At 38.0% G+C, this 288,358-nt stretch overlaps 1 protein-coding gene, 1 long non-coding RNA gene and 1 pseudogene across 8 annotated transcripts; 1 reads left to right on the forward strand and 2 right to left on the reverse strand.

The window, feature by feature from the left end:
• Positions 1–9,955: 9,955 nt before the first annotated feature.
• LOC145534864 (small ribosomal subunit protein eS27 pseudogene) lies at positions 9,956–10,244 on the reverse strand (annotated as a pseudogene).
• A 3,005-nt stretch (positions 10,245–13,249) lies between these two features.
• On the reverse strand, positions 13,250–189,530 carry PIK3C3 (phosphatidylinositol 3-kinase catalytic subunit type 3). 7 transcript variants are annotated; one of them, XR_014075038.1, is made up of 25 exons: positions 174,217–174,366; positions 170,071–170,259; positions 164,469–164,612; positions 149,898–150,027; positions 117,647–117,733; positions 115,458–115,553; positions 112,748–112,819; positions 109,968–110,072; positions 108,739–108,831; positions 99,299–99,484; positions 90,340–90,494; positions 88,655–88,745; positions 85,120–85,187; positions 79,087–79,192; positions 77,498–77,614; positions 72,750–72,881; positions 70,434–70,562; positions 69,815–69,884; positions 65,121–65,185; positions 62,347–62,431; positions 49,708–49,782; positions 29,733–29,901; positions 23,473–25,483; positions 18,979–19,104; positions 13,250–13,586 (listed from the first exon to the last, which is right to left on the reverse strand). XR_014075038.1 is itself a non-coding variant. In XM_081563196.1 (25 exons), exons 2-25 carry the CDS (start codon positions 170,199–170,201, stop codon positions 13,572–13,574), a joined length of 2,538 nt encoding a protein of 845 aa, XP_081419322.1. In that variant the 5' UTR covers positions 170,202–170,259; positions 189,337–189,530; the 3' UTR covers positions 13,250–13,571. The 7 variants fall into 7 exon arrangements, 6 of the variants coding, with proteins under 6 accessions (XP_081419322.1, XP_081419320.1, XP_081419325.1 ...); XM_081563196.1 differs by lacking the exon at positions 174,217–174,366 and adding an exon at positions 189,337–189,530 and having other exon boundaries at positions 23,473–23,563; XM_081563194.1 differs by having other exon boundaries at positions 23,473–23,563.
• Positions 136,194–139,196, forward strand: LOC145534887 (uncharacterized). The gene is made up of 2 exons (XR_014075040.1): positions 136,194–138,199; positions 139,009–139,196. It is a non-coding gene; the product is annotated as an uncharacterized LOC145534887 (long non-coding RNA).
• Positions 189,531–288,358: the final 98,828 nt, after the last annotated feature.

Raw genomic sequence — 288,358 nt, forward strand, 5'->3', positions numbered from 1 at the left:
CGATGTGCGAAGATCCCACAAACCACTCAGCAACTAAGCCCATGAACCACAACCACTGAAGCTTGAGTGCCCTAGAGCCCACGCTCAACAACAAGAGAAGCCATCGCAATGAGAAGCCCATGCACCAAAACTAAAGAGTCACTCCCCTCCTCCGCAACTAGAGAGAAGACTGAGCAGGGATGAAGACCTAGCACAGCCAAAAATAAATAAAATTTTTTTTTAAATCCCCAAGAAAAGGAACTACAAAAAGGCAAAACATTTGCTTGAGGAGGTCATACAAATAGCTGAGAAAATGAGAGGCAAAAGGCAAAGGTGAAAAGGAAAGATGCACCAATCCAAATGCAGGGTTCCAAAGAATAGCAAGGAGAGATTAAGAAAGCCTTCTTAAGTGAAAAATGCAAAGAAACAGAGGAAAACAATAGAATGGGAAAGACTAGACGGATCTTCAGGGAAATTAGAGATACCAAGGGAATATTTCATGCAAAGATGGGCACAATAAAGGTAAGAAATGGTATGGACCTAACAGAAGCAGAAGATATTAAGAAGAGGTGGCAAGAATACACAGAAGAACTGTACAAAAACAGTCTTAATGAGCGGGATAACCATGACGGTGTGATCGCTCACCTAGAGCCAGACATCCTGGAGTGTGAAGTTAAGTGGGCCTTAGGAAGCATGACTTTGAACAAAGCTAGTGGAAGTGATGGAATGCCAGCTGAGAAATTTCAAATCTTAAAAGATGATGCTGTTAAAGCACTACACTCAATATGCCAGCCGATTTGGAAAACTCAGCAGTGCCCACTGGACTGGAAAAAGTAGTTATTGTTTTAATTCCAAAGAAGGGCAATGCCAAAGAATGTTCAAAGTACCTCACAATTTCACTCATTTCACATACTAACAAAGTAATGCTCAAAATCCTTCAAACTAGGCTTCAACAATTGTGAACCTAGAACTTCCAGATACAGAAGGTGGATTTAGAAAAGGCAGAGGAACCAGAGATCAAACTACCAGCATCTATTGGATCATAGAAAAAGCAAGGGAATTCCAGAAAAACATATACTTCTGCTTCATTGACTGTGCTAAAGCCTTTGACTGTGTGGATCACAACAAATTGTAGAACATTCTTCAATAGATGGGAATACCAGACCACCTTACCTGCTTCCTGAGAAACCTGTATGCAGGTCAAGAAGCAACAGTTCCGTACATGGAACAACGGACTGGTTCAAAATTGGGAAAGGAGTAAGTCAAGGCTGTATATTGTCACTCTGCTTATTTAACTTCTGTGCAGGGTACATCATGCAAAATGCCAGGCTGAATGAAGCAGAAACTGGAATCAAGATTGCTGGGAAAGTCTGGGAAATACGGAAGGACAGAGAATCCTGGCATGCTGCAGTCCATGGGGTCACAAAGAGTCGATACACTTAATGACCGGACATCGGAGGTTGGATGGGTGGAACCTGCCGACTATCGACCGTGGGACTGAAGAAGAGGGAGCAGTGAAGACTGACTCAGTTTCCTGCATGAGCAATGGAGTTAAGCGTGGGGACAGGTGTTTAAGTGTAAGTGACAGAAGAAATGGGATTGAGGAAGTTATGTGATGAATTTGCTGTTTCATATGGACAGTTTGAGATAACTGTGAGACATTCCATGGGGACTTCCAATTAAAGACTTTTCCAATATGAGTCACAGCTTTGGAAACTGATTTGGATAATGTAATTTGAGAGTTTTCTGTTTATGAGATGGTATTTAAAGGATAAATAATCTATGAAGTGCAGTGACCAAAAATGCCCAGAACATTCTTGAAAAGTAACACATTTACAGGACACAAGCTGTCTGATTTCAAAACTTACTACAGAGGAGCAGTCTTCAAGATAACATGGTATCGACATAAGGACAGACGTAGAGATCAATGGAATATAACTGAGAATTCAGGAATAAATAACTAATTTATAGTCAACTGGTATTTGAAAAGAATGCCAAGAAAATTCAGTGAGGTGAATTTGTCTTTTCAATAAATGATGATGTGACAATTGGATCAAAGCAAAAATGAAAGTCGCTGAGTCGTGTCCAACTCTCTGCAACCCTAAGGACTATACAGTCCACGGAATTCTCCAGGCCACAGTACTGGAGTGGGTAGCCTTTCCCTTCTCCAGGGGATCTTCCCAACCCAGGGATCGAACCCAGGTCTCTTGCATTTCAGGCAGATTCTTTACCAACAGAGCCACAAGGGAAGCCCGTCATGTGCAAAAGGGTGAAGTCGTAACTGTAACTCACAATATATATGAAAATTAATTCAAAAGGGATCAGTCAAAGACCACTGTTACCATTGTTTCCCCATCTACTTGCCATGAAGTGATGGGACTGGAAGCTATGATCTTAGTTTTTTGAATGTTTAGTTTTACAGCTTTTTCACTCTTCTCTTTCACTTTCATCAAGAGGCTCTTTAGTCCCTATTCTCTTTCTGCCATTAGAGTGGTGTCATCTGCATATCTGAGGTTGTTGATATCTCTCCTGGCAATCTTGATTCTGGCTTGTAATTCACCCAGCCTGGCATTTTGCATGACGTACCCTGCAGATAAGTTAAATAAGCAGGGTGACAATATAGAGCCTTGACATATTCCAACCTCCAAATCACACGTCATACTTACTTGTCACCATATCCACTTTTAAAACCTTAATCCAGGCATCATCATTGTCTCCTAGATTACGAATTGGTGTCCCTGATTTTTCCCTGAAGGTCCATTTTCTACACAGCGATAATTTAATAAGAAAGCAGATTTTTTAGTCTCTTTCTTGAGTTTTCACTTAAATGAAATCTCACATCTTTCACATGATGTATAAGCCTTCTCATGATTTGAACCCACCTATCTTTCCCACCTCATCTTCTGATGTCTCCCCTTGCTCACAGGTTCCAGCCATCCCAGCTTCCTTTTAGGTTTTCAAACAAGACTATCTTCTTCCTGGTTTGAGGTCCTTGCATATGCTGCCTCCTCTTATTAAAACGTTCCTCCCACCACTGTGACTCTCTACTATTCCATGGATAGTTCCTTTGACCCATCTGTTCTTGGCTGAAGTATCATCTCCTAAGAGAACTTTTCTTTGGTGACTCTATGTCTAAATTCTTTTATCTTCTTTCACTGCCACATAGCTGTTGCTTTCAACACATTTATTACACTTTATTAGTATTAAGTTGTTTATATGCTTGGTTATTGTCTGTCTTCCTCAATAAGTTGTAAGATCTATGCAAGAAGCAACCATGTCTGTTCTTTTTACCATTGTATCCCCAGTGCTAAGCACACAGTAAGTGCTCATTAAGTCGGTATTTGAATCTCTCATTTTCACTCATTAAAAAGTACTAATAGGGAACAGTTTCATAATTCTTAGTATAGGCCAGGCACTGTTACATACCCTCTATGTGGAGCAATTTATTTAAAACTCACAACAAACTTATGAGGTGAATTCTATTATTCCATTTTTAAAGGAAATCAGGTTACAGAGAAGGTAAGTAACTTCCTCGATGTCACCCAGACAAGACATGAGCAAACTTAAGAGTTAGAAAGCCAGCACTCTGGTTCTCGCACATATGTCTATAGCCACTGTGCTACACTGATGTACACCCGGAAGGCGTGGGAGGGGACTTTTGCCTTGATTTAGGGAATTGATACATTCTCCTAGTCTTGTCTCTGCATGCAAACTTGGCAAGAATAGATGCAGCAATTAGTATTAGGATCTCAAACAATTCTGAGTTAAAAAATGGCATCTTGTTGAATGTCTTACTGTCTGAGATTCAGAGATAAATGAGTATTATGGGATGGGAGCACTTGCCTCCTAAAAGTAGAATAGAAAGGACAAGGAGGATAGCCAGGACCTCAAAGGAAAATATCCTTGAGGAAATTAGCAGTCTAGGCTGGTGGTCTAGGATCAGTGAAAAAAAAAAGGTGGGTGGCTGAAACAGTGAGGTCTTTCAGGTGCAGCTATTGGTCCTAGGAGAAAAAGACTAAACCCAGGAGTGTATGAAAATAAAAGAGTTGCAGATGGATCAAAATGACAGTGAGATATTGTCTCATACCTGTTAGGATGGCTTTTCACAATTGCTAGTAAGGATGTAGAGAAAAGGAAACCCTGTTGGTGGGAATGTAAACTGATAGTCATTATGGGAAACGTATGAGTTTTTCAAAACATTACAAACTGTACTACCATATCATCCAGGAATCCCACTCCTAAATATATATCTGAATGAGTAAAAATCAGTATCTCAGAGGGTTATCTGCATACTTATGTTCACTAAAGCATTATTCACAATAGCCAAGATAAGGAAACGACCTACGTGTCTGTCATTGGATGGATGGATAAAGCAGCTGTGATATATATTTGAATATTTTCATCCAAGAGAAAGAAGTAATGCCTGCTAGATGTGACAACATGGATGGACATTGAAGGCATTATGGTAAGTGAGATAAGTCAGACAGAGGAAAAACACTGTGTAATATCACTTTTGTCTCTGAACTTGTGAAAACAGAAGAGAGACTAGAAGTTATAAGGAGCTGGAGATAGGGAAATTGGGGAGATATTGTTTTAAGGGTAAAAGCTTATGACCAGTAGGTAAGTTCTAGAGAGTTAATAGACAACATAGTGATTATAGTCAACACTATTGTATTGTATATTGTATGTGTTGTATACATACTATTGTACGTATTTATATAATATTGTATAAATTTCAACATTACTAAGAAACTAAATCTTAACTGTTCTCAACGCACACAAAAAGTGATAAATATGTAACACAGAAGAAGTGTTACAAATACTACTATAGTAATCCTATTACAATACACAAATTACCAAGCCAACACATTGTGCACCTTACATTTACAGTGTTATGTGTCGATTATATCTCAATTTAAATATATGTAAACATAGTTGCAGTGGGAAGTCACACACTGGGCCCTACTATGCACTGGATAGGCCTTAACCTTCATAGTATCATCTGGCTCCCATAGCATGCGCGCACGCACACACACACACACACACACGCCTTAACCCTCATAGTATCATCTGGCTCCCATAGCATGCACACACACACACACACACACACACACAGGCCTTAACCTTCACACACACACACACACACACACACACACACACACACACACACACAGGCCTTAACCTTCATAGTATCATCTGGCTCCCATAGCATGCACACACACACACACACACACACACAGAGGCCTTAACCTTCACACACACACACACACACACACAGGCCTTAACCTTCATAGTATCATCTGGCTCCCATAGCATGCACACACACAGAGTTCCCTGACATTTCTTCAGAGTTTCTTGGTGGTTTGTGTTCTTAGAACATCACTGTTTTTCCTGTGTTCAAAGTACGTTCTGGTTTAAGTGTGGCTTCTTGACAACCAACTTGCTCTTTGAGTCTCACTAAACCCCATGTGGGGTGGGTCTACCAGAATCCTGTGCTCCTGGGGCACTGTAGATGCTAACAGGGTGGCAAGGAATGGTGGTAGACCACATGTCACAGGGATCTCTCCTGCCCTATTAGAGTTACTAAAAAATACCAAGATAAAATTACTAAGGCTTTCAACAGAGCACTGGAAGGCCATTGAACTGAGCTCAGGGACTTGTGAATGTGGAGCAGTGTGCAGTAGTGCTATGCCCTGGTCATCAGCGAGTAACTGGCACTTAACTCCACAGGACTGGATGAGATCACCCATGAGGAAATAGAAAGAAAACGTGGTCTCAGACATAAACACTGTGTTGGTTCAGTGTTTTGAGATTGATCTGAGGAAAGAGTCCATAAAGGAGAGACTGAGAAACCAGCCAGGAAGGTCGGAGGTCATGATATGAACTACCTGGCCATAATGCTCTTACAGTATGTTCTGGGACTCTTGGTCAGTGACAGAATAAACAGGATGACACTGATGTGTGAAGGTCTCACTACTGAGATTCTGATAACTACCATTACTGTGGGGTGGGTAGGCAGAGCTGAGTCATTTAATTGAGGTGGACTGGGATATTAGTGCTCTCACAGAGAAGCACAGTAACATTCAAGCCTTTTTTTTTTTTTTGCTGTTGTTTTTTAATTGAAGTGCAGTTGACTTACAATGTGGTATTAGTTTTAAGTATACAGCAAAGTGATGCAAAATAATTCAATTATATATAACTGAATTATTTACATATATAATTTTTCTCAGATTATTTTTTCATTATAGTTTATTATAATATTTTGAATATTGCTCCCTGTGTTATTCAGTAAAGACTTGCTTATCTATTTTATGTATAGTAATCTGTTAATCTCATACTCCTAATTTATCCCTCACACTCCTTTCCCCTTTGGTAACCATAAGTTTGTTTTCTATATCTTGTTTTACAGATCCATTTGTATTATTTTTTAGATTCTACATTTAATATCATATAGTATTTATCTTCATTTAGTATGATAATCTCTAGGTCCATTCATGTTGCTGCAAACGGTAACTCTTCATTCTTTTTTATGCCCAATAGTCCATTGTATATATGTACGTCATCTTCTTTATCAGTTCATCTATTGACAGACTGCTTCCATGTCTTGGCTATTATAAATAGTGCTGCTATAAGCATTGGAGTGCACGTATCTTTTTAAATTAGAGTTTTCATCTTTTTCAGATATATGCCCAGGAGTGCAATTTCTGAATCATATGGTAGCCCCATTTTTAGTTTTTAAAGGAACCTCCATAGTGGCTGCAACAATTTACATTCTCCACCAACAGTGTAGGGCTCCCATTCTCCACACCCTTTTCAGCACTTATTTGTAGACATTTTGATGATTAGAGATCCTGACAGGTGTGAGGTGATACCTCATGTGGCTTTGATTTGCATTTGAAAGCAAGTTTTAAAGAGACTTCAGGTTCAAAGAGATGCTCTCAAGGAATTTTTGGTTAGTTGCCTCTATTGGAGACTATTTCTACTGGTGCTGTGGCAGCAGGTGTACTTTTGTTTTTTTCCTTGAGCAAAGAAGACAAAACCTCTACCTGGTAGGTGATGGCAGCTGCTTACAGCAGTAATCCCGTCAAGTGGGCCAGCACCCTGGGCATTCCTAGCTTATATTTTGGAGTGCAATACTAATTTCTCACCTGACCCAAAAAGGAGAGTTACAATTGTCCCGGAATACCAATTTGGCTTTCTTTTTATAATTGGACTTGGTACCCTGCACTGAGCCTGGTGGACTGTTAAGGAACTGGGTGTCTGAGCGTGTGCAGTCCCACGCTTGACTTGGCTCCTCCATCACTTGTTGGGCTCCTCTCCTTCCTCTGGAGTGGCCTGGGCTGGTTGGTCCTTGTCATCAGCCATGCCAGAAACCCTGGAAATGTGCACCATATTATTTTCTCATGACTTCCGAGAGCAGTGCTGGTGGAGGTGTGTCTGTTCAGGGCTCAGAGGCCCATCACAGGGTGGCAACAACAGCGCAGGTGAAGCTGGAGAGCTTGGTGCCGTCAGGTGAACACCAGCTGGAAGGGGTGGCTTGGGTGGATGTTGCTGTGAAAGCAGCTTGGGGCTCCCATGATGCAGAAAGACAGTGTTTCCTGGCTTTAGACAGTGAGTTGCTTAGGATCTCTTAAAATCAGTGTTACTAAGGTACAACTAGTACATCATAAAACTTAATACTATGTTTTTTAGTACATGAATTGTATGTAAATTTAGTAACTGTTCCAGTTTTGGAACATTGTTATCATTATATAATGTCCCTTCAGTGTCCCTTTCCTGTCAATTCTCATTTTCTTACCCAGCCCCTGGCAGCCTCTGAATTGCTTTCTGCTGAAGATTTATCTTTTCTGATAAATGGAAACTTATATGTGATCTTCTGTGTCTGGCTTCTTTCACTTAGCATATTTCTGAGGTTCATCTTTATTGTTTCAGTGTAAGTGGTTCTTTTTAAGCGATGATGGCCCAAGGAACTCCAGAGGTTAGAGACAGAGGTTGCACGAAGCTGTATAGGAATAAGACACCATTCTCACTGACCTAGGGAGGTTTTGTGCTAAAAAAACAGATAAAGAACGTGGTAAGATTGGTCCTGATGGTCTCAAAGACAGTGGTGATGATAATCAAAGCTGAGAAGTTAAAGAAATAGCTAAATTCTAGTTAAATTCTGAGGTTCATTCAGATGTTACTTGACCTGTTTTGAGCTTATTTGTATCTACATCCGCCCTGTTCACACTCCAGAGTTTTAGAATGGCAATACTGGAATGCTATAATAACTTCCATTTTAGAAAAGTTAAGACACCTTATTTGGGGAGGTATCTGGTAAAACTGAACGAGGAAAGAATCAGGGCTCCTTGGAGAAACGGCTGACTGCAGGGCCGGGGCACATAAAGTACAAGATGAGCATGGATCATCTTGTGCCAGAAGTAAGAAAGGTTCAAGAACATTCGAGTCATGTCGGGGACACAGGCACCAGACTGAGGACAGGTCAGTCCTGTGCAATTTCACCATCATAGTAAGTGATAGGAACGTACCGTACAATAAAATAAAAGTGTCCATACTAACATAAATAAATGAATAATTAATGGAGAAAGGATAGCTCTATCAGTAGATCTCTAACAACTGCAGAAAGAATAATGGAATTATAAAAAAAAATCATCGTTTGCCTTTCATCATAGTAATACTTGATTCAGGCAAGAGAAATCAACATATGCTACAACCGATGGGTTCAGTTCAGTTCAGTCGCTCAGTCGTGTCCGTCTCTTTGCGACCCCCTGAATCGCAGCACACCAGGCCTCCCTGTCCATCACCAACTCCCGGAGTCTACCCAAATCCATGTCCATCAAGTCAGTGACACCATCTAGCCATCTCCTCTGTCGTCCCCTTCTCCTTCTGCCCCCCATCCTTCCCAGCATCAGGGTCTTTTCCAATGGGTAAGAGTGTTAAAGAACAAGATATTAACATGGTTCCAAGGTATCTCCCCATAAAATACTTATAAATTGCTAATTTGTAAGTTTCAAATACAAATTAACTTCAGAGTTTGAAGTTTTTCCAGTAGTGATGTATGGATGTGAGCGTTGGACCATAAAGAAAGCTGAGCGCTGAAGAAGTCCTGCTTTTGAACTGTGGTGTTGGAGAAGACTCTTGAGAGTCCCTTGGACTGCAAGGAGATCAAACCAATCAATCCTAAAGGAGATCAGTCCTGAATATTCACTGGAAGGACTGATGCTGAAGCTGAAGCTCCAACACTTAGGCCACTTAATGTGAAGAACTGACTCATTGGAAAAGACCCTGATGCTGGCAAAGATTTAAGGCGGGAGAAGGGGACCACAGAGGATGAGATGGTTGGATGGCAACACTGACTCACTGGACATCAGCTGAGCAAGCTCTACGAGTTGGTGATGGACAGGGAAGCCTGGTGTGCTGCAGTCGATGGGGTCACAAAGAGTCAGACATGAATGAGCAACTGAACTAGAGAGTTTGAAAAAAGCTGGAAAATGTATTTTTACCAAGTGATGAAAGTTTCCATGACCAGGCACAGAACAAATTCATATCATGTGTTTTCTGATAAGGTTATAAGAAGTACACAGCATTTTTTTTTTTTGAAGTGTTCCTACCAAAAACAACACAATTTGAGGAAAATTAAACAAACTCAAACTATGGGATTTTCTATAAAGTAACTGCCTTATACTTTGAGACTACTATTTTTTTTTTAAAACTAGTTCACACTTAATATGAATTTCTTTAGTTTTTAGCTGTACCAGGATCCCATCCAGGTGGTATGCATTCTTTATGGTGAAGTGTTAACATATCAAATTATTAATTTCAGAAATCTGGTATATTTTCCATATTTAATTATAGAAAATTCATGTTGTTTTTGAAATTTACCTGCCTTCCCCCCACAACACAAAACATCCCAAGAGTCTCAATCCTTTACTTTTTTTTTTGTATCCAAAATGTGTTTATTGGGATGGTTTCCCATTCATCTTGATACAGGGTACTTTTCGTGCTGCTTCTGCCTGAAGGAGCATCCTTCTGTAAGCCTTCCTTTTCCTCCTGTAGGCTGGCAGAGGACAGTAGAGCAGCCAACACACAAAACTACTGTGTTTGTACATGGCTAAAGATAGTGGTGATTTTATAGCATCCTGGGCACTTCACATCCATGAAACAGGAGTTAGGACTCTGCACCAGGCACTTCTTCTTGTGTTTCCTCTTCTCTTCTGGAGAGAGATGGAGATCCTTTGCCAGAGGCATGTTCTTGTGGGGAGCTCATCACTGCAGGAAAGGCAATTCTTAATGAAACAACAACAAAAAAACCTGGAATGTTAGGTCTATGTGCAAAAATATAAAGGATATTGTGATTGTAGGTTAACAATTGCAGGTTAAGATTTATTTTGCCTTCATGTTTTTATTGACTGATTTCCTATTTCAGTTCAGTCGCTCAGTCATGTCTGACTCTTTGCGACCCTGTGGACTGCAGCACGCCAGGCCTCCCTGTTCATCACCAAATCCCGGAGCTTGCTCAAACTCATGTCCATTGAGTTGGTGATGCCATCCAACCATCTCATCCTCTGTTGTCCCCTTCTCCTCCTGCCTTCAATCTTTCCCAGCATCAGGGTTTTTTCCAATGAGTCAGTTCTTCCCATCAGGGGGCCAAAGTATTGGAGCTTCAGCTTCAGCATCAGTCCTTCCAAAGAATATTCAGGATTGATTTCCTTTAGGATTGACAGATTTTCTGTTTCAAGGCAAGTATGAATCTGCTGCATGATGACATGACTCAGTTTCTTAGAAATTTAATTTATTGACTACTGCCTGTATCTTTGCTAATTCTGTTCAAAAAAAGAAAAATAAGGAATAGGCTTTCAGTACTATCACCATTGTCTCTGTGAGAAATGAAAGCCAGGAGATATTGATGGTCAAGACTGATCACGGAAATGAGTAACTCAACTTCAGACCCTAACTCTGCTCTCACTTTGCAGCCTTACCTTGGGCAGGTAATTCACTTGCCTTAAAGTTCTATAAAATGGGGAAGGAATTCTACCTCAGGACTGTTATACAGAATAGTGATATACAAGGCATATGAAGCAATTAGTATAATTCTGACATGTAATAGTAAGTTTTCATAAATTATTGCTGACTGTGATTATAATAAATACCCACCTGAAAACCTTACAATACAAATGAGCTGGGGACTACATTACCCTAGCATATGGACAGTAAAAAAAGTCAGATTATATGAACCCCTTATTTAGGGATGTGAACCACACTTTACTTCTTTCTGATAGCCCCACTCACAGTGGCTGCCATCCACATTTTCTCTCCCCAGTTCAAAAATCTCACTCTGAATACTAGAGTACACTCCCACTTCTAAATTAAAGCACGTGTCCTCAGAAACACTTTCTTCAAACTCAAAGAAAGCACTGTGCTTGAAACACTGTAAACATTGTCAAAAATCTGAATGGCTATGATAATAAAAATATGGGCTACATGATAAAAAAATGGTATTTGGGGGAAATAGTAGGAGCACAGAGGTTGCTTTTAGCAGTAGAAATGGAGACTGATGAATCATTTTTCTTTATGATACAGGGTCGCCACCCACAGCCAAAATACGTTCTGCAAAACCAAAGCCACTATCCTTCCTTAGTCAATACAGGTCTTCCTTCCTAGAAAGCTCTCTCTCATAATCCCTATAAAGTTTGCACAGGATACAAGGTCACTCATAATCAACCTCATAATCAACCCACCTTACTAGTTGTGTTTGCCACTATACATTTTCATACTAGTTCAAAAACATTTACAGAGCATGTGATATAAATATACATAGTACTATCTATGCAAAATGTTACAGAGTTTATAAAGATGATTAAGATGATACAGTTTGACCTACAGTTAATTCAAACAGACGTCAGCAAATTATGGCCTGAGGGTCAAATCTGGCCATAACATTTGGTTACATGTTGTCTGTGATTGTTTTACTCATACAACAGAGTTCACTGTTGTGACCAAGATCATATGCTTTCCAAAGCTGAAGATATTCACTGTCTTGGCCCTTTATAGAAAACGTTTGCTGACTTCTGTAACAGGAGATGCAACTACAATAAAAATACCTTACTGTACTGAATGCCAATTAAAAAGCTACAAATAAAGAATTAAAAGAGTTCAGAAAGTTGGAGCGGTCACTTTTAGCAGTGCCATTTTGAGGCAACTTTAGAAGGAGGTACCAATAGCAACAGGACGAGAAGAATAACGATGCAGATTGGTTACAAAAAATGATGAAAATATATGAAGCAAAGAAAAAGTAAGAGAGAGAATGGAGCTTGCCAATTAGATTAGGCATTATTCTCTTATGATAATTTTCAGAGGTATCTTCATCTTTACCATTTTTCTAATCTGCACGAATGTTTTATACAAGTCACATTCTATATGCCTCTAAGATTACCTCTTAATTATACACTTGCTTTCCAGCTGGTAACCCCACTCTAATGTGGTAAACTCACAGATATGAATTTGGTAACATTATAATGACATTTTCTGAAACTCTGCCTTAATATAACCTTAATTTTTTTCTATCATTTGCTATTAAATATTTATTCAGCATCAAAAGAGATATTGTTTAGCTTCCAAAACAAAATCATATGACTTTACAACACATTTGCCAAGATTACTACTGTTCTGCTCTTCTCATTTGTGTTTGTTCCTTTTTTGCTAAAGTTCTCTTAGGCAAAAAACCCAGATGAACTAGTAGGACTTCTAGTCTTAAAACACTAAAAATTATTTTGCTTTAATCAAAAAGGGTAGATTACATGAACAGGTCTAGGAGAGTTACTTTTAAAAGCTCTTGAAAACTAAGTTTTCATAAAAAAATTTATTGTGCAAAGACAATTTATGCTTACATGTAAAAATATCTTAGGTTCAATATGAAAAACTGCTGCCATATTACCTTTTGGCTAAGTATTCAGATAATTACTTACGTATGAACAGCCCAGGAGAAATGTGAACTACAAAACAAACAAAACAAAATTCCCAGTATTTGTAAGTAAGAAAAAATGGCTGTCTTATTTGAAATATATATATTTCTCAAAGTATAAAAGAATAGGTATAACATGTAAAACTTGAAGTATTAAAGATCGGGCCAAAAAAAAAAAAATCTAGTGGGGAGGAGGAACACAGAGAAAGGGTACAAGGGACTGAGAGACAAAGCAAACAAGCACAAGGGAGATGTCCAAGTTCATACAGCTGCTCTGCTGACATGAAGAGATGAAGGAAAAAAACGGGCTTTCAAAGTTGAAGACTAAAATGTTTTACTATTTCAACATAAAATTCCTTGAGAACTCTCATAATATGTACATGGTTCTGGAACAAGATTCGTAACTTCTCAGCTTATTAACAATGTGTACATTTGAAAATAAATATATACAATACTTCAAACAAACCATTCAAGATTGCATTTAAGCAATGACATCCAGGGAAACAGGCACTGTGAAGCACTTAGGATATATGGTATCTTCAAGACTAAACGTTCTCTTCTTGTTTGACAGTCTTAAGTCTTCATTTTGTTTTCTTACAGTGACAATCATCTTGACGGGCCAAACCCAGTTTCATTTTCTCCAGTACTACAAAAATTAAAAACAACAACAACAAAAAGAAAATAATTAGCTTCTTTCTTCACAAAGAAGAGAAACAACAGTTTATAGTCAAAAAACTTAGAATAGGACAAACATGTAATTCTTTAATGGAAAAAAAAGACAAAGAACAACAACACAAGCTTCAGGTAATTCCAGTTTATATGAGCAAATATTTTGGGGAAGGAATGTTTGCTAACTGTAAGCTCAAGATGACTTCATTATTAAATAGCAGACAAATCTAGAACTAGGAAGGCAAAAATTCCACTGAATTCTACAGTGATAGATGATTAATACTCTGAGTAATAAGCCAAGTTTTTGGTGCAATATTTTTAGAGACTGTGAAAATTGTTAATTTATTCCACACATTGTGAAGCCAATGCACAATACAGAGTACAGAAATGGTCTGGAAAAAAATCAAAGGAAGCAGTGCTGAAAGAATAAGAAAGACCCAGTAAAGACCTGTTTTGGAGACACTAACAAAGATGTTTGGGGCCATTAATGTAACATTAATATATTAACAAAGATGATGTTGTTAAAGCGCTGCACTCAATATGCCAGCAAACTTGGAAAACTCAGCAATGGTCACAGGACTGGAAAAGGTCAGTTTTCATTTCAATCCCCAAGAAGGGCAATGCCAAAGAATGTTCAAACTACTGCACAATCATGCTCATTTGACATGCTAACGAGGTAATTCTCAAAATCCTTCCAGGTAGGCTTCAACAGTACATGAACCAAGAATTCCCAGATGTACAAACTGGATTTAGACAAGACAGACGAACAAGAGATCAAATCGCCAACATTCACTGGTTCATAGAAAAAACTAGAGAATTCCAGAAAAACATCTACTTCTGCTTCATTGAATGCACTCAAGTCTTTGACTGTGTGGATCACAACAAACTGTGGGAAATTCTTAAAGAGATGGGAATACCAGACCACCTTACTTGCCTCCTGAGAAACCTGTGTGGAGGTCAAGAAGCAACAGTTAGAACCGGAGATGGATCAACAGACTTGCTACAGATTGAGAAAGGAGTACTTCAAGGCTGTATATTGTCACCCTGCTTATTTAACTTCTGTGCAGAGTATATCATGTGAAATGCTGGGCTGGATGAAGCACAAGCTGGAATCAAGATTGCCGGGAGAAATATCAATAACCTCAGATATGCAGACCCACTTTAATGGCAGAAAGTGAAGAAAAGGTGAAAGAGTGGAAAAACTGGCTTAAAACTCAACATCCAAAAAATAAAGATCATGGCACCTGGCTTTAATCACTTCATGGCAAACAGATATGGAAAATGTGAAAACGGAGGCTGATTTCATTTTCCTGGGCTTCAAAATCAATGTGGACAGTGACTGCAGCCACGAAATTAAAAGATACTTGTTGCTTGGAAACTTTATGTTTTGATCAATGGAGTGTTTTACATTTCTGTTCTTTATTCCTAATGGTAAAATAAGGTCCATATAATGTAAAATCAGAAATGATGTTCCAGTCTCTTCTCCGGGCATCTTTTGCATCTGCGAGCAGAGCAGTCACAGAGGACACATTCTACACAGGGTTTAAGCACTAAGGTCCGTACATAAAGGTAAAACGGATTATAAATAAAATGAATAAAAGCAAAATAGGAAGCTTTCCCCTCAGGACTGAGGCAAAACCCCTAATTCTGTGTTTGAGCAGCAGATGGGGCAGATGGCTTGTCTTTAGAGGCCATGTTGGACCAAAAAAACCCCCCAAGAACTTTCAATACTGGAATCACATTCAGCATGGTAAGATGTCATGTTATGGGAGGAACGTAGGACCTGAATTACTTCGGAGGGAGAGTCCCTGACACATCTGTTAGATACGGGGAAATGTCAGGCGTAACAAACATACTCGGATCCTCCTTTCATGGTGTGTGTTTTAATCTCCTCCAGTGTGAGAGCGTGTGTGCACAGCTGGCTTCCCTTCATCAAAGGTGCACTGGGGCTGCACATTCCTGTGCCCTTCTTTCTGCTTGGCGCTGTGCTCTTCCTCCTTGAATACCAAAGGGGCTAAGGAAGGATTCCTGCCAGATGGACGGCAGTGGGATGTGCTCTTAGTATGCTGAGCTGGAACTCACCTAAAATTTCCAATCTGTTCATAGATTTTTACACTTAGTGTTCCAAAAATATATCTCTAACCTGAATCTATATTCATGTAATTAGATGTAATATGTATTAAGATTAATGGAAATCATCCCCCACCCCTTTCTCCAGACTTCTACCATCAATCAACGAAGAGAGACAGACAGGAAAAAGCAGAAACTAGAAAGAAATGGGCTGCAATATGAGAGATTTCCAATGAAAGGCATAGTTTTAGAGCAGGAAGTGACCCAAACTAAGTGGTCTCCACCTTTTTGGACAGACAAGACTAGAAAGCCCTTTAAGATAATTTTGAAGGGAAGCGCTCTGATGATGCAATTTCAAAGACACTGACCCAAATAAAACTGGTTTTCAGTGGAAAATTTCCACCACTAGTAGGTGGGTGTTGCTAGGCAACAAATATTGCAGTGTTTAATCTCAACCCTTCCTAGCAAATGGCATGATGGAATAAAATAAGCCTTTCAGCATGTCAACATAGCAACTGTTATCTAGCAATTTTTCAGTCGTTTTTAAGAATATCTCTTTAATGCAGGAAGAACTTCTATTAACATGTCCACCTCCATATTATAAAAACTGGGTTCTATAATCCATAATGATTAATAGGAATGCACTAAAATTAGCATAAAATCAATTAGCAAAATGCATCCTTATAATAAATGCTGAGTGACAAAAAAACACATGTTGATCATCAAAACTTGAGTGTGCGTGTGATTTACTAGTTATCAATACTTAGAAAATGCATATATAGGAATGTGAATTTCAAAGGAAAATACACTTCCTCAGAGATTAGTTAAGAAACAACTATGCATCTATAATTTTATAATCTGAAAAGACTTAGGTGAAGTTAAGACCTTGTTTAGTATCTCTGGTACCCTTCAATACCTAAGCAAGTTCCAATTAAAGTTAATGTCTTAATGTTACTCATATTGATATTGTTTGTTGTATAACAGTATGAACATAGGTGACATTCAAAAAAATTAGTTATTTATTATTAATTTATTCTTTGGCTGTGCTGGGTCTTCGTCTCTGCACAGACTTTTCTCCAGCTGTGGAGAGAGGGGGCTAGAATCTAGTTGTGGTGCTTGGGTTTCTCACTGTGGTGGCTTCCCTTGTGCAGCACGGGCTCTAGGGCATGGAGGCTTCAGTAGTTACGGCTCCCAGGCTCTAGAGCACAGGCTCAATAGTTATGGTGCATGGGCTTAGTTGCTCCACACCATGTGGGATCTTTTTAGATCAGGGATCCAACCCATGTCTCCTGTATTGGGAGGCAGATGCTTTACCACTGAGCTACCAGGGACGCCCTCACAGACGACATATTTAAAGAAACTTGAAAGACAGCATGAGCATTTTCAAGTTAACTTCTTGGGATTCTTGTGAATGACTATGCTGTATACCTGAAACTTTTATAACATTGTAAATAAACTATACCTCAATAAAAATTAAAAAAAGTATATAGGATTCTGATAAAGAAGACTTAAGTTGGATAAGCTAGAAAATAATCTAGCTTATCACTAGTTGGATATGGGGGTCAGAAGATCTGGGTTCAAGCCTTGATTCTGCCCCTCATTAGACACATGAAGTTGGCTAAGTCATTATACCTTCCTGGGCTTTTTCCCCTTACAGTTCTAAAATATTCTGCTGTGCTGTATGTTGATCCAGGTCTGCCACTAACTAGCCTGGTGACTTTGACAACTCACTTAACTTACCCTCTGAGTCACAGTTTACTCTCTTGAGAAGTGATGACGATTAATGGCAGGTACAGCAAAGCTTGAGTTGGCACTTATAATAAAATATGACTCAGACTGGTGTTCAGAGACAAGAAACATTTTTTGTTACAACAGAGAAAGAATATCAGCTAACATTTATAGGAAAAAAAAATTCCCTTATATTCATTAGATATTTCTTAAGTGTCTAAAGGCATTGTGTTTCTGGGTCACTGATACACATCCCAGTCTTTAAGAAGCTTGCATTTTAGGAGTTATAAGGTAATTCAAATATTTATAATAGAAAACAAAATGTAAGTGAAACTCATAATAAAAGTACAAAGTACTATTAATATTCAGAGGAAGATGAATCAGAGTGGCGTTAACAGATCTTGGAAGGACATGTTGGATTTTAGCAAGCAGGCACTCACAGGAGATTCATTATTAAGGAGACAGATATTCTGGGCTGAAGAAAAGAGCTAAGTAGCCAGAAAAATGGAAGAGAACAAAAACATTGAGAAAAAGAGGGCATTCGGGAATAGCTTAGAAAGCAGGTTAGAACACAACGATCTGAAGGCCCTGAATTGCTAGAGACTGGATGTCACTTGTAGGCAACAGGGAAACACTTTTCATATTTAAATTACATAAAGGAAGGTAAAACGGTATTCGTGAAGATATATCTGATTGGAATACTGAGTCGAATAAAAATAAGAATGCTGAGAGAAAAAAAAAACAAACTAAAACAAAGCAGTTATGAAGGATTTTAGTTACCCAAAGTATCATAAAGTGAAAAACTAGGTTAAAATGCCAATAGTGGGAAATGACAGAAAATGATAATTAAAAAACAGTTAAGGAAACTCACAAGGCTTTGTGACATCCTGTATGCTGGGTGAGGGAGAAGTTAAAACAGACAAGCTTTGAGCTTACAGAATTAGTAAAATTATTATTAACTGAATGTGTAAAGTCAGGAAGGAGTTCACAGGAGGATGTGGGAGAGGAGAGCGGCCTTTGCTAACCACTTCCATCATCATCCTCATTATGAAATTCAAAATTAAAATAAGTTTTAAATCTGAGGTTTATCATCAAGGCTAGTGTAAAAAAAGTCTTCCCTCAAACAACTGTAGAAGAGTCTGCAAACCATAAGTCTATAGACAGATCTTTCTGTGTGTGCTACGCATGCCATTGCTTTCTCAGCTTCTAACCTCCTTTCCTAACACTTCACCATTTACCAAACCCAACAAGTGTCCAAGTCTCACTTGTCAAGGCCTCCACCAGGCCCAAGATCATTCTCAAGAAGGGTTTATAGGCACCACTGACTACAATGTACAGATACGCCTATGGTGACGCTATACAATTTAGTTACTAAGAACATTTCAGTGGCATGTTTTAGAGTTATTAGTGTATCAAACACATTCACGTTGGAAGGTTGGTGAGAGGTCAAGAAGGCTTGATAAAAAAATCAGAAAAGATGTGTCATTTGCAGAGAAAAGCATGGTTCTGAGAGGATTCTGTGGTAAAACACGGAGACGCTGAGATGAACGCACTGCCATCAGAGAACTCACCTGGGCAAACTTGTGAATCTGCTCCACCACCGCAGCGAACAGAGCATGGACACTCTCGTCAATCAGACTCTGCATGTAATGCACTGCCTCCTCGTCAGACAGGTCTAAACGAAATTTATCCTGAACCTGCAAGGTCACAGCCTATGAGCTTTTGAATAAAGAAAAACATAACATTTCGAAGAGACAAGAACAAACAGATACGGATATTATTACAATGACCTATTTTTACAGCAAAGAAATGGTTCATACCTATAAGGAGTTCTGAATACTATTCTCCTGAATGTGGAACTTTACTTTTTGCTATACGCTCTTTATATCACCCTATCTTGGTTGGTTGCAAATATTTTTTTCCCAGAAAAATATTAACAAAGTGAATAGAAAATATAATTCTGTTCAGCCCTGCAAATTTAAAAACAGACAAAAAATAAACTATAAATTAGATCTTCTAAGATGTCCCCTTTCCTATAGGAGTTCCTTATACTTTTGCAAAGAACTACTTCAATATGACCTATAATTTCTAAAGACTGAGGACTTTTTCATTACTTCATATTAAAATATACAGTTGATTCTGAATAACAATAAGAACTAGAAAGATTAGTAGAGATATACATCAGAATAGTTCCCTAAAACACACAAGCAAATGTTACCAAATGACTGTGTGTTAGAGCTCAACTGTGTCCAACTCTGCGACCCCATGGACTGTAACCCACCAGGCTCCTCTGTCCATGGAATTCTCTAGGCAAGAATACTGGAGCGGGTTGCCATGCCCGACTACTTCATGCTAACACGGTGCAAAGCACTTTACATGCAGTATTCATTCTACTCTCAGATGGCTCTGACGTAGATAGTAGCTCAATCTGTAAGACACAGAAACTGGGACAGAGAATTTAGGAAGCCAACCCAGGGACCTTTAACTGACGTTAAGTGGCTCACACTTCCAGACCATCTCAGTAACCACTGTACTTACTCCTTTCTCCTCTTATAAATGATCCATATAAACTTCTGAAAAGACAGGCTAGAAGAAAATGGGGTTTTCAAGTGGCTAAAAAGTGGTCCACATTTAGTATTTCTTTTTAAGTATGGAGTCTCCTATAAAATCAGGAAGAAGGAAAGGCAGACAGTACTACAACCCATCACGGATGCAATAAACATGAACTTGGGCAAACTGCAGGAGATGCTGAGAGACAGGGAGGCCGACGTGCTACAGTCCATGGGGTCACAAAGAGTCGGACACAACTAGGCAACAGAACAACCACCACCACAACCACCACCACCACCACCACCACACCACCCACGGCCCACTCAGCGCCCTTTCTCTTTACTGCACTGCAGGTATACCGGGTGATCCTACAGCCCTGCAGCCTCAGGAGAGAGCAGGTAAAAGAGAGGTAGGTAGAACAAGTGAAGGACAATTTGGTGGAGGGCGATCTAAAAGTATACCTTCAATCAACTCTCTCTCCCATTTCTGGATCGCAGTTAAAGAATTTATTCCATTGTATTTCTTGATTTCTACTTAACAGAGGTCATGTCTGAGAATTTTGAAAACTATTTTTTTAAGCATGTCAAAAACACTATAGGGCAGGAGAATCAAAATAAACATTTAACCTAATTTGTCAAAGCCTGCATACTTATAGAAGTGCTTAAATTACAAACAGAAGATATGTATTTAACATATAAAGAAAATGTTATTTACAGAATATGAAGACATTCTTTTTTATAAGAAAAAAGATGAAAGCCATAAAAATGGTTGATTTGTTATCATACATATAGACTTATGTTAGGCTACTTGTTATTCTACCCCTGTCCTTTAACCTCTGTACCTTTCACCCTTCTACCATCTCTCCTCTGACTTTCTGGTTATCTCTATCAGCTCCAAACTCTGTCCTTTTACACCTCGTTAGCTAAGGCTGCACTCGAATCAATCTGCAGAGTGTCCTTTTTTTTTTTTAAAAAAGAAAGAGAAAGACTATAGAACATTTTATTATTATTTTTAAATTTTGTGCTATACTTCCCTTATATTAATGCAAATTAAAATAAACTTAGAGACATTATTTTTTAGAGAGCCAGTAGTTGAACATTTATCAACACTTCACTGGAGCAGCACCCTTGGAACTCTTGGAAAAACTGGAAATCCAGATAAGACATATTACTTATCAAGCAAAAGGATGCAAACTTGTAAATCTCAGCCTCTGCACTGTCTTTCAAAAGTAGATAAGATACCCTTTGTTTGAAATATTGTATTACCAAAATGTGACACAGCGACACAAAGTGAGTGAATGTTGGAAAAATGACACCAACAGACTTGCTCAACACAGTTACTATAACCTTCAAAATTTGTAAGAAACACAATTATCTGTGAAGCACAATAAAATGAGTAGTCAGTTTCAAAAAATTAAAAATAAATTGATATATATATACTAAAATATACTGTGGAAAAAAGGAAAATATTGTGGAACTTTGCAATGATTAAATATTAAATATTAAATATTTTGAAGATGATGCCATAAAGATAGTTGGTAACAAAAGTTTAAACAATAAAATCAAGATTTTGTAACAGGAAAAGTTGAAATAAAAGATCTAATAAGAACAAAAACTACATACTGGCAAGAAGAAACAAGAAGACTCCATTTGACAACTACATCAGAACTTTTATAAATGAGTTCTGAACATAAATGAAGTGAGGCAAGAGTGAACATATGACAGAGATAAATGGGTTTAAAATAAACAGCAACAACAGACCCTAAAAATAGCAACACACACAGAGGCACACAAAAGCAACAACATTTGAAATCTGGTGTAGTCATCAGTTTTGGCTAAGAAAATTTTCATCAATTACTTATGTTTCTCGATGAATGAGCTTATGTTGAAAAAAATAACCCACATCAAAACCTAAAGTGATAAGTAGTCCATTTCCTAGTTTGGCCGGGGTGAGCAGTTTTGAAACAGTACTTCCTAAAAAATAATAAACGAAATCCTAAAAAGTGCATAATTTTCTTAAATGTTAAACAATAAGATTTACATTAAAATCTCTCTCATTGTCAAAGACTCATAAAATTAAGTAAAAGAGATTAGCTTCATTCATGTTTGCAATTATGTAAATATTTTTGTACCTTCCAAATCCATATTGAAATATTAATGTCCAATGTGATAGTATCAGTAAGTGGACCTTTTGGAAGGTACTTAGATTATGAGGGTGGAGCTCTCATGAATGATTAGTGCTCTTATAAAAAAGACCCCAAAGAGCTTCCTGGTGCCGTCCACCCTAAGAAGTGCCCTTTGACCCCAAAAGGGCTTTAAGTTGACCATTCTGGCACCCTGGCCTAGTACTTAGAGCTTCCAGAAGCATAAGAAATAAATTTCTGTTGTTTACAAGCTACCTAGTCTCTGGTATTTTGTTATATTGATATATATAGCAGCCCAAATGGACCAAGACAATGTTTAACCCACAAAGGTATGTTTCTAATAATGCTCAGTCAATTACATGAGAACTTAGGGCTTTTGGTAAGAAATGTTATTTACAGCCACCAGCGAAATTCCATCTTACAACTTTAGTAGTTTTATACTTCTATAAGTTAAAAAGCTATACTATCTTTGAATTTCATTATTAATAAGCACTCTGATATTTAAGATCATTTTATGTTATCTTTGGATAAATAAAATGTGTTATATACACCCAACTCAATGGCTTAGCTGGTAAAGAATCTGCGTGCTATGTGAGAGACCTGGGTTCAATCCTTGGGCTGGAAAGATCCCCTGGAAAAGGGAAAGGCTACCCACTCCAGTATTCTAGCCTGGAGAATTCCATGGACTCTATAGTTCATGGGGTCGCAGAGAGTCGAACACAACTGAGCGACTTTCACTTTCAGTGAATCAGAGTCAGAAATTAATTTGAATGAAAAAAATATCTTCAAATCTGTTACTCCTTTCTCCCATCTCTCACTGTATCTCAGGGTAAGATAGTTCCGAATAACTGCTCATCTATGTGACAGCTTTCTTTCATGCTTCTCTTTGCAAGTTAAGTTAAAAGCAGGTCTCTACTCTCCTGACACAGTAACAAACGCCTGTAACCAAGGGTATGAATGGGAAAGATAAACAACTGTTTTCTTCTATATACTATTATAATATCTTGTTTCTGATTCTTAGCATGCTTGGTCTGGGAGTACCAGGAATCAGGTATCCTAGTAGGAATATTAAAGAGAAGCTAAACTTTTTAGGACAAGGAGTAGGATGGTGATAGTAAGCTTCCTCTCTTGATATAGTGAGCTACTCATGTGACTATGGGCATGAACAGGGACGGGAATAAAACTAGTCGCAGAGGGCTTGAGAGGCTGTTGTATTCTGAAACATCAACAAGAAATATACACAAGGTCTCTTTCTTAATTTATATTACTTAAGAGTCTAGGGTTCAGGACAAGGGGAAATGGGTTGTCAAAACCTTGATACTTCTTAAGTATGAAAAGTAGACTATGATATCTGAGAGTATATGAAAATTACCTTTTTCACAGTCTTATCTGGTTCAAGAGCAATATCTGGAATGTTTGCATCCACCATCAAGGAAAACAAATTCAAAATAAGATTAGAATACCTAAAGGAGAATGGGAAATAAAAATAAACAGCAGTGTGTTAGAATCTGGCCACTCTTTCTCATATTAAGAGTGCTCTTACAAGCTGTACTTAGATTTTTATAATGCTTATTATTACTCCTATGGAAAATAGAATGTAAGCTTATTCACCAGTTGTCTCAATGAAAAGCAAGACTTGAAAACATCTTATTCTAGGGCCTTGATATAATATTACTTCTAGGTCTCCCGATAGGGAATACACCTTTGGAGTAACCATCTAATAATGACATTTTTTTCATTTTTTAGTAAGTATATTCTTTTCAGAAGGGATCTAAGGGGGAACTGGCTTTATACCATTAATTACATTTTACTAAGGAATAAAGATCTGTCTTTTCTCAATGAAGACAAGAATCTGCTACCTTAAGACTACCTCAGTGTGTCATGGGTAATGAGTGAAGGAGTAATGTGACTCCATCTGCTATCTTAAGACTACCTTGGTGTGTCACGGGTAATGAGTGAAAGGAAATAGTGTGACTCCATTCATGAGTCATAAGTATCCTCCAGGGACACTAATCCCACCATCTTAGAAAATACAGTGACTGGTCTGGTTAGCATCCTAAATGGAGGAGAAAATAGCTCATACTCTTCTACACTAAAAATATACAAGATACCTAAATCATTTCACCTTTGGAATATGTGGATCCCTGTAGGAGCTAAAGGTTTATCCTCATCAGTGCTCAAACTTTTCATCTTCCTCTAAAGAGATAGTATGTTACTATTCCAAATATTCATTACTAGAGGTGGAGCTGTGTGGGGAAAGGTGTCAGTAAGTGTCCACTGGGCACAGGCCCCTCCTGCTCCAGAACACTCTCCTCTTGGACAGTTATGCCCTGAGTGGTAATGCAGCACTGTAGTGATAAAAGGAGGCCCAGATCTGACTGTGGGGATGGATATGAGTAAAAAAATCTGGTTTTAGACAATGAAGATCTTTAGCTGGTCTCCGTAAAAATTTCTGAATCTGTTCCCCCTAAACTGAAACCATAGAGTTGCAAAGAGTCGGACACTACTTAGCGACTAAACTATACATATGCTGTGCTTTGCTTAGTCACTCAGTCATGTCCAACTCTTTGCGACCACATTGTCTGTCAGGTTCCTCTGTCCATGGGATTCTCCAGGCAAGACTACTGGAGTGGGTTGCCAGTTCCGTCTTCAGGGGATCTTCCTGGCCCAGAAACTGAAACCGGGTTTCCCACATTGCAGGCAGATTCTTTACCATCGGAGTCACCAGGAAGCCCACGTATATATGTATATACACACCAAATATAAGAAAGATTTTTAGGAACAAAGACATGGTCAACTGTGTCAAAGCTTCAGGAAGTAAAAGTGGCCACTGGATTTGCTACAGGTAACTGTTTATTTTGATAAAATTAGTTTCAATAGCACAGCAGGACTGGAAGACTTACTGGAGAAGGCTGAGGAAGAAAGCAGGCAGTAAGTGGAGACAATGAGAAGTTTTAAAAGTAGATGTACTGAGAAAGAGAGTGAAGAAATAGGGCAGCAGTACAATGTTAGCAATATCCTGGCCTTCTCCCCACTATTAATGGAAGCCAGTGGCACTCACCTAGCTGTGGCAGTTAAGAGGGATTACAGTTTGGGGCTGTAAAATTCAATGGGGGGAGGAGGAAAGTTGAGAATTAAGGTATATTATATATAGTGATAGGGTAATGAGATTGAAGTTGAAGACATGGAGGAATGAAAAGAGCTGTTAAGGATAGAAGGTGTTCTGGTCAGACAGTGAAAAGCACTGGATCAAGATTTTGAATGGCTAACTTGACTCTTAATGAGAGGGAGTGGCCAAGGTTGGCTTTCCATGAGAACAAGGCCCTGTGAGGTCAGGTCACGGCTGGACCATTCATGCAGATGTTGAAGTCACAGCAGCAGGCCTGAAGAAGAAGACAATGAAAGTTTTCAGTGGAGGAGAATGACAGGGAAATAGGCAGTTGATGGTCAGCAGTAGGTAATTTATCTGGTTACATGGTGTGCATCTATGCTTTTGTTAAGAAGGCCAGGAAAGAAAGGTTCAGAAACGGCATTACGGAGCAGGAAGGCACCAAGACCTTCTTTATGCTCTGTGGTTTGTAGGAAAGAAATACAGCAGAGGGTCCATGGAGAAGGCTGTAAGGACTGCGGTGTCAGTAGGATAAAACCAACTGCTACGCATTAGGTTATGAAAAAAATGAAACTCTTCCAGTGAATCCTTAATTATTCATGCTCTGCTTTGTTGACTATATAGGATTTTTCCCAGTCTTGCCATAGGGGGATCTCAGGAATCTACCACAGGGTAACACAAGGAGAGGAATGCAAGGCTCAATTTTGAAAGGGATATTTCAGAGGTTCTCAAACCTGGCTGCCGATTAAATTCACCTGGGAAGTTTCTTTAAAAATACCATTGATGGACATGAGTTTGAGCAAGCTCCAGGAGTTGGTGGTGATGGACAGGGAAGCCTGGCGTGCTGCAGTCCACAGGATCAAAAAGAGTTGGACACGACTGAGGGCCTGAACTGAACTGAACTGATGGGACATAATCAGCTAAACTTAGAACATAGAAAACTCTATATAGCACACATGACCCAGTTATTTTCTCATAAATAGCAAGAAAAAATACATAAGTATAGGAAAATGTTATATACCACAAGTAATATATCAACTAGTTGTAACACTGTAACATATTGATGTCATATGAATCTTAATTAAACATACAAAGTGTAAAAAAAAAAAAAATACCAATGCCTGGGCCAAACCCCAGGCCGACTGAACCTGATGGACTGCAACTGTTTTGGTCTCCCCTCCCCAACAAAGATTCCTGGTGATTCTCACGTGCAGCCAGGATATATGTTAAAATGTTTGCCTTTATTATAGTCCAATGTGTGTTCCTTTTGTAAAAGGCACATATTAATGTTTCTGGATTATCTGTTGGTATAAATGTAACTGGGCTTCCCAGGTGCTCAGTGGTAAAGAATCTGCCTGCCAACAGGAGATGCAAGAGATGTATGTTCAATCCCTGGGTCAGAAAACACCCCTGGAGTAGGAAATGGCAAGCCACTCCAGTATTCTTGCCTAGAAAAGTCCATGGACCGAGGAGCCTGGTGGGCTACAGTCATGGGTTGCAAAGAGTTGGACAGGACTAAACACACACATACACACATAAATGAAACCACCCATGCTTCTATTATTATGGCAAAGGGAAACAATTTAAATAAATATAAAATGGAATATTTTCTAAGAAGCTTAAACTTTCAATCACTTTGTGGATTATTTGTCACTACATTTCAATTGTATTAATCTTTTACATCTGTTGCCATTAACCTGCATTATCTATTTAAAACAGAATCTGTGACACCAAAAAGAAATTAAACATTATTCAAATCCTATCCAGAAAAATAGATTTAAGGTTACTAAAAATCTTTAAAACCATTACCAAAAGAAAATATAAGGTTAAAAAAATGATAGAGTGAGAAAAGTGTGCAAAACCAAGTCTAGACAAAGACGTAAGGACAGATGTAATATAAACACGGTTCTGATAAAGAAGTAGGTTAAGCACAGTGTTCAAGGAAAACATACTCTTTCTCTTACCCATGTTTATCCCAACCACCAAGCTACTCACTGACTAGACAAAGATGGTCTAAATTTTTCAGTAAAAATCTTCAATTCTACAAAGATGGTCTAGATTTTTCAGTAAAAATCTTCAATTCTAAGAATAAAAATCACTAACTACATCAAGTGAGGTTATTACAGCATTTCAGATCTGCTTCCCCTACAGTTTATCCATTTTGCATGCAATGAATATCAGAATGGAATTCTATAAAAATATTCTTTAATAAGTGTACTAGTTCCAGGAGGGGAAAAAAAAATGAGGTTAACAATGAAAAGTAGTGTGATCCACAGATTCATGGTTTGGTGACTTAGACGTCCTCTAAGACAGTATGACAACTTTGCTTGATATGGCAAAATGCCTAACCAGTATTTTTGCTGAAAAGTTTAGGTTCTGTTTGTATCACCAGTATCTAGCATGGTGTTTGGCATAAACATGGATTAAGAGAAGTTTATGTTTTCCTTCAACACTTAACATTTACAATGTTTGAGCATTACTATTGCTGCCATAAGAGTATTAAAAAAATAAAATTTCCAGTTCATTATTGGTGTAACAGTGCATTTTGTTACATGAAAATCACACCATAAAATGTGTTCTGGCATCTGTATAACTATAACCATTCATAACTTAGTTCAAATGAGATTGCTTGGTTTATGTGGTCCACAGTTTATTCAATGATTTCTTATTGATTAGCAATCAACAAAAACCATGAAAAGAACAAGGTTGACACCCTAATAATAAGTGTGTCAAATGTTCTGACTTGTAAATAAACTTTTGGCTATCTGGTTAATTCTTACATCCTAAGGGAAATTTTTACTAACAGAAGCATATTCTAAAATACAACATTAAAAAATAAATGTTGACCAAATATTAAGGCCCAGCTAATTTTAACAGTGAAATTCCTGAAAAAAAAAAAATTAAAACTATGTTCATGAAGACTTAACATAAAGTGAGGTAGATTAGTCTCTGTGATTTTTCTTACTAGTAAGAAAGTTAACTTTGGCTCTGCACAAACAATCTGCCTCTATTTTCTCATTTTGCTGAACTGTTACTAATCCATTATCAGTGATAGTTTATAAAGTACATTGTTTTCTTTCTGCCTTCAATAAGGTAGAGCACCTTTGACATTTCTCTAGTTATCACTTCATATTATCTTGTCTGTCTCCTCACTGAGATCACGAAACTTTCATCTAGCTATGACTATTTTAAATTAAAAATTCCAGGTATTAAAGTGGAACTTTCATCTCTGAAAGTGCTCCTGCATCATCAGGCACTGATCTTCTCGTTATTCTTTCAGCGTTTCTAGAAGGTAAAACTGAGCCACTCTACCACCCAAAGGATAATAATGTGGCAGTCTGTAAAATGTACATTAAAATCTGTGACAGCAGTAGAGCCTGAGTTAACAGTGAAGGCCTAGTGAGCCACTGCAAAGGTGAAACTCATTACTACAGGGCAGCCATTCACCCAGGACCACAGCTTCACTCAAGATATGAAGCAGGAATTTTCATACAAATATTGAAGGTTTTTATTCAACACACATATTCTGAGTGTCCATAAACTGAAGTTATAAAGACAGAAAAGACAGCACCCACATGCATAGGCAACTCATTTCTACTGGTTATATATTCACCTGGAAGAGAATACAGGTGGTCTCCCGAGCTGGGATTTTTCTGGTGGACTAAGAATATTCATTTTGCATTAGTTAGGTTAAAAATGGAGTTAGGGTCAAATGATCCATCATTTTTGACTAATAGTCAGAGCCAAGTCCTGAGTGTAACAAACATGACTTTTAATTTATCTTTTTCCTGATGATACATGATGTTCAGTCCTAAGTAAATTTGGATGAAGGAAGCAGAGATACAGTGGCCTTGGAAAAAAAAAGGATAGAGAAAAAAATCAACAGCTTTTTTTTTAAAGAATGACTGATGTGGTACTAAAGAGAGACAAAACCATATGCAACATTTAGTCCATTGTTTAACAAACCTCAGAACGCTCCTCAAGAACAACTAAAACTAAAAGGCTGATAAAGGTGTTAAAGAATAAAAATTATCTGACTAATCATTCCAAGTGAGCTAAATGGTTCATTCTTGTGTAATGTCAATCTCCCTGGGGTTTGGTGGGATGTAGCAGTCAGATAGTTAGTGAGAAAGCAAGAAATCGTCTTTTTCCTTTGAAATCAGACTGCTTATCAAAACAGTCATCAAACATACATTGACAAATACTGCTGCCTATGTCATTCTGAAAAAGAATGATGCTAAAAAAATGTATTGCTGTTGTTGTTTCAGTCTCTAAGTCATGTCCAACTCTTCTGCAACCCGATGGACTATAGCTTTCCAGGCTCCTCTGTCCATGGGATTTCCCAGGCAAGAATACTTCATTCTCCTGAGGTTCTTCCCAGCCCATGGATTGAACCCACATCTCCTGCATTGGCAGGAGGATTCTTTACCACGGAACCACCAGGGAATACGCTTAAACAAATATCTTTCTTGCTCTGTGAAATGAATTTACCAAAATTCTCTATGTCAAGCAAATCAACTTACCTTCGAAGGTGGAGAAAAGCTGTGTAACACTGTTTTCGGAACTCTTGGTACTGTTCACTCTGTGTGCCTCCCATTCCTTCCACCATTTCTTTATTCAGCTTCATTGGAGGAGGAAGAGGCTTTGGATCCCGACCCAAAATATATCCAAAGTCTATGTGGAAGAGTTTGCCTGGATGTTGATAAAAAACTCATTTGTTTCCAGAATCTTATATGTATCTCACAATTGGTAAAGCAATGTCTCTTCATTAAGAATATTAGTTCATGACGAAGTCCATTAAATTGTTTGATACTGTAACTCCAGACTTAGGAGTAGCCCTCAGAGCATATTTTAGCTCCTTGCAGCTCACATTCATTCAGATGAAACTATACTTAAAATCCCAGGGTAATATTTTAAAATTAAAATCTTACTTTTAGATTTCCAGAATCAAAAATGGCTAAAGCTTGGACAACTTTCAAAAGTATTAGTAGAAATTAGTATACTGTAGCAAATTTCTTATGCTAAAGGAGGATCATTTCTTTAAGTATTCTTGAGATAAATCCTTCCCTTTTAACTTATCACTATTCTCCTGACCTTCAAAAACATCTCCCAAATTTCAAATTATATTGTTAGCTTTAGTTGAACCATTTCCAATTAACTGTGTCCCTTATTAGCTGCAGACTAGGAAACCAAGCATAGTATTCACCTCTGCCAAGGGCTGAACACAGCTACAGTGCCCATGAAGAGAAATCCTTGAGCAGTCATCTAAACTCATAGGTCAGATATTTAAGAATGTCACTTTAGATAATGATTCACCACTGAATTCATAAAGCATCTTTAATTTACAAGTAGGTCTAAGTAGGCACATTAAAAAACTAAAAGTAACCCCTCGGATTCTACAATCTAAGTACCACTAAGGCAGGGATGTAGGCCTGTTTTGCATATTGATGTTTTCCCAACCTCAGAATACTTTCTAGCATATAGTAAGCACTCAATGTTGAATGAAGACACTGATTAATTTAAAAAGCCAACCAAAAACTTCCCTAGTGCAACGTGCCCACTTTTACCTATCCTGTAATGCATTCTGACCTGTTTCATGTGGAAACCTTTCTTCCATCATGCATTTGGGAAGGTTAGATTTCTTTCCCTCAATGGCACAAGCCAAAACTTTCCTTATTGAGATGCATGTATTTAATTTTTACATACTTCTGCTGCTGCTGCTGCTAAGTCGCGTCAGTCGTGTCCGACTCTATGTGACCCCATAGACGGCAGCCGAACAGGCTCCCCCGTCCCTGGGATTCTCCAGGCAAGAACACTGGAGTGGGTTGCCATTTCCTTCTCCAATGCATGAAAGTGAAAATGAAGTCGCTCAGTTGTGTTCGACTCTTAGCGACCCCATGGACTGCAGCCTACCAGGCTCCTACATACTTCAGTCGTCTTAAAAAATATTTTTAGATAGTGATTCTATCCAGTTAAAATGTTAAGCTTACCCTTCTGTCTATGCCTTTCTCTGAGCATTGTCCCTATTATCTGTGAACTTTATACACTGTCATTAGATCACTGTTGGAAACATAAAAATGGGCACAGAACTGACTCCAGTTATGGTAACAAACTCTCAGGAAACAGTGATCCCCTGGCAGGCCTCCGAGTCAGGAGTATAAAGGCCCTTTAGTAAAATACTTCACATCTCCTTTGATCATGTATGTGACCCTGATAAGGTTGCTTACTTAACGTTTCTAAGCCTTACCTTCTAGCCTACAAAACAGGTTAATACTGATAATTATCTCCTGGCAGAATGAAAAGAAATAATATAGCTAATACTTAGCTAATACAGTACTTGGTACACAGTCATCACTCTGAATTTTAAATACTGAATTTTGTTCAAAAATAAATATTAATGTATTTTAAAGACGTTTAGAATATCCCTGATACCTGATATCACAACTGCCAGCAATTAGTAAAATTAAATATTAAAGAGAGAAGCAATTTTTCTGCAACTCTTTCAGGCATCTTTCTTACAAAGAAAAACTAAATAATACATTAAACTAGAATATAACATTATTCTAGTTTATCAGTTTAATAGTAAATACTACTACTAATAATAAACAAATGTTAGTTTAATAATACATTAAACAATACATTAAACTCTGAAAATGAGAAAGAACTTCAAAACTGCCAATACAGGTAATAAAAAGGTTCAAATTTCAGGCAATAATAATAGTAAATTTAAGTGAGGTTCAAGATAGATCCTAGCACTATTTTCCCACAACAGTAAAGAAAACTATATTGCATATTATTTGAAATTGACAGAAGCTATACTAAATATGGGGCGTGGAGTTCATATACAAAGAGAAGCAACAGCTTAAAAATGAACGTTCATAGTGACAACTAACCCAAGATTTAAACATCATCATACCATGGCTACAGAAAAAGTAGTCACAGTCCAGGAAGAAGAAATTGTCTTCTATTTTCCTAGGTTCTCTGGCTGGTCTAAGACTTATATCAATATGAGACATATTAAGAGGAGAAAATCAAAGGGGCTTCCCAGGTGGTGCAGTAGGAAGAATTTGCCTGCCAATGCAGGAGACGCAAGAGACGTTGAGTTTGATCCCCAGGTCAGGAAGATGTTCTGGGGTAGGAAATGACAACTGTTTTAGTATCCTTGCTTGGAAAATATCGTGGAGAGAGGGGCCTGGTGGGCTACACAGTCCAAGGAGTCACAAAAAGTCAGGCATCACTTGAGTGTGTGCACACACACACACACACACACACACACATACACACACACACATGAAAGGGATCCAGAAAAACTAAGTAACTCCCCAAAATGGATGAAACCCTCACCCTAAATACCATCTTCAGTGGAAGACAAAGGAGGATGTTGGGGTAGGGTTGACACTTCAGATGTGAGGAAAGCATGGAAATGGAAAAGCAAATGTCAGGAAAACAAACATTTGCTAGGCCTTGCAGAGACAATGGGACATAGAGTGGACTCTAAATCTCCAAGAGTTTCACCCGTCACACATAACTGTATTCTTTGCAGATATTTCTGGTGAATGGTCTATTCTTGGTATAGGGACTGTATCTAAATTTTTCAGGGAGTTAGGGGTACGGTCAAACATGCTTCCAGGGGCTTTTAGGAATTGACTGCTTTCAGCTTGAAATGCCAGAAACATTTTGGGGTGGCAAATCTGGTTTCCCTGTGCTATCAGTAATGTAACTATTGCACTGAAAACCAGTTTTTTCATTTATCAAAATTATCTCATTATTTTTTTTTTTGAAGATACACCAGGCTTAAAATATTCTGTTAAAATCAGAGGGCTGGTTAAAGTCTTATGGGGAGGAACAACTTTCCACTCTAAAATACCTTTTTGGCATGAAGATTATTTTTGATCTAAAACCAGTCAAAGCTCAAAAGGAAGAAACTCCGGCCTTCCCCAAAGCTGCCTAAAAAACGTTAGTTAGAGGATCTGTTCCAGGAAGGGACCTATTCACCACAGATTAATCATAGTATGAATTATGTGCTTAGACAGGGAGGAATCTGGTGAAGTTTGTTTGTTAAACATTCGTCTTTGTGTCCCATTCATTGTCTCTGCGTGGTGTTAGCAAATATTTATTTACCAAACATTTGCTTTTCTACCTCCATGTCAAGTGTTTTCCTCCCCTTTGAGATCTCAAACCACTATCCGAGACATCCTCTTTTGTCTACAGCTGAGGATGGCATTTAGGGTGAGGATTTCAGTCATTTTGGTGAGTTATTCACATTTTTTCTGGGTCTCTCCCATATACACACTAGTAAACTTTAGTTTTTCTTCTGTAACTCTGTCAATAATCCCATGTTATTTTAGTTCTTAAACCAACCAGAAGAAACTGGGAGGGCAGAGGAAAATTTCTTCCTTCACAAGAGTCTCATAGTGTTTCTAGTATAGTAAATGATAAATAGTGGAGATGAGATGAGAAGGAATTCTAACTAGATATAGATAGCAAGAAGCCTGTAGAGAATCAAAAGTGGTTTTGTCTCCTCACCCCCAAAACAAAGGCAGTTATAGGTTAGGAAAAAGTTTTCCATTAGTCTCAGCAGTCTGTCTAAATCAGTCTTTTCAAATGAGTCAGCTCTTCGCATCGGGTGGCCAAAGGATTGGAGTTTCACCTTCAACATCAGTCCTTCCAATGAATGTTCAGAACTGATTTTCTTTAGGATGGACTGGTTGGATCTCCTTGCAGTCCAAGCCACTCTCAAGAGTCTTCTCCAACACCACAGTTCAAAAGCATCAATTCTTCGGTGCTCAGCTTTCTTTATAGTCCAACTCTCACATCCATTCATGACCACTGGAAAAACCACAGCCTTGACTAGATGGACCTTGGTTGGCAAAGTAATGCCTCTGCTTTTTAATATGCTGTCTAGGTTGGTCATAACTTTCCTTCCAAGGAGTAAGTGTCTTTTAATTTCATGGCTGCAATCACCATCTGCAGTGATTTTGGAGCCCCAAAATTAAAGTCACCTACTGTTTCCCCATCTATTTGCCATGAAGTGATGGAATCAGATGCCATGATCTTAGTTTTCTGAATGTTGAGCTTTAAGCCAACTTTTTCACTCTCCTCTTTCACTTTTATCAAGAGGCTCTTTAGTTCTTCGCTTTCTGCCATAAGGGTGGTGTCATCTGCATATCTGAGGTTATTGGTATTTCTTCTGGCAATCTTGATTCTAGCTTGTGCTTCCTCCAGACCACTGTTTCTCATGATGCAATGGCACCCCACTCCAGTACTCTTGCCTGGAAAATCCCATGGGTGGAGGAGCCTGGTAGGCTGCAGTCCATGGGGTCGCTAAGAGTCGGACATGACTAAGCAACTCCACTTTCACTTTTCGCTTTCATGCATTGGAGAAGGAAATGGCAACCCACTCCAGTGTTCTTGCCTGCAGAATCCCAGGGACGGCGGAGCCTGGTGGGCTGCCGTCTGTGGGGTCACACAGAGTCGGACATGACTGAAGCGACTTAGCAGCAGTAGCAGTAGCACTCTGCATATAAGTCAAATAAGCAGGGTGACAATACGCAGCCTTGACATACTCCTTTTCCTATTTGGAACCAGTCTGTTGTTTCATGTCCAGTTCTAACTGTTGCTTCCTGACCTGAATACAGGTTTCTCAAGAGGCAGGTCAGGTGGTCTGGTATTCCCATCTCTTTCAGAATTTTCCAGTTTATTGTGATCTACACAGTCAAAGGCTTTGGCATAGTCAATAAAGCAGAAATAGATGTTTTTCTGCAACTCTCTTGCTTTTTCAATGATCCAGCAGATGTTGGCCATTTGATCTCTGGTTCCTCTGCCTTTTCTAAAACCAGCTTGAACATCTGGAAGTTCATGGTTCACATATTGCTGAAGCCTGGCTTGGAAAATTTTGAGCATTACTTTACTAGAGTGTGAGATGAGTGCAACTGTGCGGTAGTTTGAGCATTCTTTGGCATTGCCTTTCTTTGGGATTGGAATGAAAAATTTAGAGCTTACACAACTTTTAAAAAAGGTACTGATGTGAGACATTTCCTTCTAGAAACCTAAGAGTCCTTATAGAATTTGTCATGTCTTGTGTCTTCATTTCCGTGAGGATCTATATTGGAATTAAGGAAGGCAGAGTCTCGATCACCTGGCTGCTACCTTATGACTTAATACCATCCTATGATTTCAATGTTTTTGACTGAGTTGGTATCAAACAGCAAGACTACTTTAATTATTGCAGGCTAATACAATAGATGCAGAGTACCTTGAAAACTATATTACAGCACCCTGAGTAAATAGATGTTATGAAGCAGTTTTGACAAAACATGATTCTCTGGAGAAGGGAATGGCAAACTGCCCCAGTATACTTGCTGTGAGAAACTCATGAACTGTATAAAAGGCAAAAAGATATGACACCAAAAGATGAGTCTCCAGGTCAGAAGGTGTCCAATATGCTACTGGAGAAGAGCCGAGGAGAATTACCAATAGCCCCAGAAGGAATGAAGCGGCTGGGCAAAAGTGGATATGACACTCAACTGTGGATGTGTCTGGTGATGAAAGTGAAACCTGATGCTGCAAAGAACAGTATTGTAAAGGAATCTGGAATAGGTCCATGAATCAAGGGAAACTGGACATGGTCAAGCAGGAGATGGTAAGAATAAACACCAACATCGCAGGAATCAGAGAACTCAAATGGATGAGAATGGGAGAATTTAATTCAGATGACCATCATATCTACTACTGTGGGCAAGAATCCCATAGAAGAAACAGAGTAGCCCTCATAGTCAACAAAAAAATCTGAAGTGCAGCACTTGGGTACAACCTCAAAAATGACAGAATGATCTCTGTTCGTTTCCGAGGCAAGCCATTCAACATCACAGTAATCCAAGTCTATGCCCCTACCACCGATGCCAAAGCAGCTGAAGCTGATCAGTTCTATGAAGACTCTGAAGACCTCCTAGAACTAACACCTAAAAAAGATGTTCTAATCATCATAGAGGATTTGAATGCAAAAGTAGCAAGTCAACAGATACCTGGAATAACATGGAAATTTGGCCTTGGAGTACAAAATGAAGCAGAGCAAAGGATAACTGAATTTTGGCAAGAGAATACTCTAGTCATAGCAAATACCCTTTTTCAACAACACAAGAGATGACTTTACACATGGACATCACCAAATGGTCAATACTGAAATCAAACTGATTACGTTCTTTGTAGACGAAGATGTATACAGTAAGCAAAAACAAGATCTGGAGCTGATTGTGGCTCAGATCATCAGCTTCTCATAGCAAAATTCAGACTTAAGCCAAAGAAAACTAGGAGAAACACTAGGCCAGCCAGGTATGACTCAAATTAAATCCTGTATGAATTCGCAGTAGAGGTAACAAATAGATTCAAGGGACTAGATATAGCTAATAGTGTGCCTGAAGAACTATGGACAGAGGTCTGTAATACTGTACAGGAGGTGGCAAACAAAACCATCCCAAAGGAAAATAAAAGCAAGAAGGCAAAGTGGTTATCTGAGGAGGCTTTACAAACAGCAGAAGAATGAAGAGAAGGGAAAAGCAAGGGAGAGAGGGAAAGGTATATCCAATCAAATGCGGCTATTTCAATCTAACTATTCCAAAGAATAGCTAGAAGAGACAAGAAGCCCTTCTTTAACGGACAGTGCTTAATAACAGGAGAAAAAAACGAAAAGTGAAAGACTAGAGATCTCTTCAGGAAAACTGGAAACATCAAGGGAGCATTCTGCCCAAAGATGGGCACAATAAAGGATAAAAATGGTAGAGACCTAGTAGATGCTGAAGAGATCAAGAAGAGATGGAAAGAATACACAGAAGAACTGTATAAAAAATATCTTAAAGAACCAGATTACTACAATGGTGTGATTAGTCACCCAGAGTCAGACATTCTGGAATGAGAAGTTAAGTGGGCCTTAGGAAGCACTGCTGTTTATAAAGCTAGTGGATGCAATGGAATTCCAGCAGAACTACTCAAATCCCTAAAGGATGATGCCATCAAGGCTTTTCATTCATTATGTCAGCAAATCTGGAAGAGCCAGCAATGGCAACAGGACTGGAAAAGGTCAATCTTTATCCCAATTCCCAAGACAAATGTGTTAACCATCAGACTATTGCACTCATCTCCCATGCTAGTAAGGTCATGCTTAAAATCTTGCCTGATAGGCTCCTAGGCTTCAGAACCGAACCAAGAACCAAGAACTTCCAGATGTCCAAGCTAAGTTTAGAAAAGGAAGAGGAACTAGAGATCAAATTGCCAACATTTGCTGGATTATAGAGAAGGCAAGGAAATTTCAGAAAAACATCTATCTCTGTTTCACCGACTAAGCTAAAGGCTTTGACAGTGTGGATCATGACAAACTGTGGAAAGCTCTAAGGGAGATGGGAATACCAGACCATCTTACCTATCTCCTGAGAAACCTGTATGCGGGTCAAGAAGCAACAGTTAGAACCCTGTATGGAACACCTAACTGGTTCAAGATCGAGAAAGGAGTAGGAAAGGGCTGTCTGCTGTCACCCTGTTTGTTTAACCTACAGGCTGAGCACATCATGAGAAATGCCGGGCTGGATGAGTTAGAAGCTGGAATTAAGATAGGCGGGAGAAACATCAACAACCTCAGATACTCAGATATGCAGATGATACCACTCTAATAGCAGAAAGCGAAGAAAAACTGAAGAGCCTCTTGATGAGCGTGAAGGAGCAAAGTGAAAGAGCCTCTTAAGATTAAATATTTAAAAAACTAAGATTGTGGCATCCAGTCCCATTATTTCATAGCAAATAGAAGGGGGAAAAAGTCGAAGTAGTGACAAATTTCCTCTTCTTGTGATCCAAAATCACTGCGGACGGTGACTGCAGCCATGAAATTAGAAGACAATTGCTTCTTGGCAAGTGATGACAAACCTAGACAGTATGCTGAAAAACAGAGACATTGCTCTGCTGACAAAGGTCTGTATACTCAAGGCTACAGTCTTCCCAGTGGTCATGTACGATTGTAACAGCTGGACTATAAACAAGGCAGAATGCCAAAGAATCAATGCCTTTGAACTGTGGTGCTGAAGAAGACTCCTGAAAGTCCCTTGGACAGCAAGGAGATCAAACCACTCAATCTTAAGGGAGATCAACCCTGAGTATTTACTGGAAGGACTGATGCTGAAGCTGAAGCCCCAGTATTTTGGTCATCTGATGGGAACAGACGACTCATTGTTAAAGTCCCTGATGCTGGAAAAGACTGTGGGCAGAAGGAGAAGAGGGCATCAGAGGATGAGATGGCTGGATGGCATCACCAATACAATGAACATGAACTTGGGCAAACTCCAGGAGATAGTAAGGGGCAGGGAGGCCTGGTGTGCTGCAGTTCATGGGGTCGCAAAGAGCTGGACATGACTAGGTGACTGAACAACAACAACATGAAGTAATTCAAGTAAAGGACTTGAAGAATGTGTTCATCGGCTAGGACATGAACAGCATTCTAAACTGGAACTCACACTATATTATCAGCACCTTCACACTAGCAAGTGGCAATTTAGGTTCACTATTCCTGTCTGTCACATTAATACTGCTGGATTAAATTTTGCTAGTCTGTAACATCATTTAACCTATAAATCTGTCTTTATTTTATAGTTATGTATTAATATGAGTAGATGCATAATAAGTTAATATCAGACTTTATGTTGTACATATTTAAGATTGTAAATTGTAATATGTCAACACAGGGGATTTCATTTGTTTAAAATAGTTTTATGCATTACTTATGATTGAAAAACACCTTTTCAGAATTTCAAAATGGGCTTCAGGGAGTTTCTAAGCACAAAGAAAATTAATACTTTCAGAAGTTCACAGACCAATTTCCCAAGGGAAGTCCATGATTCCAAAAGATGAGAAATTGGTTTGGAAGTAATTTGAAAATTTGATACTCACTGGGAATACAGCATCTCCTAATCTCTTAACATTCAAGGGAGTATGCTATCATTGAATTTCCCATGATTTGGTGAAAAGTTTATGATCAATTTCTGTTAAAGGTTTCACTGCTTTCAGCTAAATATGTATCCTTTGTTCAACTAAGCTAAGATCTTCATTTTCTGCTTTATTCTCATCCTGGAATTCCCATTTATTATCTACTTTGTTAGACAAATCCCCATTCTACCCTTCACAAGGTAAAGAAATGAGAAGCTTACAATATCATAGGTACAGATAATCCTTCCTTAGTTTTATTTAATCATTTAAGTAACGTCTTGTTTTCAATATAATTCCAACTGAAACCCACCACTTCAGTAGAGAGCCTATCTTAAGAATCTCTGATTCAAAACTGCTTCCCTTAATAAATCATGTATCAAATGGTATCAACCATCACATGGGGTTTATTTAACGGGCTCAATGCTTTTAATAGGAAACTCAGTCCCACTTTTCTTCATTTCGTAACAGGCGTTACTGGAATTCCAATGTTAGCTTGCATCACTGCCTGCAAATGAAGAGTATATTTCTATCCTTCTTGTAAGAAAATTCTCAAAGAAAGAGATTAATAATTATAAGGCATAAAAGATTCAATGTCTAACTATGAAACTATTACTATGCATTGCAAGTTCAAAGAGGAATGTATTTTGAAAAGAGGCTATCAATGTTTTAAGAAAATTCATCTTCATACCAAATAGAATGGCTTTTTAGAGTTAATATCTATAAATTAAAATTTTAGGAAATTTTAAAATCCACTTCATGAAATTAAAGTAAATATTTAAAAAATTCAGAGAGTATGTCTTATTCAAACCTATGATTTCAAATAGTCAAGGGGCAAAGTGTACATAAAACAATGTTTATGTACATTAATGTTCACTGTAACTACCTTCTTTTGTCCCTGACTGGAAATATAAAGAGAATAAGAGGTGTTAATTAAAATTTCCTGTTATTTGCATTTTTAACTCTTTGTGACCATATGGACTGAAGCCCACCAAGCTTCTCTGTCCATGGAATTCTCCAGGCAAGAATACTGGAGTGGATTGCCATTTCCTTCTCCACGGGATCTTCCTGACACAGAGATGGAACCTGGGTCTCCTGCATTGCAGGCAGATTCTTTACCATCTGAGCCACCAGGGAAGTCTATTTGCATTAGTGACATAGAAGTATTTTTAAAATTGTAGGTGAATACAATTTTTTGGATTAAAGAGAATATATACTGCCAAATTTAACAGTATATGGTGTAGAGTTTTTCTTAATTTCCCTTTTGTCTATTTAATAATTAAATGGAACCAATCTCAAAACTGTACTTGTTTTTTATACCTCTGCTTATTCTTTCTACTTGAATCTCTCATGTTCTCTGTAGCACCCCACTTCATCAATGGACAGATCATCCAGACAGAAAATCTATAAAGATACAACCTTAAATGAAATGTTAGACCAGATGGACTTAATTGATATTTAAAGAGCATTCCATCCAAGGGAAGAATATACATTCTTCTCAAGTGCACATGGAACATTGTCCAGGATTGACCGCAGTCTGGGCAACAAGGCAAGCCTTGGTAAAATTAAGAAAACTGAAATCTTAACACCTTTTCCAATCACAATACTATGAGATTAGAAATAAACTACAAGAAAAACAGTGAAGAAATCAAAGAGGAAATCAAATACCTAGAGACAAATGAGAATGAAAAGCACATCAATTCAAAACCTATAGAATACAGCAAAAGCAATTCTAAGGAGGATGGTTACAAAGATACAATCTTCCTTCAGGAAACAAGAAATATCTCAAATAAACAAACTAACCTTACACCTAAAGCAACCAGAGAAAGAATAATAAACAGAACTTAAGTTAGCAGAAGGAAAGAAATCATAAAGATCAGAGTAGAAATAAATGAAACAGAGACCCAAAAAGAAAAAAAAATCAAAGATCAATAAAACTAAAATCTGGTTCTTTGAAAAGATAAACAAAATTGATAAACCTTTAGCCAAAGGATCATAAGAGACTCTTACAAGCCACCGTAAGAGCAACAAGTATGCAATAACATGTACGCCAAATAGATAACCTGGAAAAAATGGACAAATTCTTAGAAAGGTACAGTCTCCTAAGACTGAACCAGGAAGAAATAGAAAATATGAAGAGACCAATCACTGAACTAAAATTGAAACTGTGATTTAAAAACTCCCAACAAACAAAAGTCCAGGACCTGATGACTTCATAGGCAAATTCCAAGAAGAGCTAACAATAGTCCTTCTGAAACTGTTCAAAAAAATTGCAGAGAAAGGAAAACTCTCAAACTCATTCTGTGAGGCCACCAACACCTTGACACAAAAACCAAAGATATCACAAAAAAAGGAAAATCATAGGGCAAAATCACTGATGAACACAGACACAGAAATCCTCAACAAAATACTAGGAATCTGAATCCAACAATACATTAAAAGAATCATACACCATGAACAGTGGGATTTAACCCAAGGAGTCAAGGATTTTTCACTATCTGCAAATCAATCAGTGTGATAAACCACATCAAAAAATTGATGGAAAAAACCATATGATCATTTCAATAGAGGTAGGAAAAGGTTTTGATAAAACTCAGCAACTATTTATGATAAAAGTTCTCCAGAAACTGAGCACAGAGGGAGTATCCTCAACATAATAAAGGCCATATACAACAAATCTACAGCTAACATCATACTCAACAGTGAAAAGCTGAAAACATTTCCTCTAAGATCAGGACCAAGATAAGGATATCCACTTTCACCACTTTTATTCAACAAAATTTTGGATATTCTAGCCACAGCAATCAGAGGAGAACAAGAAATAAAAGGAATCCAAATTGGAAAAGAAAAACAGTCACTGTTTGCAGATGCTGTGATAGTATACACAGAAAATCCTAAAGATGCTACCAAAAGCTACTAGACCTCATCAATGCATTTGGTGAAGTTGCAGAATCAAAATTAGAGCACAGAAATATGCTGCATTTCTATATACTAACAACGAAAGATTAGAAAGAAATCGAAAAAACAACCACATTTAGTATTGCATCAAAAAGTATAAAATACCTAGGAATAAACCTACCCAATGAGATAAAAGACCTGTACTCTGAAAACTGTAAGATAACGATGAAAGAAACTGAAGATGACACAAACAGATGGAAAGGTATACCATGTTCTTGGACTGGAAGAATCAATATTGTCAAAGTGACTATATTACACAAGGCAATCTACAGTGGCATTTTCCACAGAACTAGAAGAAAAAATTTAAATTTGTATGGAGACACAAAATACCCTGAAGAGCCAAAGCAACTTTAAGAAAGAAAAATGAAGCTGGAGGAATCAGGTTCCCTGGCTTCAGACTATACTGCAAAGCTACAGTCATCAAAATAGTGTGAATCTGGCACAAAAATAGAAATGTAGATCAATGAACTGGATAGAAAGCCCAGAAATAAACCCACACATCCACACATCCACAAATCCACACATCTATAGGCAACTTATCTTTGACAAAGGAGGAAGAATATACAATGGAGAAATGACAGTCTCTTTGATAAATTGAAAAAACTGGACAGCTATGTGTAAAAAAAATGAAATGAGAACATTCTTTAACAACATACACAAAATGAACTCAAAATGGATTAAAAACCTAAATTTAAGACCAGACAGTATAAAGCTCGTAGAAGAAAACATAGGCAAAACACTCTGACATGAATCACAGCAATAGAAATCTAATTAAGCTCTCAAAAGCTTCCGTATAGCAAAGGAAACCAGGGAAGACAAAAAGATAACCCAAGAATGGGAGAAAATAGCTGCAAATAATGCAATCAACAAGTGATTAGTCTCCAAAATTTATAAACAGCTCATGGGGCTTAATATCATGAAAACAATCTGTACAAAACACGGGCAAAAGACCTATACAGACATTTCTCCCAAGAAGACATACAAATGCCAAGTAGCACATGAAAAATTATTCAACACTGCTGTTTAATAGAGAAATGAAAATAAAAACTATAAGGTGATAGAGATCACCTCACATCCGTCGAAATGGCCATCATCAAAATCCACAGACAATAAACGCTGGAGAGGGTATAGAGAGAAGGGAACCCCCCTATGCTGTTGGTAGGAATGTAAATTGGTACAGCTACTATGGAGAACAGTATGAAGTTTCCTTAAAAAAACAAAAACAGAGCTACCATGTGACGCAGAAATCCCATTCCTGGGCATATATCTGGAGGAAAACACGATTTGAAAGGATACATGCACCTTTATGCTCACTGCAGGACTGTTCACAATAGCGAAGACAAGGAAGCACCCTAAATGTTTATCAATAGAGGAATGGATAAAGATGTGGCACATATATACAGTGGAATAAAACTCAGCGGTTAAAAATGAAATAATGCCATTTGCAGCATCATGGATGGACCTAGAGATTGTCATGTTCAGTGAAGCAAGTCAGACAGAGAAAGAGAAATATCGTATGGTATCCTTTATATGCAGAATCCAAAAATAAATGATAAAAATAAACTTATTTACAAAATAGAAACGGACTTACAGACTTAGAGAACGAACTTACAGTTATGGGGGGAGAACTGGGGGAAGGGATAGTTGGGGAATTTGGGATGGGCAGGAACAAACTCCTGTATTTAAAATGGATAACCAACAAGAACTTAACTGTACAGCACAAGGGACTGTGTTCAATGTAATGTGGCAACCTGGATGAGAGGGGAGATTGGGGGAGAATGGATACATATAAATATGGCTGAGTCCCTTTGCTGTCCACCTGAAACTATAACAACATTGTGAATTGGCTATAATGGAGAAGGCAATGGCACCCCACTCCAGTACTCTTGCATGGAAAATCCCATGGACGGAGGAGCCTGGTAGGCTGCAGTCCATGGGGTCGCTAAGAGTCGGACACGACTGAGCGACTTCACTTTCACTTTTCACTTTCATACATTGGAGAAGGAAATGGCAACCCACTCCAGTGTTCTTGCCTGGAGAACCCCAGGGACGGGGGAGCCTGGTGGGCTGCCGTCTATGGGGTCACACAGAGTCGGACACGACTGAAGCGACTTAGCAGCAGCAGCAATATAAAATAAAAAGCTTTAAAAACTCGAAAAAATGGATTTTAAAAAGGAAGAAGAATCTTAATAACCATTTCAGATAATTACTGATAGTTTTCTTTGTTATTAAAACAAATTCTCAGGCCCTATCATACCCAAGCCTGGGAACCAGCAGTCTGTATTTTAACTGGCTCTCCTGATGATTCTAATACACTCAGAAGCTTAAGGATTTCTGATCTATTTTATGCCGAGGAGTACAACTCACGGCTTCAGTTAGGTCATCGTGGCGGGGACAGTGGCAAGATGAATCATCTAAATGATGATTCAGACCAATGGTTATAGTTTCCTTGTGCTGTTCAACTTCATTACCTTAAAAATTGACACATTTTTTTGGTTCAAGGGGTTACTATGAAAATAATTTTTTAATATTTTCATTTATGAAACTTCAAATTCTTTGATACACCAAAATGTAATCTCTCAAGTTATTCATTTTGAAGCAAAATAGTGTCAACGCAGCACTAAGCAATATATAATCTGATAAAACTTACATTAAAATATTTACTACCCTAATCTATAGCTTTACTTCAGTGACGTGAATTAATAAGCTTTGTCATATAATAGGAGATCCAAAAAGAAGTAGACTGACTTCCCTTCACAATCTGACTTCAAATTTCTCCAACCAGACTATATATTACCTGAAAAGGCATGGCTTATTTCAGCTTCGGGGTATTTTATTGGACTGCATATTTTTCTCCATTTGCATCCCATACAAATCCAACACATTCTTAATGACCCCATCTAAATCACTCTTTCCATGAAGTAATCTCTGTCTCCTTGGGCACAGTGAGTATAGCCCTCTATTACTTTCTATTATCTCTATCAGAAGAAACAATGTTCTTCTCAAAGAACCTTAAAAAAAAAAAGGCAGTTTTAAGGAAACTATTAACATTTTCCTTATGACAGGTTTCAGTAAACAAAAAGATTTACTTCCTGACACTGAATATTTAAGAAACTTTCAAAAGATCAGATTTTAAATAATGTTAAAAAGAAAACTATTCTCATGAAGACAAGTTCTCACTATTTAAACATCTAAAGTAATGATCAATAAAGACTAAAAAAGTATTTATGGATAAAAAGGGAAGGTCATATGTGCTTGGCTCTCTTCTGTATATATCAACTGAGAAATACAAATCAAACTGGTAAATAATAGTATGCCCATAGTCTATAGTAAAAATAAGTTTTGACAGGATATAGATTTTTCTGTAACCCACAGATAGATAAAAAATGATATGAAAAAACCTAGTTCATTTATCTCTTTTCAAAGCATTTACTGGGTGCCTACTATGCACAAAACTTTATTTATACTCCCTTCTCTCATGTTCCAGAGAACAAGCAAGCACATTAAGAAAATAAGTCTGTAGTTTTAGATTTTACAGTATGCTTAATCCTCAAAACTGAATAACAAGTACAAACAGCTGAGAAAGCACTACCATTTGATAGTAACTAAGTTCATTCTACTTAAGAAGATTTTGAATATCATGAATTCACGATATCCTGAAAATATGTCCTGAAAAAAAGTATGATATCCTGAAAAAAATTTTTTTAAAATAATCATATTTATTTTTAAAATAAAATAAATCTTCCCCTGGGTTGGGAAGATCCCCTGGAGAAGGGAAAGGCTACCCACTCCAGTATTCTGGGATGGAGAATTGGGGTTGCAAAGAGTCGGACATGACTGAGCGACTTTCACGTTCACCTTCACCTTAAAACACTGAAAGGATAGCATTAAATCATCAATCAAACTTTTTGTTTTAAAGACCTTCCTATGTTATTACAATAATGAGCCTCTCAAAAGAGAATTCAGAGTGGTAACTTGAAGGCATTTGGATTCTGGAGTAGGAAAAAAAAATCAGAAATACATTACTTTCTTCTCTCTAAAATTATGATTCCAAATAACAGCTATATAAGTCAAAAAAGGAAGGTATTCTTATTTTCTGGTGGTGAAATAAACAAAACCATAATAGTTAGCCCAAAACGAATGTTTACTAGGTACCATACAAAATTCTACCATATTAAATCATTCAACTCTCACACCAGGAGAGAGATTCTATTATTATACGTTGAGAAGAGACTGAGACACAGATAACATGGTCAGTCATCCAATGGTGGAGGGACGATTTAAATCCAAAGAATCTAACTTCAGAGCCTGACAGATTAACTCCTATAATGACATATTAACCCCTACAGTCTATGGACTTATCACACATGGTAAGTCACACATGACTGAGCAACTTTCCTTATATATATGACATAGCTTAAATTTTGTATGTGTGTTAGTTGCTCAGTCATATCCAATTCTTTGTGACCCCATGGACTAGAGCTCACCAGGCTTTTCTGCCCATGGGATTCTCCAGGCAAGAATACTGGAGTGGGTTGTCATTTCCTTCTCCAGGGGATCTTCCCAACCCAGGGATCGAACCCAAGTCTTATGCATTTCAGGCAGATTCTTTACTGTTTGAGCCACCAGGGAAGCTCTAGTCAAATTATAACATATGTAATTAACATAACTTGAAACTACTTTGAAATATGGACTGTTAGTAAAAAACGACTAGAGACACAAACATTTTAAATAAATCATTATAAACTTCAGGAAGCTGAGGAATGTATTATACTTCCATTTGTCTTGATATAACTTGTTTTTCCTTACATAATCCAATTTCATTCAATCTAAACCCTAGAACTGAAAATATTTATCCCAGTGAGGAAGATTTAAAATGCTTGTTGTATGATATAAATGGATGAAATAATTAGAGAGATTAGAAGAAATAACTTAGAGAAATGCTTTTTTTTAAAAGAAAAAGACATGCCTCCTATCCAGCACATTTTAAGGTAAGCTTTTATTCTTCAAAAACAAAATTTAGAGCACCCTCTAGTGGAAAACTGGTGACAAGAAGCTTATAATCTGTTCCTGAATTTTACAATTCAGTTTCCACAAAACAAGTATCTATGCTGCTGCTGCTGCTAAGCCGCTTCAGTCATGTTCGACTCTGCGCGACCCCATATACGGGAGCCCACCAGGCTTCTCTGTCCACAAGATTCTCCAGGCAAGAATACTAGAGTGAGTTGCCATTTCCTTCTCCAATGCATGCATGCATGCTAAGTCGCTTCAGTTGTGTCTGTCTCTGTGCGACCCCAAAGACACCAGGCTTCTCTGTCCACAGGATTCTCTAGGCAAGAATACTGGAGTGGGTTGCCATTTCCTTCTCCGCAAGTATCTATGATCTGGGCCAAAAAAGTACATTAGGTAGACCTTTCTTTCCAAATCTTAACTCTTAAAGTACCGTCATCAATACACATAGACACACACAAGACAGAACAGTTCTCAAAGTCTAACAGAAAAAGGTCTCTTATTTATCAATTTCTATAAGAGACAGGTAAGATCTGTGAATCCCCAGCACCTAGAACAAAACTTAAATATTATAGATATATTGCTACTCTATACATTAAAGAATTCCACTGTGGTTATAAAATGAATACAATATAAAAACAAATGTAATTATTTTTGTAGCTTGATTCTGTGGTGAAAAGATTCAACTGAAAAAGAGAGCTAAAAAACAACACAGGCAAACATTTTCCAAATTATTATTTTTTCCAAACACAGCATAACATTTTAAAAATATACTTTACTAAACGAATAACTTTGACAAGAACCTCCAACCTCCAATTCAATTTGGTTACATTCCTTCAGGCTTTGATTATTAAAGGGATTGTATGGCCCTGATACAGATATAGTTCCACATGCAAATTTTACCAGATAATTTTTCACACTAAAGGTTTAAAGTTGAATATACGAAACTGCAGATTACATGAATAACACAGTTATTACATTAGCAATTAGTGAGGCTACATTGGATGTTAAATTCTAGGCATGAAAATTTGGAGAAATACTAATAGATAATATTAGAGACTATTTTAAGGGTACTTTAAAATCTACTTTCTGTGGAGGACTGAAAAAACTTGGATCATATGGCATAGGGAAGAAAAAGCTCTATAGAAGAGAAGAAATATTTATTCACTAATTCAATGATAATTTATCAAAGATTTTAGCTGAATGTTGTTCAAGGCTCTGGAGGCACAGTGAATGGATAAGATCCTTGTTCTCAGGGAACTTACATCCTGAATGGGAGAGGATGATGTTAAGAAGTCAACAAGCTCCATGAGAGCTAGGATTTCTGTCTCTTTTCTGTGGTATCCCCAGCACCTGGAACAACACCTAAAATATAGTAGGTGCTTAATAAATACTTGTTGAATTGTATTTGAAAAAAAATAACTTAAGCTAGTGATAAATGCTGCAAAGAAAACAAAACAGAATAAGTAGAGAGTAATGGAGAGGGGCGGGGTGGCAGGTACACATTATTTCAGACTCAAGAGTTAGAAAAGGCTATTCTAAAAAGACGCCATTCAAACTTAAGCTTAGGAACTGAAGTCTTGCAAAGATCTGACAGAAGAGCTTCCCAGGAAGAACAAAACAACAAGAGCAATGGCTCAACACAGGAGTCATTTTACATTCAGACATTCAAACTGGCTGGGCAAGCCACAATGCCTACATTAAAGAGTTCATATTTTAACCAAACAGTCTGGGCAAAAGACACTGGTGGTTTCAAATGGGGTTGAAGCAGTGGAAATGAAGAGAGGGGTTAACTTCATTATCCATTTCAGTGAGCAGTAGATAAAATCTGATAATACGTTCAATATGTGAAATGAAGCCAATAGTGGAATTAAAAATAACTCCCAACTCTGGGGCTTAAACAATTGAGTAGATGATGTTGCTATTTATTAAGATGGGAAAATCAAGCAAGGAACAGATTACTAGGCAGGTAGTGGAAGAAGAAAACAACTTTTACAACTAGCTGTATATTTAGGATTTCAAGTAAATAGCTAGTGAAATAGATTGAAATAGAGTAAGTTTGAAAGTTGTTTGCACAGAGAAGGTGTTTAAAGCACTGGGGCCAAGGAGTTATTAGGAAGAAGGGGGATGAGAACAGTTATTCCAAATAACTCCAAAGGGAAAAGGTAAAGAATTAAAGATGGAGATTAATGTGACTTCAGTGTTGACTGAGTGTTGCCTGATAATGTGACTTCTTATCAGTGTTGTTTGATAAGAGAAAGAATATTTAAACACTAAAACTATAGCTGTACAGTAATATACTGGACTACTTGCAGACAATATGGGCTTTCTACTAGAGGAGGCATTTCAAGAAGTAAAGGCTATATGATCATCCGCAGGATTTCTACTATAGCAATTCTTAAAAAGTATAGGCATTTCCTTTATATGTTCTTAAAAATACTATATAAAGGGACTTCTAAGACTACAATTTATATTCACTTAGGCAACTTATTTTATTACGAAGTAGATTCTACAGCAAAAATCATTGGCATATAAAATGTATATCTTCTACTAGCCATTATCTGTTACCTGTTTTTGTCAGCAAAAGATTATCCAGATGCCTGTCTCCAACTCCAAGAATATACGTGATCACACAATATCCAGCTGCAATAACAGTTCAAAAACAAAAAACAAAAGAATTGTGAAAAACACATGCAAACCAAGTTATACATACAAGTGAATACAAAAGCAGTTTGAGCTAATTTAACTTTAAACTGATCATTACTCTTTTCGATTTCTTACCCAAATTTTCAAAGAAAATGTGTAATCTTTGATTCTATGAAGCAGTTATCACTTGAAACTCAAATTGTTATTTGCATCAGAAAAAATATCGTGTAGAATTCTGTCAAATTGTTAAAAAGCCACTTTGCTGCTGCTAAGTCGCTTCAGTTGTGTCCAACTCTGTGCAACCCCATAGACAGCAGCTCACCAGGCTCCGCCGTCCCTGGGATTCTCCAGGCAAGAATACTGGAGTGGGTTGCCATTTCCTTCTCCAGTGCATGCAAGGGAAAAGTGAAAGGGAAGTCACTCTGTCATGTAAGACTCTTAGTGACCCCATGGACTGTAGCCTACCAGGCTCCTCCATTCATGGAATTTTCCAGGCACGATTACTGGAGTGGGGTGCCATTGCCTTCTCCTAAAAGCCACTTTAACCAAAGTTAAATGAGATTTTAGAAACCTTAATTATAACATGTGTCTATCATTTCTCATATCAAATTAGATATATGTTAAGAATGACAGTGAAAAAAGGGTCATGGAAACATACATAATGAAGTCAATCATACCACAACCACCTTATCTACACAATGACAAAAGTAAATGTAAAATTAAAAAAAAAAATTAGAGAAATAATCTTCAAGTGCCAGCAGACAGAAAAATGAATGAATTCACTTGAGTTGTAAAAACATGTATGAAATTCATAGCATAATCCTCTAAATTAAGAAAAATTACATAAGCAGGACCAGTCATTGTCTTATAAAATCTGGAAACCTGGCACATGTTGAAAATGCTCAAAAAATTTAAGCAAATAACATCTGTTTGAAGCTGAATTTTTTCTGCTGTTTCTCTCATTAATAACCTAACAATAAATACAATTTGTAAATACATGTATGACTATGCCAGTATTTACAAACATACATTTATTTCAGTCACTATGGAAAATAAAAATCAGACCACTTGTTAATAATGGCATTAACCCCCTATCTAAATTCAATTAATATTACTAAAGTTCATTTGATACACGTTCTGAAGGCTATACCGTAAGTCCAAAAATGACTTAAGCAATGACATTACCATTAGATCAATCTTCGATTATTAGGTTGGTACAAAAGTAATAGCAGTTTTGGACCCTTAATATTAAATCATTATACCCAGGCTCAAACACATGTTTATTCATTAAAATAGAACTATTATAATCAACATGTTTTTAGCAACGAGAAGTAAGTTGGTTTACTCCTGGAGTACAAAAATCTGTGCTTTGGGATTTGATAAACTCTTGGAAAGCATTTTCTACATCTTGCTGATTGCAGAAGCATCTTCCTTGCAAAGAGTTGTCAAGATGCTTGAAGAAGTGGTAGTCAGTTGGAAAGAGGTCAGGTGAATATGGCGGATGAGGCAAAACTTCATAGCCTGATTTGTTCAACTTTTCAAGCGTTGGTTCTGAGATGTGGAGTCGGGCGTTTTCATGAGAACTGGGCCCATGTTATTGACCAATGCTGGTTGCAGGCATTACAGTTTTTGGTGCATCTCATCAATTTGCTGAGCATATTTCTCAAATGTAATGGTTTCACTGGGATTCAGAAAACTGTAGTGGATCAGATGGGCAGCAGACCACCAAATAGTGATCGTGATCTTTCTTTGGTGCACCCTTTGACTTTGGAAAGTGCTTTGGAACTTCTCGGTCCAACCACTGGGTTGGTTGTTGCTAGTTGTCATGTAAAATCCACTTTTCATCGCGTGTCACAATCCGATTGAGAAATAGTTCATTGTGCAGAATAAGATGACACTTCAAAACAACGATTTATTTGATTTGCGGTCAGCTCATGAGGCACCCACTTATCGAAATTTTATACTTTTCCAATTTGTGTCAAATGGCAAATGACTATAGAATGGTTGACGCTGAGTTCTTGGGCAACTTCTCATGTAGCTGTAAGAGGATCAGCTTTGATGAGTGCTCTCAATTGGTCAATGTTAACTTCCAATGGCCAGCCACTATGCTCATCTTCACTCATCTTCAAGGCAAAACCTTGCTCATCTCCTTTGCAAAACTTCATGACCACCACTACACTGTATATTTGATAGCAAGTCCTGAGCCACGAGCCAAATGCATTGTTGATGTTGTGAGCTGTCTCCTCTGCTTTATGACTCATTTTGAAATTGAATAAAACAATTGCTTGAATTTGCTTTTTATCTAACATTTCTATAGTCTAAAATAAATATAAAATCCACAGCAATAAGTCATTAGCAAAAACATATGAAGTGAGAAATTCACATTAAAAGGATGTATAAAATAACCACATTTAAGAATGTATTCCAATATCAAATGGCAAAGGTCAACAATGTAAAACCGCAATTACTTTTGCACCAACCTGATTATAAAGTTATAATTTATTGAAGGCTAGGCTCTTAAGTAGACACACTACACTCATTACGATTAACCCTTTTAATTATGTAAATTAAGTATTATAAATATCCATCAAATGGAAAAAACCTCCAGTTCCAAATATTAACAGGATTGTCCAAGGTCACTGGACTGGGATTTAAACCTAAATGAGACTCCATTGCTCACACCACTTTTGCACTGTACTTTGTGTAATTCCTCCTTCCCAAAGTGGCTATTTTTTTAAATTTAATTTTAATTGGAGGATGATTGCTTTACAATATTGTGTAGGTTTCTGCCATACATCAACACGAATCAACCATAGGTATGTATATATATATACATATATATACACACACCTGGAGAAGGCAATGGCACCCCACTCCAGTACTCTTGCCTGGAGAATCCCATGGACGGAGGAGCCTGGTAGGCTGCAGTCCATGGGGTCGGCTCAGAGTCGGACGCGACTGAGCGACTTCACTTTCACGCATTGGAGTGCAACCCACTCCAGTATTCTTGTCTGGAGAATCCCAGGGATTGGGGAGCCTGGTGGGCTGCCGTCTATGGGGTCGTACAGAGTTGGACATGACTGAAGCGACTTAGCAGCAGCAGCATATACATATATATATGTCCCCTCCCTCTTGAACCTCCTCCCCACCTCTCACCCCATTCCACTTCTCTAGACTGTCACACAGCATCTGTCCGATCTTCTGAGTCACACAGCAAATCCCCACTGGCCACCTATTATACATATTACAGGAACGTATGTGTTTCTATGCTACTCTCTCGTCTCCCCACCCACTCCTCGGCCCCTGGGTCCAGAGGTCTGTTCTCTGTGCCTGCATCTCCACTGCTGCCCTGCAGATAGGTTCATCAGTATCAGCTTTCTAGACTCCATATATATACATTAATACAATAGTTTTCTGGTTTACTTCACTCTGTTATAATAGTCTCTAGGTTCATACACCTCATTAGAATTGACTCAAATGTGTTCCTTTTTATGGCTGAGTAATATTCCATTGCATATATGTACCACAGCTTCTTTATTCATTCATCTGTCTACAGACATGTAGGTTGCTTCCATGTCCTAACTATTGTAAATAGTGCTGCAATAAACACTGGGGTACATGGTGTCTTTTCCGATTATGGTTTTCTCAGGGTATATGCGCAGTAGTGGGACTGCTGGATCTATTCCTAGGTTTTTAAGGAATCTCCATACTGTTCTCCATAATGGCTGTGTCAATTTACACTCCCACTAAACAGTGCAAAGTGGCTACTCTGATGGGTGCAACACTCAACAAGATATTTAATTTCAAGTACATTTTTTTAGAATAACTCACCATATCCTAACACTAGATAAAGTATATCTATCTCAAAATATATTCATATGTAGAGAATGAATGAAAGATATTATCATTCTAAAAACTTCTAATCATATTACTAGTCTACTAGGAATTTTCACTGCTTCTGGTTGTTCAGTCACTCAGTCATGTCCAACTCTTTGCGACCCCATGTACTGCAGCACATCAGGCTTCCCTGTCTTTCACCATCTCCCAGAGTTTGCTCAAACTCATGTCCGTTGAGTCAGTGATGCCATCCAACCATCTCATCCTCTGTCATCCCCTTCTCCTCTTGCCTTCAGTCTTTCCCAGAAACAGGGTGTTTTCTAATGAGTCAGAACTTCGCATCAGGTGACCAAAGTATTGGAGCTTCAGCTTCAGCATCAGTCCTTACGATGAATATTCAGGGTTGATTTCCTTTAGGAATGACTGTTTGATCTCCTTGCAGTTCAAGGGACTCTGAAGAGTCTTCTCCAATACCAAATTTCAAAAGCGTCAATTCTATGGCACTCAGCCTTCTTTACGGTCCGACTCTCACATCCATCTGTGACTACTGGAAAAATCATAGCTTTGACTATACAGACCTTAGTTGACAAAGTAATGTCTCTGCTTTATAATATGCTGTCTAAGTTTGTCACAGCTTTTCTTCTACAGAACAAGGATCTTTTAAATTTTACAGCTGCAGTCACCATCCTCAATGATTCTGGAGCCCAAGAAAACAAAGTCTGTCACTGTTTCCTCTGATTCCCTATCTATCTGCCACGAAGTGATGGAACCAGATGCCATGATCTTAGTTTTCTGAATGTTGAATTTTAAGCCAGCTTTTTCCACTCTCCTCTTTCACTTTCATCAAGCTCTAGTTCTTCCTTTTAATTTGCTTTTTGCCATAAGGGTGGTCTCATCTGCATGATGTTTCTCTCGGCAATCTTAATTCCAGCTTGTGCTTCATCCACCCTCCTCCATGTCTGGTTCTAACTGTTGCTTCTTGACTTGCACACAAGTTTGTCAGGAGGCAGCTAAGGTGGTCTGGCATTCCAATCTCTTTACAAATTTTCCACAGTTTGTCTAAGGCTTTGGCACAGTCAATGAAGTAGATGTTTTTCCAAAATTCTCTTGCTTTTTCTATGATCCAGTGGATGTTGGCAAATTGATCTCTTGTTCCTCTGCCTTTTCTAAATCCAACTTGTACATCTAGAAGTTCTTGGTTCACATACTATTGAAGCCTAGCTTGAAGGATTCTGAGCATTTACCTTACTAGCATGTGAAATGAGTGCAACTGTGCAGTAGTTTGAACACTCTTTGGCATTGCCCTTCTTTGGGACTGGAATGAAAACTGACCTTTTCCAATTCTGTGCCCACTGCTGCATTTTAACAAATCAGTTACAGTTGACTAAATAAATCAGTTATTCTCAAAATATAGTCTCTGTAGTGTGACAAGGACTACTGGTTTGCCAACAACACAATATCCTATCTATATTTCTTCCTTAAAACAAAACTAAGCCAAGATTTTTGGGGCAAGAATGTGCCTACACTAAAAACATTTCCCAGGCTCACTTGAAATTAGGCCTGTCCACTGAGATGTAGGCAAATAGAGTCTTATGGTTAGCATTTTTAAAGAGGGAACTAACCAGGAGACCTTGGTTTACCCTAACACCCCTAAAGAACTAAAACTCCAACCACAACGGCTTACATCTGGGCTTCTTATAAAGAAGAAAGTAACTTTTACGTGTGTAAACCACTACAGTTAGATCATGTTAACTGCTGCTGAATGAAACTGTTAGTGGGCTACTGGGCTTGAGAGTCATTTACATAACGTATGAGGAAATACAGCTTGATGGCCCAAATTGGTCTCCCTCTGTTTTTATATTTTATAAAGCAAATTTATTGGAACAGAGACATACCTATTTATTTCAATATATCTTGAGCACTACAATGGCCTGGCTGAATGGTTGCAACGGAGACCACCAGGCCTAAAAAGCATAAATGTATTTACTATCTGAATGGTTTTAGGGAAAAATGGACCGATATTTGATCTAAGGCATTGCTAGTCAACATGTGATACACAGACTGGCAGTTTCACTACTATCTAGAAGCTTGTTAAAAATGCAAACTTTTAAGCCCTACTTCATTCCCATTGCATCAGAATCTCCAGGGGGCAGTGGCCAGAGAGTGATTGCTATACATATCAAAGTCCTCTAGTATTCTAAAGCACCTAAGAGTCCCCTGGGAATCCTGTATGCAGATGCTGATCCAACATCAGCAGGGGAAAGACCTGAGAGTCTGTCTTACCAACAAGTGCCGAGATGAAGCCAATGCTGCTGGATGATACTTGTGGTGGCCCTGCTCTAAAACTGCTGCAAAATATATGCAGTTTTACAAATGCTGAAAGCCCTCCACTTACAAATTAATGAGTTACTGAAGGACATTATATCTGGTATTGGTAAAGAGAACTGAGAACATATTAGAACTTATTAGCATACTGTGTTCACTAATAACGGATTCCCTTAGAAATCCGGCCTCAACTTGTCAAGGATACAAAATACAAAACTCCTACTGATTTACACATATGGAGATAGCTGAAACTCCTGCATCAAAAAGAACACTGTTACATTGTGTCTGAGTTGTCATGTGATACTAGCTACTTTCTTACTAATTACAAATTACAATTAGTTTACTTTCTATCACTATTTACTTTGTTTCAAGTTGTTTAGCTACCTCTATGAAAATGATCCACATGGACAGCAATAACATTTTTGATCTAAAATTTTCATATAACTAAATATGCATGAGTTATTCTTGTCTCTACTGATAAAGTAGGGCTTCGCTTGCAGGTCAGTTGGTAAAGAATCTGCCTGCAATGCAGGAGACCTGGGTTTCAGTCCTGGGTCAGGAAGATTCCCTGGAGAAGGAAATGGCAACCCACTCCAGTATTCTAGCCTGGAGAATCCCATGGACAGAGGAGCCTGGTGGGCCACATTCCAACTGGGGTTGCAAGAGTTGGACATGACTTAGTGACTACTGATAAAGTAAGATGTTTTTATAAACTACTCTTTGTCATCAAATTTGCTTTTTCAGTAATATTTCATTATTACTGGATTGTTTTCCAATACTAATAAAAAGTATATGAGAAAGAGCCTTTTACTCTGTCTCAGTGAGTTATGGTAATAAATACAGTAATAAATATTTCTTGAAATTTCATTTCAAGAAATTTCTTTTTACCTCAAGTGAGACAGCATATGATCACTCTCTCTTTCATACATATTAATGGTGAAGGTGAGTATTTGGGGTGTTTCAGTAATTTAATATCAATACTTAAAAGATTACATCCTGAAAAAGATATGTGACACAAGATTAGGATGATCCTTAGGAAAACTGAAAATATTCTTTAACTATAATGGGAACACTATACCTGTTTCAGGCAGTCTTGTCAAAAGCATACTTTTCATTAGTATTTTGACTCGATGCGAGATAAACATCTTGAAACTGAATTTGTAAAATAACTTTGATTTAAAGTAAAATATAGAGAAATATAGACAAATAAACTACCATTTCCCTTTCCTTAGTAAAGATATGAATATAAGCATAATCAGTGTTCCCACATTTACTTTCATGATACAGACCTGACACCCTGCATAATCTGGAATAAAATGTCACCATAACTAATTGTATTCTTCTTAACCTCTACCAAAAACCTAAAATATTACTTTTTAAAATGAAAGTTATACATGTATCCATACGATAATGCCCAACAATCAGATTCTAATACAATACTGCATTGACTCCTCTTTAAATAATGGCTTTCAACCTCTAACATTACCTGGAATGCTACCAAACTCACTGAAACACAAAAAAATTATTTTATAATGTAACAATATATATGGAAAGCAGAAGAGTATTCAAAGTAAGACAAAGAGAAGGTCCGTTATCAAATCAGTTACCAGGATATGAATAAATGTGTAATGCTCTTATTAGAAAGAAGATCTAGTTTGGAGTTAACTGTACAAGTACAATGTAAATGGCTTTTTTTAACATTAGAAAAGTCATATTCTCATTAGCTCTTGGGAAAAAAAGGAAACATTATATAAAAGGCACAATACTATGACTTAGTACATATAAAATATTATTCCAATACTCTCATTAAATGAGCCGGGTTTTCAAATTTTAGTCAATATTTATGGATTATATGTATATTTCAAGTAGAAAAAAAATTAACATTTCTTAGCTAGGCAAAAATTCATACATTTTCTAAAATATATATATTATATTACACATACTAGGGCTTCCCTGGTGGCTCAGATGGTAAAGAATCTGCCTGCAATTTGGGAGACTTGGGTTTGATCCCTGGGTTGGGAAGATCCTCTGGAGGAGGGCATGGCAACTCACCAGTATTCTTGCCTGGAGAATCCCCATGGACAGAGGAGCCTGGTGAGCTACAAAGAGTCGGACACGACTGAGCAACTAAGCACAGAGCATACACGATACTATATGTATAGGTATGCAAAAGATTTTCTGCTACACTTGATAAAGGCTTGAGAAAACACAAATAAGCAAAAAACAACAGAGAAATTGGAAAACATAAACTAAATGAAAAGGGAGCAATAAATATGAAATAGAAAAAGTGAAACAAATTAATAAAAGTAAAAGATCATCATATAGTCCAGTGGTTTTTAAACATGGCTGTTCATTAGAAACATCTGGAGCTCTGGAGAAAGGCAATACCTGAGCATTTGTATTTTTCAAAAAATTCCAAGACAATTCTGTTATGCATCTGGATTTTAAAAAGTGATTACAAGTTTTTTTCTATTAAACGGCAGTTTTAGAGATGTAGAATTCTATTATTTTCTGTTAACCAAATAGAGAATTTCCCTTAGTATTTGTCATGAAGCTGGTTTGGTGGTGCTGAATTCTTTGAACTTTTGCTTGTCTGGAAAGCTTTTGATTTCTCCATCAAATCTGAACGAGAGTCTTTCTGGGTAGAATATTCTTCGTTATAGGTTCTTCCCTTTCATTGCTTTAAATATATCATGCCATTCCCTCCTGGCTTGTAGAGTTTCTGTGGAGAAATCAGTTGATAACCTTATGGGAGTTCCCCTGTATGTTATTTGTCACTGTTCCCCTGTTGCTGTTAATGTTTTATCTTGTCTTTTAATTTTCATCATTTTGATTACTATGTGTCTTGGAGTGTTCCTCCTTGGGTTTATTTGATCCATTAGTTTGACTCAGTATGAATAGAATGCTAGATTTCTATTCACTCAAAACTGATATGGTTCCATGTATTCTGGCATCTAGTATTACCACTAAAACTCTAGAAAATTTACAATCTTAGTGATAAAGAAAAATTTTGAATGAGGCTTGAAACTTCTAATCCAATTTTGAGAATATGAAGAAATACTATGTTGTAAAAAAAAAAATAGGAAGTTAACAAGTGATACAGTATTATTAACTAAAGTACAGATTTTGTTCAAATTTCACAAAATTTTATGTTAGCATACATTATTTGTCTTCATATCTTATTCAAGATTTCACACTGTATTTAATTGCATTGAGCAGCTTCAGTCACGTACAACAACTTCTGGTAAATTATCTTCATTTTTATTCTATTACAAATATTTTCTATTTTTCCTTATTATAGCTTCTTAGATACACCCATCATTAAAAAGTGGACAGTTAATTTTCAAATACATGGGATTTTTTTTTGAAAAGTATCTTTAACATGAATTTCTCATTTTGATACTTATTTCTCATTTAAACGTTTTCTTCTCTGCAATCATCCTCTGTGTTTTTTTCAAGCTAACTTTATTGAGGCTTTCAACGACTCAAAGATCTCTCTTGGTAAATGTCACACTGCACTTGAAAATATGTGGGTTATTTTCAAATACCTTTTGATACTGATTTGTGACACAATTCCACAGTGATACAAGAACAGCCTTTGTATGATTTCAATACCTTTAGACCATGAAATTTTTGCACTTTGTCTTATGTCCCTGGATATGTTCCAGGGTCTCCGAGTTTACAGTCTGTGGGAACTTGAAAAGAATTTGTATCCTACTGTTGTGTGAAAATTGTTTGAATCTTAATTATGTTGAAGTGGTTCACAGCACTTTTCAGGTCTACTGTATCTGTATCTCTGTATATTCACTCTGTTAATTTCTGAGAATTTGATACTGAAACTCCAACTAAAAATCTTAATTTATCTACTTAAATAAATAATTATATAGTGGAACTATATGTAACCTTATTCTGTATTTTCCAAGTTGCCTGTAAATGTGTTATCATACTTTTTCATAACTTAAAAAAATAAAAAGAAGTTAACATTTCTTTATTAAATAGATAAATGATGTAAAAAAGTTACAGTAACTACATGAAAGTTAAGTAAAAAGACAGAAGGTAACTGATTGATGGCATGCAAAATATCTCAAGTAATAAGGTACTAAAAACTAGATGTGGCTAATTAAAGATTCTTTTACATGCTTTTCATTCAAAGTGGGAACTATATCCTTTTCCCTTGAATCCAGGCAGGTTCTGTGACTCTTTTGACCAACAGAATATGACAGAAGTGATAAACTACCAGCTTCCCAACCCAGGCCTTCAGAAACCCAAAGTTTCTACTTCTTGTCTCTTAGGATGATTCCTCTTAAATCCAGCTCTGAGAAACACAAGCCATGGGGAAGCCTGTACAGGTGACTTGATTGACAAGCTTGGCTGAAAATCAGTATGAGCTGCCAGCCATGTGAGTGATCTATCAAACCCTTAGAAGATATCTTAATTTTTCAGACCTTAGAAAACACAGACTGAACAGAGGAAAAGTGGATGGAAGAGAAAGTGGAAAAAAGAAATAAGGAAGTAAAGCAGGGAGGGAAGGAGAGGAGAAACACAGAGTGAGTAAGAAAAGGGGAATATTCTCTCCTAGATGCTTCAATCAATTTAAAAAAATTTTTAAATCAAAATACACTGTATGTGACCCTTTATATGGTTGAACACATTTTCATGGGTAAACACAGTTAACTGTAAAATGCTATGTTTCTTAGTTTAAAATAAAAATTGTATGGCAAAAACCACTACAATATTGTAAAGTAATTAGCCTCCAATTAAAATAAATAAATTTATATTTAAAAAAATAAAAAATGTAAAAAATAAAATAAGAATTAAAAGCATAAAGAATTTGAATATACATACACACATTGTATTTTAGTGTTTTAGAAGTTCCTAAGAATATTACATTTTCTTTATACTTCTCATTCAAAAATGTATCAAATATAAGTTTAGGAGTAAATTATGCAGTACAAAACAATCTGGAATACAATCTCAAAGGAGCATTGTGAAAAATAAAAAAGTCACATGTATAAGAGAGCAACTTATAAGCTGTTAAATGATGCAAAAGTATAAATATAGTTATTGCATGTCTAGAAAATCCTCTACTTGCTTCCCCCAGCTTGATTAAGTATAAATATGGATATAAACATAAATATAATATTTATGTAAAACATGAATAACATGTTATATGCCATATACTATTCAGGGCTCAACTCTAGTGTCAATTCCTTTATTAACCTTCCCTTAAACAATCTAGTTATTTAAAAAAAAAAACCCTTAAGAAAATAAAAAACATAAACTTTATGAGAATAGGCATAAGTGGTTGAAACATTTGAATTAATCTCTTCAGCATGCCACTACTGACACTTCCAGTAAGTGACCAAAGTACTAACCTAAAATACCACAAGAGGTACCTCTTAACACAGCACTGTAAACTTAGGTCTAGAGATTTATCAAAAACATAATTATTCCTGACAGACTCTTCCCAATCTACTTAACTGCTTGGACAAAGACGACTAGCAGGCCACAGTCCATGGGTTCGCAGGAGTCGGACATGACTTAGCGACTAAACCACCACCACCACTTAATCGCTTCCTCAAACTCAAGGAAAATCAAGGGAAAAATGACAGCTTCCAGGAAGAGATAACTTATAGCTACAAAATAGTTAAGTGATTACAAAGATATATCTATAAAAGACTAAGCAGAATTTACACCGCATTCCTACCATTATGTCAAAACATTAATGACCTCTTTTATAACATTTTGTATCTTTTAATCTTCTTCTTACAGGGCATTTAAAACTGTGGTGGTTTGAATAGTAGTGTCCCCTCAAAATGAACATGCCTCTAACGCCCAAGGAAGGAGGTGGGACCTTTGGGAGGTACTTAGCCCTCAAGTATGGAATCAGCACCTCATAAAAGACGCCAGAGCTGCCTACCTGTTCCTACCAGGTGCTGATATGATAACAGGTCTTGAACGCAAAGAAGGCTCTCACCTGACCAGTTCAGTTCAGTTCAGTCGCTCAGTCGTGTCCGACTCTCTGCGACCCCATGAATTGCAGCACGCCAGGCCTCTCTGTCCATCACCAACTCCCGGGGTCTACCCAAACCCATGTTCATCCAGTCGGTGATGCCATCCAACCATCTCATCCTCTGTCGTCCCCTTCTCCTCCCGCCCCCAATCCTACCTGACCAAGCTGGCACCTAATCTCAGACTTCCAACCTCCAGAAAGGTGAGAAATAAATTTCTATTGTTTATAAGTCACCCAGTATCTGGCATTTTGTTATTGCAGCCAAAATGGACAAATCTTAAGCCAAAATCTTAACCTGTTCTAAATATGTATGAGTATGGTAACAGCATAGCTTGCTTCCCTTTATTCCCACATATCAATGAAAAGCACTAAGTTAAAAAACTTACCACAGCTTTTAACGTAAGTGTCCATAACTTCAGCACTGATTCCATTTGGTCCATTCTCACTTGGTGCATATTTTCTAAAAAAGTTCTGAAAATATGTTTACATGTTTACAAATTCAATCCTTTAAACAAATTAGCCATTTCAAAATTGTAAATAATGACAAATAGGTGTCTGGTATAAAACTTTATAAAATGCACAATTGGGGAAGCATATTCCTCAGCAATCAGTCATATTACTATGCTTATAGTCTGAGACTAAGAAATAAACAAATAAAAGTGTGCTACTTCTATACCACAGGGGAAAAAACATTAAATAAATGTACTGCTATATCTCATACTTAATTTATCAGTTTGTTTCACCTTTCTTCTGAAAGTAAACATGACGGGCTTTCTGTGAATCATACATTCTCCTAAAAGTGAACATGAATTTTTAAAATTACCTTTTAAGTATAGCCACTGAAATACTGCTACCATTAACAAGCTCAATAAAATTACATTCCAATATTCAAAATAGTTACAATGCAATGCTAAGAACTTTCAAATTAAGAGGAAATTGACAGAAGATAAATATGAGATACAGACTGAACCAAAGAATTGCAAGGGCACAGTAAATACACTAGAGTGTCCAAACAGTCTGGAAACACTGGGGAAAATTGTATACTTTCTTTCCCCAGATTATCAACTAGCCTATTCTTTTATATCTAGATGTTAAAGAAAAATAGACACAGTATACTATCTGAAAATATAACTAACACACTATTAAAAAATAAATTTATCTTATGTTTTAAGCTTTTTGAACATTCTGTAAGTGAAAAAGAATGTATATCTAGAAGATATAAAGAAATCCTATAAACCAATAAGAAAAAGAGAAAAAAATCCAAGAGAAAAATGGGCAAAATATATGAACAAGCACTTCACAGAAGAAATAAATGTTCTATACACATATCTCACTCAATGTTTTTGGTGATCAGGGAAATGTAAACTAAATAATAGTAAATACCAAAATTTAGAAGCTCAACAATACCAAGATTAAGCAAAGGTCACACAGAGTCGGACACGACTGAAGCGACTTAGCAGCAGTAGCAGTAGCAAAGAAAGACAGCTGTTTCCAAAAATAATTATTTTGGTAAACAATTTTTAACTATCTACTAAAGCCGAAGATGAGATAAGCTACAACTTGGTAAAATTATTTACACAGATCACACACGGAATGAATCAGGACACAAACTGTCATTGTCTTTATTTTACAAAATCATAATTGCACAGAACAAAATAATTGACAACACAACTGACAACAACTGACAACACAACTGACAATAATTTACAACTTTATTAAATAATTACTTCAGTTAGAACCTGTGTTAAAGCTCTGTATACATTTCATGTCATCTTCAGAAGAATTCTATAGCTAAGTACTCTTATTACCCCAATTTTAAAGGTACAAAAACTTAGGCTTAAAGGGCATGTTAGGAGGTCCCCTAGACCTCTGACAGATTCAGTCTGTTAGATGGGGTCACAGACTCAACTTACAGCTGTGCCGCTAGTAAGGTGCGTTACAGCAGAAGTAAACGCAACAGGATCAATATGAGGAAGGCACACAGGCAAAGCCTGTGAATAACATGTGAATCCCCCTGTTCTCTTCTGAAGGGATACACTGAGCTTATTTCCTGGGGGCTGCTCACACAGGCACCCTCTGTAGTCTATTTAGTCCAGCAACTATCAACATTCTAGAAGGAAGGCAGGTTGTTTCCTATAAATCATATTATTTGTACAAAGAGTCTAGGTATGTGAACCACCCTTATGAGTTCCTACTGAAAGCCAGATACCAGCTAAAAGCTAACCTGTTCGCAAGGTTACTCAAAATATAAACAGAAAGCCGCAGAGCCAAACTTCAAACTCTGGCAGTTTGATGTTTTGTGTCTGAGCTTTTAAGTAACTGAGCACGATCGTACTTTGAACCAAACAACAGAATCAACCTCTTGTTTTGTTAAGAAATCAGAGTAAAGTCTTTCTGAAAGACTAAATGCCACACTGAATTACTGGGACACTCTAAACTGAGAAACACAAAAAACTTACTATAACAAATATCCTTTATCAAGCCCTTCACTGTATGATTTTTCATCTCAGGCATATCAAATTTTTCTGTGTGAATTATATACATTTTTTCGTAGGAAAAAAGAAAAAATTACAGTCAAAAGATAACAAAAGTCAACTATTAACATGCAGTAAGAATTTTGCAATAAACACTAACTCACAATTTTAAAATATAAAAACAATTCCAAAGATATATATGGCTTAGTACAACTTGCCTTTTCTTATCTTAAAGGAAAGTAATAATTTTTTTTTTGGGGGGGAAGGGTCTTAAAAAACAAAATTATGTAAAACATGTATGACAAGAATATCACTGTAGCCTTGTTCTGAATAACAACAAAAACTGGAAATAATCAGAACGTTCACTGATGGCTACATAAATCATAATATTTCCATACTTTGCAATATGATGTAACCATAAACTTCAGAAAATTTAAATTCTGTTTGCTGATTAATTCCTGATCTCCTATTATGTGCAAGGCAAAGTTTAAGGAACTGAACATCTACCTTGGAAGCATTTCCAACTGTTAGCATTGTTTGCTTCTCTGGAAAAAAAACAACTTGCGGGAAGAAAAGTGAGAAAAAGAGACTTGCATTTCTAACTCTATGTACTTTTTATAGAAAATGAAACTTTTCTAACAAGAAGTATTTAGGAAATTCATAAATAATTAAAATAGATACTGTACCTGAATGCTTCCTTCTGTATCAAGAACTTCAGCAACAGGAACTGATTGGATAAACTGCATGAAGCCTACACAGAAACAGATACGCTGTATTAAGCACAGCTTTTGGTTAAGCCACTGGAAGGACTTGCTGAAGTTGAAGCTCCAACACTTTAGTCACATGATGTGAAGAGCCCCCTCAGTTGGAAAAGACCTTGATGTTGGGAAACACTGAAGGCAGGAGGAGAAGGAGGCAGCAGAGGATCATATGGTTAGATAGCACCACTGACTCAACAGACATGAATGTGAGCAAACTCTGAGAGACAGTGGAAGATAGAGGAGCCTCGGGTGCTGCAGTCTATGGGATCTCAGAGTCAGACCTGAGTGAGTGACAAAACAATATTGGTTAAGCAGTAAAGATTCTGTTAAGAAAAGTATTCATTTGCAAATGTATACAATACAAACTTACTAGCTTAAAGAGGTCTATAAACATTGTATTTAGTATATATTGACATTTACATCATAGGAACTACATGGAAACATTTTTAAAAAATTAAGCTGAAAATCTGTATTTTTCTCTAGGCCAATTTCTATTATTATATACAGGAACAAGAGGTAATAAGGTTCACTTCAGTTGTCACTTAGTCATGTCTGACTCTTTGCAACCCCATGGACTGCAGCAGGCCAGGCTTCCCTGTCCCTCACCAACTCCCAGAGCTTGCTTAAACTCATGTCTATTGAGCTGGTGATGCCATCCAACCATCTTGTCCTCTGTCATCCCCTTCTCCTCCTGCCTTCAATCCTTCTCAGCAGTAAGGTCTTTTCCAATGAGTCAGTTCTTCACATCAGGTGGCCAAAGTATTGGAGTTTCAGCTTTAGCATCAGTCCTTCCAATCAATATTCAGGACTGATTTCCTTTAGGAATGACTGGTTTGACCTCCTTGCAGTCCAAGGGACTCTCAAGAGTCTTCTCTAAGAACCACAGTTCAGAAGCATCAATTATTCGGTGCTTAGCTTTCTTTATAGTCCAACTCTCACATTCATACATGACTACTGGAAAAACCATAGCTTTGACCAGATGAACCTTTGTAGGCAAAGTAACGTCTTTGCTTTTTAATATGCTGTCTAGGTTGGTCATAGTTTTTCTTCCAAGGAGCAAGCATCTTTTAATTTCATGGCTGCAGTCACCATCTGCAGTGATTTTGGAGCCCAAAAAATAAAGTCTGTCACTGTTTCCATTGTTTTCCCACCTATTTGCCATTAAGTGATGGGACTGGATCCCATGACCTTCATTTGCTAAATGATGAGTTTTAAGCCAGATTTTTCATTCTCCTCTTTCACTTCAATCAAGAGGTTCTTTAGTTCCTCTTCACTTTCTGCCATAAGGGTGGTGTCATCTGCATATCTGAGGTTATTGATATTTCTCCTGGCAATCTTGATTGCAGCTGGTGATTCATCCAGCCCAGCATTTCCCATGATGTACTCTGAATGTAAGTTAAGTAAACAGGATGACAAAATACGGCCTTGACACACTCCTTTCCCAATTTGGAACCAGTCCATTGTTCTATGTCCGGTTCTAACTGTTGCTTCTTGACCTGTATGCAGATTTCTCAAGAGGCAGGTAAGGTGGACTCATATTCCTATCTCTTGAAGAATTTTCTACAGTTTGTTGTGATCCACAGAGTCAAAGGCTCTGGCATAGTCAATAAAGCAAAAATAGATGTTTTCTGGAACTCTCTTGCCTTTTCTACAATCCAGCGTTTTTGGCAATTTGATCTCTGGTTCCTCTGCCTTTTCTAAATCCAGCGTGAACATCTGGAATTTCTCAGTTCATATACTGCTGAAGCCTCGTTTGGAGAATTTTGAGCATTACTTTGCTAGCATGTGAGATGAGTGCAATTTTTTGTGGTAGTTTGAACATTCTTTGGCATTGCTTTTCTTTGGGATTGGAATGAAAACTGACCTTTTCCAGTCCTGTGACCACTGCTGAGTTTTCCAAATTTGCTGGCATACTAAGTATAGCACTTTCACAGCATCATCTTTTAGGATTTGAAATAGCTCAACTGGAATTCCATCACCCCCACTAGCTTTGTTTGTGTGACATTTCAGAATATCCATCACCTAACCTTAAAATTATAGTCTATTCACTGGCTTTCTTTGTGTAATACTCTATCTTCTGCATTTCCTGGAAATGATATGAGAGGGAAGTACAAATCCCCTACCTGAACTATCAAAAAGAAGGGGAGGACGACAGTACATAGGAGAATAAGGAGAAAAAGGAAGCCTGGTAAGTCTAGGGACAACAAAAGAAGTATAAAACTACAAATCTGTGAAAAAAGAAATCAAAGTTGAATGATGGAAGTATTTCAGCATCATAAACAACTATGATCTAGTTTTGGTAAGCCTTACATTATAATTGGGCTTCCCTAGTGACTCAGTGGTAAAGAATCTGTCTACCAATGCAAGAGACACAAATTCAATCCCTGGGCCAGGAAGATACTCTGGAGAAGAAAATGGCAACCCTCTCCAGTAGTCTTATCTGGGAAATCCCATGGACAGAGGAGCCTGGCAGGCTACAGTCTGTGAGGTTGCGAAGAGTTGGACATGACTAAGCGACTAAACAACAATGACACATTATAATTATTTGCATGCAAATTAGGAGAGTGTGTATTACTTTAGAGTAAGAAACAGCTCATTTATTTCCATATGATAAATACTGAACAGTCTGCATCAATGTACTTAACATATATTTGTAGTTTTTCTACTAGGTAGCAAGAATTTTCCAGGTAAGCAAAAACAGAGCTTTGACCTGCTTTCAAAGATCTTACAAGTTTGCAAGTTTTACTAGAATAAAAACTATGAATGAAAGGACACTATGAAAAGGAACGGTAAGGGAGACCTATATTACAATAGGGATCAGAGGACCTCTGACATCTGAACTGTGTTTTGAAGGATAGTAAAGATGCATAAATAAAGCAGAAAGGATATTAAAGATAACAATAATATAAGGCTAAAAGGACATGGTACATTTGCGAAAATGGAAGGTGGCTGGTATGGCTAAAGTCTAAGAAGCAAGGAGAGTGGAAAAAAGAGGTCACAGAGAGGTGTGGAGGTATGTTATACCACACAAGAACTAGTAAACTAAGCTAAGGCTTTTGTCTTGGTCCCAGGAGCAAATGAAAGTTAAGTAAATCAATTTATGTAGGATAGCAATAGAACATATAAGGAATTAAACCACCAGAAAAATTTGGGAATAACAAGGAGAAGGGCAGAAAGCCTAAAATAAAACAGGTACCTGTTTCTCCAAGGTACCTAATCTAAGGGTAAGAAGCTCTTAGAGCAACAAGATTATAAAATTTACAATACACATTAGGCAAGCATTCCAAGGGAATCTTCTGCCAAACTTCCAGAGGCTACTCAATCTCAGAAAGACTTAGACATATATATTAAAAAAAAAAATCAATGAATAAAAGCAACATCATCTGATGAGTGGTTTGCATAAGCAGGGCACAATACAAAGCCTTAGGTTTCAGTAACTCTCAATAACGATTATATGCAGAGTACATCACGCGAAATGCCAAGTTGGATGAATCACAAACTGGAATCAAGACTGCCAGAAGAAATATCAACAGACTCAGATATGCAGATGATACAACTGTAAAGGCAGAAAGTGAGGAGGAACTAAAAAGCCTCTTGATTAGGGTTAAAGAGAGTGAAAAAAGTGGCTTGAAACTCAACACTCAAATAACTAAGATCATGGCATCCAGTCCTATAACGTCAAGGTAAATAGAAGGGGAAAAAGTTGAAGCAGTGACCGTTTTTATTTTCTTGGGCTCCAAAATCACTGCAGATGGTGACTGCACCCATGAAATTAAAAGTTGTTTGCTGTTTGGAAGGAAAGTTATCACAAATCTAGACAGCATAATAAAAAGCAGAGACATCAAAGACAAAGGTCTATATAGACAAAGCTATGGTTTTTCCAGTAGTCATGTACGGATGTGAGCTGGACCACAAAGAAGGCTGAGTGCCAAAGAATTGATGCTTTCGAATTGTGGTGTTGGAGAAGATTCCTGAGAATCCCATGGACTGTAAAGAGATCAAACCAGCCAATCCTAATGGAAATCAACCCTGAATATTCATTGGAAGGACTGATGCTGAAGCTGAAGTTCCAATACTTTGGCTACTTCATGTGAAGAGCCAGCTCATTCGAAAAGACACTGATGCTAGGAAAAGACTGAAAGCAAAAGGAGAAGGGTGCGGCAGAGGATGAGATGGTTCGATAGCATCACAGACTCAATAGACACAAATCTGAGCAAACTCCAGGACATAGTGGAGGACAGAGGAGCTTGGTATATTGCAGTGAATGAGGGTGCAAAGAGTTGAACATGACTTAGCAACTGAACAATAACAAAATCAATAATGATTCCAGATACAGGTCACCACGGAAGAAAACTACTGTGGCTTGCAAATGGTTTTGAATCCAAAGAAATATGTCATAAAGGTTCTCATTTTTCTCCCAAACATGCTGTTTAATGATTTCAAGAGGTATAAAAAGAAAGGAAGGGAGGGAACGTAGATAGGTAGCCAGGAAGGCCCGACTGGTCTTCAGTGTTACTAATGAGTTCAATCCCTAACATTCTTAACAATTTCCAACTTAAAAAGGAAAAATATACTCATTGGACACTGAGATAAATAATTATGTTAAAAAATAAACTTACCATGCTTTGTACTAGTGGCTAATACTTTGTAGGGCGTCAACTTCAAATCCAGATTTTCTTTTCGTAGCAGCTTAAGATCAAAAGTCATATTAAACAAATGAAAAGAATGTTATGAAATAGTTTTGTAGTAAATATTATAGCAGTTTAATACATCTCTTTATCTTTTTCTAAATCACTGTCAGTTTTCACTGATAGAGGGTTCCTCCTAAGGATTTATGCAGGCCTTATTGGTCATGAAGTATTTTAGAACTCCAAATAAGGAAATGAAGACAAATATGTGTCTTTAAAATCCATGGACAGAAACAGGATTTAAGAAAGAAGATTTAATTGACTAAGAGGAAGAAAATTACTAAATCCAACATTGAAAGAACTGTGAAAAAGTTTTTATAAAAAGGAATACACGCAGTTTCATTTTATACTCATCTTAAGAGCCATCTGCAGTAATACAATAACTACATTTGTTCAAGATCAAGTGGAGATTGTTCAGCTCTCCAGGATTGTACCTGAACGTTATATAATTCTGGGTACATATAATTCTGTATCCATGCATAGCATATTGACGAAACCATTGATTTCTGAAATGAAAACATGTTCCCTACCAACACCAGGTTACGCTCACCTTGTCCATGAGTGAAATGATTTGGAGAATAAGTTGATCTTGGCGTAAATCATCCCCATGCTTAAATATAACTGGATATTTGCCTCCGTCTTCAGTCTTAAAGAATAACTGTGCAGGCATAAGAGCACTCTAGAAATAAAAATATTATTTTCAAATTATATAAGATGGAAACGTGGAGAAACTTGTAATAATCTAAAGAAAAGAAATGAGTCTGGCAAAGAAAATAATAACATTAATTTCTATAGACCATGAGAAATAATAGCATAAAAAGTATCAGATAGAGGGATGAACAGATATATGACAAAAAAAGTACAGTAAAATGTTACTAACAGAATAGAAGTAGTGAGTATATAGTTGTTTACTGTGAAAGCCTTTCAACTTTGCTGTATATTCAAAAACTTCACTATAAAATGTTAGGGGAAAGGCATCAAAAATCCTTCAAAGAATATAAGTTTAGAAACTACAACCTCTAGTGAATTAAAACTTCAAATATTTGTAGTATCCTTTGATCACGTCAGGGTAAATATATTTTATCCCTGTACCCTACTCACAAATGCTCAAGAAAACAACTGGAAGCAAAATTCTTAAAGATAAATGATAAGCAAGATGTTCTTTGTCGTAACTTCCTTATTCCAATTTGGATCTGATTTTGAAATTTAGAGTACATCTGAAATCTAGTGCAAATATATGACAATCTAAGGATAACTAGGCACTAATCCCAGTGCCTTAAGGGGCTCACTCCCCATGGAGATCTAGCTTTTGTTCTTAAGCTAGGGTCTAACAAAATACTGTTTAAAAATACTGAAAACTAAGTCCATAACCTTTTCAGCTCTAAGGAGTTCATAGAAGGGCAACAAGAATTCACGGATTCTGCTACAACTCTGTGTAGACATTTCAGTGTATGTACAAACATTATAGGTAACTTTCTAAAATATCCAATCCATCACTTTCATCAGAGTCTTAAACTCACAACCCCCAAATGGTTAAGAATTATAATCCTAGAGTTATGCAGTAAATGCCCTAGAACCATTAGTCCTAAACTCCAATTCAGAATTTTCAAGAATGTCCACTTATTTAATAAAGGCTAGAAGAGAAAATTCAGAATTGAACATTAGGATTAAAAAGATATCCCATGATATCTTATTGACCATCTATATTTTGTATATGACATAATTATAAAATTATTTAAGGAAAAGAAATGGATCCAGAATCTACCTAACAATGGTGACAGATTCTCATACCGCACTCTTACAACTCTGGCTGTATGTCTTAAATATTCTTTTTCATCCTGTTTGCTAAAAAATGATAAAATACTGTTCTTGGTTAGTCCTAAGGGAATGAGAATATTAGAAGCAGATCTTATTTGGGAGTTTTAGCATGAACTAAGAAATACTTGCATTTTCTCTCCTATAACCAGCATTTTTTAAATTGCAGGTTTATAACTCAATGAGTCTTCAAATCAACTAAACAGGTTGCAAACAACATTTAAAAACTGATGCAATAGAATAATTTTTAGAAGACTAGACACTATCAGTCCATAACATGCAGTAAGGTTAAAGTACTGTTTTTTGAAACATATTGCAGTTGTGCATGCTGGGCTCCCATAGGCTGCCTTTCAAATCACACCCTTAAAAAAAAATCTGAACTATTTCTTACTGTAATCATAACCCTTTTTAAAATATATCCAAAGGAGAGATCTATGAGCCCTTTCTTACCCAATAGAAAGTAATATTCCAATGCAACTTCCCCCTTTCCCAACCCTAGAACCAGACAACCTACGACATCACGTCTCAGTGAAGCTTCACAAGGAATGATCTCAGCCCTTTGGTCTGCTTAGAGAAGGCAGCTGCCTCCAGTCCCTTCTAACTATCCAAGCGTGGCCAGCCAAAGGACAGCCAGGCACACGCTGTTACGGACTAAAGAGAATTACCACTTAAAAAGATGAGAAAATATTTAAGTCATAGGAACAGATACCAAATTGAAAAATTTGATAAAAGGGTAACTGGAATTCTTATCTAACCACAGGAACTTATAAAGTAAGTGCCTTAAGTCTGCAATTCAATTTTTTTTTTAAGCTTACATGGGAAGAAACAGGTGTGGCTCTGATTAATACATAGTTCAAAGAATTAAACATTAAAAAACCCAGTGATATAAAAATACTTCATACATTTCACATAAAAATGTCCACAGGTATTACAAAAAGATCTTAAAACACACTGATAAATAAAAGGCATCTTTTTTCCCAAAGGTAGAGTCTCTGATCCAGCTTTAAAGAATCAGCTCCAGTCATAGATATCAAAGATCCACCACAATTACCTTAAACAATGTAGCTGTTTCTGGAATTATTCCTCTAATTTTCACCTGAGGTTCTAAAGGCAGTGGGATAAGTTCCACATCGGACAAGTTCATCTTTTCATTGTCTCCAAGCAAGGCCTGTAGTCTCTCATTCTAGGAGAACAAGTTATAAAGTACTAATTAGGTTAAAATGGAAAAGCGGCTTTTAAAGCGTATGCTAAGGACGTAAAAGACTGATTCCATTAACTTTAAAATATTTGCAAAGCACCATAAAAGTCTATGTGAAGTAACACAACAGAAAGGAGATAGTATGTGTGAGAGAAAAGCACCCATAATCCACCTGACAATAGCAGCAGCACGCTTTGTAAGGCACGGCCCCTGACCTGTGAAAAGCTGGACTCTCAGAGGTCAGGGAATATGCTTCTCTTGCTGCAACTGAGACTCAGGGATATTCTCAGGCTGGACTTAAAGATATAACTTCTGCTTTCAAAGGACCTGTGAAGTCACCAAGAGACTAATTTCGTTTGAAGCTTAATTTCACATGACCAGATATTAAGCAAGAATTTCATTAGCTGTTTCACTGCGTATTTTGGGTTTAAAAAGTAAACTCAATTTACTTGGAGGAACCTGGACCCTACATTTTACTGTTCATTGATTCTGTCTGATGAAAGTTTTACGAAGATATCAGGTTCAGTTCAGTCGTGTCCGACTCTGTGACCCCACGGACTGCAGCACGCCAGGCTTCCACATCCATCACCAACTCCCAGAGCTTGCTCAAACTCTTATAATCATTTATTTATTTTCTTTAGCTCACATACATACTGCATTAAGCCAAGATTTCAGAAACTGAGCAGTTCAAGTCATGATGAAACAGTTTTCTCACTTAGCAGCATCTATAATGTTTAGACCAAGCCCATCTATTCAGTTTCAAAAGGAAAATTTATTTCCTTGGAAAGCTGTGTGAGAGAGGGAGAGATTGAGAGAGTGTGTGTGTGCACACGCGTGTGCTCAGTCTGTCCAACTCTGCAACGCCATGGACTGTAGCCCACCAGGCTCCTCTGTCCAGGGAACCCACCTTCCCGGCATCTCCTGCATTAGCAGGCAGATACTTTACCACTTGCACCACTTGGGGAACCCTGTGAGTCTAGCATTGTTGAACAGGTAAGCTTGTTTTCAAAGGGAGAAAACTTGACCAAATACACTGCACTCTTCCTATTTCTCAAACATGTCACACATGCTCCCACATCAGGGCCTTTGTGCTTGCAGTTCCTCTTGCTGAAACAGTCTTCTCTAGATATTCACACGGTGTGCTCCCCGACTTGCTTCAGGTTTTTGTCCAAATGTCAACTCTTAGTGAGGCCTTCATGATCATTTCATTGAGAAATGAAACACTGCCTTAATACTTGAACCTGGCACTACCTATTCCCCTTTCCTGCTTTATTTCCCTCAATAGCATAAGACACTATACAGCATACAATATGTTTTACTTATTTTGTTAACTTTTTCCTCCAACAGGTATGTAAGCTCCTTATATTATAAAGGTAGGGATTTTTATAGTCACCACTGTATCCCAGACTCTAGAAAGAGTGCTTGGCACACAGTAGGCATGCAATATATTTTTACAGAATATATATTATAATCTAAAGAATTATGAAGTGAAAGAGAATAATTAAGATTCAAAATGAAAGCTTTAATTTGTTTTTAAATGTGGAATCAATGTATTTTTATTAGAACTCAAACATCTAGATTCAAAGACTTCAATCAAGAGAATTTTTCCTAAATGACATTAGCAAAGGAAAGAAGGAGGCAACAATATTAGTATCTGTTTTACCATCTGAAACCTAACTCATGGATTCCCTTGCGACACATCTACCACTGTTGGACTCACCAAGACAAGTCTCTCTCAACTTCATTATGAGGGATGGAAAAGCATTACATATGATTTTAAATTATTAACTGTAGTCATTTCATTATTCCTGGTAATAACACAAATAATGGTGGTAGAGAGTCATCTGAGCCTTGCACTAAAATGTGGGGGCTTGTTTTTAGTAAAACTATGTAAATAAAAACTAAGTTTGTCTTTTATTATAATCATGAAAAAATATCTGAAAAGATTCTTAGCCAATGTTAACACTACATTTGGGACTGTCTGATTTAAAACACGGGAAAACAATACGTGTTCTGCAGTATGTGGCAAATACAAAATATATTTTCGGGGACTATAAGTGGTATCTCCAGGAAGCAGTCATCTTCCAGACTACCAAAATTTGAGGGGTAGCCAGACGTTCATGCGTGTGGTGAACAGAAGAGTCACATAAGAACAAACTGTGGTTTAAACATATGCCCCAAACTGACAGTCACAAGAACAGGCATGCTTTTGCTGTGAGCATTGGGATCACACTGCTTCTCACATGGGCACTTCTAAGGAGCAGGGCTCCAGGAGGAATGGCAGTAGGAATTTAACCAGGAGTTTTAATTCTTCTCAAAAACAAAGAAAACGCCAACTCAATAAAAATGTGTTTCTCTTCAGTCTATTTTATCCTCCCTAACCTTATTAACATTATTATAATGTTAACGTTATTCCTCGCATACATCTCTGCTGGACTGGATCCCCTGCTTTAAATTTCTGACTCAATTTTTCACCTTTTCCTCTCTGCTTTCCTCTCACAATTCTGGGGAACAGCAGCAAAATGTGTTCTGGTGTTTTACAAAGGTCATTAGGAAAGATTTTCCAATTATGGGATTAGGTAAAGAGAAGATATCAAGTGAGTCCTTCATATCATTTGGGCAACTGTTCAGGAAAAATAGCATTTGAAGAACAGATGCTAATCTGTTTTCATCAGGTAGAAACCTGAGCCCACTGACAGCAAGATCAGTGTACTGTTTATGAGAACAGATTGCCAGTTATCATCACTAGTTCTGAAACCTTGGGTGAATGACTCTGGATCTTCTTTTTCTCAGAAGAATTCCACTCTAAATAATCTCTAGAGGTTGTTTCCATGCCAAATAAACTGCATTCTAAGATGCTAAGATTCTAAAATGAGAGCCAGGGAACACTGTAGATAAAAATATGGACTCAGAATGTCTGAGTACAAACCCCAACTCCAACAGTCACTACCTGGGGACATCTGGAAACTTAACTTCCCATTACCTACTTTTCCTCATGATTGGGATAATAATAGCACCTCAATCAATGTATATAGACTCATAAAGTAGGATCTGGTACATAATCAGTACAGGATCTAACCACTCCTATTACCATAACAGGCACACTTCATTTAACTGCACTTCACTTTGGTGTGCTTCACAAGTGTTGCATTTTTTACAAATTGAAGGTCTACGGCAACCCTGCACCAAGCAAACCTACTGGTGCCAATTTTTCAACAGCACTTGCTCACTTTGTGTCTCTATGTCACATTTTGCTAATTTTTGCAACATTCCAAACTTTCTATTATTATATTTCTTAAGATGATCTGTGATCAGTGATCTTTGATGTTATTATTGCAATTGATTTGGGGCATCATAAACCAAGCCCATATAAAACACAGAACCTAATCAATAACAGGTTACTAGTGTTTTGACTACCCCACTGAGCAGCTGTCCTTCTTCTTTCTTCTTCTGCTATTCCCTGAGACACAGCAATGTTGAAATTAGGCCAACTTACAACCCTACAACAGCCTCTATGTGTCTAAGTGAAAGGAAGAGTCACATGCCTCTCACTTTAAATCAAAAGTTAGAGATAATTAAGCTAGTGAGGAACGCATGTTGAAAGCCAAGACAGGCCAGAAGCTAGGCCTCTTATGCCAAACAGATAGCCAAACTGTGAACACAAAGCAAAAATTCTCGAAGGAAATTACAGAACACAGAAATGATAAGAAAGCGAAACAAGCTTATTGCTGATATAGAGACAGTTTTAGTGGTCGGGATAGAAGATCAAACTGGGCACAACATTCCCTTAGGCCAAAGCTTAATCCAGAGCAAAGCCCTAAGTCTCTTTAAGGCTGTGAAGGCTGAAAGAGGTGAGAAAACTGCAGAAGAAAAATTTGAAGCTAGCAGAGGTTGGCTCATGAGGTTTAAGGAAAGAAGTCATTTCCACAGCATGAAAATGCAAGATGAAGCAGCAAGCGTAGATGTAGAAGATGCAGCAAGGTTATCCAGAGAATCTGGCAAAAATAATTAACAAAAGTTGCTACTACACTAAACAACAGATTTTTCACTGCCGGTGACACAGCCTTTTATTGGAAGAAGATGCCATCTAGGACTTTCATAGCTCAAAAGGAGAAGCCAATGCCTGGCTTCAAAGCTTCAAAGGGCAGGCTGATGTTCTGGTTAGGGGTTGAAGTTGAAGCCAACACTTATCTACCATTCCAAAAATCCTAAGACCCTTAAGAGTTATGTTAAATCAATTGCTTGCTCTTAAATGAAGAACAAAGCCTGAATGGTAACACATCTGTTTACAACATAGTTTCCTGCATATTTTAAGCCCACTGTTGAGATCTACTGGTCACCTAAGAGTTCTGGTGAAGATGTACAGTGAGATTAATGTTGTTAATCTGCCTGCAATGCAGGAGACCCAGGTTTGATCCTTGGGTCAGGAAGATCTTCTAGAGAAGGAAATGGCAACCCACTTCAGTATTCTTGCCTGGGAAATCCCATGGACAAAGGAGACTGGCAGGATACAATCCATGGGATCGCAAAGAGTAGGATATAACCTAGCGACTAAAGCACCACCTCTAACCATACACAGAAAGCAAAGCCAGAAGGTTCACCTTTTTCTTACGATTTCCACTTTCACGCTGCACTGCCTTCATCAGGTGCACCAGCCGATCTACAAAAGTCTGTTGTGCGGCCAGCAGAGAACGCATGACTCGGACAGATTTATCACCCTGAAGGAATTCAGAGGAAAGAAAAGTTAATTCTATATAGCATAATGATCAGGGTTCCTTCAATAGCATGGGTGACCTTTATTTATTATTTAATAACTACAAACTTCAACACAAATACTGAAAAAAATTATCTTGATTCCGAGATAATGAGAAGCCTGCTATCTTAAACACCACCAACTCTTCTACAGTTGAAAATTATTTGAGTCTTCAGTGAATACTAATCTATCAAAAATTGCATGTTTTTTGCCCACATGCAACTGTGTGACAAGACAGAATTTATTGACCCAAAGTGTATTCACTTACTGATTCAATAAATATCTGGACGCTTATAATTTCTTCAAAAATGTTCTGGGCATATAGTAGAAACAATACTATCTTCAAGGAACAAATTAAATCCTTAAAAAAAAGTTCTCAAATAGCAATATAATATGCTAGCTTAGTAAAATAAAAGCCATAAAAACCAATGCTATGAAGTCTTATGTAGTAATTCTCAGTTCATAAAATATTATAAAATAACTTTTTCTCATTTAATTTCTCCAATTACACTGAAAGAAGCAGCTTGGCAATTATATATCCTTATTTAAAAGACTGAAATTTATTCTCAAAGAGACCGAAATTTCCTCAGAAGACGACAAAGGCTGTAAGTGACAGAATTGAGATTAGAAGAGAGGACCAACTGCTTATTTTCCAATCAGTTTAGATATAGCAAATCTATGGGCTCTGAGGACTATAAAAAAGTTTAGTTTCAAAGAGTTCAATAAGATGTGATTTAAATTTCAAGAAAATTTAAATGGAACATGAAACAGCAGATAAAGATGCTAGGAAGCAAAATATTTCTACAGCAAATCAGGTAATGTGACAATTTTTTTCACTGCCCATGCACCCTCTGCTGGCTGAACTGAGACATTGCCTTAACAACCACAAGAACACCAGGTAAAAAAGGCTTACATATCTCTAGAAAATGTAAAAGCAAAAACAGAAGTTATGTTAAGTATCTGCAATATGACCACTGCCAGATTTATGTAAATGTACCTTGTCTTAAAAATAAAAATAGAAAACAGAGAGTGAAACAAAAGAGCAAAGATTTGGGGTTTTTTTTGTTCCAGCTACAGGTTTGTTTCATAAACTTAGGGGCCAACAAACTTTCTATAAAGGGCCAAGGATTAACTGCTTTAGGTGTTGCTGACCACAGAGTTTCCATTCTGGCTATTTACTCCTATTGTAGTCAAAGTGGCCACAAACAATATGAAAGCAAATGAGTATAGCTATGTCCCAATAAAATGTTACTTATGAACACTGACTTGTGAATTTGACATAATTTTTATGTGTCGCAAAGTATTACTCTTCTTGTGACTTTTCCCAATTATTTAAAAATAAAAAGCAATGTTTAGCTCATAGACCATACCAAAACAGGCGATGGGCCAGATAGGGCCCATGCACTGTATATGTCAATCCATACATTAAATGGTTACCTTCAACAATGCTTGGCTGAACCGTCTCATGACATTCAAGTACATTTCATGGGTCTTTGGATCTCTCTGCTGAGTATCTTGATCTTCACATTCCACTATCACATACCTTAAAAATAGGTTAAGTCATTCATATAAGTGTGAAATGAAACAGATTCATTTTATTTATGCCTTTCCATTAAAAGATTAATTCACATTTGCAAAAATAATGAGTAATGAAACATTTTATCATCACTCTTTTAAAATCTGAAAATTAAGAAACAACACACAAAACCTTCTATAAAGATAAATCAGTAAAAGAATGCCTTAATTTGTAAAATATCCTAGATTTTCTAAAAATTTTGGGATCAAAACTAGCATTTTCTCCTAATTCTTTATGAGGTACATAGAGTATTAACATCTTCAGAAATCATATAAGCTCACAAATCTACCAAGTAACTCATGAACAAAAATATTTTAAAAATTTATGCAATATTTTTGGTATTACATAAGGCTTATTCTGGGGAAAAAAAATAAAACTGTGAAGCTTTTCTCATTAACATAACTCTGAAAGATAAATTTATTAATTTTCCCTTTCCTACCCAATTTCCCCATTTCTTGAAATTCCATATAAAATCTTCAATGTTTCCATCATAAAATTGTGATTTTAGAAAGTTAAAAAATTTAAATACAAATATATGCTTAAACCTACACTGCTTATACAATTCATATAATTATATAAACAATGACCTGGATTAGATTTTAGAGGTTGTCTAATCTAGTGTTTTCAATTATTACTGGAACAAGCCATACTAACATGCATTTTATATCATTACTTGTTGCACAGAGCCCATGTGTGCACACAGACACATAAAGCTGAAAAAAGTTTCACAAAGCAATATTCTATGAATAATATGTTAATATTTGTTATTGTTCTATTTCATTTTTCTTTAAATAACAAAAGCTAGATTGTGAGCCTTAAAATTGATTTCAAATGGATCATGATGTACAGTTTGAAACTTGCTTGTTTTATCAACAGTAAAACTTAGAGGTGGTTGTATCTTGCCCAGGGTGATACAATTAGTTGACTGAAGAGTTGAAATCAGAATCCGGGATTCTGGGCTCCAAGGCCAGAATTCTTTCTACTAAGCTTATTCTCATACTGTTTGACCTTTTAAAAACCACATGAAACTTCTCAACCTCCTTAACTGATAGTACTTCACAAATCTCAAATCACAGGGCTTATTATTTTCCTTTACACTATGTCTGGAAAGAAATATTCAACCACATAGAAGGTAAGCTTCAAGAGAACAGAGAGTTTATCTGTCTTGTTTGCACTATACCCTTAGCACTTTCATGCCTGGACATCATACTTAAGGTGGTCTACTTTTACATTCATCTACCCTAGTTTTCAAGCAGTAGATCCCCTTTCCAAGAAACTGCTTGTCATTTATAACTGAACATGTGTAAAACTGAAGCTATCACACTAAATGAGTGATTTTTCTATCTCAATTTAAGGCATTATCAACAGTTCAGGCATTTGGGCTACAGTTTGAATCACCTGAATATAAGAAAAATAAGAAAAAAGTGGTGAGGTGGTAACCAAACCAGTGAACACAGGTTCTACCTAAAACTATTACTGGCACTTTGTGTTTAATTTGTGGTCTGCAGATCTAGAGCCAAGCCTAGGTCACATTCCCCCACTTCAAACACCTATGCTCACTTAGTCACCAGGCAGTGTCGATTTTTTTCCTATAAAATATTTCTTATAATTGTTCTGCACTACTAGCCAGCCCTGTCTGGAATCAATCAGCAGATACCTTTCACCCAGCTTCTCTAACTCTAAAAACAAACACCTTATTGATCAATATAATCATCCTCAAGTTTTCTTCTTTAAACTACCTTCATCATGCCCCACTGATATTTACAAAAACACCAACAGTTCCCTCTATCCAAAAAAACTCTGTGGCCCGGTGTTGCTGGTTCAACTCCCACCGTCTCCAGTTACCGCATTCACACTCTAGTCAGCTCGACTCCCCTACCCCGCTTTGTGCTTTTGCTCGTGTTGCAGTCCTGTCCAGAGATCCCTTCCCGCCTCCACCCTTCCTGATTCTACCCACACTTCAAACACAGGGACACTCCATCTCTTCCAGGAAGTCTTAAATCCTAACTTCTTTCTTCTCTGACGTCCCAGAACAGGTACGACCTCTCACAACAACTTCTGCTGATAATGTGACCTGGCTCATCACTGTTTCACAACTTACTCCTAGCTCCCTTCGGAAGTTATAAAGAAACTGAGGCCAGATTCTGTATCTTAAAAAATATTTAGTGGCCCCTGACATATGCAATATAGTCTTATACACAGAAATATTTTAAAGGCTGATAAAAGTTAAGCGCCTTCTCCTACTGACTTCCCAGTGCCATGCTGTACCATGATAGTAACAGGTGATCTGGAAGTCCTCAGAGCTGCATAACCTAGAATTTTCTGTAAAGTAGTATGAGAAACTAGATCATGACACTATATTTACTTTATGTTCCCAACAAGAGTTCAAAACCAAAAATTCAAGAAAGCATTCTTAAATCTTGAACAAAGAAAGCCACAGAATTCATATGTGTCCTTCTATAGGCACAGGACACATAAAAATTCAAAATAAAATTTAAAAAAATTAATAACTCTTTAAAGTCTTTACCATCTCCATCACCTTAGTATGTAAGTAGCAAAGTCTCAGTATGGAGTAGTGAAGTCTTTACTATCCCCATCACCTGGAGAGTCCCTTGGAAAGCAAGAAGGAGATCAAATCACTCAAGCTTAAAGGAGGTCAACCCTGAATACTTCTTGGAAGGACTGAGTGGAAGCTGAAGCTCCAATACTTTGGCCACCTGACGCAAACAGTTGATTCATTGGAAAAGACCCTGATGCTGGGAAAGACTGAAGGCAGAAGGAGAAGAGGGTGACAGAGGATGAGATGGTTGGATGGCATCACCAATTCACTGGACGTGAAATTGGGCAAATTCCCAGAGATGGTGAGGAACAGAGAAGCTAGGCATGCTGCACTCCATGGGGTCGTGAAGAACTGGACCCTACTTGGTGACTGAACAACAATAATCCTTTAAAGTCTTTACTATCTCCGTCACATTAGTATATTCATTGTCTTTTTTTTTTCCTGTATTTACACAGCAACTCCTTTCTAAATGAGCAATACAGATGACCATGATATACAGGCTCCATTGCTTTGTTCAGGTCCCCTTGACTGTCAAGTAAATACAATGGCTACAGCCATGTTTATTACATGGTCACGTAACAAACAGTTCTCAAAATCACTCAAGCCAAAGTTCTAATACAAAGGGCAAGTCCATCTAAAATAAAAATGACAGTGTCATCTCCAATATGAAGGACAAACTTAGACTAAGACAAGAAGACCAAGATTTGAGTCACTTCTGAATTTTGTTCACAGCAGTAAGAAGATTCTACAAAGCACTCATGTACTTCCTTGAAACCTGTCATCTTCAAGGAGAAATGCAGACAAAATTATGTGGGTACCCATTGTATGATGACATCAGTGGGCTACCTATTTCCTGACAATTTCATTTTGTGAGGTAAATAAACTTTATTACCTTGAAATGTCTTAGAAAAGTTACAGAAAAACATGTCAAAGCAGCCAAAGCTTATTTTTAATTTCAACATACTGGAATAGCTATAGAAAAAAAAAAAAGTAGAACAATTGATAGATTCCTGATGCCCAACATTTAATAGATTAGAGGCTATTACTCCTCTGTGTGGTTTAAAAGGTTGACATTATTTATTTTAAAAGGATTGTCTGTATTACTATAGGCCCCTAAGGATTCAACTATAACAAGAATCCTGTTTAAATCAACAGAAAGGGAATAAATGAACAAGGAAATTCAAAATGTTCAAAATGAAATAGCACAATCAATTGAAATATACATTTTACTACATTTGTTAGAGTAAGCTTAGACTGAGAAGCACATAAACTGTTACATGTGATTAATATTTTATACTACTCTGTCCAGGTTCAACAGAAAAGAATGATTATTTTAAGTCAACTACTTGAAATTATTTCCTTATTTTCATGCTACAGTCATAAAAGTGGTGTCTACCAAAGTCAGAAGTCCACATCAATAGCTCTTTCCCCCCTAGAGTATTTCTGAATACGTAACATGCAGACTGTAAATATGGGAAAAACAATTACTCCTCAGAGAATGAATAGACATAGCACATGCTATCGCATCAGTGAATCAGAGACACAGTGGGAGAATACAAATCAAATGTAAGTTTGATGGAACGTTTATAAGACTGGGAGCTAGGGCTTCACTTTGTTTATTAACTGTAAAGAAAACAAAGTACTCTTTCTGAACAGAAACTGTTGCCTCACTGGAAGCTGTTCACCTAATAGATTTCCTACTTTTCCTACTGTTCAGCTTCATTCAGAATGGTCTGAACTCTTCCTACTTGAAATAAGATAGCAAAGATTTTATCACAACTAATTTCAAATTTTACAATGAAATCTGGTCTACACTCAAATCTAAAGAATACATAATTTTAAACACCACGTAATCAGTGTATGTACATACAGCTCCTATAAGTGACTAATCTACACTGCAAGTAATGAGCCAGAGAAACTTTCCATGAATATTACAAAGAAATAAACATAGCTATATAGGAATTCTTAGTAAATCATTTAAAAGTATATAAAACCTTGATTTTAAATACCTACAAGGCTTAAAAGTACTTACTCAAAACCTTGGCACTGTGCCCTACACATTTTAATTTACTCTAAATTATTTACCTAAATTTTTACAAGGGAATATTTTTCCTTAACACCAGTGAAAAGACATACACTTAAGAATTCAAACTGCAATATGGAGAACTTTAGGAAGCAAGAAGCTGCATTAAAAGGAAACAGTAGCGATTTGGTAATATAATTTCTAAGCAAACCTTTCAAAGTCAAAACGGTGATTAACAATTAGCCAAAACATTCCGTGGATGTATTTTCAAGGACATATCGAAAGTTACTGTGAGGGAAATGTAGTTTTATGAATATTATATTAAATTGCTAAAGAAAAGCATGGAATTATTTTTCTTCCCACTACAAAGACCAACAGGAAAACACAGTTAAACACAGTAAACTGAGCAGTAAGATTAAATCACAGATCTTTTCTACAGTTAAAAAAAATATCAAGTTTGTTGGAAAGTTTAAAAAAAATGTTCTCAAATGTACAGAAGGCATCAAGTAGAGCATACGGAACTGGCTCCACCTTTTGTTTGCTAAAAACAAGATAAGGTTCTCTGGTCTAGTGTTTAATCCTAGTGCTTTCTTTAACTGAACCAAAAACAAAGTATTTCTCCTGTGGCTTAAGCTACTTGTTCTTTACACTTTAAAATTCTATGACAAAAGGGAGCCACGCTTCATATTAATTGTGTCTCAGTAAGTCAGTTAACCTTTCTATACCTTAGTTCCTCTTTCTTTCCTTCAACTCACTCAGGAAACCTGTTCTCATGTAAAATAGAGATACTTACATTTGCCCCATTTAACTTCACATGAACAAAAGAGAAAAGGTCACTGAAAGTATTCTGTAAATGGCAAAATGTGAAATCAATGATCTAATCCCAGCTCAAGTTTTAGCAAGTTCAGCTACATCATGCCTCTGCCTCAGTTTCCTCATCTATGAGATAAGTAACTTCAAATTCTGTCTACTTTAGCATGATTGCAGTATTTTAGTAAATAATGTGCAAATACTGAACTACAGTAAAGTATCATACTTATACTATTTAAATAGCATAAAAGGCAAACAGACATCAAACTGAAAACATCAATTAACTTACCCAGTTTTATCTCAGATCCTAGAAAGTTAGTGAAAGGAAGAAAAACTGATGCTAACAAGCATTTCCATGAGCATATTTGCAAAGAAATACAGCTAGATATAAATACTGTATAGGTTTTTGATGATTGCTTAAACTTTAAACTGTCTTTTTGTTTAGTTTGGGAAAAAATAGTCCTAAACAGTGATTATAAAATAAAAAATTATTTCACATACCAGTATAAATAATTAGCCAGTGTTGAGTTTTTGCAGGCTCTTGATATCAAGAAGGTACACAGATCTTGCTGAAAGAATTAAAAGAAATGTATATATACATTATCATCTGCTATTAACGAGGGGGAAATAAGAGAGTCTACATTTGCCTATCAGTTTTCACCTACATATCTATGCCACAGATCAGATTTTCATGCATCTATCTATCCCTCCATCCCACCTATCTAATATTTATTCTAAACCAGGCAATATGTGAGAGAGGTTAGGGACACCAGGGTTTGCAGAGTTCCTGGTTCTACTGGAAGCTTAACATTTAGTGGAGGAGAGGTGCATTACAGGAAGTCATAAAAATAACCTGGACTGCGAGGTCAGAGGCAGCAATAAGGATGTGATGTTTAGGCATGACCAGTATGATGGTATGGACCAAGGCCCCGAACCTCACTGTTTAAGGAACTTTTAAAAGGCCCGATGTAGCTGACATACAGTGAACACTAAAGTAAAGGAGGCTGATAAGGGAGGCAAAGACCAAATTGTGAATGAAGATTTTTAAGGTCACACTACTGAGTATGGATTTTATTTTCAAAGCAATCGATACTCAACAAAAGATCTAAAGCAGGAGAGTGAGGTGATCTGCTTTACATTTTCTGAAAATGACTATATTTGCTCTGAGAAGTACGGACCTGATATCAGTCAGCATGCTATTACCGTAGTCTAGAAGACTGAATGGTGACAGAGAGGCAACAGGTTATTAAAATATTTTGGAAGTGTAACTGATAGGACTTGCTGATGGAGAGGATGTGTGAAACAAAAAAGAACTGACAATAACCCCTAAATTTATGGATTTAGTAAACAGGTTGATTCGTTACATCACAGAAATTCCAAGTGAGGCAAGAGTGCTGGGGGAGAGAGTTGTATTTTGAAATATTAAGTTTGAAATGCCTGTCAGATATACAACAGAAATCAAGTAGATATATGGATATATGAATCTAAAACTCAGGAGAGAGAAGTGTGCTAGCAATGAGTACCCCGAGGAACAGTAAGATGTCAAGCAACAAGAAAGTACTGACAAAGGAAACCAAGAAGGAACGGCTGGAGAGCTGAAGAGGAAAACAGGGGATGCATGGTATCACTCAAACCATGAAGAGAGTTAGCTTTTCAAGAAGGCAGTCATTTATTTTCCTGAATAATGCTGGGAGGAATTTATATACACACAACCACAAGCACTGAAGCCACTTACTATTTTATTTTAGCAAAATAAGTTTTAATATAATGATGATAAACAAAGGCCCAGAATGATGTGAATTAAAGACTAAAAAGAAAGGAAGGAGAGTCAAGATGGACAAACAACTCTTCTGAGAAACTTGATTATGAAGAGAAGAAAGAAAATTAGGTGCTGTTTTGAAGGATGTGGTATCAGGAAGAATTTTTCTGTTTTTTTTTTTTCCATTTCTGAATTTTTTGAATGAGAGCTATTAACACATATCTGAATATTTCTACCAGGAAAAGAAGAGAGCATATCTTTCAAGGGAGTTATATTCTTCACTGTTAAGAAAAGAGAAGTAAAGAATGGGAAGAGATTCACATCTGTAAATCTGGTGATGGAAAGTGGCAACCATTTTTATCTAATGACTTCTATTTGTTCCCATTAAAAATGAGGCAGAATTGTGATCTAGAAACTAGAAGGCAGGGCACAAAGAACAGGGCTGAAAAGGTATGAAAGAGTCACTGCAGAGCAGGGAGAGCAACCATCTAGAGAAATGCAGGAAGGCAGACAGTGTTGAGTGCCCACCTGATGTCTGTGGTCATGAATTTATAGTGATATCAACATGCTAGGCTATGTGATTTCTTCCGAAGCATTAAGGCACAGAGAAACCAGGTAATCAATTAGGCTTATCAAGGGTTAAGACTGTGCCAAGGGAACTGAAGGATGATTAAAATGATGAGTTGGGATAAAAGCTATACTCAGAGGAAAGCAAATATTGAAGGGTACTGATAAACAAAGAAAAAGGTAGAGATCAATGCATTTAGATGTTTCAGTGCAGTTGTACATAAAAAGTACTCCTTGTTCCCTCTGCTTAAAGTGCTGATCCCCCAGATCACCACATGGTTGTTTTCTCACCTGCTTCATTTTGCAAAAGATGTTACTTTTCCTGGGAGGCCTTCCCTGAACAGTCTTTTCAAAATTTCAATCACCTAACCCCACTCCAGGAGAAGGCAATGGCACCCCACTCCAGTACTCTTGCCTGGAAAATCCCATGGACGGAGGAGCCTGGTAGGCTACAGTCCATGGGGTCGCTAAGAGTCGGATACGACTGAGCGACTTCACTTTCACTTTTCCCTTTCATGACCTGGAGAAGGAAATGGCAACCCACTCCAGTATTCTTGCCTGGAGAATCCCAGGGACGGTGGAGCCTGGTGGGCTGCCGTCTATGGGGTCGCACAGAGTCGGACACAACTGAAGCGACTTAGCAGCAGCAGCAACCCCACTCCAGCATTCTCTATCATTCTTTTCTGATTTTTCTTTTACTCTTTTACGGCATATAAATATTATTGACTATCATCCACCCAAACACTAGAATGAATTCCATGAAGAGAAAAGATTTTGACCGTTTTGTTCTCTGCTGTATCAACCCTAGCACCTACAATAGTTTCTGGTACACAGAACTCAAAAAAATATATGTGAATGAACTGATTACTGAATCAGTCAATCAGCCCCCTTTGAAAGAGAAAAATAAACTGGAGCTAAATGGCTCCTTAAAGAGCTCCTTTAAGGATTCTATGATCCAGTAATTCTTTTTTCAATATTTTCTGATATATCAAGAGGTAGGCAGAGACAAGCAAACTCTAATTAACAGTTAATAGTGAAAACAAATGTCACTCAAATAACAATATTAACTCCTAAAATTTGACTAAAAGAAATGATATTGAATATATACATTTAAACAAAAGCAAACCTCTTTCTAATATCAAGCATTATTACTTATTTTCAACATCAGGGATATGAAAGATTCTTCTCAAATTAGAAGTTGTAGGGATAAAAATCAACAATACATACTAGATGAACTTCTGCAAATGTACTCCCAAATACAATTTTCAGAGCAGCACTAGCCATATAGACCTGTTTTACCTCACAAATTACTCTGCTTAGCTAAAAGAACTTAAGAGCAGCTTAGTGTATTTCCCTGGTATCAAAGTCATACATTTCTACAAGGTAATTACAAACACCAACAACTACAGTAATGTTCATAAATGTGTCAACAATAAATATTCTGAGTTTCCTTAATAAAATATTTAGGTCCACTTTATTTTTACATTGTATTTCAATCCATCTATATTAACATGTCCAAAGGCACCAATAAAATGCCTTGAACTGAAGATGGCACTTTTTGCTGAAAGGAAAAGTTATAAACATGTATCATAAACCAAATTATTTCATAAAGTTGTAGCTATTCATCAAAATCAATATTTTCAAGACCAACATGAAATGTTTACTTGGTAGGATCCATCCTACAGGAAACTTGAAAAGCTCTGTACTCACCTCCAGATTTTCACCATCTGAACTTTCTTTTGTTTTAGATGCAGAAGGAGGGGAAGACACTGGAGGAAGAGGGCTGGTTATAATTTGGGAGCTGAAAAAATAATACACGGTTATGTAAAATCCTCTTTCTGTACGAGAAGATACATATGTTCAGCACAGTTCACCACAACTGTGTCTGGATAAAGTACCATCTCCTAAAGTGTGTTCTGGGTAGCACTGAGTCACATTAGATTCTGGAAAAGAGGCTCCATAGTCAAAGAATATGGGTGATTCATCTTTGAGATGTATGTGCAGGTTGGCATACATTAAAGTTTCTGATAAATACTACAGTGTTTTTAAAAAGCACATTTTACTTTAAGCCAGTATTTTCCAAACATATTTGGCCACAAGACAACTCCTATCTCTTTTTCATCTTTTAAAAAGCATACAAATTGGTGACCAGCAGATATTATAGTTTATAGTTTACATCCTGTCATAAAATCTTAAATAGAGTTCTAATAAAATGCTCTAAGTGGCAAAAATAAGATGAAGTTAAGTAAACATGCCTAGAGACTGAAGCCCTCTAATGTACAGTGGGAGAAAATGTAAGGGATCTCCTTTCTTAAAAACAGGAGAACATAAAGGAGCCTATATAAGAAAAAATGTTTTTCCCCCCTGTTTCTCACTTCCCTTCTAAGCGAAAAACACAAGATAAATAAAAGCATTATCATCAACAAAAATTCAGAAATATAATCTTGAACTCATGTGATAATCGAAATAATTGTACTAATTCAGATAATCTGAATTCTAGACTTCCTTTGTCATTAACAAATCTCATGAGTTCTTCACAAAACAATTTTATACCACTAAGCCTAGAATTTCTCACACAAATGTTTCTATTTATCTCAAATTTTAAGATTTTATGAAAAGAAAAATGGCAAAGTAGAAAGAACAAGGGCTTTGGAGTCAACTCTACCTAATCTGCAACATGGAAGACTCTGGGAATTTACTTCTCCTTAAGTCCTTCATTCTAAATTAGGGATATGAACACCTACCTCAGAGGATTACTATAACAAGTTTAATATATGTGGGCCATCTCCTGGTGTCTGCTACAGAGGCCAGAGTTCTTAACTGTTATTACTGTTAATAGCCAACTTTTAACTCAATTAACAGGTTGCTTTAACTACTGAGGTGAAAAGCAGTCAATAAAAAATACAACTTTACAATAAAAATGTCTGAGTCCACTAATATGCCTCATCTTTCATTTTATTTTTGCATGAATAGCAATGACATCTAACACTTACCAAGCACCATGTGTCAGACACTTTTCTAAATGCTTTATGTGTGTTATTTAATCTTTCAGCAGTCCTTAAAGATCAGTTACTATTGCTGTATCCCCATTTTTAACATGAGAAACTAGGGCCAGGGCCACAGAGAGAATATTTAACTTGCAGAAGTTCATACAGCTAGTACGTGGTAGAGTCAAGATTTTAACTCAGGCATTCTGACTCTATAGCTTGCTTTTAAAACACTGCCCTATAATATAATAGTTTGTGATCTGTGAGCACACATGCCAAGTTCATTGGTAGAACTTCAAACTTATTACCAATTAGGGTTTGGTACATCCGGGAAAACAGAAAAGAAGACAGTCTGAAAAGGCAGAAAACTGTCACATTTGAAAATAAGTCCTCCCTGGATATCCATACCTATCTATTTCTGCAGAATTTATTCCAGAATTTGACACGCTCTCTGACACTGAACCTTGACTATCCTTCTTGGTAGGTTCTAATCCATTCTTTATGTCATCAAAATTTTCATATTTGAGAGCTTGGACCAGCTGTAATAGGTACATCAACAAATCCTGGAAAACAAACAAAAATAAGCCAATATTAGAAAAATGCAAATGATTATATACAAGTTATGGGTATTCCTAAATATCAAGTTAAACAATTTAAGCTATCACTTATCAGTTGTGTTACCTTGGGCAGGTCCCAAGGTTTCTTAACTTCTTGGTGCCTCACTGGGTCCTCTTCTTTAAAATGGCCATAATCATATAAACCTTAGAGACTGAGTTGCGAGGATTAAATCAATTAATAGGAAAAAAGTCACAGAATAGTTCCTGGCACAAGGTAAGTGACCAGTAAGATCTTGTTTAAAATGGTATCCCACTGACATGCACTGCTATATTTAAAACAGATACCCAATAAGGACCTGTACAGCACAGGGAATTCTGCTCAATATTCTGTAATAATCTAAATGGGAAAAGACTTTGGAAAAGAATACATACATGTATACATATAACTCAATCACTTTGTTGTACACCTGAAACTAACACAACACTGTTAATCAGCCATGCTCTAATAGAAAATAAAAAGAAAAAAAAAAAGTATCCCAAAAGCACAGAAAAAAAAACAAAAACTAAGAAAAATGATTGAGATGGTTCATAAAAAGCTGAGAAATTAACAAAAGATCCTTTTTACAGCAATGGCGTTTTAGGTCTAAGATTACATGTGAAACTCCAAACTATTAAGTTTTCAAAGTGTTTCTATTTCATAATGTTTCTTGGTTGGGATTTTTAAAAATATTATGTTGTTTTTTTTTCCTTTAAGAGAATTTGGAGTTTAGTGAATTTAGAGAATTTGGGTTGCTTCTTAAATGGAAACTACAATGAAGTAGATATTTTAACACTCAGTTAAAGAAAATGTTTATTTTTCTGCCAACTACCAAAACTGGCTTGAAGAAAACAAATTTCTAAATCTAAATTTCTCCTACTTCTCCTGATAAACAGTGAGATAATTCAGACTGAAAAAAAAGCATCAAGAAAGTTGTTTTTACCTTTCTGAGTTTTCCTTTAAACGTTAAGAATGGAAATATTTTCCATCTTACTCTATAAATGTACTTCTTAGCCCTTCCCAATGACTATTAAGAAAACTCCAAAAGTTTTGCTTTCAAAAATAATTACAAATTGAAGAAACTCACAAAACTCATAAGAAAATTGGCAGCATCTATTGTCTTCTAGTTCTAATTGCCACTCAGGCAGTCAAAATTCAATGAGGTAACATTAGGACATTGTGATTACCAATTTAATTTTAGTCACCTTTCCTTAAGCCCAGAAACCAGGTTAAATCCCTGGGGCTAAATATTTATATTTATACTTCATAGACAACTCTTTCCTTCTGTATTTTGTTAATAACTATAGCATTTGTGAAAGTGAAAGTCACTCAGTCATGTCCAACTCTTTGCAACCCCATGGACTGACTATACAATCCATGGAATTCTCCAGAGGAGGCCAGAATACTGGAGTAGGTAGCCATTCCCTTCTCCAGGGGATCATCACAACCCAGGGATTGATTCCAGGTCTCCCACATTGCAGGCGGATTCTTTACCAGCTGAGCCACCAGAGAAGCCCAGTATTTGCAATTACTTATTTCAGTCAGTTCAGTTCAGTTCAGTTCAGTTGCTCAGTCGTGTCCGACTCTTTGCAACCCCATGAATCGCAGCACACCAGGCCTCCCTGTCCATCACCAACTCCCAGAGTTTACCCAAACCCATGTCCATCGAGTCAGTGATCCAACCATCCAACCATCTCATCCTCTGTCGTCCCCTTCTCCTCCTGCCCCCAATCCTTCCCAGCATTAGGGTCTTTTCCAATGAGTCAACTCTTCGCATGAGCTGGCCAAAGTATTGGAGTGTCAGCTTCAACATCAGCCCTTCCAATGAACACCCAGGACTGATCTCCTTTAGGATGGACTGGTTGGATCTTCTCTCAGTCCAACGGACTCTCAAATTATTTACTCTTTGTCATTTCCACCATTTAAAAAATTCCATGAAGATGACTACTTCCCAACATCCTCTTTTCCCTTATTTAATACCAAAATATATTTTTTTCATCTTTTTTTCTTATACTGACAAAGTCAACCTTTTTTATAGTTGCCCAAATACTGACAAAAAGCAATACATGTGATTTTATCATTAAATATGACTTTTTTCACAAAAAACTAAATGAAAGGTTAATTGGCTTAGTAGCAGTGTTAGTTGCTCAGTCATGTTTGACTCTCTGCGAGCCCCATGGCCTGTAGCCCACCAGGCTCCTCTGTCCATGGGATTCTCCAGGCAAGAATACTAGAGTAGGGTGCCATTCCCTTCCCCAGAGGATTTCCCCGACCCAGGGATTGAACCCAAGTCTCCTACACTGCAGGCAGACTCTTTACCGCAAGAGCTATAGGGAAGTCCAATCTGTGATAACTGCCTTATTAATTCTTATTCAAATATATCAGTATCAGTGGCCAGGAAAATCAAATGACTTTATCAAAATATTTATATAGTGTTCTGTTTCTAAAAATAAATTTTAATTGGATCAATAAATGTTTGATTTGCTATTATCTTATTTAGGATTTATGGCATCTTATAGCTCTAGATAGTCTTCTATGTATATTCTAAGAAAAAAATTATATAACAGAAAATTGTTTAATCAAGTATCCTTCTTAGGAGGTTTAAGTAACTCAGTTTCACTGCTACCCTTTATTACCAGGCACGCTTTGGAAATGCTGCTGAATATACAACCTAGAGTGCTTTCCCAAGTATAGAAAAGACTTATTGCATGAAATCAAAAAGGTTGCATTGTTATTAAATTCCCCAAGAAGGAGAAATTCAGAAGACAATATATCTTTTTAAGTCATTTATCACAATATGATTGTGTTAGTCATCTGCTTTCTGTATTCAAACTACCCATTCCTTCATTTGTATGAAAATAAATTAACTTCAATAGTAAGTGCAAAGGCTGTTTGTTCATTACATACTCACATTCGAAAAACATAAAATCCCTCCAGGCACAAAGGATATAAGCATATAAGTAAAGCAAAACAAACAAACAAAAACAATCAGATTTCTTTTTTTTTTTTTTTTGAATTTTATTTTATTTTATTTTATTTATTTATTTTTTTTTTAATTTTTAAATTTATTTATTTTAGTTGGGGGCCAATCACTTCACAACATTGCAATAGTTTTTGCCATACATTGACATGAATCAGCCATGGGTTTACATGTGTTCCCCCTCCTGGACCCCCCACCCACCTCCCTCCCCATCCCATCCTTCTGGATCATCCCATTGCCCCGGCCCTGAGCCCTTGTCTCATGCATCGAACCCATGGAATGGTGTTCTGTTTCACATATGATAATATACATGTTTCAATGCTATTCTCCCAGAACGTCCCACCCTCACCTTCTCCCTCAGAGTCCATAAAATTGTTCCATGCATCTGTGTCTCTTATTCTGTCTCGCATATAGGGTTATCGTTACCATCTTTCAAATTCCATATATATGCATTAGTATACTGTATTGTTGTTTTTCTTTCTGGCTTACTTCACTCTGTATAATGGGCTCCAGTTTCATCCATCTCAGTAGAACCGATTCATACGTATTTTTTTTAATGGCTGAGTAATATTCCATTGTGTATATGTACCACAGCTTCCTTATCCATTCGTCTGCTGATGGACATCTAGGTTGCTTCCATGTCCTGGCTATTGTAAACAGTGCTGCGATGAACATTGGGGTACACGCGTCTCTTTCAATTCTGGTTTCCTCGGTGTATATGCCCAGCAGTGGGATTGCTGGGTCATATGGCAGTTCTATTCCCAGTTTTTTAAGGAATCTCCACACTGTTCTCCATAGTGGCTGTACTAGTTTGCATTCCCACCAACAGTGTAAGAGGGTTCCCTTTTCTCCACACCCTCTCCAGCATTTATTGCTTGTAGACTTTTGGATAGCAGCCATTCTGACTGGTGTGAAATGATACCTCATTGTGGTTTTGATTTGCATTTCTCTAATAATGAGTGATGTTGAGCATCTTTTCATGTGTTTGTTAGCCATCTGTATGTCTTCTTTGGAGAAATGTCTGTTTAGTTCTTTGGCCCATTTTTTGATTGGGTCGTTTATTTTTCGGGAATTCAGCTGCAGAAGTTGCTTGTATATTTTTGATATTAATTGTTTGTCTGTTGCTTCATTTGCTATTATTTTCTCCCATTCTGAAGGCTGTCTTTTCACCTTGTTTATAGTTTCCTTTGTTGTGCAAAAGCTTTTAATTTTAATTAGGTCCCATTTGTTTATTTTTGCTTTTATTTCCAATATTCTAGGAGGTGGGTCATGGAGGATCCTGCTGTGATTTATGTCGGAGAGTGTTTTGCCTATGTTTTCCTCTAGGAGTTTTATTGTTTCTGGTCTTACATTTAGATCTTTAATCCATTTTGAGTTTATTTTTGTGTACGGTGTTAGGAAATGTTCTAGTTTCATTCTTTTACAAGTGGTTGACCAGTTTTCCCAGCACCACTTGTTAAAGAGATTGTCTTTTCTCCATTGAATATTCTTGCCTCCTTTGTCGAAGATAAGGTCTCAGACAATTCAGCAAAAGTTTCTCAAGAGCTATGAAATACTAACTAGATAGTAATCATCATTCTTCTAATAGGCATTTACAGTTAAGAGACATGGGTTCTGACCTTGGTTCCCAGACAGCTACATATATCCCATACTTCTGGTAAAATGAAATACTTTCTATTTTTCCTGTACTTTTCAATCTCCTTGCCTTTGCTTATATTGCTCTCTCCACTTGGAAAGTAAACTCAAGTTCAACTCTGAAAATTCTACTCTTCCTTCAATGTCTATCTAAAATGCCATTTCTTCCTCAAATTCTAATGGAGAATCTCTCTCCTTCTGAGCCACACCATAGTAAGAAATATGGCTTTTAAAAATGCCTTTAAAGAACATTAAACAAATCCAATTCAGAAAGATATTAAAAGACAGTTAAGCTATATGTTACAGATGTAAGGTGAGTTTAACATTAGGAATTCAGCATCTATTTCATATATAGTATTTATAATATATTAAAGTTTTTCAGATAGCATGATGCTGTACCTACAAATTACAGGGACCCATCTAATACCTATTAAAACTATAAAGAGACATCACTAAAAAAACTAGATAAAACATAAATATTAAAATAAAAACTCAGTTTTCATTTAACCAACAAACAGAAATAAGAGATAAAAGTGGTGAGGTAATATATAATAGCAATGACTGTCACAAAATAAATAAAATTTTTTAAAATGTGAAAAAATTTTATGAAAAATTTTGATAAAGGCATATATATTTTGACAATAATTTAAATGCAAGCTACTTATTCAAGAATATGGAAAAACATATACAAAATTCTGTTCACTAATACAGTTACAGCAAAAGATTAGAAATAAAATAGCTGCCTACCAGAAGAGGCTGACTGGTAAAACAAGTTATAAAATAAACTTGCAGTAAAATATTATGCTGCTGTTTTAAAAGAATAAGGTAGATCTATAGATATCCATAAAGTCTAAAACCACAGTGTTTTTATACAGATTAGATGTACCTTTGACATCATTTGCCTTGATATTCATTTGCCTGTGTTTCCAGACTTTACAGACACCAATTATTATATGTGTTGAAGATGAGAAAATGTCCAAGATTATACTGTCAGTTAATAAGGCATGCTTTTAATAACATGTATAGGATATTCCTATTTACCTTAACTTTAAGAGATGTCTTTGGTGGCTCAGACGGTAAAGAATTTGCCTGGAATGAGGAACATCTGGGTTCGATTCCTGGGTCGGGAAGATCCCCTGGAGAAGGGAATGGCAACCCACTCCAGTAATCTTGTCTGGAGAACTCCATGGACAGAGAAGCTTGGTGGGCTACAGTCCATGGGGTCACAAAGAGTCGGACATAACTGAGCGACTTTCACTTTCACCATATAAACCATACATGCATATATATGCTTGCAATTTGCATACAGAATATATGAAAATATATGAGTGACTATTTTTCTGGGGATAAAAAATGGCTGGAGAAGTGGAATTGTTAAAGGAGCTTCAATGTTACTATTTCATTTATAATTTAAAAGCAAATCAGAAAAAAAAAGATGATAATATAATACAGTAAAGGAACAAACCAAATGCTGTGGGAGCAGAAAAGAAACAAAAATGTCATCTGCTTCCTTCAACAGTTAAGAGAAGTTTCTCAGAGATGTTGCGGTCTGTGCTACACCTTGAAGGATGAACAGCAGGAAGACCCCACTAGGAAGATGAAGTAACACATATACAGGCTTGGGTACTAGAGGGACTATGGCATCCTGAACTAATTACTGTCCAAATACAAAATGCAGTACTTTTCATTCAAGTTTTTCAGTTGTCCAAGATGTAGATATTTAGACAAAGTGACCTTTGATGTGATGCTATGTTTACATGATTATATTATTATATATTATATGACTATATTAAGGGCTCAAGACAGTAAAGAATCTGCCTGCAATGCAGGAGATCTTGTGTTCAATCCCTGGGTTGAGAAGAGCCCCTGGAGAAGGCAATGGCTACCCACTCCAGTATTCTTGCCTGGAGAATTCCATGGACAGAGGAGCCTGGCAGGCTACAGCCCATGGGGTCGCAAAGAGTCGGATATGACTGTGTGACTTTCACTTTCACTTTCATCCTTTGAAATACTAAAAAACATTTGAAGTTCATAAAGCCATAAATACCATATTACTCCACAGATAAGGCAAAAGCAAAGAGACATTTTATACCAATTAGAAATGAAAGGTACAACATGAATGATTTTAGTATAAAATTGATATAAATTTACAACCTTTCAGCATATTATGTGTAAGTACAGTTTTCAAAATTTTTTCGCACATAATTTTTCCTTCATAACTATTAAGTGATACAAATAGCTATTATCACTATATTTTTTTTTTTGATAGGAAACTGAGGTGAGAATAACACATGTTCCCAAAGACATATGGGTACACAGAGTCAGATAAAAGACAAAATTCAAATTTTAATGTACATTTGAAGAATCAGTAGAAACTAAATTATTTTTTTTTAAGCTGAGTATACACAATTCATTACTGAATCAAGTTCAGAGAAAGGGAAATCAAGAGATAGTTACCACCTCACTATCTATCATCTCTAAAACCTCAAAAAACACTCCCAAACTAACAACCACATTTTGCAGTTTGGGATACATGCAATATTTCTACCTTTATTCTTTATCTCATAACAAAAATTATAAAATAGTCTAGAAATAGTTCAGTACTTGCACTAATACTATTAATTCCAGAGACAATTAAATGTTTAGCCTCTAAGTTTATAAGGGAATGTAATCAGACAATGGAAAATGATGATTTATAATATTTCTATTTAAGCCCTGAACCCATGTTGAGGAGGGCTGTATTGACTACAACCCAAAGACCTTTATCTAAATCCTGACTCATGTCAAACATAGATAAAGACTTAATGACTAAAGTGAAATTTCTAATGAATTTCAAAATAAATACTTCATTATTTTAAGTAAATATTGCAATAATTTATTTTTACTTATGATATAGTAAAAAAAAAAACAGTAAAGAAGATAATATGCTGAATTACAATGCTAGGAACTGCTGTTTGATAGGAGAGTGAAAAACATCCTAGTCCAAAAAAATTATACAATATCTGAGAATTGCCTCAGAATGATCTAGGAATGGGAAGGAGAGAATAACTGGCATTAAAGATGAAAACAAAATTGTCTATGAGTTGGCAACTGCTGAAGATAGGTAAATTACGTATGAATAGTCACTGTACTACTTTCTTTAGTGTTTAAATTTTACTGTAATTAGATATATATACAACTATCAACTTTAATAAATGCAGCATTTTGCTTCTTGAAATTCAGATACCACTAGGAGTTCAAAATAATGATGAGCACTCTTATATATATATTGAGGCTTAAGAGTCATCTTATATTCCATAAGCCTTGCAGGCTATGTTTGAGAACACATTTCCTCTATAAAAATTAGTTAAGTTAAAAAAAATTAGTGAATTCATCTACCTGATTAGGAATTACTAAAATTCAACATCTAGCAATGTTTTGGGTCAACACAGTTTCCAACCTTCCCAGGTGGCTTTATATGTATATAAACAGCCACCATAAAGCTTGTAGTCTTTCTCTTGCAGAGGATTCAAAGCCATTCAAAACCCATGGCTGATTCATGTCAATGTATGGCAAAAACTATTACAATATTGTAAAGTAATTAGCCCCCAACTAAAATAAAAAAAAAAAAAAAAAAAAATATGAAAAAAAAAAAAAAAACCACCTTTAAAAAAATTTACTTACACACACAATTGTCAGTAGCTTAAAGTTTAAAGGAGGAGTCTGAAAAAGAATAAGATGACCATGTATCTATGCTTTAAAGGCCCCAAAGGCTTTTCAAAGCCACAATTAAATGTGGCTTGTTGTAGACTGACTGATAGAGGGGATCTGAATTATTCCCTAGCTGGTACTGCATTAAACCATTTTTCATTAGAATTCCTTTTTCCAGACAGAGCAATACAAGCTCTGCTGCCAGGTAAATGTCCTGGGGGAGGCTGTCCCATCATGTAACAGATCAGGAAGTAAATTTTCATTTCACAGAGGAGTCCCTGGAGGAATATTTTAATTTTGGTTCTAAAAACACACATAGTATATCCTCTTCCCTTCTAAAACTTTCCCTCTCTCTCTCTCTCTCTCTCACACACACACACACACACACACACACACACACACACACACACACACAGGTCCTAGTTTAAAATACACCCAGTTGCAGAGGAGTAGTGAGCACTAAGGCACCTCATCATCCGCCTGCCGTAATCGGGCCACAGCGTAGCGCCTCACTGTTGGATTCGTGTAATGAGAGGACAACAGCTCCAAGGAATCCTCGACATCCATAGGCTTCCACTTGCCTAGAAGTTCCAGTGCCTGTTTGGCCTCCTGAGGTAGATCCCAATTAACACATTTCAAGAACTTTGTCAAAGCCTAAAATCAGAAAAGGTTTAAAAATTAGAAACATTTTATTCTGGGAAAGGGAGAATCAAGGATGACTAGGCAGAGCTCAACTTGGACCTGAAGGCAGAGTCACCAAGTCAACGACAGACTCTGCACATAAACACTAAACACACAACCTGAGAAAAACACTGCAGGACCAAGGGGTAGGGGTGGAGTGAGGTGGGGGGAAATGCATGTTCCTTGTAACTTTACTTTTTTTTTTTTCAGAGCACTACAAAGCACTATGAAGCTTTAAATTTTCTTCAACTTTCCTTCATTATGCTTTCATTATTTTAAAATACTGCAAGACTCCAGACAAGGAAATCACTGAGACATGTCTCATGAAGTCTGAGATGTCTTAAGAGAAAAACTTCATTTTACAATATCAACATGTGAAACATAAAACACTGCAACCAAAGAATGAAGGAGTCCAAAGCCAAGAAGGGTAGAACCCCATTCAAGAACACATCCTAGGGTCAATGGGTTTCCTAGATACTCACATAGGATGACTCAAACGAAGTTGAATATGTATGTCTCTCTTACAGAGACAAGTAACTACAGAAAAAGAGACAATTTGAAAAAAAAAAAAACCTCTACAGAAACAAGTATAAAAATAGATAGATACACAGGAGCATTGGTTTCTATATATTCATTCTATGATTCAGCTGGCTATTTGTAGAATCTTCCTGGAATCTCCCTTTTTTAGAAAGGTAGCCAATTCTTCTTAAGACTGTCAGGTGAGGAAGCTACCTTGGAGCATATCATTCATGGCTGCGTAATAATAAATGCTTTTTAAAGAAAGGTGTATACCTGTTTTTCATAAAAAAGCAATCCCTACTGCCAGATCTCCCTACTAACAACGCTTTCCTGGCTGATATCAAGACATTTTCTTCATTTTCTTTTTCTATGAATTCATCTCTTAAACAAAGATAACTGTAAAATTTTAAATTCTTCTTCTACTCAACTAAAAACATTTTCATTAGTAAATTAACCAAGTTCTCCAAAAAAATGTTCCCTTGAATAATAAAACACAATTACTTATTAGTATGACATAAATTTAATCTTCATTCCCATTCCCTAACTTATTTAACTTATATGTGGAGTACATCATGCAAAATGCTGGGGTGGATGAAGCACAAGCTGGAATCAAGATTGCCAGGAGAAATATCAATAACCTCAGATATGCAGATGACATGACCCTTATGGCAGAAAGTGAAGAGCCTCTTGATGAAAGTGAAAGAGGAGGGTGAAAAAGCTGGCTTAAAACTCAACATTCAAAACACTAAGATCATGGCATCTGGTCCCATCACTTCAGGGCAAATAGATGGAGAAACAATGGAAACAGCGACAGACTTTATTTTCTTGGGCTCTAAAACTACTGCAGATGGTGACTGCAGCCATGAAATTAAAAGACGCTTGTTCCTTGGAAGAAAAGCTATGACAAACCTAGACAGCATATTAAAAAGCAGAGACATTACTTTGCCAACTAAGGTCCGTCTAGTAAAAGTTATGGTTTTTCCAGTAGTCATGTACGGATGTGAGAGCTGGACCATATAGAAAGCTGAGCACCGAAGATTTGATGCTCTTGAACTGTGGTCTTGGAGAAGACTCTTGAGAGTCCCTTGGACTGCAAGGAGATCCAACCAGTCAATCCTAAAGGAAATCAGTACTGAATATTCATTGAAAGGAATGATGCTGAAGCTGAAGTTCCAATAAAAAGACCCTGATGTTAGGAAAGATTGAAGGCAGGAGGAGAAGGGGACGATAGAGGATGAGATGGTTGGATGGCATCACTGACTCAATGGACATGAGTTTGAGCAAGCTCTTTGAGCTGGTGATGGACAGGGACGCCTGGCGTGCTGCACTCCATGGGGTTGCAAAGAGTCAGACACAACTGAGCAACTGAACTAAACTGAACTGAACTTATTCTTGACTTAACTGAATTACAGGATAAAAGCACTATGGAGTGCGCAAATTTGTATATAATCTAAGTAAAGTGGCTTGCCCATCATCTCAAAATATTGGACAGGCTAGACTTAGAATCCAAATCCACTGACTCTCAACCCATGCATGTTCTACCAGGTGGTTTTTCCTTACCATTAAGGAGCTACTATCTCCTAATTAGCAAGCCCCTGGGAGCCATTACTCCACCAACACTTATCCCCTAAAACTTGTTGTAGTTTTTCTACAAAGGGGCACAAGTGGAGGGTCATTTTCCGGGTCTCAAATGAGTCCCTGGGACTGGCTGCCTAGTGAAGGTCCTTGGCTTCACACAGGAAAGAATTCAAGAACCAGCCACAGTGAAGTGAAAGCAGATTTACATACAGAGATACACACTCCACAGACAGTGTGGGCTGTCTCAGAAGGCACGAGTGACCCTGAAATACGGGGGTGGTTAGTTTTCATGGGCTAGGTAATTTCACAGGCTAATGAGGGAGGATGATTCCAACTATTTTGAGGAAAGAGTAGAGATTTCCAGAACTGGGCCACCACTGACTTTGTGGCCTTTTATGGTTGGCCTTGGAACTGTCATGGCACCAGACGGTGTGTTATTTAGCAAATGTATTACAATGAGTGTAAAATGAGGCTCAAGGTCTCCTGGAAGTCAAATTTTCTGCCACCTTGGGCCTATTTAGGTTCCAATCAGTTTTTGTGGATCCTGTTCTTAATGGCTCCTTCATTCTTTTAATGGTTATGCCCTGCCTCCTTCCTTCCTGTCTCAAATCCATTCCTAATTCTCTTTGATTATTTCCTGGAAGTATTTCCCACTGTTCCCCTCAGACTGACTCTCACTGTACCACACATCTAGAGTTTGGCACAGCCTTCAAGCTAAGAGTTTCTCTTCTAATCATTTCACGAACTGTCAGATATTCAAGTTCGAAGTGATTTATTAGCACAACCTCCCACTATCAGCACAAATGTACCATATAATATCTCTGCCAAAAAGAGATTCAATATTTACCTAAGTAATTCCAGTGATTAATTTCCAACGTACTCACTGTATTTAGACAGTGAAGCCATTTTTTTTTAAAACCTTGGCCTCTTACCATAATCCAAACCTTTAATTCTCAATAACTCTCATTGCCCCTCTACGCTTCAAACAAGCTAACCTATTTTATACACGATGATCTAACTCCTATCTACAAGGAGTTCCTTCCTTTCTTATGCTCTTTGTCAAAACAGTAGTGTCATCTTCTTTAAGGTCAACTTGTCAAAATATCAACTTTTCCAGGAAGTTTTCAGCAACTTTCAGCTCTTCTCTCAGTAGCTGCTTCAATTTTACATTCGTCATTTAAATGACTCTCTTCTAACTACCAAATGCTTTTCTGGACATTCCTATGTCTACAACTGGAATCTGCATTCCCCCAAGATAGCTAGCCATTTCTTCTGAACCTCCTGCACATCATTTAAGTGCTCTCTCTCCATAAAAGCACATGGATGGCCCTCCTTATTCTATGCATTTATTTTTTACTCCTTAAATGTATTTCTAGATTGAATGTGGAAATAAAGCAATACTTCCTAAATAACTACAGTGAAAGCTTTTCCACTTCACAGTGTATCAGCAGTCTTAATGAAGATGTGCCGGTATGTACTTACTATAAGCAAATCTTGTAGCAAGCTGATGTACTCAATTCAGTAACTGGAACAATCTAACCCTCAGATTCTCAGATTTATAAGTAAGATTTATGGAGTATACTGCTGCCAGGGAACTTAAGGGACTGTACAAAGATTTCACAACCTCATAATGCTAAATGCTAAAGGTAAACAAGGAGATAATAGAATGAAGGTGGAAACAAGAAGAGGAATGAGAAAGAAAGGAAGTGTAAGAATTTGAAGTCAGAAACAGTAATGATGATACTTTACTTCAGGTCCTTTAAAGATGCTTTATTGATCTATATAAAACAAAGATAGAGGATTCAAATGCAATTTTACACCTAGGGATTCCACAGATAACTGTAGAGTACAGGTTTTAGAGGAAAGGTGTTTGGGTTCAAATCTTAGTTTCCAGCTCCATCAATAATTACTGAGTCACATGGAGCACATTATTTAACTGTTAAGTGCTCTATCTCATAAGTTTATGTAAATATTAAATAAGTTAATGATACAGATGTTTAAAATAGTATATATATAATAAATAGTTCATAAATGCTTCTGATGTTACTGTCAAATTTAACATTATCATGTTAACATGTATTACCATGTTTTATATTAATAGCAACAAATATTTTGTTAATCTCCTTTCTGATCTTAGAATGACCTCATTGTTATCTCCTACTTTTAGAATCATGATCACAATTCAGAGCTGAAAACACTATTTATCATATATATTTCTAATATTCAGTACAGTTCAGTCCAGTTGCTCAGTCGTGTCTAACTCTTTGCGACCCCATGAATTGCAGCATGCCAGGCCTCCCTGTGCATCACCAATTCCCGGAGTTTACCCAAACTCATGTCCATCGGTGATGGAGTCGGTGATGCCATCCAGCCATCTCATCTTCTGTCGTCCCCTCCTACTGCAATATTGACTTCTACCAACTCGATTTTTGGAAATTTCTACATTTCCAAAATGTAGCACAGGAAAACCTGTTCTACTCAAGACACTTCTGACACCCTAATTCTCTGCAGACACTGAGTATCCTGCAACTTCACTGAATTCTGATACTCAGTGCAGAACTCAGTGCAGACTGCTTCCCATCTCAGATGCTAAGAGCAAACACCGGGTCCTCAGGTACCCAGACTTCAGTCCAACATAGACACATATGGGGGTTCCCATGACTGACCTTCCTCAGGCTCAATAATTGCTATAATGACTCAAACAACTTAGAGTACTGGTTTATTTATTACTGCTGGTTTATTATAAAATATATAAATGAATAACCAGGTGAAGAGACACATTAGGTGAGGTCCAGAAGGGTCCCAAGCTCGAGAGCTTCATCTGTCCCCATAGTTAGGGAATGCAACCTCCTGGCATATGGATGCATTCACCAACCCAGAAGCTCTATGAACTCCACTGTTACAGGTTTTCAGAGATCCCATTACATAGGCACAACTGATTAAATCATTAACTATTCTTGGGTTCTAGCTCAATTTCCAGCATCTCTCCAATCCCCTAACCCTGCTCCCCCATCTCCAGAGGTCAAAGATAGAGCTGAAAGTTCCAACCCTCTAATCAAAACTGCAGCTCTTTTGGGGATGAGCTCCCCATCTCCAAGAGTCACCTCATTAGCATAAATACAGGTATAGCTGAAAAGGGCTCATTTTGAAAAACAAAAGATGCTCTTCTCATTCCTACCACTCATGAAATTCCTAGGGTTTTAGAAACTCTGTGTTAATAACCAGAGATGAAGACTAAATATATTATTTCTTATTGTATCACCATATCACAGCTATTTTAATATTTTAAATTCAGAACATTCAAAATCAAAATATCTCCTTATCCTGATCCTTCCAGTTGCCATATTTCTTTATTTCAGGTGCTCAGGACTAATTCTTGGCAATTGCCTCCAAGTAATTTTATACATTTTCCTCTCCTTCCTCTGTCCTTCAATACAGCTCTCAAAATCCATACATGAACCTCCTAATTACGTCTCTTTCTTCACTGTCAGCTCTGCTCCAATCCATCTGGTTCATCTTCCTTAAAACATCACTTGTTAAGACACATTCTTGGCCTTATGGGTTTCCTTTTGCGAGTGATATCCAACTCTGAATCATAGAATTCAAGGCTCATTACAATCTGACTCCATCTTTTCTATTTAAAGAACATTTCATACAAACATTTCTATCTCCCAAACCTAACACTCTGCCTTACTCATGCTTTTCTTTCCCATGAAAAATGATCATCAAATAAGAATGACCACCAAAATTTGTTCAAACTTTAGGACCAATCTTATTTCTTGAAAACCTCCCTCATATCACAGCACATTAATCTTGTTCTCCTTCATATCACTATTCTAGTAATTACCTAACTATTAACTAATGAGACAGTGACCCTTTATCAGTTACTGTCCTATACTTCTCCATTTTGGTTATCTATAATTATCTTTTCCCCCAGACAATCTGGGCCAGGCAGGTCCCCTGGAGAAGGGCACGGCAACCCACTCCAGTATTCTTGCCTAGAGAACCCCACAGACAGAGAAGCCTGGTGGGCTGCAGTCCACAGGGTCGCAAAGAGTTGGATATAACCGAAGCGACTTAGCAGGCACACCCAAACAATTTTAATTTATATGAAATTTACAGTGACATACTATCTCAAAGTCCAGAGCCTTAAATAACACTAGGCCAAGAGTTGATACCAATTGTGTGCTGAACTGAATTCACTTCTGCTATGGTATGCTGTCAGCTTCTTGCCAGGAGACGCAAGTCCCACTGACACAAGACCCAAGACACTACTGTCCTGATGTCACTGTCTCAGAAGCAGCCTCGTAAGTGCAGTCAGTGTGCATCACCGTCACCTTCACCATATGACTATTCCTACTATTTTGTTCCCTAAGCATAATAGAAAGAGAGTAATATGATGGTTATCTTTAATTAACATTTCCACAAGAAGAAAGGACATTTACCATGTTAAAAGCTGAATTTACAAAGTTATAATATTCACACTTTTGGTTCCACAAAAATGAGTCATTTCGTACATGTTACGGACCATAAATTTAAAAATACTTCATAAATTTAACTGATTTTATTGGACAAACTTATTACTGTGAACTTTTCAGGTGCAACATCAAGTCTAGACTAGAGGGCTTTTATCTGAAATACTTAAGGCAGGTCATTTAGGAAAAAATAGATGGAAAGAACAAATTTAATTAAAAAATAAATAAGAAGTATAACTTTGTAAGAACCAATTTCCACTAACTTGTTTCCTGAGCACTGCTTTCTTGCTAGGAAATCTTTTCAGCCTTAGGGCTCAAATGTCAAATAACCTAAATCACAGTTTCTGAGAAACTGGCATTGAGCAAATTTCTTTTATAAATAAATTAAGGGATAGTGGCAGAGAAGTATTTATTTTCTACAAAACCCATTTTAAATTATCACAAAGATACAAATGTGGCTATGTGAATAATTCCTTTGGTCATTTCAAGAACAATATATATTTAGTTTTCTGAAAAGTGCTTCCAAGTAGTAAAAAATAGCATTCACCTTACTCTAGTGATCATAAGAACTCTATAATATGTCCTGAGAAATGAAGTTTCATCACTTACCTTTTAAAAACTTGAAATCAACTAGTTAAATGAAATATGTCATATACTTTATATCATGTGAGCATTTTATGTCTTTTGCACATATCTAGAGGTAATTGAATTTCAGGGGGAAGTGACAACTTGTTTAAAAAATTTTCCTTGGAAGTTTTTCTATCTAAGGTAGTTCTGCTTTGCAAATCTGTGATTCTTGAACCTACACAGTCTAACAGGTTTAATTCAGTATCTTGCTGTTTATTTTTAGACAAAACTGCTGCATTCAAGATGCAATTTCTGTGAATAAAGTTATTCTTCATTTAGTAGAGTATCATGATACTAACTCAATCTTTTTAAAAACACAAAAATCACAAATCTGTGCTTCTGCTGATGATTCTCTCCTTTTCTTGCAGGGATAAAAAGAATAACACTCAAAAGCTACAGCAAATTTAAAATTCCTCTCTCATTCTTATTATAGATGTAAAAGAGAATGAGTATGGTTCATCCACAAAGAATTTCCCAAGGCATCAATAAAAGATAGAAAAGAAAAGCTGAAGAGTAAAATGAGCTGTAACTGGATTTTTATCCAATCCCCAGGCCATGGACTGGTACCGGTCCATGGCCTGTAAGGAACCAGGCCACACAGCAAGAGGTAAATGGACCACCTAGTGAAGTTTCACCTGTATTTACAGCTGTTCCTCAAGGCTCCCATGGAAGAAGCGCGACTAATCCCTGATGGCTCAGTGGTAAAGAATCCGCCTACAGTGCAGGAGACGCACTGGAGCACTTTCCCCTGGAGGAGGAAATGGCTACCCACTCAATTATTCTGGCCTGAAAAATCCCATGGGCAGAGGAGCCTGGAGGGCTACAGAACATGAGGTCACAAAGATTCACACACAACTGAGCGACTAAGCATACAACACAACATAAACTAGAAGAGACTTAAAGTTCACTATAAATGAATCAACTCATATTAAAGGTGAGGAAGCTAAAGTAGTCAAAAAGCTTCTTCATGACAATAAAATAGCAATAAACAATAAGCCTCAAAACTAAGTCTCTATACTCAAGTCTAGTACTGACTGTGTGTGCTAAGTCACTTCAGTCATGTCAGACTCTTTGCAATCCTATGAACTGTAGCCCCCCGGGCTCCTCTGTCCAAGGGATTCTCCAAGCAAGAATACTGGAGTGGGTTGTCATGCCCTCCTCCAGAATATCTTCTCGCATCACTTACATCTCCTGCATTAGCAGGCGGGTTCTTTGACACTGTGCCACCTAGGAAGGCCCCCTAGTACTGACTACTTCATCGTAATTCTCTCTCTCATAGGATACTGGCCCCAGATAGCTGAGGTGCCAATGAAAGGAATGATTTCAGTGAGCCCAGAAGGAAACTTTATTTACTCCGTAGCTTCAATATGGAAGGCAATGTCTAGTTCTGACCTACCCCCTCTACCCTCATGTCATAGAATGGCTCGATGCCATTCTACCAATTCATCATTTCAGATTATATTTCTAATACTTTCTCACTAGCCACATCTCCAGAAGTCTACAGTTCTTTGCCAGCCACCCAGGCTCAAGGAGGCAAAAAGAGAGATAAAAGTTAAACCTCATATAAAAAAGTATATTGTCACAGAGCTAATTTACTTCTATGAAAAGAGAGAAGACAAAAGTGAGTCAACATTTAACTCTGCACCTACTATGCACTAAGGACTCAACCAGGTTACTCATATGTATTCTCTCACCTGTGAAGAACGGCTGTCATAATTAGTAAAACGAGGAAACAAAGCTTCCAAAGAAATCTGCTTCACCTTATCCAGAAAAGGAAGTTGTGGTGCTGGAAACTGAACCCAAGTCTCTCTGACTTAACCCATTTAGACACTGTCTATACATCAACAAAGAAGTACACGTGTCTTTGTGTGTACAGTTTCATAATTTTTAAGAAATGGAACAACATATACTGCTCTATAACATTTTAATAAAAATTTGAGAATTAGTCTGTATTTCTATGACATTTTTGCTCATTAGCAACAAAGTTTATAGATAAATTTGATATATGAAAATATTCGAGAAACTCACTTTTTCTTGATTAGTAAGATAATATCTAAACTTCCATACAAGATCTTGTTCTTCATATGTAAGTTGCTTGGTTGGTGGATAACTCACAATAATCTAAAACAAAGAAAAAAAAACCAATTTGTCAAATTAAAAAAAAATAAAAAAACTTGCTATATAATTTCCATTTCATTTAAAATTTTCCATTCATTTAAATACATCTATAATCACTACAGAAGAAAGGAAAATGTACATGAAGCTAAGTAAGACATAAATCTGCTGTACCTATCAGTTCAAAAAGGACACTGTTAGAGCATAAAGGGAGAAAAAGATAGATAAAAGTTAAGCCTCATATAAAAAAGTATGTTGTTACAGAGCTAATTTACTTCTATGAAAAACACAACAAACCCAAATAACCGAAGTTTTACCCCAACACACTACTGCCTGCAAGACAGGCTCCAGGATGTACTGTACAACATGGGAACAGAGAGAACAATTCGTAATAACTATAAATGGAAAGGAGCCCTTAAATTTGTATAAAAAGTTAAAAAAAAATAAAAATGAGGAAGGAAAAAGCCTCACCAACACACACAGAAGAAAAGGAAAAAAAAAATCAAAACAAAAAACCACAATAAACTTTTCTCTTGTTAATGGGTTTCCCTCATAGCTCAGTTGGTGAAGAATCTGCCTGCAATGCAGGAGACCCCGGTTCGATTCCTGGGTGAGGAAGATCTGCTGGAGAAGGAATAGGCTACCCACTCCAGTATTCTCAGGCTTCCCTTGTGGCTCAGCTGGTAAAGAATCTGTTCACAATGCGAGTAGACCTGGGTTAGATCCCTGGGTTGGGAAGATCCCCTGGAGAAGGGAAAGGCTACCCATTCCAGTATGCTGGTCTGGAGAATTCCATGGATTGTATAGGGGTCGCAGAGAGTCTACTCGACTGAGCAACTTTCACTTTCACTTCACTTTCTCTTGTTAAGCCAACAGAAGACCTCTCTTAGACAATGTATCTTAGGGCCAGTTTCTAAGAATACTATATTAAGAAGACATACTATCTGTAGCTCTGTCTCTAGGGCTAATAGTTCCTGAAAGCCCCAAAATGATACAAAACTACAGAAACTTTAAGTTGTTGAAACTACATAGGATTCATTAACCTGCATCTGAATCACTTTTAAGTGATGTGCTATCACATGAGCTGCAATCAAAATACCCACTTAATTATTTTTATATTAATATTTTTTAAATGCTCTTACATTTAGCTGATCTCTTGTGGCAGCATTAGGTTTGAGATCATGGTCAGAAGGTCCACTTCTTAAACTCCGGGCAAGTTTGTGATGTTTGCTCTCAACTAAATTCTCCTATAAATTATTTAAAAATATTAACCAACAATGTAAATTTCACCAATAATCAGTTTCAACAGTCACTCAGAAAAACAAATAGTTATTTTAAGACTAGTATATAATACTGACTATTTTCTTCTTGTTAAAACTGCAGTCTCCTCTGTATCTTGTGGTGATAGGGAAAGCTAAGCAAGCTTGTGTATGCCATCCCAGGTCCTTGTTTTAACTTCCCATTTTATTCAAGGTTTTAAATCGTCTAGCCAATCAAATGTCACCATCACTCCAAAAATCTCCCTTGGCAACCCAGACTAATGCTCCCTCTTCGAGGAGTTACTAGCAACTTTGTGATATAATCATACTATCACCTTAGTTTAAACTGCCAGTAGTAACCTAGGGCAGTGACAATGACCAAAACGCTTGACTATTTTATCTATGGCCAAAATCATAAGTTTTGAACACACTGTCTTTGCTTAAAGAGACCTTATTTTATTCATTTTTACATGTATGAATTGTCTGTTCATGTATTTTTCCTAATTTGCAATTGGCTTTTTGGTCCTTTACTCTTCAGTATTAAGAGTTTTTGACATACTAGATACGCAGCCCTTTGTGATGTATGTCACAAATAGTTTCTCCCAGTTTGTCAACTGTCTTTTGACTTTGTTACAGTGTTTTTGCCATGCAAAATCTTTTTAACATAGTCGAATTTACCAATCATTTCTTTTGTTGCCTCTGGATTTTGACTCAGCTTTAGAAATCTTTACCTTCACTGACAGTAAAGCACCAGATCAGTTCAGTTCAGTCGCTCAGTTGTGTCCAACTCTTTGCAACCCCATGAACCACAGCACGCCAGGCCTAGCTATCCATTACCAATTCCCAGAGTTTACCCAAACACATGTCCATTGAGTCAGTGATGCCATCCAACCATCTCATCCTCTGTTGTCCCCTTCTCCTCCTGCCCTCAATCCTTCCCAGCATCAGGGTCTTTTCAAATGAGTCAACTCTTCCCATCAGGTGGCCAAAGTATTGGAGTTTCAGCTTCAACATCAGTCCTTCCAATGAACAGTTAGGATTCATTTTATAATATTTCAATCCCTGATTCATTTGGAGTTTTTCCTTATGTATGGTATGGTAATTTTATCTTTTTCTAAATGGCTCTTCCCCAGCACTATGCTCCAGTGATGAAAAGTCACCTTTATCAATTTCCAATTGTACTTGGATTATTTCTGGGATTTTTTGACAGTTTTATCAGTCTATGTGTATATGTACATGTGCTAGTATCACACTTACACAGTCTGTTTTATTGTCTGATACAGGGATAAACCAACTTGGTGGTACTTAATGTTTGTTATATTCCTCTATTTAGTTAATACTAATGGCAAATTTTTTTAACACAGTGGATAAGAAGGGTAGCTCACTTTTAAAAAAAAATCTTTTGTTTTGTCCTTTCTCAACTGCATTTAAAACTAAAAAACTTTAATAGAGGTCTATTAGGTCTCTAATAGAGATCTTTGATTTTTTTAATTACAGCATCCAAAATGTTAAACCTGTAATTGTTGATGAGCATTTTATTTAGAAAAAAATACACTAAATAAACAGATCTCTCAATTACCTGACAGTTTGGTACACATTACATGAAAGTAATAGAGTTCCAATATGACAAAATTTGTATACACTCACCCATTTTGAAGGTAACTGTTCATGTGTTTCATATATCCACAATGTAAAAGACAATTTGATTTTATAATGAAAACTCAGTATCCATTTTAGATTTATTAAATCTATTTTATTATGCCAGACTTGGGAACAGGAGGAGTACTTAGATATTTGTTTCTACAATTCCCAAGTGATATTTTTCTTCCAAATTTTTACTCCCTTCCCCCCCTATTTCTTCCTTTGAAATTAGGCCCTCAGCCATTACTTCCTGCTCTAATGACCTGTATTTACCCTAATTATCATTTTTTCATCTTCCCATGTACTACTTTCAATCTACCTTGTTCTGATTAGGAAGGTAATTAATCTAATTAGAAATGTATAAAATTAGAATAAAATAGTTCAGAGTAACGTAAATGAATTCTAAGTGTGAATATCACAGTTTATATTATGCTGTTAAAAAGTATTTTTTTTTCTGGAACTTTCTAATTCTGAAGTCATCAAATTAAATATCTGCTACAAAGTAAGACTTCTTCCTCTTTCTTATCAGTGAGAGAGCTATCATCTCAACAATTCATAAGTAGGTATCTCAAAATCATTCAAGAAACCATAATCCAAACTGAACAGTTCAGGTAACTACCAATAATCTTCCCTATTTTTCACTAAAATCAATCTCCCTAAAATTTTTATCCATTGATCTTACTGTTACCTTCTGGTATAAATAAATTCCCCTTCTATTATGATGACAATCTTTCAAATACCTGTTTCTCCAAATCTTATTTCAAGATCACATTCTATAGGTCTTTCAATAATTAAAATAAAATGGTTTACCAACACTGCACTATCCAGGCCTTATGATAAGGTAGTATTTCTTATAAAGATTCCATTTGAATCTGATTCCATATGGCTGAAGTGAATTTATGATTCACTTTTAAATAACCAATGAAGTTACAGGTACACTTTTTAGAAAGTGTATGATGTGGATGTAAGTCATAATCAGTCTGGAGAAAAGAACTTTCATTAGAAATTTGACAGTGACTCACCATAGACATCTGAGGGTCAGGAACTTTCACTATCTCAAAGCTTGTTAAAATTGGAGATGACTCATCACCATCCTGGATCACAATGCAACAAGTTCAAAAAATACATACACATATATATTTAACCAAATGGCAAGAGACAATACATGAGCATGTGTACTCTAATGTATTTTAATTTTTAAACAACATCATTCCTCCCTTTAAAAAATTACCATCTTTCAACTATATTTTAAATCCATTTGTTACATATACATATCCATGTGTTACCTTCTGTTGCTGGTGAAATATTTTGAGAAAAATAAAATTTAACAATTAAGAAAACCTGTATTATATAGTTATTAGAGATACGATGTCTGGAAAATTAGTAGACTATCTTTGTCAGGATTTTGTTTTAAACTTTGTTTATAATGACTGAGTCAAAATAATATGTCCTAATTTTAAAACTCAGAACAAAAAAATCCAAGAGTATAATTAAAATATGGCACAATGGATGTGTCACATTATTTGCAAAAACTACTTAGCAGATTTTGGTAATTTTCAAATTACCACAATTAAGTTCCACTCAGAAAAGTAGAATTTTACATGTGGGTCAACATTACTCAAAGTTAGACCCAACTAGAAACTCAGACGCACTGCTTCTCCGAGGACACTTTTTCAACACCATGCAAGCAAGAATAACAAGAATCAATTCTTACGAAATAAAACCGTCTTATTTTGTTGGTATTACTATTTTTGAAGAACCCTGGCTTTTACGTTTACCCAATTCAGGGAAGAAAGGTAATTTGGCCTAATAAATGTCACTGCATACATCCTGGAAAAGGGTAAACTAATTTAGGTTGAAACGCCATTTCCTCACAAATGTACACCTAACATCAAATTTTTCTGTCAACTTCCAAATGCTAGCATATTTTCAATTTTACATATGTGTAACAAAATCAGGGGAGACTGAAAGAGGGGGAGTATTGTGACTTTACTTTAGGTTCAGTAATTGAGTCTTAGAGAAAACCACAAATTTCCACAGCCGTTGTTTAACAGGCTGGTTCTCAGTCACAACACCAAAAAACACATTTATCAACCCAACTGTGACAAGTAATCTTCACTAAGGCTATCTGTCACAGAAGACAGGTGACAAGAAAGTCTATTTCCATTAGATTCAATACACTGGCCCAGAAATCTTTACACTAAGTGGAAATATGACAAGAAAGGTAGACAGGCATTAATTTATTGGCAATTTTCAAGAAGCAGTTTGAAAGAGGTCAAGAACCTTTTCAAAAATATTTGAAATTCTTCTAATTTCTATTCTGTTATTATTTCATCTATTATCAAAGCTATCTTTCAAAAGATCCTTCACATCTCCAGTGTTTGAATATACCATCACCATTAGCATATTTTTGCAATATAAACTCCATATGGGTGGGAAATATTGCTTTTAATGAAATTACATATAGTAAAAATTTAAAAAGTGATTTTATTAAAATGTATTGGTAACAAAACAATTTCACTCACATACACTACCCTTCCTTTTTAACAGTTTTTCTAATGAATAAACAGAGAGTGTTAAATAGTTTACCTTCCTATCTTTTTTTTTTCCCCTAGAGAACATAATTTATAAAATAAAAATCTGAAACAAGTTAACTTTTTTAACCGTTTTTTAAAGGAAGGGGTAAAAGATAAAGGGAAAATATATATATATATATAACCTTGCAAAGTACCAGAAAAATGATCACAAACTATGCAAATCCTAAACCTTCATTATGAAAACATCTTTCAAATAGTAATTTAACAGCTATAAAACATGTGTTTTTAAAAAAATCACTTGTGACAACTTTAACAAATAACACTAACATGTAAATGCAATTTCAAAGCACTACTTCTTATGAACAATTTAGCTCTCTGCTGGAAGAAATATTATTCTATTATGTCATGTATCAAAAGTCTGTCCTCATTCACACTGACTCTGACTTATACGGTCCTCAGAAGCACGTCCCTCAGTACTTTCACAATAACAGAAGGTGCCTAGTTTATATGCTTTTGAACTCGACATACTATTATTTCTGTAGTACCGAAACGAAGACCCATCAATAAACATTAAAGCATAGATATTTTTCATGTAGCTAGATATCAAACACATAACTACTTTCTTTTGGTAATGAAGAAACCAGAGCAAATTTGTAACTGCATATTTTTACCACTCAGACTACTGATAACATGGTTTTCTTTATTTTGCATGTACTTGATAAATACATGAACATTTAAAAGCTCTTTCATAAGCATACTTATGTTAGGGTCACATACACAGTTTCAACACATTATATACATACTTATATACAGACATACCCTTAACTTTCAATAGCCTAACACATAAAAAATATGATACCCTCTTTTTACTTTTCAAGTAGATACTAATTGTTAATGAAGCTATTGCTTTAATGTCCTACTTGCCAATTTAGAGGACAATTAATCAAAAAGTTTTTAATCTTTTGCATATTTATTGAATTCTGTAACCCAGAAATGCATTATATGAATGATCAGCTTTTGTAATCTTGTTCTAGCTAAATGATTTGATTTGTATATATATAAACAGCTGCTGCTGACAGCTGTCTGCTGCCATTTTGTAGCCAAATAATTCATCCCAGCAGGAACAACAGTAATTTTTTTTAATGTTTCCCGTCCCCTCTACCTTAGCGACCATAAACAGTTCCAAGGAAAATACCTTTTCATAATAAACAATACCATATTCCTTATCATCACACTTGACACATCGAAACTCAACCATCAAGTACATGAAATTAGAACTTCGTTTTTCACTCTAAAAAAGAAAAAAATTATCAAAAATGATTTTCTTCAACATCAGTTTGTATCTTACTCCCAATTCAGTAGTACATGGAATCCATCAAATACAAGTTCAAATGTAACACATGTTTATGTCATTATTACAAGTGTACTGTTTTATATACTACTACCATTTCACTACTGCCTTATCCAGAAGTGCCTACTACTCACTTGTAACTCCCTCCTCAAACTTAATGAAATTTTTGGTTTCTTCAGTAGTATGAATTTTATTACATAACATTGTAAAGGTATTTAGTATACATTTGCAGGAAAATTATTTTATCTCAAAAAAAAATAAGATTTTTGTATTTCTAAAAATTTTAAGCAAAGAACTGTTCGCTCTTAAACCCTATGGACTAAGCCAAATATAAAAGTTAGTATAACAAAAACAAAGGTAAAACAAAGTATGTAACTAAGGACTGAGGTCATTTGAGCTTAATAGATACAACATTTACAAGTTTTTGACGATTTATAAGTGGTCTTAAAATAACTTACAATCATTTGTAAAAACACATTAAATACACTGGGGAACAGTTACTCTTCCCCAACATATAGAATGTTGGCTGTGTGTATAACCGTATTCCCTTAAGAAAGCAAATATTATGTTAATAATGAAGTGAAAAGAAAAAAGAAACTTAAAAGGGTGATTAGTTCTAACCCAAATCAGTTTGAAAAATGGCTTTAAATCTATAGGTATATAATCACAAGGATCTAAGAAGGTCACTTAAACTGTTCAGCTTTATGAAGCGTATTATAGTCTATCATGATAATGGTAATGGCCTCTTAGCCTCTTATCTTTTAAAGAGTGTGGATAGAGTGAGAAAAAGGCTGGGCAAAGTATGCGCTAATGTTACGTTTTCTACACCCAGGGGTATGTAAGTTGATGAATAGAAGCATTTTTCAATTAAACTGTTTTTGGAATGTGACAACTATAAAAATTCAAAACAGTAAAATTTTTTTTCTAGTTTCAGTATATGAGAATATATTATGAATAAGTTTAGAAAAGATGCCCAGTATTCATACTAAATATAACTGTTGTTAGACACTACTAATTTGTTTTTAAAAATGCACAATGCTAAAATTCAACTTTTCTAAGTGTTCACTATAAAATGACCAATTTCTCTTTTCCTCCTGCTAAAAACTGTTCAGAGAACAAAAATTAAGTCAGTTGTGCCATGTGCTGATCACTATAAGCTACATATATTACAAAACTGTTATTCCTCTCTCCTAATGTGATTAATATACAATAGCTATTTCTGCTCTCTAGGCCAAACATATAGTATTTCAGTGCTAACGTACAGAAAATTTTGTTGTTCTAATTTTGTAGAGTTTCCCTAAAGTCATGTCTTAATTAACCCTATTCTGGACCAATACACAAGATCAGGAAGTACACAAATTATCTGAACCATGAAACTTCATTAAGTGTGCACAGTCCTACATGTACTACGTAAGAGAAGGAGCATCTTAATTGGGGAGAGGAACTGCTAACGATGACTTAAGGAAACTGAAGTCAAGACGTTGTATTGATATTAGGTGACAGACATATCCAACTTGGACATAAACTACCATATGGAGAAAGAGAGAATCTACAAGTGAGGTATCAAACTTAACATGGGCTTCACTTATATGATATTTACGATGAAAAGTAGTCAAAGGGAAGTGTTAGTTACTTAGTCGTATCCGACTCTTTGTGTCCCCATTGACTGTGGCCCACTAGGCTTCTGTCCATGGAATTCTCCAGGCAAGAATATTGAAGTAGGTAGCCATTACTCTCTCCAAGAGATGTTCCTGACCCAGGCACTGAACCCCGGTCACCTGCATTGTAGAAGGATTCCTTATCATCTGAGCCAGAGATATCTACTACTTATTTCAGGGTTCAAAAGAACAATGAAATATAAGAAAGGCAGATATCTCAAGTTTTCCTCTTATTAGCACAGAACTCACAACTAGGAGTTATCCTCAATATCTCACATATGAGAAATACATGACAATGAATAATTCTTCTAAATAATTTTTCATTTAAAATTCTGGAGGAAAAATTTTGAAATAAAAAAGAGGGATACAACCCACCTCATTTATCATTTCTATTTCTCTAAATGTCAATCTGTCCAGCCAATCTACTTTCACCATGTGACCTTGTCGATGAGCTTTGGTGAGCTGCAAAACAAACAAAATAGAGAAAATTTTAAGAGATAGATCTCATAGAAAAGAGGATAAAGAATGGTAAAGGGCCATTCTCACCTTCTGGGAAAGACTACATTCTACCTACAGGATGTGTACCTCTCTAAATAAATTTGCTTTCCCCTTTAAAAAAAAAAGAATAGTAATGATGATCAACATGACACTGGAAGTGCTAGCTTATGCAGTAAAACAAGGAAAAGGAAATAAACAATAAACAGATTGGGAAGAAATAATACATTTTTTTAGTCAAAGGTGACATAATCATTTATGTAGAAAATATTTTAAAATGGACCAAAAAAAGCTCCTGGAATTAATAAGCAATTATAGCAAAGAGGATACAAGGTTCATATAAAAAGTCAATCTCTTTTCTATATGTCAGCAATTAATAAGTAAAACTTGATATTAAAAACACAATTACCATTTACATTGGGCTTTCCAGGTAGCACAGCAGTAAAGAATCCACCTACCAATGCAGGAGACGAGGAGATCCGGGTTCAATCCCTGGTCAGGAAGATCCCCGGAGAAGGAAATGGCAACCCACTCCAGTATTCTTGCCTGGAAAATTCCATGGACTGAGGAGACAGGTGGGCTACAGTCCATGGTCCCAAAGAGTCGGACACTAATCATTTACATTCTGTTCAGTTCAGTCGCTCAGTTGTGTCTGACTCTGTGATCCCATGGACTGCAGCACACCAGGCTTCCCTGTCCATCACCAAATCCCGGAGCTTGTTCAAACTCATGTCATAATATAAGCTAATCATTTATATTAGCACCCTGCCAAAATAAAATTGATATAAATCTAACAAAATATGTATAAGACCTATATGAAGAAAACTACAAAACTCTGATGAACAAGATCAAAGAAAACTAAATAAATAGATACTCCAATCAGGGTAAGAAGATTCAATATTGTCAAGATGTCAATACTTACTAACCTGACCTATAGATGCAGAGCAGTCTCAGTAATCAAGATAGTGTACAAAATAACAAATAAATAGATCAATGAAACACAATAGATTCCAGAAACAGATCACATAAGTACAGTCAACAGATCTCTGACCGAGAAGCAGAGGCAACAAAATGGAGCAGAGTCATTTCAACAATTATTGCTGGACTAACTGGACATGCAGATGCAAACAAATACATGTAGACAAAGACCTTACCTCCTCTACAAAAAATAATTCAAAATGAATCACAGACCTAAATGTAAATCACAAAATACAAAACTCCTATCAGATAATATAGCAGAAAACCTAAATGACCTTGGGTATGATGACAAGTTTTTAGATGCTACACCAAAGGCACAACCCATGAAAGAAATCATTGATAAACTGACCTCATTACAATTAAAAACTTCTCTCTGTGGAAGACAGTGTGAAGAGAATGAGAAAGCAAGTCACAAACTGGAAGAAAATATTTGTAAAAGATACATGATAAAGAATGTCAGCCAAAATACACAAAGAACTCTTAAAACTCAACAAAAGAAAACAAGTGATCAGATTAAAAAAAACGGGCCAAAGATTTTAATAACTCACCAAAGAAGAAATATGGATGGCAAACAGTTATATGAAAAAATGCACATCACACGACATCAGAGAAATGTAAATTAAAACAAGAAATCACTAAACGTCTACCAGAATGACCAAGATTTGGAAAACTGACAGCACCAACTGCAGGTGAGTACATAGAGCTACAGGAATTCCTACTAACTGCTTGGGGGAATGCAAAATATACAGCCGCTTTAGAAGACAGTGTGGCAGCTTCATACAAAACTAAACATACTCTTAACATACATTCCAGGAATTGCCCTTCTTGGTGTTTACCTAGAGGAGTTGAAAACTTATGCCCACATAAAAGAGTGCACATGGATATTTTTATGGCTTTCCAGCTTTATTTATAATAGTCAAAACTTGAGCACAACTCAGATGGCCTTCAGTAAGTGAATGGATAAATTGATCCATTCAGACAATGTTACTTAGTACTAAAAAGAAAGGAAGTATCATATGTAAAATAGATAGCCAGTGGAAATTTGCTGTATAATGCAGGGAGCTCAAGCCAGTACTCTACGACAACCTAGAGGGTGGCACAGGGTGGAAGGTGTGACGGAGGTTCAAGAGGGAGGAGATATATGTATACCTACATATATCTGATATGATTCATATCATATCAGAGCTGATTCATATTCATATTCATATTCATATTCATATCTGAGCTGATTCATGCTGATGTATGGCAGAAACCAACACAACATTATAAAGCAATTATTCTCTAATTTTTTAAAAAAGGAGGTATTAATCCATGAAAAGACACCAAGAAATCTTAGGTGCACATTACTTGCACATTACTAAGTGAAAGAAGCCAGTCTGAAAAGGCTACCTATAGTATGATTCCAACTAAAGAAAGGTAAAACTATGGAGAAAATAAAAAGATAAACAGTTGCCTTGAAACACAACATGAAAAAAACTAAGATCATGGCATATGGTCCCATCACTTCATGGCAAGTAGAAGGGGAAAAAGTAGAAGCAATTACAGATTTTATTTTCTTGGGCTCCAAAATCACTGTGGACAGTGACTACAGCCATGAAATTAAAAGTCACTTTCCCCCTGGAAGAAAAGCTATGACAAACACAGACAGTGTATTAAAAAGCAGAGACATTACTTTGCCAACAAAGGTCCATATAGTCAAAGCTATGTATGGCTTGTCCAGTAGTCATGTACAGATGTAAGATTGGACCATAAAGAATGCTGTGAGGACCAAAGAATGAATGCTTTCGAATTGTGGTGTTGGAGAAGACTCTTGAAAGTCCCTTCGACCACAAGGAGATCAAACTAGTCAATCCTAAAAGAAATCAACCCTGAATATTCATTGGAAGGACTGATGCTGAAGCTGTAATACTTTGGCCACCTAATACCAAGAGCCAATTCATAAGAAAAGACACTGATGCTGGGAAAGACTGAAAGCAAAGAAGAGGGCAGCAGATGATGAGATGGTTATATAGTATCACCAACTCAGTGAACATGAATTTGACCAACTCCAGGAGACAGTGGAGGGCAGAGGAGCCGGACTTGCCAGTCCACGTGTTTGTAAAGAGTTGGACAGTACTTAGTGACTGAAAAACAACCGCAACCAAGTTGCTCAGGGTAGGAGGGAGAAGAGGGATGTAAAAATGGAGCACAGAAGATTTTTAGGGCAGTAAAACTACTTTGTATCACATTATAATGATGAATAAATGACATTAAACATTTGTCAACGCCCATAAAATGTACAGTATTCATGGAGAACCCTGAGGTAAACCATGGATTTTGGGTAATTATTGCCTTTCCCTGCAGGTTCATCAATTTTAACAAATTATAACACACGGATCACTGCTGTGGGAAGTGTTGCAAAAGGGGGAGCAATGCATGAGTTGGAGCACAGTGTATATATGATAAATATTTGTACCTTCCTCTTAGTATTGCTGTGAATGCAAAACTATTCTACTAAAGTAAAATCTTTAAAAAATAAATCTAAAAACTTAAAAAAATGAAGGATTATGTCACCTTCATATTTGATACATTTCTATATACAACAAAAGCCATATACAACTATCAAGATAAGAAGTGCACTTGGCTGGAAACTGTTACAACCTTAAAAAAATGTTTTTAAATGGTCTGTAATCTGTCACTAAACATGTTAAAAAGTAATGAAGCCTTTCCTAAACATATCTCCATCTATATTTCTTGCAGTTTTATTATTACAAAGGGAATTATAATAATAGTTCTTCAAATTGGAAATAAACTTTTTTCCACATCTCAATATGAAAAATAAGATAGTTACATACATAAGGCATTTTTCTGGCGCCTATAATACTCTAAGATGTAAGCGCACTGGTATGCATGCTGCATTTTAATTTTAAGAGAATTAGCAACTAAATAACAACAACAACAAAAGAATTAACAGTAATAAAAGATCTGCTGCTGCTGCTGCTAAGTCGCTTCAGTCGTGTCCAACTCTGTTAGACCCCATAGACGGCAGCCCACCAAGCTCCCCCCATCCCTGGGATTCTCCAGGCAAGAACACTGGAGTGGGCTGCCATTTCCTTCTCCAGTGCATGAAAGTGAAAAGTGAAAGTGAAGTCGCTCAGTCGTGTCCAACTCTTATCGACCCCCTGGACTGCAGCCCACCAGGCCCTCCATCCATGGGATTTTCCAGGCAAGAGTACTGGAGTGGGGTGCCATTGCCTTCTCTGAATAAAAGACCTAGCGCTAGAAAAAAGAATTTCTAGAGGTGCAGCTGGTAGAGTCCTCTGAAGGTCTTACATACCAACCTACATACCAATCTAACCTTGGTTTCACAAATTAAATAATAAATCTACTACTATAGAGAATTCAAGATAATTTCTAAGGTCCTCAAACTGCAACTAGATTTTGTCTTAGATAGTGTAATTTTAAACATCAGCATTATTTATGCATCAAACCTCCTTTGTTTCTAAACAAATTCATAGCATAAAGCAAAACTGGGCATTAAGAACTTCCATGGCAGCTGGACTTTATGACTTGTCTTCATTTCTATTATACATGCTATGATGGCATTCCTACAAGGATGGTAAATACTTTCACCAATTATAATTTATCTCTCTCACAGAACTAAAAATCTTCATCAGTATTCTTTATATTCTTCAAATAAGGGACTCTTACCACAATTACACGGTCATACTATTTCAGAAATAAAAATGGTAACTTCACACAAGTTTTGAGGATCACTGTAATATAAAAATATTATCAGCTTAGCTGTCTTCTGAATAACAAATTCTTTTCCACCTGAGGTAACCTCTAAATGAAAATGGACAAGGCAACAATAAGTGGTTAGCATTATTATTCACACAAAGCAGCAGGAACTAAACATTTGTGGAACATTACACAAATATACTAACATGGAAACAGACCAAGAATTAATCATAAAGAAAACAAAAGCACATGAGGCTCCAAGTTCATGACCTAAAGCTCTAATACCAGCACCCCATCTTTGAGTTCTGTCATTTTTGAACCCACACCTACAAAAAGGATTAACTTCTATTCCTGGTACCAAAATTCAAATAGAATAATGGATGCACAATATGACAGGTAGTATTATTCCACATAGTCTTTAAAGCACTATATTCTCACTTTGCCGTATATTTCCAACTAGTTTTTTTAAATGAATAAAAATATACAGGGTCATCACATACAGCACATACAAGCACATCAACTAATACACTGAAGCGTCAGAGATAGGATTGAAACCCCAAGTCTGTAAAGTCCATACTCCTTCCACCACTCTTCACTATCTCCTCTATTGATGCATTTGTAGAAAGAGATTTAAGTCCAATTAAATTTTTTAATGTTTTACACACAACTCTCCTACTTATGATGCAGTAGTTGATTCTCCACTAGTTTCCTTTGAGGAAAAAACTGTCAAAAGCATATTAAGTTTAGATATGGGAGAATGTGCTGGGCATTTTTTATTTCTCTTATTAAATCATCAGATAAACTGAAAATTTTCTGAAGTCATTTCACTAACACCAGAACTCATGTTTGCTGCTAATATAATATACATGGGCTTCCCCAGTGGCTCAATGGTAAAAAATCCATCTGCAATTCAGGAGCCACAGGAGATGTGAGTTCAATTCCTGGGTCTAGAAGATCCCCTGGAGGAGGGCATGCAACCCACTACAGTATTCTTGCCTGAAAAATCCCATGGACAGAGAAGCCTTATGGGCTACAGACCATAGGGTGGCAACGAATTGGACATGACTGAAGCAACTTGGCACACGCGCATGCACTTGCATAATATATTTCTAGCTTTTCTATTCGAATACTAAAAGATGACTATTTTCAACCTTACAAATAGCAGCCAAAGAATGCATGATCAAGGATGGCAGTACCATAAACTGGTAAAACCATTTTGGAGTACAAGTTTAAATTACCTGAGATATATTCGTATTTGTGCATCACTGTTTCCAATATGGAAAACACAGACACAAAGGAATGTAAATGTCTATCAACAATGGGAACTGTTAAAGTAAACTATGGTATACATATTAAGAAATACTACCGTCAAAAAGGAAGAAAAATCGTTATAACCTGCTAGGAAAGATTACTATGACTGTTGAATACAAAAACAACTGCAAGGTTCCCTGGTAGCTCAGCGGTAACGAATCTGCCAGCCAAAGCAGGAGACACGGGTTTGATCCCTGAGCCCACATGCCATGGAGCAACTAAGCCCATGAATCACAACCAGTGAACCTAAGCTTCCAGAGCCTGAAAGCTGCACCTATTGAAGCCCGCAGGCTCTAGAGCCTGTACTCCACAACCAGCCACAACAGTGAGATTTCCCAGGCAAGAATAACGAGCAGGTCGCCATGTCCTTCTCCAGGGGGTCTTCCCAAACGAGGGATCAAACCCACATCTCCTGCACTGGCAGGCAGATTCTTTACCACTGAGCCACCAGGAAAGCCTATTTATCTGATACTATGTAAGAAAGCACCCCAAAACTTAAGTGATTTAACATTTATCTTAATATGTGTCACAATAAAGAAGGCTGAGTTCCAAAGACTTGATGCTTTCTAATTGCGGTGCTGGAGAAGACTCTTAAGAGTCCCTTGGACAGCAAAGAGATCAAACACAGTCAATGCTAAAGGAAACCAACCCTGAATATTCATTGGAAGGACTAATGCTGAAGATGAGGCTCTAATACTTTGGCCATCTTATGCGAAGAGCCAATTCATTGGAAAAGATCTTGATGCTGAGAACGATTGAGGGCAGGAGGAGAAGGAGGCAACAGGATGACATGGTTGGGTGGCATCACTGACTCAATGAACATGAGTTTGAGCAAGCTCAAGGAGATAGCGAAGGACAGGGAAGCCTGGTGTGCTGCAGTCCATGGGGTCACAAAGAGTCAGACACAACTGAGCAACTGAACAACAACAATATGTGGAGACATCAAGAAGTCATTTTCTTGAGGAATTCTGGATATTTTTTTATTAGTCTAACAGTCTCTCATGTGATGGCTGGACCTGGACTGTCCAAGACTGCTTCACTCACATTTCTAACACCTTTGTGGGAAAGGGTGAGCTCAGCTGGGAAACCAGGGTTGTGGGGGCCTCTATCTTTCTGAAGATATTCTCAGTACTGCTCCCTTCAACACAGAAACTTCAACAAGGCAGCCAGACTTCTTACATGGTGGCTCATTACTCCTCAAAGTGCAAAAGCAGAAGCCTTCAGGCTGTCTTAAAGTTTAGTTCTGGAACAGGCAAGCATCACTTCAGCTGCACCATGTTAGTTAAAAGAGTCACAGAGTTAAGTGCAGATCCAACATGAAAGCATGAGCACTGTGAAGCATGTTTCTTTCATTGAGGGTCATCTATGGAAACTAGCTACTATAGCACTTACTAGATAATAAGCATAAAACAAATCGCTCAATTGCAAAAGAGTAAGAGGAGAGAATCTGAAGATGGCAAAGCTAGCTCGTGACTGGACTTCAGGCATCAAGTCAAGTCTAGAATCTATCACGGTTCCTAAATGATTAGGCCTTGCCTTCCTCTCCAAACTAAGCTCCTACAACTCTCCAACTGACACGCTAACTCCAGCCACCCATTTCAGTTCTTCAAACCATAAGGCCTTTCAGACTCAATGCAGATTAAATAATTTAATATTAGACGAAAAAATTTTACTAAAATTTTAGAAAACTATAAAGCACTGTGCAAATTATAAGCAGCTGTTATTAGCCCATAATCTATGTCACTTCATCTCTACAGGTGCTGATGACTATGCAGACAGACTTGGGTGGTTTTCACCAGTCTGAAGCAGCTTCCAGTTGCCTCCAGTCTGAGCATATCTAGAAATAATGAAGACCAACAATGAACACCACCAATTTAGATTTCATTTAGGGTCTGAAATGTCAGTGACCTAGATCTCCCAGATGAGAAAATCTGCATTCTGTTAAACAGCAGGGTGAAACTAGTTCATTCTGTCCCAAACTGCTCATGAAGATACAATCCTCGCTAAGGTGCTCATCCTAGAAAGCAGCCAGGTCAAGGTGTCAGTAAGTCATTCTTTCTTTTTAAGAAACATAGATTTCTACAGAATTCACAAGAAGTCATATAGAGGTTGGAAAAGAAGCCCACCATCACAGAAATAATAGTACCATTATTGAGCTCTAACTTAACTAAGAATTAAACATCAAGTGGTTTTAAAAGCTATTTTATTTAAATAAAAGAATCTGTAAGAACCAATAAAAACATGTATAGGAAACTGCTTGGAGTACAAATAATGTGTATCAGATTTAATGGGAGGACAGATACATGCTGTTTCCTCTGCATGGAAGATTCCATCCTGTTTGTTTGACTCACTCCTTATCCTTCAAGTCTCTGCTTAAATGAAGGAAGAAAGCTGCTAAGTCACTTCAGTCGTGTCCGACTCTGCGCGACCCCATAGACGGCAGCCCACCAGGCTCCGCCGTCCCTGGCATTCGCCAGGCAAGAATACTAGAGTGGGTTGCCATTTCCTTCTCCAGTGCATGAAAGGAAAAAGTGAAAGTGAAGTCGCTCAGTCGTGTCCGACTCTTAGCGACCCCATGGACTGTAGCCTACCAGGCTCCTCCGTCCATGGGATTTTCCAGGCAAGAGTACTGGAGTGGGGTGCCATTGCCTTCTCTGAAGGAAGAAAGGGGAGAGTAAAAATAACTGAAAAACTTTTATCCATTTCAAATCTGCCTAGGAATCTGTAGGGAGGTAAATGGGAAGAGATAGACAGACTCAACTGGAGAGAAAATGGTAGGCTTTGTTGCTTTATCAAGAGATGATTTAATAATTTATAAAGTTTAATATCTAGCTGTGATCCTGGTTTTAAACAGTCACATAACCCCATGACTATATCTGATAATATGGAAATACAGCATATGAGCACATATCAAACAAGCCATATAAGAACAACTTAAAGAATAATTCTCACTTTCTATGTTCAAGCTAGAGAAAATATAAAGTGAATAAAGGCTTAACAACAGCATAGAATTGCAAACAGTCACTTTTACTTTTCCCTTTTATTCACTGGAGAAGGAAATGGCAACCCACTCCAGTATTCTTGTCTGGAGAATCCCAGGGATGGCGGAGCCTGGTGGGCTGCCGTCTATGGGGTCACACAGAGTCGGACACAACTGAAGCGACTTAGCAGCAGCAGCAGTAGCAGCAGCAGCACCAAATAGCTAACCATAGAGGAGTGCTGAAATGAATTATGGCAGATCCACAGTACACAGAACGCTAGAGTCTTTACAAATCATGCCATGAAAGCATCTTAAATGACCCGGAACAATTCTGAAACACCATTCATTTAAACATACACAATATGATCCCAAATTAAAAATAAATATACACACATTCATACATTTATTTGCCAAAAGCACATCAACTAAAATATTAATAATGGTGACTATTGTGGGTAAAGGATTGGAGGTGATTTTTACAGTCTTTGTACTCTAACAATCTTTTACTAGTGTAGATGTATACTATCTTGTAATAAGTTACTTAAAAACTAAACTTACTTTAAAAATAATTGTGGAGAAAATTCTGTTGAGAAAACCACAGAAGATTAGCATTTATCAAAATGATGCTAAATAAGGTTATTTTGCTTCATAATAAACTCAAATAAAGATCCATCTGATTAATTTACCTCAAACATATGAAATGAAACCCAGGTATTAACATAATTATTCTCTCTTAAATTACTTCTTCCAACGGCCTTTCAACTAGATCCAACTAAAAACCCATATAAATTAAATGATGACGCTGCTTTATGGTTAATAAAACCACCTATATAGAAAAATGTATAGGTTTAAGGTTTCAAACTTGACTCACATCGAGAAACTTTAAGAAGGGAGTTACAAGATAGGTGGCTTTTCCAAAATAAGTAACTACACAACGGGTGATGCTTGGGTCAGATACACTGATGCTTTTTCAGGAAACCTAAGGAGAAAAAAATAACAAAGCTATATTTTTTCCCCCCCGTCAGACACGACTGAGCGACTTCACTTTCACTTTTCCCTTTCATGCACTGGAGAAGGAAATGGCAACCCACTCCAGTGTTCTTGCCTGGAGAATCCCAGGGATGGTGGAGACTGGTAGGCTGTCGTCTATGGGGTCGCACAGAGTCGGACACGACTGAAGAGACTTAGCAGCAGCAACAGCTGCCACAAAAAAATAAACAACAAAAAAAACCCAGTCTACTCTTATCACCAGACAGAAAACTTCCAGATTCAGAGAGCCTATGTGTATGTTCAGAAATCACTCTCTTCACACATTTACAGGAATACTGGACAATAAAAAAGGCTGGAACTACCAAACCCAAGACTATTTTTTTTCCACCATGATCATAGAGGGTTGTGTTTATTCAACTACTTCATATCTGATTCATCTAAATTCTCTCAATTTAAATGTTATACTAACTCTTTTAACAGGAACACTTGCCTAAGCCTAGACTTGAATTGAGCAGAAGTACTCACTAAACAGAAAAAAAATATTGGTCAGCTAATCTATCAATATTTGTAGGACGCACTATGGCTCATTGATATACATTTCAATTATTAAACAGTATGATTCTTTAATAATTTTTAATATGTCAAATCTGTTTCAAATCAAACACAAATTACACAGTAATTTATAACTGAAGAAAAAAATACAGTTGTAGATAAGAATTCACTTGTTAGAGTTTGCACACACACCTACAGTACTTAATTCTTACAACACAAGGAGTTTCTTCTACCTTCCTGATTAATTTCCTCAGCTGCAAATCTTCAATTTTACTTTGAAATTTTACATGTGCATCTTATTCAGGAAGAGTGGTATTTGCCTCATAAAAGTTTCTTTCAATTTAACTTCTCAGAGATTAGTCTTAAAAGCATGTTACTGTGTAGTTTTCTGGCAAAATCTATAGCTGTGAAGACAGACAACAGATTTACAGAACATAAATCGATATTTTTTCAGGACTTAATCTTTCACTGGCAAAATCAAATTTAGTCTACTTGCTACCATCAATTTCAATACAAATCTAAAAGTTTTGACAATCTTAGACATCAGTAAGCAAATCAAAGTGACTGATAATAAAATTTGTACCATGTATCATTAGGAATAAATTTGTAAGATTCCCACATTCTTTTATGACACAAAAAATGCCAACAGAATCAAAACCAATACGCTATTTTTAAAAAGTTACACATACTACTGACACAAAAACCTATAACTAAGAGGTACTTTTGATGATATCAATGGTGCCACTAAACACGATTTACAGTTTTGAATAATTTTACAGAGAACTGTTTGACATTTGGAAGGAAAAATCCCGAAGGGTAACAGAATATTCATATGTTTCCTCCTTCCCTCCCTCCCCTCCCAACCATTCTCCCTCCCTTCCCACTAAAAGCACACTGAAGAAGTAGTGTGTTAGACAATCTATCTAATTGAGTTAGTTGACTTTGATCTTTTTTCATCAAAATGCTTTTCAGTGTGGGGGAATTAAATAACTTCGCTAAGTGGTAAATGAATTCTAAGACGCGTGAAAAGAGGTGGTATAAATGCACTGGTTGACTTAATATTTTATTATTTATTGTTTCCCCAGGTTTGGAAAGTTAAATGGCTGAGTTTTAAAATTATATACGCAATTAAATTTTTTATTTTTATTATAAAACAAAGTATGCAGAATAATGTAACAAACATCCATGTATTCACTGTCAAAATTGAACACATATTAACAGTTTGCCTTATTTGTTTCACTCTTTTTAAAAAAGATTTTTAAAAAAACACAAAGGTATTTATAAAGACTTTCCTCATTCTTTCATTTCAATTTGCTTTTTTAAACTTAATGCTGTTTTTGAGATGTATCTGTGTTAATTTACACAGCTCAAATGCTTTCACTTAAATTGCTGTAGAGTATCCCAGTATGACTAACTGTATCATTTATTCTCCCAACAAGCTCAACATTTTGTGTTACTATCAGGGCTAAAGTGAATAAGTATGTATCTCCTTATGCCCATAAGTGAATTTTTTTAGTGTAGAAATCTAAGCATGTAATTGCTGGATTTCCGAGATGAAAATCGATACCTATTCTAATTGGTTTATTTCTAAATTTCATGTAGTTTTTCTTACTACTGCAAATATCTTTAAACATAGTATTTTTAGACTGGTAATAGAACTTTGGAATAGTAACTGATTTCTGCTTAATTAATCTTGTATTTAACCTTTCTCAACTAATTATTTGTAACAGTTTGGTTAACAGTTCTTTTGACTTTTCTATACGATCATCATCTGTAAATAATTTCTATTCCTTACCTCTATATATACAGTTCCTTGTACTGACTAGTACAAGAAACTCTGGTACAGTGTCTAATCTGAGCAGTAACAGAAGCATCCTTATTTTGCTCCTGACTTTAATGAGAATGCTGCTTATATTTAATCATTTGGTAAGATGTTTGTTATCAGCTCTTGGTCTATTTCTCATATCAGGTTAAGAAAGTCATATTTTATTTTACCAAACCTTTATATGATGAATTTTGTTGACATTTACCAAAAAGTTGGTAAGACTAGGTATCCTTTTGACTGTATGTTATTTTCTCCTTTAATATGCAGGAGACAGTTAACACAGTAGGTTTGAAGCTCTAATTTTAGAAGGACCTGCTTGCAAGGATGGCCCTGGTCAATGGGTGAAAACCTGACTTCTGAAACATTGTCTAACTGGTATAGATGTTTCACTGTGGCTAGATTCTTTGTACATTGTGATTTATGGTGAGCAACCACTCTCTTTCTGGGGGCTAGAATTTTGGCAGTTGAGGGCAAACAATGTCTGTGTGACCAGACTCCCAGTAAAACCCTTAATTTCTGAGTCTCAAAGGGCTTTTTCCTAAAAGGTTTCATTTTAGTTCCTGGAGAAAGAAGCACTATTAAGTGAGTCTCTTCCTGGGCTGGGAAGGGGAAGAATAGAAAGCCTGTGTATGGATTTCTCCAGACCCCACTATACCTTTTTACCTAACTGAACCATCTAGTTGTATGTACTTACTGTGTTGCTTATAATAAATCTTAGCTGTGATTACAATTCCTTCTGAGTCCTGTGATTCCATCATCTCATCTTGGGGGAACCCTGAAACACTCAACAATATAATAAAAAGGTACACTAACAGATATCCTGTGTTAAATTGTTTTTGAAAAGTGAAAGTGTAGTCACTCAGTTGGGTACGACTCTTTGCAACCCCATGGACTGTCCTCTGTCCATGAAATTCTCTAGGCTAGAAAACTGGAGGGGATTGCCATTTCCTTCTCCAGGGGATCTTCCCAACCTAGGGAGTGAACATGGGTCTCCCGAATTGTAGGCAGATACTTTATCGTCTGAGCCACAAGGGAAGCCCCAAACTGCTTTTATGTAACATTCTTGGAATAAATCCTGTTTGGGTATGATGTATTTTTTAATTGCTTGATCCAGTTTTCTAATTTTCTGCTGAAATTTTCCATCTGTAAGTAAGAAGTGTCCAATTTTCCTTTCTTTCACTTCCCTTTTCTAGTTCATGGTCATACTGATCTCAGCAGGTTTTATACATTTAGCTTAAAAAACCACTTGAGTTTGAAAAAAGGAGAATAAAGTGTTCACTATACAGCTATAGTAGCAAATAGTATCTTGGTTTCTGTGTTTTGATCCCTTGATTTATGTTTTATATTATTGTTTTATTTTTAAATTTTCAGTATTTTATTATCTGAATTTCTGGTGGATATATTCCAGTTGTTTGTTATAATTACTGACTTTAGCTTTCATTGGTTTATAATTTTAGATTGCAAACTGATCTTTTATAGGGTTTCCTAAATTGTTATACTTATTTTACTGCTATTTCATATTATTAGCTGTTTGTTATGGGAGGATACTCAGTTTGTCTTAGTCTTCCACATGACTGAAACCAGAAATCAAACTGAACATTATTTGCTTATCTGCTACTGATGTTAGAGGAATATAGAGAAAGGAGGCGATATATTAGAAAACACTTACGGCAGGAAGCGAAGAAGAACTAAAGAGCCTCTTGATGAAAGTGAAAGAGAAGAGTGAAAAAGCTGGCTTAAAACTCAACATTCAGAAAACTAAGATCATGGCATCTGGTCCCATCACTTCATGACAAATAGATGGGGAAACAGTGGAAACAGTGACAGACTTTATTTTTTTGGGCTCCAAAATCACTGCAGAGGGTAACTGCAGCCATAAAATTAAAAGATGTTTGCTCCTTGGAAGAAAAGTTATGACCAACCTAGACAGCATATTGAAAAGCAGAGACATTATTTTGCCAACAAAGGTCTGTCTAGTCAAAGCTATGGTTTTTCCAGTAGTCATGTATGGATGTGAGAGTTGGACTATAAAGAAAGCTGAGCACCAAAGAATTGATGCTTTTGAACTGTGGTGCTGGAGAATACTCTTGCGAGTACCGTGTACTGCAAGGAGATCCAACCAGTGCATCCTAAAGGAGATCAGTCCTGAATATTCATTGGAAGGACTGATGCTGAAGCTTAAACTCCAATACTTTGGTCACCTGATGTGAAGAACTGACTCACTGGAAAAGACCCTGATGCTGGGAAAGATTGAAGGGGGTAGGAGAAGGGGACAACAGAGGATGAGATGGTAAGATGGCATCACCAACTCAATGGACGTGAGTTTGAGTAAGCTCTGGGAGTTGGTGATGGACAGGGAGGCTTGGCATGCTGCGATTCATGGGGTCACAAAGAGTAGGACATGGCTAAGCGACTGAACTGACTGACTGAAGATTTGGCAAATGTTTTGAGTTTCGAAATGTGATTTATAACCTAGATATCATGTTTGTTTATAAATTCAAGAATAGATTATCAAAGTGATGATTTACATAGGTTTTTAAACCAATATCCACATAATGATATTTGCAGTTAGATTTTAGAGAAATGAGAAACAATGGAATTTTCAGAGATCTGGTTTGATAATTAAAAGTATTACCTTTAATTTTTGCTTTTAAAATTAATAGAACAAAATTTATGGAAGATTTAATTAGTAATGAGTTTGAGTAAGCTCCGGGAGTTGGTGACGGAAAGGGAAGGCTGGAATGCTGCACTCTATGGGGTCTCAAAGAGTTGAACATGACTGAGCAACTGAACTGATTGACTGATTGAGGTACATTAAAACTGGGTAGAAAGACTGGCAGTCAAAACCCCTGATTTACAGCTCTCACAGTGGTTCAATGACTAGCCAGGTATTTCTGTGTTTGTGGACATTTTTCATTGATATAATGTGGTCAGTTAGACTCCATTCTCTCTGTGAATTACAGGAATCATAACAGTGTCATCATCATCATGGTACTTTTCAGTTGTTCTGAAAAGAAAACAGAGACTATTTTCTCAATAGTATAGCAAATTGATTAAGCATATTTTTCTTGGTTTCTGAACATATTTCTACCTTGAAGCAGCTTTGTGAATAAACTTTGTGAATAAACTGATATTCTGGATAAAATTAGTTAAAGAAAATAAATTATTCATTAGGACCTATTAATGATCTATCTCCCTCATTATGATTATGTAGTTAACCATTTTCAGAATATAACACAAAGTTCTTATAGATATCTTCAATTAATTTTATCTTAGGGCTTTTGGGGGGAAAGTTGGTATTCTTTGTACTGTCTGTACTTAATTAGTTCTCTTCACATTAAAAAAAGTGTCCTTTCAGCCATATGTAAATCAATGAAGTTAGCACACATTCCCTCACGTCATACACAAAAATAAAACTCAAAATGGCTTGAAGATTTAATTATAAAAGTTATGACACTATAAAACTGGAAGAGAATGTAGGCAAAACTTTCTCTGATGTAAGTCACAGCAATCCTTTCTTAGATCAATCTCCCAAAGCAAAAGAAATAAAAGCAAAAGTAAACAAATGGGACTGATTAAACTTGAAAGCTTTTATACAAGCAAAGAAAAAACAAAATGAGAAAACAAACTATGGGAGAAAATATTTACAAATGATGTCCTTAATTTCCAAACTGTACAAACAGCTCATATAGCTCAAAATAACCCAAACAATCCAGTCAAAAAAATGGGCAGAAGACCTAAACAGACATTTCTCTAGAGAAGACATGAAGATAGCCAACAGGCACATGAAAAGATGCTCACCATTGTTAATTCTTGGAAAAATGCAAATCAAAACTACAATGATAAATTACCTCACATCAATCTAATGGTCATCATCAAAAAGCCTACAAATAATAAATGCTGGAGAGGGTGTGGAGAAAGGGGAACCCTCCTACGGTGCTGGTGGACAGGTCAATTGGTGTGGCCACTAAGGAAAACATTATGTAAGTGCTTTAAAAAACTAAAAATAAGAATTACCATATAATTCAGCAATCCCACTCCTGGTCATGTATCCAGAAAAGATGAAAACTAGTTCAAAGAGATACAGTCACCCCAGGTTCATAGCAGCACTGTTTTCAACAGCCAAAACATGGTAGTGTCCATCTGCAGATGAAGCAGTAAAGAAGATGTGCATGCGTGCTCAGTCAGTTATGTCCGACTCTTTGCAACCCTGTGAACTGAAGCCTCCCAGGCTCCTCTGTCCATGGAATTTTCCAGGTGAGAATACCGGAGTGGGTTGCCACTGCGCATTCCAAAAGAACATATAGCATGCCTAGGTATATTTTAAAATACATATATGAAATATTACTCAGTCATGAAAAGGAAAGAATTATTGTCGTTTGCAGCAACATGGACAGACCTAGAGATTAATCATACTAAGGGAAGTCAGAGAGAATCAAAAAAAAAGCTAAATTTCATGATATCACTTACATGTAGACTCTTAAAAAAAAAAAGATACAAATGAACTTAAAACAGAGAGACTCACAGACATAGAAAATAAACTTACGGGTGTCAAAGGGGAAAGTAGGCAGGGGATAAATTAGGACACTAAGGTTAACAGATACACACTACTATCTATAAAATAGATAAACAGCAAGAGGGCCTCTGATGTCGTGCTAGTTGTAAAGAACCCGCCTGCCAATTCAGAAGACGTAGGAGACGTGGGTTCAATCCCTGAGTCTGGAAGATCTCCTGGAGGAGAGCATAGCAACCCATTCCAGTATTCTTGCCGGAGAATCTCATGGACAGAAGAGGCTGGCGCTATAGTCTATAGGGTCACAAAAAGTCAGACACAACTGAAGTGACTGAGCATGCACATACACAAATAACAAGAACCTACTGTTTAGCACAGAGAACTATATAGTTTCTTGTAATAATGTATAATGGAAAAAAGTCTGAAAAGTTTGTGTGTATTTATGTACATATATATATATATAACTGAATCAGAAGAAGTTTGTAACAACTAGCTGCACCCTGCCTCCCCTTTTAGTATAAAAGAAGCCTGAATTCTAACTCAGGTAAAATGGTTCTTTGAAACACTAGTTCACCATCTTCTCAATCTGTAGATTTTCAACATAAAATCACTCTTCCTTGCCCTAACACCTAGTCTCTCCATTAACTGGCCTGTTATGTGGCGAGCAGTATGTGCTTGGATTCGGTAACATTAACAACAATTGATGCCAGAACTATTGTTTGTAAAACCAGTTCATTTATAGCACAGATATTAAGTAGGTGTTCATTCACCACAGGAAAGTCACTGTTTATTGACTCAATATAAAAGATGGTGCTTACTGGGCACCATCTTCTATGTTATACCTGAGGACCTGTAGGAATATATTAGGTTGGCCTAAAAGTTCCTTCAGTATTTGAGTAAAAATAAAAGACTTAATTTTTCATTTTCACCAAGAACTTTACTGAACAATGTATTCACCATTTTGTTCTACTACCTTCTGCCATTTTAAAGGCAACTTCGTAACTCCATCTTCCCCATACACCTTTTCTCCAGGTGCCCTTTACATAGTCTTCCAGGGAACTGAAATTTTTTCCACTAACAGAATTCTGTAAATACCCAAATAAATTGAAATCCAAAGATGAATACCATAGATGACTCAGAACTTCCCAGCCAAGCTTTAACAGTCTTTGTCTGTCATCAAAGAAACATACAATCTTGCAATATCCTGATGGAAGATTATGCATTTTCTGTTGACTAAGTCTTACATTTTTTGTAAAGGGCTGCTTCAGTTGGTCTAATTGGGAGCAATACTAGTTGGAACTAATCGTTCAGTTTTCCAGAAAGAGCTCATAATAGAGCACTCCCTTCCAATCCCACCATATACACAACATTACTTTCTTGGACAAAGGCAGGTCTTTGGTGTGGTTGGTGGTGGTTCACTTCACTGGCCCCACGATCTCTTCTGTTCTACATTATTGTACAGTATCAACTTGTCACTGCCCATCACAATTTGTTTTAAAAATGAAACACTGTCATTACATTTCAGGAGAGAATAGCATGTAAAATATAGTCAAGAACATTTTTTTTTTTTATGTGAAAGCCAAACATCAATGTGATTAACATGACCATGCTAATGCAAATGATTTTCAATGCTCGATATGGATATTTTCTGTGTGTTGGCTATCTCCTGAGTCCAGTAGCACTGACTGTACTCAAATAACGTCTCAATTTGATCACTATCAACTTTAACTGGTCTACGTGACTTTGGAGAATCCTTTAGTGAGAAATCTGCAGCACGGAATGCTGCAAACCACTTCTGACATGTTTGAGCAGTCATAGCACTTCTCCATACACTACACAATCTTTTTGTGTGTAAGTTGCATTTTTACTTTTCTTGAAAAACTAAAGCATAATAAGCTGAAAATGTTGCTTTTTTCCCTCCATCTTCACCATTAAAATGGCTACACAAAAACTCACCAATTTTGAATAAAAGCTTTTTTTAAAAAAGAGAGCAAATCAAGATGGTAAAAGGAAGTATGCTCATCTCCTCCTCTGAGAGCCCCAAAATCCCAACTAGCTGTTGAACAACCATCAACAGAATGACACTAGAAAACACTCAAAAAAAGATATCCTATATTCCAAGAAAAAGGAGAAGCCACAATGAAATGGTAGGATCACAATAAAATCAAATCCTATAGATACTGGGTGGGATCTAGTGGTTTACTTTCTCATAATTTAAAAAATTAAAAAACAAAGGGACATGCTGCCAAAGAAAACAATAGTTTTTTTTTTAAATGCACGCTGGTATGACCGCTGTCACAATATAACCTAACAAAATTGTTCTGAATGAAGTTAAAGACAAGTAAAAGCCATCTTACAGAAAAAAACGAACAAACCTTATGGCCAACCGAATACATTTTTACATTTCATACCCTTTCTGCCTCTTCTACCTTTCAACTATAACATTCTTAATAATAATGACATTCTCTCAGTTCAGTTCAGTCGCTCAGTCGTGTCCAACTCTTTGCAATCCCATGGACTGCAGCACACCAGGCTTCCCTATCCATCACCAACTCCTGGAGCCTGCTCAAACTCATGCCCATTGAGTCGGTGATGCCATCTAGCCATCTCATCCTCTGTCGTCCCCTTCTCCTCCTGCCCCCAATCCTTCCCAGCATCAGGGTCATTTCCAATGAGTCAGCTCTTCACATGAGGTGGCCAAAGTATTGGAGTTTCAGCTTCAACATCAGTCCTTCCAACGAATACCCAGGATTGATCTCCTTTACGATGGACTGGTTGGATCTCCTTGCTGTCAAAGGGACTCTCAAGAGTCTTCTCCAACACCACAGTTCAAAAGCATCAATTCTTTGGCACTCAGCTTTCTTTATAATCCAACTCTCACATCCATACGTGACGGCTGGAAAAACGATAGCCTTGACTAGACAGACCTTTATTGGCAAAATAATGTCTCTGCTTTTAAATATGCTATCTAGGTTGATCATAACCTTCCTTCCAAGGAGTAAGCATCTTTTAATTTCATGGCTGCAGTCACCATCTCCAGTGATTTTGGAGCCCAAAAAAATAAAGTCTGACACTGTTTCCACTGTTTCCCCATCTATTTCCCATGAAGTGATGGGACCAGATGCCATGATCTTAGTTTTCTGAATGTTGAGCTTTAAGCCAACTTTTTCACTCTCCTCTTTCACTTTCATCAAGACGCTTTTTAGTTCCTCTTTACTTTCTGCCATAAGGGTGGTGTCATCCGCATATCTGAGGTTATTGATATTTCTCCCGGCGATCTTGATTCCAGCTTGTGCTTCTTCCAGCCCAGCGTTTCTCATGATGTATTCTGCATATAAGTTAAATAAGCAGGGTGACAATATACAGCCTTGACGTACTCCTTTTCCTATTTGGAACCAGTCTGTTGTTCCATGTCTGGTTCTAACTGTTGCTTCCTGACCTGCATACAGGTTTCTCAAGAGACAGGTCAGGTGGTCTGGTATTCCCATCTCTTTCAGAATTTTCCAGTTTATTGTGATCCACACAGTCAAAAGCTTTGGTATAGTCAATAAAGCAGAAATAGATGTTTTTCTGGAACTCTTGTTTCTTCGATGATCCAGCAGATGTTGGCAATTTGATCTCTGGTTCCTCTGCCTTTTCTAAAACCAGCTTGAACTTTAGAAAGGTATTTATAAAAAGGATTAAAGACCTGATTTCAGGTCCTGGTTAAACAACTTTCTGTTTACTTGAATCATTAAAATACATCACTTAACTTCTCTAAGTTTCCATCCTTTCAGGAGTTTAAAAACACTGTACATTTCATGAGGATAAAAATAGTGTATATTACAAAGCCAATCATTACACTTGCTAGAATCAAATGAAAGCAAAGCAAATAAGATCAAATAACAACAGCTAACATTTATGAGTGCTCAGTACTGTCTAGGAAGCACTACTATGAACAAAGTTGGTGGAAGTGACGGCATCTGAGCAGAGCTATTTAAAATCCTAAGATGCTGTTAAAGTATTACATTCAATATGTCAGCAAATTTGGGAAATTTAACAGTGGCCACAGGACTAGACAAGGTCAGTGTTCATTCCAATCCCAAAGAAGGGCAATGCCAAAGAATGTTGGAACTAACACATGATTGCGTTCATTTTACATGTCAGCAAGGTTATGCTCCAACTCTTTCAAACTAGGCTTCAGGAGTAAGTGAACCGAGACCTTCCAGACGTTCAAGCTGGACTTAGAAAAGGCAGAGGAACTAGAGATCAAATTGCCAAAATTCACTGGAATGTAGAAAAAGCAAGGGAATTCCAGAAAAACATCTACTTCTGCCTCATTGACTACACTAAAGCCTTTGTGTGGATCACAACAAACTGTGGGAAGTTCTTAGAGATGGGAGTACAGGACTGTGTTACTTGTCTCCTGAGAAACCTACCTGAGGGCAAAAAAGCAACAGTTAAAACCAGACATGGAACAATGTACTGGTTCAAAACTGGCAAAGGAGTACAATAGGCTATATAGTGAGTGTCACTATGCTTATTTAACTTATATGCAGAATGTGCTCTGGGGTTAGTTGCTCAGTCCTGTCCCACTCTTTGCAACCCCTTGGACTGTAGCCCATCAGGCTCCCCTGTCCATCAGGATTCTCCTGGTAAGTATACCGGAGTGGGCTGTCATGTCCTCCTTCAGGGGATCTTCCCAACCCAGGGATCAAACCCAGGTCTCCTGCATTGCAGGTGGATTCTTTACTATCTGAGCCACCAGGGAAGCCACGCTGGATGAATCACAAGCTGGTATTAAGATTACCAGAAAAAACATCAACAACCTCAGATATGCAGATGACACCACCCTAATGGCAGAAAGGGAAGAAGAACTAAAGAGCCTCTTAATGAAGGTGAAAGAGGAAGAGTGGGAAAGCTGGCTTAAAACTCAACATTCAAAGAACTAAGATCGTTGGAGAAGGAAATGGCAACCCACTCCATATTCCTGCCTGGAAAATCCCATGGACGGAGGAACCTGGTAGGCTACATTTCACGGGGTCGCAAAGAGTTGGACACAACTGAGCAACTAAACATTTCAAGCCCTGATAATACTGTTTGACAGGAGAAATAACACACACACACCAAAAAAACCAAAAACCAAGATCATGGCATCCAGCATCATCACTTGATGGCAAATGTAGGAAAAAATAGAAACAGTGACCGACTTTATTTTTTTGTGCTCCAAAATCACTGCGGAAGGTGACTGTAGCCATGAAATTAAGACGCTTGCTCCTTAGAAAAAGGCTATGACAAACCTAGATAGCATATTAAAAGGCAGAGATATCACTTTGCCAACAAAAGGCTGCAGAATCAAAGCTATGGTTTTTCGGGGATTCCCTGGTGGCTCAGATGGTAAAGAATCTGCCTGCAACATGAGAGACATGGGTTCAAACCTTGGGTCAGGAAGATTCTCTGGAGAAGGGAATGGCCATCCACTCCGGTATTCTTGCCTGGAGAATTCCATGTGCAAAGAAGCCTGGATTGCTATAGTCTATGGGGTCAGAAAGACTCGGACGTGACTAAGTGACTAACACACATAGGGTTTTTCTGGTAGTCATGTACAGATGTGAGAGTTGGACCATAAAGGTTGAGTGACCAAGAATTGATGCTTTCAAAGTGTAGTGCTGGAGAAGACTCTTGGGAGTCCCTTGGACTGCATGGAGATCAAACCAGTCAATCCTAAAGGAAATCAACCCTGAATATTCATCAGAAGGACTGATGCTGAAGCTGAAGCTTCAAAAGTTTTGCCACCTGAGGCAAAGAGCTGACTCACTGGAAAAGACCCTAATTCTGGGAAAGATTGAGGGCAGGAGGAGAAGTGAACAATAGAGAATGAGATGGTTGGACATGAGTTTGAGCAAACTCTAGGAGATAGCGAATGATAGGGAAGCCTGGCGTCCTGCAGTCCATGGGGTTGCAAAGTGTCAGACATGACTTAGCGACTGAACAACAGCTGTTCCATAATATGTTAAATCCTTTAACTATTTAACCTCATTTTTATCTAGTCTTCATAGAAACTCAAAAAAGTAGATATAATAATTACTCCTATTTATAGATGAGGAATTCGTGACTTAGTAAAGGTTAAGTAGCTATCCAATATCACAATAAACAAGACACAATTGGAATCTGAACGAAAGACAGTCTTCATTTTAGTTCCTGATCCATGCTAAAGGGTTTCAGAGCTGTTAATGCTGTTTATACATGCAAGGCGATTATTACTGTTTTAGTATTACTCATAATGTCACTAATAATAACAGCTTCAACCTGGTAATCTAGTTCTTAAATCTCCAACATTTAGGAGTATATCTTCAACAAACAGAAGTGATGATGGTGGCGATAAAGAGGACTTATCCACATACTTAAAATCTCAGTGAACTCCTCTAAATTAATAGCTCAAGACAAGTACAATGCAGTTCATTCAATGTAAAATATTTACTTTCAAGTGTAAATATTTCAGCAGGTCAATTAGTACTGTAAAATAATTTAAACAGCTTCAATTTCATTCACAAAATTATATAACCAGAAAATTTCTTGTTACCTTAATCTCAACTGTAAAGGATTATTTTGTGATCATGCTAATTAGTCAATGTTTATTCAAAACATACAGTATATTCAAGAAACTAGAGAAATGATGTCAAGAGAGAAAGAGGAAAAGAACTTTAAAGATTTCCCCAAACTGAGAGAAATATCTCACAAACTTTCTAGCTCCTTCAGGGTCCTTCATGACTAAGAAATTAATAATCTCCTGAAGACTAAGTTGCAACTTGCCTTGAAAAATGGTGTGCTGGGTAACAGACACAAGTAGCATGGTTACCATAAAGATACTATAGCTACTCATCATTTAACAATGACTGAATTGGCACTCAAGACCAGTGCTGCTCAATAGAACTTGCTCAATAGACCTTTCAGCAATAATGGACTAGTCCCCTACCTGCAGTGTCTACTAAGTAACCACTAGCCACATGTGCTACTGAGCACTTGAAATGTGATTATGGTAACAAAGCAACTGATTTTAAATTTTATTTAATTTTAATTAAGTTGCCATATGTGAATTGAGGCTATTATGATAGTACAGGTCTACATCATAAGGTTAAAAATAACCCTTTGAATTGATTGGCATGAACCTAAGTTCAGGATACTAACTTTTTCTGGATGAACTAAAATAAATCCAGTTCCTGTGGTTACAAACCTGAGTCTGGACTCTGGACCCACAATTACCCCTTCAAGGCACTCTAAGGGTCAGCCTGAAACATAACCACATCCTACCACAACTTCTCTGTAGCAGCGCTCACCTATACCCTCTCCCTAAGATTCCCTACCCTATCTGTGTCACACAGACCACAAAGCATTTTTCAAATAGTCCTTACTTTCTTTTGCCGCCTCTTAATCAAATTGACAGAAACTAAAGCACATTCCAAAGGCAACAAGCAGAGCTGCCAAAATGAAGACAGTGGAGATGGACGCTTTTATCTAAAGACATGAACTCAAATATAAATCAAACACTACAACTTAGTAGTCACATCCAAAACCCCAGGTGGATATGCATCCTAGTCATAAAACTCTTAAAATACGACAAGCTGAAAAATGGAGCAGATGCAAACTGCTCAAGTAACACCCATAATTAATAAAAGGTTGGGTCACAGACAACCAAAGTGTAATAAAATGCCCAAGAGGTCTGGCCTTTTATTATTTTCACAAATCAATTCTAACAAAAGGTAACTACACATTAGCAAAATTTAATTGGGGAAATTTAGAGATGGGAGAGAGAAGATAATGAGAACTATGGGGGAAAGAATGTATTTCAATACATTCACTTTCTTCCTGTTCCCTACTAAGTCTAACAAATTCAAGTTATAAAAAGTAAGAACTAAACTGAACACTAGCTCTGTTCTGTTTCCTTTTCTTACACTCAATTTTTCCTCAAACGAAAACTAAGCATGTTCAAAAAATGATGTAACATCATTAAAGGTTCACTCCACTAAAACTATTCCGGGAGAATTTAAACTTTTAAAAAATGTTAAACCTAGAAATCAGGCTTTTAAACTTCAGTTATTCAAATTGCAGTTATAATTTAACTTTCAGATCTATCAATAAGAACTAGAATATTTGGTACAGCTTGAGTTTGAGGTTCTTTGCTTAGTAATTATGTAACACTGTCTTTTCACAGGCTGTTTAAAACAGTTCATCTTCATTTCCCAGCCCTATTATCTTATTAACTGGATGCAGTCAAAACTAAAACAGTTCTTTAACTGAATAAACTCTCTTAAACTGTAGTTTGAAAACTATCATTTTGCTATTTATTTTGGCTTACAGGATGCATGGAAACTACACTTTCCTATTATTAAAATTAATACACACCTTTTTACTTTTAAGCTGACAGACAGGAAGTTAGCGGAGAGCAAGGAGAGGTGATCCCTTCAACTAACTGTCCAATAGCCTCATAATCTCACCAAGCGATTTACCAGCCCCGCCCCTAATACGCCCACCATCACTCCAAAAATAATCAGGCGGCTGTAAAAACCCCCACCAGCCCTACTGGCAGGACTTTCCCTACTCTAGCACACTGATACACCCCTAACTATCCAGTACTAAGGTAACCTTTGGTGGCCATTGGACTGATGAACTGCTCATAAATATTACTTGAAAATATACATCTAATTATAACAGACTGAATTATGCAAAGGACATGTGCAGTAGAGCATCCTTCTATACTACTGTAACTTGCAGCTGTTATGCAACAAACTCCTTGGATTATGCAAGTGATCCTGCATTAAAAACTCTGTACCCCAACCCTCCAGGGAAATCTGCCTCCTTTGGCAGCGGCCCACCTCTCTCATGAGGTGTTCTCTCTGTTCTTTCTTTGTGTGTGCTTAGTCAGATCCAACTCTTAGCAATTTGTTCTTTCTTTCCTTATTGTTAATAAACCTTCTTGCAATGTGGTAAGACCTTAAATTCTTTGCATCCCTACCAAGAACCAAGGCCCACAGGAGGAAGAGTCTCCAGACTCCTTCTGCTAACAAAGCCACCTTCTTAAATAATTAGAAACAATCAGAGTAAATTCACTGGCTGAAAAATCAAAGTACAATAAGAAAGAAATAATTCAGTTCTAACCACTTAAACATCATCTATTAGAATACTCATTTCTTTTCTTAAAATGATAATGTGAGAAATAGAAGTATCTGTTCCTTTTACATGAAAATGGAAACATAAGCACAGACATTCTTTCCCCAGGTTTTTAAAAGTATATTGTACCACAGACAGTTTCAAAACATTTTGGAGAATGACAATCTGACAGGACAAACTTTTTAATATGGAACCAGAAAACTGAGAGGAAGAGAGGAGGAGGGAGAAAGAGCTACTGTGGCATAATTGAAGAAAAAACAATACCAAAATATACTTTTAATTCAGAGCATACCTAGTATCAAAGTGTACCCCTCTTTGATAAGTTTAGAAATTAAGATCACAACAAATATCAAAGTATACTTTTTCTGGTATAACACAAAGGAAATACTCAGGAAGCCAGTCTGAAAAATTTAAGTCAAGAAACAGGCACTAATCAAACAACAACAATAAAAACAAAATCCAAGAACATAACCAGATCATTCACATTAGGCAGGTCCTAAACAATGCTTTCCTCCAGGCGTACGTATTACAGAAGAAAAGGAATGGCAAGAACAACAATCCCACAATTGCCAGACAATGACTGCATGTTTTTTCTTCTACTAAGGTGGAGAGAAAAAAATTCCCATTATTTGCCAGGTCAGTGCTTTTAGAATCATAGAATATGAACTGCTCCACTGGAGTATAAAATGAAGCAGGGCAAAAGCTAACAGGGTTTTGTCAAGAGAACAGACTGGTCATAGCAAACATTGTTTCCAACAGCACAGGAGAAGACTCTACACATGGACATCACCAGATGGTCAATAGTGAAATCAGATTTATTGTATTCTTTCCAGCCAATGATGGAGAAGCTCAATACAGTCAATAAAAACAAGACCTGGAGCTGACTGTGGCTCAGATCATGAGCTCCTTACTACACAATTTAGGCTTAAATTGAAGAAAGTAGGGAAAACCATTAGGCCATTCTGGTATGATTGAAATCAAATCCCTTATGATTCTACAACGGAGGTGACATACAGATTCAAGGAATTCGACCTGATAAAGTGAAGTGCAACTATGAATGGAGGTTTATAACACTGCACAGGAGGGGTAACCAAAACCGTCCCCATGAAAAAGAAATGCAAGAAGGTAAAGTGGTCGTGTGAGAAGGCTTTACAAATAGCTGAGGAAAGAAGAGAAGCAAAAGGCAAGGGAGAAAGGTCAAGATATATTCAAAAGAATGAAGAATTCCAGAGAATAGCAAGGAGAAATAAAAAGCCCTTCTTACATGAACAATGGGAAGAAACAGAGGAAAACAGTAGAATGGCAAAGACTAGACACACCTCTTCAAAAGAACTGGGAGGTATGAAGGGAACATTTCATGCAAAGATGGGCACAATAAAGGACAGATACAGTATGGACCTAACAGAAGCAGAAGCGATTAAGAAAAGGTGGCAGGAATATATACACAAGAACTATACAGAAAGGGTCTTAATGACCCAGATAACCACAAAGGTGTGGTCATTCACCTAGATTCAGACATCCTGGAGTGTAAAGTCAAGTAGGCCTTACAAAGTATTACTACAAAGCTAGTGGAAGTGATGGGTACCTAGCTGAGCTATTTAAAAGCTTAAAAGATGATGCTGTGAAAGTGCTGCATACAATATGTCAGCAAATTTGGAAGACTCAGCAGTGGCCACAGGAATGGAAAAGGTCAATTTTCATTCCAATCCCAGAGAACAGCAATGCCAAAGAATGTTCAAACTACCGTACAACTGTGCTCATTTCACATGCTAGCAAGGTTATACTCAAAATGCTTCAGGCTAGGCTTTAGCAGTACGTGAACCAAGAACTTCCAGATGAACAAGCTGGATTTAGGAAAGGCAGAGGAACTAGAGAGCAAAATGTCAACATTTGTTGGATCATGACAAAGCAAGGGAATTCCAGAAAAACATCTATTTCTGCTTCACTGGCTACGCTAAAGCCTTTCACTGTGTGGATCACAAGGATCTATGGAAAATTCATAAAGAGATGGGAGTATCAGACCACCTTACCCATCTCCTGAGAAAACTGTATATGGGTCAAGAAGCAACAGTTAGAACTGGATATGGAATAATGGCCTGCTTCAAAATTGGGAAAGAAATACAACAAGGGTATATATTGTCACCTTGCTTATATAACTTATATGTAGAGTACATCATGTGAAATGTGGGGCTGGATGAATCACAAGCTGGAATCAAGATTGGCAGGAGAAATATCAACAACTTCAGAAATTCAGATGATATCACTCTAAGGGCGAAAGGGAAGAGGAACTAAAGAGCCTCTTGATGAGGGTGAAAAAAACTGGCTTAAAACTCAACATTCAAAAAACTAGGATCATGATTTCCAGTCCCATCACTTTATAGCAAATAAAAAACAAAAAAAGTGGAAGCAGTGACAGATTTTATTTTCCTGGGCTTCAAAATCACTGCAGCCATGAAATTAAAAGGAAGCAAAACTATGACAAACCTAGATAGTGTATTAAAAAGCAGAGACACCACTTTGTCAAAGACAAAGGTGCATTTAGTCAAAGGAATGGTTTCTCCAGGGTCATGTACAGACATGAGAGTTGGACCATAAAGAAGGCTGAGCACCAAATACTTTCAAACTGTGGTGCTGGAAAAGACTCCTGAAAGTTTCTTGGATTGCAAAGAGATCAAACCTATCATTCTGAAGGAAATTAACCCTAAATATTCTTTGGCAAGACTGATGCTGAAGCTGAAGCTCCAATACTCAGGCCACATGATGTGAAGAGTTGCCTCACTGGAAAAGGCCCTGATGCTGGGAAAGATTGAAGGCAAAAGAAGAAGGGGGCAGGAGAGGATGAGATGGTTAGAGAGCATCACTGACTCAATGGACATGAATTTGAGCAAACTCCAAATTGAAAAAGGAGTATGTCAAGGCTGTATATTGTCACTCTGCTTATTTAACTTATATGCAAAGAATACCATGCAAAATGCCGGGAAAGATGAAGCACAAGCTGAAATCAAGACTGCCAGGAGAAATATCAATAACCTCAGGTATGCAGATGACACCATCCTTATGACAGAAAGTGAAGAGGAACTAAAGAGTTTCTTGATGAAAGTGAAAGAGGAGAGTGAAAAAGTTGGCTTAAAACTCAACATTCAGAAAACTAAGATCACGGCATCTGGTCCCATCACTTCATGGCAAATAGACGGGAAAATAATGGAAACAGTGGCAGACTTTATTTTCTTGGGCTCCAAAATCACTGGAGATGGTGACTGCAGCCATGAAATTAAAAGACAATTGCTCCTTGGAAGAAAAGCTTTGACCAAACTAGACAGCATATTAAAAAGCAGAGACATTACTTTGCCAACAAACGTCCATCTAGTCAAGGCTATGGTTTTCCCATTAGTCATGTATGGATGTGAGTGTTGGACTATAAAGAGAGCTGAGTGCTGAAGAATTGATGCTTTTGAGCTGTGGTGTTGGAAAAGACTCTTGAGAATCCCTTGGACTGCAAGAAGATCCAACCAGTCAATCCTAAAGGAAATCAGTCCTGAATATTTATTGGAAAGACTAATGCTGAAGCTGAAGCTCCAATACTTTGGCCACCTGTTGTGAAGAACTGACTCATTGGAAAAGACCCTGATGCTGGGAAAGATTGAAGGCAAGAAGAGAAGCGGACGACAGAGGATGAGATGGTTGGATGGCATCACCAACTCGATGGACATGAGTTTGAGTAAGCTCCAGGAGTTGGTGATGGACAGGGGAGCCTGGCATGCTGCAGTCCATGGGATCACTAAGAGTCAGACACGACTGAGCGACTGAACTGAACCAGGAGATAGTGGAGGACAGAAGAGCCTGGAATGCTGCTGTCTATGTGGTGGCAAAGAGTTGGACACAGCTTAGCGACTGAACAACAGCAACACAACAGAACAACAACAATAACATGTATAATAAAAGCATAAAGTGGTTTTACGTTTGTCTTTGCTGTAAGGATGTTTTAAGAGTTTATATGATCCTACTATTCTATGAATCAAAGATGTTAACTATAAGACAAGTTCTGAGAGAAATTTGAAATTTTACTTGTTCTTTTATATTTATTGGTATTTATGGTACTTGTTGATATTGATTTGTAAGGCTGGTTACCTTAAATTGACTACTAAAAGTAAAATTTTCATCGTAATCATTAAATGGTGAAAAGCAAAATCTCTACTATAATCAATTAAAGTCATAATTTAAAAAGTAATTGGGAAAAATTAGGAACATATGAATAGAAGCGAATATTTGTTTAATATAAGAGAAACAAAGTGGATGCACTGTGCAACTACACAGCTTTATATTTCTTGACTCAGCCATTTCTCCTCAAATTCAGAATTTTGTTATTACATGCATCATAATATTCATTCTCATAATGAATGCTGTTCTTAAAGACAATTTAAGAGGTTTTCCTGCATTTGAGATACAAGTTTATAGCTTATAAATGAGCTGATTTTGATACAATTACTATTATTCACAGTTTATAAAAGTCCGAAAGTAACTTCAATAAAATAGCATCACTAAGATAAATTCTTAAAGAGAAAGTATACATATGAAAAGTGTAAAAGGTTTCCTATATTACATGTAAGAATGTAAACAAAATCTCACAATGAGTAGCTGAACTGAAAGCTAAGTTTTATTTATTTAATTATGGAGGGGAACAGTACTTATGGAAGACATAAGTAATTTGGTCAAAATGCTTATTAAGAAGCTCTGATACAATTTTTCCATAAAAGAGACATACAAAAAGACAAAATAAACTTGAAAAAAATTATACTGAAGCACAAAGCTTAGACACTCCAAGTGTTTATCCTTTATAATTAGGATTTCTTCCACATGTAGGTTGAGGCAACAAGTTGTAAAATATTTGGCACCAAAACTTTCTCCAGACATTAGAGTCATCCATAACTAATAAGATCAGAAAGGAAAACTACATGTAAAAATTAAAGTCTCATGTCTTAACTAAAGTATTGTAAAAGGATATTTAAACAGTATCTAACAATAGTACTTTTTTTTTTGCCACATATAGTCTTTTTTGTTGAAGTATAGTTGATTTGCAATATTATGTTTCATGCGTACAGCAAAGTGAATCTAACAAACATGTGTTTGTGTACACTTTTTTTAATTATTGTCCAACACAGATTATAACAAGATACTGATCACTTTTCTCAATTATTTTCCATGGCAGGTTATTACAAGATACTAGATGTAGTTCCCTGTGCTGTGTGCAGCAATAGAGACACAGATGTAGAGAACAAGCGTGCAGACATAGCCGGGGAAAGAGAGTGGGACGAACTGAGAGAGCAGCGCTGACGTAACACACTCCCGTGTGTAAAACAGACAGCTGGTGGGAAGCCACTACATAACATAGTACTGTCTGAACAGATATTCACAAAATAAGTTAAACTGTCGTGATTTAAAAAAAGGATTTAACTTAGAAATACAAAAGCTAAATGAAAACACTTCATTAACATAATTTTGAAAGAAAGAGGTAATAACTCAGTTTACAAAAAGAGGAGTATGGTGCAGTGAGGGCAATTTAAACTAGCTAATATAAGAAATTTTCATTTTCAAACAATATAAGAATCTCCAGCATGTAATAATACATGCATCTTTCAGATTATGTGACCAAAAAAAGGGAGGTAATCATCCTGAAAGTATCACCAAAAGCTCTGTTTTCAAATCCGTTGGAGTTTCAGACACAAAAAGCAATATATTACATGATTCCCTTTACATGAAATATCCTATACTGGAAAATCCACAGAGATAGAAAGTAGATTAGTAGTTGCTAGGGGCTGGAGAGAGGCGAGAACAGGGAATGACTGCTAATGGGTACACGGTTACATTTTTGATAAAAATGGTCTAAAGGTAGAGTGTTGATGATTGCACAACTCTGTGAATTCACCAAAAAAAAAAAATCACTGAACAGTACACTTTCCAAGTGTGAACTTTATGGTACGTGAATTATATTTCAATAAAACTATTATTAAAAGATTGAATTTAAATTAAAAAGTAACCTCACGGAATTTATAATGTCAATTTATATAACAGATTATTATTCAAAGCATTCCACCTATTTCAATAATTTCTTTTTTACCTTGGCAAGGCGACTCATCTGATCCTCTGAGAGAGTACTGCTTGTTCTGCCAGGAGTTTTCGTGGGTTCTGATCCATCTGCTTCCACGTTAGGCCAGACTTTCAAGTCATGCATCCCTTGGCGAAACATGCTAGGCAAAAAGAGAATGTTCAGCACAGAATTAATGTAGTTCATTTTGGGAAATTTTAGATTTCTAAATAGAGACAATTCCAGCAAGTCTCCAGTGGAATATAAAGCAATTAACCAAGCAACTGAATCCACATAGCACTGTTTTTCACGTCCTTCTTTTTTCCTTCAAGCAGTTAGAACTATTACAAATATTCCAAAGGTAGAGTACAAAAAGAGAGGCATCAGGAATACGCTACACACACTTCATCAGTTCAGTGGAGATCTTAGAAACCAAATTTCTACCCAGAGACAGAATGTCACATTTACATCGATTGACACTAAAATTAAAATAATTGTATAACTTTCTACTTTAAGTGACAATTCAGCATAGTATTAATAGACAGTGGTGTTGAACAGCTGGGATTTGGATCCCTGCTGTGCCAACTATTACTTACAAGACTTTTGATAAATAACTTAACATCTCTGTGTTAGCGTCCTCATCTATAAAATAAAACTATAAAGAGTAACTGTATCTTACAGAGTTAGAAATATTAAATAAACCAGTACAAGTAAAAAGTACTTAGAATAGTGCCTATCATATAATAAGTACTCAACAAATATAAGCTACTATTTTCCTTTTCGCTGGGTAGAGGCTTATTTTTCTCCTGTCTTCTTTTGCATAAGAGAGATGTCTAAAAGGGAATACAATACTGTATTCAATAAGAAAACATGCCCATGTCTACAAATCAGAAATTTAACATATCGTCAGAATTCCGACTGAGCTGGATGATCCTACTTTAAAGTGAAAGACTGTATCACCTTTGTCACACTTTTGCTTCCTTCAAAAACTATCAAAGAGGAGTCGAGATGGCAGAATAGAAGGATGCGGAATTCATGTCTCCTCAACAGTACATCAAGAATATATCTATAAATGGAACAATTCTCACACAGAGCACCTGCTGAACATTAGAAGAAGACTTCGAACACCTAAAAGGACAAGAAAAATCCCCTCGCAGTGGGGGTAGGAAAAAAGAAAGAAAAGAAAAAGAATCAAAAAAGGCAACCGCAACCCTGGGGGGAAGCTGAAGGTGAGGAGAGGTTCCTGCAATCAGAAAATCCCCTCATGGTGGGGAAATCAGCAGGGACAGAAAGGGACCTTCAGAGGATCAAAGGAGAACACAGTGGACCATCTGTGGAAGGCAGGACAAAGTAAGAACTGTGCACATGGTCTATACTGCAGCCTTGCCCAGCCCGGCCTGAGTCATATGTTTTCTATCGAGAAGAGGGCTGGGTGCTGGAAAGTGGGGTTTGGAGCATGGACCCCGGAAGGGGACAGCTCTTGGTTGTGAAGAGAGCCTGAATGGACAGGAGTAAGGAGTTCGACAATTGAGAAAGTCTGCAGAAGAAGGCCAGGACACCACAGAAGCAAGGCATCAGTGCTGAGTGGTGAGCAACAGGCAGGGCTGTCACAGTAATCCCCATCCCCACCCACCCCCTTCAGCCCCTACAGGCACTGGGAGGTGCACGTATCTGAGCAGGCTCACCCCCCACACACACCTCAAGCCAAGGTGTCCTCTGCCAGGATAGGCTCCAGCATCCTGAGCATCGTCCACCCCAAAGCCTCCTTCAAAATCAGCCCTGGGGGCCACTGCCCAAGACAGGAATCTGCCAATGCTGGTGGGGGCTGAGGCGACTGAGTATAAAAGTATGGGGCTAAGAGCACAAAAGTGAAGGAATTCCAGCTGAGCTACTTCAAATCCTAAAAGATGATGCTGTTAAAGTGCTGCACTCAATATGCCTCCAAATTTGGTAAACTCAGCAGAAAAGGTCAGTTCTCATTTCAATCCCAAAGAAAGGCAATGTCAAAGAATGTTCAACCTACCACACAAATGCACTTATTTCACATGTTAGCAAAGTAATGCTCAAAATTCTAGGCTTCAACAGTATGTGAACAGAGAGCTTCCAGATGTTCAAGCTGGATTTAAAAAAGGCAGAGGAACCAGAGATCAAATTGTCAACCTCTGTTGAACCATGGCAAAAGCAAGAGAATTCCAGAAGAACATCTACTACTGCTTCATTGACTACTTAAAGCCTTTGACTATGTAGATTACAACAAATTGTAGAAAAGTCTCAAAGAGATGAGCATACCAGACCACCTTACCTGTCTCCTGAGAAATCTGTATGCAGGTCAAGAAGCAACAGTTAGAACAGGACATGGAACAACAGAATGCTTCAAAATTGGGAAAGGAGTATGTCAAGGCTGTACTTGACAATATATGTCAAGTACGATACAATATATGTCAACCCACTTATTTAACTTATATGCAGAGTACATCAAGATAAATGCCAGGCTGGATGAAGCACAAGCTAGAATCAAGATTGCCCAGGGAAATATTAATAACCTCAGATATGCAGATGACACCACCCTTAAGGCAGAAAGTGAAGAGGAACTAAAGAGCCTCTTGTTGAAGGTGAAAAAGAGTGAAAAAGCTGGCTCAAAACTCAACATTCAAAAAACTAAGATCATGGCATCTGGTCCCATCACTTCATGGCAAATAGATGGGGAAACAATGGAAACAGTGAGGGACTTTATTTTCTTGGGCTCCAAAATCAATGCAGACGGTGACTGCAACCATGAAATTAAAAAATGCTTGCTCCTTGGAAGAAAAGCTATGACCAACCTAGATAGCATATTAAAAAGCAGAGACATTACTTTGCTGACAAACGTCTGTATAGTCAAAGCTACGGTTTTTCCAGTAGTCATGTATGGATGTGAGAGTTGGACCATAAAGAAGGCTGTTGTTGTTATTCAATCACTCAGTCATGTCCAACTCTTTGTGACCCCATGGATTGCAGCACTGAAGAATTAATGTTTTTGAACTGTGGTGTTGGAGAACACACTAGAGAGTCCCTTGGACAGCAAGGAGATCAAACCAGTCAATCCTAAAGGAATTCAATCCTGAACATTCATTGGAAGGACTGATGCTGAAGCTGAAGCTCTCGTAGTTTGGACACCTGATGCGAAGAGCTGACTCAATGGAAAAGATGCTGATGCAGGGCAAGATTGAAGGCAGGAGGAGAAGGGGACAACAGAAGACAAGATGGTTGGATGCCATCATCGATTCAATGGACAAACGTTTGCGCAAACTCTGGGAGACTGTGAAGGACAGGGAAGCCTGCTGTGTTGCAGTCCATGGGGTCGCAAAGAGTCATACACAACTGAATAAGAGAACGGATGTGGAGAGAGAACTGCTGTTGACCCTGCAGATACAAGAAAGAGAAGAGGAGTGTGAGGCCCCTAGTGGAATGTCCCTAAAGGAAGCATGGTTTTCCTAGGAAATGAGGCGCCACTGATGCGTGGCATGTGGAGTGGGGGGGTGGGGCAGGGGTGTCACTGTCCCCACATGCCAGCCCCTGCCTCCACAGACTCCTGGAGGGACTCCCACCAGAGTAAGCACGCCCCATTCTGTTGCTCAACTGCCTGCCAATCTCCACCACCACAGGCAATTCACACACACCCCAGCGTGGCTACACAGCCCTTGCTGGCCCGAGTAAGTCTGCCTCAGTCAGCCGTTGCTTTCGCTTCCTTTTGCATGGGTGTAAAACAGATGCCTGAAGGAGTTTACATGCAGAACTGGGGCCAAAACCAAAGCTGAGCCTCAGGGGCTGTGCAACTAAGGAAAAGGAATGAAATCTTCTCCAGGTAGCTGCACAAGCCTCAGACTAAATCCCTGTGATCAGTGTGGTAAACCGTGCATCTGTGGGATATCTGAATAGACAACAAGTGTCCCACAACTGAAACAATTCTAGCTTTAGCAGCAGTGGACTTTGAGGGACAGTAGTACATGCAGAAGTTGGGCCAGGTCAGAGTCTGGGATGCAGCAAAAGCAGTTCTAAGACAGAAGTTTATAGCAATATATTCTCACCTCAAGAAATAAGTAAAATCTCAAGTAAACCACCTAAACTTACACCTAAAGCAACTAGAGAAAGAACAAAAAAAACCCCAAAGTAAGTATAAGGAAAGAAATCATAATGATCAGAACAGAAATAAATAAAATAAAGACAAAAATAATAGAAAAGATCAATGAAACAAAAAGGTTTTTCTTTGAGAAGATAAACAAAATCAATAAACCTTTAGTCAGACTTATCAAGGAAAAAGTGAGAGGACTCATATTTATAAAATTAGAAATGAAAAAAAGAGAAGTTACAACTGCCACCGCAGAAATACCAAGAATCATAACAGACTACTACAAACAACTACATGCCCCAAATATGGACAAATTCTCTGAAAGATAAAACCTTCCAAGATTGAACCAGGAAGATACAGAAAATATGAACAGACCAATCACAAGTACTGATTGAAGCTGTGATTAAAAATGTTCCAAAGGCCAGGACCAGATGGCTTCACAGGGGAATTCTATCAAACACTTAGAGAAGAGTTAACACATATCCTTTTCAAACTCTTAAACATTGCAGAGGGAAGAAAACTCCCAAGCTCATTCCCTGAGGCCACCATCACCTGAATACCAAAACCAAACAAAGGTATCACAAAAAAAGAAAATTACAGGTCAGTATCACTGATGAACATATACACACAAATCCTCAACAAAATACTAGCAAATAGAGTCCAACAGCACATTAAAAGGATCAGACACCAGGATCAAGTAGGATTTACTGCAACCTACACAGCATATTAAAAAGCAGACACATTACTTTGCCAACAAAGGTCCGTCTAGTCAAGGCTATGGTTTTTCCAGTAGTCATGTATGGATGCGAGAGTTGAACTATAAAGAAAGCTGAGCACCGAAGAACTGATGCTTTTGAACTGTGGTATTGAAGAAGATTCTTGAGAGTCCCTTGGACTGCAAGGAGATTCAACCAGTCCATCCTAAAGGAGATCAATCCTGAGTGTTCATTGGAGGGACTGATGCTGAAGCTGAAACTCCAATACTTTGGCCACCTAATGCAAAGAACTGACTCATTGGAAAAGACCCTGATGCTGGGAAAGGTTGAAGGCAGGAGGAGAAGGGGACGACAGAGGATGAGATGGTTGGATGGCATCACCGACTCAATGGACGTGAGTTTGGGTAAACTCCAGGAGTTGGTGACAGACAGGGAGGCCTGGCGTGCTGCGGTTCATGGGGTCACAAAGAGTCAGACACAACTGAGCGACTGTACGAAATGGATTGCAGGGATGCAAGGATTCTTCAATATATGCAAATTAACCAATGTGATCCACAACATTAACAGAGTGAAGAATAAAAACCATGGAATCATTTCAATAGATGCCAAAAAAGCTTTTGACAAAATTCAACTCATTTATGGTAAAAACTCTCCAGAAAGTGGGCAAAGCAGGAACCTACCTCTATATAATAAACGCCATATATGACAAAGCTACATCAAATATCATTCTCACTGGTAAAAAACTGAAAGCATTTCCTCTAAGAACAAGACAAGGGTGTCCACTCTCACCACTTTTATTCAACATAGATTTGAAGTCCTAGCCACAATCATTAGAAAAGAAAAAGAAAAGAAAAGGAATCCAAACTGGAAAAGAAGTAAAACTGTCACTGTTTGCAGAAGACATGATACTGTACATAGAAAATCCTAAATCCTAAATCCATCAGAAAATGACTAGAGCTTATCAATAAATTTAGTAAAGTTGTAGAATGCAAAATTAATACACAGAAATCTCTTGCATTCCTATACATTAACAATGAAAGAAGGAGAAATTAAGGAAACAATTCCATTTACCACTGCAACAAAAAGAATAAAATAGCTAGGAATAAATCTACCTAGGAGGCAAAAGACTGTACGCAAAAAATTGTTAAGATACTGAACTGATAAAAGAAATCAAAGACGACAGAAACAGATAGAGAGATATACTATGTTCCTGGATTACAAGACTCAATATTGTGAAAATGACTATACTACCCAAAACAATTTACAGATTCAATGCAATTGCTATCAAATTACCAATGACATTTTTCACAGATGAGAACAAAAAATTTTACAGCTTCTTTGGAAACAGAGAGACCTTGACGAGCGAAACAATCTTGAGAAAGAAAACTGGAGCTGGAGGAACAGTAATCAAGATGTATGGTACTGGTACAAAACAAGAGATCAATGGAATAGGACAGAAGACCCAGAGATAAACCAGAGCACCTATGGTCACCTAATCTACGACAAGGGAGGCAATACTATACAATGGACAAAAGACAATCTCTTCAATAAGTGGTGCTGGGAAAACTGGACAGCGACATGTAAAAGAATGAAGTTCGAACACAACCTAAGACTGTACACAAAAATAAACTCAAGTGGATTAAAGACTTAAAAATAAGGCCAGATACTATAAAACTCTTAGAGGAAAACATAGGTAGAATACCTTTTGACAGAAATCATAGCAAGACCTTTTTAGACTCATCTCCTAGAGTACTGAAATAAAAACAAAAATAAACAAATGGGACCTAATTAAATTTAAAAGCTTTTACACAGCAAAGGAAATAAAAAACAAGATGAAAAAACAACCCTCAGAATAGGACAAAATATGTGTAAATGAAGCAACTGACAAAGGATTAATCTCCAGAATATACAAACAGCTCATGCAGCTCAATAATGAAAAAAAAGGAAGGAAGACCTAAATAGACATTTCTGCAAAGAAGACATACAGGTGGCCAACAAACACAAGAAAAGATGCTCAACATCACTAATTACTAGAGAAATGCAAATTAAAACCACCATGAGGTATCATGTCACACTAGTCAGAATTGCCACCATCAAAAAATGTACCCTGGACAGGGTGTGGAGAAAAGAGAACCCTCTTGCACTGTTAGTGGGAATGTGAACTGATACAGCCACTATGGAGAACAATATGGAGGTTCCTTAAAAAACTAAAAATAGAACAACCATATGAGCCAGCAGTCCCACTACTGGGCAGATACCCAGAGAAAACCATGATTCAAAAAGGTATATGCAACCCAATGTTCACTGCAGCACTATTTACAACAGCCAGGACATGGAAGCAACCTAAATATCCATCAACAGAAGAATGGACAAAGAAGATATGGTACATATGTATAATGGAGTAGTCATAAAAAGGAATAAAATTGTATCATCTGCAGAGATGTGGATGGACTCAGAGACTGCCATACAGACTAAAGTAAGTCAAAGAGAAAAACAAATATATATCAACACATATACGAAGAATCAAGAAAAATGGTAAAGGAGGTCTTATTTGCAAAGCAGAAATAGAGACACACACATAGAGAACAAATGTATGGACAACAAGAGGGAACAGGGGTGGGGTGGGATGAACTGGGAGAGTGGCACTGACATATAGTCACTACTATGTGTAAATTAGATAACTGATGAGAGCCTACTGCATAGAACAGAGAGCTTAACTTGGTGCTCTGTGGGGACCTAAAAGGGAAAGAAATACAAACGAGAGAGGATATGTGTACATGTATGGCTGATTCACTTTGCTATACAGCAGAAACTGATTACAGCAGTGTAAAGCAACTAGCAATAAAAATGATTTATTTTATTTACATAAGAAAGCAAGCTACCAAGAAGACCCAGAGTAGAGGTTGAACAGACTCATAAAGGAGTTCCGGGTAACTTTATAAAATGCACTGTCCAGTTTTCAAGTTTTGCTTTTTTGAAGAAGGTCAGAGATAGTCTTCTGTTAGTGTGTTCTTTTTTAAGTGTTAACAAGGTCTTTCAAACATTATAAAGTCTATTCAAACAACATACCCTCAAAGCTGAAAGGGCAAGTTGTCAATTGCAATGGAAAGACTAAGACTAAAAGTGTGTGTAGGTGAGCAGGCAAGTCCAAAGACATCTACATTAAATAATTTTCTTACTTAGGTACACATGGGATATATTGATACATTCTTACTATCTTTAAAAACACTGTATTTAACTGTATATGTGATGTGAGTGTGTGTGTGTGTTAGCTGCTTAGTCATGTCTGATTCTTTGCACCCCGTCTGTCCATGGAACTTTCTAGGCAAGAGTGCTGGAGTGGGTTGCCATTTTCTTCTCCAGGGGATCCTCTCAACTCAGGGATCAAACCGGAATCTCCTGAATTGCAGGCAGATTCTTTACTGTCTGAGCTACCAGGGAAGCCCTATTTAACTGTAAAGTGAAAGTCACTCAGTCATGTCCATCTCTTTTCGACTCCATGGACTATACAGTCCATGGAATTCTCCAGGCCAGAATACTGGAGTGGGTAGCCTTTCCCTTCTCCAGGGGACCTTCCCAAACCAGGGATAGAACCGGGGTCTCCTGAACTGCAGGCGGATTCTTTACCTACTGAGCTACCAGGGAGGCCCTATTTAACTGTAAAAGGTTTACATAAATTTCTAAACCATTATTATCTTTATATGACCAATGGAAAATTTCTTAGCAGATTTTCCTGAGATAATAAAGAGGATTTTCACTGATTATGTAATGTATGTAAGTAATGATGCCATAAGCATTTAGACTGGGAACTGTAAAGGACTGCTACAAGCTCATGAGCAATATAAGATTAAGGACCAAGTGTTTCAAAAGTTTCTAAGCCTGGCAATAAACAGGTAAATATCTAGCAGCCATATCTGCAAAAGCTTATTTTGTAAGCCCAATACAAAACATATGAAATGGTTGTGAAGAATCAAAACCCTCAATATTTATCTATCATGTTAAAGATCAAAAAAAAGTTATATTATTAAAAAGTATTTTATAAAGTTTCTTTCCCTTTCAACTAAGAGAGATTCAACATTAAGCAGACCTTCTTAGTCTCCAAGAAACTGGGTACAGTGAGGTCATAATACTACTTTCAATGAATATCCTTAATGTACCTTCAGAAACAGCAGAAGCCTTCCCTTTCTTCTCTCCTTTTCCTTACCCCCCAACTGAATAGTTTGGCTAAACTTAGCTAAGTGAAAAATCAGTACATGTGGCAGGATGTTAGTTTACTAAATGATTTAGGTGCCTTGGGATGGACCTGGAAAAGAAATCTTAAGGATAGAGGACATGAAGGGTAGGGGTGATGCCAAGTGATTCAAAGGATCAAGTGAACATATTACTTTCTTTTAACACTAATGGCACCTTTGCAGATGGACAGAGGAGCCTGACGGGCCACAGACCACAGGGTCACAAAGAGTTGGACATGACTGAAGTGACTAAGCAGACAAAAAAATTCTAGGTGACAAGTCAGAAGATGCTCAGTGGATTAAGTCCACTTGGAAAATTAAGCCAAACCAGCAAGGCATTTTGTAAGGAGCTTCCCTGGTGGCTCATACAGTAAAGAATCTGCCTGCAATGCGGGAGACCCAGGTTTGATCCCTGGGTTGGGAAGATCCATGGAGAGGGAATTCAGTTCAGCTCAGTTCAGTCGCTCAGTCGCGTCCAATTCTTTGCGACCCCATGAATCACAGCACGCCAGGCCTCCCTGTCCAATACCAACTCCTGGAGTCTACCCAAACCCATGTCCATCGAGTCGGTGATGCCATCCAACCATCTCATCCTCTGTCGTCCCCTTCTCCTCATGCCCCCAATCCTTCCCAGTATTAGGGTCTTTTCCAATGAGTCAACTCTTCGCATGAGGTGGCAAAAGTATTGGAGTTTCAGCTTCAACTTCAGTCCTTCCAATGAACACCCAGGACCAATCTCCTTTAGGATGGACTGGTTGGATCTCCTTGCAGTCCAAGGGACTCTCAAGAGTCTTCTCCAACACCACAGTTTAAAAGCATCAATTCTTCGGCACTCAGCTTTCTTTATTGTCCAACTCTCACATCCATACATGACGGCTGGAAAAACCATAGCTTTGACTAGACAGACCTTTGTTGGCAAGGTAATGTCTCTGCTTTTAAATATGCTATCTAGGTTGGTCATAACTTTCCTTCCAAGAAGTAAGCGTCTTTTAATTTCATGGCTGCAATCACCATCTGCAGTGATTTTGGAGCCCAAAAAAAATAAAGTCTGACAGTGTTTCCACTGTTTCCCCATCTATTTCCCATGAAGTGATGGGACCACATGCCATGATCTTAGTTTTCTGAATGTTGAGGTTTAAGCCAACCTTTTCACTCTCTTCTTTCACTTTCATCAAGAGGCTTTTTAGTTCTTCGCTTTCTGCCATAAGGGTGGTGTCATCTGCATATCTGAGGTTATTGATATTTCTCCCGGAAATCTTGATTCCAGCTTGTGCTTCTTCCAGCCCAGCATTTTAAGTTAAATAAGCAGGGTGGCAATATACAGCCTTGACGGACTCCTTTTCCTATTTGGAACCAGTCTGTTGTTCTATGTCCAGTTCTAACTGTTGCTTCCTGACCTGCATACAAGTTTCTCAAGAGGCAGGTCAGGTGGTCTGGTATTCCCATCTCTTTAAGAATTTTCCACAGTTGATTGTGATCCACACAGTCAAAGGCTTTGGCATAGTCAATAAAGCAGAAATAGATGTTTTTCTGGGACTCTCTTGCTTTTTCGATGATCCAGCGGATGTTGGCAATTTGATTTCTGGTTCCTCTGCCTTTTCTAAAACCAGCTTGAATATCTGGAAGTTCACGGTTCACGTATTGCTGAAGCCTGGCTTGGAGAATTTTGAGCATTACTTTACTGCTGCTGCTGCTGCTAAGTTGCTTCAGTCATGTCCGACTCTGTGCGACCCCACAGATGGCAGCCCACCAGGCTCCGCTGTCCCTGGAATTCTCCAGGCAAGAATACTGGAGTGGGTTGCCATTTCCTTCTCCAATGCATAAAAGTGAAAAGTGAAAGTGAAGTCGCTCAGTCATGTCCGACTCTCAGCGACCCCATGGACTGCAGCCTACCAAGGTCCTCCGTCCATGGGATTTTCCAGGCAAGAGTACTGGAGTGGGGTGCTATTGCCTTCTCCCAGTATTCCCTGGGTTGCTATATATATACTCCAGTATTCTTGCCTGGAGAATTCCATGGACAGAGGAGCCTGGAAGGCTACAGTCCACAGGGTTGCAAAGAGTTGGACACAACTGAGTGACTACCACAACCAAGTGACTAACACACACACACACACACACACACACAGCAAGGCAGAAGGAAACAGTACAGCAGGATCGCCCTCAGACATCAGCAGAGGCCCCAACAGCAGCTGCTACTGATGTTTCAGCTCCTGGGGCCAAGCCTCTACAGAAGCAACTGCCTTGACTTCAGAATCCACATTTGGAAAAATCTTCTACAAGAGAAGTCTATGGTTCTTTGCCAATTCAACCTAATGATCAATCCATTCTTTAGCTCCTTAGAAATCTCACAAGCTAGACTTTCAAAATGAGGGCAATTAGTTATTCTAGCCATATCCTAACAGATCTGTCTTTCAATTAATTACACTATTTTCCAAGAAGTACTGATTCACACTGACTCAGGTATTCAAAACAGATATTAGCAAACAGCAAGTCAGCACTAGGACTACTTAAGGAACAAGAGTGGGATAGGTGCTATATCACTGCTTAATAAACATTTGAGGAAATGAAGGTCTAAAGTACCATCTCCCTAAGTCATGAGAACTGTGGTGGCACATGACATGATTTTTAAGGGTAGGTGGAAAAAACTTTTGCACAGGCTTCCTCCTGAGGTCACCCAGAAGACCCATGCTACTTCCTCACCATGAGTGTCGGCAACCCCACACAGAAAAGCAGCTGTGACCCAGCAGTACAAGCAGATGTCTGCACTCCGCCAAAGCACCTGAAACATCTGAATATCATATTCTTCCACAATCCAAAAGTACACAGGAAGTCCAATATCCAGCGAGAGAATGCCTGGGCTTGTCTCCACTGCAACCCAATTCTCCTTCAAGGAAAGGCCCCAGGACACACAGAGAAAAAGGAGTCATTTTAATTTCATAGAACTTCTCAGATTTCCTTTTTCTGAGGTGAAGAAGCATCAGCTCAGAGGGAATAGTAGGTGATCTAATATGAGTTATTATAAACACACATACACACAATGATTACTACCAATTTCATGTATTTCGTCGGTCTGAGTTTATTTGGCCGTAGGCAGGTTATTCCACTGTACTTCTATGGACATTTCTATTGTCTCACACCTACAGTCTAGTCAGACTGTCTCCTGAAACTGTATCCTAAGGTCAATGAAAATGCATGAGTGTTAAAAGAGATATTTCCATGAGGGAAATTCCCACTGATATTTCAGAAAGTAAACCACTTATGAAGAAGCCAGGAGGAAAAATCAAGAGGTCTATCTGGCTGTTTCTTAAGAACATTTAACCAGTAAAACTACAGTAAGAGTGATAAATCTTTTTTTCTGTATGGCAAACAAATTTCACCCTCGTAGAGACAAAAAGAAACAAACACTTTGGGAAAGGAACAATACTGATTTTGTAATATGTCCATTCTACTATAACATGTCATTTTATCAAAAACTGTTTAAAACTGGAGGCCACGATGTATCACACTATGTCTAAAGTATTGTTTCTGCATGGATTTCAACAATAAATAATTCTTTAATAGGTACATTAAACTAAGACACCTACTCATTACTAAGGAATCAAGCTATTCTACATGGAATTACATCTAAATTTTATTCCTGAGTTGAAGTTTTTCTGAGACACCTTATTTCTGAATAGAAAAATTCAGTATTATAAGTTATCAATTTTTCCCTGTAATTCACATATGTAATTCAATCGGTTTCCCAACAAAATAACAGTGAGCTTTCCTTTTAAAACTGAGGAAATATTAAAATGTATCTGATAAAATATAGAGATTAGGAGAAATGCTGAAATGACTACTAATGAGGATTATGCCTCTCCAATATTAAAACATTTTATAATTAATAGTCAAAACTAATAAGAATAATTCAGAAATAATGACAGCTAATATTTACTTAGTACTTCTTAAGCATATTACATGTCTTTAGCAATTTATCATCATAAACTATTCTATGAGGTAAATACTATTAATATGATTTCATTTTACAGAAAAGGAAACTGAGGCATAAAGAGATTAAATAACTTGCCCAAGGGTACACAAATAATACGCAAAAGTTGTTGCTGTTGTTTCTTGCTAATTATTTTTTGCTAAAAATTACATATAGTGTTAAGGTGGTGTTGTTTAGTTGTGAAGTCATGTCCAAATCTTTTGCGACCCCATCAACTGTAGCCCACCAGGCTCCTCTGTCCTTGGGATTTCCCATGCAAGAATACTGGAGTGGGTTGCCATTTCCTTCTCCAGGGGATGTTCTGATTCAGAGATTGAACCCAAGTCTCCTGCATTGGTAGGCGGATTCTTTCCCACTAAGCTACCAGAGAAACCAATAAGCAAAAGAGCCAGGTTTTAAACTCAGACAATCTAGTTCTACAATCTGCCTTCCTAACCACCAGTGGCTTATAAAAAGCTGCTAAATTCAATATCATAATTTAAGATTCATGAATTGCAACTGAATAAGCAATAAACAAATATGTGACAATTCAAAAGAAAATGTCAAGCAGGAAAAACAATATTTGTAACATGTAACACAAAGGGCTAATTTCATTAATCTACAACGACCTCATACACATTAAGAAGATAAATGACAACTCAAAAAAAGGCAAAGAATTTTATGGAGTGTGAATCATACCTTACTTTTAAAAAATGGGCAAGGGATATGAAAAAGCAATTCACAGAAACATAAACACAAAGAGTAAACAAAAATATCGTAATATGATCACTTTTGCTCATATTTTATGATGTAAAAATGGGCAAAAATTAAGAAGTTTGATAATATCCAGATTATGATCTCTATTATTTCATACCAAAAGGGACTAGGACTTCTTTCAGACTCCAGGTCTGGGGCAGAAAATTGCCCAATGAACCTGGAATAGTTTGACTACCAGAAAGTAAAGAAGCTACCAATAATTGCTGGTGAAGAGAGGGTCAATTTGAAGGGGCTCCTAATGACCAAAACTGGGAACCTTTTTGAGAATTATAAAGAATAAAAAGAGCAATGGGTTGAAACACTTCAAAACTATTTAAAAGTCATGATAAAACTTAAGAACAAAACTAAAAAAAAACAAATAATCATCACCTTTGCAGGTTAACAAGGTACCAATTCATAGAAAGAACAGAATGTCAATAATTTTCCTAAGATGAAGAGTTATCTCTCTGTTCAGGACAAAAGGGATAGAGAAATAACACCCTTCAGGACTATCATGTTTTTGGTTTTGTTCTGTTTTTTTTTCCGCCCATAATAAACCTCTATCAATATTATATGTAAATTTTTAAAACCAAATTAACTTGTCTATCTTAATCATTACCATTAGCAAAACAGTGCAATAGCACTTTTTAATCCCATTAATTGTTCTCTTTCTCATTATTATGACAAAGTAGAAAAACCCTATAACAAAGCAGTTGCAGTATATGCCAAATTGTCTCCCCCCCCACCAAAAATAAGGTTCCAGCTTCCAATGACTATTTCCTAACAAAAATCACAGCATTCCCATTAGGAGAAGAAAATGCTTACCCGTATTTTCCAAACAGTGAAACTGTTGTCCCTCCCACAGGCACTGCTTTTCCTGGTCCATACACATCCCATATTGTCAGGGCCACTTGGGCATTCCTGGGCAGGTCAGGGTATTTCACAGGCAGTTTTAGCCATTCATTCCAGCTGTGAAAATATGGTAAACAAAAACAGAAAGCTAAGGAGAGAAAATCAACACAGACATATGTGTATAACTTTCTTCTAAATTAACAAACCATACAAGATATTTGATTCAGAGAAAATGTACCAAAGATTAGTTAGTAGTACAAAAATTAACATGACACTTACTTCAATTTTGCTCTAGGCAAGTTCAACTTTAAATACAGAAAAATCTGTATTTTACATCAGTTCACTTTATTGGACTTTGCAGATACTGCATATTTTACAAGTTGAGGTTTAGGGCAATCCCGCATCTAGCAAGTCACGGGCACCATTTTTCCAACAACAGTATTTGCTCATTTTGTGTTTCTGTGTCATATTCTGGTAATTCTTGAAATATTTCAAACTTTTTCATTATTAATGTTTTTATGGTGATCTGTTGTGATATTTGATGTTACTACTATGACTCGCCGAAGGCTCAGATCACAGGAAGTTTTTAGCAATAAAGTCATTTTTAATTAAGGCACATATATTGTGTTTTTAGACACAATGTTATTGTATACCAAAGAGACTAATAGGATAGTATAAAGGTAATTTTTATATGCACTGAAAAAACAAAAAAATTACTTTACTACAATGTTTGCTTTATTGTGGTGATCTAAACTCAAACCTGCAGTATCTTAGAGGTATGCCTACAGAACATGTGAAAAGATTTTTGAAAGACAAAATCCATGAAAAATAATGCTGGTAAGTCCTTTAATCAAGAAACTCAGACATCAAAAATTTACTATATAGCACTGAGTACTATAATCAATATCTCATAACAAACTATAATGGAAAAGAATAAAAAATAATCGATATATACATATGTATATGTATGATAGAATCATTTTGCTGAATATCAATCATACTTCAATTTTAAAAAAAGCACGAACAGACAATATGACTAAGACACAAGGCTATAATAACGGTTCCCTGGTGACTTCAGTGGTCAAGAGTCCACCTGCTAAGCAGGAGACATGGGTTTGATCCCTAGGTCAGGAAGATCTCCTGGAGAAGGAAACGGTAATCCACTCCAATATTCTTGCGTGGGGAACTCCACAGAGAGAGGAGTCTGCCAGCTATAGTCCATGGGGTTGCAAAGAGTTGGACATAACTTAGTGACAAAAACAATAACAACAAATAAAAACCTGGGAAAACACTTAAACCTGTTAGAACCAAACTTGTTTTCAACCAAACTATGATTTTTTTAAGTATCCTCCAGAACAGCTTTTTATTAAGAAAAGAAAGAAATTAGAATTATTCGTGTTATATTCAAAACATGTTATATATGGTCCTATAATACATAGCAGTATCTCAATAAAGCAGAAGAAACCACCAAAAATTCAAAGAGGTCAAAGGAGACCATCCAGTAACTTCATAACATGAAGAAGTTACTAGACTGCTCTGGACAAACATATGACAATTTTTTAGGTGAGATTTTTCTTTCACTCAAGTTATTTATTAATATCAATGTTTAGCTATTGTTTTTTAATGCTTTCAAAGCATATTTGTACACATGCTTTCACTAAGGAATGTTTGTTCTTACTAACAGTAATGACAGCACAGCTCTCCCATTTTTTTTTCATTCTCTATTCACCTCTGCAAATTTTCTTCTACATTCAAACTTAATATTTGATTCATCTGATCATTTCCACTCCCTTAAACAACAGATGGCTTTTAAAATCCCCAAAGAAAACCATGCAAACACACAAAGTAATATCCAGCAGACACACAGAATTGCTTCTCCTGTTTACTCAAAATTATTCTGTTTGCTCAAAATTATTCTCAAATGGCATATTGGAGTTTAGGTCAGATACACCTGCATCAGTAAGAAACCAAACAGAATTTTCATAAATTTAAAGAACAAAATATTTACATCTACTATATTATAGGAAAATTAGAGATGGCTATTAATTTAAAGGAAACTCTAAACGTCCTTAAATCTTTTTCTTCTACAAAGTTCTTAAAAAAATAAAACACATGCTTTAAAAACTCTTTCTTCACTACAGATAAGCTTAAAAAACTAAGTGAATTTATTTATTTACTATTCACATGATGGGCCAGACTGAAAAGGTAAGTTATAAGCAGTGTTAGCTTATGCCAGTGAACAAAACACAGAGATTAGTTAACACAGGCTAAAGTTAAAAAGAAAAGTCAGTGACACTATCCAAAAATGAGCTGTGAAAATACTCACCTCTATATTCTGTTCTTTGACCAGGAGATAATAGATAAAGTTGCTCAGTCAAGTCTGACTCTCTGCAACCCCATGGACTTATATACAGTCCATGGAATTATCCAGGCCAGAACATTGGAGTGGGTAGCCTTTCCCTTCGCCAGGGGATCTTCCCAACTCAGGAATCGAACCAAGGTCTCCCACATGGCAAGCAGATTCTTTACCAGCTGAGCCACATGGGAAGCCTAGGAGATAATACCTAAGAGCAAGTAATCATTTGCCTCAAACCTCATTTGCCTCAAACCTTGAGCCATCCAACTCCAGGTCCTCACACCTCTTTAAATTAAAGCAAAAACACTTTTACATTCTGGGCTTCTGCAGAAGATTTCTTTTGAAGAATGAATCTGAAGCTAAAAAATAGTTTGAAAAGTGCTCAAGATATTCTAGAAATTATGGAAAGATTTGGTGAGACATTAAGGAGCTGTGTATTCAAAATTTTGTTCTCTCCCTTCCCAGGCATCATCCCTTCCTCATGCCCCAACTCTGGTTGTAGTGGTTTAGTCACTAAGTCAGGTCTGACTCTGGAGACTCCATGGACTGTAGCTTGCCAAGCTCCTCTGTCTTTGGATTCTCCCAGGCAAGAATACTGGAGTGGGTTGTCATTTCCTTCTTCAGGGGATCTTCCTGACCCAGGGATCAAACTCAGGTCTTGTGCACTGCAGGCAGATCCTTTATCATCTGAGCCACCAGAGGGAAGCCCCAACTCTAATTAGGCATAAATTCATCTGGCAACTTGCAAGTATTCCCAGATTTAAAGCCCTATTCTGGATGATCTAATTTCCTACCATTAACCCCACTCCCATTCACCACTGTACTAATTCTCTAGTCTGATTAATACACTCCAAAATCCTAACTTTCTAATTTTAAAATTGTAGGTCTACATATAAAACCATTTCAAATCCTCCACATGACAAAAGAGAATATAAATTTTAAAAAAAGTTTAAACCACTGGACTGCAAAATAATATTCATATATTTCATATATATGTAACTTAAACATCTGCAGCATTTCATGCCTAAAATTGATGATTTTACCCTAAGGGTAACTAAAGGAAGTACAGGTTCCCTCACCATGGACTCTTTTATTATAGGACAAGATAGAATAGAATACGATAGAAGAGACTTGATCAATTTTGAATGAAGAATTCATTATTTGAACTCATACGACTCACTATAAGAAACTCAGAAATCAGATTTAGACAACTTAGAATTTCATCCTACCCAAAAATACTTTCTCAATTAAGGAAATGCAAAAATTAAGATAGCAAGAGATCCTTCCATATAATTTATTTTCCCTACAGAATACGTAATTCTTCTTTTAAGTAAATGCTTATAGAAAACAACGGCTGTATAAAATTTGCTCTGTTTTAGAAGTGCAGTTTTTGTATTGATGAACTGGTAAAAAATTCAACTATTAAATACTAAAGAGCAGGATACACAAAATCTGAAAGTGTTTCCCCTAAGCCCAAAGCATATGTATATTTAAAAGACAACAAAAGCCTCATATATTTACCCAACATGAGGTATTTTGTCAATCTATTTTCTTCACAACTGTTTTAAACCTTTTAATAATAATTTAAAAAGCCATTCTAGGTATTTTAGAGTACTTTCTTAGTTTCACAATTTAAAAAATATAAATTAAAAATCTCCAACTTTAAGAGAGCAAATATGAAAGTTTTTAAATCCTTGAAAATACATAATACATAAACAATGCAGAGAGGAGTTGGTAAATGGAAGGAAGGGTATAAAGATGTTAACTTCCTTAAAACTGGGAATTTGCTTTTGCTCTGATTTATTTTATTGCCTAGGCATGGAACCAAACCATCATACAATTTTCCTCAAAAAAGTGGAATTCACCATAAATGTTAACTTTTAGACCAAAATTTTTGGTTCTAAGTCTTTTTGGGGTCACAAGTCACCTCAAAAAGTCTAAAAAAGCTTTGAGCTGTCCCTGTAAAAACACATGACACAAAAAATTCTGCATAGAATTTCAAGTTTTTGTAGATTTCCTGATTCCAGTTTAAGAACTTCTGATACAATTTAGGAGTTTGGATGGATTGTTTTAGGTGTAATGATGGTACTGTAGGTATGTTAGAGACATACAGAAATATTTGAGATGATACAATATTGGAATTTGCTTCAAAATAACAGTGAAATAAAAACAGTGGCCTGGAGTTAGAAATTAACAAAGCTAGGAGACAGGGCGCTAGAAGTTTATTACATTATTCTCTACTTCTACGGGTTTGAAATTTTCCAGAATAACAAGTACAAATGCATTCACATACTTGCGCACGCGTGTGTGTGTGTGCGCGCACACACCAGCAGCCACAAAAAAGACTACTTAAAAAAAAAACACACACCATTAAAACAGCTGGTTTCCATGCAGACGGATCATCAGAGCTTAGGTTTCTGATCTCTCTACAAAACTTTTCCCAGTCTGCTGGGCCACATTTATTTAAAAAAAAGAAGTGCGGAGAGGGCTGCACCCTCAACAGCACAGCTTGAGAGTCCACGTGGCCATCCCCTGTCCTCCATGAATACTATGGGCATAAATTCCTTCCTGGAGAGGCACACAACCTGCTTATCCTGTACCAAGCCTACCAAGGTACTCATGGATCAAACATTAAAACTACACCATTCAATCTATCAAAAAAGAAGTGTCAAGAGATTTTATTAAGGACCTACAAGAAAAACAGGAACTTCATATTCACTACATTTACCCTGAATATCAACAATGGCCTGCTAATATACCATGATTAATAAACCAAGAGCTTTTAAAAACAAAGTTATTTAAGATAAACATCTGATCCAGATGACAATATATCTTTCTCTCTCTAAAGATCTGAATTCCAAATATCAGTTGAAACATCTGACTATCCAGAAGTATTTCTGTATTCAAGAGCAGAGAATGGGAACAAATGTAGAGATGTGGTTTTGGTTTGGATCATTTTGTGAATCAGTCAAGTTCTTATTCATATAAAAATATGTCAATATACTCAATACAAACATAAATTCACTTCCACCTCAATTAGTTATAATACTGCTATGTATAACAACTTTATCTGAGTAGGTTCCTACTTGATCTATGGTTATAGGTACTAAATAATTTTAATTCCTTTGTTATCCCTTCCAAGTAATACTTTCAATATCCATAAAAAAAAAAAAATTGGAGAATAGTTAGGAACCCACCATACGCAAGAAAACAACTTACTTCCATCTTGTACTAAACGCCTTGTAGGAGGTTCTTACTGGCAAAGCCAAAGGCTTCCCTTCTGCAAAAACTTGGCAAGTAACATAGAGGTCTGAACATGTTTCTTGGTACAGTCCTGAAAACTTCAACATTGGGTCTTCTAGAACGGCTTTGTAACTCTTTTGTTCTCTCTTCCCTTCCAAACTTCCTCTGAAAGCATAAAATAACATTTAGACACATTTTTTAAAAACAAGCCTAACAAACAGTAAGAAGACTTCATGGTTATGTCATAGTAAACCTATGCTACCTCAAACTTTTCCTATAGATGAAAATGAAGTCTAGAGGTCTCTTAAAATCCTAGCATACCAAAGATCATTCCTATTTTCCTCAATGTACTTCTCTACTTTAGGCTTCTTAATTTTAACCCCTGACATCAACTGTTGGATCTATCTTTGAGATGTCACCAGCTCTCCAAGCATTAGTTTAATTTTATTAATTTGAAGTTGACCACTGACTCCTATATTCTTTCAACAACATTTACTATACTAGGCACAGAGGCCCAGAAATGAAAGACAAGATAAACAATACAGTGTTACAAGAAAATATTAAGTCCTTGCTCTGGGGAGAAAAGCTACTGTTAACTGCATACTTTTTTATACTTTCAATTTATTTTTTTTTACTATGTAGATGTATTATCTAGTCCATTTTTTAAATTAAGAAATACAGTGCTTTAAGTCATAAAAAATATGCATAAGATTATAAAAGAGATAGGAACATTGCTTGGGAATCAAGATTACATCATATATTGTGCCAGGCATTTTATAGACACTTTTCTTATTTACTTTCCACCATCTTACCATTTTATAAATCAATGAAACAGAGACTCAGAGGTCGAATTTATTATTGAGGACCACAAAGTAAGTAACAGAGCAGAGAATAAAAACCAGGACAGAGGATGCCAAAGCCTGTATTTTTCCTATTACAGAAAAATACATCAAAAAGTCTCAGGGACACCTTGGAGGCAGGGGCTCATAACCCAAATAGATGCCTGAAATGAGCCTGAACAATACAAGAGAAATGAAGAGCCACAGGCAGGATGTCATCCCAGAATTAAAGTACAGCATATAAAGGCAAAAAGGTAAGATTGTGTGTCTGGGGAACTACAAGCTGGTACAGCTAAAGCATAAAGCTCATGTGGAGAAGAAGCTAGAGATGAGAATCAAGTGTAGGCAGACAATGAAGCTAAAAAGTAGCCACCACATTCAGTGCAGTGCCTGTAACAAAATGAACATTCAAAAACCTGTTATTTGAACAATTTGAAGTAAGAGTACTGTAATCACATTTGTGTTTATGATACTTTGGCAGGAGTGGAGGAAAAACCATAGCCTTGACTAGATGGACCTTTGTTGGCAAAGAAATATCTCTGCTTTCTAATATGCTGTCTAGGTTGGTCATAACTTTCCTTAAAAGGAGTAAGCGTCTTTTAATTTCATGGCTGCAATCACCATCTGCAGCAATTTTGGAGCCCCCCAAAATAAAGTCTGACACTGTTTCCACTGTTTCCCCATCTATTTGCCATGAAGTGATGGGACCAGATGCCATGATCTTAGTTTTCTGAATGTTGAGCTTTACGCCAACTTTTTCACTCTCCTCTTTCACTTGTAGTCACGTATGGATGTGAGAGTTGGACTATAAAGAAAGCAGAGCGCCAAAGAATTGATGCTTTTGAACTGTGGTGTTGAGAAGAGTCTTGAGAGTCCCTTGGACAGCAAAGAGATCAAGTTCGTCAATCCTAAAGGAAATCAGTCCTGAATATTCATTGGAAGGACTGATGCTGAAGCTGAAGCTCCACTACTTTGGCCACCTGATTCGAACTGACTCATTGGAAAAGACCCTGATGCTGTGAAAGATTGAGGGCAGGAGGAGAAGGGGACAACAGAGGATGAGATGGTTGGATGGCATCACCGACTCAATGGACATGAGTTTGGGTAGGCTCCGGGAGTTGGTGTTGGGCAGGGAGACCTGGAGTGCTGCAGCTCATAGGGTCTCAAAGAGTCAAGATACAAATGAGCGACTGAACTGAAGAATGTAATGGAGAGATGGGACTGAAAGCAAGGTCAGTTGGAAGACTTTCTACCAAAATTAAAAGGAAAAGGATAGATTAAGTCTAGGGCAGTGGGGTTTGCAGGGGGCATGGATCAAAAATACTGAGCAAGCAGATTCAAGGCAACTTGTGAATGATTAAACAGAGGTGAGAGAAGGGTGACTGTATGACTCCATAAGACTCATTTTCTGTCTTAACCAATTCAGTGAACGACGCTAACAATCACCAAAATAGGGTGAAAGAAGATTAACGTTAAAAGGGCAGGCTAATGATGTGCTCCGTTTTGGACAAGTTACTTTTAAAGTGCTTTGGGACACCCAAAATGATATATGTCTTGGGGGCAGTTCGATATTCAACTATGGCACTGAGAAAAGAGACATCAAAGTGCAAATTATTAAAATGATAGAAAGAGATAAAAAGACGTGGGGAAAACAGAATTTTAAAATTTACTATTCCTTGATTTTATGACCCTAAATTGATACTTCCTGCCCTCCCCAAAATCAGTCTCAGAAAATAAAAGGTGGTGAGTGCTAAATTTTGCCAAACTTCTGATACATGCTTTACTTTTCCTCAAAATACTCAATGCACCTGTTAATAAGATACCAGTTTTCTTTAATTTTTTTCTTTTTTCCTTTTAATGTCCAAAAGTTTCAAACAAATAAAAAATGCATTCATATACCCATGAAACACGGAGAGGAATGAGACTGAAGGAAAGTCCTTTACCAGATGATGGCAACACAGGTCCTATATAAGCATTGACTGCTATAGCTGTAAAAACTATTTTAAATGGGTGTGTCAAGCATTACAAAAAGGTGCAGTTTGGTTGTTGATATATTATTCTTACTGCCACCACAAAATCAAAAGTAAAGGACTTATCAGAGTCTGAAGTAAGTAACTTCCAGAAACAATCATTCAAGGCAGCATCAAACGACTGCAAAAATGTAACTGTGCAGCCCTTTGTCCAAGGTACATTTGTCGAATACTGACTAAAACATGCTGAATGATGTTAGATTAATAACTTGTGATAATTTATGATCGTTTTCACATATGAAAGTGTATCTAAGAGACTGCTGCTACTGCTAAGTCGCTTCAGTCGTGTCCGACTCTGTGCGACCCCATAGACGGCAGCCCACCAGGCTCCGCCGTCCCCAGGATTCTCCAGGCAAGAATACTGGAGTGGGTTGCCATTTCCTTCTCCAATGCATGAAAGCGAAAAGTGAAAGTGAAGTCGCTCAGTCGTGTCCGACTCTTAGCGACCCCATGGACTGTAGCCTACCAGGCTCCTCCATCCATGGGATTTTCTAGGCAAGAGTACTGGAGTGGGGTGCCATTGCTTTCTCCGAAGAGAGAGAGAGAGACTGCTAATGGACATAATTTCCAACTTGGTGCTACCTGTTCCCCATCTCGGTTCCATTAGTGTCGTCTCAAGACGTCATGTCCTGGACTTCAACTGTGATGCCTCAGGATTTTCCTGCAAAGATCTCTTCTCATATATTCTGGTCCCTTTAAAAACGAAACCATCCTCACTTTTGACTGACGTCCAGCTTCAATAGCGGAACAATAATAACCGACTGTCCTGAGATTCAATCTAAGCCTCTCTCACCTCTCATGTTTTTAGTACTATATCCAATCCCCAGCTACTTTATCTGCCTCTCTGTAATTTCTTTAGTCTCTATTCCACCTTCCAGTCCCGTTTTAAAGTAATATCTTCCAGTTATAACGGCAGGACGACGATTTAACCAAGACTTGATTTCCCTGTAATATGAGACAGCAATAATCCCACAAAAGGTTGCTGTGAATAGCAAAACGCTTTCCGGAAAACAAACCCTGCGGAATTGACGGACTTACTCCTACCGCTTTGTTTCTCACGAGATCGCGCCCTCGGCCCTCCCGCCCGGCCCCTCTCCGACCTCCAGTCCAACTCCGCTGCCCCGGCTGCAACCCTCCGGGCCGTGGCCAGGCCGACTCTCAAGCTAATAACCATCTTCCCTCCCCAACCCGCAGGCCCCTGCCGCCCCGCCTCAGCCTCGGCAATCCCCGTCGCCATCCCCGGACTCTCTCACATCTTAAGCTGCACGTTGATGTCCAGGTCACAGCTGTAGACATAGTGAAACTTCTCCGCTTCCCCCATGGGACACCCGGGTAACAGGTACACCTAAGGCCGAGAGCAGGGCACTGGGAAGAGGCTGGGACTGAATTCGCAGAACAGCACCACACAGGGGCTTCCGGTTCCGCCTCTCGGCCCTGGCGCCGCCAATCCCTGCCCGGAGCGCGACCGCTTGAGGCGGAACTCCCCGCCCCGCCCAAGCGTTCTCCTGCGCATGTGCAAAGGGACCCACCATCTTGCTTGAGTGAAAATGGAATTCCGGAAACAGAGTGTATTTGGTTACATTCCAGACTTCCTGTGTTCTTCCTGTATTCCCGGGGTTTTGTTTTCGATTTTTTGTTTTAAGAAAATAACAAACTGACTTTTGAGTCTGGTCTGTTTCTGAAGTCAGACCAAAAGGAAATTCAATTCAAAAAGAAGTGTAACAACTTTGACTGCCTGTAGGTTAACCAAGGAATAATCACAAGGATTAAAGAGTTTTACCAAGTTTAAATTTCAGTGACCATTACAAAACCTTTAATCACGTATTTGCTCTCTGAAGCCAAGATTTCCTCTTTCTTTTCTCAAGAGTGGAGAAAGGACTAAGCAAAGAGCAAGGAAATCTGGCTTTCAGTTTTGGTATTACAAATAATCTATGCTACTTTGATCAGAGTGTTAGTGTGCTTGTTTACCACTGGATGTTCTCAGACCCAATGTACGCTTGAACACCTAGCCCTTGTTGGAACCTAGAAACATCCAGTAACAACTCTGGGACTCAGAATTCTGACCTGTAGACTCCTACGATGTTCATTTTTAGTATATAAAACTGTAATCTTTAAAACTTACAGATTTTTTTAGTATATAAAAAATTATATAGTATATATAAAAGTTTTTAGTATATAAAACTGTAATGGAACTGTAATCACTTCCAACTAGATCCAAAACTCTTGGCAAGAATAGTATGCTCCTTGGTGCCAATGGACTTCTCTGATGGGTCAGATGGTAAAGAATCTGCCTGCAATGCAGGAGACCCAGTTGAATCTGTGGGTTGAGAAGATCCCCTGGAAAAGGAAATGGCAACCCACTCCAGTATTTTTGCCTGGGAAATTCCATGGACAGAGGAGCCTGGTGAGCTACAGTCCAAGGGGTCTCGAAGAGTCAGAAATGACTTGAGTCACTAAGCTGCTGCTGCTGCTGCTGCTAAGTCGCTTCAGTCGTGTCCGACTCTGTGCGACCCCATAGACTGTAGCCCACCAGGCTCCGCCGTCCCTGGGATTCTTCAGGCAAGAATACTAAGCGCTTGATGCCTAATATATTGTTGAGTATAATAATTGCTATTCATTAGTGTTAATGATATTGAATAAAAATCTCTATGTGTTTATTTTTAGGTGCCACATTGTAAGAGAGACAATGCTATAGTATGTAAAAGTTATTATAATTTAGGGGAGAAGAAAAAGCTTTCAAGGAAAGATTGAAAGTATTGTAGCCATTTAACTTAGAAAGCCCCAAAATGGCTAATGTACAATGTTTTGTCCAAAGTAAGTTTTTAAAAATATTTGTGGAAGCAACACTAGGGGAAAACATGGATTAGTCTCTTATAAGGTATAGTTCTAACAAAAAGCAGACTTGACTTGTTCCTATGTATTACTATAACTACTACCAGTGGTTGGAACTTACAGGAAATGTAATTTTAGGAAGTAATGAAACTTGAACTTTCTAATCAACAGAGCTCCCAACAGTAAAACAAATAGTTACAAGTCCCCTATCTATGGGATAATTCCAGTGGTGGATGTCAGGTCTAAGGTGAAATAGGTTGCTCAAACTTGAATAAAATATTGACAATTTGTAGAGAACTAAATTTTCTGCTGACTTAAATTGCTTTTATTGCAATGTTATTTAATGTATAAATGTGTGTAAACTTCATATATACACATATATTTCTTATAAAATTTTAAAAACCAAGTTTACAAATTAAATATAACAACTTCAAATTAACAACCTTAATGCAATACATAGCCTTTTTGCTGAAACCCTATTGCCTACAGCATGAATATGGAATTGACTACTCTTACAGAACTGGTTCTTTGAAATTCAAGACATCTATACTGCCCTTATATGGCAATTCAATTTTCTTGCCTCCTTTTCTATTCAAATTACTACGAACTCTTTATTAGTCAAGCGTCTGCTTACAATGCAGGAGACCAGGGTTCAATCCCTGGGTCAGGAAGATCTCCTGGAGAAGGAAATGGCAACCCACTCCAGTACCCTTGCCTGGAAAATCCCATGGACGGAGAAGCCTGGTTGGGTACAGATCATGGGGTCTCAAAGAGTCGACCTCGACTGAGTGACTTCACTTTCACTTTCTTTCTATATTAATCTAAGTACCATGAGGGTATTTTGGCCTTTACTTGACCCTGAAAGTGCTTTTGTTTGTTTGTTTGTTTGTTTTAAGTCTATCTGTTCTTTTCTCATTAGCTAATAACAGTTAAAGTTCCAATACAGGTACAGACACACCACAGATAAAGGCATAAAAATGAAATATCAATACTTAGTTCTAAGATATTCATTCATATGGTCCAAGATAGAATTATATTAATGTTTTAAAAGTAATAATCAAGAAAAAAATGTTTAAAATGTTTTTAAAAATGTTAAAAAAATAAACTTAAAAATATATTATGTGGGAATCTTAGACGACTGTACTGTAATTGTCAAAGACAATAATGCAACAAGGAAAACTAATATGCAGGTGAAGAGGATAATGGTAGGTTACAGGAGCATTGGAAAAGTCACAGATATCAAAACTGGCAATGTCCTTCCTGGACCAACCATAGATCAAGAAGATATGGTTAGTAGATGTGAGTATCAGACTCCATTTAGCAAGACCATGGGAAAAGGAAGCCTTGAGTACCTTTTTCTACAAGGAAAGAAGTGCTGTCTTCTTTCCCATGTGATCTTTTACAACTCGTAAATATAAGACACTTAAAATTATAGAACATAGTTCTTGCATTGCAAAAATTCACAGTTTTACAGACTACTGTGTGTCTGTAGGAAAATAACTTTTTGCATAAATGTTTTCTTAATGTGGTAGGCTACTTCATTGACTATTTGGTTTCATATCCAATTTTAATTTAATTAACTCATCTTTGTAGTTGCAGTTTTTATTTTGTTTCCTTTGCCATATTTTTTTCAATTTCATGTTTATTCAAAATACAAACTTTAATGTTGGTTGAGAAATTTGTTGATAATAATCTGTTCCCTCAAGTTGCCCAGGACTTATGTAGTGATAATCAGGTTTATTTTTGACAGTCACTGTCACCCAATTCATTCTCTTTAGCTTGTAATAAAAAAATTGACTCTTAGCTTAAAATATTTACCATCTATTATTAGCCTTTCATCAAGATAAAATACCAGTGATACTGTGAGATTAAAACAATCTCAAAAATGCTTTTTCTCCAATTAAAAATTGCCTTTACAAGTTTTCTAATAACTCTAGGGATTTTAGAACCTAATCACATGATAGAACAGACAATGTTGTCAGGAAACTTGAAAAATCCTACATCATAAACCAAGACTTATAGCCACTTGTCAAGTGGCAATGTTAAAAAAGATGAACTTGAGAATGTCTCCTAGTGATCTTGCTGTAGGAATCTACAAAGTTTGGGTTGTTCCATTGAAAAAAGTAGTTTCTATCAACTAAAAAATAAAACAGATCAAAGAAGGCATTTTCTGAAAAATAATAAAACTATACTTTGTGTGTATGCTCCTTCTAGTCTGTAATTAAAGAAGCTCCTTTAAGTTTCATGAGGAAAAAAAAATTTTTGAATGTTTAATAACATTACTGTCAAAAATGGCAGTTATAAAAGAAGAATGGGGTCATATTTCCCCCAGGAAGGATGATCAGGTCCCTCCGAAGGAAGAGACTTTTGGGTTAAACTCTGTGCCTCCTCAACCCCCTCATTCAATAAGAGGAGTGATCTCTAGAACTCAGACCTTGGAAAGAAGAGCTTTAAAACTATGAGAACTATCTGCTATTATTTATAATCTCTTGATTTAAGACATTTAAAGATTTTTAAAACTCTAAGTTCCATGGACTCTGGGCTTTTATAACATGTGCTAGACCCTGAAAGAGAAGGGAATGGCAAACCACTTCAGTATTCCTGCCTTGAGAACCCCATAAACAGTATGAAAAGGCAAAAAGATAGGACACTGAAAGATGAATTCCCCAGGTCGGTAGGTGCCCAATATGTGACTGGAGATCACTGGAGAAATAACTCCAGAAAGAATGAAGACACGGAGCCAAAGCAAAAACAACACCCAGTTGTGGATGTCACTGGTGATGAAAGCAAGGTCCAATGCTGTAAAGAGCAATATTGCATAGGAACCTGGAATGTTAGGTCCATGAATCAAGGCAAATTGGAAGTGGTCAAACAGGAGATGGCAAGAGTGAACATTGACATTTTAGGACTCAGCAAACTAAAATGGACTGGAAAGGGTGAATTTAACTTAGATGACCATTATATCTACTACTATGGGCAAGAATCCCTTAGAAGAAATGGAGTAGTCATCATAGTCAACAAAAGAGTCCGAAATGCAGTACTTGGGTGCAATCTCAAAAATGACAGAGTGATCTCTACTTGTTTCCAAGGCAAACCGTTCAATATCACAGTAATCCAAAACTATGCCCCAACCACTAATGCTGAAGAAGCTGAAGTTGAACGGTTCTGTGAAGACCTACAAGACCTTCTAGAACTAACACCCAAAAAAGATGTCCTTTTCATTATAGGGGACTGGAATGCAAAAGTAGGAAGTCAAGAAACACCTGAAGTAACAGGAAAATTTGGCCTTGGAGTACAGAATGAAGCAGGGCAAAGGCTAATAGAGTTCTACCAAGAGAATCCACTGGTCATAGCAAACACTCTCTTCCAACAACACAAGAGAAGACTCTACACATGGACATCACCAGATGGTCAACATCGAAATCAGATTGATTTTATTCTTTGCAGCCAAAGATGGAGAAGCTCTATACAGTCAGCAAAAACAAGACCAGGCGCTGACTGTGGCTCAGATCATGAACTGCTTATTGCCAAATTCAGACTGAAATTGAAGAAAGTAGGGAAAACCACTAGACCATTCAGGTATGACCTAAATCAAATCCTTCACGATTATACAGTGGAAGTGAGAAATAGATTTAAGGGACTAGATCTGATAGACAGAGTGCCTGATGAACTATGGATGGAGGTTCATGACATTGTACAGGAGAGAGGGAGCAAGACCATCTCCAAGCAAAAGAAATGCAAAAACACAAAATGGCTGTGTGAGGAGGCCTTACAAATAGCTGTGGAAAGAAGAGAAGCAAAAAACAAAGGAGAAAAGGAAAGATACTTCCATTTGAATGCAGAGTTCCAAAGAATGGCAAGGAGAGATAAGAAAGCCTTCCTCAGCGATCAATGCAAAGAAATAGAGGAAAATAATACAATGGGAAAGAATAGAGGTCTCTTCAAGGAAATTAGAGATACCAAGGAAACATTTCATGCAAAGATGGGCTCAATAAAGAACAGAAATGTAGGGACCTAACAGAAGCAGAAGATATTAAGAAGAGGTGGCAAGAATACACAGAAGAACTGTACAAAAAAGATCTTCATGACCCAGATAATCACGATGGTGTGATCAGTCACCTAGAGCCAGACATCCTGGAATGTGAAGTCAAGTGGGCCTTAGGAAACATCACTTTGAACAAAGCTAGTGGAGGTGATGGAATTCCAGTTGAGCTATTTCAAATCCTAAAAGATGATGCTGTGAAAGTGCTACACTCAATATGCCAGCAAATTTGGAAAACTCAGCAGTGGCCACAGGACTGGAAAACATCAGTTTTCATTCCAATCCCAAAGAAAGCCAAAGAATGTTCAAACTGCCGCACAATTGCACTCATCTCACATGCTAGCAAAGTAATGCTCAAAATTCTCCAAACCAGGCTTCAATAATACATCAACTGTGAACTTCCAGATTTTCAAGCTGGTTTTAGAAAAGGCAGAGGAACCAGAGATCAAATTACCAACATCCGATGGATCATCGAAAAAGCAAGAGAGTTCCAGAAAAACATCTACCTCTGCTTTACTGACTATGCCAAAGTCTTTGACTGTGTGGATCACAATAAACTGTGGAAAATTCTGAAAGAGATGGGAATACCAGACCACCTGACCTGCCTCTTGAGAAACCTGTATGCAGGTCAGGAAGCCACAGTTAGAACTGGACATGGAACAACAGACTGGTTCCAAATAGGAAAAAGAATACGTCAAGACTGTATATTGTCACCATGCTTATTTAACTTATATGCAGAGTACATCATGAGAAACGCTGGGCTGGATGAAGCACAAGCTGGAATCAAGACTGCCAGGAGAAATATCAATAACTTCGCATATGCAGATAACACCACTTATGGCAGAAAGTGAAGAAGAACTAAAAAGCCTCTTGATGAAAGCGAAAGAGGAGAGTTTAAAGTTGACATAAACCTCAACATTCAGAAAACAAAGATCATGACATCTGGTCCCACCTCTTCATGGCAAATAGATGGAGAAACAATGGAAACAGTGGCAGACTTTATTTTTTTGGCTCCACAATCACTGCAGATGGTGACTGCATCCATGAAATTAAAAGATTCTTATTCCTTGGAAGAAAAGTTATGACCAACCTAGACAGCATATTAAAAAGTAGAGACATTACTTTGCCAACAAAGGTCCATTGTGTCAAAGCTATGTTTTCTTCCAGTAGTCATGTGTGGATGTGAGAGTTGGACTATAAAGAAAGCTGAGTGCCGAAGAATAGATGCTTTTGAACTGTGGTGTTGGAGAAGACTGTTGAGATTCCTTGGACTGCAAGGAGATCCAGCCAGTCCATCCTAAAGGAAATCAGTCCTGAATGTTTATTGGAAGGACTGATGCTGAAGCTGAAACTCCAATACTTTGGCCACCTGATGGGAAGAGCTGACTCATTTGAAAAGACCCTGATGCTGGGAAAGATTGAAGGTGAGAGGAGAAGGGGTTGACAGAGGAAGGGATGGTTGGATGGCATCACTGACTCAATGGACATGAGTTTCAGTAATCTCTGGGAGTTGGTGGTGTACAGGGTGGCCTGGTGTGCTGTGGTTTATGGGGTTGCAAAGAATTGGACATGACTGAGAGACTGAACTGAACTGAGACCCTGAAAGAATCTCCATTATCCTCCCTTACCCTTGTCAGAAAGAAAAAGATTAGATTTATGTATTGCAGGCCTGAGATTGATCCCTCTAAGAAGCCTCCTCTGACCCCACATGCCTTCCCAACCCTAGAGTAATACATCTCACTCAAAAATCCATTCCTCCTGCATTCTTCTTCCATAGTACTTTCAATAGTCTCTATAATAATTATTTAGTTGATGACTAAATAATTATTTAGCCTTTTCCATTAGACTACAAGCTCTCCAAGAGAAAGATTTTGTCAATTTTATTTACCTTTGTACTGTACTTTAATTCCTGTCACAGAACAGATGTTGACTAAGAGAAGTAGGAAAGAATCTAGCACTTGAAAAACTATTATCTGTCAGATAGCACATTACATCAGTGTATTTATTTCAGCAAAATAGTGAAGTAGGTGCTTTTATCCTATTTTACAGAAAAGTAACTGTAATGTAAGTTAGGTGATTTATATTTCATTAATAGCTAATAAATGGCAGAACCAGGTGTGTTCGATTTCAAAACACATGATACTTTTACCAAACTGTGAAGGAATATTCCAGAATAATTCCTAAATTTAATTTTTGTAACAGGAAAAAAATTATTAGTGGCAGTCCCTTTAGCATCCTCAGTGTTATTTAGCACTGCCATTGATCCCCTCCACCTCCCTATAGATTATACTCTCAGGTACACATGTTGACTCACTACAGATTAACTCCATGGAGGGAGGAAATTTTGGCCCATCAGCATCTTTTCAGGTCATCCATTAATTTAACAAATTTTTACTTAATGCTAAAAATGTGCCAAGAACTGCAGAAGGTATTGTATTAGACACTGGCCTCTCCAATCTCACCAGAGAACAGTGTTCCTTGTCTGCGTGTGGTGTCACCCCTGGCATCATCCCTCAGTGCATGCTTCCTATGTCATCGTGCAACCTGTCTTCTAATATCATTGGACACAAAGAGCCTTATTTCATTTGTTCTGCAAAAAACTGTGGGATGATAATGACTTCAGGCCTCTCCAAGAACCCATTGTTTTTAGAAAACCCCCTGCTACGAGTGCAACCTCTGCCCACATTATGTTTGATCTGTAACGCCGAGCTATGTTCATTCTTTCCTTGTGATTCTATATGCTTTGAAGGACAGAGAATGCTGCTGTTATTTTTGACACTTCTTATTGCTTTGATTGTATGCATTTGTCTTTGTGCATGAATATTTAATCCCAGAAAGGTTGTTGACCTGAGAATCAGACTTGCTTCTCTGAGACAAAAAGAGGAAAAGCAATCAGAGGCTGAGTCCATAGGCAGTCATTAGTGACCCAAGTAATTCCTCAAGATCCCTGGAATCTTTTAAGTCACTTTGGCACCTACCCAGATTATGTAAATGCACAGGGAAAGAATGGCAGAGACCTTAAAAAGACAGAGAGGAAAAAAGGAAGGAAAAGAATGAAAATGAGGAAGGAAAAGAAGGAGAATTGTTCACTTGAGGGTCTGCTTGGGTTTGAGCTGTGCATTAGTGTGAGAGTTATGAAAGCCAATAATCTTTTCAGAGAGGAATGCTTAGGCTAGAGATGGGATTTGATGAGGGAATAAACAGAGAAAGACTAAATGAGAGAATGTGAGAACTAAAACACTTAGATTTTCATCTTCTCAGAGAAACCTACTCTACCTACAGGACAAAGGTGAAACATTGTCCCTCTTTCTATCTTAAAGACTGTTGGAGGAGGTTAGGAGAAGACTTGACCACGGGCCAATCCTCAAGCTGGACCTGGAGAATCAGAAGCTCTTCTTCCCTCCACTGTCTTTGGAATGTACGCCTTGCCCATAGTTCCCACAGTGGAAGCTGTGTTTAAGGATGGAGCATTGAGAGAGCAACCTGTTGTTGAGACCACATTGGATGTGTACATGACTGAACCCCTTAAAGTCCTCTCTCTAAACTCTTAAGATGCTGTTGAGTGGACCAGATCCACTCCTGGATAAGTTTCCCTCATATTAACAGCACTACCTACCAAGATATGCCTCTTTCTTTGGCCTCTCCTTGCCCTCTGCATATGGAGCCAGTTTCAAATTATACTCAGAAGCTCTCAAGTTTGCAAGTTAACAGGCAAAACAACACAGAAGTGATATTCTATACCAGGGTTCTTCACAGGCATTAAGAAGGAAAGAGAGGCTTTCTAGAACCTCATGGTCTGTTTAAAATTGGAGCTAAGTTTTAGTTGTTCCGTGAACTTATTTTCTGTTTGTCTCTCAATGTTTGAACATCTTAATTCTGAAATATGAATATTCTGTATTCAGATTTTACCTTTATCTTCACCCAGTAGTGGTAGAATTGATTCTTGTTGCACATGGTATTTCTATAAAATCACAGTGCACTGAATTAGTAAATATTAAAACACTGATAAGCAGCACACAGTAGAGGGAAAAGAGGGGGCAAAGAAATTCTTTTATGATTTATTTTTTCCTTGTCTTGCCATAAAATATTAATTTTATTTCACAGAAGGAAGAGGTGACTTTTTAGTGAGAAGATATAGTGTAAGCAACAAGTAGATGGGGAAACTCAGGCTGCAAGAAGAGTGTAGTTGGCTGGAACCTAGACAGAGTGTCCATCTTGAGAAGCAGTAGAAAATAACATACCAGAAGGAGGCTGAAGGAAGAATCTGAAAAATAAAGCAGCCCTAGCTAGTCAAGAGACCTGATTTTTATTCCACCAGGTGTAACTAGGCATTAAGGGTTTTGAGCAGAGGAGTGACAAACTCATATTATATATTAAATGTCTTTCTCATATGTCGTTCTCTCAGTCAATAAATATTTACTGAGCATCAGCTAGCCATCCAGGGCTAGCACTGGAGATAAAGTAGATATAGGTAGGTATTGCCTCTGCTATCCCCAAGGTACAGTCTCATAGGGAAAGCAGAAAACTCAACAAGTACAGTTAATCCTCATTGCTCATAGTCTATATTTATGGATCTACCTACTCACTAAAATTTATTTGTAACTCCCAAATTAATACTTATGGCACTTTCATGGTTGTTCACAAACATATGAAGATTGGGGAAACTCTAAGTCATCTAGAGTACACATTCCCAGCTGAGGTCAAACAAAGCAATGCTCTGCCTTCAGCTCTCATACTGTAAAGTATACTTTTTGCAGTCTATTTAGTGTCACATTGTTTTGCATGTTTGTATTTTTTATTGGTGACTTTGCTGTTAAATATAGGCCCTAGGGACTTCCCTGGCATCCCAGTGGTTAAGACTCAGTGCTTCCACTGCAGGAGCTTGGTCCCTGTTTGGGGAACTAAGTTCCCACAAGCCATGCAGCATGGCCAAAAAGAAATTAAAAATGGCCCCCAAATGTAGTGCTGAAGTGCTTTCCTATGTTCCTAAGTGTAAATTAGTTGTGATGTACCTTATGGAGAAAATATTTGAAGTTCCACTCAGGCATGAGTTACAGGGCTGCTGGTCATGACTTCAACATTAGTGAATCAATAATCTATATTAAAAAAGGTGTCTTTAAACAGAAACACACATAAAAAAAGACTTTGTGCTGATTAATGACAATGTGACCAGTGGCTTACAGGAACCTAAACCTGTGTTTCCCCTAGGGGCAATGGTTCAGTATTCACTAATTCAGTATTCATAACTACTTTATAGAACATAACTACCACAAATAATCAGAATTGACTCATTGTTTATGATAGGTCTGAAAGGTGATATAGTGTGTGTCTACATTTGGGGAGGGGGCAGATGGGACAAGGAAGACTTTGCAAAGGAAGAAAGGATGAAGCAGAGATCTGAAGAATGAGTAGAGATTGCCTAGGTGACTAGGAAGAAACATAGATAGGAAGGAAAAATAAAAGTGTTCTCTGCAGAGAAAACATCCTGTGTTTTCTCAAAAAAGAAAAAGCAAGGTGACTTGAAAGAAGCACAGAACACACTAAGAAGGAAATATAATAGTTTGCAAGATCTGTTGTAACACAGTACCATAAACTGGGTGCAATAAAAAATAGACATTTTTTGGTTTTACAGTTCTGGAAGCTAGAAGTTCAAGATCAACTTATCAGCAAGGTTGGTTCCTTCTAGGGTCTATGGGGGAGAATCTGTTTCGCATCTCTCCCCTACTTCTGGTGCTTTGCTGGCAACCTTCTGTGTCCCTCATCTCAGGAAGTGTCACCCTGAACTCTGCTTCATCTTCACGCAGTGTTCTCTTTGTATGTACGTATGTGTCCAAATTTTCTCTTTTTTATAAGGACACCAGTTGTTTTTTTTTTAATTAGGATCATACTTCAGTATGATCTCATTTTAACTAATTTTATCTGCAAACCCTATTTCCAAATTTGAAGTTACTATGGATTAGCATTTAAATGTAAGAATTTTGAGAGAACACAATTCAATCAGTAACAACAGTAAAGGTAATGAAAGAGGGTGAGAGACAGGAAGACCCATGACCTAGTAAAAATTACTAAACAGTGAAGACTTCACTGTAAAGGAATGTAGAAAAAAACTGTGCTTCAACAAAGGATTATGCATTTTCTATTGACACTCATCCAGGCTATATGATTCTCGTATTTCATAGTATTTGAGCTAGTTTAACATTTTGTAGATTATAGGCAACTGATAGTGATGCAAAATAATTCCTACAGATAAATCCAAATTAATTTCCTTCCACCACCTTTAGAAAAAACAGTTTTGCCTTAATTTGCTATTAATGTCAGTATCCTTCATCTAAAAATATCAGGAGTAATCTCTGAATTCTCTTTTGAACTGGTTAGGATGTCTGCTTGGTTCCATCTTTAGTTAATGAGTAGAATAAAATTGTTAAAGTGTCTTCATTTTTATATCTGTATGAGTCATCATTTTACCTCTTTCTGAAAATTGCCTTTTACAGGAATGTGAATCCTTCGGTGGATAATACATCAATAAATGAACACTGCATGAATAAGTCAGTTAACCTAGTAAGTAAACTCTCAAGAGACAAGACAGTTTAGTTATAGTTAATAACCAGGTCGAGAAGGACAATGTTGAACTTTTTGTTGAACTCTGTGTTCTTGGAAAACAGGGACGGTTAAGAACATCTCTATACTCTCTGTAACCTAGGGAAATGGCTTACTACAAAGACCCACACTTCTCCCAGTGACTTAGACGTGTGTGTGTGTGTGTGTGTGTGTGTGTGTGTGTGTGTGTTAGTTACTCAGTCGTGTCCAACTCTTTGTGACCCCATGGACTGTGGGTCCCCATGTGACCCACCAGGCTTCTCTGTTCATGGAATTCTCTAGGCAAGAATACTGGAGTGTGTTGCTATTTCCTTCTCTAGGAGATCTTCTCTCGCCCAGAGATCAAACCCGGGTCTCCCACATTGCAGGCAGATGCTTTGCCAACTGAACCACCAGAGAAGCCTGTGACTTAGATAAAACTTGCTAATAAACACCTTTTTCTTTATGTTAAGACCAGACACAGACACCTTTATACATCTATTCTTTGTTTTATAAATTTTTAACTGAACCGTTTGTTCTCCCTAAGTTAGTTGGACACAGAGAAAAATATTTCCTGTTCAGGTGACTGACTGAAAATCTCTCTGATTATAAAAACAATCTCAACTGTAACATCACCTACCTATAATTTGTCTACTTCTGCCTACACAAGTTTAAGATGAAACCAACCTGATGAGAAATTCTGATCTTTGGACTTGGGATGTTCTCCCTATTGTAATAGTCTGAAAAAAGTAATTTCCTTCTCAGATTCCAAGTGGCTCCAAATAGCCCTGGAATTGGAATGAAATCTAGAATGTAACAGACAACTTAAAAATTCAGTGAAATTATTATTTCCTCTTCAAGCTTAGTGCCCATGTCAACTCTATTTGGCTTCTGTCTTCCCATTCCATAGCTGGAGTTTCATCTATAGTTTTTGCGTCCAACGCTGTTGGGACAATGTAAGAGGGCTGACGTCTCTCTGCACTACAGTCTTCTGGTTAAAATTTTTGAACTTCTTGTTCAATTTAACTATTTATAATTAAATTTATTTTTATAGATGAAAAGTGAAAAGGGAGCTTCCTAGGTGGCGCTAGTGGTAATGAGCCACCTACCACCTCAGGAGACATAGGTTCCATCCATGGGTAGGGAAGATCCCCTGGAGGAGGAAATGGCAACCCACTCAAGTATCCTTGCCTGGAGAATTCCATGGGCAGAGGAGTCCATGGGGTTGCCGAGAGTTGGACACGACTGAAGCGACTTAGCATGGATGCATGCACGGTAAAAAGAATTCAAAATTATGTGAAGAAAGAGAAAAATTCTGAAGGCAAAATTATACAACATGCTATTTTCTTTAAAGGTAGTTGATGCAAGAAGCTAAATAACTTCTATGAACATTTGATGATATATATATTAGTATGTGTGTTCCCAGCTGACTTTAGGATTATTAAAGTGTATTTCAGTGCAATGTACAGAAGAAATAGATTCCTCTTTCTACAGAAGGCATCCTTTTAAAATGCAAGTTTTTCTTACACTGATTTAAATAGTTCTGCATGACTTAGAATCTTTCTATGGTTTGTTGATTTTTTTTTTCATAGCGTCACAAATCTCAGAGCAAAAGGAAAAAGACCTCATCCTCTTTTATTTCATTTGAATCAGATGATTTTCATGTAAAATGGGTGAGGCAACCAGCATGCTGTTTTCTCTGTTATTGTTTCACACGTTTGCTTTTTAATCCCACATTGGTCGGATGGACCATAACATTTTCTTATATTCATCAAAGGTCCCAGAATACTGCCAGACAGATCTTGGCACTCCAAAAGGAAAAAAAAAAAAAAAAAAAGTATTGACGTTAAATGGATTATCTTTTGAGTATTTGTTTCTAGGTGACAGTGAGTACTTGCAAATTTCCATTTGTAAGTAATACATTAATATTTTAAATACTGAGACAAGCAATAAACTAAATAATGTTGAAACATTCCACTAGAAGCAACTTAAATAAATGTTTCTTTAAAAGTGATCCAATAAATTCAGTTTTGCTAGTGTCCGCAGGGATTAGTGGTGATTAAAAGAAAGAAAGCAAGAATCTTCATTTCTATTTTGCCATACGTAAGAAGGGGTAGTAAGGTTACATTCTGAAAGTGCAGTAGGTTGTTAAATGAGTAAACAGAGGTTTATAGAAAAGGGGAAGCAAGCAAAACATCAACACACACACACATACTGCTGTTCTCTGCCTTGCTCAATTTTATGCCTGAGGAGACTGGCAGGGTGGCTGATGTGATGTGAATCTTAGAGTGAATTCATGAGCTCTTTAGTCTTCTTCCCCCCCACCCCCCACCCCCCGGCCCCACCAACCCCATCAATCAGAGATTATATCTGCACAGAGGTAGTCTCCATCATTATGAAGCTGGGCTGCTTCCCGATGTAAATCTGTATATTAACAAAGAGAGAGAAAGAGGAGAGAGAGATGCCTGGGGCAAGGTCATTCTTTGACCCCAGGCAATTGTCCTTCCCCACAGAGCAGTCCCAGGACCAAGCCGGAACTAAACAAACACAGCTGCCCCATCAGCTGCTACCTCACAACCTGCCTTTTGAAGAAGAGGCTTTCTCAGGAGCCTGCCTAATGAGCGCTGCCTGCCACGCTCAGACTGGCTGTTACAGCCTGAAGAGCCCTTTGCACACACATTGAGCTTTTCTCTCTACTTTGCACTTCAAGAACTTAGGAAGCTTCAGGGGAAATAAGGATTCAGTTTTTTTTCTCCCTCCATTGTGATGAGCGTTTGCTTTCCCTACAGGAGGCTTTGAAGTACCTTAAAAATCACATAGTAGCTTTAGGACACAGGCACTCGGAGGCATAGGCATGTGATCTGCTGATCCTGGGCTAGAGCACAAGGAGGGACTTAGCAGCACTGGCCATGAGCACACTCACCTGGCATTCCTCGCTTGGCTCACCCAGCCCAGCCCAGCAAATGGGAGTAGCTGAGGCTACAGAGAGAAGAGAATATTGGTAAAGAACCCCAAATGGTTGTACTATCTGAAGGAGGAAACAGAACAGGCTCCATCTTGAAAACAGGACTCCATCTTGGGCCGGACTGTGGACTTTGAGCTATATGCCCAGTATCTATGGAAACGACATACCAACTGGAAAACCAGACCCTCTGGATGAAAGAGCCCCAGAGCTCATGCCTGGACTCTCTGGCGCCTAAAAGAATACCCTAATTATCTGTGTAACTGAATAGAATTATAAATCCTATTATGCTTATTGGCGTATGACCACAGGTCTATTGATAATTGTCCGCTGTTAACTACCTAGGCTTAAAGCACATGAATCATGGGTTTAAGGCATATGAATCATGGGTTAACTTTGATTGTATCTTTCTTTTCCTTTGTTCAGACTAGTTTCAGAGAATTTAGGGGGGTGGGGTTGAACACATACACTTCACAAAAACTGGTTGGGGGTCCTTGGCGAAGAGGAGACTCCGCCTTGGGCCCGCCGGTGTAATAAACTGCACTCCACTATCTGCATTGTCCTTCTGAGTGAGTTTTTTCCCCGGTGCGTGAGGCTAAAACACCATCCTCAGCCTCTGTTGCCATCCCTCCCTCTGCCATTCCCAGGTTTATCAGTCCTGCCAAGGCCCTCTACTAGCAGATTCAATCCTTACCCAAAGTCTGAGATGAGTTGGACCAAATAAGAAAGAATTTTCCAGCCCTTTGCCCTGAATCTTTTCTTTCTTCACCCCTGCACCCACCCAAACACACCTTCCTTCTCCAATCTTGTGGGGATGCTGATCAAGATGAATCTAGTGCGGCTTCTTGCATTAATGCCTCAGCATTCAGTTGGGCCAATCTTGGATACTGGAGTTTGGATGGAGAGGAGAGTAGTAGATGGGAGCTCAGGTCCTCGATAAGTAAGAGCAGAACCCTGGCCCTTAAATGGACAAGTAGGGGAATAGAGGTGATAGACCCTCATGGCAGGAACTTGAAAAGAGCTAGGGGTTTAGAGCAGAGCGACATCATTTGCTTTTCTGGGCCATACGCATATTTAGCCCCTTCCTTCATGAAAAATACTAAAAAGTACATTTTATAACTGTGTTAATAAAAGGTAAATGTAATCCACGCTAGAATATATTCACTTTTTCTTTCTGATTTAAAAAGAAATAAACATATTTCCCCAGTTCTCTAAAAGCAACACAGACTCTAGGCCCTGTGCTTACTGTGCAGTTTCTGTTTGAAGGGGGGTGACGGAGGAATGGTCGGAGGCAGCAGTAGGGATCAAGAGTATATCTGATCCACCTCCTGATCATGAAGTAGGTGGTATGTAAGAGGGAAAAAGAAACAATAACTTCCATTTGAAAAGGAGAATAGTATTCTCAGGGACAAATACATTACCCGTAGGTTTAAAGGTGAAGGAATTTGTCAGAAATGAGACTGCAGTCGTCTGATCATACAAAACAGTTCCAGAAGCCCAGAGAAAGGATTCAGAGAAGAAGAGATGGAATTGAATCAGATTAGGGATAGTGTGGCCAAATGGGAATGAGAATTCAGGTGAAGGATGAGTTGGATTTCCGGTGGGAGGGGCCACTTGAATGTAAGGCACTATGGTCTTCCCTGATAGCTCAGCTAGTAAAGAATCCACCTGCAATGCAAGAGACCCCAGTTTGATTCCTGGGTTGGGAAGATCCCCTGGAGAAGGGACAGGCTACCCACTCCAGTATTCTTGGGTTTCCCTTGTGGCTCAACCAGTAAGGAATCTGCCTGCAATGTGGGCAACCTGGGTTCGATTCCTGGGTTGGGAAGATCCCCTGGAGAAGGGAAAGGCTACCCACTCCAGTATTCTGGCCTGGAGAATTCCATGGACTGTATAGTCCATGGGGTCACAAAGAGTTGGACACGACTGAGTGACTTTTTCACTTTCATGCACCTGGAGTGGTCCTGAGCTGTTCAGAATTAGGTTCAGATGGTCCTGAGGAAACTTACTCTGGGAGTTCAGCTCATCTGACTGCTAACTTTAACAGCAGAGGGACTGTTCCCTCACTGTGATAATCTGTAAAATGACTGAGAAGGTGCAGACTGTATTCAAAGAAATTTTAATGCTTTAATCTCATTTAATTTCCACAACATCCCATTTTACAGTGGAGAGATCAGAGAAATTGAGAGGTGGTTACTTATCTAGTGGCCACTCCTCCATAATGACTCTTGTCATGTGTGTATACGTGAATACACACATGTATATGTGTATACGTGTATACACACATGTATATGTGTATGTATACATACAGGTATCCCCTGCTTTTCCAAAGTGTGATTAGGCAAAGTTGTTTTTATGAAAAACCTACATTAGTTCGTGTTTTCAATAACCAAAAGAAATTTGAAGAGGGATTTTGCTTTTACAAAAAATGGGGGAGAATGAAAATAGCTAGTGTTCAGCATTTGTTCTGCAACTAGCTATTATAGAAGCAGCTCCCACCCACAGAAGCGAGAGGGGCACTGCCAAGCTGCTTTGCCAGAACCATACTCAGCATCTCACCATCAAGACACCATATCTTTGAGCTGTGTTTGTGAGCATCTGCATTTTATCCTGATTTATTTTGTGCATCTGTTAGCAAGATGTGTCCTAAAGTAATGGCTTCTTTGCTCTATGCCATTTCAGTTTACAAAAGGTTTTATAGACACGCTCTACCTTTGGATAGCAGAGGAAACCTGCGTATACCTATACGCTACCGCCACTTAGTCGCGTCAGTCCTGTTCGACTCTCTGCGACCCTATGGACTGTAACCTTCCAGGCTTCTCCATCCACGGGATTCTCTAGGCAAGAGTACCAGAGTGGGCTGCCATGCCCTCCTCCAGGGGATCTTCCTGACCCAGGATCGAACTCAGGTCTCCTGCATTGTAGGCAGATTCTTAAATGCTGAGCCACAAGGGAAGCCCATATATACATAAGTGTATATAACTGCAAAAGTATATAGATACAGAAGTATGTATATTTTGATATTTTATATAATATATGCATACATATATTAATCTAAATATATATCAGATGTTCCTGCTGTAGTTGCAAGTATAACTTGAAAAGCAAAGCACCTTAAGTAGTATATTATGGTTCACTAATGTATAGGATAGTGCTTTTATTCTTACGCTGTATACCCTTTATGTGTCCATGCTTCCCATGATGCAATTGCTCTGGATTCTAACTTTTTAGAAGGCATGAAACATTTCCAAGGTATATATAAGTGCTGAATAGTGTTTTGATGGTAGTGAAAGGATTGATTTTTCTAATTTCTAAATTAAAAATTTAAAATATCAGCTATCTATACTGTGGTAACAGTTAGTTATCTGTGATAACTAACTGATAAGTTAACTGTGATAACAGTTAGTTATCACAATGGGGAAAGAGGTAGACAGCTTCCTGTCTTTATGTCTTCCTATGTTTACTCCACAAATGAGTGAGGCTTTATTGCTTGTCAGGAGCTTAGCTCCTGGGGCTAGGCTAGTTCCTGATCCTGGATGAATTATTTCATTTCTCTCAACCTCTGTTTATTATCTATGTAAAATTACTTAGCGCAATTCCTGGGAGCGCATGTTTGCTCAATGTTGTCGTTTAGTCATTAAGTCATGTCTGACTGTTTTACACTGTATAAAGAGCCTCTTGATAAAAGTGAAAGAGGAGAGTAAAAAAGTTGGCTTAAAACTCAACATTCAGAAAACTAAGATCATGGCATCTGGTCCCATCACTTCATGGCAAATAGATGGAGATACAATGGAAACACTTTGGACAGACTTTATTTTTTCGGGCTCCAAAATCATTGCAGATGGTGATTGCAGCAATGAAATTAAGAGACGCTTACTCCTTGGAAGAAAAGTTATGACCAACCTAGACAGCATATTAAAAAACAGAGCCATTACTTTGCCAACAAATGTCTGTCTATGCTATGGTTTTTCCAGTAGTCATGTTTGGATGTGAGAGTTGGACTAAAGCTGAGCACCAAAGAATTGATGCTTTTGAACTGTGATGTTGGGGAAGACTCTTGAGAGTCCCTGGGATAGCAAGGACATCCAACCAGTCCATCCTAAAGGAAATCAGTCCTGAATATTCTTTGGTAGGACTGATGTTGAAGCTGAAACTCCAGTACTTTAGCCACCTGATGCAAAGAACTGACTCATTGGAAAAGACACTGATGCTGGGAAAGATTGAAGGAGGGAGGAGAAGGGGATGACAGAGGATGAGATGGTTGGATGGCATCACCGACTCAGTCCGACATGAGTTTAAGAAAAACTCCAGGAGTTGGTGATGGACAGGGAGGCCTGGCGTGCTGCAGCCCATGGGGTCGCAAAGAGTCAGACACAACTGAGCGACTGAACTGAACTGACCTGAGACTGTAGCCCACCAGACTCCTCTGTCCATGGGATTTCCTAGGCAAGGTTACTGGAGTGGGTTGTCATTTCCTTCTCCAGGGTATCTTCCCAACCTAGAGATGGAACTTAAGTCTCCTGTACTGGCAGGTGAGCTCTTTACTGCTGCGCCACCAGGGAAGCCCCAGTTGCTCAACAGACAATAATTATTATTACTGTTGAATGCTTACTATATTGCAAGTACTTTGCAAGGTCTTAGGATTCAAAGATACTCTTAAGAAGTTCCTAGTCAAGTGGTGAGACATTGAAACAAAGAATTTCCCCTACACCCTATCCCCTACCACACACACAGCCGTGCATGCCATGATAAGAGATATGCGCAGTGGACTTTGCGTAACTAAATACCAAAAAGGAACCAGAGAACTCATGGTGAGATGGAAGCATTTGTTTAATATGTATGTGTGTGTATGTGTGTGTGTGTGTGTGTGTGTGTGGTAGTGGGGAGTTATAATTGTGCTAAGGACACATTTTATTTTTTTTTAACTGGAGCTGCTTAAGATACCCTGCCCAGTTCCTCACCAACTGGGAAGGCATAGTGGAGTAAAACTGATGTCTGCCATCCATAGTCTTTTCTGGATGAGCAAAGCAGCGTGGAGGAGGAAGCGGTGCTCAGAAATGTGATGCTCCTATTCTGTCCCTCTCTCTGTGCACGCTCTCCTCCTCACCGTCTTATATCTGCTCTCACCTCGTGAGAGTTTGGTTGTGAAGTACCAAGGTGGAGGGTAACATGAGGAAGTGTTTTTTATGTGGTTCCTTTTGTTTTTTCTCTCTTCTTCCTCCTCCTCCTCTTTCTTCTTTTTAAAGTTTACTTTTGCTAAATGAGAAACGAGAACCCCAAGCTTACTGTTTCTCAGAATCAGCAGTAAAGAGCCCTTTTTCTTGCTCTCTGGGATTACAGGCCTTTTCACAATGCTGATGCACAGTTTTTAGCTATTTTACTTCTGTAATGTTAGTTCTGAATGTTTTCATAATATTCCCCTGGTAGTTAGAAGCAAGGAAAGATTTATTTTAAAGGGAAAAAAAGAGATCATTATTTCAGCTCCAGAGTCACAAGTTAAGAAAGGAAACTCGGAAAGTGTAAAGGCAATACTCTCATCTCAAACTCCTAACCACCTCAGGTTTTGCCCAGTTCCCATTTATTTATCATTTCAATTACAGAAGAGATGTGTTGCTACAAAAAGCCATATTGTGTCTATTTTCTAAAGGAAGGAAAGGCAATTTAATCTTTAAACTCTTTTATGTGAATATTTCCTCTACCATTGAGGATTTTAGGAAATGAAGAACTTTACCTATAGTGAGTGCTTTTATCCTCAAGTAATCTGAACTCAAATAGTGTGTTTTTCATCTTCTGTGATATTCTTTGTACTCCTTTCTACTGAAGCTTAATTATTATGCTTTACAATGATAAACAGATTCACTTCCTTTTTAAAAACCATATGATTCTTATAGGCGAAAGACTTTTTAAAACTCCACTAAGTTACATGCTGCCTATGACTATTCTCAAATTGTGTTTAACATAGTTTTTCCTGCACCTTATTCAAGAAAAATTAATACATTTTTCTTATGATATCATCAAGACCTAAAACTGAAAAAAAATATGTTCAAATATATCTTAAAGATGTTGCTTACTATTTCAAATGCAATCTTCACACTGTAGTGGGAAAATCAGATATGCCAGGTAAGAATCATTCATCACTAATCCTACATAATTACAGAGACTAATGAAAGTATCATGAGCTCTATTAAAGCATCTAATCACAAAGATGTAAATATGTACTAGAAACACGAAGCTCTCACTTTCTGTATAACTGTGTACATTTTTATATGTTTTTACAGTATATTGGAAAATTCAAAACTAGGGTGTTGGCTATTTCTCTACCTTTACTGAACAGACCAAAACACTGGCATTAACTTTATGGGATTAAATTCCCCTTCAAAATAAAAATTAAAGGTAAGAAATCTATCCTAAAAAATAATCACAATTAGATAGAAATAAATATTTATTTAAAAATTATACTTTGTAGCACAATTTGTAGTCACAAAAAGTAAACAATCTAAATGTTCAACAAAAGGGGATTGTCCACATAAATTCAGATTTATTTCTGAAATGGAAAACTCTATTGTCTTTAAAATAAATTTTCCCAATAATTTTGGTCTCATAAGAAATGGTCAGGATACAGTGTCGTATGAAAAAAAAAAGGAGGATTTAAATCTATATATACTGAGTTAATCCAATTATACATATAAGTAGACACACCCATACACAAAAAGACTAGAAAAAGAATGTTCCAAAATATTAAGAGCAGTTAAAGATACATTTAATTTCTTCTTTAAACTTTTCTATACTTTTATGATTTTCATAATAAGCATGTATTGTCTTTCTAATAAAAATTAATGAACATTTTAAAATTTAAAGATTTTAAAATCAAATTTTGAGACAAGTTCAGCATTTGATCAGTAACTAAGTATCTCTAAAATATTGAAATATGTACTTCACAACTAACTAGAGAGTGGTTTTTTTTTTTGAGTTAATTTGTCTGTTTGTTTTCGGAGAAAGCACTGGCGACCCACTCCAGTGCTGAAAATCCCATTGTCGGAGGAGCGTGGTGGGCTACAGTCCACGGGGTCACGAAGAGTCGGACACGACTGAGCGACTTCACTTTCACTTTTCATTTTCATGCATTGGAGAAGGAAACGGCAACCCACTCCAGTGTTCTTGCCTGGAGAATCCCAGGGACAGAGGAGCCTGGTCGGCTGCCGTCTATGGGGTCGCACAGAGTCGGACTCGACTGACGCGACTTAGCAGCAGCAGCAGCAGCAGCAGCAGCAGCAGCAGCAGCAGCAACAGCAGCAGCAGTTTGTTTTAGTATACTGTCTTTTTTGTGTTAGACTGAAAACAAAGAATGGATATACTAAAGTACATGAAAGTGGATGATAGTGGGATGAAACTTCTCTTCCCAGATATGTGATAATAACTAAAATTTTAGAGTGTATGATATTCATGCATGCATGCATTCATTCATTCAAAAATGTTTTTGCCTAAGAAGGTTGCTGGTTGGGCTGGCTCATGCCTGTGAATCTGGAGTGTCTGAGTTGTCTGAGTCAAAGTATCATACCCCAAACTTTTGGTTCTTGCTTAAATAGGGGTTAACTAAAAGACCCTCAACATAACAAGACAAACAAAGCCTAAGGAGTCTCTGAAAGGTGGAAAGAAATAGATGGACTACCTAGGGACCTCAGGACTCGAGCAACCACAGGACAGCTAGTTCCCTGGGTTTCTTTATTGCCTCCTGTATATCCATGGATTAGATCTGGCTGGCAGAAACTTCCAACCTTGAAACCTCCAACAGGTGCAGACAAAAATAGCTGCAAGGAAAGCTTGTTTCTCCTAGCCAAAGAATCAGGAAAAGGGTGACCTCTATCATGGTTTCAGCAGGACTGAATGGGGAACTGATCTTCCTTGCCTCCCTTCCAGAGAAACAGGCTTTCCAACAGGGCATCGGCAGCAGGATCCTTTTTTTGTTTTTATTTATTTATTTATTTATTTATTTTTATAAATTTATTTATTTTAGTTGGGGGCTAATTACTTTACAATATTGTAATAGTTTTTGCCATACATTGACATGAATCAGCCATGGGTTTACATGTGTTCCCCTTCCTGGACCCCCCACCCACCTCCCTCCCCATCCCATCCCTCTGGGTCATCCCATTGCCCCGGCCCTGAGCCCTTGTCTCATGCATCGAACATGGAATGGTGTTCTGTTTCACATATGATAATATACATGTTTCAATGCTATTCTCCCAGAACGTCCCACCCTCACCTTCTCCCTCAGAGTCCATAAAATTGTTCTATGCATCTGTGTCTCTTATTCTGTCTCGCATATAGGGTTATCGTTACCATCTTTCAAATTCCATATATATGCATTAGTATACTGTATTGGTGTTTTTCTTTCTGGCTTACTTCACTCTGTATAATGGGCTCCAGTTTCATCCATCTCAGTAGAACCGATTCATAAGTATTTTTTTAATGGCTGAGTAATATTCCATTGTGTATATGTACCACAGCTTCCTTATCCATTCGTCTGCTGATGGACATCTAGGTTGCTTCCATGTCCTGGCTATTGTAAACAGTGCTGCGATGAACACTGGGGTACACGCGTCTCTTTCAATTCTGGTTTCCTCAGTGTATATGCCCAGCAGTGGGATTGTTGGGTCATATGGCAGTTCTATTCCCAGTTTTTTAAGGAATCTCCACACTGTTCTCCATAGTGGCTGTACTAGTTTGCATTCCCACCAACAGTGTAAGAGGGTTCCCTTTTCTCCACACCCTCTCCAGCATTTATTGCTTGTAGACTTTTGGATAGCAGCCATTCTGACTGGTGTGAAATGATACCTCATTGTGGTTTTGATTTGCATTTCTCTAATAATGAGTGATGTTGAGCATCTTTTCATGTGTTTGTTAGCCATCTGTATGTCTTCTTTGGATGGAAAACATAGGCAAAACACTCTCCGACATAAATCACAGCAGGATCCTCCATGACCCACCTCCCAGAATACTGGAAATAAAAGCAAAAATAAACAAATGGGACTTAATTAAAATTAAAAGCGTTTGCACAACAAAGGAAACTATAAGCAAGGTGAAAAGACAGCCTTCAGAATGGGAGAAAATAATAGCAAACGAAGCAACAGACAAACAATTAATCTCAAAAATATACAAGCAACTTCTGCAGCTGAATTCCAGAAAAATAAACGACCCAATCAAAAAATGGGCCAAAGAACTAGGCAGCAGGATCCTTATGCACCTGAGCCTCCACCCCCAGGAGGCAGCAACAAGACTTAAAGACATGGTGCGTGGCAGGTGGGTGTGGGGATTGGGAAGATGGATGTGGTTCATTGTCACTATGCTTTACTCCTCTCCAGCCCAACCCAAGTTAGTGGGGCTGAGTTGGGAGCTGAACCTCTACACCCACCTGGCTGCAATGAGACTGAATGCAGCAGTGCAAAACAGGGCTAGCTTGTATTAGCCTCTCTTCTCCTCTCCTGCTTCCACATCCCTCACCCTTCCATTTTCTGATCTACAAAGCCGGGTGAGGAGCCAGCCTCTACCACCACTTGGCATCTGACAGGGCAGAGTGAGTTGATAATTTACAGGGGTGGTTGGCAATTTACTTTCTCCCCTCTCCTCTCCTGGTGTCAGCAGGAGGTCCAGATTGAAGCTGGGATCATACTTCTACTGGAAGCAATGCTGTGGTGCTAATGTTATCTCACTTTCCAGGATAGGTATTGGTTCAGTTCAGGTCAGTCACTCAGTCGCGTTCGACTCTTTGCGACCCCATGAACCAAAGCATGCCAGGCCTCCCTGTCCATCACCAACTCCCGGAGTCCACCCAAACCTATGTCCATTGAGTCGATGATGCCATCCAACCATCTCATCCTCTGTCATCCCCTTCTCTCCTGCCCTGAATCTTTCCCAGCATCAGGGTCTTTTCAAATGAGTCAGCTTTTTACATCAGGTGGCCAAAGGATTGGAGTTTCAGCTTCAATATCTGTCCTTCCAATGAACACCAAGGACTGATCTCCTTTAGAATGGACTGGTTAGATCTCCTTGCAGTCCAAGGGACTCTCAAGAGTCTTCTCCAACACCATAGTTCAAAAGCATCAATTCTTCGGTACTCAGCTTTCTTTATAGTGCAACTCTCACATCCATACATGACTACTGGAAAAACAATAACCTTGACTAGACGGATCTTTGTTGGCAAATTAACGTCTCTGCTTTTTAATCTGCTGTCTAAGTTGGTCATAACTTTTCTTCCAAGGAGTAAGCATCTTTTAATTTCATGGCTGCAATCACCATCTGCAGTGATTTTGGAGCCCAGAAAAATAAAGTCAGCCACTGTTTCCACTGTTTCCCCATCTATCTGCCATGAAGTGATGGGACCAGATGCCATGATCTTTGTTTTCTGAATGTTGAGCTTTAAGCCAACTTTTTCACTCTCCTCTTTCACTTTCATCAAGAGGCTCTTTAGTTCTTCCCTTTTTGCCATAAGGGTGGTGTCATCCGCATATCTGAGGTTATTGATATTTCTCCCGGCAATCTTGATTCCAGCTTGTGTTTCTTCCAGCCCAGCGTTTCTCATGATGTACTCTGCATATAAGTTAAATAAGCAGGGTGACAATATACAGCCTTGACGTACTCCTTTTCCTATTCGGAACCAGTCTCTTGTTCCATGTCCAGTTCTAACTGTTGCTTCCTGACCTGCATACAGGTTTCTCAAGAGACAGGTCAGATGGTCTGGTATTCCCATCTCTTTCAGAATTTTCCAGTTTATTGTGATCCACACACTCAAAGGCTTTGGCATAGTCAGTAAAGCAGAGGTAGATGTTTTTCTGGAACTCTCTTGTTTTTTCGATCATCCAGAGGATGTGGGCAATTTGATCTCTGGTTCCTTTGCCTTTTCTAAAACCAGCTTGAACATCTGGAAGTTCACGGTTCACGTATTGCTGAAGCCTGGCTTGGAGAATCTTATCTTAAACATTACTTTACTAGCATGTGAGATGAGTGCAATTGTGAGGTAGTTTGAGCATTCCTTGGCATTACCTTTCTTTGGGATTGGAATAAAAACTGACTTTTTCCAGTCCTGTGGCCACTGCTGAGTTTTCCATATTTGCTAGCATATTGAGCGCAGCACTTTCACAGCGTCATCTTTTAGGATTTGAAATAGCTCAAGTGGAATTCCATCCCCTCCACTACCTTTGTTCATAGAGATGTTTCCTAAGGCCCACTTGACTTCACATTCCAGGATGGCTGGCTCTAGGTGAGTGATCACACCATCGTGATTATCTGGGTCATGAAGATCTTTTCAGTACAGTTCTTCTGTGTATTCTTGCCACCTCTTCTTAATATCTTCTGCTTCTGTTAGGTCCCTACCATTTCTGTCGTTTATTGAGCCCATCTTTGCATGAAATGTTCCCTTGGTATCTCTAATTTTCTTGAAGAGATCTCTAGTCTTTCCCATTCTATTGTTTTCCTCTATTTCTTTGCATTGATCGCTGAGGAAGGCTTTCTTATCTCTCCTTGCTATTCTTTGGATCTCTGCATTCAAATGGGTATGTCTTTCCTTTTCTCCTTTGCTTTTAGCTTCCCGTCTTTCCACAGCTATTTGTAAGGCCTCCTCACACAGCCATTTTGCTGTTTTGCATTTCTTTTTCTTGGGGATGGTCTTGATTCCTGTCTTCTGTACAATGTTACAAACCTCCATCCATAGTTCATCAGGCACTCTATCAGATCTAGTCCCTTAAATCTATTTGTCACTTCCACTGTGTGGTCATAAGGGATTTGATTTAGGTCATACCTGCATGGTCTAGTGGTTTTCTCCACTTTCTTCAATTTCAGTCTGAATTTGGCAATAAGGAGTTCATGATCTGAGCCACAGTCAGCTCCCAGTCTGGTTTTTTCTGACTGTATAGAGCTTCTCCATCTTTGGCTGCAAAGAATATAATCAATCTGATTTTGGTGTCGACCATCTGGTGATGTCCATGTGTAGAGTCTTCTCTTGTGTTGTTGGAAGAGGGTGTTTGGTATAACCAGTTCTCTGTTAGATTTTGCCCCACTTCATTCTGTACTCCAAGGCCAAATTTGCCTGTTACTCCAGGTGTTTCTTGACTTCCTACTTTTGGTATCAGCCTGGCAAAGTTGGGAGATGAGATTCCACTCCATATAACTGCAAGGAGGCAATAGGAATCAGCGTTCACTTTTGCAGGAGTGTTTAGGGGATGGGGAGATGGGAGATGATGCCTAGGAAAAAGAACATACACACTCACCTGGCCCCCTTGTTACCCTTCAACAGGCAGACTACCAGCTTAAAAAAATTTAGTAAGATCCAGAGTCTATAATATTTCAAATATCCGTGATGCATTTGAAAATCACTTGTCACACCAAGAACACGGAAATCATAACCTGAATGATGAAAGGCAATACTTGTCAACTCTGAGATGAATGATATATTGAAATTATCTAACAAATATTTTAAGGAAGCCATCATCAAATGATTCAACAAATGGTGCTGAAGTCTCTCGAAACAAAAAAAAGCAGCCATCATCAAATGATTCAACAAATGGTGATGAATTCTCTTGAAGCAAATGAAAAAATAAAAAAAATCTGTGTGAGGAAATAGAAGTTATTAACTTAATGGAGATTAATACAACTGGAAAATGCAGTAACTTGAAATGAAAAACTTATATGTGGAGAAGACAGAGAAGAAAGTCAGTGAACATTAAGATAGATCAATAGAATTTACCTTATCTGAACAACAAAGAGAAAATGGACTAAAAAAAATGAATAGACTCTGAGGAATGTAAGCTAACATTTATATCATTAAAGTCCCTGAAACAGAAGAGAGAATGTAACTAAAACTTAATTAAAGAACTAGCTGAAATTTTCCCAAATATGGTGAAAGACATAAACCTGCAGATTAAAGACCTGAGTGATTAGCAAATACAGAAGATCCAAAGACTCACACACCTTTCTATTACAGGCATTAAATGAAAAGGGTAAAAGAATCTGGACTAGAAAGAAAGGGCACGTAATATTGCTGAGGGCTTCCTTTGTCCTTTTAATAAAAAGAAAAAAAAAAGTACTTCCTAGGGCAGGTGGAAATCCACTTGGAACTTTATTAAGGTCTTAAGCTATTCATTTGCATGCTTTTAAAATCTTTGTTTCCATGCATTTCTTTTTTTTAATTTATTTATTTTTAATTGAAGGATAATTGCCTTACAATATTGGTTTGATTTCTGCCATACATCAACATGAATTAGCCATAGGTGTACATATGTACCCTCCTTCTTGGCCCTCATTCCCACCTCCCACCATTTCCCATACCTCTAGATTGTTACAGAGCCCCAGTTTGCTTTCTCTGTTAAATTTCCATTGGTTATCTATTTTATGTATGGTAGTGCATATGATTCCATGCTACTCTGTCCATTCATCTCACCCTCTCCTTCCTCTCCCCCACCCTTGTCCATAAGTCTGTTGTCTATTTCTGCATCTCCACTGTGGCCCTGCAGATCAGTACCATCTTTCTAGATTACATATATATGTGTTAATATATTTGTTTTTCTCTTTCTGAGTTATTTCACTCTATAATAGGCTCTAGGTTTATCCACTTCATTAGAACCGACTCAAATTCATTCCTTTTTATGGCTGAATAGTATTTCATTGTATATATACCACAGCTTCTTTATCCATTCATCTGTTGATGGACATCTAGGTTGCTTCCATGTCCTAGCTACTGTAAATAGTGTTGAAATGAACATTGGGGTAAATGTGTATTTTTCAGTTTTAGTTTCCTCAGGGTATATGCCTAGAAGTAGTATTGCTGGGTCATATGGTGGTTTTATTCCTAGTTTTTTAAGGAATCTCCATATTGTCTTCCACAGCAGCTGTATCAATTTACATTCCCACCAACGGTGCAAGAGGTGTCCCTTTTCTCCACACTCTCTTCAGCGCTTGTTTGTGGATTTTTTGATGATGGCCACTGTGACCTGTGTGAGGTTATATCACATTGTAGTTTTGATTTGAGCTTCTCTAATAATGGTGATGTTGAATGACTTTTCGTGCGTTTATTAGCCATCTGTATGTCTTCTCTGGAGAAATGTCTGTTTAGGTCTTTTCCCCACTTTTTGACTAGGTTGTTTGTTTTTCTGGTATTGAGTCATATGAGCTGCTTGTATATTTTGAAAATTAATCCTTCATCAGTTGTTTCATTTGCTATTATTTTATCCTGTTCTGTGGGTAGTCTTTTCACTTTGTTTATAGTTTCCTTTGCTGTGCAAAAGTTTGAAGTTTAATTAGGTCCCAGTTGTTTGTTTTTATTTCCATTATTCTAGGACATGGGTCATAGAAAATCTTGCTATGATTTATGTCATACAGTGTTCAGCCTATGTTTTCTTCTAAGAATTTTTATAATTTCTGGTCTTATATTAAGGTTTTTAATATATTTTGAATTTATTGGGTATGTTGTTAAGCAGTGCTCTAATTTCATTCTTTTGTCCAGTTCTCCCAGTACCACTTATTGAAGAGATTATCTTTTTCCCATCATATATTCTTGCCTCCTTTGTTAAACATGGGTGTGTATAGGTGCATGGGTTTATCTATGGGCTTTCCATCTTGTTCCACTGGTCTAGATTTCTGTTTTTGTGCAAGTGCCATAGTGTCTTGATTACTGTAGCTTTGTAGTGTACTCTGAAATCAGGTAAGCTGGTGCCTCCAGCTCCATTCTTCTTTCTCAAGATTGCTTTGGCTATTCAGAGTCTTTTGTATTTCTAAATGAATTGTGAGGTTTTTTTTTTTGTTGTTCTATTTCTGTGAAAAATGCCATTGGTAATTTGATAGGAATCGCATTGCATCTGTCAATTGTATTTGGTAATATATTCATTTTCACATTATTGATTTTTCAAACCCAGGAGCATGGAACATCTCTACATCAGTTTAGTTTTATTAAACTTTACCGTTGTTTCCTTCATTTTTTTTCATTTATTTCTGCTCCAATCTTTGTGATTTCTTTCCTTCTAATAACTTTGGTGTTTATTTGTTCTTCTTTTTCCAGCTGTTTTAGGTGTAGAGTTAGGTTGTCTATTTGATGTTTTTCTGGTTTTTTGAGGTAAGCTTGTGTTGCTGTAAACTTCCTTCTTAGAACTGCTTTTTCTAAATCCCATAGGCTTTGAGTCATTGTGTTTTTGTTGTCATTTGTTTCTAGGAATTTTTTGATTTCCCTTCTTATTTCTTTAGTAACCTATTTATTACTTAGAAATGTATTGTTTAATCTCCATGTGTTTGTGTTTTTTACAGTTTTCACCCCTGTAATTGATATCTAGTCTCATAGCCTTATTGTCAGAAAAGATGCTTGATACAACTGCAATTTTCTTAAATTTACTGAGGCTTGATTTATGACCTAAGATCTGGTCTATCCTGGGGAATATTCCATGTGCACTTGAGAATAAAGTATATCCTTCTGCATTTGGGTGGAAAGTCCTGAAGATACCAGTTAGATCCATTCAGTCTAATGTTTCATTTAAGGTTTGTGTTTCTTTATTAATTATCTGTCTCGATAATTTATTGGTGTAAGTGGGGTGTTAAAGTTTCCTTCTATTATTGTGTTACCATCAATTTCCCCTTTTTTTGTCTGTTAATCTTTGCCTTATGTACTGAGATGCTCCTATGTTGCTGCTGCTGCTACTGCTGCTAAGTTGCCTCAGTCGTGTCCGACTCTGTGCGACCCCATAGACGACAGCCCACCAGGCTCCGCCATCCCTGGGATTCTCCAGGCAAGAATACTGGAGTGGGTGCCCCTATGTTGGGTGCATTAATATTTACAATTGTTATATCTTCTTGGATTGATTCCTTGATCATTATATAGTGTCTTTCTTCATCTCTTGTAATAATCTTTATTTTAAAGTCTATTTTATCTGAAATGAGATTCACCACTCCAACTTTGTTTTGATTTCCATTTGCAGGGAATATCTTTTTCCATCTTCTTACTTTCAGTCCGTATGTGTCTCTAAGTCTGAAGTGGACCTCTTGTAGACAGCATATATATGAGTCTTGTACCCATTCAGCCAGTCTGTTTCTTTTGGTTGGAATATTTAATCCATTTACATTTAAAGTAATTGTATATACATATATGTTCTATAGGATTTTTCTTAAATGTTTTGGGTTTGTTTTTATAGGTCTTTTCCTTATCTTGTGTTTCCTGCTTGTATAAGTCCCTTTAACATTTATTGTAAAGCTGGTTTGGTGGTGCTAAATTCTCTTAGGTTTTGCTTTTCTGTAAAGCTTTTGATTTCTCCATCAATTTTGAATGTGATCCTTGTGTCATAGAGTAATCTTGATTGTAGATTTTTTCTTTCAGTACTATAATTATATTCTGCCTTTCCCTTTAGTTTCTGCTGAGTGAATAATCAGCTGTTGTTGTTGTTCAGTTGCTCAGTCATGTCCCACTCTTTGTGACTCCATGAACTGCAGCATGCCAGGTTTCCTTGTCCTTCACTATCTCCCTGAGTTTGCTTAGATTCAAGTCCATTGAATCCATGATGCCATCCATCCCTCTCATCCTCAGTCACCTCCTTGTCCTCCTGCCTCCAATCTTTTCAGCATCAGGGTCTTTCCCAAGGAGTCTGCTCTTCACATCAGGTGGTCAAAGTATTGGAGCTTCAGATTCATCATTAATCCTTTCAGTGAATATTGAGGGTTGATTTCCTTTAGGATGGACTGGTTTGATCTCCTTGCTGTCCAAGGGACTCTCAGAAGTCTTCTCCAGCATCGCGGTTCAAAAGCATCAACTTTTTCTGCACTCTGCCTTCTTTATAATCCAACTCTCACAACCATGCATGACTACTGGAAAAACCATAGCTTTGACTACACAAATCAGCTGTTAATCATATGGGTTTTCCCTTGAATGTTACTTGTTACTTTTCCCTTGCCACTTTTAATATTCTTTCTTTGTGTTTAATCTTTGTTAGCTTGATTAGTATTTGTCTCAACATATTTCTCCTTAGATTTATCCTGTATGGGACTCTCTGTGCTTCTTGGACTTGACTGACTATTTCCTTCCCATGTTTGGGAAGTTTTCAACTATACTCTCTTCAAAAATTTTCTCAGACCCTTTTTCTCTTCTTCCTCTGGGAACCCTATAATTCAAATATTGGTGCCTTTAATATTTTCCAGAGGTCTCTGAAAGTGAAAGTGAAGTTGCTCAGTCATGTCCAACTCTTTGCGACCCGGGGGACTGTAGCCTGCCAGAGTCCTCCTCCATGGGATTTTCCAGGCAAGAATACTGGAGTGGGTTGCCATTTCTTTCTCCAGGGGATCTTCCCAACCCAGGGATAGAACCCAGGTTCCCTGCATTGCAGACAGGCTCTTTACCATCTGAGCCACCAGGGAATCCCTAGAGGTTTCTGAAGTTATCCTCAATATCCTCTTTCTATTCTTTTCCCATTATTATGCTGTTCAGAAGTTGTTTCCACCATCCTAATTTCCATCTCACTTATCAATTCTTCTACTTCCGTTATTCTCCTTTGGTTCCTTCTAGAGTATTTTTAATTTCAGTAATTGTGTTATTCATTTATGTTTATTTAGTCTTTATTTCTCTAGGTCTTTGTTAATTGTGTTAATTGATTCTCGCATTTTCTCCGTTCTATTTTCAAGGCTTAGGGAAATCTTACTATCATTACTCTGAATTCTTTTTTTCAGATAGTTTGCCTATTTCCTGATTGTTTTTTGTGAGTTTGTACATTGTTCCTTCATTTGCTCTCTATTTCTTTGCCTTTTCATTTTTTTTCCCCTCTAACATACTCCATTGGAGGTCTCCTTTTCCTGGGTTGTATTCCTTCTTCCTTTTGGTTTCTGTCCTTGGTGGGTAAGCTTGGTCCAGTGGTCTGTGTTGTCTTTGTGTTGGGGGTGACTCGTGCCTGCATTCTAGTGGGAGGAGGTGTTTTTTTTCCCCCTCTGATGGGTCGGGCTGTGTGAGGTGGTATATTTGGGGCTGTCTCTGGGAATTCTGTCTGCTGATTGGTTTTGTGTTTTTGTCTTGCTTGTTGTTTAGGTGAGGTGTCCTGCATTGGGTTCCATCCAGTGTTCTGGTCGATGGAGCTGATTTTGTCCCTCTGAAGGGTCATGCTGTGTCCAGTAGTAGGTTTAGATGGGACTAACAGACCATCTTACCTGTCTCCTGATAAGCCTGTATGCCAGTCAAGAAACAACAGTTAGAACCTTGTATGGAACAACTGACAGGTTCAGGATTGAGAAAGGAGTATAGAATTATGACAAGGCTATTTCTTGTCACTCTGTTTATTTAACTTATATGTAAAGAACATCATGTGAAATGCCAGGGTGGATAGGTTACAAGCTGGAATCAAGATTGCGGGAGAAATATCAACAACCTCAGATAAGTGGACGATACCATTCTAAAGGCAGAAAGTGAAGAGGAACTAAAGAACCTCTTGAAGAGGGTGAATGAGGAGAGTGAAAAGGCTGGCTTAAAGCTCAATATTAAAAAACAAACAAACAAACAAAAGCCAAAAAATAAAAAACCAAGATCATGGCATCTGATCCCATCACTTCATGGCAAATAGAAGGGGAAAAGGTAGAAGCAGTGACAGATTTCCTCTTCTTGGTCTCTAAAATCACTGCGGATGATGACTGCAACCATGAAATTAGAAGACAATTGCTTCCTGGCAGGAAAGCTATGGCGAACCTAGACAATGTGTTAAAAAGCAATGACATCACTTTGCCAACAAAGGCCAATAGTCAAGGCTAAAGTCTTTCCAACTTGTGGCTCAGCTGGTAAAGAATCCGCCTGCAATGCGGGAGACCTAGGTTCGATCCCTGGGTTGGGAAGATCCCCTGGAGAAGAGAAAGGCTACCCACTTCAGTATTCTGACGTGGAGAATTCCATGGACTCTATGGTCCATGGGGTGCCAAAAGGGGGCTTCGCTTGTAGCTCAGTTGGTAAAGAATCTGCCTGCAATATGGGAGACTGGGGTTTGATTCCTGGGAGAAGGAAATGGCAACCCACTCCAGTATTCTTGCCTGGAGAATCCTATGGACAGAGGAGCCTGGTGGGCTAGAGTCCATGGGGTCGCAAGAGTCGGACACAACTTAGTGACTAAAGCAAGCAGGCAAAGTCTTGCCAGTAGTCATGTATGGTTGTGAGAGCTGGACCATAAAGAAGACTGAATGCTGAAGAATTGATGCTTTTGAACCGTGTTGCTAGAGAAGACTCTTGAGAGCTCCTTGGACAGTAAGGAGATCAAATCAGTCAATCCTAAAGGACATCAACCCTGAACATTCATTGGAAGGATTGATGTTGAAGTTGAAACTCCAATATTTTGGCCACCTGATGTGAAGAGCCAATTCATTGGAAAAGACCCTGGTGCTGGGAAGATTGAAGGGCAGAAGGAAAAGAGGGCAACAGAGGATGAGATGGCTGGATGGCATAATCAATGCAATGGACATGAATTTGGGAAACTCTGGGAGATGGTAAGGGACAGGGAAGCCTAATGTGCTGCAGTCAATGGGGTAATGAAGATTTGAACATGACTTTGCGACTAAACAACAACAACATGGGTTCAGTATGGCTTTGGGTAGCCTGTCTGCTAGTGTGCAGCGCCGTGTTTCTGTTTTGTTGAAGGACTGATGTGGGATATCTGGGCACTGGCGCTTGCTGGCCTTTGGGTGGGCTTGGTTTTGGTGTTAAGATGGAGGCCTTTTGAGGGGCTGTCATCTATTAATGATCCCTGTGGTCGAGAGTTCTCTGGTGGTTCAAAGTCTTGGGCTTGAGTCTCTCACCTCAGAGGTTCAGACTCAAGGTTACTCGATGCTCTAAATGCTCACAAGACACTCAGCATGAAAGACAAGGTCCCAGTACTCTTGGTAAAGACAACACTCAGTAGCCCAGAAAACCCAGTGAGGTTTGCTCCAAAGTCCGCTAATATTTCTAGGAAGGTTTCTGCACCTGTTTTGGGCAGCGTGTGGTCAGCTCAGTCTCAGATCTGCCTTTATTCCAGCTTGTAGTTGCCCCTAATGTTCACAGTTGCACTTAGAATCCACAGTCTATTCCTCACCTGGACAAGGTGAGTGGGCTAAGTCTGAGACTCATTTGGGCTCACCTGCTAGCTTGGGCTGGGGAGAGGGGAGGATATGGCAGCCACATATGGGTTGTACTCGGAGTGCCTGTGTTAATAGTGACTTGTTGGATGTTGTTACAGTCTGAGGAGGGTTGTGGGTTCTTCCAAAAGAAAAAGCCCCATTTCATGGATCCCTAGAAAGAGTTCAGTTGTTTAAGCTCCTAGCAAGTTGTGAGCAGTAACCTGTGCCTGCTCACAGCCTAGTGGTAGCTGCAACCTCTGGGACTGAGACTGCATTGGTAGTGTTTTGTCCGCTGCCTTCAGCACCTCTCCTGGCTTTGGCTGTGATAGGCGTGTCCATTTCTGCAGCCATGTCAAAGAAGCCTCTGAGCACATCCTCAGGGCCACCAGCCCACTACCTCTCCCTGGGATCTTTGCAGGAGCTTCCACCTCTGGTCCCAACCTCTATAGCAGGCAGGCCAGATCTTGCTAGCTAGCCACTTCTCTTGGCCCCCTACCACCACCCTCTTCTCAGGTGGATGTTTGTGTACTTCTTTTCTCAGTTCCCTGACCCCTCTTTCTGGGCCAGGCTAGGGCTTGCTAGCTGCTTCTCTAGGCCCCCTTCCCCAACCCTCTTGTCCGGGCTGTGGCTTGTAAGCTGACTATGGGCAGAGAAGTGCTGTTTGAGAACTTTCTCTGTACTTTGCCTTCTAAGCCCCGCCCTGTTGCATGGCACTCTGAGGTTCTGCAACTCCCTATTGGTCTAGCCTCGGAGGGGGTTTCTGAGTGCATGGAAATTTTTCTTCCTTCATGACTCCCTCCTTCCCTTGGAGCACCCATCCTGAAGTCCTCTGTCTTTTTTTTTTTTTTTTAATATCTTTATCTTTGTCCTATCTCATTCCAGGGAGATTAGCTTGCCTTTTTGGAGGCCTAGGGTCTTCTGCTGTCATATAGAAGTTGCTCTGTAGGAGCTGTTCTGTATCTTTATGAGTTCTTTTATGTATTTGTGAGGAGGCAAGCAATCTCCCTGTCTTACTTCCCCACCATCTTCTTCTGCTCCCCCTTCATTTCTTTGTTTTGGATGCTTATTTTATAAGAAAACATTTTGTGTTTTCTTAGTCTAATTAATATTTATTGATCATCTAATATATTCTGTTCTAAGCACTGTAAAATGTTCAGGTAACACAAAGGCAAAAAAGGCAAATTATCTTCCCTTGGGGTTTCAGAGTTCAATGGGGGGACACTAACCTTGTGTGATAAGAGATGTCAGTAGAAGTTGTGCCAGATCAAATCATGGTTTATACTACTGTAGGTCTGGGAGAACATATGTTTATTTGAAAACATAAGTTTTAATTCTATCAAATGATGGTAGAAAAGAATAATTATATCATGCATGCCTTTCTATCTTTCTATTTGCTGATAAGTAGTGTCAAATATTGGGGCTTCCCAGGTAGCTGAGCTGGTAAAGAATCTGCCTGCAATGTAGGAGACCCTGGTTTGATTCCTGGGTCAGAAAATTCCCCTGGAGAAGGGATAGGCTACCGACTCCAGTATTCTTGAGCTTCCCTAGTGTCTCAGATGGTAAAAAAATCCACCTGCAACGCGGAGACCTGGGTTCAAACCCTGGGTTGGGAAGATCCCCTAGAGAGGCATGGAAACCCATTCCGGTAATCTTGCCTGGAGAATTCCCATGGACAGAGGAGCATGGTGGGCTATAGTCCATGGAGTCACAAAGGGTTGGACACAACTGAGTGACTAAGCACAAGCAGTGTCAGGCTACCTTGAACCAGGAAAATTATTCACCTCAGTAAATAATTAAGTCTTGGCTTTATGAAAGGATCAACTTCCTGTAAGTAGCTTTGTGTAGGGCTGCTGATATTCAGAAACCCTAGAACAGTTACATCCAAGTTCAGACTCTGATGTCCTCTCTTAGGCTACATCCTTATCCTCCACAATGCGGAGCACCACAGGAAGGGAATATAGCAAGATTCTAAGATTCTCCTCTGAGAGTCCAGCATTATGGTGGGGTTATTGCTACTCAGCCAATCACAGTGGTTCACAGGATGGCACAGGAAATGTGGAGACCATACATGTACCAATGTTAAATGTTTAAGCATAAAGAAAATTTCCATTATCAACCAGATAGAAAGCATTAATGTTTCATTTACTAATGTTATGATGTCTCTGTGTGTTTATCTTTAAAATTTGAGGAGCTGACTTGATTTGCCCCATTAAAAAAAAATGCCTTTAACCAAATAAGAAATTGTCCATTCAGTATTGTCCACTCACTAGTCAAGTCCTGGAATATCAAACAAGAAATAATCGTGATTATTGACACAATTTGACTGAATTTTCCTTCATATTTACTTTTGTTGTGAAATAAACAGCTAGTTTTGCTAGGACACATGTTCACACGTATGTTTCTTGATCTATTCTGTTGATCTTGATCTACTTTGCTCATCAATGCAAATGTAAAATTTTCTAAAATAGTTTTTATCATATTATTTGCCTTTTAATTGTTCTATAAGCTGTCATATATTAATTTATCTTTCTGTAGTGAGCAACTACTGGGAGCTTGTCTGGCCCACAAGGCCATCTCCTTTGTGGGACTCTTGATTTACAGGGTGAGTTTCAAGCACCCTGGTAAGTATGATGTAATCATCCCTTTTGGCCTACAACTGATTGGGTTGGTGAGGGATCTGACTTTAACAGTACCCAAATGTCATCTTTCTTGGGATATGATATTGGAATCTAGAAATTACCAGTCTGTGTCTAGAACTGTAACACATAAATAGAAGCTAAGAAAGCTCATCTGCAGAGTGTGAGAGAGAGAAGGATGAAAAACACATACCAAAAAATGTAGCAGTGGAATTTTCAGAGAAGGTACTTCTGCCAGCTTTCCCAGATTTAGTTCTCAACCTTCTCTGAGCCTTGGTGGCATTCCTCAATTTTGGTTCCTTTAAACTCTTCTATATTATTTAAATAATTTCCTCTATTTGGATTAAACTACCTCAAATCAGTTTGTTACTTGCAGTTAAAGTATCTTATGTAATACACTGGATTTCAGACTCTGGCCCTATACCATATGGCCAATTATATTTTCCAATATTTTCTTTACACTCATCATTCTCCTTCTTTATTCACGTGGATCTGACATCTCTCCTTTTGCTCACTTTGTATATTCTAGCTTCAAATGCTTTCTTTCTTTCCAAACAACCAGTCTTGACAAAGCTGAATGCCTTTTTTCATATAGATTTGCTCCATTTTTTGACTTCTAGCTTACTTTAGTCAGGACTAGTAGTTTATGTTGTGGCAGTAAATTACCTTGAAATATCAGTCACTTAACAAATCTTCATTGTTTGTTCATGCTACATTTTTAATAAAGGTGGTCATGTTTTTCTCTTGCACACAGTCAGGAACCAATACCTGAAAAAAAAATGCCGTACCATCTGGAACACAGAGAACCTTAATTATTGAAATTGTATTTGTTCCCTTCAAATAATTCCTGGAATATAGTATTGAGTTTATTTAGAAACAAGACTTAAGATATATTCCACCTTTCTGTGGGCTGAAATAAAAGGAAGTGGAAGTACTAAGATTCCAAAATAACACATATTTTGGAATAACTTAATGTGATTATTTCCTTCCATAAAGATAGCAAGGGATATTAGTTTTATTTGTAATTATCTAACATTGAAGTGTTAAGAAGACAAAAGAAGGAAAATAGGTGTCAGTCAGTTTGAGACAAAATTTTCTCTGTAGATATTTTTTTCTTTCTTTTAAAAAATAAGAAGCCAAGACCATATCATTACTCAGGAATCAAAGATGAAAAATAGTCCAGTTTGGTCAACATGATGTAGCCAGAGGAATTTACTGACTTAATTATTTAATTCAAGTTGTATCTATAAGTAAGATCAAGAACTTAATACTATGGTTATTAATCTCTATTCTTCTGCTATGACTTAGAAGGAAATCAGTCAATATAAGAACTCCATTTATGCCTCCCTGTGCCTCCTCATTTTCTAAACCTCCTCCCTTACCATCTTTAGAGAGATGATACCAACATTCGTGAGAAGAGAAAGGAGGAAGGAGAAAAGGTCTTGGTCATAGAATGGGACTGCTGGGATTAGTATTATACCCACTTTATTATAATAAAGTCCTGCTATCCATCTCAACTTCCCTGGCTCTCCCTGGGACTGAAAAGATGGGAATTCATCCATTCATTAACATTGAGTTCGCCATAAGCCATCCATCCTAAAGAGGAATGATAGCCGAACTCAAGAGCCTTCCACCTATCAGTTAAGCTGAGATGAATTCAAGTTATGGGATTTCAGGGCAATTGCTATCCTCTATTTTCATTTTATCTCTGTAAAATATCCTCTACCTCCCCCCCCCCCAAAGTAACTAATAGGAAAGAGTTTACTGGGCTGAAACATGGGAGAAGGCTAGGAAGAAGTAAAATAATTCCTCTGTTAGTCTATGAAAAGCCTTCACAAAAGGCATTGTGTAATGACCCATCTTCTGAGAAACCTGTGTGCAGGTCAAAAAGCCACAGTTGGAACTGGATATGAAACCAAGGACTGGTTCAAAATTGGGAAAGGAATATGTCAAGGCTGTATATTGTCACCTTGCTTATTTAACTTATATGCAGAGTACATCACACAAAATTCCAGACTGGATGAATCACAAATTGGAATCAAGATTGCTGGGAGAATTATGAACTACCTCAAAAATGTAGATGACACCTCCAGAATGGCAGAAAGCGAAGAGGAATTAAAGAGCTGCATGATGAGGGTGAATGAGGAGAGTTAAAAAAAACAAAACAAAAAACTGGCTTAAAGCTCCACATTCAAAAAACTAAGATGATGGCATCTGGTCCCATCACTTCATGGCAAATAGATGGGGGAAAAGTGGATATAGTGACAGATTTTATTTTCTTGAGCTCCAAAATCACTGTGGACAGTGACTGCAGCCCTAAAATTAAAGATGCTTTCTCCCTGGAAGGAAAGCTATGACAAACCTAGACAGCCTATTGAAAGCAGAGACAACACTTTGCCAACAAAGTTCTGCATAGTCAAAGGTATGGTTTCTTCAGTACTCATGTACAGTTGTGAGAGTTGGACCATAAAGAAGGCAGAATGGCCAAGAATTGATGCTTTCAAATTGTGGTGCTGGAGAAAACTCTTGAGCCCTTTGGATAGCAAGGAAATCAAGCTAGTAAATCCTAAAGGAAATCAACCCTGAATATTCATTGGAAGGACCAATGCTGAAGCTCAAGCTTCAATACTTTGGCCACCTGATGTGAAAAGCTGGCTCATTTAAGAATACTCTGATACTGGGAAAGATTGAGGGTGGAAAGAGAAGGAGATGACAGAGGATAAAATGGTTGGATGGCATCACCAATTCAACAGACATGAGTTTGAGCAAATTCCAGGAGATAGTGAAGGACAGGGAAGCGGGACATGCTGCCGTCCATGGGGTCACAAAGAATCAGACATGACTTAGCAACTGAACAACAACAATAATGACAGTTGAAGTGATGTGACATCCTGGGAGGACAAGACACCCAAAACCAATGCAGAGTCTGGCACAGAGTGCGCAATAGTGTATTACAGGAAATGGACATCCACAATGCTAACCTGATTTCAGGAAGAAAAGTGGATATATCCACTATTCTCTGCCTCAGAACTCACAGAAATAAAATATTTTTAATATATCTCTGTCCAATGTGATTCAGGAAAACACAGTGAAGAGCTTGGCTGCAGATAAATTTTAGTTATTTTGTAATATTTACCTATATGGAACAATTCTTTCCTTAATAATAACAGGTGAATATAGTACCACTGAATTTTGATTTCCATAAAAATTTTTCCTCAATTCTGATGAGAAAGAGAATCCTTTTTGTATTTAGAAGTGAAACTCAAGCGAGAAACAGAAAAAATTTATTTGATAACAAAAGTGTTAGGTTCATTATTGAATGAATCTATAAGAAACCTTATAAAATACTATGAACTAACTTCATGCCTTCAGATAGACAAATATCTAAAGGCATTAAGACAGTAATGCATTCTCTTCTGAAACGCCTGTAAAATTTTCCTTACATGTTTTCTCAAAGCTTTCCATGGAAAGTGCAAGTGAAGGTCGCTCATTCGTGTCCGACTCTTTGTGACCCCATGGACTGTCCATGGAATTGTCCAGGCCAGAATACTGGAGTGGGTAACCTTTCCCTTCTCCAGGGGATCTTCCCAACCCAGACATCGAACCTAGGTCTTCCACATTGCAAGCGGATTCTTTACCAGTTGAGCCACAAGGGAAGCCCAAGAATACTGGAGTGGCTAGCCTATCCCTTCTCCAGGGGATCTTCCTGACCCAGGAATCGAACTGGGGTCTCCCACATTGCAGGTGGATTCTTTACCAACTGAGCTATCAGGGAAGCCCTTCCATGGAAATTCTAATAATTCTAATAGTTTGATAATCAAGATACTCTTTAAAAACACAAATTTCCCGTTAAATTTTTAAAAAACTTTTTTCAAACTTTAAACATTTTATTTTGTATTGGTATATAGCCAATTAACAATGTTGTGGTAGTTTCAAGTGAACAACAGAGGGTCTCAGCCATATGTCTACGTGTATTCATTCTCCCCCAACCTCACCTCACACCCAGGCTGGCACATAACATTGAATAGAGCTCCATGTGCTACACAATAGGCCCTTGTTTGTTATCCATTTTAATAAAGCAGCATGTACATGACCTTCCCAAACTCCCTAACGATCCCTTCTCCTTGGCAACCATGAGTTCATTTTCTAATTCATTCTAAGTCTCTTTCTCTAAGAGGACATACAAATGGTCAATAGGGACATGAAAAGATGTTCAACATTGCTAGTTATTAGAGAAATGCAAATCAAAACTACAATGAAATATCACCTATCAGAAAGGCTATCAAAAAGTCCACAAACCACAAATACTGGAGAGTGTGGAGAGAAGGGAACACTCCTACCCTGTTGGTGGGAATGCAAATTGGTATAGCCATCTGGAGAACAGTATAGAAGTTCCTCGAATAGCTAAGAATAGAGCTACCGCACTCCTGGGCATATATCCAGAGAAAAACATGTTCCGAAATGATGCATGCACCCCAATGTTCATTGAAGCACTGCTTACAATAGCCAAGACATGGAAGCAACCTAAATGTCCATCAACAGAGAACAGATAAAGATGTGGTACATACATACAATAAGATATTACTCAGCCATTAAAAAGAATGAAATAATGCAGTTTGTAGCAACATGGATGGACCTAGAGAGTGTCATACTGAATGAAGTCAGTCAGTCAGAGAAGGAGAAATATTGCATGACATCCCTTGACGTCCCTTATATGTGGAATCTAAAAAGAAATGATACAAATGAACTTACAAAACAGGAAGACTCATCCCCCTTACATTTTCAATAGCAGCTTTATGTAGATATAAATCACATACCATAACATTCATCTTTTAACGAATACAATTCAGTAGTTTTCAGTTTATTCAAAGTTGTGCATTCATTACCACAATATAATTTTTAATACACTTTAATCACTTCATAGAGATATCCTGAAATCCTGTACCGTTAGTAATCACTATACATCTCCCTTCCCTCATCCCCTGGCAATCACTAACCTACTTCCTGTTTCTATGGGTTTGTCTACACAAGGCATTTCATATAAATCAAATCATATAATACAATATACATGATATACAATACATATACAATAATACGTGACAATGCATGAAAATACAATACAATAATACATGACCTTTTGTATCTGTCTTCTTTCACGCAGCATCACATTTTTAAGGTTTATCCATGTTGTATTGAATCCACTAGGTGATGTTTTGGGGGCTCTGAGGAGCTCTGGTTGTTTATGTCTCAAGGAGAAAGAATTCACCAAGAGACAAAGTGATAGATAAGAAGTGATTTACTTGAATAGAACACTTGTGGGCTACAGTTTTATAATCAAAAGAAAAGTGGAGAAGGGGAATAGACCGCCTTCTTCCGTGTTCTTGAGTAGATGGCACACTTCCATCATCAGCTCCTTCTCCGGGTTGGGCAGAGGAGTTTTATTGTACATACATGGTCAAGCCGGGACTGTCATGGTATATGGAAAAATTATTTCAGGTCTTAGTACAAAGAGGGTCTTTAATTTTGAAATGTCACCTTTCCATTAACTATTGTTTCTTATGTGTGAAGAGAGCATGTGCAAGAGGTCATTAACTTACCGAGCTCACTGGGCAGTATGTAGTCAGCCACCATTGTTCTATTGTTTGGGGGCACGTCTCATGCTTCTGCTGCATGGTTTCATTGGTAAGCAAGCCTGCTTGGGTTTGTGGTTAAGCAAACCTGGTCTCTTACAGGAGTCTCATATACTCCTATACTTTTTATTTACTTAGAATTCTCTAGTGGAATTAATAGCCTACTTTTCCCCTTTACTCTGTCCTTAACAGTAGCCTGTATCAGTATGTCATTACTTTTTAACATTTTTTATTTCAATTTTTTAAATTATGAAAACGTGGTAACACATTTACAAGTGATTTGGAAAATACGAAACAAGGTTACATATAGTCCCACTATATATTACAATTATTTTTTAAGTATATAAATTAAGATTTTTAGTTGGAGTTTCAGTATCAAATTCTCAAAAAGTAATAGTATGAATATACAGAGAAGTAGAATGATGTAGTAGACTTGAAAATCACTGTGAATCACTTCAATATAATTAATATTTATACAATTTTCACATAACATAAAAAATTCTACTCAAATTTCCATAGACTGTAAACTAGGAGACACTGGAACATATCCTGAGACATAAGCTGCAAAAATTTCATGGTCTAAAGTTATTGAAATCATACAGAGTCTGTTCTCTTATCATTGTGGTATTATGTTAGGAATTAATATCAACAGACATTTGAAAATAACCCACATATTTTCAAGTGCATTTCAAATGTCAAGTGACCTTTACCAAGAGAGATCTTTGACTAAGCCATCGAAAGTCTCAATAAAGTTAGAATGAAGAAAACAGAGAGTGACTGCAGAGAAGATAGCATTTAAGTGAGAAATTAGTATCAAAATGAGAAGTTAATATTAAAGATAATTTAAACAAAATCCCATAATTTAAAAATTAAATGTCCACTTTTAAATAATGGGTGCATCTAAGATGCCATTAACAAGGAAAATTAGAAAATATTTGTAATATAATAAAAATGAAAAGAGAATTTATCAGAATTTGTTGCATGCAGCTGAAGCTGCTCAATGCAATTAAATACAACGTGGAATTTTGAATAAGGTATGAAAACAATAATTGATACCAGCACACCACTTTGTGAAATTTGAATAAAATCTGTATCTTAGTTAATAATACTGTATCACTTGGCAATTTCTTTCTTTCTTTCTTTTTTTAAGCATAGTATTTCTTTATATTCTCAGAATTGGGTTAGAAGTTTCAGGTCTCATTCAAATTTTTTAAGTCAATAAGATAATAAATTTTCTAGATTTTTAACACTAATACTAGATGCCAAAAATACATGGAACTATATCAAAGTTTTGAGTGATTACAAATCAGAAATCTAGCATTCTATTTATACTAAGTAAAACAAGTGGAATCAAAATGTCATAAAATTTTTAGCTAGGCAAAAATTCATAAAATTTCTAAAGTGAAGTGAAAGTCGCTCAGTCATGTCTGACTCTTGAGTCATACAGCAAGTTCCCATTGCTTATCTATTTTACATACAGTAATGTATGTTTCCATGTTACTTTCTCCATATATCCCACCCTCTCCTTTCTCCTTCTATCCCCATGTTCATAAATCTGTTCTCTATAACTGTGCCTCCATATGCATCTGAATTTTTAAACATGATTACATGTTTTTCTGTTAAATGGTAGTTTTACTGATATAGAATTCTATTATTTTCCATTGACCAGTCATGATATAATGGTATTAAGTGAATAAAGGTTACATAATCACAATAGTGAAAGATATTTATCAGTTCTCACAATCAATAGCCAGACCAAAAAAAAAAGATAATTACAATTGCAGGCCATAATGGAAACATGATTAACTTAACAATATAAAACAATTACATACAATTGGGAGTTACGTAGAATGATGCATGCATCATGCATGTTGTTTCATCACCCAGCCAGTCTATGTCTTTTGGTTGGTGCAATTAATCCATTTACACTTAAGGTGACTATTGACATGTATGAGCCTATGTGGGCTTCCCTGGTAGCTCAGATGGTAGGATCCTATATGTATGATCTTATACTGGCAGCTCAGACAGTAAAGAACCTGCCTACAATGCAGGAGACCTGGGTTTGATTTCTGGGTTGGGAAGATCTCCTGGAGAAGGCAATCTACTCCAGTATTCTTGCCTTGAAAATTCCATGGACAGAGGAGCTTGGTGGACTACAGTCCCATGGGGTTGCAAAGAGGCAGACATGACTAAGCTACTGACACACATGATCCTGTTACCATTTTCTTAATTATTTTGGGCTTATTTTGTGTAGGTCTTTTCCTTCTCTTATATTTGCTGCCTAGAGAAATTCCTTTATATTTGTTGTAAAGCTGGTTTGATGGTGCTGAATTCTCTTAAATTTTGCTTACCTGAAAAGCTTTTGGTTTCTCTGTCAAATCTGAATGTATTTCTGGGTAGAGTATTCTTGATTGTAGGTTCTTCCCTTTCATCATTTTAAATATACCATACCATTCCCTTCTGGCTTGTAGAATTTCTGTTGAGAAATCAGCTGATAACTTTATGGGAGTTTATGTTATTTGTTGCTTTTCCCTCATTGTTTTTAATATTTTATCTTTGTCTTTCATTTTTGTCAGCTTAATTACTATGTGTCTTGGTGTGTTCCTCCTTGGGTTCATCCTTCCCGGGACTCTCTGTGCTTTGTGGATTTAATTGACTATTTCCTATCCCATGTTAGGGAAGTTTTCAGCTATTACCTCTTCAAATATTTTTTTGGATCCTTTCTCTCTCTATTCTCCTTCTGAGACCCCTATAATGTGAATGTTGTTGCATTTAGTGTTGTCCCAGAGGTCTCTTAAGCTGTCTTCATTTTTTTTATTTCATTCTTTTTTTTTATATTCTGTTCTGTGGCAGTAATTTTCACCATTCTGTCTTCCAGGTCACTTATGCATTCTTCTACTTCAGTTTTTCTGCTATTGATTCTTTCTAGTGTATTTTTCATCTCTGCTTGTTTGTTTTTTAGTTCCTCTACGTCCTTGGTAAACATTTCTTGAATCTTCTCCATTCTTTTGCTGAGATCCTGGATCATCCTCACTATCAATATTCTGATTTCCTTTTCTGGAAGGTTGCTTATCTCTACTTCATTTAGTTGTTTTTCTGGGGTTTTATCTTGTCCCTTCATCTAGGACATAACTTTTGCTTTTTCATTCTGATTAACTTTCTATAATGTGGTTTTCATTCTGATCACTGCAGGATTATGGTTCTTTTTGCTTCTTCTGTCTGCTCTCTGGTGGATGAGGCTAAAATGCTTGCATAAGCTTCTGATGGGAGGGACTGGTGGTGGGAAACACTGGGTCTTGCTCTGGTGGGCAAGGCCATGCTCAGTAAAACTTTAATCCAATTATCCACAGAGGGGTGGCGTTGAGCTCCTGGCCTGTTTATTGTTTGGCCTAATGCAACTCAGCTCTGGGGTCTTCAGACTCTATGGTATGGTTAATGGTGGCCTCCAAGAGGACTTATGCCAAGGGGCTCCTTCCAGGACCGTTGCTGCTACTGCCACCATCCCCACAGCGAGCTGCTGCCAACCCACACCTCCACAGGAGACCCTCCAACATTAGCAGGTAAGTCTGGTTCAGTCTCTGGTGGGGTCACTGCTGCTTTCCCCTGGGTCTTGGTGTACACAAGATTTTGTTTGTTTGTGCCTCCCAAGAATTCAGTCTCTGTTTCCCCCAGTCCTATGGAAGTCCTATACTCAAATCCTACTGGCCTTCAAAGTCAAATTCCCTGGGAATTCCCAGTCCCTTTGCTGGATCTCCAAGCTGAGAAGCCTGACATGAGGTTCAGAACCTTCAAAATAGTGAGACAACTTCTTTGGTATTATTGTTCTCCAGATTATGGTTTGCCCCCACCTCACTCCCTGCAGTGGGCATCAAATTTGATTTTATCATGATTGCATCCCTTCTACTATTTCATTCCATCTTCTTCTTTGTCTTTGGGCATGAGGGATCTTTTTTGGTGGGTTCCAGAATCCTCCTGCTGATGGTTGTTCAACAGCTAGTTGCATTTTTGGTGCTCTCACAGGAGGAGATGAGCACACGTCGTTTTACTCTGCCATCTTGAACCAGAAGCCCAGTACTTCATTACATTTAAAGGCCAACTAATATTCTATTGCATAGCTATACCTAATTTGCTTATTCATTCATCAGTGCATAAATATTTGTATTGTTTCTACTCTTTGACTATTATTAATAGTGCTGTTATGAACATTTATGTACACGTTGTGTGTGGTTATATGCTTTCAATTCTTTAGGAGTGGAATTTCTGGGTAATATTGTAACTCTTAAGTTTAACTTTTTGAAGAACTATCAAACTATTTTCCAAAGTGGCTGCACTAATTTATATTCCCACTAGCAATGCATGAGGTTCCATATTTATTCACATCCTTGCCACTTGGTATTGGTAATGACTAATGATGTTGAATATCTTTTTGTGTGTTTATTGCTCCTTTGTGTACTGTGCTTATGTTTGTTTGTGGATAAATGTCTATTCAAATCCCATTCTCATTTTAAAAATTGGGTTATTTGTCTTTTTATTGTTGGTTAATAAGAATTCTTTATTCTTGATATAAGGATTTTATTAGACATATGATTTGCCAATATTTTATTCCATTCTGTACTTTGTCTTTTCATTTTCTTGATTGTGTCTTTTGAAATGCAAAATATTTTAACTTAATGAAATCTAATTTATCTATTTTTCTTTTGTCTTTGTGCTTGTTTCTGAACTCTCAAATCTGTTCCATTGATCTATATGTTTATCTTTATGCCAGTACTTACTATAGCTTTCTAGTATTTCTCCTCAAATACAAACTGATTTTCCCTTTTTAAAAAGATTTTTATTATTTATTTATTTGTTTGCTGCTATGTGTAGGCTTTCTCTAGTTGTTGCAAGTGGAGGCTATTCTCTAGTTGCAATGTACAAGCTTCTTATTTTGTTGGCTTCTCTTGTAGCAGAGCACAGGTTCTAGGGTGCATGCTCCATAGTTGTGGTGCATGAGCTTTGTTGACCCACTGTATGTGGGAATCTTCCTGGAAGGGATCAAACCCGTGTCCCCTGCACTGGCGGGCAGATTCTTAACCTCTGAACAACTAGAGAAATCCTCATTTTCCCTTTCTATGCCAGAGAACAACTTGGCTAGCCTGCCCAATCATTATAAGTCCATCTTATGACTTTTTGAGTTATGTAATATCTCAGCTGGAAGGGAACTCGGTGATTAGCTGGTCCAGTTATTTCATTTTACAGATGGTGACCCTAAGCTCCAGAGCTTAGAGTCTATATATGCAATTGTGTGGGCCTTTCTGCACACATGGTACAAAGTTCAAGAAATCTTACCCATTTGTCATTCTGTTTCAGAGTTTTTGAAAGAAATCAAATATTATGGACTCTATACTCTATACTCTTCTTGTTTCCTTCCCAGGAATAAGTAGCATTCTGAATCTACTGTGTACCATTTCATGCTTTTGTAATTTTCCAGAACCAATATAAAGCCAGTTTATGATGTGTATTATTTATGAACATCCTTTTCTCATTTTAGCATTGTTTTTAAGGTTTGTTCATGTTGATACATATAGCTTTGATTCTTTCATTTTAAATATCCTAACATATTCCATTTAATGATTATACCATTTTCATATATTCATTCTCCTGTTGAGAGACATTTAGGTTTTCTCCATTTATTTGTTCTGTTATAAGCAATGTTTGCACATTTGCCCTCCTGCTCAGATGTGAGCATGTCTCCAGTGGAGCAATGCCACAGGAGAGCAGCAGAGGGCCTACAGCTTTTAAACTAGATGTTGCAAATGGCTCTCCAAAGTGCTTCTCATAGCTCCTGTTTTTTATATCCTCAATTGTATTTGATATTGTCACACTTTTTAATTTTTGCCAATCTGATGTTTGCATAATGGTACCTCATTATTTAATTTGCATTTCCCTGATGACTAGTAAAATTGAACTCTTTTTTCATGTTTATTAGCCATTTGCTTTTCCCCCTTCCATTACATGCCTAAAAAACACATTTCAGAATACTGTCTTTCCCCTACAGCATGAAATTGCTATTTTGTATTTAGCCTGTAGTTAAATATGTCTCTCTAAAGACTAGTCTACTATTACTGCTGCTGCTGCCACCACTACCTATTCTTCCACTATTGCTGTTTACTGAGGGGCTACTCTGTGCCTGGAGTATTTATTATTCTAATCTTCACTAGAAACTTGCAGAGACAAAATTTCCATTCTAAAGATAAGAAAACTGAGGTTGAACTAGTTATATATATATATATATATATATATATATATAAATCTGTAGAACTAAGAAGTGGTGGAGTTTTATTCAAATTCATTTTCTTAAATGTCCTTCTTTTCCCCCTAACCCAGTTCTTTTTCTTTATTTTCTGTAAATGTATCTCCTTATCTCTGTTGATTTTTGCACTGTTTTAAAGAAAATTTTCCCAGTTTATCAGGGGCACCTTAAAGTTTCTATCTTTTAATATTTACTTTGTAATATGTTGAAATTTCTCAATTATAATTTTGATTTTTTAAAAAGTCATTGTTTTCAACAATAGACTGAATAGAAGGAATGCCAAACAGATCTATTTGGACTATCATTTGAAATAGTTAAAGAGTGAATCATTGTTAACTAACTACAATTCAAATAGTCCTACTTAGTTGACTTACACATTAAGTCGTTGCCAGTCTGGTCAAACCTGTGTGTGATTACCTATGGCAGTGTCTTGAGAGAAAGAAATAGGAAAAATAAGTACTGCAGGGAGAAAGAAGGAAAACAGTTATGTCAAACAGGATGCATCTGACTGTGGGCTCCTGAGAAGTTATCAGGCATCAAGAGAATGCTGGTATCTGGTAACAAGGGAAGTGAAAGGTAAGCATTAGAAGCTTATTTAAAATTTTGCATGTCCTCAGTCACAGAAAGAATGAAATAATGCCATTTTCAGCAACACAGATGAATGTAGACACTGTCATACTGAGTAAGTCAGAAAGAGAAAAAAATATCATATGATATCATTTATATGTAGAATCTAAAATATAACACAAATGAATTTATTTGTGAAACATAAACAAACTCAGACTTCTGGTTACTGAAGGGGCAAGGGGATGGAAGAAGGATAAATTAGGGGTTTGGGGATCATCAGATATAAACTGTTATATATAAAATAGATAAACAACAAGGTCCTACTGTATAGCACAGGAAACTATATTCAATATCCTATAATAAACCATCATATGTGTATATATATGCATAAATGAATCACTTTACTTACATCAGAAACTAATAGAACATTATAAATCAACTATATATCAATTTAGAAAAAAAATTACATGCGATCAGATTTGCTGTTACCTTTAGTTGTTGGAGATGGGTGAAGTAGAGAGCAAAGATCTATCTCCTAAAATGAAAATGAATAGTTCATGTATCTGTCTTTAGTTATTCATTTTTTTACATTAATTCACCAGAGACTTTATTTATAATAACTGGGCTTCACCAACAGCAGCGTAGTAGTCCATAAAGTTAATCATAGGCTCACTTGTGGGAAGCCATCTTCTGACCTACATTGCTTTCCAATGGATTCGGAATGTGATACAAATGGATTTAATAATTATTAGCACCAATATTTCTATTAAAGGTGAAATAGGATAAAGAGGATTCATGCTTGTCAATAAGGCTGCTTAGTACTTCATGGTTTTCCTTTTCCAATGTGCTCTTGCAAATATTAAACAGACAAATGATTCTGCTGTGATGCGAATAGAAGTCACACAGTTGTAACTCCATGGACTCTGTGAATATGTTCCCTGCATTGTCAATTAATTTTGCTTCCTCAAGCATATTCTTTCATGTATAGTTTCATCCGTGCTGTGTGTTGTGCCTGGAATGATCAGAGGCCTGCTAAAGTGGATAAAAATAACAAATTAAAAACAGAAAAAAACAACAAAACATAATAGCTTTTCAGGAGTGAGGCCAGAACTCGGAGTCTGTTTTCTTTCCATTTTTTTAAAATATTTTAATTTATAGGGTAAATCCATCACCTTTCTCCCACCCCTTGATAAGAATGGTCTTTTGCAATCTATTAACCTCAGGTTCTAGAGAGAGGCAATTTCCTAACAGGTGAATTAACACTAGATAACATTACCTCAAATGCCAAGTCATTTAATGTGTAATTGAAAAAAAAAATTAAGATGGAGTAAGGCAGTGTCTTCTTTTTTTTTTCTAAACATTATAAAGAGTCTTTACAAACTAACTATACACTCCCTTCCTCTGGAGAGTGATTTGCCTATTAACAAGCACAAGAACAACTCCCACTACCAGTACAGAAGAAATAGCACCCAATTTCCAATTACTTTTGTGGCTGACAGTTCACTGGACTGTTAAGACGCGTTCGGCGCCATTGTGTGGATGTGGTGGAGCCAGGCAGCAGTGTGCGCCTCTCTTTTTGATTATGTAGTAATTAGACTGTTCCACTAATGGAAGGAGGCGAAAAAGTTTTTAGAGAAAATGACATCCAGTGAACCTAGCTTTGAAAAAAATCACTGGCACAGAAGAATAGAGTAATCTTTTTGTCATGAACGCTGTGAAAGGTTTTATGCGCTAACTAAGCTGCATAAAAAATGAAAACTTGGAATCAAAAATTAGCTCAAGCATAATGGTATGTTTGCTTGCAAATACTAAAGCAAATAGGTGATTCAGACAAGCTCATTAGTCAATAATAAGCCTTTCAGACATGTACACAAGAGACTCTGGACGCAGTTGGACATCTCTAGGAATTCCGGATTCTGTGTCTCTGCTCCGTGAATTCATTGAAGATCCCTTGGCAGTATCGGAAGAGTGGGAACTTGCCCTTTTGTCTTTGATCTGGCTTCACCTGAGAGCTCAGCTCTTCCTGCAGGTTATTAATGTATTAGTCATCTTATAAAAGTTCCCTTGATTTATTTTTCTGGTGGGGAATTTAATTCCTTCTCTTAAAATTAAAAACTCAATTTCGTTTCTCTGCTCTTTCGGCCTTGCCCCAACACCCACAGTCTTCTTCTCCTCTTTTCTTCCCACATATTTTTTTCACTCAACTTTGTATCTTTAGTATTTTGTGTGAATGTGACATTTGCCTTTTTACCTATAGAATTTTCCCATTCTCACTCCCCAGTGTGAAGTGAAAATGGCAGTTCTTTATTCAGTGCTCTGCAAATGACTGGCTCTCTATTGCAGGTATGAATATAACCAAATGTCTCCCTTTTTGGTCTTATAAATTCTTAGAGGCTTGGATGCCCTTTTCAATTTCTCTCTTTTTTTTTGTTAACAGACATAGTAAAAAGAGGCTGGAGCTGGGGATTCTTAAAATTATCAGTTAATTAAGCACTGCTCTGATGAAAGAGAAATTTTTTAACCTGGGTTTTCATATGTTACTAGTTTATGCCTGATTTATATCCGATTTAATGTCTGCATAGTGGTTCTCTGGTGCTGTTTCTTTTGTATATGACAATTAACAAAAACTGTATTTTTAGCAGATTTTCATGGTGACCATATTTTTCAAAAAAAATTCACAATCTGGAATTTGACAAAAGATTTTTGTGCCAATTCTGCCATTGAGAAGCACATTGTTAGATTTAGATTGTGAGATAGTGACAGTCCTGAATGCTGGAATCTTTCCTCGTTTGGGGGATGACAGGACATTTAAAATGAGGATCCATGAAGATTTTCAGCATAGGGTTCTGGTATGGACAAAAAAGAAAGGGTTTTATGTATAATTTTTAACATGCTACTTATATCTTCATTTTTTGTCTCTCACTAGAGCATATTTGAAAGAAAATGAATGAATTTGAAAGAAAATGAATGAAAATGACATTGTTCATGGTAGATCCTCAAAGATACTGTTTTATTAAAAACAGCATTTTTAAGGTATTTTCCCTATTAATGTCTTTTTACCTATATCTTATGATTGATCTTAAAGTGCTTTACAGCCAGTATGAACAAATGAGTATGTCATTACACCTTGGTTAAGGACAGGATTAAAGATATGGCTTTCTGTGTCAAGGAACATAATATAGTTTGAAATTATTTGTGATTCTCTATTACTGCCAATGGAGAAAAGGACAAAAAAAAAAGAAAGAAGGAAGGAAGAAATGACAATTTAAAAGGGCCCATTTCAAATATAAAATTTTTCATTTTGCCAGTCTTAACTGCTTCTACCATTGACATTATTACTGTCATTAGCATCATTAGTGTGATCACCACCATCATCAGTCCCTGCAAACCTGGAATCACACAAAAAGACCACGTGTCTTTGCTCTTGAGGGTCTTTGTTGTCTAGCATTTAAAAAACAAATAAAAAAAAATAAAAGCCAAAAACCAAACAAATAAAAAACAGAAAAAAATTCAACAAATACTTGGAAAAAATTTTTTTAAAAACTTAAATGTTCACATACTTCTCTGGTATACATTTTATACAGTATATTCCATTCATTATTAAGACATGAAACGTGTACAGTAAGGTTGGAAAAGCAGTTTTGACAACAAAAGTGAACTGCTTCTTTTTATGAAATACTGGTGTGAGTTAAATTTTTTAAATCAAAGAGCAATTTAATTCAAACATGCTTTTACATGAATTGGACTGCTCAATTTTAAATTAACATTGTAGCGAGTTTTCTATTAAATAGGACACATTTTTTGGCAATAGAAATAGCTGCTTCCTAATCTCTTTAATATATGTTTTAGAATTTTTGAATCTATATTTCTTTTTTTTATTGAAATTAGTTTATTTATCTGTTTTTTAACTTTACAACATTGAACTGGTTTTTCCATACATTGACATGAATCCATATTTTCTTACATTGGGTTTTCTTAAAGTTTGACATCCATTTAATGTGCAATCTTCTTGATTCATTGTACAAACAGGGTATGTGTAACAAAACACATATTTAAGGAAGATTCTGACTTTAATTCTCCAATTCTGGGATCCTGTGACCCAGAATATAGGTATACAGTTATGAATTTATTTAGGATCTCACTGTGGAGGTTTTATTTTAATTCTCCTCAGTTTATAGCACACCATCACAATTCATTCATGTAAAAAGTCTTTCATCACTGTATCCTACTCTTATAAGTATGCCCTTTTCTACGTCTACTTTACTCTGTTTAATATGTACTTTTTTGTTTGCATCTGTTTTTATATTAATAATGTACATGTTTTATTTGTCTGTGAGTATATCTAATGTCTATAAATGGTGTTGGTATAGCATTCTTGGTTTTTAAAATCTTTTAAACTAAGCACTATCTATTAAAGGTCTACTAATTTTGCTGTGAATGGGGATTGGATATTTGAAAATTAGGAAACACCTGGCAAGCAAACAGCTTTGACATCTATTACAGAGAAAGAGGAGTCTTAGGACTGGAATACAGAAACGTGTGCATCAGAAATCCAGACTGATATATGAAACATCCAAAAGTATCATTATAGTATACATATTATTGTGTATAAACCGAAGTACATGGTAATATTTGGTAAAATTTCAGAAGAAAAGGAAATCAGTAAGTGGTGGAGAAGTAAAAGAAATCTAGAAATTAAAGGGCTCAAGATTTGAAAATGCATCAAGGAAAGAGATTTAAGTGGGGGGTGGGGAGAGGAGTGGCAATAGAGCGATGCGAATAAAGGCAGGAAACTGTAGGCTGCATCATATAAGGGGGTGAGAAATAATGTAAATAATGCCTTGAAGCTCTAGAACGATATTGGTTTTGAGATGGACTTGTTCTGTTCCCTTTTCCTCATACCTACTTCTTTTTCCTGGTTGCCCTCTTTCTCTACTCTTATTGAGAGCTCCCCTTATGTGAGGCTCCCCAGGTGGCTCAGTGGTAAACAATCTGTCTGCCCATGCAGGAGATGCGGGTTCAATTCCTGGGTCTGAAAGATCCCTTGGAGGAAGAAATGGCAAACCCACTCCAATATTCTTGCCTGAAAAATCCTATGGACAGAGGAGCCTGGCACACGACAATGCATAAGGTTGCAAAGAGTCAGACAAGCCTGAGAGGCTGAGCATGCATGCCTGCCCCTTATGTGGCTGGGGAAGTGATAGCAAAAACTCTAGCCTCCATGCTCTGTATGGTGATCCATGCCCTGTGATGATCCAAGAAGAGGATGTTTTCTCACCAAGAGTCTTTTGTATATAAATTTATAGATAAACTATTCTCAGATATCCTTGGGCCAAGTGCTGAGGACATGGGAATGGAGTGCCATGATTGATCAAGCCTCTGCCATATGCCCAGGTCTGAGATGAGAAGCAAGCAGGCCATATGGTGAACAATCTTCCAGGAGACACACAGATGGAGAAAGAGGACAGTTCCTCCCAGGAAGGAGGAGCTAGGCACACAAGAGCAGCAAATATCTGTTCGAAGTTCCCATGTGTCCTCATAACAGCTCCCAGATGTAGGCAGGATCGAGAGTCCCATTCACATCAGTGGACGAGGACACAGCAGCTGATCCAAAGTCAAATAAATTGTAAGTGGGCAAGGAAGAACTTGATCAAAGTCCACTGATGGATTTAGAGCTAGGAAGTGAAGTGATCAAAGTGACATTTAAGAATGATTAATAACATGGAGATAAGCTCTAAGAGTTGCGTTTTATTTTTGAACAAAATTTTTTCCATTCTTTAAGTTTGTTTTTTCCTTCCTGTATTTTTAAAACCTGTGAATCATATGACAGCTCTTTGAGGGTAAAATTTAGAAAATCAATTCCAAAAGCTTTTGATTATTCAGAAAAAAATAGTATAGATCTTAAACACACACACACACACAAAACTCCCTCTCTGTCTTATTCACACTCATAGCCACAATTCTATTATATTTATTGAAAGTTTATTGTGTTCTAGGCACCTCCTGAATACCTTACACATATTATCTCATTTAACTCTCATAAAGTACCCTTATGATGCAGGCTTTACTGTTAATTTGTGTTTTACAAAGTCACAGAAAGTTTGTTAATTAGTTTGCCCAAGTTCATGTAGACAATAGATGTTAAAGCCACAATTCATCTCCAGCCTGATTGCTAAAGAGATATTCTTACCCACCAAACATACAACTAAAAAATGTATTCATATGCAGGAAAAATATGTGTATATTTTACTATATAGGTGTATTTCACATGATTTATTTGTGATTGCTAATGCCATATAATCTGTAATCAATTTTAAATGCATTTATCCCAGTGGAACACAGAAAATTCCTTTATTATTTCACTGTTTATGAGAATGAATGGACACATACTGGTCTGGATCTGTATTATTAATTAAATTAAATGAATTTAATTGCCTGTATATGACCAATTACTGCTGCTGCTAAGTCGCTTCAGTCGTGTCCGACTCTGTGTGACCCCATAGATGGCAGCTCACCAGGCTCCGCCATCCCTAGGATTCTCCAGGCAAGAATACTGGAGTGGGTTGCCATTTTCTTCTCCAAAATTTCTTCCTAAATACATAAAGCCCAAATTAGTCATGAAGGAAAATTTCAGGTGTCAAATAGTCTGATATTCACAAATACATTTGCCCTATATACCATTCTATGACTTTATCTGTTACCTAAACACCTCTGCACAAACCAAAATCTCCACTAAATATATTTTCTTTTCTATTTTAAATGCATTTTTCATGTTTCATTCTGAATATAATTGTTCTTGAGTTATAAAAGATCAGCACTTCACTGCTGGAAAATAACATTTTGATGGCAGCCAAGACTTAGGAAAGAAACTACGCAATGGATCCTGTCAATATTCAGCTGACAGAGGCTACTCCTGTTTGTTTCAGGGGAAGATTTTCAATCTGTTTGCAAGTAGCTGCCAAAACTTTTGAGTGAATAGGAACGAATGCAGTCAATCACCCAGATGTTCCACCTGCAGGAAGCCATGCCCCCAGCTATTTAGAAACAAGCAGGTGCCCAGAATATGAAGACAACACATCTGGAAGATACATGGTGTGTGTGTGTGTGAACTTTTTTAGGACACATATTGATGTCATGTTGAAACAATAATTAACCCCTCTCATATGCAACTCTGAGATAAAGTGTATATAATATAGTTTAGAAGAATGTTTATATATAGTCTGTATTATATGTTGGTTTTAATGACAAAATGTGGATAATTCTATATCATCGTATATATGAATGCTGATTATCTAATGCCCAAATCTATTTGGATATCTCAGTTTAGTTCAGTTCAGTCGCTTAGTCGTGTCCGGCTCTTTGTAACCCTATAGACTGCAGCATGCAGGCTTCCCTGTCCATCACCAACTTCCAGAGCCTGCTCAAACTCATGTCCATCAAGTTGGTGATGTCATCCAACCATCTCATCTTCTGTCGTCCTCTTCTCCTCCTGCCTTCAATCTTTCCCAGCATCAGGGTCTTTTCCACTGAGTCCATTTTTCACATCAGGTGGCCAAAGTATTGGAGCTTCAGCTTCAGCATCAGTTCTTCCAATGAATATTCAGGACTAATCAGTATGCCTTACACATTTGATCGCATTTAACTCTCATAAAGTGACCTCATGATGTGGGCTCTACTATTAATTTGCATTTTACAAAGTCACAGAGAGTTTGTTAGTAGTTTCCTTTAGGATGAACTGGTTGGATCTCCTTGCAGTCCAAGGGACTCTCAAGAGTCTTTCCAACACCACAGTTCAAAAGCATCAATTCTTCAGCACTCACTCTCTTTCTATTCAACTCTCACATCCATACATGACTATTGGAAAAACTATAGCTTTGATTAGGTGGACTTTGTCAGCAAAGTAATGTCTCTGCTTTTAATATACTGTCTAGATTGATCATAGCTTTTCTTCCAGGAGCAAGGTTTTGCTCCTGCAGTGATTTTGAAGCCCAAGAAAATAAAGTCTGTCACTGTTTCCATTATTTCCCCATCTGTTTGCAATGAAGTGATTGGACTAGATGCCGTAATCTTAGTTTTCTGAATGTTGAGTTTGAAGCCAGCTTTTTCACTCTCCTCTTTCACTTTCATCAAGAGGCTCCTCAGTTCCTCTTTGCTTTATGCCATAAGGATAGTGTCATCTGTATATCAGGTTATTGATATTTCTCCGGCAGTCTTGATTCCAGTTTGTGCTTCATCTAGCCTGCCATTTCGCATGATGTACTCTGCATATAAGTTAAATAAGCAGGGTGATATACAGCCTTGACATACTCATTTCCAATTTGGAACCAGTCCATTGTTTCATGTCCAGTTTTAACTGTTGCTTCTTGACCTGCATACAGATTTCTCAGGAGACAGGTAAGGTGGTCTGGTATTCCCATCCCTTGAAGAATATTTCACAGTTTGTTGTGATCCACATAGTCAAAGGCTTTGCAGTAGTCAGTAAAGCAGAAGTAGATGTTTTTCTGGAACTCTCTTGCTTTTTCTATGACCAAACAGACATTGGCATTTGATCTCTGGTTTCTATGCCTTTTCTAAATCCAGCTTGAACATCTGGAAGTTCTCAGTTCATGTACTGTTGAAGCCTTACTTGGAGAATTTTGAGCATTATTTGTAGGGCCACACAAGATGAATGGGTCATGGTGGAGAGTTCTGACAAAGTGTGGTCCACTGAAGAAGGGAATGGCAAACCACTTCAGTATTCTTGCCTTGAGAACTCCGTGAACAGTATGAAAAGGCAAAGATATGACACTAAAAGATGAACTCCCCAGGTTGGTAGGTGCCCAATATGCTAATGGAGAAAAGTGGAGAAATAACTTCAGAAAGAATGAAGAGATGGAGCCAAACAAAAACAACATCCAGGTGTAGATGTCATTGGTGATGGAAGGAAAGACCGATGCTGTACAGAACAATATTGCATAGGAACCTGGAACGTTAGGTTCATGAATCAAGATAAATTGGAAGTGGTCAAACAGGAGATGGCTAGAGTGAACATTGACATTTTAGGAATCAGTGAACTAAAATGGACTGGAATGGGTGAATTTAATTCAGATGACCATTGTATCTACTACTGTGGGTAAGAATCCCTTAGAAGAAATGCAGTAATCCTCATAGTCAACAAAAGAGTCTGAAATGCAGCACTTCAGTGCAATTTCAAAAATGACAGAATGATCTTTGTTCATTTCCAAGGCAAACCATTCAATATCACAGTAATCCAAGTCTATGCCCCAAGCACTAATGCCAAAGAAGCTGAAGTTGAGCAGTTCTATGATGATCTACAAGACCTTCTAGAACTAACACACACATAAAAAGATATCCTTTTCATCGTAGGGGACTGGAATGTGAAAGTAGGAAGTCAAGAGATACCTGGAGTAACAGGCAAGTTTGGCCTTGGAGAACAAAATGAAGCAGGGCAAAGGCTAACAGAGTTTTGCCAAGAGAACACACTCATCATAGTAAATACCCTCTTCCAACAATGCAAGAGACGACTCTACACGTGGACATCACCAGATGGTCGATACTGAAATCAGATTGATTATATTCTTTGCAGCCGAAGATGGAGAAGCTCTGTACAGCTGACTGTGGCTCAGATCATGAACTCCTTATTGCCAAATTCAGACTTAAATTGAAGAAAGTAGGGAAAAACACTAGACCATTCAGATATGACCTAAATCAAATCCCTTATGATTATACAGTGGAAGTGACGAATAGATTCAAGAGATTAGATCTGATAGACAGAGTGCCTGAAGAACTATGGACGGAGGCTCATGACATTGTACAGGAGGCAGGGATCAAGACCATTCTGGAAAACAAATGCAAAAAAGCAAAATGGCTGTCTGAGGAGGCCTTACAAATAGCTGGGAAAAGAAGAGAAGCTGAAGGCAAAGGAGTAAAGTAAAGCTATACCCATTTGAATGCAGAGTTCCAAAGAATAGCAAGGAGAGAAAAGAAAGACTTCCTCAGTGATCAATGCAAATAAACAGAGGGAAGCAATAGAATGGGAAAGACTAGAGATCTCTGCAAGAAAATTAGAGATACCAAGGGAACATTTCATGAAAAGATGGGTTCAATAAAGGACAGAAATGGTAGGGACCTAACAGAAGCAGAAGATATTAAGAAAAAGTGGCAAGAATACACAGAAGAACTATACAAAAAAGATCTTCATGACCCAGATAACCACAATGGTGTGATCACTTACCTAGAGCCAGACATCTTGGGATGCGAAGTCAAATGGGCCTTGGGAAGCATACTACAAACAAAGCTAGTGGAGGTGATGCAATTCCAGCTGAACTATTTCAAACTGTAAAAGATGATGCTGTTAAAATGCTGCACTCAATATGCCAGCAAATTTGGAAAATTCAGCAGTGGTCACAGGACTGGAAAAGGTCAGTTTTCATTCCAATCCCAAAGAAAGGCAATATCAAAGAATGTTTAAAGTACTGTGCAATTTGGATATATAGTAGTGAATATTTCATCATGGTAATGGTTAATTAAACAATATATCCACCTCTAGTTTTTCTTGGCTTCCCTCATCTCCATCTTAACTTCTATAATTTTATTATCTAGTCATCAATGAATTAGCCCTCAGTTCAGTTCAGTCGCTCAGTCATGTCTCTTTGCGACCCCATTAACCACAGCACGCCAGGGTTCCCTGTCCATCACCAACTCCCGGAGTTTACAGAAACTCATGTCCATCGAGTCGGTGATGCCATCCAGCCATCTCATCCTCTGTCATCCCCTTCTCCTCCTGCCCCCAATCCTTCCCAGAATCAGGGTTTTTTTCAAATGGGTCAGTTCTTCACATCAGGTGGCCAAAGTATTGGAGTTTCAGCTTCAACATCAGTCCTTCCAATGAACACCCAGGACTGATCTCCTTTAGAATGGACTGGTTGGATCTCCTTGCTGTCCAAGGGACTCTCAAGAGTCTTCTCCAACACCACAGTTGAAAAACATCAATTCTTCGGCACTCAACTTTCTTCACCGTCCAACTCTCACATCCATACATGACTACTGGAAAAACCATAGCCTTGACTAGACGGACCTTTGTTGGCAAAGTGATGTCTCTGCTTTTTAATATGCTATCCATGTTGGTCATAACTTTCCTTCCAAGGAGTAAGCATCTTTTAATTTAATGACTGCAATCACCATCTGCAGTGATTTTGGAGCCCCCAAAAATAAAGTCTGACACTGTTTCCACGTTTCCCCATTTATTTCCCATGAAGTGATGGAACCAGATGCCATGATCTTAGTTTTCTGAATCCAAATGACCAATAAGCAGAGGTTTCCCCGATGGCTCAGTGGTAAAGAACCTGTCTGCCAACACAGGAGACCATGGGTTTGATCCCTGATGTGGGAAGATTTCACATCCTGCAGAGCAACTCGGCCTGTTTGCCATACCTGTTGAGGCTGTGCTCTACAGCCCAGAAGCCACAACTACTGAAGTCTGCACACCCGACAGCCTGTGCTTCGCAACAAGAGAAGACATTACAATGAGTAGCCCATGCACTGCAACTAGAGTAGCCCCTCCTCTCTGCAACTAGAGTAAAGCCAGCACAACGATGAAGACTCAGCACAGCCAATAAATAAATAAAATTATTTTTTAAAATGACCAATAAATAAAGATAAGAAAACATGCCTGACCTGCTTAGTTATTCAGGATATGTGAATTAATAAAATAACAAGATACTGTGTAGGAATTTTAAAGAGGGGGAAGATTTGGTCAGAATGCTTTTTAAGTTTATCTCATGATATAAATCATACAGATATGACTTTGAAAACATGCACAAATTGTAGTAATTTAGTACATGGAAATATCAATTCTGAAAATAGTGAAATACTGAAAGCTGATATTGTGGTTCTAATTTTGGATCAATTGGGGTATTAGAGTCCCAGTCCTAGATTGTGAGGACAGGAAGATGGGATCAGAGAATGAGAAAGGTGTACTGTTACTGAACTTGGGGCATAAAGGGAGGAAGACAGAGGCATGTTGTTTGGGTTAGGGTGTTGGCCACTCACTTCACACTGCAGAGGCTAGATATATGGTCTATGGTGTGAAACCAGTTGGGAATCAGGGTGCCCAGAGGCAGGGTTGTGTTAAGCATCTGCTATACCATAGGTTATTGGGTAAGTCTATGTACAAAATGACTAAGGCCCAGATATCAACAATATCTCTGTACCAGCCAGGGTATGTTTATAATAGGCTTTAAGTTTTATCATCTGGAATTCACTTAGAAAAATAATACTATTTTCTGGGAAATTACCTTGGTAAGACTAAGAGAGAAAGGTGAGATCCTAACCGTATTTGCAGTAACCCAAACAAAAAATGAAACAACTACATTTCTCTGAGTTAGAAAGAAACAAATATTGAGATGGGAGAGAGAAGAGGTGTAAGAAGCTGGAAGGAGTGAGAAGACAGTGAGAACCAGTGAAGAGACACAGGGGTAAGGCACTGGAGGTGAAGTGGTCATTTGCAAGAAGATCCCTGAGATGGGTTAAAAAAATGGAGACAGCAAGCCTACCTGAAAGGCTACCATCCATTTTGAAATTGTCTGCAATTCTATTAGAGTCGCCAAAAAGTTTGTTTGGGGTTTTCACTATTTCAGTATTTCACTATTTCCAGATATTATGATATTTCCATGTACTAAATTACTATGACTTGTTCATGGTCTCAAAATCAAATCTGTATAATTTATATCTTGTGCTAAACTTAAAAAACCCAAATGAAACTTTGGCCAACTCAATATATTGTTGGCTTTCCTTTCCTCTCCTCCAAACCATCTATAACACTCAATGGGGTCTTAGTGGGAACTGAGAAAGGAGCTTAATTCCATACGTGGGTTGATGTGGTATAGAAGGCAGAGTGTACCTGAGATACTGAGAATCAAAACCTCCAAGCAAGAAATCACCATTAGGACATTCGGCACCCTTGCCTACACTCCACGCCCCACCCCTCAACCCTGCTCATATTTCCAAGAATTTGGAGAAAAATATCAGGTAAATGCTTTGGATTTCCACAGGAAGTTGAATGGAGTTTGTGCCAATCACATAATAGGGAGCCATGAACTGACATCTGGGCTACTTTGTAGGTCTGATACCCTATTCAATTCTTGTTAAAATAATAAATGATTTTTCTCCTGTAAGAAATAGATTTAATGCAGTAGAGGAGCACTGTGATACATTGTCTGAAACTAGTGTGAAGTATCTGGCTGTCATGAATAGTCTTGAATAAATCAAACCAAAAGTTAAAAAAACAAAAAACCAAAAACTAAGGAGACAGTAGTTTCCATCTTAAGAGAAGGTACAAAGTTTGAAAAACAAAAACATGCTGTGGTTTTCAGGGGCTTATTTATTGCAACATGGAACATTAACTAATCTTAGGTGGTTATGACACCATGACTAGCTCTAGGGACCAAGCAAAAGTAGGACTAGAGAAGAATTCATGGAACCCAGGATACCAGAGAGACTCCCCAGAGAACTAATTGTTTTGTTCCTGTACATTTGTACTCAAGGATTCAGTTTTTATTTGACATTAATGGAAACATAGTGATGTTAGAACCAATAGCTCTGGTTTGGTTTCTTCTTATAGGTCCAAATGTAAAATTATCAGGTTGTTTACTTATTCATTCTCAAGCATTTATTGAGTACTTGCTGTATGTCAGATATTGTGACACAGCACTGAAGAGGCACAGATGAATAAAATGTGGTCCCCATCCTCGGGAGCACAAAGCCGGATGAAAAGAGAGTAGGTAAACAATTTTAATGGAATTACAAATGGCGAAGCTTGGGTAGCGTTTCAGTGGGAGCATTGGTAGAGAGAGGTGCTGGCTCTGCCTAGAGAAGATGGAAAAGACTTCAAAGAGGAGGTTACTTATAATAAAAGCACGAAGACCAGAATCAGGGGCTAGGAAATAAAACAGGTTCCTTGAGCTGAAATGAAGCACAGACATATAGAAGGCCTAATTTTATTAGTTAGCATTATATTTCTCCCCATCATTCCTACCACAGAAAAACATAATCAATTTAGATGAAGACAAATATCCTGATAACCATACCTACCACTAATAAGTTACATATTATGTTAGTTAATATAAGCTAAGTTGTTATAATAAACAGAGCCCAAATGTAGTGACTTGAGGAACAGTTTATTTCTCATCTTTAATTCCAGGGCAGACATCCCAGGGCAGAAAGCAACTCTTCTCTGCACAGAGATTTAGGGAATCAGGCTGCTTCTGCCTGTGGCTTGGTCATACCCACCCCCAAATTTTTGTCAGAAGTATAGTTGGGGTCTGGGTTCAAGAGTAGAAGGAGAGAGGATGAAGTAGGCACACTGCTGCCCCCAACCGCCTGCCTCCACACAAAGTACAGTCTTTTGTTCACATAAAAACACTCTAAAAAACAGTCTTGGCATAGCATTGCTGAGAAATGTAATCCAATCATGTGCCCAGGAAGGAGAGACTAAGTTTTGGTGGCCAGCAAGTATTCTCTGCCATAGATACAAAATAAAAAATGAGAAAATTTTAGACAGTCTGAATTGTTCTAAATGGGTCTAAACCTATAATATAAAAATTTTAGAATACTATATAAATATCTTCAGTTCAGTTCAGTTCAGTCGCTCAGTCGTGTCCGACTCTTTGCGACCCCATGAATTGCAACACGCCAGGCCTCCCTGTCCATCACCAACTCCCGGAGTTTACCCAAACCCATGTCCATCGAGTCGGTGATGCCATCCAACCATCTCATCCTCTGTCGTACCCTTCTCCTCCTGCCTCCAACTCTTCCCAGCATTAGGGTCTTTTCACTTAGGCTAAAAAAATGAATTGCACAAGCACAGAATAGGACAGCCAAATTAACAGTGTTCATGCAAGAAAAAGTTGGGGATTTTGCTTGAAGACTAATTCAGTATAATCTCACAGTTTGATGTGGTTCCTAAAAAGCAAACAAATACAAAAGCAAACAAACAAACAAAAAAACCAAATACAGTTTTAGACTGCTCCAGTACAAATGTAAAAGAAGGAAAGAAATTGATCCAGAAATACCTAAGTCAGAATCTTTTAATAGTGTTCTCGCATTATTTTGAAGAGGCTCATGAGTGAACCGAAAGAGTCTAGGATGATAAAGTGGCAGGTATCTAGAAATTGTTGTTTGAGGATGAATAGTAAAGAAATCAGGTTCTATCCTAGAGAAGAAATGGTATGATGAGGGAAAGTTTTGTGTGTGTATGTGTGGGGGGAGTGGAAGGCAGGGGAATATGAAGTGGGGAAGGGGATGAATTAAAGTGGTCTTTAAAATTCAAAGAAATTTAGTTTAAGTTCTTGAAATTCAGCCATAGGGAAGGAAAAAGTACATTCATTCTCTTCTGTATCATGAAACCAAAAAAAAAAAAAGATTGTTCTAGTTTTCTGTGACAAAGATTTGAATAATAATTAAAGCTATCCAAGAATGCTGGAATAGGCTGCTTAGAAAACTATTGAGATTCACATCACTGGAAGTGCTTGATCAGAAGCTGAATGAACTTCAAACTTACTGTAGAGAATATTTTCTTTCAGAAAGGACTAGATGATGTTTAAAATATTTTCTAATTCTGTGATTCACTAAATTTGGTATTAATACTGTGGCTGTTCTAGATGATTCAAGCCAAAATAAAATTTCTGTTGAAATATATGACTGAAGGCCATTATTGTTAACTTGGCCAAGAGGCAAGCAGTGTGGCCAACTCCCTTTTGCACTTGAAAAGCACTTCTAAAATCATCTAACTAGTAGCCATTTTCATGAGATACCATTTTGCTTAAAATCAAACATGACAGACAAATTATGGTTATTCAGACTAGAGAATTTGGCAGGCATTTTCTGAAAATGAAAAATGTGAATTTGTCACTTCAAGAAAATATGAATAATATTTATTGCCAACGAAAACATGTGAGCTTTTAAATAAAGATTGGCAGTGTGGATCCTTTATATCTGCCGCATGACCATGATAGTTTCCCAATATTTGAAGATTTTTCTGATGAGGTCAGTGGTGATATTATTAGCAAATGTGATTTAAAAAACATTGTGTAATGAAATATGTCAACTTTTGGATGATCTGTATAACTCAATGAGCTACTATTTTCCAAATGACCAATACATTATGTTACAAAATCCTCATGGATTAAAAAAATTTGCTCAAAGTATACAATAAACTAGTGAATTTTTATTTACAGTAAAAAAATCTTTGATAGGATTTGGATTCTACATTGTAATTAACTTTCAAGAAATAATCACATCACTTGAGTTTTGGTGTAGTATCTAAGAAGAATATCTAGAATTATCTGAAGTTGCTATTAATACACTGTTCTCTCTTTCACCTACCTGATTGAGGTCAAAGTTTCTTCATGTACTATAACTAAAATCACGTTTTGCTGTATTGAATGCAGAAGAAAATTTAAGAATCTAGCTGTCTCCTATTAGGGCATATATTAAAAAGATTTGTAAAAGTGAAAACAATGTCACTCATTTTCCTAAATTATTTTCCTTTGGAAAATATAGTTACTTTCTTGCTTCTCTTATATATTTTTGAATAAACGTATTACTTATACTGTATAAATATGTAATGGGTTTATTATTGTCTTGAAAATAAAGCAATATTTGAGCCTCTTGATGAAGGTGAAAAGGAGAGTGAAAAAGCTGACTTAAAACTCAACTTTTAAAAAACTAAGATCATAGCATCCTGTCCCATCACTTCATGGCAAATAGATGCGGAAACAATGGAAACAGTGATAGACTTTATTTTCTTGGACTCCAGAGCCACTGCAGATGGTGACTGCAGCCATGAAATTAAAAGACACTTGCTCCTTGGAAGAAAAGCTATGATAAGCCTAGAAGTGAAGTGAAAGTGACTCAGTTGTGTCCAGCTCTTTGTGACCCCATGGAGTCCATGGAATTCTCCAGGCCAGTATACTGGAGTGGGTAGCCTTTCCCTTCTCCAGGGGATCTTCCCAATCTAGAGATCAAATCCAGTTCTCCTGTATTGGAGGCAGATTCTTTACCAGCTGAGCCACAAGGGAAGCCCAAGAATACTGGAGTGGGTAGTCTATCCCTTCTCCAGTGGATCTTCCCAACCCAGGAATCGAACTGGGCTGTCCTGCATTGCAGGCGGATGCTTCACCAACTGAACCATCAGTGAAGTCCCATATAGACAGCATATTAAAAAGCAGAGACATTTGCTGACAAAGGTCCATCTAGTCAAAGTTATGGTTTTTCCAGTAGTGACGTATGGATGTGAGAGTTGGACCATAAAGAAAGCTGAGAGCTGAAGAATTGATGCTTTTGAGCTGCGGTGTTGGAGAAGACTCTTGAGAATCCCTTGGACTGCAAGGAGATCCAACCAGTCCATCCTAAAGGAAATCAGTCCTGAATATTCATTGGTATGGCTGATGCTGAAGCTGAAGCTCCAGTACTTTGGCCACCTGATGTGAAGAACTGACTCACTGGAAAAGACCCTGATGCTGGGAAAGATTGAAGGGAGGAGGAGAAGGGGATGAAAGAGGATGAGATGGTTGAATGGCATCACTGACTCGATGGACATGAGTTTGAGCAAGCTCCAGGAGTGGGTGATGGACAGGGAAGCCTGGCATGCTGCAGTCCATGGGGTCACAAAGAGTCAATTACAACTGAGTGACTGAACTGAACTGCAACACTCAAGAGGTGTAATTAGAAAATAATTTGATTTATTCCTCCAGTGACCATTCAAACACATACTGCAGGACTAATATTTTCCTTTACCTTTGAATGGAAACTATGGCATGGTCCATGACTCTGAAGCTATAAAAGTGAATCTAGCTCAGTAATTAGTATGTCTAGTACAATAATGAAAAAGGAAAATTTCTCTTGAAATTACAGCTTCTTTGTCTCCCTGCTTCAAGACTAGGTGTTGCAAAGAGTGAAGTTGCTGTTGTTCTTCACTTGGTGCTATTCCTCTCTGTTTATCTTCCTTAATATGAGTTATAACGCTGGGTTGGGAGTTAGGGAGGAAAAGAAGGAGAGTCAGTGGCAGGGAAAAGTTTTAATTTGGCTGGAAGTATCACTGATCTTAGTTTTCTTTACCAAAGGCTGATTTTTTTCCCTAGTGGGAATGCCTCTGTGGTTCTTGAGATCCTCACCTTTTGCTTCCCCTCTCCTGAGCACCTCTCCTCCTCCCAATCTGAGCATCTCTGATCATCAGGTCTACCAAAATGTGTAACTTCATTTTTTTCCCTAGCTAGTCAACTTAGCTTCCAGGCATTCCGTGGTACACATTCTGCTTTCTTTTGCTTCAGTCCTTCACAGAACTTAGGTTTTCATGGGCTCTAGATGGGGACCAAGACAGTGTCATATCATCTCTCTAAAAATCTCTTGCTCCACATCTTTTCTACAGGAAGACTTCCATGTGTGACCCCTCATTGATGGGAATGCAGTAAATTCACAAGCCACAGTGCTTTATCTAACTGCCCTAATCTTATGCTTTACCATGTTGATTCAGACACTGGTTTTCGGCCTCCTCCAGATTTTAGGAGACACATTTCAAGGTCTTCAAAAGGTGGTCTTTTAAAGACTTAAATGTAGGACTTCCCTGGTAGTCCACTGGTTGAGAATCCTCCTACCACTGCAGGGGATACAGGTTCCATCCCTGGTCTGGGAAGACGCCACACGCCGCAAGCCATGTAAGCTTGTGCGCCACAACTGTGGAGCGGACACACTGCAACTACTAGAGTCCGCAGGCCCTAGCGCCTGTGCTCCACAAGAGATGCCACATCAGTGAGAAGCCTGCACACTACCGCTAGAGAGTAGCCCCCGCTCATAGCAACTAGAGAGAGCCCATGTGCAACAACAAAGACCCGGTGCAGCTAAAAATAAATAGATAAATAAATAACATTAAAAATAAGTAAAATACAGAAAAACTTTTAAAAAGAATGATTTTAGTGTGATACTGAAAAAAAAAAAGATACCACTGAATTTTGTAGACCTCAGTTTAAGGGCAGGTGCTTCTCTCCCTTAACCTTGCTGTGTGTGTTGGAGGAAGTGTTAGCTATACTCAAAGCATAACACTTCATCTGAGCTCCAATTCTTGATGAGAGTGAGCATTAAGAACTACAAGTTTGGGAGTTTCCTGGCGGTCATGGTTAGGACTCCATGCTTTCACTGTGGAGGGCCTGGGTTCAATCCCTGGTTGGGAAACCTAAGTCCCACAAACTGCATGAAATGTAGCATCTACAGGTGCCTTGAAGTAGATTGCTAAAACAGACATTTTCCTTCACTTTTCCTTGTATCCACACCCTGTGTGAAGTGACTTTGTAGTTCATACCATCAGAAGATGGAATCTAATTCTTTGTAGTCTGAACTGATCTTGTCATTTGTTTTGGCCGGTTGATTGCAGAAGAAATGACAGAGTGCTGGTACCAAGCCTGCGATCCAAGTTTTGAGTGGTTCTGTTCTCTTGGGGTATCTTATTCCTCCAAATGAGCAAAAGCCAGGCTAGCTCACTGGTGGGAGAGCACAGGAAGAACTCAGTTGTCCCAGCTGTCTCCATTGCAGATCAACCTACAGTCAGCTAGTTAATTAAATGTGTGTGTGTGCACGTGCACGCACATGTGCACACACGCTCAGCCATACCCAACTCTTTGCGACCCCATGAACTGTAGCCCACCAGGCTCCTCTGTCCATGGAATTTTCCAGGCAAGAATACTGGAGTGGGTTGCATTTCTGTAGGGGATCTTTCTGACCCAGGAATCGAACCCTTCTCTCTTGCACCTCCTGCATTGGCAGGAGGATTCTTTACCCCTGAGCCATCTGAGAAGCTCAATTAATTAAATAGGAAACTCTTTTCTATGCTATACCCACAATACCTCTGACACCAAATGTGTGAGTTTTTTTCTTGACAACAATTAATAATTTTCCAACTCTCTGGTTATCAACTAGGTGTCCTGCAATTCAATTATGACATTGAGTATCTAAAGTTAGTGCAGGCCCCACAGGTTAAGAACTCAGTCCCTCAAGATGCTCCCCACTTCAGACACCATTTACAAGTCCAAGGTTATCACCTGTACTTCTGACCAACTGGCTATAGATTGGCAGTTTCCACAACGCTCTCCCCAGACTTGATAATTTGCTTTAAGAGCCTGAAGAATGCAAGGAAATACTAACCTACACTTGCTGATTTATTTTAACGGATACAAATGGACAGCTAAAGAGTTACCTAAGGCAAAGTCTGGAAGGTCCTGAGTACCTTGTCCTCAGGCACCTCTTATCCCTGTAAGTTGGGTGGTGCAACCCTCCCAGAACATGGATATGATCATCAACCTGGTAGCTCTCTAAACCTCATAGTTCAGGGATTTTTATAGAGGCTTCATCATATAGGCATGCTAGATTATTAATTAAATTTCCAACATCTCTCCTATCCCTGGGGGTTGGGGGTGGGGCTGAAAGTTCCAAGCTTCTGTTCATGGCTTCCCATTTCAGTCGCTCAGTCGTGTCTGACTCTTTGAGATCCCACAGACAGCAGTACACCAGGCATCCCTGTCCATCACCCACTCCTGGAGTTTACTAAAACTCATGTCCATTGAGTTGGTGATGCCATCCAACCATCTCATCCTCTGTCGTCCCCTTCTCCTCCTGTCTTCAATCTTTCCCAGCATCAGGGTCTTTTCCAATGAGTCAGTTCTTCACATCAGGTGGCCAAAGTAATGGAGTTTCAGCTTCAGCATCAGTCCTTCCAATGAATATTAAGGATTGATTTCCTTTATGATTGACTTGTTTGGTTTCCTTTGCAGTCCAAGGAACTCTCAAGAGTCTTCTCCAACACCACAGTTCAAAAGCATCAATTTGAATTATGCCTTGGTTTTTCTGATAACCAGCTTCCACCCTGAAGCTATGCAGGAATCCGCCAAAATTTGTCTTCTTAGAACAAAAGACTCGTCTATTACCCAGGGTATCACAAGGGTTTTAGGAGCTCTGTATTGGGAACCAGGAACAGAAATAAAATGTGTAGTTCTTAGTTTGTCATACCAAGATATGTGATGGAGAGAGGAGACTGGTGGGTTACCATCCATAGGGTCGCAAAAGAGTCGGAAGATGACTTAGCGGCTACACAACAACAACAATGTAAGAGAGCTGGACAAAGAAGAGCAGAGCTGCCCTCGCGATCCACCACTGACCACAGAAACACGAGTAAGCTTAGCTGAAACTGGCACTGCCTACTTAGTGCTTGTAGTTTAGAGCCACTAAGTGTTGGGCTGATGCCTTATGTTGTTCAGTCAGCAAGTCGTGTCGTGTCCGACTCTCTGCAACCCCATAGACTGCAGCACACCAGGCCTCCCTGTCCCTCACCATCTCCTGGAGATTGCCCAAGTTCATGTCCGTTGAATCGGTGATACCATCCACCATCTCGTTCTCTGTCACCGTCTTCTCCTCCTGTCTTCAGGCTTTCCTAGCATCAGGGTCTTTTCCAATGAGTCAGCAGTAACTAATTGATACAGGTTTTAGTGAGAACCAGGGCTTCCCTGACAGCTCAGTTGGTAAAGAATCTGCCTGCAATGCAGGAGACTCCGGTTTGATTCCTGGGTCAGGAAGATCTGCTGGAGAAGGGATAGGCTACCCACTCCAGTATTCTTGGGCTTCCCTTGTGGCTCAGCTGGTAAAGAATCCGCCTGCAGTGCGGGAGATCTGGGTTCGATCCCTGGGTTGGGAAGATCCTATGGAGAAGGGAAAGGCTACCCACTCCAGTATTCTGGCCTGGTGAATTCCATGGACTGTATACTTCATGCGGTTGCAAAGAATCAGATATGACTGAGTGACTTTCACTTTCATTTAGTGAGAAGCAAGACTAAAATGGGGCTTCCATTGTAGCTCAGATGGTAAAGAATCTGCCTGCAATGCAGGAGACCTGGGTTTGATTCCGGAGTCGGGAAGATCCCCTGGAGGAGGAAATGTCTCCCCACTCCAGTTTTCTTGCCTGGGGAATTCCATGGACAGGGGAGTGTGGCGGGCTACAGACCTTGGGTTGCAAAGAGTTGGACATGACTGAATGACTAAGCATGCACACAAAGACTAAAATAATTTCATTTTGATATCCTATTACAGTAATGTATAACTTGAAGAATGAAAAGATAGGAAAGGAGAAGAAGAGTATCACAGACTGGGGATAAGGGACAATAGTAAGAAAATAAGCAGTTAAAATATATACAATTGAGTATAAAATAATACCGGAGAAGGCAATGGCACTCCACTCCAGTACTCTTGCCTGGAAAATCCCATGGACAGAGGAGCCTGGTAGGCTGCAGTCCATGGGGTCGCTAAGAGTCAGACATGACTGAGCGACTTCACTTTCACTTTTCACTTTCATGCATTGGAGAAGGAAATGGCAACCCACTCCAGTGTTCTTGCCTGGAGAATCCCAGGGACGAGGGAGCCTAGTGGGCTGCCGTCTATGGGGTCGCACAGAGTCGGACACGACTGAAGCGACTTAGCAGCAGCAGCAGCAGCATAAAATAATACAGTTTTGAACTGTGCAGGTCCGTTTATGCATGATATTTTTTTCCAAAAGTAAATACTATATTACTATACAGTCAGTGGTTGGTTGAATTCTCCAGTGCAGAAACGTAGATATGGAGAAACTGCATATACAGAGGATCAACCATAAGTTATATGGAAATTTTCCACTGCCAGGAGGGTTGTTCAAGGGTCAACTGTATTTATTCAGGAGTCAGTGGACAGGCTAATGTGAAGATAAAACTTTACATTAGGGGGCAGGAGGATAAAGAAGCTGAAAAAATGAATTCGAGTTAGACTGCAGAGACGTTGGGGTAGGAGCTTCTGTTGTCTGTCATTTGACATGCAATGGAGAACCCCTGAAGGTGATCACTATGATTTTTTCCATCCCATTTCTTATATTTCTCTCTCATTCTAGCCACTCATTCCTATAGTGCCTGCTAAAGTAAAATTCAGAGTCAATGGAAGCACCTCTGTTTTATCCCACAGGGTACTGACTGGCAATGAAGAAAACAGTCTCAATGTGTTTCCTTGTGAATAACCCTCAGCTTACGTTTTATGGCTTGAAGCACAATTTGACAGAAGATGAGCCAAGATACTTCTATTCTGACCAAAGAGGAACATATGGAAGAAATGATTTCCTCCACAAAAGAAGACAAGTAAAAAAACAAATTATCCTGTTTAAGTGAAAAAGATAAAAACACGTTTGGTTATTCATGAGAGCCATTAAATCTCTCCTTCTCTCTTGAAGAGGCATGTGAATTTTTTGACCACTAGATGGCACTTGTGTACAGCATTTGAAACATATCTGTGAAAACAAGGGTACCTGTGGTGTGGTCAGAGTACCAGCGGAGGTTTTGCTCTGATGCAGCCTACTCCCTCCCCCACCCAGAGTCAGGAGGGATGTAGAAGAGAGGGCCTAAATCTCTCCTGCGCTTTCTTGACTTATAAAGAAAAATGAACATGGCAGAAGTGTTCCTGATTAGATCGGGAGAAAAGAATGATACCTTCTTGCTGGGTGAATCAGGAGAGATGATATTCTATCATTCTTTAGATATAGACTTGAAATACTAACTTTAAATTTATGGTTGTGGTGTGAGCCATGGTTCTCTGTTTACCCAGTCAGTGGATTTGGGTGAAGTATGGATGGTGTATCTTCCAACTGGTTAATTTAACACTGATGCTTTCAGAAGATATAATAACTCTTATCCTTTTGGGTGAAAAACATGGATCTCAGAAGTCTTCTTATCAGATCACCATAGTTTGATTCATCTTTATGAGAGATGGCTGCCTGGTTGTTCATTGCTGTCTCCAACTCATCTGGACGTTCTCAGATAATGCAAAGGGTAATAGCATCTGTGAACATCATCAACAACCATATCTGGACCAGTGTAGGACACATCTTCAAAAAAAAAAAAAAAAAGAAAGAGAGAGAGAGAGAAATACCAAACAAGCAAAACAAACGAACAAACCAGAAAACTTAATCATGCGAGACAGTCTAATGGAGGAGCAACAAAACTGATAATCTTGTCTGACCTGAGCCCCTTATTCCTCTGGCCCTGGAGCTATTACCAACATTGAGAACCACCCAGCAATACACAACCCCCTTTCTGGAAGGGAAGATGCTGGCTGTCTTCCAGTTACAGCTCTGCCAACCCATTAGCTTGTCACCACTGTGCTGATGCTGATCTCGTTTGGGTCTCATCTAATCTGTCCTTTCAGTAGCCTCAGCTTTCTCCTGTGTAGCCTCAGCTGCTGTAAGCACATGTTTTGAAGTATTGCCAGATCTGATATAGAAGGGACATCTGTCCTAAAGAAGATTAGGGTAGGGTCAGAGAGCTCCAATAGGGCAAAAAGAAAATAGCTGATTGGGTCATAGGAGTAAAGGGAAACCAGAAAGAGAACTGTATGTGCCCGGGCAGTGCAATGCGAGAAGGAGCTCTTTTTAGTGTCTGCAGTCCTATACCTTTGACCACCAGGATGGCATCTCTTGGTCCTCCTTTTGGTTACTTAGAGCTTTTATGCTTTTTCCAAGTGCTCTTATCAATGCATACCTTGGAAAGAGATTGATAAACTAATTCCAACTGAATATTTCTATGTTAAGAGGAGACAAAGCAAGAATTTCATAAAGCCATGTAATAAAATTCTGATGGTAGGAATGCAAGTTTTTGCAAACATCGTCAGTGGTATTTTCCTCTTATTTGTGAAGCCATCATTTAGGCTACCTACTTTTGTGTTTTTTTTTGCAAAACCATCTCTATAAATTAATGTACTGCCAGGAGCCTAGTTGGTTTCCATAGCAGCGAATATGCTCAATTTGATTAGGAAATTGTTGCTGTTCAGTCACTCAGTTGTATCTGACTCTTTGCAACCCTATGGACTGCAGCATGCCAGGCTTCTCTGTCCTTCATTATCTCCTGGAGCTTGCTCAGACTCATGGTCCATTGAATCTGTGATGCCATCCAACCATCTCATCCTCTGTCACCCTCTTTTCCTCCTGCCCTCAATTTTTCCAGCATCAGGGTCTTTCCCAGTGAGTCAGCTCTTTGCATCAGGTGGCCAAATTATTGGGATTAGGAAATAGAGGAGCTGAATTTTTGCTAGACTGCCAGAATTTGAGTTTAGGGAGGAACACATATAAAGATGTAAAAAAAGCAAATACATTGAAAATTATGCATGAGAAGCTTGAACACCATGTGTATCACAGTCTTTCAAACTTCTGGTTATGTATGAACTTCTGATAAGTTATGTTATTAGGCCTCATCGGTTATAGAGTTTGACAAACAACTGGCTTACAATCCAAACCAGCCAATTAGAATTCTTTTTTTTTTTTATGGAAAAATGCTATTTAATTCTCGGGAATAGCAAAGCTGGGATGATACAAACCTGGAGCTTTTGGTGCCATTGCCACTTCCTGTCCTCAATCAACACATGGAACAAAATTGTCTGAAATTATAATGAATGAAGCCAATGTGCAGAGAAGCAGGGATGTGAGTTGAGCAAAAGCAGAGATGAAGTACATCTCTGATCTTCCCAGTTTCATGATCCAGTGCAATCTCTTTTTAACTTAAACTATTTGAGTTGGGTTTCTGCCACTGGAAACCCTGAGGATCAGCTAACATATTCCAAACCAGTCCAACTGGGTCTTCTAATATGGCACATGTGTTGCTACTAGGAGTGTCATTAAGTAAATTATTTTACATCTCTGGCTCAGCTTGCCATCTGATTCTAATAGAGACAACAGTCAGTGTCTTTGGAAGAAAATATGACTATAATTCAAATTTTGGTCATCTTGACTCATGATCATTTTATGACCTGAAGCACAAGTATTAGCTGTCGCTGCAAGAGGTATTATTTAGGATGGAATCAAATAATTGCAACAATTTGCCACATTTTCATAGGAGAACTTAGAGTGAATGTGTTTTTCATTAGCTCCTGGGATTTTTTCCTTCAATACTGTGATGACTGGCAGTGTGCTGAGCTGGACAACATTCTTGTGTTTTCTCATAATAAGGACCAAGAGTAGAATGGAAGGAGCATTTTTGGAGTCTGATGCAGCTTAAGCTTAACAGCAGTAAGATTAGAGGAAGGAAAAACATGCATCAGCAGGAACTAGAATGTAACTTATTGTTTTTTGGCCCCATAAATGACTCCCTAATCCCCCCAACCCTGCAGCCAACCCAATCCCACCACAGTAGAAGTGCAGGGACCTTAGTCCAGTTTCCTTATTTTGTAGAAAAGGAGACCTAAGAGATTAAGTGACCTTGCCAATGTCATAAAGCAAGTTTGCAAAGAACTATTCCCTGTCTTCTCTTGATATAGTAAATTGCACATAAAAACTTAAGAGAGATTATTTTGTTACCACTTAAGGGGGTTATTTTCCCAATTAATGTTCCCCAATAATAGATGAAGAAAGAGGGGAATCTTTTTTCAACAGTTTTTAGAATAATATGTATTTATTTGTTTGGCTGCATCAGGTCTTCCTTGCCACACGTGGGGCCTTCCATCTTCATTGTAACATGCTGGATCTTTTAGTTGTGGCACGCGAACTCTTAGTTGCAGTATGTGAGATCTAGTTCCCTGACTAGGGATTGAACCTGCTCTCCCTGCACTGGGAGTGCAGTCTTAGCCACTGGACCACCAGGAAGTCCCAGGAGGCAATATTTATACGAACATAAAAGCAACACAGCCTCCCCCCAAAATAAAATGGTGCCTTCATAGCTTATCCTTTTTCCAGAGCACCATCACAGCATACTTTTTCCCCTGTTCCCTGGAATGCCTTAGTTTTCTGATTCTGTGCCACTGCTTTTGTCGTTTGCATCTCTTGGAATAGCCTTCCTATGCCTCATTCTGGTTTAACACACATGTAAGTGAGTGCCCGACATTCTCAACACTGGTGCTGTCTGAGAGAAACAGAAAGGAAGCTACACATGAGATGTAAAATGTTCTAGTAGTCACATAAAAAATTTAAACAGTAGAAATTAATTTTAATAATATATTTTATTTAACCCAACATACCCATGCATGCTCAGTTGTTCAGTCGTGTCTGACTCTTTGTGACCCTGTAGACTGTAGCCTGGCAGGCTTTTCTGTTCATGAGATTTCCCGGGCAAGAATACTGGAGTGGGTTGCCATTTCCTTCTCCATATATTAAAATATTAAATATTAAAATAATATACCCCAACTGTTATTATTTGAATATGTAATTCATATAGAAAATTGTTAATGGGGTATTTTATATTCTTCTCTTTGTACTAAGTTATCTAAATCTGATATGCGTTTTACACTTACAGCACATTTCAGTTTTGACAAGCTGCATCTCAAAGTGCTTAATTGCCACAAGTAGTCATTGGACAGTGTAGATGAACAGCCTTACAGTATTGTCAAATCTTAACAGTTTCTCAAGATCAAAATCAAACTTCCTTTTCCCAATATATTTTTTCCTGTGCTTTGCATGCCAAAAATACTTCCTACTCTGAGCTGATAGTTTTATTACTGTGAAAAACCCTTTCTCCATGAGTACCCACAAAGAGCCAGGCACCACACTAGATCTTAGGAAGTCCTATAATTCTTCAAGTCTTTGAAACACTGCCTGTATCTCTTGGGGCCTGTATATTGTTATACCTCGTCCTGTGGTTTGGTTAGCTTATGCATTTTACTGGAGGGTAAAAAAATGTCTCCATAGGAGCTATCTCTTACTTATATCTGTACATTTCATCCCATAGTACCTGTGTTACACCGTTAATACAAGAGTGTTGAATTATATAGATAGGATAGCATCGTATTATGTATATTATATCTTCCCATTTAGAATATGAACATCTTAAAGGAAGAGTCCATCTCTTATTTTTCTCTATGTGCTCTCAGAAACTCATAAGAAAGAAATTTGTACAAAGAATATGTTTGTCAAGTACTTGCTGATTGATGTTGATCTCCACCTAAGGTAAGGCAGGCATTTTCCTGTCCTGAATCAAGGTAGGGTTGATTGGAAGGAGGTGGAGGTCTGTTTCTCACTAGATGTCTGCCAAATGGGCTTTGCTGCCAACATACCCTATGTCTCTGGGTAACATGATTAATTTTCCAGAAAAATTGTGGAATTTTTTCTTAAAACTAGAATTTATTTCTAAGTTTTAAAAATGTTCAAGAGATGTTAAAAAGGCCTCAAGGGTGGACACGACTGAAGCGACTTAGCAGCAGCAGCAGCAAGAGCCCAAAGATGTCATATATGGCCCAAAGATTTAATATATGATTATACTAAGGTTGTGTTTGTTGGTTCCTCCATTGCTAAGTTTTCTAATTTTCCATCCTGTAAAATTAGATTTGTATGGAGCACATATTTACTAGAAAGAACATAGGTTTTAAATTGAGGAAGGCATGGATTGTAGTACTGACCACTTTCTCTTACTTAGATAGTTAGGTCCAGTTATTTAATCGTTTTAAACCTCAGTTTTCACATCTGTAAAATGGTGATCATGATATTTATGTAAGTTGTTCTAATGATGGCATGAACTAAGAATGGCAAGAACTTGTGAGTTTAAAACTCTTCACCAATATCTAACATATGGACCATAAATGTGCAATAGATACTGTGTTTTTTCCATATCTCTTGCCAGAAGGAACACAGTAAATGACAAGCTGGGGTCAACCTACAAAGTAGGTCTGTCTAAGTTCTGGTGGTATACCATTTCTCTTTTTTATGACTTCCCATGTGGTCTCAGGCAATAAAGCAGCGGCAAAATAAATGTCCATGAATCTGGATAAAAGTCTCTTGAAGCAAGTCTTAGAACTCTGTCTAGCACTCTGTCCAGCTACTTGTTGAAGACCTATGTGAGGACTGTGAGAAAATGCTGATCAGATTTGTAAGTGGCACAAAGCTAGTCTGAATATCGAACATGTCAGAGGACCGAATCAAGGCTCAAAAATGTCTTTAGATACTGTTGTAATGGTCTAAATCCAATAAGATGAAATTTATAGGGAATAATGTAAGGTTGTGCACTTTTGTCTGAAAACTCAGTTGAGGTAGGTATAGTTTAATAGTAGGTGTGTGAAAGAAAATCTCAAGGAGTGCGTGGTCTTAGCTGACTATAAACTTGACATAAATCCATAGTAATAGGGTGGTTCAAAAAGTGAAATCAGTCTTAGGCTGCATTCACAGATGTTTTGGAGTAGAAAATGGCAACCCACTCCAGTATTCTTGCCTGGAAAATCCCATGAAAGCAGAGCTTGGTGGGCTGCAGTCCCGGGGGTTACAAAGGGTCGGACACGATTGAGCACGCACACACATAGATGTTTAGTCTCCAGGATGAGAGTAGATCAATCTGGTTCTCTGTGCTTACTGGACAATGCCTAGACTTTTACAGTCTATTTTGGGCACTACATTAAGAGGAACAGAGGCAAATGAGGACATCATAGGGCAAAAGCATCTGGAGCCATTCTGCCTTAAGCACTCATTCAGTACATCTTTACTGGTGCTGACTGTTTATAGGCACTTCCCTTGCTTCTTGGGATACAACAGTGAACACAGCAGTCAAGCAATTCCAGAGGGAACTGAGGAAATTTAGCCTGTGAGGGAGAAAACTTTGCAAATGTGTGCTATTTCCTAATATTTGAAGGGCATAGCATCCTTCTGTATGATCACAGAGCTAGTGTTAATACATGTATGTTAAAATAGAGTAGAGTTGGAGCCAGGACTTTCCATCAGTTGAAAGCATCCATGGATGGAACAGGTTGCTTTGCAACTGGGGTATACGGATTAACTTGACTGATATCTTATAAGAAGGAGTCAAATATAGTAAAATTCGGTAATAATAAACTCCATGAGAATAGGGACACAAATATAATATATTTAAAACTTGGCTCCTCTGTCCATTCTTCAAAAGGGACTGGCTAAATTTGTTATCTTCTTAGAGGTGGTGGGAATGGAAAGCTCACTGGACTGTGAACAGGGGAGGGAGGTTAAGTAGGGAAATAGCAGGTAACCCATCCAGGGAAGCAGGCCTAGGTTCTCCTGGTTCAGTCTTTCCTGATCAGACCTAAGGAGCAGGTGCCATTTCATTTAATGATTCCTGGAATTGCTACAGCAATCTTAGAAGTTCCAGCCAGCCCCAAGCACTGAATGGTCTTATTAATATTAATCTGGAATAGATAACCACCATCAGGTGGCACTAAACCATAACTGGGATTTGGAGAGATCCAGATTATGCCACCAAATGAAATGCCACACTTGTTATTTCATTAACGTCACAATAATCAGCCTAGATGTCTTATGTGACTGGAAATTTTGAGTTCACTTTTCAAGTTATGCAGGGATTTTATCATACTGGAAGTATTGCTGGACTACATTACCACTGAATTTCTATCTGGACCTCTGTTTACCTAACTGTCCTAATTCTGTGATGATCCAATCATCCGTCAGTAACATCTAGTCTGAATCAGAAATAATTGCTTCTTTACTTGTATTTCTATAACGTTTTTTTTATGTCTCCCCTCAAAGAGTTATTAAATTTCATTACAATTCCCCATCCTCAACACATTCATCAGTAAATATTTGCCAAGTGCCTTCTCTTGTTTAAGCACAAGGAGAAGGAATTGTGCCTGATTTTAAGGGGCTTTCAGGACAACTGAATTGACCAGATCAGACCAGCATGGCCCTGAGAATCACTGCTGGATGGGACTCATGGCGTGGGCCTGAGATGCTCGATGCTAGAGCCGGGAGAGCACAAAAGCAGGACTGCTCGCTGCTCACGTTGTGCTACTGGGGGCATGTAGGTCTTTCACAGCATTATTCTCTCAGGTGATCTGGTTGATAGTGAACTGAAGTGGTGGTAGACAAGAACATGCATATATATTTACACTTGTATTTCAACATTTCAGGCTATGGGGTCAGGTTTTCAGGGCAATGCCATCAAATCATCAAGTACTGTGTGTGTGTGTGTGTGTGTGTGCGCGCGCGCGCGCGCGCGCGCGCTCAGTTGTGTTGACTCTTTGCAGCCCCATGGACTGAAGCCCGCCAGGCTCCTCTGTCCATGGGATTCTCCAGGCAAGAATACTGGAGTGGGTTACCATTTCCTTCTCCAGGGGATCTTCCCAACCCAGAGATCGAATCTGCATCTCTTTCCTCTTCCGCATTTGCAGGCGGATTCTTTACCACTAGCGCCACCTGGGAAGCTTTATACGCTTCCCTGGGTAGCCCAACTGGTCAAGAATCTGCCTGCAATGCAGGATACCCGTTAGATTCCTGGGTTGGGAAGATCCTCTGGAGAAGGGATAGACTACCCACTCCAGTATTCTTGGGTTTCCCTGGTGGCTCAGCTGGTAAAAAGAATCCACCTGCAATGTGGGAGACTTTCATTCAGTCTCTGGGTTGGGAAGATCCCTCGGAGGAGGGAACAGCTACCCACTCCAGTATTCTGGCCTGGAGAATTCCATGGGCTGTATAATCCATGGGGTTGTACACAGTCAGACAGGACTGAGCAACTTTCAGTTTCACTTTCATAACTCCTTTAAAAAACAAAACTCACCTGCAGTCTAAAACTATTATTATCTTGATAGTTGAAAGTACCAAAAAGCTATTGTCAGTATAGATGTTAGTATAGACAAAAAAGCTATATAGTTATCTTTTAAACACAGAAATTTGAAGCAGGATCATTTCCCTAAACATTGTTTGCCTTTTTTTCCGCCAAATTCAAAGCTTTGACTTTATCTTTTTGTATCAATTATTTTTAGCTGTGTACCTCTAAGCGAGCCATTTTCTCTCTCTGAATCTCAGAATCATATGTGTAAGTAGTACTCTACGTGTTCAGGGCTATCAAGAGAATATAAATGTAATGTTTTATGTAAAATTACAGAATTAGTGCTCTTCTATGGGTATTTTTCTATACCAGGCAATCACTGCTTCAGTTCCCCAATTTCTTAGTGTGTATTTTCTTGGTTTCTGCTTGCCATTGACTTGCTTGGTGAAGTTTAATTGTTTTTCACAATCAATTGCTGTTGGAAGATCTCTCCAAACAGCTCATGTTTTTTCCATCAATAAATAAGGGATTAAAGTTGTTTCATTGAGTGCAGAGCAGTGTACTGGTCTTTGGGAGGATTTTAGGTGTTCTAAAGGAGACTGGGTTCTTGCTCTCCAGAAGTGAATAGTCTTAAGGATATATTAACCGACAAACATTTTTTATAAATACATATATTAAGCTCTGTGTTCTATTCATCTAGGATTCATTCTAGTAAGTCGCAATAGGAGAGACTGGGGCGGGGGGCTGGCCCTTATCCTTGGAACTTAGAAATTAGGAAAATTTCCCAAATACTCTGATTCTTCTTAAGAACATCTCTACATTTGATATCTATAAACTCATAACAACCACTTTGAAATATTTTAAATTTCTAGCTGGTGTTACAACTGTGAGCTACCAATGATAATTTTTAAAATGTATTTAAGTAGTTATATTTTTCTATACTATGTGATTCACTAACTATGTTCATTGTCTCGTTTTATCCTTACAGCAACCTTGAGAGGGATGATACTATGATCACACCCATCTTACAGACAATCGCACTGAGTCTTTTGGGTAGGTTATTTGGCCTGTTGTTCAGTCTCTCAGTCATGTCTGACTCTTTGCGATCCCATGGACTACAGCAGGTCAGGCTTCCCTGTCCTTCACTATCTCCTAGAGCTTGCTCAAACTCATGTCCATTGAGTCAGTGATGCCATCCAACTATCTCACCCTCTGTCATACCCCTCTCCTTTTACCTTCAGCCTTTCCCAGCATCAGGGTCTTTTCCAATGAGTCAGTTCTTCCCATCAGCTGGCTAAAGTGTTGGAGCTTCAGCTTCAGCATCAGTCTTTCCAATGAATATTCAGGATTTATTTCCTTTAGGACTGACTGGTTTGATGTCCTTGCAGTCCAAGGGACTCTCAAGATTCTTCTCCAACACCACAATTTGAAAGCATCAGTTCTTCGGTGCTTAGTCTTCTTTATGGTCCAACTCTCACATCCATACATGACTACTGGAAACACCCAGCTTTGACTACACGAATCTTTATTGGCAAAGTGATGTCTTTGCTTTTTAATATCCTGTCTAGGTTTGTCATATGTTTCCTTCCAAGGAGCAAGCCTTAATTGCCTTAGAACACGCTTAAAGTAAATGATAGAGCTAGAATCCTAATTCATGTATTCTGATGGCAGAATTTATCTGCATGATAGGTTTGCTAAAAAACTGCCTTAATAGCAATTTTATTCATCTTAAAATCACTTCTTTCAATTTTTAAACATCTCTCCATTCTGCCTTTTCAAATTCTGATATTCTGCAATATACTAAACTCCCTCCCCACCACCATTCCAAATCTTTTGTGAAAAAAGATTTGCTGTGAAATGGAAACACATTTGTTTCAGAACTAGAAGGTCCTCTAATTTTCTTTCCACTAACATTTATTTGGATAAATATTAGGAGTTCACTTCTCTGACTTTGTTTCCCCCTCTGAGATGTAGAGATGAATGCTGTCTTCTACGTAAGCTGTGGAAAGCAACTGCTTAACATATGTGAAACTATATGGTAAACTGTAATGGAGTGAAATTAATATGACATATGATAAAAAAGTTGATTTTTGCACTTCCCTTGGATCTTTGTAGTTTGACATTGTAGAGGAACTCTCCATTTTCTTAAAAATCTTAGATGTCTTTTTGAACCTTTTGAAACAACATGAAGACTTTCAGAAGTAAATATACCAAAGGAAAAATACTATCTTCATTTTTTTTTTTTCCCATTTTTTTCCTTTCAAAATATCCTGCTTTTTGACTTCTTCAGAGGGTTCTGGGCTGAATAAGTTCTAAGATGGGTCATATTTACATAGTGGTGGAAAATGGGGGTCATATGGGTTGCCTCATATGTTGTTGAGTGCTTCATAGGCAGTCCTGGAAGCAGTTGGCTCTTTGAAAGCTGCAGGTCAGTGATGACACACCAGACTATTCCCTCCTTTCATGTATGTAATTAGTGTATTATCTAGGGAGAATCCCAAAGGGTATTATGGTTGGACAATATGGACACTTACTGCTGGCTGGACCATCAGGAGATTCTTGTATAAGGAATTACTAGACATCATCACAGTCTGGGCTTCCTTGGTGGCTCAGATGGTAAAGAATTTGCCTGCAATGCAGGAGACCTGGGTTTGATCCCTGGCTTGGGAAGATTCCCTGGAGAAAGGAATGGATACCCATTCCAGTATTCTTGCCTGGGAAGTCCTATGAACAGAGGAGCCTAGAGGGCTACAGTCCATGGGGTTGCAAAGAGTTGGACACAATTAAGTGACTAACACTTTCACTTTTCATCATAGTCTACCCCTAATGCTGAAATTTAAGCTATGCATAAAATGCTAGCTAAGTCACTTCAGTCGTGTCCAACTCTTTGTGACCCATGAACTGTAGCCCACCAGGTTTCTCTGTCCTGGTGTATTCACCAGGCAAGAATACTGGGGTGTGTTACCGTGTCCTCCTCCAGGGGATCTTCCCAGCCCAGGGATCGAACCTGGTATCCTGCAGCTCCTGCATTGCAGGCAGACTCTTTACTGCTGAGCCACTGGGGAAGCCCAGTGCATGAAATGTGTAAAAGGGTCATTCTTATAAAGAGGGGTGGGGGCTCACTGACTTTTCTGGGCCAGAATGATGATTCGGTTTGGTGCCAAAGAATGGTTTTCAACATTGCATCACTTATAAGGTGCACATATTGCTGTCTCCCCGAGAATCTTAGTCCTGCAGCCATTCTCTCCTGGCTACATGTAGGACCTGTGAGATAACCAGTGAGGAGAGAGGAAAGGCTGTGGACATGAGAGGTAGGCAGGGCCTTACAATCTTTTGTTGACAGGGGTTCTAAATCAGGTATTTTATGATTGCATTTTCATGGGTTTATGAGGTCTGGGAAACTTGGACTTAACATACATTAGTTCTTTGTTTTGTAGAAAAGTTCGTCCCAGATCATAGGATGGTATGTAACCGTGCTGTTGTTTTACTTCATTCATCACCACCACGATGTGTGTATTCATTTTACTACCTACTGCGTCTTTATGAGAATGAATTGCTATGAGTGGAAATTATAAAGTAAGAGGTTATTTATATTAGTCAGAGCATAGTAACATGTATCATAAAGCTAAGTTTCCTTGTGTTTTGCTGAAGATTATGACAGAGAAGGTTTTTGGGAAAAATGTTAAAAAAATAAGTTGAGGGTTGAGGTGATACCCAGGAAAAACTCATCCATAAGACTAAGGACTCATTTATCAAGGCGGAAGGCTACCTGCTGAATATGGATGACTGAATGGGAGGAAAAGCCCCACTCTCTGCTGTTTTTAGATGGGGAGACAGCTTGGCCAAATAGTCCATGCCTCTGGTAATTACTTATTATAATATAACCTACTGGAAACAAGCTTCTTGAAGATATACCAGCTTGCATGGCAAAAATCTGAGAGGAGTGCCCCTGATGGTCGATCAATTGCCCAAGATTATAGTGGTCTTTCCCGTCACCTGTGGCAGTGAGAGAACATTATTTCATCAACAGAAAGGAGTCCAGGACTGGTGAAGAGACTACATAGCACACACCTTCCACCATATTTCTCCTCCTTGTATCTCCTCCCTTCCTCCTCCCTCTCTCTTTACCTTCATCCTTCCTTCCTTTTTCATTCTTTCTTTCTTCATTGTTAGCTGAAGCAAGTAGGGCAAAGTTTATGGACTAGGAAACACTTCTTATTGAGTCACACAGAAAAGTGTGGCCTCTTCATAGAGATGGTAGGAAAAGACACTTCAGATTGAAAAAAACAGTGAGAGAAAGGCATTTGGATGGAAAAATGTGGGAAGATTTTAGGACACTGTTAGGGGTTAAACTGGGAAGGAAATTAAGGTATGTATAAGAGGTAAATGGTAGGAGATTTTATTAGAAAGATAGAATAGAGTGATAATGTAGAGAACATTGATAGCCAGTATGAGGAGCCTATTGAAGAAATATGAGATCAGATAAATTACAAGTAAAGTATTTTTCTATGTGATGGAACATGGAAAATTTCAGGAGGTCTTGAATAGATTTTTAAATTAAAATTTTAGAGCTAGAAAGAACATTCCTCATTCAGTCCTGTTGCCTAAATTTTTATATAAAACAAAAATATTGAGCAGAGTTCCTTGTGCTATACAGTAGGACCTTGTTGGTTATCCATTTAAAATATAAGTGTGTGTACATGTTGGTCCCAAACTCCCTAACTACCCCTTCTCTTCATTCTTCCATTTTTTGCACCCCCACTGGCACTCATAAGTTCATTCTCTAAGTCTGTGAGCCTGCTCAATGTTATGTGGCAGTCTGGTTGGGATGGGAGTTGGGGGAGAATGGATACATGTATATATATTGCTGAGTTCCTTTTGCTGTCTACCTGAAGCTATCACAACATTATTAATAGGCTATACTGCAATATAAAATAAAAACTTGAAAAATAAAATATAGACTGCTTTTTAAAGGAAGGCCCAAATTTAAAACCTTTGCCCCCTGGTTTAGCACACCAGGCTGCCTTTCTAACTGAGGTATGTGAATTTCTAAACTCAATGTGTTTTGGTCTTTATGTTGATTATTTGTTTACATGGAATGCCTACAATGTTACTGGCATCCTGCATATAGTAGAGTCTACATAAATATACTAGCGGAATAAATGCATGAATATTCTGGAAAAATGTAAAAACACATTATATATACTGGAGGTCCAGGGAAATCACCAAAAAACATTTTTTGGAGAAATGAGAAAAGAAAATAAAAAACTTATTCCTCTAGCCTGGTAATTTATTAAAAGTGAATGAAGTACAAGGAAAAAACTCATAGGGAGGAAGAAATGATCTTGCCAGCATCAGGATGGTGGTTGGGAGACCAGGAAGAAGTTATCAAAATAATGAAGAACTCAAACTTACATATATATATATATTCATACATACATACATACCTGACATGATACAAATTTACTGATCTCCACAGTGGACAGTGAGAATTCAAAGAATGTTCAATAAAGCCTTGAGGGTCAGGAATTTGTGCATGTCTGTCATGGCGGCATGTCTTCACTCCTCACCGTACAGGCTGTCAAATAAGTCTAGTGCCCACAAGACTCAAATGCCAGCCAGAAACCTCTTCATGAATTTAGTTCAGGGTGGGGCTTTCCAGATGGTGCTAGTGGTAAAGAACCCTCCTGCCAATGCAGGAGACAAGAGAGGAGAGTTCAGTCCCTGGGTGGGGAAGATCCCTTGGAGGAAGGCATGGCAACCCAGTCCAGTAATCTTGCCTGGAGAACCCCAGGGACGGAGGAGCCTGGCAGGCTACAGTCCACAGGGTCACAAAGAGTCGGACATGACTGAAGAGACTTAGTAGGTATGTATGAGCATAGAGATGGTGATTAGTGTCAAATGCCCTCCAAACTGAGATTAGAATTTGCCTGTAGATTACTAGAAAGGATTTGGTATAATTACTTGAGTTGTAATTAGAAGGTAATAGGACCAGAAGGTGATATATAAAAGACATACAAAAGGAAGGCAGAACTCCTTTTGAGAGCTTTTTCCATCAGTCACAATTCTGGATAGTGGTTAGAAGTATTTCAATACATTTTGGTTAAATTTCATTGAATATACTAATTCACCACCTTATAACAAACTGGCCTTCCATGCTATGTCATTTCATTACCTGTATCCTAATTCCGTCTAGTCAAGGCTATGGTTTTTCCAGTGGTCATGTATGGATGTGAGAGTTGGACGGTGAAGAAAGCTGAGCGCCGCAGAATTGATGCTTTTGAACTGTGGTGTTGGAGAAGACTTTTGAGAGTCCCTTGGACTGCAAGGAGATCCAATCAATCCATCCTAAAAGAGATCAATCCTGGGTGTTCATAGGAAGGACTGATGTTGAAGCTGAAACTCCAATACTTTGGGCACCTCATGTGAAGGGTTGACTCATTCGAAAAGACCCTAATGCTGGGTAGGATTGGGGACAGGAGGAGAAGGGGACGACAGAGGATGAGATGGTTGGATGGCATCACCGACTCGATGGACATGGGTTTGGGTAGACTCCAGGAGTTGGTGATGGACAGAGAGGCCTGGCGTGCTGCAATTCATGGGGTTGCAAAAAGTCGGACACGACTGAGCGACTGAACTGAATACATTTTATATTAATAGTATCATTTTACTGTGTAAGATGTTATGTTTAGGTGCTGAGGAATTAAACATGAATACTATTTTCTTTATGATACTGGCCACAATAAAAAAATTATTTTTAGCTTGCTGAGTTGAATAGTAGAAGCTGAGGTTTTGGGCTTGGTAAGAGTCATTTCACTTACTGGTTACAATTCTGCATCACTCTTCCCTTGCCCACAAGCTGGACTATTTTCTAGTAATGAAGACACTCCACATCTTTGCTCACACTGTTTTTCCTCCTGGCATTATTCATCTCCACTTACACAAGTGATCTCTGTCTTCCAAAACCAGGCTTCATGTCCTTTGCCTTCTTGATTTCCTTGTAGGCTGTGATTTCTTTCTTCTCCATGGACTTCCACAACATGGTATTTAAGACTCTCTTATAGCTCTTGTTTTTTTGCATGCAATTGCATTTGTTTATGTATCTGTTAACTAATCTACTAGAGTCATATTCAGCGGATTCTATTTACCTTTGCATTTTCATAGATGAGGAGAGAGTTGAGATACATTAATAAATTAATATTCCTCAGGATAATATTATATCAGCCTGCTTATTTTTAATCCCTGTCTTATTTCATTGCATTTCTAGCTACTTATCTGGCCTTAGCATTACAAGATGTAGGGCAGACAAACAATGAGAGCAGTCACCAGTTACTGAGTGCTTAGCATGTACAGTTGGGCACCGTCCAATGAAACGCTTCTCTTTCATTCTCTCATTTGGTCCTCATGACAACTTTGTGAGGCAGATGCTATTATTGTCATTTTACACTTGACATGACTGATACAAATAATAAGGATCTAAGAAGTCTCCTGCTTCTGTCACTTTTGAAACATGGATTTTGAGATAAAATAAGCTTCTTCTTATCCCTCTCTCCAAGTCTTCTCCTTATAATTGCATAACACATGAGATTAGTTTCCCTAGTTGGTTCTCTAGTCAATAGTTTTTGCTTCAAGCTCTTTGTGAAATGTGTTGATCTTTTGCCTTTGTATCAATTTTATAATCCTAAATTCAGTAATTATTATCACTGTTTCTTTCTCTGGTTGGTGTGAATCAATCAGCGATTGATTGATTAGTTGTGCTGGGTTGGTACATACAATTTGACTTTAGTCTCAGCTGGAGATATTTTAGGTTTTATTTTGTTTTCCTACCATATATATGGTAGGAAGAGATTTAAGGTAGGAATTGGCTGACATGATTATGGAGGGCTGGTATGTCCCAAGATTTGTGGACTGGGCTAGCAAGCTGGAGACCCAGAGAGATGATTTTCCAGCTCGAGTTGTTCCAGAAGGCCATCTTTTGGAGAGCCAGGAAGAACCAATGTTGCAGGTGAAGTTCAAAGGCTGTCTGCTGGAGAATTTTCTCTTGCTTGGGTTGATTCAGGTCTTCAATTGGTTGGATGAAGCCTACCCATATTACAAAAAGCAACCGCTTCACTCAAAATCCACTGATTTAGACACAGATGCATAGAACAATTTTATGGACTCTGAGGGAGAAGGTGAGGGTGGGACGCTCTGGGAGAATAGCATTGAAACATGTATATTATCATATGTGAAACAGAACACCATTCCATGTTCGATGCATGAGACAAAGGCTCAGGGCCGGAGCAATGGGATGACCCAGAGGGATGGGATGGGGAGGGAGGTGGGTGGGGGGTCCAGGAAGGGGAACACATGTAAACTCATGGCTGATTCATGTCAATGTATGGCAAAAACTATTACAATATTGTAAAGTAATTAGCCCCCAACTAAAATAAATAAATTTATTTAAAAAAAAAATAAAGTTAACTTCACCCCAAAACACCTCACAGAAATACTCAGAATAATAGTTGGCCAAATATCTGGACACCTTGTGAAACAGCCAAGTGGACACATAAAATTAACCATTACAATAGTGTTCTAAATAATTTGAACTTGAGTTAGTAGGATGTTAGAGCTCATCATGGAAATGAATGTGAGAGACAGGGGCAGTAGAAGTGGGCACCGAGCTGACTGTGGTAGCTGCAGTGGACTCTGGTCTCTTTGAGAGGAGCCAGAAGTAGAAAATACTAGGGACAGAAGGTAGAGTTAACTCAAATTCATTCCAAGCTAATGTTGATAAACAAATGTGATCATTTAATACCAAGTGAAAAAATGACATTCGTTCTTTGTGTGTATACTGGCTTATTTCTGAATCCAGCACTGTGCATGTTAAATTTTGTTTGTATGACTATTATACTTATTTCAGTGACTAGCACACAGCAGTGTTCAATAAATTGTTACTGTTGTTGAAAGATGGGGTGTAGAGTGAAGAGGAAGATGGCAGCAGACTGCAGTTTTGGACTCACTGACACAGTTCAAAGAGGACTAATCTGAGAGAAGAGATCTAGGGAGCTCTCCTGGGAAAGAGGCCCAGGCAGAGCGGAAAAGCGGTGCTGAGGACCCTGGCTGACTGCTTGGGGGTTTAGAGTAAGGCTTCATTACTGGTGAAGGCAAGAATACACATGCAAGAAACCAGGCCATAAGGCCAATCGTATGGATGAAGGATTGGCTGTGTACAGTGAGTGTTAACTAGGGAAAACTATAGTGCAATGCTCACTCTAGGGATTGCAAGTTCCTTAACACCACTCTAGACCTGGGGTAGCATTCTATGTCCTGACTTATTAACCAGATATTGTGCAAGTTGGGCATCCCATGGCTTCTCAAACCCTGGAGTCAGATTGGACACCACCATCCTTATTTTCTGCCCCACATTTATTTTCATATGGTATTGACTTTCTTAACATAACCATCACTGAAAATGGCATCAAAAAGATATGATGTCATTGAAAGAAATGTCATGTGATCTAATGTTGAAATTGTAATGTCTGATGTAGAGTATTGCATTTTGAGTTTCTCTGATTTTGAGTTTCTCTCAAAATATTAAAAATATCCAAGAACACTCTTGTGAGCTTTTAATAGAGTACGTTTTGAGAAATACCAATTGAAAAATTTTAAGCAGGATGTTCAGATGACAAGCCTGTGTTTTGAAGAAACCGCTCTGGCTTGTGGATTGGTCAAAAGCAAAAGTGGAATCGGAGGAGATGAGTTCAAATGCTGTTGCAGTAGAGAAGGTAAAATGATGGTGTCTTGGTCTTGCGCAGTGTGACCAGAAACGAAGATGTGTGTCTGAATATTATTTAAAATAAAAGCCATCAAAACACAAGGTTTGGGTTGAGAGCAGGAAAAATAAAGAATTTGGACCCATAATTACTTATTTTAGAATATAATGTTTTTGAAATATACTCTGTTGTTAACAAGCTCTGCTTGATCCAGGTGCAGGGATTTATCTCACGTCTTGCATTTCAGACTGCTTATTATGGGTTGACTTACGATGCTTTAACTTTATGATGGTGCAAAAGCAATATGTATTCAATAGAAATAGTACTTTGAATTTTGATCTTTTCCTGGGCTAGCAATACGCTCTCTTGTGGCAGTGAGCACAGCTCCCAGTCAGTCATGCAATCATGTGGGTAAACAATCCAGACACTTATAACCATTCTGTACTTAAGCAACCATTCTGTTTTTTCACTTTCAGTATAGTATTCAATAAATTACATGAGATATTTAACACTTCATCATCAAATAGGCTTTGTGTGAGATGATTTTGCCCAACTGTGGGCTAATGTCAGTATTCTGAGCACATTTAAAGTAGGCTAGGCGAAGTTCTATACGTAAGGTGTATTAAATGCATTTTTGACTTATGCTATTTTCAATTTACAATGAATTTTTCAGATGCAACCTTATTGTAAGGGTAACCCTACTGTAAGCCAAGGAAATTCTGTAATTTGTTAATCTTTTAGATGCAAAAGTTGTCTGTAACTCTTGTTTACCCCAGGCCCCTACCATGGGATAAATCAGGATTCATGGAATTGCAGAGGCCTTTGGGTCATGTCCAGTGCCATGGTGGATACACCCATGATACCCTGCACTAAGCCACATTTTTCTCTGGCCTTTCTTCCCAGCATCACAAAAACTCAACTAGGGTAGTAGAAGAAAAAAAACAAAACACCAAACCAAAGAGTCTCAAGGCCACAGGGTCCCTTATCCTGGCTACCTGGACTTATGCCCTTGAACCTCAGCTCTGTGTTGTGCTCTCCTCTGCCTCCTTGCTGAGCAGGAGCTCTTGCCAAAATATTGCAGCCTCAGCTGCAGGGCTACTGGTCACTATCTGTTCCACTGGCAGCTGCCCCTCTGCCTCTGAGTGTGGCTTTTCTTTCAGGTGGCAGTGGTCAAGTAGGACTCTAATTCCTGGTCTTTGATACCTGCAAGTTGGTTTTGGTTTTAAGGTTATTGCTCCCTCTATCAAGGCACCTGGGAAGGAGGAAAACCCTCACTGGGAACCTCTCCTGGTGTCCTGGGGTAGCACAGAGAGATGGCTACTCAAGAGCTCTGACTGTGAGCAGGCCTTGGGCCGGGCCGAGCTGGGTGACAGGCCATGTAGCTGCCTTCCTGGGCATTCATGCCTGTCATTGGGGCCATTTGTATCCCTCCTCTTTGTGAAACTGTCCCAGCCCTGTGGTCCGGTGATCTAACTATGATCCCCCAGTCCCCTGACGGGTCCTTCCAGATGGTCTGAGGGTCTGTCTTGGGGCCTCACCAGCCCTGAGAGGGGCTGGGGTTATGCTGCTCCAGTACAGCTCTTCCTGAATGTTTAAGGAAAGTACAGCTTTATTTCCTCTCTCCTGGAAGACAGATTTTCCAAGGCCTTTGCCAAATACGGTCCCTAGTGTATCTATTTCTTTATTCATGCTTAGGGACTTTTTTTTTTTTTTGGATATTTGAGGCTGACACTGGAACATCACAAATATAGCCATCTTCTAAACGGAATGAAACTTTAGGGATTGGTAGTGCATTCCCCAAATGCAAAATCACCCTTCAGAAAGGCTCCTAAATTTATCATAAATGCATAGTGCTAACGTGAGCTGGACCCATACCCCAACTGATGGGATATGTTTGTGAGGAAGTCATATAATAGACACCTGAACATGCATTTAACGACTTCGCTGCAAATGCATGTCTGTGTGCACCCTTTTTTTTTTTTTTTTTTTTTACTCCAAAAAATCCTTTATTAGAGATGAGTAAAATGACAAATCTGAGATGACTGAAACCAGTCACTGGGGGCTCTGAAGATAACTCTGCTCCTGTGGGATCACAGACTGGCCAGGTCTCCGGGGTAAACAGCCCAGCCTCCCTGGCCACTCTGCCGCATTGGCCATTGGCATCTTCCAGCCTCCCTCGCTTGTCCCGGTCCATCCCTGCCAGGACCCAGTGCCCAGCGCCCATAGAACTGATGTGTTAGACACTGATGATGGCTTGCTGCTGCTGCTGCCAAGTCATCATAGTCATGTCCGACTCTCTGCGCCCCCATAGACGGCAGCCCACCAGGCTACCCCGTCCCTGGGATTCTCCAGGCAAGAACACTGGAGTGGGTTGCCATTTCCTCCTCCAATGCATGAAAGGAAAACTGAAAGTGAAGTCGCTTAGTCGTGTCCGACTCTTCACGACCCCATGGACTGCAGCCTACCAGGCTCCTCCGTCCATGGGATTTTCCAGGCAAGAGTACTGGAGTGGGTTGCCATTGCCTTCTCCAGGTGTGCACCCTTTTAACTGTGGTATTTTTCCTTTCCTTCATTTGGGGTCAGAGTAGGGGCAGCAACCTAGTTGTATGCTATGGCTTTGCGTACGTCCACTTGTGGTCAAGCACAGCCCCTTTGAAAGATCCTTGGCTCGGAAGCCTAAGGAATTTGAAATGGTATTTGCAAGATGGAAGCAACCAACGGATCAGCATTTGTGAAGTACAGGCAAGATGACTTCAAGCTGCAAAGCTGGGCCTTGACAGACGGATTTAGCACCATTAGCAGTGGCTTGTTGAAAAACAAAAATGACTTCAAAACTCTTCCCTCTGAACCAGAACGTTACATTCATCTCTTCGTTAAAACATCCGTTATTTGCTGACTTGTTTTCTGTCACCCCCCCCCCACCCCCCAGCCTCTCACTCTTTTGTGTCAGAGCTAATGTTCCCAGCGTCTACACTGTGTAGGCCCTGATTATTTGTGAGACAGAGTGAGTTAATGCAGATTTGCAAGCTGTTCCCATTTGTTAAATGTCAGAAAAACACATGCAAGTCACTGGCTTTGGCACTTAGCTGCCAGCTGGCTCTTCTGGAGGCAGGGGACAAATGACAGTCTATCACACAGCATGCTTTCAAAGGAAGAGGGGACCTATTCCAGAACTGCAGCATCGGAGCAGTTTTTAACAACATAAGCAAAATAAGAAGCCAACATCAGTCTTTCCCTCCCTTATTTCTCCCCCTGTTGTTGAGTGAATGGCAGCACAACATTTGGGAGCTTTTTAAAGCCTTGGGAATATCGATTCCACTGCCCACCATCTGAGAGAGTGATGGGATAATGGGAGCTTGCCAGAAGCGCTCACACTGTCTGGTGAGTGACGGCAGAGATACCCTTCAAGCCTGGGGGAGAGGCTGTGCCCGGCTCACCTCTATCCTGCAGGTGGCTGTGGCTCCCACCCCACCGCTGCCACCCTCTCTGCAGCTGTAGGATTCAAACTGATTTTCTGCCTCCCTCTCTCTCTCTCATGCTGCAGTCTTTGGGTCCACAATTCTATCTCTAACCACCCCCCTCTGCCACACACACACATACATCCCACTCCCCTAAGAAGGTAAAACTTACAGGGTGGAAGTAAAAGAGGCACTTTTTTCTTAGCTCATCCATCAGTTATTTACCAAGTATCTAGTATATGTCAGATATTGTGGAGGATGAAAAAAGAAATAGGACACATGGATTCTTCTTTCATGCAAGGAGCTAGAGGGTTGTTGGTGATGAAAAAAAATGGCAACTGAAAATACAAATGGGTGCAAGAGGAGAATGATGTCATAATTCTCTGGTATCAAAGGAAGAGTTCATGAAATAGTGGGTAATGAACTGGGCTTGAAAAGACAGGAAAGATTTAAATGGACAAAAAGAAACAAAGGGCTCCTGAGGTGGGGCTGATGCTGAAAGGAGAGAATGAGCCTGAGAAGCAGGGAGCAGGCATTGGCTGTGAACAGATCAGCCTGGTTAGGGCAGAAAGTTCGTTAGGGGAGTGGTGGGAAAAATGGAAAACTAGACCGAAACCAGGCTAAGGAATATGGGCTTTCAATGAAAATTTCTGAATCACAGAGTATCAGTTTAGAGTGGTCTTTCAGATGACTGTTACCCACTTTGTTGTTAGTTGCTAAGTCCTATTTGACTCTTTTGCAAGCCCATGGACTGTAGCCCGCATGCTCCTCTGTCCGTGGGATTTCCCAGGCAAGAATACTGGAGTGGGTTTCCATTTCCTTCTCCAGGGGATCTTCCCGACCCAGGGATCAAACTTACATCTCCTGCATTGGCAGGCAGATTCTTTACCACTGAGCCACCTGGGAAGCCCCTGTTAGCCACTTACCCTTGTATGATCTGTTGAGGAGGAAGAAATTTTCTTCCACCCTCTTAGATTCTATAGCTGGTCTAAGAAATAAATTTACAAGACAGATCAACAGGAGAAAATCAAACACAGTTTAACAAAACGTGTATGAGGGAGAGACCCAGAAAAACTAAATAACTTACCACAGTGGTTGAAATGCTCACCCTAAATAACATCTTCAAGTTAAAAGAGAATGTTGGGGGTAGTGGTTTAGGACCTCAAAGGGGAGGAAGGGCATTCATCTGAAGACAGAAAAACAAATGCTTGTAAATAAATGTTTGCTAGGACAGGCAAAGACAAGGGGATACAGAAAGGAATTCTAACAAACAGATTGAAAGATTCCTCCCTGTCTACAGACCTAGTTCATGGCATCCGAATCCATGATGATAGCTCCCTGCCTGGAACAAGTCCTGGATCTACAGCCTTTGGGCAGTTAGGGAGGTCAAACGTTCTTCGAGGGTCTTTTGGGTCTTGATTGTTTTTAGCTCAAAATAATTAACATTCCAAAGAGATATTTTGGGGTGGCAAATTTTGTTACCCTACAGATCAGATCCAGTGCTCTTGACATGCCTAAGTGATTTATGCACAAAAACAAACCAGGCTTTCTCTATGGTAAAGCCAAAGACAGCATATCACAAAGAATGGTTCCATGGTTTGGTTAAGATACTTTGTTTTGGCCATCAGTATTCTTAATGGAAAACCGAATTTCCCCTAAAGCCACTGACTCCCCTTATCCTAGCAGAACTGCTTATCTTCTAATTATTTGTCAGTATTTTGTTAATTCCTTTTGCTGTTTGGAGATCACCACTTTTACATGATTATGGAAAAAAATCCCTCCTCTTTTTGAGTTCATGAAACAGGCAGCTACCCTTTACCATCCCTTGTCATTGAGGGGTTGGGTTCCTGCCTTACCTCGTTGCTCCTCTCTCCCAGGTCTTAGCTGACTTTAACACCCATGCCAGCATAGCACTTTCAGAGACAAAGCATACTTAACCCTCTTGCATTAGCCTTAAACTTAAAATGATATTTATCCTTCCTACCTCAGGTCCATAATTCTAAGATCATACATTGGGATTTTGTTTCTTTTAACCAACTAAAATCTTAAGCTGGCTCTTTGGTCTCTGACCTTTCTTCCATCCTTCCTAAATTGATGGTCTTCACATCCCCTCTCATTTTCTCCCAGGCTGCTATCCAGAATGATTTTACCTCCTTTCTTGGTCAGCCTAGCTACAGTGAGGACTGGCATCTCCACAAAGGTAAAGCCTAATTCTGGCCTTCCGAAAGCCTGAAGGGTCACTTCATCATGTCCCCGAAATCCTCAGCCCCCAGTCTGCTCCTGTCATAGCAGGTAGCCTTGCCTTTTTCTTCCTGAGAAATGTATGTTTTCACCTAGGCTCCTCTCCTTTTCTAAGGAACAGGTTAATCCCTCCAGAGCAGTGTATGTGGCCCCTAAGACATTGTCATTTTCTGCCTCTCTCCTCATTTTCAACCTCTCATTTTAAATTGGTTCTTTATCTTATGAAAATGCTCAAGATTCTTCTTTCTTAAAAAACAAACAAAAAATCCTGAAATCAATCTCTCTGTGTTCCACACTCCCCTCTAGAAACCACTTCCTTCTCTCCTTTGGATGAGAGTTAAGCTTCTTGACTGCATATTGAGGCCACTGCCTTCTGATTTCCATCTCTGCACTTCACGTCAACATCCTGGCAGAGACTGTGAAGGAGCATCTGAGACTCCATCCAGAAGACTTTTCAGGCCTCATGTTACTTGACCTCTAAGAAATGTGTAACTTTATTTAATATGCCTGTGGAAAAATGACCTGATTTCTTCAATTTCCTTATAATGCTGCTGATTCTGGGCTTGGGTTGTTATGGTAATAGGAATGATCTGCAAAAACTACTGGCATGAAGTATGTCAATATGCTTGGGTCACATACCTTTTTGAAAAGCTTACTTTTTGGGCCGGTCTTGAGATGTGACATGGTTTACACTCTAGATGTTGGTGTACATCACACTGTAGGTGCTCTATAAATATAAGCTGAAGGAATAAATAAGGTCATCAGAGAATCTAAATGAACAAACTCATCAGACTCCTGCCTTCATGATTTTAACTCTGATGGTTTCCAGAGGCTATAAATACTGAATGTAGGGTGGTGGATGTGGAGTCTGGCACTACTAGAAAAGGAGAGCATGTAATGCAGACTGATGGTTCCTGGCATGGAAGCTGAGTCTTAGCGGACAAGTAGAAATAAGTCAGATAAAAGAGATTGAGTTATGAAGGCATTCCACCGGGGAAAATATATGATGCCAGAAGGCATGGCTTATATGACATTACAGTTTTCTGATTCTCTTCTTAGCTCTTCCTTCTCAATCTTTGCAGGTTCTTCTTCTGGACTGTACAGTCCATGGGGTCGCAAAGAGTTGGACACAGCTGAACAACTTTCACTTTACTTCTCTCCTATCTACTCTTTAAATGTTATAATATTAAAACAGTAACATTGATAGGAAACTTTATAATTTGCACGTCTTATATCATTTAATCATCAAATCACTAATCTGTTGAACAAATATTGACCATCTATCACATTTGGTTCTATGATACAAAAATGGAGAGACTAGATCATTCAGCAAGTTCACAGTCTAGAACTCAGGCACATGAACATATGTGCCAGTTATGCAGCTAATTTGATGCTGTAGAGGAACAAAATTTGCCACCCCAAAATGTCTTTGGCATGTAGATTATACCAACCTGAAAACAATTAAGGCCCAAAAGATTCAGGAAGAAAGTTTAACCTTCTCCCTAAGTGTATGAAGAATTTAGATAGAGGGCCTATTACAGAAATAGAGCTATCACTAGAAATATTTGCAGAGAACATGTGCTAGGTGTGGTGGGAAAAACTTGGGTGGGGCCTAGAGATCAGAGTCTACTGTGTGTCCCATTGTCTCTGCCTGGCCCATCAAACATTTGTTTACCAAACACATGCTTTTCTGCCTCCATGACAATTGTTTTTATCTTCTTTGAAGTCCCAGACCCCTACTCTCAACATTTTCTTTTATCTTTAGTAGGTATTTAAGGTGAGCGTTTCAGCCATTTGGTGAGTTACTCAGTTTTCCTGAGTCTCTCCCATGTACACATGTTATTAAACTTTGTATAATTTTCTCCTATTAATCTGTCTTGTGCCATCTTAATTATTAGACAAGCTGTCTGGTCTCCCTGCTAAGTAAAGTTCTACCTGGTAAGGTAGAGGAAAATTTCTTCCTCCCCAACAATGCCTAGAACATAGGAAATACTCAATTAATATTTGTTAACTTAGTTAATATAACTCAATTGTCTAGAAATTGTAAGACTGGCATCCTTTTCTCATCCCAATCCCTGCCCCCACTATGCATTTTTCCCCACCTCTGGCTATTAAATATGTGAGCATAAGGATGAACTCTAAGTGTGTAGGTGGAAAAAATGATACTTGTGAAAAAGGTTTTGCCTAATCTCTTTTTCTTGGTCAGACATAACTAAACCAATTTGAAGTGGTTCAAATGGTTTTGCCGTTTCTGCCAATTACTGTCCAACATACAGAAAATATACTACCTTTTTGATCGAGTTCACTCTAATAAAAGACACAGGGTATTTAACAGCTCTTATAGAATTAAAAGGAGTACAGTTTGACCAGAAGCCATTGGGAAAGAGGAGATGAGAATAAGACAGTACAAATTCCTTTGGTAATCTCAGGTTGCATACGTGTTCACTCTCTCTCTATCCCTACCCCTTTTTGTACCTTCTGTGTGTGCTAAGTCACTTTAGTCATGTCTGACTCTTTGCGACCCTATGGACTATAGCCCTTCAGGCTCCTCTATCCATGGGATTCTCCAGGCAAGAACACTGAAGTGGGTTGCCATGCCCTCCTCCAGGGGCTCTTCCTAACCAAGGGAAAGTACCCATGATTCTTATGTTCCATGCATTGACAAGCAGGTTCTTTACAACTAGCATCACCTGGAAGCCTACCTACACCTAAATCTGTATCTTTATTTATCTAAATCCATATCTATATTCAAATCATAGCCATTTATATCTAACTATATACTCCTATTAATGTGACTTACAAAATTTGTCTTTATAAATTACTGTAAATTCCTCACTACTGCTCCGAAAGAATCATGATCGCTAGATAACTATTTTTACATTTGATATATGTTTTTCATGCTTTATATAAGTACAAAAGAACTTTTCAGATGTGGATGAACAGGACATTATAAGCTTTTCTCTTCTGTATCATGCATGCAACAACACATTAGACCAAGAGAAAGTTAGTGTATGGAGTATCAGACATGGAAAAACAAAAGCTCAGGATGGTGTGAGGGAGGAGAAAAAGTATCTAACTGAATAATTTTCCAAACATAAGAGACCAAGAGAAGAGAAAAATTGCAATCTATACAGAGAGTCAATTCTATTGGTCTTTCTAAAAGGATTATGTCATCATGACAAATGTGGGGTAGATGAGCCAGAGGTCATGTATAAGGCTGGTAACCACCAAGCTGCTTTCTCAGGACTTTCTCCTAGGATTCTCTCCAGGGAAAAAAAGAGTGCAAGGTAAAGCTTTTGTGAATGAATCTAATGTTTAATGTTTTTTAATAATGATGAAATGACACTTGTTCAACATTTTATTATCCTCAAAGTTTATTCAAAAACATTGTCTCTCTTTTAGATTATCAGTTACGTTCCACATTTGTTAAGCTCATTTCTAATTTTGTCCTTATCTCTACTTCTTATTCTATATATATCTTCCATTTCACCCCAAATTTATCTTCTCTGACTCTTGAAACTGGCTTGTAGTTTTCACCCAAAACTGATCTTCTCTGACCCTTGAAACTGGGTGTACTTTTCAGCAATTTTATACATCATCTCACTTGCAGTGCCTGTTTTCTCCTTTCTATCTTTCCAAATTCTAAAAAGCATAGCTCAAGCTCCATCTTCTCTGGAAAATCTTCCCTGGAACTTCTACCTTGAACTCCCATAACTCTTGTTATCTCAGTTGGCAGATGTCTCTATTTATTAGTTAGATCTTTCTCAGTTACAAGTGTTAGAAACCCAACTCAGGCCATTTTAACTAGAGGGAGAAGATCTTTTGTGGGAGGTCACAGAACAGAGAAATTAACAATTTGGATGTAGGCTGAGAAGTAGCTGAATTTAGAAGTTCGTGATGTTGTCAGGACTTTCACAGTCTCTTGGCTTCTCTCACCCTTGCTTCTTTCTCAGATGGGCTTCCCGTGTGTTGAGTAAGTTGTCACTGGCAGCCTCTTGCCCTGTATCTCTCACTGTAGGACTTTTAGGATTTCCAGTGACTGTGGGAAATTTTCTTAGAGACCTCTAGGTTTAGGTAAAATTCCAGGAGGACCCTGATTTGGCAACTTAGATTGCTAATAATTTCTGTACCGTTTGCTGTGGCCACAGGTATGAGTCACTCTGGGGTCAGTTACATCTGAACCACAGAGAGAATATTCCCTGTAGGAACAGAAGAATGAAGGAAGGAAGGCAGACAAAAACAATGGACATCCACATAAAATTCTCATGTATTTAATGTTTTTCATCCTCCCAAGAATGCAAACTTTAAGGCTTGAGACTGTGTCTCAAATTTCATTGTTTCCCTGACTCTTCTTTACACACACTTGGTGTTCAAAAATACGTTAAAATGATTTTGGAGTATATGTAATATACCTGCAGCTGGTTATTTTGATTGGTTAGGGTATATTTTAAAGAAACCAAACTGTTGAATATTACGCGCGTAGAGGCTATTAACCAGTACATTTATTTTTCTAGGGCCATGGAATACTCCTGAGACCTCAGACAACTATCTTGAGAATATAGTCAATGGGTTGGAGTTTGGGGCGGGGGTGCAGATGAGAACCTGGGTACAGATCACTTGAATTCTTTTGTTGGAAAAGCAATTCCATATGCACATTCTGATAGTATATTATCTTCACAAGAGAAAAACATGATTAACAGTAGAACATAATAAAGGATGCAGGGTGACCAGAACAAAAGCCTATTTTCTGCTCAGCATTTGGACCCCCTTGGAAGTAAGTTGTATTGTAAATTCAAAAGAGTCTTATATAAATCTGGCAAAATTTCTATTGGAATAGGTGACCTATTTAGTCTATTACATCTCTAGTTTCTACAATTCTGAGATTCCTTGGGGCGTGTGCAGAATGGAGCAATCGAAGAACAGCAAATTTCACAGTATGGTCTACCATCTGTATGGAAACAGCAAGAAAACTGATGGGATTTCTCTCCCTGGCAGATATTTATTTCTCAAGTGCCTTTAAAACAGGAGGTCTGCAAATTCTTCTCAAGTTGTTAAAACGTGAAGATTGATTTACAAATGTATATTTACTAGGAAGAAATATTTCACAATGTGCCTAAAAGTTTCATTAAAAAATATAACTAAACATTTCTAGTTTCTCCCCTGATTCCTTAGTTCCTACAATTTTAATAAATCAGGGAACATTTGTAAGTGCTAAATGTTAAATGGTTATCCACAGTTAATTTTTAATCAACTAACAATAGTTGTGTTAATTGAATGCCATTAATGTGTTAATTGAATGCATTAGCTCTTATGTTATGCAAAGAAACTTTTCCTACAGCTTTTATATATTATCTGACTTGCTTTTAAATAAAGCATCAATATCTATAGGCTGTGAATTTAAGAAAAGCATTTGTTGACATATATCTGTGTGTCCTGCACCCATTTAAAACAAATCAGAATATGCTGAAGTACAAAAATGAAAGAGAAATTCAAATTTAGTCCCATGAAAATAATTAGAGTAGCAACAGTCAAAAGAGAAGCCAATTTGAAATTTCAGAATTTTAATCTTAATTCACTGTTTTTACTTTGAATTTCTGAGTAAGTGGCTTAATATTTCTTTGGCTTTTCATTTCAAGAATTACTTTGGGAAGCATGACTGGATTGATTTTGATAGAGAATATTTCTTCATCATAGATTACAATAGAAAATTAACACCATTCTTACAGTTCAAAAGACTAATACAAAGCTAATATATGTCACTATCCTGATATATTTCTGAAAATGTAGTTATAGCTCTATGGTCCAGAAAAGATGCAGTCTGAGCTACAGAGTAGCAATTTTTTACATCATGAGCCCAGTGGGAGAGGCTGGAGGCAGAAGCAGGGCCTTTAAGAACCAGGGCCAGCAGGAGATGAGGAAGCAATACCTGCAGGTCGGCCTGGTTGTCTTGCATCCTGTTCTGAAAGAGCTATGCTGCAAATATAGCCATTGGCCAACTCAGGACAAAACAAACCATTGAAAGGTACTAAATTGTGAAACTTTTTCTTTTCCTTTGTATATTCCTCTGCTCACACTTATGCTCTATTGTCTCATCAGACTTGTTTATAAAACACAGGTTCAAAGAAAGGGTTTTACAACTACTAAGACTATGTGTGTGAGTTGCTCAGTTGTGTCTGACTCTTTGTGACCCCATGGACTGCAGCCGGCCAGGCTACTCTGTCCACGGGATTCTCCAGGGAAGAATACTAGAATGGGTTGCCATTTCCTTCTCTGGGACTACTAATGATAAGAGCATTAAACTATGTGTGGGGTCTTTATGAATGCAGGACCCTTTCAGACTCCCCACAAAGTCCTTCATTGGTTCTAAAAATATATGGGAAGCCTGCATATAATGGTACTCATTAGGAAGAGTTGCTCATGTGCATGCTTAGCTGCTCAGTCATGTCTGACTCTGTGTCATCCTATGGACTGTAGCCCACTAGTCTCCTCTGTCCATGGGATTTTCCCAGCAAGAATACTGGAGTGGGTTGCCATGCCCTCTTTTAGGGAGGAAGAATTGGAATAAGGCTCATTAAGGCAACAAGAGACATTTACATCAAAAGAGAGCGTATTGTTAGCTAGATCCTTCAGAATATTTTTATAATAAGCTAAAAGTCTCCACAGTTATTAGAAGTCAGTCAATGTCTCGCTCACCAAGAAGTGGTCATCAACCAGCCTTAAGATGTCCTAAGACTCTTTAGAGCTGCATTTTAAGTCTTTGAAGCATGAGTAAAGGGAAATATAATACATTGTGCATTGTATGTATGCTATAATTAGAAAATACATTGGTTCTATTGAAAATCTTAATCCTATTAGCATTATGACATACAAAGGCGTTCTAACCAATCAGAAGCAGAGGAAAATATTTCTCTTGGTTGTTCTTTCTGAAAGCACTTTGTCTATCTGAACACTTCTAGAAGGTCAAGGTGACCTCCTCCCCCTGTATCACACTGGCTCTAACTTTTCCACTTCTTGAGAAGTATCCAGAGTGAGTGTGACTGACCAGAAGCCAGATACACCTCACAAATCTACTAGCTCTAGATTTCTAGCTCTGGATAGATATTTACTTCCCCAGAACATGAGGTCTTTTCAGGACAGACTAATTGAGTTCTGTGACCTGCCCTGGTGCTAGATGGCTTCTACCAGGCATTCTGGGAACACTGCCATAATAATGTGATGATGAATGTTTGTATAACTGTCTAGGATTTTTTTTTTTAACCTTACTTATTTTGTTCTCATAACTCTACACAGCCAGTAATAAGAATTTCTTTATTTTACAAATGAAGAAACTACCTAAAGGAAGTTACATGGTTCCTCCAAGTTACTCACACATTAAATGAGGAAACCAAGCCTTGGAGTCTAATTTACTCTACTACTTTAGAGAAATCTACTTAGGCTTTAAGGACCCTTCAAAGCTTTTTTGATGCCTAAAAACTGGAAAAAGGACAATGTCTCCAAGCACATATAAGACCCATTGAAATTTTCACTTGTTTTCTTCATCCCAGTCAATAAAAACTACTCACAGTCTTGAAGACATACATTGGATACTTGCTTCCATGGCCTTCTTTTAGGCTCCATCCTTGATTTTCAACTTCTGAGCTCTCCCTTTCATTTAGGTTCAGGTATAGTGACACATTTGCAATGAAGACTTTCTGCAGTAGAAATAACATCCTCTTCCTCCCCCAAACACACACATTTATGGCTCAGGTTTTGCTTGTATCCCCTGCATGAACCTCACCTCTTATCCTGCTGGGGCTATTTGTGTACCAAGGCCATCTTCGCTATTAGGCTAGGAGAGCAGCAAGAACTCGTAAATACCTAACTCACAGCCTTGGTCATATTAGGGTTCAGTGGATGCTGTCTTGACTGAAAGAAAAAAAAAACATAACTCACAACCTAAATGTTGAGAGTTATGTTTTATTTGGGGTCCTCACTGAGGACTACAGTCTGGGACACAGAGTCTCAGATAGCTGTAGGAAATTCTTACAAAGAGGTAAGGGACGAGTCAGGTTATGTAGGAGTTTTTGCTGAAAAACAAGCATATAGTTGAACCAAATCAAAAAAAAACCCAGACATCTTAAGTTGATGATTTTAATGCTTATCTATGTATGGGAAGATGCAAGGGTCTGGGCTTGTAGAAATAATTTCTTTGATATACACTTTAAATATCTAGGGCCAGTATCCTGTTTTTCTCCATCATGAATTCCCCACAGGGCACACAATCAAGGGCAGCTGCAGTGGCTGATGGCTTGATGGCCACAATATTTGTTGTTTACTGAAATGGCAACGTTCTCTGTCCACAGCTGGTTGGCTATCTCTCTCTCTCTTTTTTTATCTTTTTACTTTTAATTTTGTGTTGGCGTATAGAAATTAACAATGTTGTGGTAGTTTCAGGTGAACAGCGAAGGGACTCAGCCATACACATACGTGTATCCATTTTCCCACAAACTCCCCTCTTATCCAGACTGGCTCATAACATTGAGCAGAGTTCCATGTGCTATACAATATGTCTTTGTTGTTTATCCATTTTAAATACATCTGTGTATACATGACCTTCCCAAATTCCCTAACTATCCCTCCCTCCTGGCAACCACAAGTTCATTTTCTAAGTCTTTCTAAGTCTCTTCCACCAAAGAAGACATACAGATGGCCAACAGGCACATGAAAAGATGTTCAACATTGCTAGTTATTAGAGAAATGCAAATCAAAACTACAATGAGATATCACCTCACACTGGTCAGAAATGACTATCGTCAAAAATCCATAAACAAAAATTGCTGGAGAGGGTGTGGAGAGAAGGGAAATTTCCTACAGTGGGAATGTATATTGGTGTAGACACTATGGAGAACAGTATGGAGGGTCCTTAAAAAAATAAAAATAGAGCTAACATATGCTCCAGAAATCCCATTCCTGGGCATATATCCAGAGAAAAATGTGTTCCAAAATGATACGTGCACCCTGATGTTCATTGCAGCACTGTTAAAAGAACAAAGATGTGGGAGTAATCTAAATGTCCATCAACAGAGGAGTGGATAAAGAAGATGTGGTGCATATATACAATAGAATATTACTTGGCCATTAAAAAGAATGGAATAATGCCATTTGAAGCAACATGGATGGACCTAGGGAGTGTCGTACTGAGTGAAGTAAGTCAGCCAGAGATGATTGGCCATACTTCTAATGTAGCCATTGCATTTCTTTTGTCATTTGGTTTCTGTCAATCTTGTCTTCTTACTCATTTAAGGAAAGAAACACATACTTTAAATTCCTTTCTGTATTCCTTCACAGAATGTAACAAAGGAAGTATGAAATCAATACTTGCTTAATGGTGGCTCAGCTGGTAAAGAATCTGCCTGCAGTGCAGGAAACCTGGTTTCAATCTCTGGGTTGGGAAGATGCCCTTGAGAAGGAAATGACTACCCATTCCAGTATTCTGGCCTGGAGAATTCCATGGACTCTATAGTCCATGGGTTCTCAAAGAGTCAGACACGACTGAGTGACTTTCACAATGAGTTGTTAAGCTTGTGTTAGTCTATGCTTTGCTTGGAGATCATCCAAAGTTGATCAGAGTTCAAATTATGAAGTAAGGTGGCTTGTTTTTGGTTTTCCACCTTTATTCATTTCTTTTCCTCAGTAACTCAGCTACTGGCTCTTGTCAAGGTGTAATCTAGCTTTGTTAGGAGCTAATTTTATATCACCCTGAGAGAGTCATTTCCTAGGCAGGTTGATAAGAAGTCTAGGGGTCCCCAAGGAGAGAGGGGTCTGGAATTCTCAAGGAGAAAGAAAGGACAAACTTTTTTTTCCTTTTCTCTCTACATTCCTTAGGGTTATATAACAATAATGTATCCTGCCTGAGGACAGTCTCTGGATTAAACCTTCTGGCTAATCCTGTTATCTTAGAGTATATAACTCCACTGCTAACACTAGGGGTACTCTTTCTGCCCCCTTCTGATGCCTATGTCAGAAGCTTTCTCTATCTCCTTTATACTTTAATAAAACTTTATTACACAAAAGCTCTGAGCGATCAAGCCTTGTCTCTGGCCCCGGATTGAATTCTTCTCCTCCGGAGGCCAAGAATCGTGGTGTCTTTACGTGGTTCGGCAACAAACCTTTCACCCTGTATGTTTGCCTCCCTAGGCAGCGCTCGTGGCTTCAGACTACTCTTCCCAGTATGGATTATATGTCCCATTTCCTCAGGGTCCTGCTTTGTGTACTAATAACTACTATTTGATTCATCTTTTAGCCTTTCTAGAACTAGCAGCATTATGCTGGAGGTTTCTGAAGACAAAATGCTTTTAATTTTAGTGGTTTTGGAACAGTTTTCTGATGGTGAAATTTTGGACATCATGATAGGCAAAGGACAAGGAGGTTTCAAGGCATGAATGTGTTTCTAGTTCTTATAAATTCCACACCACAGTCATCTGCCCAAGTACAAATGTGGCATTGCCATCTTTCCTGACTTTTAAAGAAAAATAGGAGGATGTGGAAAGAGAGGTTCCCTGTAGCCAAATTTACCACGGGAAATGGGGTTGTTATATCTAATTGAACTCTTTATGAAGATAGACTGCTTTCTTTCTGTGTTGGTTGAAACTTGAGGAAAATCACTTCCTGAAGGCGTAGTGGGGAATAGGAGACGTGGTTGTGAGACTGGGAGGAAGCTCTGTAACTTTGGATCATAGTTTTGCCCAAATTCTCTCAGTTGCACAGTCTCTTTAAGGTTTCTGAGAGTCCCTGCCATTAACTTTTTACTTGATCAGTATAACAAAATTTTGCCTCCATTTCCTCATATAAGCATGTTGGATTGCTGATCTTTAAGGCCGCTTCCAGTAAAAAAAAAAAACCAAAAACTTATGTTTATGTGGAGATAGTTATTATTTGCCCTTCAGCTTTCCTGGCTTTATTATTTGGGGAATAATCTATGAGTAAAATATTCTTTATAATTTTTAAACATCCATGAAAATATTTGTAATGAGGTACTTTTCAAGCTGCTAATTACCAAACTAAAGATGAAATATTTAGGCCTCTCAAACCTAACAATGTCTCTTTAAATTGCTTTTTTCTCCTGCACAGCTAGATCCACATCTGTAAATGTCTGAGTTGTGCTGCAAGCCAGTCTTGCCTACAGCTACTTGATTCTGGGTGAGCCTTCCATAAAACTGATTATAGCATTTCCTTGCCACACAGTGAAAAAACAATGTAGTGTGATATGATAAAGCTTGGATTGAATGTGGGGAATATGAAAGTGTCTGTCATCAGATAGAAGGGGCAAAGAGAGTGGCTTCTTTCTCTGGGGTGAGGTGGGGATAAGAATTGCATAGATACTTATTGAGATAAGCTCCCTGGACTTTCCTGAAAAATCACCTTGTTATCAGAGTTTTGCTCCTTTTCAGCTTCTAGTAAATACTGCCAGCTTCCTAGAAGTGTGTGAGTTGTGATGGGGAGACAAAAAAAAAAAAAGAAAGAAGATCAATATTTTCTAACTATTCACTCTTGATTATTTTTATATATGTTAATCAAGAGCCTAGTGTTTTGCTAAATATCTGGTAGTAGGTGCTGAATTAAACTATTGAACAAATAAAAACAGGTTTTTAATTCAATGAAACAAAATTAAAAACAAGCTGATTATTTTATTTTATTTTGGGGTGAAACGACAGTGTATTGACTGGAATTGAAGTTCTGTGGATGCAAGAAAGCAAGCAAGGGACCTGGTCACTCTCTTAGGAAGATTATAATCCCATTTAAAAGAGGGAGTTTATATCAGGTTTAATAACAATTTGAAGAAGTAATTAAAATGACAATAAAAAATCCATTTTAAGGCAATGAACTGTAAATATTGAGTGAGTAGGTGTGGCAATAAGGTGGAAATTCAGAGAATAGAGCTGTTGTTTGGGGGAGGAGGATGTGGAACAGGAATCACAAAAGGGGGGTTATTTAAATAAAAGCATTTTTATATTATTTTAGTAGATTCTATAAACCAAATACTCTATTAGGTCCTGGGCATACAATAATACTTAGGTCATGGAAAAACTCAGAATTCAAATGAATGGTTCCCAAATTTTTACAGGTTTTAAATTCACCTAGGAAACTTGTAACAATGCAGATTCCTAGGACCCATCTGAAGAGAATCATATCCAGCAAGTCTGTTGTGGGACTCAGGAAGCTAAATTTTGATAATCACCTAAGTTGATTGAGTATAGATTATCTGGAGACTGTTTTAGGGAATACCGATATAGGGCAGTCCCATGGCCCCAGTAGAAATACAAATTCTTGAGCTTCATCTTAGTCCTTATTGAATCAGAAACTATGAAATGGGAACAGCAATTTGTGTGATTCTGATGCTTATTGAAATTTAAGAACTAGGTGTAGGTATAGTGGGACTGGAGGTAAATTTTGCTTTGTTCATAATTTCTCTGGGCACATCATCCCTTGAATAACCATCCCTTGAATATGTTTTGTATACTTTAGTTCAATCTGAAGACACAGTGTGGTGTCAAAAAAATCCAACAGTAAGTTTTTGCATGAGATTAAAATACAGAGAACTGACATAGATTAACGAAAATAAGTTTAATTGGAAAAACTCCATCATACCAAGTATGTGTTCACCTGTTGGTAAGTTGCAGATCAGACGTTGATTAAAGCAACTGTCCTCCACATTCGTACTTTTCCTCACCCAGTGAGAAATGGAGTTAGCACTGGGGCTGGAGTGAGAATGCTTGAAGTCATCCTTTGCAACTAACATCATTTCTCTCAGCTTCAGTTTTCTCTGTAATGTCTAAATAACATGTGTATAAGCTACCTCGCAGGATGGTTGTAAATAATAGGAATAGCTAACATTTACTGAGGGCTTACTCTGTGCCAGACACTGTGCTAAATGGTTTGCATGAATTATCTCTTTTCACCTTCTCAAGAGCCCTGTTATCGCTGTTTACAAATGAGGAAATTGAGGCTTGGACAGATTAAACAAATTGCTTGAGGTCACACAGCTGGAAAGTAGTAGAGTCAGGATTTAAATTTAGACTGACTCAGAGTTCAAGCATGTAACTGCCACGTGTGTGCATGCTGTCACTTCAGTCGTGTCTGACTCTGTGCGACCCTATGGACTGTAGCCTGCTAGGCTCCTCTGTCCATGGGATTCTCCAGGCAAGAATACTGGAATGGGCTGCCATGCTCTCCTCCAAGGGATCTTTTGGATCCAGGGATTGAACCTGCATCTCTTTCCTTTCCTGCTTTAGTAGTCAGGTTCTTTACCACTAGCGTCACTTGGGAAGCCGGTATAACTGCCATGGTGGACTATAAAGTTTGAAATGAGATAGCATACAAACTGTAAAGTGCAATTCACGTTAAGGAAAAGGAAGAAGTCTGTGTGTTCTACTTTGATTATTCATAATATCCACAATATTGTGCATGTAATAGAACTTCAATAAAAATCAGTTGAGAGATGACAATTAAGTGTTCTTTAACTTTTTTTTTTCCTAACCAAAAGGTCTTGTCTGGTTATATTCTTAATGTTATGTAACAAGCTCTAAACAGAAATGAAACAGAAGCTTAAAGTAGGTCCTAGAACAACACAGGCACTGAGAATGTTCCCTGAGATTTCTGCCAGCTCTTAGGTGTTATCAGCTTCCCCACGTATCTGGGACAAATGATACATATGCGGTGTCGTTCTATCTCCTTATAATTAGAGCTCTGTGGGTTAATTGTTAACATCTAGGTTTTCATACCTATTGAGTAATAACCAGTAAACTGGCTAAGCAGCAAACACTGGTTGTCTCCATATATCCAGAACTGTGCCATGCCTTGTGGGATGTGAAAAAAAGTTTATATCATGGAACAAGGACGTTATAAGGGTAGATGAGGTGATGAACAAGGCATGTAAACTGAAACAATAATTGATAATACAGTCTGTAATGGTATCTTATAATGACAAAACAAAAAAGGAAAAATAATTACCAGAGCAACTAAAAAGAATTTTAGAAGAGAGTCTATATACTAGAAGCCTTAATAAATTTTTATTGGATTAATAAATGGATGTGAAGTGAGACTTGAACTCTAGTTATGGTTGGATTCTTATAACTCTTGAACTCCTACTATTGATACTACTGGTATGATTTAAAGAAGTTAATCTCAGTTTCCTCATTTGCAGAATGGTATAAAATAATGCCAATCCTCACACTTTTCAAACTATATTATGATAATTAAATAATATAATAGATGCAAAATTATTTGTGTAACTGGAGAGTGAAATACAATTTTAAATTGTTTTCATTTTTGAAGTTTTGTAACATTTAAAAATACTTTAAATTACTGTTTTAAAATATGCTACATGTGCAATAAAGGTAAACAAAAAATATAAAAATAAGAGGAGATAGAGCTCTGTGAATGGATAAGCCCATGGGCTTCTTGGCTGAGGTGGACAGGAAGAAGTGGTGAAAATTTACTCCAAAAAGCCTGACTTCTGCTGCCTCTCTGGCTGACTCAGGGAACAGAGTCTTGCATCTGTGTCTACATTAAAACTTAGGCAGAATTTAGATAACGATCTAAGAGTCAGGAGTCCAGTATTCTTTGTATAAGAACAGTTCTTAAAATGTCATCCTCAGAAATAATAACCACCTGATGCCAAGTCTGTATATTAATTTTGGGAACTTAACAGAAATACAAAGGGCTACACTGATTTATTTTTCTCTTGAAGTAATTATACAAATGAATTATGAACTTTATTTTTTGAAAAAGAAAAACTAAAATCTTATGTTCGAGCTTACTGTTTTCTTTGCCCACCATTTTCAGTTCTGTCCTCGTCATGATGTGGAATCACTGTCGAGACTGATGTGTGTATCCTCAGTCTATTTTTAAAAAAGAACTTATTTATGTCTTTAATATCACATAAGTAATAAACATCATGCATGTTCTGTATTTTTTTCTTCAGTCCCTTTTTTTTTTACTTCTAGTGAGTGGAAATAAAAATATTTAGCTAATTTTCCTTTACTAGACAATGACCTACTAAAAATACATTTTAAATCCATGTTCCCTCAACAGGCTTACGCCTTCTAAGAAAAGAACACATCTAGCACAACTCTAAGACACAGCGCATCTCATTTCCAATAGGACAGGCAGAGCTCGACCAAAAGGATGAAGAACTACTAAGGATAATTTGTAATCAATATCATGAAACACAATTCAACCAGTGGAGGGCTTCTGAGAGCCACTGTTCAGTTGACCTAAAAATCACCTCTTCTGCTCCAGCCTGACTCTCTGTTCTCTATCCCAGCGTCCTCTCCCCAGAGTCTCTGTGTGCTGAATCCAAATGAGTTGAGTTTGAGCTCTAGCTGCTCTCCCAAGAGTATTATTATTTTTCCCTCTTTAAACTTAAGGGTGCTAATTAATGTAGGAAAAGTTATATGCCAAGTTTGCTTTGCCTGTGGTTTCCTTAGATTAAAGGCTACTGGCAACTCCAGCTCTGTCAGAAGGGCTGCTGTTGTATTCTTATCCCCTGAAGGAGGCTTCAGCTCTGCTGACTCAAGAAGACTTCAGCTTTTGATTTGGAGTTATTGGATATTGACCCATCACTCACAGCAGAGTTATGGGCCTGCTGTCCAGGATCCAGGGAATTGGACTCTGGCTTTGCCTGCAGCATTCCTTACCCCTCCCTTCTCAGTTTCTGTTGAACCTAAGCCTGCAAGTGTCAATTTCATTTCTTAAAGGCCAGGTAGTTGTCAGTTCTTCCAAGGGACTCAGGGAGAAGAAGTTCAGGACAACACCCTCTGTAACATTTTACAGTGTTTTATTATGGCTCCAACTTAAACCAATCTCTTCTGCTTTCCTTGCCCCAGCCTCGCTCAACTGCCAACATCTTCCCTTGCCTTGGAAACAGTCAGTGAATAAGCTTTTTATAACCGGTTTCAAACTACTCCCATGTCTGACAGATCTATTTTAATACAATTTCAATACAAAAAAAAAATGTTTTAACACAAAGAAAACAAAGTTGTTTGGGGACAACTTCCTCTTTGTAGGAGACTACTCTTCATAAAAGCAAAATCCTAGTTGACTAGATAATGAGATTCATTAAGGCTGGTGATTCTGACAAACTTATAGTGAGGAAAATCCTTTTATATTAAACTTTACCTTCACAACTAGTCTACAGTTACGTCTTTTAAAGTCTGATTGTGGCAGGATCCCAGTTCAAGATGAGATTCATACATGCCTATGCCTAGGAAAAAATGGGATTTCAGGCTGTGCCAGAAGGAATTTCATGAAAGCTAAGTGGTCTTATGGGAGGAAAAAAAAAAAAAAAGCAACTCATGTTAAACAAAGAACTCATGTTAAAAAAACTCATGTTAAAGGGAGGTGAGGGAGGGAAGTATTGGGAGTTTGGTATTAGCTGATGCAAACTCTTATACATAGTATGGATAAACAGCAAGGCCTTACTGTGTAGCACAGGGAACTAACTATTCAATATCCTGTGGCAAACCATAATAGAAAAGAATATGAAGGAGAACATGTACGTGCATAACTAAATTACTTTGCTGTATAGCAGAAATTAGCACAACATTGTAAAACAATTATACTTCAAATAAGATTAAAAAAAAAAAAGAAGGAAGGAACCAGGCATGAGGATCCTGACCCACTAGCAAAGCCTTGAGTTTAGAGTGATGCTGAGGGTCACAAATAAATGACAGGAAAAAGAGTTCCTCCTAAATCTCTGGAACACAGAAGGCAATGAACAATCTGGATTTAAT

The sequence above is a fragment of the Giraffa tippelskirchi genome, chromosome 14, assembly GCF_054371585.1.
Source record: "Giraffa tippelskirchi isolate mGirTip1 chromosome 14, T2T-mGirTip1v1.2.pri, whole genome shotgun sequence".
In the NCBI taxonomy this organism is placed as follows: Eukaryota; Metazoa; Chordata; class Mammalia; order Artiodactyla; family Giraffidae; genus Giraffa; species Giraffa tippelskirchi.

What these genes read in the sequence shown, in the direction of transcription:
- PIK3C3 (XM_081563194.1), bottom strand. Translation starts at nt 174,284, where the DNA reads ATGGGGGAAGCGGAGAAGTTTCACTATGTCTACAGCTGTGACCTGGAC. An exon ending in ATCAACGTGCAGCTTAAGAT is followed by an intron (nt 170,260 to 174,216) that starts GTGAGAGAGTCC and finishes TTATGCTTTCAG; the next exon opens with AGGAAGTTTGGAAGGGAAGA. An exon ending in GTGGAAATCGTAAGAAAAAG is followed by an intron (nt 72,882 to 77,497) that starts GTGAACCTTCTG and finishes TTGTTCTCCTAG; the next exon opens with AATGAGAGACTACAGGCCTT.